Genomic DNA, 274,407 nt, shown 5'->3' with positions numbered 1-274,407 from the left:
GTCTGGAGCTGAGCTCCCGCCCCCTGGTGGGATCTGCTGGCTCGTCCCCACCCTGTGTCTGACAAATGCCCCACCGCTGGGGGAACGCAGGGCTGTGGGCCGGGGCAGGCTCAGCTGCTCCACAACCCGCCCGAGAGCCGCTCTTTCAACACCGGCTCTCGAGGAGACACCTGCAGGGCGACAGTTACCTGGGGGCTTTACCTGAGCTGTGTCTCACGCTTCACAAGACAGGAGCCGGTGTCGCATGTGCACCAGAGGGAGCCGGGCCGGGCCAGGCTGGTGCTGATGGCAGCGGCGCCCCCTGGCTCCAGGGCCCTCGGCCACACCTGTTCCGCTGCCCCCACGCCCGCTCTGGGCCGCGCCGCTGTTAGGCCTGCCCCGCTAGACTCCGATTCGCAGGGAGCCCACGGAGGGGCTGGAGCTGGGGTCTTGCCCACGTGCCCCCTCATCCGGAGGGGCCCAGTGAGCCCCCCGAGGACCATGGGAGAAAGCGTTGATCCTTCACCACTCGAGCCTGGCCCCTCCCACTCGCCACTGCCTTAGCCCCAGAGAATCTTGTCACCCTGGTTTCGGGCTGGTGGGTCCCCCACCTGCCTCTTGCCCCTGGCTGCCCTCTGTGCCCTGCCTGGCACCCACATCCCCCGCCTGGCCTGGAGGAGCACCCTTTTCACCCAGCTGGGGCCTTGGCCTGCCCTCGGGAGCTGGCCAGGCCTCCCTATAGTGGTTTCCGGGGAGACCCCCCCCCCACTGCCGAAACTGGCCCTCGGCTCAGACGCGCTGAGCAGCCTGAGGGGGGCGGTGGGGGCGACACCACAGCCCGTGTCTCCTTACTGCTCCCCACCCTGGCTCCGGAGTGTGGCGAGCCTGGGCTGCCGTCCCCACCGCAGCGCATGGCCTGGATTTCATACCCCGCCCTGCAGAGGGCGCTGCCCCGGCTCTCCAGCGCCGTCCCAATGAGCTTCAGCCGCCGGCATGGGGTTTCGGGCCCTCCACAGCGGGCCTGCGCAGCGCTCACCCCTGCCCCCCTCGGCGCACCCCAACTCCCATGGAGCTCAACTAGCCCATCTGAATCTCCAGGGCGCCCCCCGCACCGCCCCCTGCAGCGCCCCCCCCACAAAGCTGCCCTGGCCCGCCCCCCAGGTGCTCCCCCTGCCCCCTCGTCGCGTCCCCGCGCGCTCTGCGTGCTGACCAGGGGTGCTGAGCTCATCTAGAATCAGCCAGCTGGGCTCAGTTCAGATGGTCCTGGTTTTGCTGGCAACACCCAAACCTCCACAGTTGGGCCCGTTGAACGTGTGCCTCCTGTCCCGTCCGGCGGTGGCCTCGGCTGCGTGATGTCAGGGGACACCCTCCCAGCCTGGGCGCCGTGACCGCGCTCCCCCCTGCCCCCCCGGCACCCCCGCGGGTGAGGGTGAGTGCGGTGTGTCCTCTCCCGTCACAGCCGACTCCGCGCTGGGGAACTCGGCCAGGGCGCTCCTGGGGACACTCGTCGGAGGACACTGGGTGGCCCGAGGTGGGTGGCCCGTGGGTTTTCTTTCCTTTGTGGCCGTGGCCCCTTTCCCCTCGGCCTTCTTGGCCTTCCGAGCCCGGGCCCTGGCTCTGGCAGGGGGGCGGGGCCTCTTCCTTTGCTTCTCACGCCATCTCGGTGCAAAGGGGGTCTGTTGAAAACTCAGTTTCATTTTTTCCAGATGTTCTGGTCACAGATCTTTTATATTCAGTTAATGATTATTAAAGGTACTGAGACGCCTAATCAACCATGATATTGTCTCTTTTTCAAAACCACTCTGTGAGGAGGGTATACAAAATGCTGTTGTTCTTCTGTTTAACATCCATGTCCCCCTTTTTCTTTACTGACAGGATCTTTACAGTCCTGGGGGTGACAATGTGCCCAGTGAGAAAAATGGCATTTCCCTGCCTTCCTTGAAAATAGAAGTGAGTGAGGAGCCATTGGGTGAGGCTTCTAGGAAAGTTCTTATGTACTACAGTCTTCCTTTTTCCTCCTTCCTGTTCCCCAGAGCTGGGATGTGATGGCTGGATTTCTAGCAGCCATTTTGTGCCACGAGGTGTTAGGGATGGCAGAGCAGAAAGGCGGCTGGGTACCTGATGACTGGGGTTCTCCCCTGGATCTGGACCACATAGTTAAAGATTTTTCAAACATGACTAAGAAACAAATTTTTACCTTGCTTAAGCCATTTATTTGAGGCTTTTTAACCTATGTTGCCTGCAAAATGGCTGCAAAAGGTTTAATGCTTATCTCCACTTTATAGAAATTACTACGGGCTAGCCTGCCGCTGGGGTCTCACAGGGATGGCCCCGGTCACCTTCACAGCGGCTCTATGAGTAGAGAACATCCTGTTTTACGGAGGAGGGGGTAGACATCCGGGGAGAAAAGGACGTGGCCACTTTGATAAGTCGGATGGAGCTGAGGCTCTCCTCACGCCAGGCCCCTCCTCCGCAGCCCGGGCAGGCAGGGGGGTGTGAACAGTCGCTGTGGGCACGTGCAGCAGAGCAGCCAGGGCCCGGTATGGGGCAAGGAGCCGTCCTAACCCCCCCCCCCCCCGTAAAGGCACGGTACGGAGGACTTCTTCGTGCCAGTGGTAGCCAGCCCTCTGATCAGGAGTCACGTAAACCCTCGGGGCCGCGGTTTCCTTGCCCGTAAAATGGGGTGGGGTGGGGTGGGGTGGGGTGGGGTGAGGCCAGCCTCTGTCCCCTCTTGGAGCCTGGCACTGTCCCCTCAGGGACCGCTCACACGTTGTGTTTCCAACCCTCTCCTGCCCACAGAGGGGCGGGCCCAGGAGAGCGGCCGGAGGCCCTGTGCAAAGGCGTCTTCAGTCTGAGAACCTCCCGGAGCAGGCAGGAGCCCCTGGGAAGTGAAAGAGGAAGTGCTGCCTGTTTACCTCCGCCTGGTGACGTCAGGCTTCCTTGCTTTGTGCAGGATGGCGGCCCGCCCTTCCCCCGGGACCCCGTGCTGGGCCGCTGCTCCCCGAGGGCACATGCGGTCCTTGGCCAGCTCCCCCGAAGCAGCTTGAGGGCCACTGTCCCACCCCCTGGTGTCCCAGCATCAGTGTGGGCCAAAAATAAAAAAACAAAAACAGAAAAAAAAACCCTTGGGTCCAAAATTTGCAGGAAAAAAAGAAACCCTGGGAGTTCAGGGGGGCCTGTGCTCACCCGCCGAGGACAGGGGAGATGCGGGCAAGGCGCCTGAGGTCTCAGACAAGGCAGCAGACCCTCCCTCCAGAGCCGGCCCTAGGGAGGCCCAGCCCCCTCCCGCATCGGCCCTGGCAGCAGGCTTGCCCTGTGACTCTGTGATGAGGCGTAAAATGCGAGGAGCAGCCAGGGCACGCGGCCACACAAGGAGGGAATTGAGGCTCTTGCCGTTTTTATCACCTTGCTATATAAAAAGTCACCTCAAAGTGTTTCTTTTGCATACAAACGAAGATTAGAATATCTGGCCAACCAGAAACCTGGGCCCTGGTGTCTGTGAGCACCTCAAAGCCCAGGACAGAGATGACGATGCAGCCACCCCCCCCCCACCCCCACCCCCAAGGAGCGGCAGGGACGCGCCCTCGGGGCTGGGTGGGGAGCGCCACACTTGATAAAAGGGGCAGATCGGGGTGCTGGCTGACCCCGCTGCTCACACCCTTCTGCCCTGCTGGGCACCGGACCCCACTCGGTGCCCCGGCAGCTTGGAGGGTTCCCAGAGACCCGGCACCCCACCCCCGCAGGCTCCTGCACGCTCTCCAGGTCACAGGCCAACCAGCTGCCCAGTGACGCCCCTCCTGTCCTCTCGTCCAGACCAGACGCCGGAGGCGCAGGCCTGGGGCCCCTGGGCAGGCCTGGCTCCTCCGCTCCGCAGGCTGAGCCCAGCGCGGAGGCGAGGGGTGACGGAACCACGGGGAGACCCGGGGGAGCTGGGACGAGAGGGCCCAGAGCCCACTTCACGGCTGAAGGCCCTGCATGCGTGCCCGCCAACAGGCTCTGTGGGGACCGGGGCGCCTTCCGCCGAGACCCACCGCACGTGCCGTTCTTGGTGCGCTCTCCAGATGTTCTTCTAGGTCATGATTTGGGGGCATTTAAAACTTTGAGGCCCCCCACACTGCCGTCTGCCCAGACCCGCGTACACACCACTGTGTTCACACGCCTACGTCAGGTAACCCCCCCAGGGTCCCCGGGAGCAGGGGCCTCGGCCTGTGACCAGCTCACAGCACGCCCAAGGCCCTCCGCCGGCATGAAGCCAGGTGGGGTCTGCCCCTGCGAGGGCATCGTGAGCCCGAGAGCTCTGGCTCTGCACCCGGCACCTGGCGAGCCCTCGGGCCTCCCCCGCTTGCCCAGCACCTGCAGGCGGGCCCGGTCATTGCGCTTTGCAGGGGTCGCCTCCTGCACGAGTGGGCGGGAAGGCCGCCGCCAGCAGGAAGCTTGCCGGACTGCGGCTCTTTACAGCAGTGGTCCGGGCTGCAGCGACCCTGTCCCCCAGGTCCACGCCCGGCACTGCGCTGGGAAGGGGAGGGGAGGCACCTGTCCTGTCTCGGCCCAGACTTGGGGCCCCACCACCTGCCGATCCTGCACCCTGACACCTCGCTGACCAGCCCAGATTCGGGTCTGCACCCTCTCCCTGGACCACGACATTGCCGCAGTCTCCACTTTCACCCCCATCCGGTGCCCGTGAGGTGGCCACAGCCCCTGGGGACTCCCGACCCCTGACGGGAACAGGACCAGCCCCCTAGCAGGCGTATGGGCCCCTTGAGAGCGGTGCCTGAGCTGCCGCAGCAGCCGGTGCGGCGAGTGGGTTAAGGTTCTTGAGACGCTAACCACCGCGGGTTTCCCCCAGGCTTCCTGCGAACGGCAGCTCTTCCCGGATCTGGCCACAGCTGGGGCGAGTACTTGAAACTCCCAGGCTGGGAAAGCGACGACCGACCGATACAGAGAGAACGCAGAGCTGAACCCGGGCTGCTTCCCACCTCCGGGCTCCGGCAGGGACACATGGGTGAGAGGCTCCGGCCACCACTCCAAGCCCGCGCCCCGCCCCCCAGCTGGCTCCCCCGTGACTGGGGGTGGCCACGATGGAACCCCTTACTCTCGGGTACACAGCACATGGCCATTCCCTTGTGGACCGACTCCCAGAGGTGACAGGGTGGGGCCGTCTCGGTGGATGTCGGCACAGACGGGTGGTGACTCGGGTGGGGGTGGGGGTCAGAGCCCCAGCTCCACACTGACCCACGGCCTGGACCTGGGACCGGGAGCCCCCAGCGATACAGCCGGTGCTTCGGAACAGCCCGGGCGGCAGAACATGGTGAGGAATCAGATGTGGGGAGTGATGTGGCCAGGCTCCCCTGAGACAGGCTCCCCCAGGCCAGGCTTCCCCAGGACAGGCCCCATGCTGGCATCCACCGGACCCCAGCCCTGGGAGCTCCCCTGGGGGCGCATAGGCCCAGAATCCAGGCTGCCGCCGCTCAGGCAAATGGGCCCAGAGACAGCCACGCATTCCTTCCTCATTCCTCGCTCATCCATCCATTCATTCATCCATCCATCCATTCACTCATCTTCCTTCCTTCCTTCCTTCCTTCCTTCCTTCCTTCCTTCCTTCCTTCCTTCCTTCCCTCCCTCTCCCGGACAAGGCGGCGGGCGCTGTGCCCGGAGCCCAGAGGGAGGGGACTGTGGAGGCGGGTGTGAAAACCCCAGCTCTGCTCTGCACCTGTGAGGGGAACGACCCAGCTGCCCCTTCAGAAAGCCGCCAAGGGGTGAGGGCAGGTGCACACCCCCCTTCCTGGGGCCTCGCACTCCCCTGCAGTCCCCCCTACCCCCCTTTGGCAGGGGAGCCCTGCTCTGCAGCACCTTGCCGCCTCACAGGCACCCGGCCGGCCGCTAGGCCTGGGGCTGCGTGCAAACATGAGGCACTGGACCATGGTGGAAGTGAGGACAGACGGGAGAAGGGGTGCCCCCTGGGAGGTGCCAGGGTGGGGCCTCGGGGCCCAGAGGCAGGGCGGTCTGGCCCCTGTCACCACACACTGCAGGCTCTCCCTGGCAGCTGGGCCTCCGCGCCAGGCCAGGTGTGGGGGGGCACCTGGGTGGGCGGGGCAGAGAGACTTGCCGTTTGGAGACAGGCCTCCCCCGCCCCATGTAGACAGCCACACAGGCCTCGTCACAGGGTGGGGCCCCTCGGTGGCGCAGCCTCAGGCCCCGCTAGTCCCTCTTTGCAAGTGCCTGCGCGTTCCGTCCACTCTCACGCCCCAGGCCCTCACGGTGGTGCCTGGCACACGGTGCATGCCCGGGGAACACCCGCCGGATGGATCAACAGACACAGGACGCGCACCGCCGGGTCGCAGCGCGACGACAGGGGTCCTTTTTCCCTTTTGCTTACTTTTAGCTATGTTTGCTGTGATTACATAACATTTCTCATGTGAGGAATAACTGATTTCAAAATCTCGCCGCCGCCCAGTTGGTGTGGCCACAGGGAAACGCAGGGGCTTTTGGCCAAGGCAGCCCTGCGGCCCCCCTAGGGTCACGGAGACCCACGTGACCCGCCTGCGTGTGGCGGCCCGGACGCGGACGGGGCCTGGAAAGAACCTGGCAGTGGGGCCGCGGTGGGGCTTGCGTCCTTCCTCTCGTTTCCGCTGCGGCTGTCACACAGCCGGGCAGTGAGTTCGGTTCAGGGAGGAGGCCAGGGCGGGGCCCAGGGGCTCCGGGAGGTGCACGGCCGCGGGGTGTCAGGGGCGCAGCGGTCCGGAGCAGCCCCGGGAGCCTCGCTCTTCCCATCGGTGAGACCGAGACGGGGCGATGGCGGCGTGTCACCTCTGGCGGTTCTGAGAAGTGACGGCGGCCACCCCGCTCGGTGGCCTCACTTCCTTCCCATTTTCATGCCCTGCTGCTCGCAGGGGTAACAGCAGGACTTGCTGGCACTTGTTTACAGCCTGCAAGGCCAGTTAGGAGCTGGCAGAGCTGCTGGGGGGAGGGGGAGGGGGGCAGAGTGAGTGAGGGTGCTCCCAGCTCCGCCACTTAGCAGGGGCACAGCGCCCCTCTGCAGAGAGGGCCCCCCTCTCAGAGCTTCTGAGAGGACTCGCTCTGACGGGCGGCGGTGCCCGGGAGACCTTCTGTGCCCCGCCCCCCGCCCCCCGCACTGGACTGCAGCGCCGCCTCCAGCCCCACCTGCCCTGCCCCTGCCCTTGTCCTCCCCTCCCTGGGTGCTTCCTGCCAGGCCCTGAGCTGACCCAGAGTGAAGCGGGCCACTAGTGCCTGCTCCATTGCTTAGCCACCGGGGAGGAGAGGGGAAATGGGAGGCAGACCTCGGGAGAGTTTGGGTTGTCGATCGACTAAACTCCCGCTCTGCGCCTGCTCCGAGCCAGACGGCTCTCGACTATGATCTTGTTCTGACATCGTTGCAGGTCAGCCACCCTCACCCCACAGCAGAGGCCAAGTTCACCACGTGGGCACCAAGAGGCTGGCTCCCGGGGGACTTGGAAAAGTGTTGTCAGATGGGTGGATGATGGATGATGGATGGATGATGGAGGATGGATGGATGGATGATGGAGGATGGATGGATGGATGATGGATGGATAATGGATGATGGGTGGATGATGGATGGAGGGATGATGGATGATGGGTGGATGATGAATGGATGATGGATGGATGGATGATGGATGGTTAGATTATGAATGGATGGATGATGGATGGATGGTGGATGATGGATGGATAATGGATGATGGGTGGATGGATGATGGATGGAGGGATGATGGATGATGGGTGGATGATGGATGGATGGATGGATGATGGATGGATGGATGATGGATGGTTAGATTATGAATGGATGGATGATGGATGGATGGTGGATGATGGATGGATAATGGATGATGGGTGGATGGATGATGGATGGAGGGATGATGGATGATGGGTGGATGATGGATGGATGGATGGATAATGGATGGATGGATGATGGATGGTTAGATTATGAATGGATGGATGATGGATGGATGGTGGATGATGAATGGATGATGGATGGATGATGGATGGAGGGTGGAGGGTGGGCAGATGGGCAGATGAGGATGGATGAATCGGTGGGTGGAGGGGTAGTTAGAGGAGAGTTTGTCAGAGCTAGTCAATGGCAGACCCGGCAAGGGTTGACTTCAACTCCAGACCCTTCCTACTCCTCGTCGGGGGTCTTGGCCTTCCTCACACCCCACGTACCCGCAGACCCTGACCCCATATACCGGCAGCTCCCACAGTCAGACCCTCATGCTGGTCTCTGCGCCCCACCCCCGGCCTCAGGACCTCCTCTGAAAGGGCGTGTTTACTTTCTCCTTCCCCACACGCTGGGCAGGGCCCATCGGAGGGACGCGCACCCAGGACAGCCACCCGGGCCCTCTCTTTGGGAGAGCCCCACCCTCGCTTCTCGGGCCAGTGGGACAGGGAAGGAGCGCGCGAAAGGAGGGGGCCCTGCAGCCGGCGACTCAGGTCCCTGGTGGGCCGAGCGACTGCGGTGGGGGGTGTCTCCTGAGCGCGGAATATTCCGGAGGAACCACGCCCCACCGAGGTTCAGCGGGACCCCAAGTGACGGTGCCTCGGGGTACGGCACAGCGTGCCGGGGCAGAGAGAGACGGGACACGGCGGGTGAGTTGGGCACGGTCCCCCCCTCTCCTGGTGGGGACGGAACACGCCTGCAGGACGAACCACGGAACACACGGCGTCATTCCGGGGGTCCTCCCGCAGGCTAAACGCTCTGCGTTGGAGACTGGCGTCACACAACAGAAAGATGAAGACTGAAACTCACATGTTTGATTGATTTATTAGTATTGATTGTATTCCTCCTTATTCAAAATACCAATGACATCCACTTGTAAAATTTTTTCTCTACTGAAAACCACGTTAAATAGCAAGTGAAAAACACCACGGCCAGGTCAGCCGGTGCGAGAGGGGCGGGACGAGTCCCCAGAGAGCCCCCAGGCCTGGAGTTCAGGCGCCATGTGGGGGCGGGAAGCCCCGGCCCCTCCCTGCCGAGCACGTCACGTCACGTCACGTCACGTCGCTCCCAGCGGACCGCCGGTGGCGCCTGCAGTGGCTCCTTTGCGCGTTCACTCCTTCACTCATTCCCTCGCTCCGCCAGGACTGCCGCGCCCCTCCGCGGCCCTGGGACTGGGGAGCGGGGTGCGGGGGCCCAGATCAAGGCCCGGCAGGACGTGCCAGGAGAGAGGACAGCTTGGCCCGTGTGCGGCACTGCACGGGCCACACGTCACGAGTGTGGGCAGTGCAAGGTGAACAGCAAACAGGAAGTCCCTTCGCCTCCCCGTGCCTCGGTTTCCCTCCCGTGGCACCGAAGTGCATTTGCCCAGGTCTGGAGATCCAGGCGCCCGGCCCCCGCTTCCCCACGCGGGAGCCCTGCAGACCTGCCCGGCGTGCCGGAGGGTGCGGGCGCCCCCTGGAGGGCGGCGGAGGGAAGGGGCCGGGCCTCCGCTCCCCTTGGGCAAAACGCGTCCTGCCCGTTCGTCTCTCCGCATCTCCCCAGGGCGTTAACCACCCCTCCGCGCGGTGGTACCGCCACAGCGGCACAGTGACAGACGCACGCACCCCCGCCCCGCCCTGCTACTTCTGGGGGTGTATTCCAAATCTGCCCGAGCCCGCTGGCCTGACGGCGGAGTTGAGGCAGACGCAAGGTTCCCCATCGAACGAGTGAAGTCAGGTCCGCCCGTGGGAGCAACAGAACGCAGTGGCAGGAAGCAAGCGGGCGCTCGGAGAACTGGAACGGAGCGAGCTTCGCCCAGCCACTGTCCCAGCTGGGTTCCCGTCTCCCTGAGAATTCCCGGCCCCCCAGGGAGGGGCGCAGGGCCGGGAGGGAAGGACCCGCACGGGCAGGACCCTGCGGAGGACTCTGGGGGCGAGCACCTGCCAGACAAGGGAGCTTCGCGTTGGTGCCCCGCCCACGCCCCCGAGTCACTGGCTCCGGCAGCTCCAGGGAGAGGTGACTTGCCAGCCACTCCCGACGCTCTGCCTGTGCCGGCTGGCAAGGCGAACTCTGGAAGGCCAAACCGTTCTCCAGATGAGAACGTCAGGCACCGCCCGGGGGAGGGAAGCCGCAGGAAGCCCGGAGAGGGGTGTGTGCACGCGCACACACCCACAGTCGGAGGGGCCCCAGGCGGGCGCCACACTGTCCGCTGCCCTCGCCAAGGGAAAGCCGTGACGGACCACACCCACACACCTGCGGCCTGGGCCACACGGAGGCTGGGGAGAGGTGTGCTCCTGGCTGGGAAGCCCGGCGAGTCCGGCGCCAGAGGCCCCAGGAAGCCGGGGTGGGGTGGGGTGAGTGAATTGCTGTTTCTTGGGACCCGTCTGCACGTTACAAAATAATTTCCAGCTGTGCGCAACTTGCACCTGCTCAAAAATCAAAAGTATGCGGAGACCTAACCTCGCCATGTTCGGGGATCAGAGCACTCGGTATCGGTGGGAGGGTGACCTCCTCCAGGCTGACCTGCACATTTCTCGGTGGCCCCGACCGAACCCCAGCCAGCTTCTCGCGGAGACGGACAAGCTGACCCTAAAATTCACACGGAAACGGAAGGGACCCAGGACAGCCATGACAATCTTGGGAAAAATAAAAAGAACAAAGTCGAAGAACTCACGTTTCTTCACCTTAAGTCACCATAAAGCTATCGTGAGCCGGACTCTGGCTGGCACTGGCAGAGGGCAGAGGGACAGATCAGCGAAGCAGAACCGAGGGTCCAGAGATAGACCCGGTGTTCACGGTCAGTTCATGTCTGACGAGGGGGTCAGAATGATTCGGGGGGGGCAAGTACTCTTTTCAGCAGACTGGCACAGGGACAACTGGGCCCCCACACAGGAAGGGGCAACATGGGACCCCCACCTCACACCACGTGCAGACACGAGCTCAGAGGGGGTCAGCGACCTACACGCAGGGGCCGGAACTGGAAAACTCCCAGGAGGAAACACAGGAACGAGGCTTCATGACCTCAGACTGGGCGGGGCTTCCTCAGCTGCCACCCCAAAAGCACGCGCCACGAAAGGGCAGAGCGGACAAACGGAACTTCGTCCAAAACAAACGCTTCCGGTCTTCCGAGGACTACAGGGAGAAAGCGGGAAGACGGCCCACGGCATGGGAAAGGGTATTTGCAGCTCATGCACCTGATAAAGGACTCGTATCCGGAACCTTAAACTCAAAAATGAAAAGGCAAATAATTTAGGTGCAAAAGGAGCAAAGGCTCTAAAGAGACATCTCTTCGGAGAAGACAGAGACGTGGCAGAGATCTCGGGGAGAGAGGTCCGACACCGCCAGACGTTGGAGGAATGCGAGCGAACATTAGAACGAGACCCCTGGAGCCCGTCGTCCTGAGAGCCCCGTGGGACCGCGTGTCCCATGCCCACACGGGGCCCAGCAGGTCCCAGTGGGCCCAGCCGAACAGCAGAGCCGCTGTCCGGTTCGTGGGAAGCCCTCCCAGAGCCAGCCGGCGAGGCTCAAAAACCACCGCCCGGCTGTGACACTGGAGCGACGTCGGATGCTGGGAGGCACAGACGGAGGGAGGCTGCTGTGCCCAGCTGCAGCCCCCAGGCCTGCAAACACCGAGGAAACAGAGGCCCACCAGTCGCACACAAACTCGGTAGGTGGTCCACGGGCGGTTGTGCAGCTGCGGGCCCTGCAGCCCACAGCCTCACCTTTACGGCCGTTTCCTGTCCGCGACCTGGAGCTCCTCCCAGCGTGCACCTGGGCAGCTGTCATGCAGGCTGAATGGGATGAGGAGTGCCGGCCGGTCCCCGAGTCGGGGCCCAGACTCGGGGGCTGTCATCGCCCACCCGGCTTCTGCAGTCTCCCGGCGGGCCGCCTCCCACCCGGGCCCTGACCCTGGGGCCCTCAGCCCCTCCGCATTCACCCCACTTAGCCTGCAGCATCTCCACCACCTCCTCCCTCTCCCCCCATCCCTGAGTGTGCACCAGTCACCTTTATTTACTGTTGGGAGTGAAATTTTGTGTGTCCCCCCCATTACGTTCAGGCCCTCACGCCGGCACCCGCGACTGCGGCCTGATCTGGAAACCGTCTCTGCGGGGGAATCCGGTTGAGATGAGGAGGTCACACCGGGTAGTGCAGGTCCCGATGCCATGCCCGCCGGCCGGTGGGCGGAGATTCGGGCGGACGCACACACAGGGGGGCTCTGTGCGGACAGGACGAGGCAGAGACAGGAGTGACGCCTTCGAGCCCCGGAGCACCAGGGACGGCTGGCGGCCACCAGGAGCCGGGAGGCGCAGGGAGGAGGCTGTGCCTGGGCCCGGGGACAGCACAGCCTGCACCCCGATGTCTGGCGTCTGGACGGGGAGACTGCCCATCTCTGCCGTTCTAAGCCGCCTGGCTCGTGCTGCCGTGTCACCCAGCCCGCAGCGTGTGCCCGGTCCCTGCACAGGCTCGCCTCCCTCCAACATGTCCCGTCCCAACTTGTCCCCATCCAGGCAGCTTAGTTTCAGAAGCCCCCCCCATCAGTCCCCACCCGCCATGGCGAGCCTCCCCCGTGCACCTCCCCCTGCCCCCCTGTCGCTGCCACTTCTGCCAGGGTCTGCCCACCCTCCACGCCTTGGAGCACTTTTTGCACACCTGACTCTAACACACACCATGTTCTGCCCTAAAGCGAACTCGCCAGGTGAACCCCTCGAAGGGTCTCAGAAGACACCTCCTTCCTGGGACAGGTGACCCCGAACAGGGTTTGGAAGGAGGAGCAGGAGTTTGCCAACGGGCCTGGCATCGGACAGCTCTGTGCCGTCGCTGAGCACATTTGTTCAGTCGAGAACTCATTCAGTAGTCATTTGCTGGGCGACTTGTCCACAGCCTGGGGCCCCCGGGGCGGGACAGCCCCTCGCTGACCCCTGCTTCCCAGGAGCTCTTGGCCGCCGGGGCCCGGGCTGAGTCCGTGCCTGGCCCAGGTCAGCGAATCGAGGGAGTCTCCCAAGGGTGAGTGGGGCCTCGGGGACAGAACGATGTGGCAGGAGGGACGACAGAGGGACCTGGAGACCCCTGCAGAGAATGTCCCGACTCCCAGCCGGGCCACCTGGAAGCACCAAGCTCCGGCTTTCACCTGTAAAATAGGGCGAGTTCTGCCTTCTGCAGTAACAGGAATCGGCCAGCAGGGGGCAACAGCCCCTGTCCTCTGGGCAGAGACCCAGGACAGGCAGCTGTCCTAAGCGGAAACCACACCTGGTTATGCTTCCTCAGGGGAAGTGGGAGGCTGAAAGGTGGCTTTGGGGCCAGGTGGCCACGGAGCTGCCCTAGGAGGCCTGTTCCACCTTGCCCTTCTGCAGGCAGGTGCCCCAGCCCAGCTCCGATGAGGTAGGAGGCTGGCCCAAAACCCTGTGCAGAGATGGTCAGGGGGCCAAGCCCCAGTGCAGTGTGACACAGGTATCTGCCCTCTGGGGGGGCCGCCACTCTGGGGGTGTCTCCCAGGCCACAGCAACCCCAGCCTGGGCTGTGGGGCTCTGCCGGGAGTCAGACCTGGTGCCGTGCTGAGCTCCCTCGCAGGCCCACCTTCAGGCTGGAACAGCGGGTGCAGCTCACCTGCCGCCGCACAGCTAGTGCGCAGGGGCGGAGGGGGACGAGGTGCCCAGCCGGCCGGAAGTTCACTCCGGGCGGGCACACAGGGTTAGCCGAACACCCCCAGGTACAGCAGCCCCCTCCAGCCCTGCCCCTCCGCCCCAGCGACAGGTGCTTCTGTGCTCTGTGGCCGCACTTGACCATGAGCTCCCAGAGGGCAGGGCCAGCGCAGTCTATCTCGGTGCTTCCCCAGCACAGAGCTCAGACAGGGGGGTTGAAACAACCCACCCTGGACAGGGCTCCTCGGCCCCCCACCCCCTGCGTCTGATTCCCTCCCCTGTGTCCCCCCCCCCGCCCCCTGGGGGTCCTGAGCCACCACCAGCGCAGCAGCCTGCATCCCACCCACCCTCCAGTGGCTGCACCTCACAGGCAGTGCCCACCAGGACCTGGATGCCAGCAGACCCGGTGCTCACGGCTTCCTTGGGGGGCAGATGGCCCACCGGGTGCCTGTACCCCTTTGTCTAAGGGGCCAACCCCCCAGCCTCTCCCAGACTGGTTGGAGGACACTGAGGCCTAGTAACAGGCTGGGGCAGGGTCCAGCAGGGCCCCCCAAGCTTCAGGGGGAGTGCGGAGGGCACTATGCGCTGCATGGGGATCCAGGGGACAAAGGACGATGACACTGCCACCAGGGTGGGGTGGTGCCAGGCCTGGCGCCAGTCAGTGCCAGTGCCACACCGGCCCTCCCCTCCCAGAGTGATGGCAGGAAGTCAGCAGGCTGGTCTGCAGACCCTGAATCAATTTTCTTTTCAAGGTAAAACAAAATCTGCCAGGGGAGGCAGGCAGGCGGAAGCCAGACCAAGAATAAACAGTGGCACTTTGTCATCTAAGCCACAGTCAGGGGGAAGGGCGGGGAGCTGTCCGCTGGAGGCCGGCGCCCAGGGCAGCGGGACGCGGCTGCCAGCTGGGAGGGACTGCTGGGCGGAAAGAGCAGATGCCCCGCCCTGCACCCTGGTGAATGACAGGCCCCCCGTCTGCTGGGGTCAGGGGTGAGGCCCATCAGAGCACCTGGCCGCAGGGTGAGGGACCGCCTACCCAGAGGTCACAGGTGAAGGAGGCACAGGCCAAGGGCAGCCCAGGGTTCCACTCCCAGCTCCTCCCCTTCCCTGCCGTGTGTCACCCGTCCTCTCCATGCTGCAGTGGCCTCCCCTGTGTGATGGGCCACGGCGGCTCCCCACAGGAGTGGGGGTGACAGTGGGGAGTGGGGCAGTGTCTGGGTGCCCCACCTGCCCTAACCACCACCCCACTCCCCACCCCCAGCCCCCAGGACTGCTCAGGGCCCCCTGCCCCCAGGGACGGCCTTCAGTGACTCAGGACCAGGCCACGGCTCTCCTGCCTCCCTTCTCAAGCACATCGGTCTGGCCCCGGCAGGAGCAGATGGCGGGCACACAGGGTTTCCTTGGAAGGGCTGTGGCAGCTGCGAGCAGCGTCTGATGAGGGAGGGGGCACCCTGGAAACAGGCCGCCCCGGCACTCATTGGACCTCAGCTAGTGGACACAGATGTGGTCCCTTCTCGGCACAGGCAGACTGGTGCCCCCACACAGGCCGCCAACCCACAGGACAGCGCTGGGCCTGGGGCTGCATGACAGATAAGGGGCGACGCTGTCGTCACGGAAGGGTACCTGGGACCCTGGACTCAGAGCGGTTCCGCGAGGGGAGGGTGTGGGCGGGGCCTACATGCTGGGGTTCCCCCAGCCGCCCCAAATGAACTTGGCGCAGGAGGGGCCTGGCGACTGGCAGCCGCGCCCCTGAGACCCTCCTGCTGTGCGGGAGCCTGCCCCTCCGCCCAGCCCCACCGCCTGCCCCCGGGCTCTCGCGCTGCCCATCCCTCCACCTCCCAAACCTTCCGGGAGGGGGCGGCAGGGAGCTGGGTCGGGACGAGGAGGAGGAAGGCAGCGGGGTGGGCCAGCGACTGCGGGTTCTCGGAGTTTCAGGGGTCCGCTGGGAGGACCCAGAAACTGGAACGGGAGGAGGGTGGGAGGGGCCCAGACCGGCGGAGAGGGAGGGACGGGCGGGGGGCAGCAGGGGACAGCAGGAGAGGGTCCCCCCAGCTGCAGGACGAGGGACTCCCTTCCCCCCAGTGATCGCAGCCGGGGAGCCTGCTTCCGGGAGGACCCGGGTTGACCAGCGGACAGCCGCTCGCGGTCCCGCAGACAGCTGGGGTGCGGGGCACAGGTTCCAGAAGCCGACACTGAGGCTGGGGGAGGGGGGCTGGCACGGGCCCCAGAGCTGCGCTCTTCCTCTCCCTGCCCCCGCCCCCACCCTCCCCGTAGTAGCCCAGCTCCCGGGCGGCTCCCCCAGCTGCCGCCCGGTTGCCATGGCGTCAGAGGAGGAGGAGGGGCAGACTCCCGAGGGGAGGCCCAGAAATACGCACCCGCTGGCCCCTCCCTCCTCACTCTCTTCCTTCGACTTCGCAGTCCTCTCGAGTGCAGGCCAGCCAGGGCGCTAAGGAGGTCAAGGGGGCAGAGGGCCCCGGAAATGGGTCCCAGGGCCCCGGCCTCGCCGCGAAGATTTACTGGACCTGGGCTCCAGATCCCGCAGGGGGACCCATCGTCCCCCGACTCCAGTTCGCCGGCCGGCAGGTTCTTTCCTCCCTCCGCCTTCGCACCCTTGGAATGCCCTCCCTCACCCTTCAGGTCCCAGCTCCGGCTTTAGGTCTACTGCCCCCGCCCCCCAGTCTCTCGGGGCTCCCCCACATCCTGCACCCACCGCGGCCATGGCCGTTCCCTTGCGAATGCTCTCGCAGGGCTGTGAGGTGTTGCGGACACCGCTCTGCCTTTGTACCCCGGTGCCTGGCCCAGACAAGTGCTTGGTGAATACGGGGGAAGAAGAGGCGTGGGAAGGAGGGAAGCAACACCTCTCCTAGGATCAGAGAGGATCCGGCCGTGAGCCCCTGGGCACGGGGCTGGGCACGGGCCTGGCCGGGCCCCAGCAAGGCTCACGCCCTTCCCGCCGCCCCCGCGCGAGCATGGGCCCCGGCACGTCCTGCCTCATCCGATTTAGAGCCAGCAGAGGGGCAGGTTCCATACCCGCGGGCCCGAGTCTGCTGCCAATTAGGATGCTAGGTAATTACACCACAAGACGTGCACTCTGACTTCTTAATGAGCTCCGCGTGTTTAGGCAGAAAGGTCTGAATTCTCCAAAACTCGGGAAGGTGTGGGCTGGCAAGGGCCCAAGAGCGGGCACTGGGCAGAGGTTTCACACTCTCTTCAGGCTGAAGGCTTTCTACAAACAACGCCTTGTGCAGACAGACGACCAGGAATGTAAGACAGATGAGTCCCAGCTGACGTGGCTCAGTGGATTGAGCGCTGGCCTGTAAACCAAAGGGTTGCTGGTTCGATTCCCAGTCACGGCACATGCCTGGGTGGCAGGCCAGGTCCCCAGTAGGGGGCGCATGAGAGGCAACCACACATGGATCTTTCTCCTTTCCCCTCTCTCTAAGTGGTACATGTTGAAGGCACCCTCTGTAGCTCTGGGTGGTGGGGAGATGGGTGGGGGTGTTGTCCTGATGGGGGGACCAGGGCAGCCGGGAGAGAGGGAGCCCCCCACAGGGGTCTGGTGGCCGATAGTCACTAACTGGTGTAGAAAGGCTTCGCAGCTTCAGAATTGCACGTTTGTGCCGGCCTGGTCAGGCCAACTAACTCCTCCTCCACAGCAAGCGGTCAGTCTACACAAACAAGAATGGAAATACGCCCTTGAAAACTTGTAACGACTTCTACCTATGATGTGCTCGAGGGATGTTTTGGGGACGTATCTCTTGTGTAGAGGCTGTACTTGCATGGACCCCCCCCTTTCTTTTTCTTTTGTTAAATAGAAGTAAAATTAAATTTAAAAGTGTATCTGAAAGATGGTTCTTCTGGTTTTATAGAAGTGTTTCTACCGTCTATCCGTTCCCCATTCTTCTCTGTGGGCATTGGCATATCAAGGTGTCGAAAACAACGTCCACCTAATGTTATGGGTTATACTGGCTGGTGGGGTTTGCTTTGGTTTCTCACCTGCATCTTTGGGATTCAGGATGTTTTGAATTCTTTATAATGGGCAGATGTCAGTTTGTTTTAGGGTGGTTTTTTCCCTTAAAGAGAAATAGGGGAGAAAATATGGCAGTGATCTATTCTTTCAACAACTATTTATTGAACAACTTGATGCCAGGTTGCCCTGTTTACGGTCATTTGATAACTAGGTTTTTGGGTAGTATACCTTGTGAATCTTTTCTCCTGCAGTTTCCCTGCAATTATCATATGCTGCCACTAGGTGGCAGTGGACATATCTGTATTCTGATAGGTGCATGCTCTTTTTGCCCACATCTCAGAGGAGACTTGGGCTTCAAGCTTCTTGTTACAGATTTATGGTTTTTTATTATTATTAAATATTTCATTTATTTATTTTTAGAGAGAGGGAAAGGGAAGGAGAAGGAGGGGGGAGGAAAACGGATGCATGTAAGAGATACATCAATTGGCTGCCTCTTGCATGCCTGCAACTCAGGACCTGGCTCGCAACTCAGGCATGTGCCCTGACTGGGAATCGAACTGGGGACCTTTCAGTCCACAGGCTGGTGCTCAATCCACTGAGCCACACCAGCCAGGGTAGATTTATAAGTTCTGACAACAACTTTTTTGGTTCATTGTTTATACTGTACGTAGGTTTTAGATCCCACAAGATATTATTTTAAACAGTCAATATTTATGGACTGTGATCCACCTTTATAGTCTGGCCCTCAGTATTCTTACTCTCCTCCCTTTGTCTGGGACACTTTTCCTCCCGCCCTGCGAACCTTTAGCGCCCCTGTGGTTGTGGGCGGGCGGGTGAGACTTCCTGACACCTCCTGTGCTCGGGCGTCACCTTCGTGCTCATTTCTGAAGGCCCAGCTGGCCTGGCAGAGAAATCCCTGGAGACTGTCTCTCGCTTCCGTCACTTCTTCAAGACGTCACCTCTGAGTCCCATCCTGGCTCTGTGGAGTCTGATTGTGTCTTTTCCACGGGCCACTTTTCAGACTTTCCCTTTGACTTGATGTGTCCCTGGTTTGGCAAGGACTCCCAGGGGTTCTAGATCTTGGGTCGGTGGCTTGGTGTCCTTTGTCAGTCTGGAAGCACTCAGTCATTATTTCTCCAGGCATCACTTCCGCACTGCCCTCTCCTTTCGTCCTACGGCTCTCACTTCCCATCGGCTAGACTTTCACGCAGCGCCTCCTGGTTCGCTCCTGTTCTTCTCCGTACCTTCCGCCCCCTGTTCTCTCCTCGCGCTTCAGTCCGAGCGTGTCTGCAAAGCCGAAGTCTAGCTCACGAGCCTGCTTTTCTGCTGTGTCTAACCACCACGGAGCCCTCGGTCGAGCTGCTAGTGTAACGGACCGTACTGTTCAGTTCTGGCACCCCCACTCGGTTCTTTTCCGTGCGCTCCAGCTTTCTGCAGTGCTTCACGTCGGTAGCTGCAGGCCACACATCCGTCGCGTGTTCAGACCTGACACCTGCAGCACCCGTGTGTGTTCCTACTGTGTGGGTGGTTTCGCTTTTGTTTTTTTTTGTTTTTGTTTTTAATTTCAAACTCTCTTTATTACAGTACCTTTCAATCCTAAAAAAAAAAAAAAAAAAAAGGTAGCTCCAAAGATAGTCTTACACCATTGTTTAAAAAGGGAACTGTTCCGAGCCCTGGCTGGCGTACCTTAGTGGACTGAGTGGGGGCTGCAAACCAAAGTGTCACAGGTTCGATTCCCAGTCAGGGCACATGCCTGGGTTGCAGGCCACGACCCCCAGCAACCGCACATTGATGTTTCTCTCTCTCTATCTCCCTCCGTTCCCTCTCTAAAAATAAATAAAATCTTTTTTTAAAACTAAAAAAAAAATTAAAAGGGAACTGTTCCTTTCAACTTCACACCCACCCCACTCCCCAATGTCAAAACGTCAGTCAATCCTCTCAGTCATGGCCATTTGCGAGGGGAGATCTTATGCTTCGCTCCCGTAGCTTCTGGCTGTCAGGACGCCCGTGCTCTCCTTCCTGAAAGGCGTTTGCTCCAGCGGCCGGCGGTGTGTCCCTCCCAGTACCCTTCCCCTTCGTCTCTGCTTCTCAGGCCGTTCCTCCGGTTCGCTGTCTCCGTCTTCACTAAAATCCGCTGCTGCTGGACAGGGCGTCTGGGGCAGGAATTTGGATGGTTTCTTCACTTGGCCTGAGGTCAATGGGCGGGGCTGAGGCTTTCTCTGTCGTCTGCCTGCCTGTAGCACACCCAGACTCGGGGGCCTTGCAGGCCCCGTCGGGGGTCTGCAGCCCCTTCTTCAGCTGGTCGCAGCGGGAACTTCCCCTTTCGTGGCTGGAAGAAACACTCTCAGCTTTCCCAGGTTTTTCTGCTTCTCCTCCAGGTCCTCCAGCGGCTCCAGTTCCCTGAGGCTTCCCGCCTTCCCATCTGCCATTTTCCTGCCACTGCCTCCCCGCAGCCACACCCAGGGTGTCACCTGTCCGGTTTTCTTTTATTGACTCCGTGTGATGATAGAACTAATTATTATTATTAATTATTATTATTATTAGATGCCAGACTGGCAAATATTACACAGCCTCTGGAGGGTTCTACCTTTTTCCAGAGAGGGTTTGGCTTTCCTCGGGCTGGAAGTGAGCATTGGGGCCGAGAAGGACACGGGAGAAACCGCGGCTGCATCAGGCTCTGGGACGCGCCCTCACTGGAGCGCCCCCTGCAGGGGGCTCCGCTGAAACCCGTGCGTCGACCGGGGCGCATCTTCCTCTGCCGGCGCTGAACTCCAGTCGTCCTTTCCTTCAGGTGGTCCAGGTTGCCAAAGGCCGGCTCTGCCTCGCGGCAGCCGCTTCTTCCTTGGCTTCGCGGCCTCTCACCTCCGAGCAGTCGGGAGGTGGCAAACATGTGGAGGGGAGAAGACTGTCAGACCCCTCCCCTCCGGCCCTCCTTTCCCAGGCCCTTTGGACTGGGCCGCCCTGGTGGCCCCGCCCCCAGTGGTTCCCGGGTGCTGGGCCTCCAGCCTGTGCGCGCTGCCCCTGGAGTCGGCTTGGGCTCGCCCTGAGGGGGCGGGGAGGAGGCGGTCCTGCCGACTCTCTTTCTGGGACGTGGCCCCCTGATTCCACGCGGCCTTAGCTCCTCCACCGGCTCGCAGACCGATTTCGTTTTGTAATTTTTCCAGCCCGAAGCTGGACTGTTTCACAGTTGTTTCTGCCGGGGGCTGTCTGGATATAAGTGGCTCTGTCGCCGCTGGGAGCAGAAGTGGCAACGCGAGGCATCAGTGCCTGCGTCCCCAACCAGGGCATCGGCTCTTCGGCTAGGGTCTCCTCCCCTCCGCACAGACATTGCCTCGCCAAGACCTCTCCTCTGAGCCCCTGATGGGCTGCCCACCAACCCCCCCTCCCTTCAGCACTCACCTGGCCGCTGCCTCTGCTCTGATTTGACCGTGCCCCTGCTGGAGCGGAGCCCTGCGAGCGCAGGCAGGGGCTGCGAGCAAAGGCGCGCTGCGTGAGGGCTGACCTGGGGCTCAGGGCGAGAAGGCGGAGCGCCGCCCACTGAGAACTGAGCGCCCGCGGTCCATGCAGAACACAGGCCCCCGGAAAGTCCCCGGAAAGTAGCAGACGCAGACGTGGGGCAACGCCGCCCCTGGCACAGAGAACTGGGCCTGCGTCTTGCGCTGCGTATGAAAGACTCCTGGGAGCGACTTCCCTGGCACTCTGGCCAGGGGCCAGCTGTTCCGGGTTCCCCGGGCCCACGGGGCTCCGGGGTCCACCGTGGCGAGGAGAGTGTGCGCGCTGGTGTCTGCGCAGCCGGCGTGCATGTGCGCACGGTCCGCTCGGCCGCGGGCGGCAGAGCGCCTCTGAAGAAAGCCATGGTTAAGCTCCCAGATGAAAACGGGCCTCACGTCCGTGTTATCCTGAGAGTTGCAGCTGCCATTTGTTGGTTTCTTACGTATTTGCCAGTCACTCGGCTCCTGTCACCTCGTCTGCGTCTCCCCCGTGATGGTGAAATGGTTGGCTCTGCTTTACAGGGAAGAACAGGGCACAGCGGGTTCAAAGATTGCACGGGTTTCAAGTGGTCAAACTGGGAGTGGAACCTGGGCAGCGGCACCTGAGCCCCCGGGGAGCCCCTGGGAGGCCCCCAGGATATGCTACCTCCCGGCACCCCTACGGAAAGGCTCAGGGGTCCTCCTAGAGGCCACTCTCTGCAGCCAGTACAGCAGGAGGCTGGGGAGAGCCTTGTCCACGCCACCTCTCGAGGGCAACTCCAGGCCTGGGGGCTCATGGAAACCTGAATTGGCACGAAGAACAGTCCGTGGGACACCTCCTCCAGCAAGCCTTCCTGGACTCCACTCTGGTTCAATCTGGTGCACAGTGGTCTTCTCATATGGGGTCGGGTCTTTTCTCATGGCGAGAAGCCCACGCTGTCTCCTCAGAGAATTAGTGAACCGGTTCGTCACCCGTAACCAAACACGCGCTCCCAGGGCAGGGCCCACCCTGCTCGCGCCCTTGTTTCTCGGCAGAGTACCTGGCAGGGTGTGGAAGGGGCCGCAGAGGGCTGGGCTCCCAGGCCTGCGCACCGGTCTGGTCCTGGTCCTGGCTACCTCGCCCTCACGCTGAGTGAGGCCCCTTTAGGCCGCTGTCCCTTCCTCTGTGAAACGACAGCAGCACCCACGTCCTCAGCGTTGTGAGGTGCAGACGCGGCCGCCAGGGCGGAGGAGCCAGGAGCGCGCTGCCGCACAGGTGAAAACTGCCGACGTCCACGTTGGCGAGGGGCGAGGACGCGGGGCCTCGGTGTCCACCCTGCGCGTCCGCCCTGCGCCACCAGCAGCCACACACACGCACTCGTGCCACACGTGTGCAGGTGCACGCCCTCGGAGCCGTGAGTGCATCTCTGGAGCCAAACAACTTGAACTTGCCTTGGAAGCCGCCCAAACCAACCTTAACCACAAGACAGTTCGCACTTGATGACACGGTGCTGATGTGAGAACGAGCCGGGCTTCTCCGGGCTGTTTTCTCTGGGCCAAAAGTCTTGTCATCGCACGATATATTGGGGCTGGGAGCCCTGCCCCCCGCCCCGGGGGCACGGGAGGGAGGCCTCTCTGTAGCTTTGCAAGCCAGGGAGCTGGGAATCCCAGAGCCTTCCGGCAGGCAGGCTGTCTGACGGGGTGCAGACAGAGTCAAGCTGCCCAGCGTCTGCAGTCCGGGGCAGGCGGGGGTCCACCCCGCCCCTCAGGCGGATGCGGCCACTGTCTGTCTGTCTGTGTGTCCTGTTTCTGCCTCTCTCTGTCCCTCTCCCTCTCTCTGTCTCTCGCTCACTGGGCCTCACCGTCTCTTTCTGTGTTTCTGTCCATCTGTGCCCGTCTGTCCCCAGCCACCCTACCGCTGCGCACATGCACAGAAGGACCACAGGCAGAGTCTCGAAGCTCCCTGCACACCCATGCTCCCGACGGCAGCAGCCACCACAGCCCACAGTCGGAAGCAGCCCCGGGGTCCACGGCCCGGCGACCGGGCAGACACCGGAGGAGCGGCCCTTGGAAGGAAACGACCCCTCCTTAAACACGAGGGCCATGCTGACACGGGCCGCCACCGGGAAGAACCTGGAGGACACAGCGCGAAGGGAGGCGAGCCGGTCCCAAAGGGACGAAGGCCGCGTCCGCCCGCGTGCACCAGGCACCAGGAGCCGTCGAGGCCACAGGGAGAGGAGGACGAGCAGGGCGGGCCCAGGGCTGGGGCCTCGAGGGGGCAGTTGGTGCGTCACGGGGACACCTTCCCGGCGGGAAGGTAAGGAAGTTCTGGACATGGAAGGGGGTGACGCTCGCACACCAGCCGGAACGTCCTCTGTGGCGGTAAGTTCTGTCACTCGTGTTTTACTGCAGTCACAGCAGCTGTTTGAGGGTGTCTCCATGTCCGGGGTGCAGGGTGGTCCTGGACGGTTCTGAGGCTCAGAGCCCGTCACCGCACCCTTGGCTCGAGGGCAGGAAGTGAGTCGCGGCTGCCTCAGGGCCCTGGTGTTTGTTGACTGACTGACTGACTGACTGATGGCTTCCAAAGAGACTGTGCGCTGACTCCGGCCCAGGGCCTTGGGACCGTGCGACCCAGCTGCTGGCAGGGGCCAGGCAGCTCCGGAACCCCCGGCCCCACCAGGGAGGAAGTGCCAGACAATGGCCCGATGCGTGCATCCGGACAAGTTCCTCTGCAGGGAACTGATACCTGGGTGTGGGGGCGGGGTGCGGTGCTGGGAGGGAGCAGTAGGGGAAGAGAGCCCTGGACACCCAGTCCCAGGCCACCAAAGGCCACGCAGGCGGCCCCTCCCCAGGTCTCTCAGGCCCTGGAGCCCGGAGGTCATTGGGAAACATGCCCTTCAGCTTCCCATTCTCTGGCCAGCCAGCATGAGCCCTGGGGCCGGGTGTCCCTCTCTGGAAAGGGGGGGCAACCTGTCATTCGGGCATCACCGAGCATCACCCCCTGGCCCTGGCCCAGGACCCCTGCCTCATTGCTGCCCTGCAGAAAGCAGACAAGCCTGAATCACCGGGAGCCAGGTGTGGGTGGTTGAGATGGCCATTCATGTCGCCCCCTGCCCCCTGCCCTCTGTCCTGGGTCACTAGGAAACTGAGTCAGGGGGCAGACGAGGCCCAAAGGCCGGCGCTGGGGCTGGAAAGTGGAAATGACGCGCTGCTGCAGAAGTCCTGACTCAGAACCAGATGGGCTCTGGCTCGGCCCCCGCCTCCTCAGTAACCACGGGGATGTCACCAGGGGCTGGCGACCGTGTGTGTGTGTGTGTGTGTGTGTGTGTGTGTGTGGCCACAGTCCCTTGATGGTGGAGGCTCAGTTTGGGGGTCCTCCCAAGAGAGGATGCCCGGCAGGAGGCCATCAGCCTCCCGTGGGAGAGGAGGCGGGAGCGGGGAGGGTGAAGGGAGCCAGGGAGAGAGGAAGAAGGAGGGAGCAGCCGGGATTCAGGCCGAGGGAGGGAGGCAGGGGGGCGGGTGGAGGAGAGCCGGATGAGGGTGGGGCGGGTGGGGGCTCCTGCGCAGCTGTGCTGTGGGGGGCGGCGGGTTCGCTGCAGTCCCTCCTCCCCCGCCCTGCCCTCCCAGGAGCTGGTAGTCTTGCTGCTCAGACGGGAAACGAGGGCCCTCCCGCACAGGAAGACGCATGGTTGGGGCCCAGGCAGCTAGCTCTCCCCTCTGGGGTGCCAGACCGCTGTGGGGTGGGGTGGAGCCCCTTCACCCCCACCCCGCAGCTGCAGGCAGCCTTCGGGCCCCTGCTTCTCCACCTCACTCCGTCTCCACCCTCCCCCACGCACGGGGTGGGGTCAGGTCACTGTCCCCAGGTATGTGGGGCAGGATTGTGTCTCCCAGGAGATCCATTCTCTCCTGACCCCTGTTCCCGGGAATGCGACCTTATTTGGACAAAGTCTTTGCAGATGTAAGTCCTTGATCTTGAGGTGAGATCCTCCTGGATTTAGGAGGAGACTTACATGCAGGGATAGGTGTCCTTATAAGAGGAGGAGGGGCCAGGGAGAAGCCATGTGACCAGGGAGCCACCAGAGGCTGGGAGGGGCAGTCCTCCCCAGAGCCTCCCGAGGGCATGAGGCCCGGAGACCCCTGGGTTTGAACTTCTGAACTCCAGGATGGAGGGAGGAGGACTTTCCGTCGTTTTATCCACACACCACCAGCTTGCAGTCATTGGAAAGTAATACATCCTCCCTGGGACAGCAAGGCCCCTCCCGGGTCACCAGCCTGAAGCCAGAGACAGAAGCACTGGCCCCCTGGACCCCGCACGCAGCCAGGGTGGGGGGGGGCCACAGAAGCCGCCCTGACCCGGTTGTTCTCCCTGGCGGGCGGCGGCTGACTCAGGCCAGGCTGCCAGGTCCAGGACTTCCCAGCCGGCCGCCGTGGACCTGCTCATGCTCTCAAGGGGAAGCTGTCGGGCGAAAGTGACCCTGCGGTCGCGGTCGCGGCCGCGGCGGGGAGGAAGTGGGAAAAGTACAAGCAGCGGCCCAGCACCCAGCACCCAGGCACCTCGGCCTCTTTGCACCCAAACCCACACGTTGGCTTCTCCAGCAGAACGATGTGAACTCGCCGTGGTTCCAAGGACGCTTCAGACCCCCGGGGCACAGCTCCCTCCAAAGTCCTGAGCCTGCCTCTGTGTCCCTTTTCTTTTTTTTTTTTTTAAAGGTTTTTAATTTATTTTTAGAGAGGGGAGGGAGATAGAGAGAAACATCAATGTGCGGTTGCTGGGGGTTATGGCCTGCAACCCAGGAATGTACCCTGGCTGGGAATCGAACCTGGGACACTTTGGTTCCCAGCCCGCGCTCAATCCACTGAGCTACGCCAGCCAGGGCCCTTTTCTTAAAGGGTCCCCCAGTCCCCAAACTATGAAAACAATCAGTCCCACAAACCCTGGCCCCTCCCTGCTAATGCCAGGGTGCAGCGCACTGCTCACTCCCCGTGTCCCCCCCCCCCACCAGCCAGGCCTCCCTGCATCCAACCGCCTGCATTGTTGAGTCCCACCACAGGACATTCCCCTCGCTCCTCAGTGCTGATACTGACAGGCAGGGGGAAAGGATGGAAAAATAAGACGAGATTAAACCAGCTGCAGCATGAGGGCATGAGGAAAGGGGGGGGGGGGGCTCTCCCTGGTCGTCACCATGGCCCACCCAGGAGATAACTCCCATCTGGGATTTTGAGGTGGAGTGGGAGTTTGTTTGTTTTTTTTTTTAAGATTTTATTTATTTTTAGAGAGGGAAGGGAGGGGGGAGAGACAGAGAGAGACGTCAATGTGCGGTTGCTGGGGGTCATGGCCTGCAACCCAGGCATGTACCCTGACTGGGAATCGAACCTGCGACACTGGTTTGCAGCCGGAGCTCAATCCACTGAGCTACGCCAGCCAGGGCCGGAGTGGGAGTTCCCCAGAAGACAAAGGAGGGCCCAGCCTAGGCAGAGGGGACAGCCGGCCGGGCCTGTAGGGGCTGCCGGATGAAAGGGGAAGGCGGACGGCAGGGCCCGGGCCAGGCAGGGGCAGGAAGGCGGGTGTGAGGGCCTCAGGGGGTGTGGCCCCCTCCTGGGGCTGCTGCCCTGACACAGTCCCACCGACTCGACGCCGTCAAACAACAGAACTGTGCGGTCTCAGGGTTTCCGAGGCCAGAGACCGAAACCCGGGGTGGGCTGGCTGCTGCCTCCTGAAGCCTTCTGCTGAGAGTCCTCCCTGCCGCCTCAGCGTCTGCTGGCTGTCCGGTGTCCATCTGGTGGCAGTGGGGCCGCCCTCCGTGTTTCTTGGCTGGGCCACTCCAGCCTCTGCCTCTGCTGTCACATGACATGCTTCTGTGTGTCCCTGTCTCTCCTCTTCTCATAGGGACACCTGTCATGTTAGATCAGGGTCTGCCCTAGTCACAGATTCCACCTGCTGGCTATTTTCAAGCAAGGTCTCGTTCGCGGGTGTCGGGGGTGTGGGCCTCTGCAGACCTTTCCGGGGGACGAAGTTCAACCCACAACAGGGAGGGAGAACCAGCAGGATTTGCTGCTGACCAGGCAGGTGCTGTGGGCTGAACGGTGTCCCCCAAGTTCACATGTTGAAGGCCTAGTCCCCCCGCCCCCCCGCACCCAGGGACTGTATTGGAGATGGGGCCTGGAAGGAGGTGAGGAAGCTTGAGTGAGGTCAGCAGGGTCAAGCTGTAATGCGGTAGACTCGTGTCATCGTAAGAAAAGGAAGAGATGCCAGGGTCCTTCTCTCTCCCCGCCGGCCATGGGAGCTCGCAGGGGAGGGTGGCCACGGATGGGCCCGGAAGAGGCTCTCACCAGGAACTCGACCCTGCCAACACCTCAGCTTTGAACTTCTCAGCCTCCAAAACCATGAGAAATACATTTCTGTTGTGTGAGCTGCCCAGCCTGCAGTCCTTGGTCACGGCGGCCTCAGCTAAGACGACGGGGCTGGTCGGCAGCCAGGAGCTGAGGAGTCCCCGGGTGGGAGGAAGCTCGGACCCACACGTGGCGGGCAGGAGGGCCCGGCCTGCAGAAGCTGAGGTTTCCCGAGGCCCCCAGGAGCTCCGGCCAAGAGGGAGTCGGGGGAGGCGGAAAGAAGGCCCAGGCCCCCCAGGCACAGTGGTGAGCCTGCCCCTGGGACGGGGGCCAGACAGGTGAGGCCACCAGAAGGGGCGGGGCAGGCCCTGGAGCGGGTCTCGGACCGGAACACACACAGCAGAGAGCTACGAGGCGGCGAGTCGGGACCCGCCGTTGATGTGAGAAACCTCCGAACCTGTGACCTTTGAGGAATTTGTGTGGACCTAAACCAAGGACACCACCGGGAGGCAAGGTCTCAAATGCCTTCGGGAATGATGGTTTTGCAGTGTCTTTTGTGCCTTTGACTTGAAGGAGGGGCTGTGAGGAAGAAGGCGTGGAGTGGGAGGAAGTCAGGCGGGGTGGGGGGCAGAGGTGGGGTTTGGGGGGGGAGGGTGGGGAGTGAACGCCTTATCTCAAAGGTGTGTTCACCTAGATGCACGAGAACAATGGGAAAAGATAAGCCTTTCCCTCAGGGGGCGGTGCCTGGACCCGCTTCCCCTCCATGGCCTGCCCAGGCCGGGATTTACGAGCCGCTTGCCCTGTAGGAGGACCCCTCTCTCTCCCGCACAGGGCGTCGGGCAGGCCGCCTTGCCCCCGCTGGTGAACGGAAGGTTGAGAATCCACTCTGTGGAGCAGGGCGGACCTGCTTGCTTCCTTCTTCCTCCTACCAGCTGGGGGGGCCCCCCGGACACCCAAGTGCCTTCTCGTCTTTGGGAACATGGGGGGGGGCGCCCACTCCCACGTGTGCTGCCCAGAGCACGTGAGATCACACACGGGGAGGGCCCAGCACAGCGGCCAGCAGGTGTGCAGCATTCCACCCAAAACTGTTAGGACCGCTACAACCCGTGGCAAGCCTGTGGAAACCCCAGCCCCAGAGGGTCCCATGGGCCGGGTGTGAGGGGAGGCCTATGATCCAAACACGCATGGACTTCAGTCTCCCCCGCGAGTGGGCTTTTTGACGGCCCGAGAATGGCCTCGTGAATACAATCTAACGGGACCATTTTGTACGTGGAGAATCCCTCCCCAATTGTGGGTGATCCACGGCCCCCTTACTGAGGTCCACCTCGCCTGTCCGCTCACACTCGGCCCTGTTGCTTCCTCGTCCGGTCACTTTACGTCAGAAACGTGCCCACTGGAAGGGGTTTCGCACGCAGCCACTGTTGACGCCCGCACCACTTCGATGTCAGCCCCGCTGTGCGCAAAACCGGGTGGAGAGGAGCCAGCAGTTGGAGGGTGTGGCCTCTCAGGTGGGCGGAGCTCTGCGTTGGTGAATTGCAGTCTGGCTTCCTCGCTGTTGTTGCGGGGTTGCCGTTGCCATGGCGTTTGTGTGCGTGGGAGACGGTAGCGCGCTCGCCCTGAGTGTAGGAGTAAGACGCCGGAGACTGAGTGTAGAGAAGGCAGGGGGCTGTGGAGTGCAGGGGGGAGCCGATCCGGGGGGGCATCTGCATTATCTGCATTGTGCTAACAGCGGCTGGGGAACCGGGAAGAGGCGTGGGAGCCCATGGGCTGGGCAGGGGCGGTGCTGGGCGTGCCTGGCCTCCGTGGCTCGCGCCAGTGTGGCAGGCGGAAGCCCTCTACTGCCTCCCGCTGCTCCCCCACCCCGTCACCAGCTCCCCGTGCAGCAGTCTGGGTTCCACGGCTGACACGTCAATGACATCGTGTGGCCCCTCCATTCAGTAATGCCCTCAGGGGCTTCCTACTACCTTCAAAATAGATTCCAAACTCCCGCCTGTGGCCATCGCTACACACACACGAGCCACACCCACAAAACTGTGACCCACACCGTCCCGTCCCAGGGGGCGCTGAGGCCAGAGAGTGCCGCCCAGCGTCCACAGGCATTTCCAATCCGCCAAGTCCTTTTCCTGCATCTGTCACACACGGGAAAGGCTCTCACCCGCTTCTGAAAGCCCCCTCCCCCCACGCACTGCCCTCCCCCACGGACAGGGGGCGCCCTGCCTCGCCCGTCCTCTCTCCTCCTGACGAGTACAACCTGCGAGACTCCACCTGGTCAGGGAAGCAGAACAGAGCACACGCCGAGGTGGAACTGTCCCTCGTGGGGCGGACACACTGTGGGGGGGGGGGCACACCGGACACCAGTAATCCTGGCCCTGTTGCCTGTGAGCCTCCGTATCCCTACGCTGCCGCGGCAGCCACCATCGCGGACGCTCTCTAGCCACGTGCCCGCCCCGAAGTCCCTGGGCATGAATGCAGCCCAGGGACTCCTGCCGCTGACCTGACGCCAGGCCTCGCGTCAACATTCGGGGCGTGGTCGACCACCTGCCGGCGACACCCCCTCCCCTCGGAGAGTTTCGCGGGGCTGGCTCACTCCACCGTGCTGGTGTTTGCTCAGAGGTTACCTTTCCAGAGCGGCCTTTCCTGACCCCCGCCTCCCGCCCCCGGCCCCTCGCCATTACAAGGCCCTACTGCGGTATTACATCACTTTGCAGGGTCCGAAGCAGGCCGCGTGAGCTCCGGTGTGCGCACGTCACCTGTGTGTCCCCGTAGCTAGCTCACTGGCTCACGGTGGGCACGGGTGACACCGGGTGGGAACGCTGGAGACCGGCGCGTCCCGGAACCCTGGCGGGGCTTCAGAGAGGCTGCGGGAGGGACAGGTCAGCACGGCCACGTGCCCCTGAGAGGGTCGCCTAGCCGGATTTCCTGGCCTACACACATCCAGAGAAGCTGGCTCCGAAGCCCCCGCGGAGGTCCCGGCACAGGGGTCATCCGTGAAAGCACACTCTCACTGGAGCCGGGAGAGCTGGGGCCCCGGGGCTCTGGCATTGCTCGCTCTGGGGCACCACACCCGGCTCCCAGAAGCTGGCTTAGAGGGCTGGGTGGGGAGGTGGGTGGGGGGGTCAGCAGATGCAGCGGGGGGAGGGGCTTGTCTGAGGGGAGGAGCCCAGAGTGAGGCGGGGCCCCTGCCTGCCCCACCCACAACAGCCTGGTCCCAGGCTGCTGCTCTGCGGACTGCAGGCCTCCAATGGCCAGGCCGGGGGCTTGCGCCAGTGTCCCCAGGACAGGGACCAGGACGAGACACTCAAACATGGATGTGAGAGAGAAACATAGATCGGCTGCCTACCCTGTCCAGGCCCAAACGTGCAACCCGGGAATTGAACCGGGGACCTTTTGCTCTGCAGTACAACGCCCCATTCACTGAGCCACCCCAGTCAGGGCTGCGTCCATATTTCACAGGATCTCTGTGTGCTGCACTGAGCGACCAGTTCTTGACCAATCAACCATCCTTTCATGCCCCTCCCCCGAGCCTCCTCCGGCCCCAGGAGGAAACGCTTCCTAGAAAAAAGGCAGGTTTTCCTGGAAGCATCCACCTCCCTCTGTCCCTCAGGGTCGTCTTCTGCAATACCTTTAGAAAATAAAACGTAATTCTCTTGGGCAACCCCTTTCCCGCACAGCGTCAGGAGATGGTACGAAACCTCCAGGAAATGGCGTGCTGCAGGAAAGCCACGCTGGCCTCTGCTCCTGGCCGCCGACCCGGTTTGGGAGCCAGCCAGAAAGGTGAAGTCCGGGTGTCTGTGGCTCTTGCGCAAGGCCCTTCAGTCTGGCCCTGTCCTCCTCCGGCCTCAGCGGCTTCTCCCTGACTCCCAGCCTCCCATCCTGCCTCCCCCCCAAGCCCCAACGCTCAGGTTCCAGAACAAACGTCGGAATCCTAGCAAGCGCTGTTGTCCCAGCTGAGGGGGCCTTTCCAGGCCCAGCCCAGCCCTGCCCTTCCTGGAAGCGTCCTTCTGCCCGTGGCGATAGGGGGCGCTGGCTCCCAGGGGAGGCTGAGGATTGTGTGGGATGAGCCACCTGGTCTCCGGGCCAAGCTGTTGCCCTGGGGAGGGGCAGAGAGAACCTGGAGAGCCGCCCCCTCATGCTGGGGACCGCACAGATCGGCATGTAAGGGCATGACTCCTCAGTGCGGCCCGACACACAGGGCCAGCTGCGTGATTTGCAGGGCTCACGGCAAAGTGGGAGTGTGACCCTCCAGCCAGGGATGAGAATCCCATCTCCCCTTCCTGGGGGCCACCCCCAGCCACAGTGGAGGCCAGTCCGCAACCGACGCTTGGATCGGGGGACGCATGGTTCTGCCAGCCAAGGGTGGGGCAGCCTCTGCCATGCCCCACCAGCCGTCCCAGTCCCAGGGTGGGAGCAGGAAGAGTGAGGTGGATGGCACCCCGGGCACGGGAGGCAGGGAGGCCCGGAGGTGGCGGGGGTGGGGCCGCCTGTGAGCCGAGGCTCCAAGCTGGCTGCCGGAAGGGGCTCCGTCGTTCCTGGCCTTCACTGACGAAACACAGATTCAGAGATAAAGTTGTGGAGAGTTTGAAGATGGTGACCGCAGGGCATGGGACTGAAGTCATCGGCCTCCTTCTCAGCGTGGGTTGTCTGTGATCTCACCGGCCACGGGCCCAGCAAGCCAGCCCTCCAGTGTCGCTCGCCCTCGCCTTCCCAGAGAGGGCCTGGCTGCCCGCCTCCTTCGGCCGTGACCCTGACCTCCCATCACGGTGGTAGCCACCGGCCGGGCCCCAGCTGGTCACCAGAGGTCTCCTGAGGGCTTGTCCAGCACATTCTGGGCAGCCAGCGTCTTCTTGGACTTGACCGGCTCAAACGACCAGGGAGTCTGCGGCCCTGGTGAAAATATTTCTCCCCTCGCCCCGCCCCCGCCCAGTCTGACCGGATTCCACCCCACCCCACCCCACCCTCCAGCTCCTCCGGACCCGAAGGAACCACTTGTGGCCACAATGACAGGCACTCCGGACCCAGAGCCGCTGCCTCATGACAGCAGGCCCTTCACCCCAGATGGAGAAACTGGGGTTCAGGGGTTCAAGGCGACAAAGCTGGTGACTGGTGGAGCTGGGCCTCCAAGAAGCTGTCAGATCTGCAAAGCGCGCCCCTCCTAGCGGCCTCCAGGCCCTCCCCCCTCTAGTTCTCAAGGCTACAGCCCCACTTCCTCCCCCACCCCGCCCCGCCCCGCTGTCCGCCCCTGTTGTGTGACAGCCGGAGGGACACAGGACTGGCTGCCTGCCACCACGAGGGCCAGGGCTCCACAGGCAGGTGCCGGCATGCAGGAAGGGGTTTATTTTCAGGGACCGGCAACCTGGACGAGGGGGACTCCTGTCTCGAAGCCTGTCTCCTCCTCTCCGGGGAGGCAGGGGATTTCACCGGGAGGGAGAGGGAAACGGGACGGAGAGATCGAGGGGGACTCCACTCCGATAAGGCGAGAGGAGGTCCCTGAGTTAGCCGTCCTGGGCTCACGCCGTCCTGACTTCACGTCCTGCTGGCTCCCACGGTGGAAGGTCAGCAAGCCCCCTGGAGCTGGGATGCTGCAGGGCGGGGTCTGTGTCTTCGGAAGCTGGTTCCTAGGACTCTGACACAAACACGCTGTGTGTCTATAAGCTGGGTGTTCGTCAGTGTCAGCACTCACAGAAACAATGTCAAGACATCGGCGGGGCGGGTTCCAGTTCCCCACCGTCCCCACTGTCCCTGCCGTCCCTGCCGTCCCCCCTTCACACGGTCACAGCACTCACGTCAGTGGTCGAGGAGGAAGCGCCTGGGAGCCCCGGCAACTCCGAGGTTCCCAGGCGCGCTCCGGCGTCTTCCCGCAGGGCAGGCGCTGGCCCCAGGGCCCCCTGCCTGTGGTTTGCTGCTCCATCCCCCCTTCCCTCTCTCGGTGTGCTCCCACGTGTTTACTAAATTTGTTTGCGGGGGCCTGTGTACTGTGATGTCCAGTTAGTGGTCTCCGCCAGCAGGCAGGCAGTCCAGTGGGGAGCCCTCCCCCCACAGCCTTTCTAGGCCTCCCCCATCTGCCGCTCAGTCCCCTTGACTCCCCCCTCCCGTCCCCCCATGGGAGGGTCTGCCAGGCCCTGGGCTCGGGAAGCCCACTTTCCTTATCTATTTCCTCCCAGCCGCGGCTCGGTCTGAAAATAGGAATTGGAGACTAATGCATTGACAGGTCAAAGCGCTCTGTGGAGCGAATGAATGTCACAGCACACGAGGGAGGCTAGGAATCCTGTGGCCGTGGTCAAGAGCGGGGCCCGGGGGCTGGGCCCCCCAGCTCAAACCCTGGCTCGGCCGCTTGTTGGCAGCGGGCACTTTGGCCGGCGACCTGCTAGCCTCCAGCGTCCCAGCCTTCTGAGGCGGGGGGTCGGCAGCCACTCCCTCTTCAGGCTGCAAAAGGGTTCGAATAGGTTAAGATTGGCAACTGCTTAGGACAGGGTTTGGCATTTACATGCACTGCACAGGCATTTGCTAAATAAATCGCACTTCCCTCCGGAGGTGCAGACCCAACGAGAAAGTCCCTGCAGACCCGAACAGCGGCCTCGTCGCGGGCAAGGCTGAGCGTGAGCAGAAGGCATGCCGCACGGCCACCTTCAGGTACCCAGCAGGAACTCAGCTTGCTCCCACCCCGGGCATGCCAGGGCCTGTCCCTCAATCTCCCTGCATCCACCCCTCACCCTCCACCTGGGCTGTGACCAGCAGGCAGGGCGGCCCGGACGGGCAAGGGGGAGGAACGGAGCCTGCTCCGCGGCGACTGCCTGTCGCTTGCTTCCCGCTCAGACAGGAACAGGCACGGAGGCCACAGCTCCTGTCCAGCTCCTGCTTTCAAACGCCCGGAAGGAGGTGGGGGGTGGGGGGTCAGTGGGGGGCATTCCTACCCACCGAGGACCACCAATGGGCAGCCTGGTGGGAGGGGAAGGCTTCCGTTGGGGGTTCGTGGAGCTTCATGTGCCTGTTGGACCCCGGTCTGGAACTCCGGGCAGACACCTGGCCTGAGGCCCAGCTTTGGGGGTCACGGTTGCAGGGCGACAGTGGAGAATGAGTGGGAATTCCCAGGGACACCGGGAACCAGGGCGTGGAGGGAGAGGCTGGGGGCCTAGAGCCACGCCCCCAGGAATGCCCTGCCCACTGCCCCCAGCGGGCACCTCCCCTGCCCACAGGCAGCCCTTGGCCCCTGCTGACCCCTGTTAATACAACAGGCAGCGGAGTCCAGGTGACCTCTGTTCCTCGGTCCTTCCACAGCACCGGGGACTGGCGTCTCACGCACAGTAGGTGCTCGGTGAACGCCCGCAGCTGCACCTATCAACGGGAAGGAGACAGCGGGATGCAGACGGCGCTCCCGGCATGCCAGGCCTCACACGTCCGCGAGGATGACAGAGAAGGTGGCACCCGCAGAGGTGCACCAGGTCACCCGAGAGACAGTTCCTCCTTCCCGACCCTTCGGGGCAAACGGCTGTGTGTATCTGAACTTGAACCCTCGGCTTGGCGTGGTGGCGAACAGAAGGGCCATCTAGGACGGCACAGCACATCTCTCCAGCTCTCCAATTCGAGGTTCTCTTGAGAAACACAAGCAAATGTGTGTGTTTAAATGCCACACCCACACCCACGGGGGCGGGCTCGGGGGTGGCAGGTGCACGCTGCTGCTATTCGAGGTTTCAGTCGCACACGGTCCTTCCCCACAGTCCCTCTGGGGCAGACGCCTCGCCCCACCACGCCCCTGACTCAGGGTCCTTTGTCGCAGACGCCCTGGTCACGGCCGCCTTTTGGGGCCTGCTTGGCGGAGACAGCTCTGGGGCTCTGGCTCATCTACATAAAAGCTCAGCTGGTCCGAACGCCAAGTGCTTTGCCGTTTGTTTGTCCTCGAAATCCGCCTGCTGCCACGGCCCGTCTGCTGGAGGTGCGGGGGTTTTCCTAAAGCGCCGTCTCAAAGCAGGAACATGACTTATTTATTGGGAACTCGCTGCCAGCTTTGTAATTTGTGTGAGAGCCAGGCTTCGTCCCTGCCCTTGCAGAGCTCCTGGTGGGGACCGTGAATAGCCCGTGGCAGACTAAATGTCATCCTTTTGTGAGTTCCCAGGGTTTCGGAACTAGGGGGGCCACTTGGTTGCTCCCTGAAGTCCCCAGGCCTTCGACAGCCCCGGAGCACAAGGCTGCGGGGGGCGGCGAGACCGAGGCGGCTCCGGACCGCGGTGCCTCTCTCCTGTGCGGCAGGTGAGAACCCATGTTGGCTTTCCACCAGGAGCCAGAGAGCGGCTCGCCTGTCGGGGCTGGCCAAGGTCCCAGCATTTTTCCTGTCCCCCAGGCATAGGTGGCATTTCCACCCAGCTGAGTCACCGAGGATTTTTCCAGGTAGAGATGGTAATTAGCAGCCCAGGTGAGCCTGGAGTTCCTCAGTCCCTTCTGGAGGCGGGCCTGGGCTGCCTGTTTAGAAACATGTTTCTCTGCATCTGTGCGTCCCCGTAGGCCATTTGTAGAGGGTACAAGAGACCTGGGCCCCCCAGACACGTTACAAACTATGGGGGGCGCTGACTTGTGTGCCCCCCAACCCACAGAGGTTTCGGGTGCATCCTCTCGGACGAGTGTCTCCGCTGGGGACGTGCTCCGTGAGCAAGACGCCCGCTCTTTCCTGTGCACGTGTTGTTTCCTCCTCGTGGCCGCCCCGTGGGGCTCGTAGGACGAAGGTCTCCGGGGTCACGACAGAGTGACTCAACTTCGAGAGCGCAAATCTCTTGGTTTCTTACTCTGAGGAGTTTGTGGTTTAGGCGAGTCAGGAAACAGACAAGAAAATCAAGGGTCCAAGGTGACACACTCTACACAACCATGGGGAGAAGCAAGTAGTTTGGGAGACCTTCATTCAGTCATTCAACAAACACTGGATTCAGCACAAAGCGACCCCCATTCTCTGTTGGGCTGTACCCAGAGCACCTGTTGCTCACATGCCACTAGTGCTAATTTGCTGACGCCCCAGGTGAGTCCAGGACTTGGCCGGGCCTCAGTTTCCCTTCAGGGTCACTGCAGCAGTCACTTGTCAACAAGGATGACAAGTGAGAATGCCAAGAGGCCTTCCCAGGGGTGAGGACGGTCCTTTCTCCTTATGAGTGCCTCCCACACTGTTCCCCCCGGGAGAGATGAGTACGGAAATAAGCAGCTGTGGAAACTTCCACAGCAACGTGACAGAGGTGTTTTATCTCCTTGGGATCTGATAATCAAAAAGCAGGGCTTATATTTTGTACAACTTTGTGTTTTTTAGAGTTTAAAAAATATTATCTTTTTATTTTTAGAGAGAAGGGAAGAGAAGGAGAAAGAGAGGGAGAGAAACATCAATTGTGTTTGCCTCTCACACGCCCCCCACTGGGGATCCTGCCCACAACTCAGGCCTGTGCCCTGACCGGGAATTGAACCAGTGACCCTTTGGTTCTCGGGCTGGCGCTCAATTCACCGAGCCACACCAGCCAGGGTGTGACTTTGTTTTTTAAAGGTGTTATTCTTTCTACTAATTTATTTTTATGGCTCTCGACCAAAGCATCGGTCTACGCCAGGTCAAAGGAAGAGGAGCGGGCCCCTCCCCGCAGGCGGTTTGGGAAGCCCGGCTCTGGGTCCCCGGGACTCAGGCCAAGCCGAGAGAGCATGATGGAACCGAAAATACGAACGTGGAGCTCGGAAAAGGCAAAGCGGGGAAGAGGAAAGACATGGGAAGTCTTCGAAACGGCAGTTTGCTTATGTTCGGAAACAATGGCAGCAAGCAGCCCTCTGGGCTGAACGTGCCCCCCCACAGCGTTTGCAAGTGAAATTTTGGATGGGCGATAAAGCCGGCACAGACCGTCCAGCTGGCCCGTGAGCCCGGGATGTGCCCTTCCTGAGGGGTCAGGGGCCCTCAGCAGCTGTGGCCTGTCCCCTCCTCACACTGGCCGGAATTTGAAGGAGGGGGTCTGCCTTCCGGTTCCTCTTACTTCCCACCTTTGTCCTGCTCCCTCACTGGGCACTCTTCCCTAGGGGCACCCCCTGTCCCCTTCCCCTCTGCTCTGGCTGCTTGCTCATCCCCTTCTCCCCATGCTACAGATGAGGAAGTTGAGGCTCTGAGGCTGGGTGGCCTGCTTAGGGCCACTGGGCTGTCACGTGGCGGAGCTGGGATTTGAACCCAGGTGCTCCCAGCTCCCTCTTCCCTGACCGGTCTCTGATTCTCGACACTGGAGGGCCAGCATCCCGGGGGCTGTGACAGGTGCATGGCTCCCGCAGCATATCTTACTGGACCTTGAAGTCTCTGGGGGGTCTCACTTTCTCTTGGCAGATCAGTGCCGTAAGGGACAGGAACCCGGGCCTCCTGTCTCCTCGGTGACACCAGCCCTCCTTCCTGGGGCCCACCCCCTGGCCTTAAACGTGTGTTTCTGCTTCCCCCAGTGAGAGGCTCCTGCCCACCAGCCAGGGAGGCGGGGGCCTCTCCGAGGGAGAACGGCTCCCAGGGTGCACAGCTGCTTTGCCAACAAGCAGGAAGCCCTTCCTGAAAGCTTCCCACACAAGGTCAGCACTCGGCCCATCTGGCGCAGCGTAGGAAGGAGAAAGCCAAATGGCGTTCTGTTTTGTTTTTCTGTGTGGGGTTGAGTGCTGCGCCCAGGAGTGGGGGAGCACGGGCGTGCGGCCGGATGGATTGCGGCTTGGAGCCCCAGCCCGGCTCTCCATCCGACCCCTTCTGTCCTTCTGAGCCACGGTTTTCACCTCAACGAGACGGGACCGGGACAGCAGCGTCCAGGCTGCAGGGTTGCTGTGAGGTGTGGAGATGGCATTTGCAGAACCCGACCCAGAGAGCCTGAGGGAAATTGGCCATTGTTAATACTGTGCTCTGGGTAGTTCCCGGTCTCAGGGTTAGCAGCCATCCATATGGTGATGCCGTGGCTGGTCCAAGACTCGCAGGCTGTGCCGCTGCTGGGTGTTTTATGGCATGGTTCTTTTTTTTTTTTAAGATTTATTTATTTATTTTTAGAGAGGGAAGGGAGAGAGAGAGAGAGAGAGAGAGAGGGAGGGAGAGGGAGAGAGAGGGAGGGAAATATGAATGTGCGGTTTCTGGGGGCTGTGGCCTGCAACCCAGGCATGTGCCCTGGCTGGGAATCGAACCTGTGACACTTTGATTCGCAGCCCGCACTCAATCCACTGAGTACGGCATGGTTCTTTTCGGCCTCCAGAGACCTGACTTCATGGAGGTCCCAGTTTTCGAGCCCCAGTGCACAGATGCGGAAGGAGGTGTGGATACGCCGTGCAACCTGCCCAGCGGCAGGCGCTGCCGAACAGCCGAACCTGAGCCTGGGCTGCCGGGCTGTTCATCCGGTGCCTCAGCCTCAGGGAGTCGGCGCCACAAGGACGCTCAAGGGCGCAGGAGGGTCTGTTGGACAACCAGCCACTCACTGTTTCCCCGCTCATCTGCCTTTTCTCTTGTCTGTCCTTCTCGCTTGCATCACTTCTTCCCCCGGCCCTGCCCCTGTTTTCCTCATTAAGCACAATAATCAAAGCTGCCTTTCAAGAATATCAATTTCAAGCATCCCACGGTAGAGTTGAGGTAACTGAATGTATCGGTTCACTGTGTGGCTGTGTAACAAACTACCCCAAAACATAGATGCTTACAGCCACAGGTGTTTCTTTTCTTTGCTCGTTATCCTCTGGTTTGGCAGTTTGGGCTGGGTGCAGCGGGACCGTTCTCCTGGGCTCTCTGGGTCTCATGTGCCTGCAGTTGGCAGAGCGCTTGCCTGGGGCTGGGTGGTCTAGGGCAGCCTCGCTCACACATCTGGCAGTTGGCAGCTTGTTGGCCGGGACGCTTTGGCTCTCTTCCACTCGGCCTCCCTGGGCTAGCTGGGGCTTGTTTAACAGGGTGACGAGAAAAAACGAACGCTCAGCCTCTCGAGGCCTCGGCTCAGAAGCCGGACAATGTCACCGCAACACAGTTTATTGGTCAAAGCAAGTGACGACGTCTGTACAAATTGAAGAGATGAATAGCGAACCAACTCTTGTTGGGAGGAGTGTCGAAGACTCGGTGGCCATGTTTGGTCTACGGCACTAAGCCCACCCACTCCCCCAAAGATACCCTTTACCACAGTCCCTGTGTCCCTCCACTGCCCTCCCCGCCCCACCTGTTCTCGTCCTGTTTCTAATACTTTCTCACTTCACATCGCCCAAAGCCTCATTCAGTCACTCGACAAGCATTTCATTATGTGCCAGGGACCCGGGAGTGGGCAGAACAAAGTTGCTATGCCAGGGAATCTCGTATTCTGGGGCAGGAGCAGACCGCCGAGAAATCAGCAAGTACCTGTTGGGAGGCTGTGAACAGTGGCGCTTTGGAGGGCGGGGGTGGGGGGGAGCACGTGTGAAAGGCTGGTGGTCCCTGTGTGTTCAGAGCGGTCAGTTGACACCCAAGGAAGTGACACCTCATCTTAAATGTAGTTAAAAAAAAAACCCAACCGTAAGATATGTCATTAAAAAACAAGGAAAAGAAAACACTAACTATGGAAAAATTCTTGATAAGCAAAAGCATTTTATTTTACCCGATTCTGCTATAATGAGAACCAAATGACCGCTTCTGAAAGAGAGGTGCTGGTCGCCTCTGGGAGCTTCGGGGAGCTCACCTTGCAAAAGGAGGGTGAGCTTATCTGGCCTCCTGGTTTGTGGTGAGGGTTCAAGTGACACCATAAAAGCGAAAGCTGCTTTGCTCTGGTTTCACTTCCTACCGCAAGGTTGCCAGTGATTTTTTTTTTAAGAGCACAAATCAACCATCATCACTTTCTGCACAAACCCTTCTGAAGGTTCCTGCAGGCCAGCACCAGACCACCAGGCCCCTGCCATCTGCCATCTGCCCTGCCGCCCACCCCCCCGAAGTTCAGGGGTGGTAACCCATCAGCTTCTCTCCAAAACTGGCTCTCACTCACACCCCTCTGCCTGGTGACCTCCAGGTTCCCGGGATCCTCCCATCCTTACTCAGGCATTGGGACCCCCAGAGCACTGGTGCTGTCCGGGGATGATGGCCCCATCTCAGTGACATAATCCGTTCACCTGCAGTAGATCTTAAAGCTCCTTCCAGATCATCTTCTAAGATCGAATCATAGCAGAGCCCGGCATTAGGTATGATGCCACTAAAACGAGTCCCCGAGCCTCCGTTTCCCCACCTGCAAAGCGGCCCAGGACACCTAACTCCTTAGGGTGGGCATGAAACTTGGAGAGGTCCAGGACCAGGCCCGGGCCCACGGCGGCGTCCCGCAGCTGTGGTTCCGACTCTGGGACGGGACTGTAGGGCGGGCGACCAGGGCGTCCCAGGAGCCGCGTCTGTAGTTTGGGGACAGGGAAAGGGTGGGAGGACTTCCCCGAAGTGTCCCACCCGTCGGCCCACTGTGGCCCCCCCCACCCGGCCAACTGAAGGCCGCGCAGCCGGGCGCGCCCTCCCGCCCTCGCCAGGGCTCCCCAGGCGTGTAGCCACGGTCGCACCGCCTCGGGCCGCCCGGAAACCCCGGACCAGCGCCCCCAGCGCGATCTCGGGAGCGGGAGCGGCGCCCGGAGGCGCGCTGGGCATGCGCGGACCGCGGAGCGCAGGCCCGGTCCTCCGGGAGGCGGAAGCTCGGGACAGGGACGCGGCGGGGGCGCGCAACGGCAGGGCGCGCGCGCCTCAGCCGGCCGCCGCGCACGCGCAGCAGTTCTCCGAGGGCGCGAGCCCGCCGCCGCCGCCGCCGCCGCCGCCGCCGGCCGGGACCGCTGTGCGCCCGCGGCGTGAGGCGTGGGAGGGAGCGCGGCCCGTCGGTCCGCGGCGCCGCCCAGTCGTCGTCCGTGTCCGCCAGCCCGCGCCAGGCGCGGTCCGAGTGAGTGCGGGGCCGGGGCCGGGGCGCGGGCGGGCGGCCGAGGTCGGGAGCCGGTGGTTGGCAGGGCCGCGGCCTGAGGGCGGAGGGCCGAGCGGGGCCGGACAGGCCAGTCGCGGACACGGATGCGGCGAGGCCGGTTCCTCCCGCGTCGCCCGCCCGCCGGCCGCGGCTCGCGGAGGCCGGGGGACGTGGGGAGGCCGGGGGACGTGGGGAGGCCGGGGATAGAGGGAGGCTAGGGGTTCGGGGAGGCCGAGGGACGTGGGGAGGCCGGGGGGCATTTGGAAGTCGGGGGTTCGGGGAGGCAGAGGGCTCGGGGGAGGCCGGGGGTACGGGGAGGCCGAGGGACGTGGGGAGGCCGGGGCTCAGGGAGGCCCGGGCTGTGGGGAGGCCGGGGACACTTGGGAGCCAGGGGCGCGGGGAGGCCGGGGGACGTGGGAGAAGGGCCGGCCTCCGCCGGAGCCGGCCAAATGCCTCAAAAACAAAAGGGGAGAGAAGAAGGAGGAGGAAGAGGGCGATCCGCGGGGACGCGGGGACGCGGGGCACCAGGAGCGGAGGCTGCCGGCCCGCGGGCGGGGAGGGGTGGGACCGAGTGCTGGGGGCCGGCGAGCCTCGCCCCCGGGCCCGGGGTGGGCGCCCTCCCGGCTGCGGGCTCCAGTTTTCCGGGGCCCAGCGGTTCCCAGGACGATGGCTCCGAGTCCCCATCCGAGCCATTGTGCCTCCAAGCGGCCTCCGCCTCGGCCCCAGCCCCCCGCGCGCCGCCTTGGGGGGATCCACGGACGACTCGCCCTTCCTCTCTCGGTTCCTGTCCTGGCCCCTCTTTTTCATCAGGAGGAGGGGGCTGTTACTTGGTTTTATTGGATTGCAGGATCTTGCCGCTTAATGCACTAAGCATACATTTTTTTTTTTTTTTTTGAGCCATTTCAACAGTGTCCCATTCTTGCATCGTTAGCCTGCAGCTGGGCTTTGGGCAGCGCGACTAAGATAATCGTAATATTGTAGTGACTGTGGGAACCGGAGGCCGCGTGCGAGTCTGGGGGTCTGTATTTCAGACGGCCGCGGTTGGGAGTTTCACTCAGAGGGTAGATAGTCTCATGGCTGGAAAAAGAGACGGGCCACTGCTGTTTGGGATGATGGAGGGAGCCTCACCCCTGCGGGCTGGGAAAAGGGTTCCCTTTTGCAAAGGGGGACACAGCCGGGCCCTGGTCAGCCTTGCCTTGGAAAACCCGGGAGGAGAGTGTGGATGGGGCGATCGGAGAGACGTAGATCGGCCTTCGACTCGCTCTGGTTGCGGTGCAACCTAGGTTGATCATGTCTTTGTCCCGTTGTGCTCCTGAACTCGGTGTTGAACCCCGCCGTGCTTAAACCTGTAAAGGAAGTTTGTGTTTCGGGATCCGTATGAGCAGCCCGTCGCGGTGGGTTTGTGGCCCTCCTCTCGGGAAGGTGCCGCGGAGCCCATTGTTCCTCTCCCCCGAGCACTTCTGTGTCCCCCACGCTGCGGGCACGGCGAGCTCCAGTGCCGTCAGCTCGCTCAGGAATTTCTGGTCGGAAGGAGCCCGCCCCCACGTAGGCTTCTGCGCGGCGCCGAGTGGGCAGACGGCGCGCCCGAGATGGGGCGTGCCGGAGAGGGGTCCAGGGCGGCGAAGACCCCGACTCCGAAACCGCACAGTCGCATTTGGGCAGGCATGGGGGTCCTAGAGGAGACGGGACTTAACGCCTGTTTTGAGACTTGATTTTGAGAGAATGATGAAAAACTGTCTCGAGGGCAACGAGAGAGTCCATTTGAAGTGCTACAGCACTGTGGACAGCTTTAGCTTTTGAAGGTCAACGTTTTCCGCTGAGCCGTCTCCAGGTAGAAGGAACCTTGTGCTGAGTCCCAGCGGCAGGGCCAAGTGGGTGGTGACAAGGACGGTTTGACTTTGGGGGCGGGGACACAGCCCCCGAGTCGCAGACATGGACGGGTGAGACCTGCGGGGTCCTGTCAGCCGGCGTCCCTCTGTAAATGCAACCGGAGATTTCAATGGCACTGAGAGTTCTGCCGTTGCTATCGTACTTGTGAAATGAGTTTTTTTGCTGAACCATCAGAAGTTTCACTTCTGTAGTACTTTATCCTAAAGCTTGTTGAAGAGCATGTTCTCATTCCTGTTTCCCCTCAAAAAATTCCCTAAGTAATGAGCAAAGCATTGCCATGAAAGTCTTCAAGACTTTTTACTGATGCCTGTATAAATCACTTAAAATGTCAATGAAAAAAGTTTGGACAAAATAAATGACCTTGTATTACCATTTGAATCAACGGTAATAAAGTTCAGGAAGTTCCTGGATGCAAATCAGCACTCAAATGCCAGGCTGCTTGTCGGGGCTCAGGAGGTGCCCTGGCGGGGCGGGGGCGGGGCGGGGGCCGTGCCCGGAGCTCCGGGCGCACCTGTGCCCGCTCTCCTCTCCGCCGCCTGGTGACCGTGACCTCTCGGTCTCCCTGCGAGCAGTGTCCAGCAGCAGGTGATCGGAGCCCTTCCTTGCTCTCCCTCCACCGGCATCTGTGTTTCTGGTAGTAAAGCAGCGGGGAACCCCCGCTCCTGTCTGTGACAATTGCATTGTCTTTTAACTAGGTGCTACGATGAAAATAAATTTAGATAAGCATATATAAATCCATGTTCAGTTTAGCAAATGCTGTCAGTTATAGCCTAATTTGCATAAACACTAATGACATGGTTTAGAGACAGAAATAGGAGATAGATGTTTTTGCCTGAGTAGCACCAATCCCACCATTTTTAAAAAAGATTCTATTTATTTATTTTTAGAGTGGGGCGAGGGAGGGAGAGGGGGTGGGAGAGAACATTGATCAGTTGCTTCTTGAGAGCCCCCAACCGGGGGCCTGGCCCCGCAGCCCCGGCCCGGGCCCTGCCACTTTCTGGTCCTCGGGACGGAGCCCCGAGCATCGGGCCGCGGTCGGCAGGGCCGGTGGCCGCTCTTCGGTAGCCGGAGCCCTGAGACAAAGACACGGGCGGCATCCCGACCAGTTTACCTGTTTTAAGAACGTGAAGTTATTTCCTTACAAACTTTGTATTTAATTAAAACAATCCTTCCTAAGTTTTATTTCTGTACACTGCCATGTACTACAAACTTCAGAACAGGAGAAACGACTGAAGTCATGCGTGGGGGCGTCACCCAGTGACGGGGAGAACGAGACATGACCGAGAGCGGGTGCACGTGGCGGTGGTGGGTGCCGGGACCTGTTACGGGTGGGTTAACTCTGGGAGCGGCCCCTCGGCCGGACTGGGGCTGGTGCTTCGATGCCTCGCCCCCTTCGCTCCCCCCGGGAACCAGAGAGCTGGGCCGTGCTGTTCCTGTCCTCGTCTGTGGGCGGGGCGCGGCAGGCGTGGAGCTGGGGTAGCCCTCGGCCCCGAAGGGGCGGGTCCTGGTTGGCCGGGCCTGAAGGACGGGCCAGGGCCAGCTCCTCACTGGAGAGGGGGCAGTCTGGACCGCCTCACCCCGGTCTCCTGAGCAGGAGCAGGCAGTGTGCGGGAGGGGTGACCGCGTCTGGGGAAGTTGTTGTGTTTCGTGGTTGAATCTGATCCCTTCAGAACTTGAAGTTCTGATCTGGCCAGCGTAGTGTAAGCACACGCTTTAATGAAATACCAGAAGTCTTTAATCATGCTAAGTTAATTTAGCACCAGTTACATAAAAATGATCAGTGCACTGTGCACTAATAAGATGCGTCTCACTTGTCAAAGGACGTGCCTAGTGCCCTCTGCGTTCCCAGCCCTCGCGCCGGCGAGTCTCCGGGGTCGGCGTGGTCTGTGGGCACAGCCCTGTGGGGAGCAGGGGCGACGGCGGGCAGAGCGGAGTGCGCGAGCGTCTCCCAGGCACAGTGGGGCCCGCGGGCCCCAGCAACTCTCACCCGCAGCACACCGCTGCTCTAGAAGTTTCTGAGGTGGCTCACTCATTGGCACCACTCAGAGTTGTCCGTCCTGCCTTCTCCGGCTGGCGCGCTCTCTGTCCCTTGGTGGTCGGGGGCCGACCTCGAGGGTTCCGAGAACCTGAAGGCCGCATCGGTGGGCTCTGTGCCTGGCTCCGCCCGCCCTGCCTGCCCCCGTTCTGTCTGAAAAGTCCTCTGGTCCGGTGGTTTGGGCCTGCGACCTCTCGGTGCCGGCTGCGTCCACGTGTGACCGAAGCACCGTGCCTCTGTCCTTGCTGGGTGGGAGGGAGGCGCGAACGGTTTCACGCGTTACACATCTCGAGTGGGCCGTGTGTCTGGTCCTGAGAGCCGAGGCTCCGCGAGGGCAGAAACTTAGCTGCGCACGCTGTGGCACGCCCGCGCACGACGCTGTGACCGCGCACTGACGGAGGAGCACGACCCCCTTCGATTACCGGAGAGCGGCCCCTGCCCCACGGGCTGGCCCCTGGTCCAGGAGAAAGCACCGCTCTGCCCTTTACAACCTGGGAGTGTTCTTTTTCCCTAGAAACGGGTCTCGTAGGAACGGCCGTGGTGTTCACTGGTGCTCACCGAAGTTCTGGGGACGGGAGGCAGCCTCAGGAGACACTGGGGGCGCGGGGTCTGTCACGGGCACCCTCTCGGGCCTTCACCAGTCGGCTGGGCGCGTCGGGCACCCCACGCAGTGTGACTGCAGCCCTGCACCGCCCCTCAGGGCCCGTCTTCCTGCTGCCACGGTGCCCGCCACGCCGCCTGCCGGCTCCCCCTGACCTGCTCCGCGAGGCTGTCACCACCGTGCTGTTGTTTGCACGGAACGCTCTGAGAAGGACGGGTCACCGGCCTTCACTCCAGGGAAGGGGTCAGCACGTAGGGAAAAGGCAGTTTGCTCACGCTCAGCTCACGCTCAGCAGCTCCCTTGTACGCCTGCTCTGTGGTGTGCGAGGACACACACACACACATGCACATGCGGTTGGTGAGCCCCGGGTTGTCTGCTGCGGTTGTGAAGGGTCGTCACAGGACGGCAGCGTCGCTGCCCCCAGAACAGAACTGTGCAGGCCCCACCTCGGACCCGAGTCCAACCCTCCGACTCCCCGAGACGTCTTCCGGCCTGTTCGGAGCTTGGGGAAGGCCCTGCGGCTGCTTCTGTGGGGTGATGTTGAACGTGTGTGCAGGGGCCGCTTAACTCTTGTGAGTCCTGGTGTCCGAGCGGACGGTTCTGATGAACAGCTTTGCGCCGCAGCCGCGGTGGCTGGCAGTCGGCGTGGCGCCCGGACTCGCGGCGTTTGGCAGCCGCAGAGGAGCGAGTGCGCCAGCGGGTGGGTGCGGGAGGCAGCACTCCCTGGTGGGCCGTGCGTGGGTGCCGAGAGCTGGGCAGGCTGGGGCGGTGACCGGGTCTGGGCTGACCGATGGCGGTGTGGCGGGCACCGATCCCTGCCTCGAGGTAAAGCCCCATCGAACGGGAGCTCGTGCTGTTCTGCCCTTGGTCCGCTCCCCCTTTTCCTGCGAGAGAGGCCAGACACACGTCTCACAGTGCACCACGCCGACTGGGGTGTGTCTCCTGCCTGTTGCGTCGTGCGCAGGGCGAGGCGCACCTGTTGCAAGTCGGGTACCGTGAGCCCAGGGACAGGGTTTTATGCTGCCCTTTCCGTGCCCGCGGGGACCCCCACTTCCCCATACCACGCGGGCGGGGCCGGGGGCAGTCAGTCTCTCCTGCTGCTGAGGTCCCGAAGGGGTCAGTTACGAAGACAAAGTAATTAACTTTGTCGTGGGCTTGGTGGGAGTTGTTACAAAGCTAGAGAGGCACTGGGGATAGGCAGGCGAGGTCAGTGTGATCTCGGAACCGGAGGGCGTTCCCACGCGGTCGGACTGTCAGTCAGCTGGATGGCTTTGTGAGGGCGCACACGGAGCCGTGAGCTGGGGGAGCTGGGGGCTGTGGCCCCCAGGAGGTGTGCTCCCGAGGGCCTGGCCCGGAGCAGCTGCTCGGGGAGGCCAGGCCACGGTCCTCCTGAGGTCCGCAGCCTCCTGGCCGTCCCGCCCCGGACCAGCCCTCTCTGCTGGCGTCTGCAGCCTGCCTCCCCGCCCCCTCTGGTGGGTTCTCTGGTACTGCCCCTTTGTGGCTTTAAACAGCCCTCCCCTGCTTAGCTTGAGGCTGCATGTGGTTTCTCCGCGCGCCGGCCCTCCGGCCACTCACGGTGGCACGGAGTGCCCACGCGCCCCCAGCAGGCGTTCGGGCACCGGCGGCCCCTGCGTGTGCTCCCCGGGCCTGGGTGGCCGTGTACTCGGCCACGGCCCCTCCCCTTGGTCCTGTGCGGCTTCACCGGCCCACCTGTGGGTTCTTATTGTGGTTGACCACCTGCGGAGGTTCTTACGTTTTGTGTTTTTTTTTTTTTAAAGATTTTCTTTATTTACTTTTTAGAGAGGGGGAAGAGAGGGAGAGAAACATCAATGTGTGGTTGCCTCTCATGCGCCCCCTACCGGGGACCTGGCCCACAACCCAGGCCTGTGCCTTAGACTGGGAGTTGAACCGGCGACCCTTTGGTTTGAAGGCCAGTGCTCAGGCCACTGAGCCTCACCAGCCAGGGCAGAACTTCTTAAGTTTAACGTAGTTTGTCAGTCTTTTCCTTTGTAGTTGGTACGTCTCATGTCTCTCCCTGCCCTGAGGTCATGAGTGAATTCCTTTGCTATTTTCTAAACGCTTCATAGTTTTGCCTTTCTCCTTTAACTGTGTGACTCTGTTGACTTGGGTTGGGTGTGTAGTATGAGGGAGGACCCCGTTTCGTTGACACGTGGACAGCCAGTTGTCGCAACAGCATTCCCCGGGAAGAGCATCTTCCCCCCGCGCGCTGCAGCACCGCCTGTGTGGTGAGCGAGAGCCCGCGTGCGTGCGCATCCGGCTGTGGCCCGCGTCCGGTCCCCCGGCGCCAAGCGGCCTGAGTTACGTAGCTTTGCGCTGGGTCTTGGCACGCTGCAGCGCTCCTGCCCGGCACTCCCTCGAGTGTGCCTTGGCTACCCTTGACCTTTACGCGTCAGTACACGTGTGAGGGTCACTTGTCAGCGTCCACGAAAGTTCTTCCGGGTGTGTGTGGATGACACCGAATGCGGAGAGCAGGGTGGGGGAACTGTCTCCGGCTTCGGGGTCTGCGGATAAAGTCTAGGGGTGCTCTCTCGTGTCAGTCTTTGTGGGCACGCTGGGGCCCAGGGTCACGTGGCAGGGGTGAGTGCAGCTTCTGAAGACAGGGCCGGACCGTCCGAGAGGGGCCGTGCCGCTTCCCCTTCCCCCCAGCAGGGCACGGCGCCCCCTGGGGGCGGCACTCGGAAGGGCTGGTCTTCACGGTTTAGCCATGGTCCCCGGTGTCTGTGCCGTTTCACTGTGACTTTAATTTACGCTTCCCAAATACCTGGTGATGTCGAGTGTCCTTCCGTGTGCTTCGTTGTCGTCCCCCCACCTCTGGTGTTCAGGGACTTTGCCCACTGAGCACCCTTTTCAAGCCGGTGGGTCCTCGGGGTGCCCGGCTGCACGTCCGTGTCAGGCACAGGCCGTGCGTGTGCCCCACGCCTCGGCCTGTTTTCGCACTCCCTCGGCGGCACCCAAGGGCAGAGTCACACGTTTTGGGGGTGTCCCCTCTATCGGTGTGCTCTGTGGATTGCGGGTTTTGGCTGTCACATTTAAGAAGTCTTTGCCTGGCTTTCGGTCACAAAGGGTTTCCCTCACTTTGTTCCCCCTCTGGGGGTTTGTAGTTCGGGGTTTTACATTCAGGCCGACGATTCATTTTGAGGTAGTTTTTGTTCATGGCGCGGTGCATGGACCCACGCTACCTGTAACACTGCCGGGGCCTAGAGTGGGGGTGGCTGCCTTCAGAGAGCGTTTGCTTGTGCCCCGACGAGACCGCGACCGCCCTGAGCCCACCCCAGACTGGGGGTGCGTGGCCCCCGGAGCTGCAGTGCTCCCAGGGGGAGAGGGCTGGCTTCCGGCGGCCCTTCTCCGGAGCCGGGTAGACTTGCGGGGCCTCTCGCTGGGGCCGGCGCAGACACTTGGGCGACCTGGCTTTCGGTTTCCGTCTCTCTGCCCTCTATGCTGGGAGGGGGTCCGCGGCCCACAGCTCCAGGGCAAAGGTGGTTTCTGGGCCTGCTTATCTCCTCGGGTTTCTGATTTCACTTTGATTTTCTCTGGGTGTTTCCTTGTTGTCAGTTTCCTGTCGCCTTGAGACTGAAGTGTCCTGCCCCTTGTGCAGCTCTCCTTCAAGAGGGGGGCTCGACCCAAGCACAGCCTGCAGTTGAGGAACCAAGGACGCCTTTTCCGTTTCCACTCCACGCCTAGTGTCTGGCCGTGGACCTGCCGTCTTCGGTTGTAGCCGCACCTGTGACTGTCGAAGTGAGACTCAGTGACAGGTTCTCTGGCCCAGGCACACTGGCCTCTGGTCGGGTGCTCAGTTCCCGCACGAGGCTAGTGACAACCGCGTGGGACCGCTCAGAGATGGAGCACGTGTCGTCACGTGAGGGCCTGCCGGACAGCCCTGGCCACGGGTGTCCGTGGGGATTACCACTTAGTCCCCTATACCCTTCCCCCCAAACAGTTATTGTTTTGTTAATATTGTTCATCGTGTTCAGAGGTGCCGGTTGGTGTTTCAGATACGGGAAGGTACTTGCCTGGGGACGTGCATGCTAACACGGGACAGCTCTGCGGCCCCCGCTGAAATGTGGGGTGATGGTGCCTGCGGCATTTCTTTACGGAGCTGGGAAGGAGTCCGGCGCACTGCTCCGGGGCCCGGCCACGGCCGTGCTGCGCGGAGTCGGCGGTGTGGCGAGGTGTCCGAGGTATCCGGCACTCCTCGTGACCGGTGGTGAGCAGGGCCACGAGGACTCTCTGTAACCTGGGAGCCTGGAGCAGAAAGCAGGCTTCCCCCTCCTCCCGCCTTGTGCCGGAGCCAGTGTCAGCGGAGGCTGTGCTCTTCTGGGGTGGTCTCACGCCCCGGGACAGTGCAGGCCTGTAGTTTGCACTTGGCCGTTAGGGCGGAGGGGAAGCATGTAGCTTTGACAGAGCAGCGTTCATTGGAGAAACACGCTTAATGTGTTCGTCTTGTTTCACGAGTGGTTTTGTGAGATCGTGAGGAACGAAACAAGGCGTGCGTGAGCTGCTCGTAGCGGTCGAGGGTGCGTGGTGAGTGAGGAGGACGGGCCCCGAGCCCCCGCTGGTGTTCTCGTGCGGGGCGGGCCGACCTCCTCCACAGGGGGCCCGACAGTGCCCGCCTCCGGCTCCGTGGGCCATGCGCGGCCTCTGTCCCCAGTGCCCAGTCCCGCCCTGGCCGTGCAGAAGCACCCGGGATGTGCGGGCGGGAACAGTTACCTGGGGGTTCCAGTGCACTTTCACTTCTGGTCTCTAGTGTTGTTACGGTTCTTCGGATTGTTTCTTTAGTCACATACAGTGTGAAGAGCATTGTCCGCTACGGGCGCACGAAACCAAGTGATGGGGCCAGATCGGCCAGGCCGATCTGGCCCCTGGAGCCCAGAGGAGGAGAAGGGTGCGCGCACTGGGCGCCTGCGGCTCAGCCTCCCTCCCCACAGAGCGCACCCCCCCCCCTACGCCGGCCCTTGCGCAGGCCCCCGGAGCTCCCCACTGAGTCCCCACCCCCTCAGCCCCCTTAGCTGCCCCTCCTCCAGGCCCCCCCCACCGTCTGGCACTGTCACCTGGTGCTGTTTGTGTGTTAGTGTTGTTGCTTTCCTCCTCTGGGCAGAAGTGCCGTAGCCCTAGCGCGCAACACGGCGGCCGTTGACCGAATATTGTGCTCACCATTTCTGCCTGTGTGTCAGTCCCGTCTTTGAACTTGATGCGAAGGCAGTCGCTCTCTGTGTGTTTTCACATGACTCCCTTTTTGCACTCTGCTGGTTCTGAGCCCCAGCTGAGGGGCGTATGCTGTTCATTTTCCTGCCATGTGACCGGGCGGGCAGCTGGGTGGTCTCCAGCCTTTCCCTGTTACGGACGCTGCCGTCCACGGCTCTTGCTGCCCCTGTGCACGCGGACGTCCGGCCAGTCCTCCCAGGAGCGCCGGTGGCTGGGCGCTGGGCTGGCCTGTCTTCCGCCCGCTGGTTGCTGCCCCAGCGCCTCCGCAGTGCTCGTCCGGGTCCGCGCCCCTGCTCCCGCGAGAAGGCTGGCTCCCGGCCGCGCGGCCCCGCTTCTGCCTGGTGTGGCCGCTGTCGGTTTTCCAGGCGGCCGAGTGTGAGATGGTGTCCGCCTGCGGCTTTAAATGGAGTTTCCCTCATCACCAACGCCGTCGAGCTTTTAATCTGGTGGCCATATCCCCTCTCTCTGTCAGGAAGGACTTGTGAAGTCATTGGCCCAATTTTCTTCTTCTTTTTATGTTTTTCTTACTGATTTGTAGCCGTGCTTCCTGTGTGTGGATTGCAGCAGTGCTCCGTCCTTCCTTCCAGCTGCGGCTTGTCTCTGGGCTTGCGGTGCACTGGAACTGAGGTTCTGGATTCTGATGTCTTCTCAGTACTTTCTTTTACGACTAGAATAGTTTTGGCTCATTTAAGGAAGCTTTCTTTACCTGAGGGCTGAATTTTGACGTGAGGTATTTTTACTTAGGTCATGAGGCATTTATTGTTCCATTCAATAACTATGTTTAATGTTTAGATATGTTTCCTAATTTCTATTAAGGATTCCTTTCAAATGTTTGATACATTCCAAATGAGAGAATTTTTTTGATGTACCTCATTGTGACATTTCTAAAATTGGATTGTAGCCCCAAAGCTCATTGTGTATGAGACCAGTCCTTTGAACTGTTGTCTAAATAGGCTCACACCACAGTTCGCTGTGGCCGAGGTCTTGGTCTAACTTGGAAACTTCGGAGCTCCCAGCCGCTTAAACCCCACCTCTGTGTAATTTATGCCTCGGTCATGCCGAACGGATTTGAGTAACAGATTAGCCTAAGTTTTTAGTTAATGGAGTTTTTAACGCTTTATTTTTAAAAAGTTTGTTAATTTTCAGAGAGAGGGGAAGGGAGGGAGAAAGAGAGGGAGAGAAACAGTGACTGGGTCGCCTCTCGCAGGCCCCGGACCTGGGACCGCACTCTCAGCCTGGGCCTGTGCCCTCGCCGGGCACCTGCCGGGGCCTCCCGCTGTGCGGGCGACGCCTGACCACCGGGCCGCGCCGGTCGGGGCGGGTTTCTGCTGTTTCGTTTCTGCCTCTGGAAGGGCGTGCGCGGCTTTCTGGCCCTGGACGCGATGCGGTGTCAACGCGCAGGGTCGGCGTCTTGTGGACTGAACAGGGGGAGCGGGGCTGCCAGGCCGGTGAGGGCTCCGCCGCCAGCCCAGACTCACGCTGGGGCCGCAGCTGCCTCCCTGCAGCAGCGTCTGCTGATTGAGCTGTCGCTTCTGCCTCCTCAGGGGCTGGTTAGGAACAAAGGAGAGAAAGACAGTTTTTAGTCTGTGGTTACTCGCGGCCACTTAACCCAGTGTTTATTTTGAGGGTCCTTTTCATTTTTGTTTTGTTTGTTTACACAAAGTAACTAAGTTGAAACTTTAAAAAGTTAAGTAATGAGCCAGAAGTTAAATTCTGCCCCTCCCCCGGAGCTCTGGGTGTCCGTGACCGAGGGGTCTCCGTAGCAGGGCGGGTCTTCCCGACACAACGGCAGAACGAGCGTCTCACCTCGCTAGCAGAGGACCTGGGGCCACTCGCGGCTGTCTGTGGGCACCTGACTTCTGACAGGTGGTCCAGGTGCCTCGGTTCCCCGGGGTCCTGACCACGAGCTCCCCACGCGTGCGCTCAGCCTTTGAGGCTCCGTGTGTGGTTGCCGTGTGAATGGGTACACACGTGAGCCGGTCTGTTCGGCCACCCCCTTTGTTCAGCATTTAAGTGCCTGTCTCGTGATGGCGACTGGCCAAGGGCACCCGGCCTGGCAACAGTGCGGGGTGCGCAGTGTGATGTGCAGCCCCGAGGGCCGGCCCCAGGACCGGTCAGGTGGCTGGCGTCTGTGGCCCTGAGGGCCGGCGCCCTGTGCGGAGTGCGGGGTGCGGCGGCATCGGGTGGGCAGGAGCGAGGTGGACAGGGTCGGTCAGAGCGGGGCACTCTGCACCCGACATTGGCCGGGAGCAGGGTCCTGAGGTGGGCGGGGGTGGGGGGCTGGGCTGGAGTTGCGAGGCTCGGTGGAGGGTGTTAGAGGAGCACCCTGGGGCAGGCAGCGCAAACCTCTGTCTTCGGGGAAGTGGCGCCCAGTGGCACCCTGCTAGTCAGGTGACGGGCACAGTCCAGGTGGTGGGAGGCAACAGCCTGTGTTCTCTCAGTTGTGTGATGACGTCGCACGCGTAAATGGAGAAAGCCTTCATCAGGGTGCAGCTGAGGACTGGGGAGAGGGGTGATGTGAAGCCTGTTCCAAATAACTGTGTTTTTAGATTTTTTCTTTTTTAGAGAGGGGAAGGGAGGGAAAAGAGGGAGAGAAACGTCAACGTGTGGTTGCCTCTCACTCGCCCCCCGCTGGGGTCCTGGCCCCGCAGCCCAGGCCCAGGCGTGTGCCCTGACTGGGCGTTGAACCCGCGACCTTTCGGTTCTCAGGCTGGCGCTCGGTCCGCTGAGCCACACCGGCCAGGGCCTGATGGGACGCCTGTTCTGAGCTCCTGCCCAGGCTCTGAGCTGGCAGAGGCAGGGGCAGCGCCGAGGCTGGGTCCAGGGCGGGCCCAGCGTGGCTCCCGGGTTTCTGCTCCCGTGACGGGTTCGCCGAGTCCTTTTGCTTGTAAGCGGGTGGTGGTGACTGCACGGTTGCTGTGACGAGGAGATGTTCTCTCCTCGGTCCACAGAGCCCCGGAAGGGTGAGAGACTTGTGTGTGCGTGTGAGCTGTGTCCCTGGGCAGAGACGCTGGGGCTGCCACAGGTCATCAGACGGAGCCCGGCCCCCGGAGGGGCCGCTCCGTGCTGCGAGAGGGTGGACTCCTGGGGCTCCGGGAGGTGTGCGGACCCGGAGGTCACAGGGATCTCACTGTGAGCGCAGTGATACGGCCCGAACTGCCGGGCGCGGCCCAGACAGTTGGCAGGTGGCGGCTGGGAGGCAGAGTTGACAGTGAGTCCGACAGGACAGCCAGGACAGCCAGGCCAGGGTCTCCACCGGAGAGAGGGTTTAAGTTGTAGCACAGAGACAGTGTTTAGAGGGGGGAGGAGGGCCGGGGCCGGGGCTGCCGGGACTGCTTGGTCTGAGAGAGGAAGGGGCAGTCCCCTCAGGCAGCAGGGAGCCGGGGAGGGCATCCCGGAGACCGAGGGAAGGGGTGGGGGGCCTGCTCTTGGCCACGGCTGCTGCCGAAAGGTCAAGTGCAACCAGAGTCCTGACCTTCGGGTCCAGTGGTCTGGAGACGGTTGGCAGTCCCCGGGGGAGAGATCTCCGGGGCGGCGGGGGCCGAACCCAGCGGGCTGACGGGTCGGGGAAGAGAAGAAGTTGCGAGACCCGGGGTACTGGGTGTGTGCCACCTCGCAGGGCCGTTTGGGGGCTGTTCTGACGTTGGGCGCTCTCGGGGCTGGCTTCTCTCGGCCCCTCTCCTGCCCGTCCAGACGGTGTGTTGGGAGACTCTGCCGTACTTGAGGTGCCGATGTGGTGGTTTGCGTCCCAGCCTTCTCCCCAGGCCCTGGCTGCTGCTCGCCCCCACAGAGCCGCCGTGGGCAGAGCTCCGGGGGTCCTCTCGGCAGGCGCTCTGGCGCCGTCTCCGGAGAGACGGGGATGCCTCCTCTTGCCCCTGGCCGGGGGCCCCTCCCGGCACAGGTGGCGGGCGCCTCGCCGCCCTGGCGTCCCTGGGTCGGTTGTCTCTCCCAGACCCTCTGGGCGACGCTCCTTTTCATCCTCGAATTTGCTTCCTAGGTCCTCCTTTCGGCGTCGTCCCAGGGACACAGAACGGCTGCGTGCTAGGCCACGGGCGCCGCTGGCTGTTCTGAAGGTGATCGAAGCCTTGCCTAGTCGGGACCGCTGGCTGCATCTGCTAAGTGTTTCTGGAAGAGTGTTGCTTTGACGTCTGGAAGACTCTCGCACAGCGGACTCTTCTGGGGTCTTAGTTTCCGTGCAGAACCGAACGGGCCCTGGCACGCAGACCTGACCCTCGCCCTGGGTGGTGCCCACCGGGTTACCCGCGTTCTCTTTAAGTCCGTTTACCCGTCTGTTAAGTGGAGGCTACTCTAACCCTCCTGTAAACGAGACGTAGTTCTTGGTGCACGGCTAGTCCTGTAGCTGATTAAGGTCTTTCCAGGGAAGAGGCACTTGGTGTCCAGCAAGTGCGGTCCCTGACGACGTCGTTGTTTGAGCTGTGGGGTGGCGAGGGCTCACTGCGGTCGCTCCCTGGTGAAGTGTGGTCGGGCTGTCTGAGAACTGGAAACAGCTCAGGAGATCGATCTCTTGGTATTGTTAATATTGGTTTTCAGAATTAGTAATTTCACCTCTTTTCTCTTTGCATGTTCACGCAGTCAGCTGTCCGGTGCCGGCGGGCGGGTGGCAGACCCGTGCGGGGTGGGGCGCGAGGTGCGGTCCCTGTCTGGCAGCCGCTGGAGGGGCGTCACGGCTCTGAGAGTGCTGACGTGCCAACGGGCCCGTGTTTGCGCCCGGTCGCTCCCTCGTGTGCCGTGACCTTGGGGCGTTCCCGGGTTTCTTTAAAGTTCCACTTCCTTGTGTGTGACACGGGCACAGTAGTGGTAACCAGTTACAGTGCTCGTAAGGCGCTAGGAGAATGCCCCGCCCCACGGGACGCCGTCCCAGCGTGAGGCGCCAGTGGTCCCGGGGCTGAGGTTGGGGTTCGGGCCCAGAGGTGGGTGCTGGGAAGCAGGCCGGGCTGGCCTGTGTGTCGCGACGGGAGCCCTGCAGGCAGGCGAGGAGACACGGGAAACAGCTCGCCGCGGTGGCGCGCAGGCGCGGGGTGGGTGGCGGTGAGAGTTCTGGGCTGCCTGTTAGGGCGGGACGGCTGGGGCAGCTCGGGTATCTCTTTAGATCCGCCACCCTGGCCGCGCCCGTCCCTGCCGAGAGCCGAGAGTCCACCCGGCAGACAGCGTCAGGGAGCCGCCGCCGCTGCACTTCGTCCTACGCGGGGCCAGGCGTCGTTTCTCTGTCCATTTGGAACAAGGCATTTCAGTCGTTTTAATTATACATTTTGGGAGATATCCAGTTTTCTGCCTTATTTGAACTAGTTCAGATGTTTGTACTTGAATTTGATTGATTTCACAGTTAAAATATGTGGATCTGTATCCTTAAAAACGACAGAATAGATCACGGGTGAATGGGGCCGAAGGCAGCATCCGTCAGCGGCCGGCACCGCGGCCAGCACACGGCGGGCCTGGTGCTACTCGGTGGAGTGCCGCTCGCCCGGACTCTCCTCGAGGCACGAGGGGAGGCACCCGGACCCAGTGTGTCCGCTCGCTCGCTCGCCCGCTCACGGCCCTCATTCAGCACCAAGTCCACGTTCACTGCCCGGGCGGTGGGTCTGATGGCGTGCGTGCGGCGGTCCGTGGGGGCCGGATCCGGAGGACCTGGGACCTTCGGCCGTCCGCTGAGCAGGAAGAGGAAAGCTGGTGTGAGAGACCGGAGAGGTTTTAGTGACCCACGTTTTCAGGTTTGTGCTCCCAACAGAAGAGGCAAAAGAACCCCAAACAAAACACCTGGGAGGGCCTCTGAGCAGCGGGTGCTGCCTACCGACCGCGCCCAGGGGAGCTCGTAGTGCCGTTCTGTCTGTTTCACTGAAGCTGCAGTTGGTTTTGCCTCGACTGTTCACCGGCAGGTCCTGAGGCGGCAGAGCCGGAGGCGGCAGTCGTCGTCCCGGAGCCTACTTGCGGGCGCAGGGGGAGGCGGGTCGGCGGCTCTCGCACCCACCGGGGTACGGGTCACGCAGGAGGCGCTGCCGCCGGACCCTTCCGGAGCCTTTTAGGGCGGGGCTGTGTCTGTGCTGTCCCCTGCCGGGCGCTCCCGCCCCAGGACCGTGCCGGGCGCGTGTCAGCCCTCCGTCACTAGGTGGGTTGCGGGCAGAGTGCTGCGGGAACGCGGGGCAGAGGCCTCTAACCTGGGGGCGGGGGGCACGGCTCTCAGGCCCAGCCAGGGCCGGGGGATCCGGGGGTGGGACGGTGAGTGGGGGTGGGGGCGCAGCGGCAGAGGTGGTTCCGTAAACCGGCAGCGGTTTAACTGTGCTGGAGCGTGGTGCTCACAGTGGCGGGACAGTGGTGGGAGAAGTCGGGCTGGCGAGGGGGGCCGCACTCGGCCAGTGGGGTCCCGGTACCGGGAGCTGGGCTTCTCACTGCCCAGGCTGGTGCTCGTCACGCAGCAGGACGCGAGGGACAGCGGAGCAGCGTCCTCTGGCCTCGGGCTCCCTGTCCCTGGAGGCCGCCGCACCCTTACGGCTCTGCAGGCCATCGGTGAGCTTTTATCTCCTGCGGGGGTGAGGATCTGGAGTAAATACTTGCTTTCTCGGGAGTAGGAAACTAGTTTAAAACTCTTTGGGAGCAGCAGGGTCTGGGAGTGTTTGCGTGCTGGTCCCCTACAGGAATGCCGGGCACGTGCGGGGGCTGCCCGGAGCGTGTGTCAGTGGCAGGGAAGCCTTGGCTCCCGCGCCCACGCCCGCGCCACAGCAGGCGGCGCGCCGCGTTCTGAAGAGCAGGCGGGGAGCGCAGCCCGCGGCCCTCCCCGGCAGGTGTTCTCGGGGGACGGCCACAGTGCGGCCGGGTGGCCGGGCGCATCCCGGGTCGATGTGCACAGGGCAGTGGGCCGGGTGGTCCCGTGTGTTAGTTCTCCTCGCACCCGTAGCGTGTTTCCCCGTGCTGTTCCCTTGCCAGTGGGCGAGCGCCCGTGAACGCAGTCACGCAGACGCAGCTGTCCGTCGGGTGTTGCTGCCGGGAGACGGGCTCCTGCGGGTCTGTCCTCTCTGTTTCCGAGCCGGTCTGTCCACACGCCTCTTCCTCCGTCGTTCCCAGACACCCCTTCGCTCTCACTCTGGTGTGTCTCCGGAGACGGGCGTGCTGGCTCTGTCGTCTCGTCCTCGTCGTTCTTGGCGGGCTTGTTCCCGCAGAACAGGTCCTCCGGGGGCTCGCCCCGGTGCAGAGAGGGCACAGGCCTCTGCGCTCGGTGGAGGCAGCCTCCCCGCCCCCCTCCCGTCTGGGGGGGCCCCCCTCCCGCCGCGCCCCGCCCCTCCCCTGGAGCCCCGCCGCCATCCCGGTACTGCCCGTCTCTCCTCCGTGGGGCTCAGGTGTGCTGTGCCCGTGTCTTCCCTGAGTTTTGCTGGTGCCCACGTCGTGGCGGAGACCGTGTCCGGTGGCTCTCTGAGACCGGCCGCTTAGCCGGCCCTGGGCCTGAGACCCGCAGGACTGGAGGCGCGATGGACAGTCCGGCCGGGCACAGAGCCCCAGACCAACGTTCGCTGTCCTTCCCGCCGTCGGAGGTTCGCGCCGCCGCCTCTTGTTTCCACGGCTCTGCTTCTTCGGATCCAGGGGTTCTGGTTTTTCGTCCTTTGTCTCCGACGTTGTCTCCTCCCCGTCTTTAGAGCCCTGCGGAAGTTTTCGAGTGCGCCCGAGCCTTGGAGTGCCCTGCCGGTGGGCGCGCCGTGGCCCGTCTGTGCTCACCAGCGAGCCGGTTCCCAGTCCCTGGGCTCCGCCGGCCTGGGCGCGCTTTCGGAGTTCCCGAGCTGAAAGGTTCCGCCCTTCCGTGTCCTCCTCTGTCCTCTGGGAAGTCCTGCTGACCAGACGCGGCCCTCCTGCACACTTTCTGTAATTTGCTCTTACCTTTCCTCCAGTACAGCCCTCTTTTCTCCCTCCTTTTTTTTTAAATGTAGTTTTCAGGAGATGGCTTCAACTGGACTTGAACTTCTTTAGTTTTTAATATCTGTTTTCAGGGTCTTTAATTTCCGAGGGCTCTTTTGTTGTTCTTCTGAAAGAGCCTCCTGTTTTGTTGATTGGTGCAGTGTCTTCGCACCTCCAGGTTGTTGACAGTTTGTGTAATTTCTGTTTCAACTTCCTTTCTCCCCTCCTTCCTTCCCTCCTCCTTCCCTCCTTCCTGCTCCACTCTGACTCTGGTGGGGCCTTTCGACTTTATATCAGGATATTCCGGGCGGGCCATTTGTTGGGGAATCCCCGTGTTGGTATCTTTAGGCTTTTCTTCTCGGGTGATCAGATTCCCTGAGACGATTCTTCCAGTTTCTTTTCCGCAGACCGCTGGCCGCAGCATTCTGGGGGCTGAGTGTGGGGTGGGGGGATGGGGCCGAGTTGGCGGAGGGGAGCCGGAGGGCTCTCGGTGCAGTGTGTGCGCGGAGGTTGAGTCCACCTCTGTTCCGTACGGCCGGGCAGGGGGCCTTCAGTCCGGGGACACTGCTCCTTCCAGGGAACGACCCTCCGTCCTCTGTCCACGTGAGGGGGGGTTCCGTGGGGGGACGGCGCTGAGTTCTGGCTGCGCCTCACTCAGCTGCCACCCCCAGCGCCGTCGGCATCGGTGCCGCCCGGGAGCCCCCTAGGGCCCTGCGGCGTCCCTGCAGCCGCGCCTCCTGCAGCCGCGCCTGCTTGTGTCCGGGCTGGCGTGGGCCCTGGCTTTCTTGGCCCGGGAGCCACTGACGACGCTTCCAGTCTTTTCACAGTTCCTGCTTCCTCCAGGTTGGCCTGCTTTCTTCCCCCTTGTTCTGGTCTCGATCTCCATGCTAGAACTGAGCTTTTCTCGCACCTTCCAGAGTTTTACTCCTTTTTCCCTTTTAGTTCACCCTGGGCTGCTTGAACTCTTTTGGAGCTGCCTCGGAGGTGGAACGTTAGTGGGGGGTGAGACGCATGTGTGCGTTCTGTCGCCGGGCTCACTCGTGGCTGCTGGTGCGCTCCTCAGTTCTCGGCTGTGTCAGGGCGTTCTCCTGGCTCGGACGTGGGTTTGAAGGCAGGACCTTGGCGTCGCCTCCCTCCCCCCGCCCCCCCCCCCCCCCCCCAGGGAGCACACTGGGGAGCGAGGCGGGCGGCCAGGGGCGAGCCCCCGGTCCGTGGAAGCGCTGCGAGGGACGGCGGCCTCTCACACGTGCGTTGTCTTCCTCGCCAGGCTGCCCCCAGCCGCGCTGGGGGGAGGCAGGGAGACTAGCGCCCCCCCCACGCACCCTCCCTGGGCTGCTGCGCCGAGGGGCCGTGGCCGTCTGAACTGAGAGTGGGATGCTCTCTGTTCTGTGTGCTTTTCTTTCACCTGCTCTGGGGTCACTGTGACACACAGTAGAACAAACAAAGGACCGATTTTGCAGAGCAGGTGAGAGAAGAAATACCAGGTGTTTAGCGCCTTTTATGTGTAGACACTTCTCCCGTATTTTTTCCGAGGTAGGCCGAGTCATAATAAGGGTGACAGCACTACCGCCAACCGTAACAACGCAGGCTTTGAGCAGTGCCTGGGGCACCCACCGAGCCGCCACAGTCACCCCGGGACTCGTCTCCCCGTTTCACGTTTGCGTAGCCAGAGGCCGGGCAGGTTCGAGGCTGCTGTCGTGCCGAGTGGCGAAGCTCCGGCGCGGGCTCTGCGTGGCCTCAGCGTGTGCACCCTGTGCCGACGGCATGTTCTCGTGGCCTTGGGACGTGCGTGTCCTGTGCCGACGGCGTGTTCTCGTGGCCTTGGGGTGCAGGTGTTGGCTTCGCTTACGAACTCTCTGCTGATGCCCAGACCCAACTTCCTCCTTGGACGGAGGGTGTTGTTCCGGGGGCCCCCCAGGAGGCGGGGGGGATGCTCTGAGACAGGTGTCATGTGCTCAGCGCTCACAGCCACGAGCAGAGATTGTTCCGTGGTGTCTTTCCTATTTTAAGGAGAAGAAACCTGAGCTCCAGAGAGAGGGAGTTATTTGTAATTTGCTAACTGGTAACTTTGAAGCTTGTTTTGTGCCCGCAGCTGGGGAGCTGGGGAGTGGAGGTGCCGCCCTGGGTGTCTGACTCCCAGGCCGCCTTCTGGTGGGTGGGTCAGTGGTGAGCTGAGGACAGGTGGTCGATGGAGATTCATAAACCTCCCTGGGGTGTTGGCTTTGGTAAACATTTTGTTTTACTGGTATGTTGTTACGGCAAAAGCCTCTTGAACGTGGACTTCATGGACTCAGACTTCACGATAATTTATAATTATGTTGAACTTGACTTTGGCAGTGTCTTTGTCTTGGATGTCCAAGGGCCAGGGCCTCGGACTGTTACATTGTTATTTCATTTCCTTCTGAGGGCCGGTTTACGTTCCTCCTTTGTTCTCCTCTCTCCCCCAAACCCTCTTCTGTTTCTGCAGAGGTCAGGTACTGGGGAGAGGAAATTATGTCATGCCGTCTCCATTTCCGAGCAAGGCCTGGAAGTGTGGCTGCCGTTTTTCCGACTCCCCCCGCTCTCCGCCGGCTGCAGGCGGGCCCGCGCCGTGTGCGTGCTGTGCTCGGTGGGGCTGTGTCACAGGTCGGGGCGGTGCCCGCCCCGCCGCCTGCTGCCCGTGTTTCGCTCCCCTCCCCGTCCGCAGTGTGTGTTTCTCTCCACGACGGAGCGTTTTGTGCGCCTCGGGTAAGTCTGCGTCGGCGCGTCTGCGAGGGCACGGGTTTTGTTTCCTTCTGCGTCTTTCCTGCTGAAGCCACAGGTAGTTCCCGTTAAATGCTAAACAAAGGACCGTTTGATGCTCGCCAAACATACGTTTTCTTTTCTCACTTTTCTTAGTTCTGTGTTTCTCAGTGCATCCGAAGGAGAGGCAGACTCCCCGGTGTGACTTAAAGTAATAGCTCTAGCTGTGGCAGACGGTGTGTCTTGGCGGTGCACAGGAGTTTGATGGAAAGGCAGTACTAACGGGCACACTGAGTTTCTCTCCATGTCACTGTGCAGTGGAGGGAGGCCTGCCTGTCACCAGGTGAGCAGCTCTGGTGGCTCGGACTGGGGCAGTGACACTAGAGGGGGGACATCGCTGGGTCCTGGGTGTATTTTGGAGGTAGAGCCAATGGGACTTGCTGACAGACGGGATGAGAGGTGTGGGGAGCCCAGGAGGAGAATGGTGTCTCGAAGGCCAGAAGGCCAGGCGGGGCGGTGAGAGGCCTGGAGGCTGCGGGTGGGCGGGGCTTAGGGGCAGCCCAGAGGCACTCGCAGGCGTTATTAGGTTGGAGAAGCCTAGCAGGGCCCCGAGGCTGTGGGGAAGAGGCGTCTGGAGCCTGGAAGAGGAGTCGGAGCTGGAGGTGGAGAGGAAGACGGAGGGTCGGAGGGTTGCTGCGGGGTGGGCCTGTCCTCGTGAGTCTCCAAGTGCGGAGCCCTCCGTTGCCCTGTCACTTAGTGGGCGGGAGCAGAGCAGGCAGCGTGTGCACAGGAGGGTGGGCGGAAAGCCAGAGGTGCTGGCCTGGGGGAAGGAGGGAGCGAATGTTTCCTGGAGGAGGGGTGAGGAGCGGGGCGAGGTCAGCTCTGCCCCCAGGGCTGGAAGTGTGGGGTGCACACCAACCCTTTGGTTTAGTGACTCGGGGACACCTCAGTGGCGTCCCGAGCAGTGCTGGGAGTGTGGCGAGAAGGGCCCCTCCCACCCTGGGTTGCACGGCAGGGGGTGAAGCTGCAAGGAGGCAGTGAGACAGAGACTACTCTAGGAGACGCGGGTCCCCGCGTGCGAGCGTCACCATCACCCTTTCCCGTCACCTGGGTTCTCGGGTACTCCGGGGCGCCGACAGCCCAGCGGGTGGACAAGGGGAGAGACGGTGTTATCTTAGGGCTCGCCTGCTCCATTCGAGTCCCGACACTGACGGACGCAGGAGTTCGCGGGCCCAGCGCAGAAGAGGCGCCGCGGCTGTCCAGGTGACGGGGGTGACGCTGCGACAGGTTGCTCGCAGGGGTTCCGGTCTGTGACAGAGAGGCACTAAGTGTCTGTTGTTCCCAGAAGGGAATTGTAGAATGGAGTGGTTGTGGTTAGCATGCCTCGGATAGAGATGTTTCTGGTTTCACAACCCCCCTAGGCGATGTGCCCGGTGTGGGGAGCTGGTGGGGGCTGACGGGCCAGTGGGAGAGAGTGCGGTGTGGGAGTGGACATGTGGGGGCAGGGCCCGGACGCCGGGAAGCATTTGCCAGGGGCTCCAGGATACTCACTTACTGAGATAAGTAATCATTCACTGCATTAGTTTTGAAAATAAAAAAGTACCAAAAGTCCACAGTAAACGTGACACCAGTAGTGAAGGCAGGTGGGGCCAGCGGTGCCACTGCTGGGTCGGGCTCTGCCGCCGCCACCCGTGGGGCTCCTCGTTTCCTGGGGTGGAACCACCACGTTTTTACCATTGAGGTGTCCGCGCCCGAAGTTACAGATTGCCCTCTGGGCACTCTCAGCCGCGCCCTGACGACCTTGCTGTCCATTTTCATCCCCGTTCATTCCCAGCATGCTCTAGATTTCCCTGGACGTGTGACCTGACCCGTGTGTTACTTAGAGAGGGTGGTTTGCTTGGGAAATATCGGGGCCTTTGCTAGACATCTTGTCTTTTAAACGGCTACTCTCTGTGCCCACTCGTTGTTTCGAACAGAAAGTACGCACGGCACAGCGAGCGAAGCCCGCTCCGACCCGCTCGGTTCCCACCGCGTGGCCGCTCCGGCGGCCCGGAAACCCCCTGGGGGCTCGCTTTCTGCGGGCGAACACGGCCCGTCTGCTCTGTGTGGTCTCCGGGCCTTCCTTGTCACCGAAGACCCGCGTCTTGAAGAAGATGCTCGCATTGTAGGACGGGGTTGCTCTCCTTTTTAAATGTCCTGTGTCACCGTCTCACTAACGAGTGTTTCCCAGTGCCACCGAAAACTTCCCATCAAACACATTTTCAGTGCGTGGGTCAGTGGTGTGGCCGCTCCTTCGGACGCTGCAGACCGTGCTCGCTAACGCCCTCCTGTCGAGCTTGCAGGCGGTGCCCCGTTTTCTGGTGCTGCGGGTCAGCCCGCGGTCGGCTGGGCCTCACCCTGCCTTCCCCCCACGGGTGTGCTGGAGGGCCACTGCCTGCGTGTCTTCTCCCGGGCTCTGCGGCCCTCAGGGCTGGGACTCCGCCTGTGGGGGGTGGGGCTCGGGGATTTCAGCGCTCACCCATTGCTGGTGCACGAGGCGGAGGCGCGGAGTAAGGTGCTGCCAGCCGCACCGGCGCCTGTGCTGTGAGCCGGGTGCTTGCAGGGGCCCTCTGTCTATGAGGCTTAGTTCTCGTGACCGCGGCGAAGGCAGATGCTGCTATTTTAAAGATTTTATTTGTCTTTTACAGAGGAGAAGGGAGGGAGAGAAACATCAATGTGTGGTTGCCTCTCGCATGCCCCCTACTGGGGACCCAGCCTGTGACCCAGGCCTGTGCCCTGACTGGGAATCCAGCCGATGACTTTTTGGTTCATAGGCCGGCACTCAGTCCACTGAATTCACCAGCCAGGGCGCAAATGCTGCTTTTAACTGTATTTAACTGATGAGAAAACCAGGTTAAGGTGTGAGGTTAAAAAAATGTGCCCATGCCCTGGCCGGTGTGGCTCGGTGAACCGAGCACAGGCCTGTGAACCAAAAGGCTGCTGGTTTGATTCCCAGCCGGGCACACGGCTGGGTGGTGGGCCGGGGCTGCGGTCGGGGCGTGCGCCAGGCGGCCGCTCCCTGGATCTCACTCACACTGATGTCTCCCGCCCTCTTTTCCTCTCTCCCTTCTCCTCTCTCTGAGAGTGGAGTAGTAAAGTCTTTCTTTAAGAGGAGTGCCCACGGTGGCCCAGGCGGGAGTCAGGGACCGTGGGAACGAAGCTGACGGGTGGCCCTGGGCTCTCGGGGTGATGGTGACGGTGGCGGTGGCGGAGGAGGAGGCTGAGGGCCCGGCGCTTCGGCACCACAGGCGGCTTTGACGCGATCAGAGTCTGACTGTGCCCCAGGTCCCTCCGCCGCCCGAGCCTCGTGCCCTCCTGCCCGAGAACGGCGGTGTTGGTGTTGCCGTTGCCCCGGAGTGTGGCGTGGGGCGGGTTGTGTGCGAAAAGCCGTCGAGAGGCCCCTGTGCGGTGCGGCTGGTACGGGTCCAGGGCTGGTCGGCGGCGGTCTCCTCCCTCTGCTGGCACTCCGGCACGTTCCGCCCGTCTCGGGGCTTTTTCCCTGAACCTCACTCACAGGCGTGATCGTGATCACACCGTGATTGCAGGTTTGTTGTGTAGAATGTGAGACTCAGTCTTTTAAAACTGGCTTTAACATTTTTAAGTTTTTATTCCTGATAAAAAGCGCATACCACCAAACTTACAACCTTAACTGTTCTACGTTAGAGGTGGCGAAGGACAGTCCGGGTGGTAACTGCGCTCCCACCCAGAGTGTCGTCTCTGGCACATCTGAAGCTCCGAGCCCGTTACACAGCCGCCTCCCCGCCGCCAGGGGCGCCCGCTCGCCCGGTCCTCTCCGCTGTCGGGAGCCACGTTGCTGAGACCACAGGCGAGACCACAGGTGTGCCCACGGCTCCTCCAGACTCTGCCCTCCGCTCCACGGGCCTCTCCCCAGACGTGGCCTTGCTGGGCCACGTGGTGGTTCTCTTGTGGTTTTGAGCACCTGCAGGCTGTTTTCCACCGTTGTGCATTCCCGCCAGCCGTGCACCAGGTCACAGTTTGAGCGCATCCTTGCCAACATTGTTACGTTCTGTTCTGTTTTGAAAGAGCGATCACCCAAACAGGTGCGAGGTTGGGTGGTTTCAACGTGGTGAGACATTTGGGGTGGAGTGGTGCCTGTCAGTACCAGTGGGACAAGACCACAGCGCCGGGTGGGGGGACTTGACAAAGAAAGCCAGCCGCCACGTGGCTGTGTTTGCAGCTCGAAGCTGTCCGCGTCCCCCACTCAGAGTGGGACCAGCGCAGGAGCGGGTCCACGCCGGGGGCCACTGCCGTTTCTCAAGAGCGAGATACGGCGCTGGACTGTAGAAGCAGTCTGCTTTCTTAAGGTGCGACGCGGGGCGGTTCGCAGCGTCCAGCGCTGAAGTTTCACCCTCCGTAGCCGAGACCCGAGAGGTGCAGGTGTGGGAGGCCCGCAGTCCACCAGCAGGGGTCCTCCCCACACCAGCAGGCCTTCCTGCTGCGGCTGGCCGGCGGCAGGCCCCGCTCTCTCCCACGGGGCCCTCCGCTGCGGCCTTCCGGGGCTGTGGCCGTGTGTCCACCGCGGCGGCCAGCACGGCCAGCCTGCGCTCAGGGGGTTAAGAGGAGATGAACGTGGATGCAAGCCGGGCGCGTGGACACAGGTTCAGTAAGACGGAGCCCCAGAGTCGACGACGTGGGCGTGTCGGCAGGAAGAGAGCTAGCTGCTTGGCTGTCTTCCGATGGTCGTGGCACTCTGCTTAGTGCCAACAGGAGCCCCTGTGTTTTACGACACACAGGGTGGCCCGGCTGAGCCCTCTGTGGCGTCCCTGGGCCTGTCCAGCGCTACCAGGCCTCTGCTCGTGTTTGAAGAGGGAACGTGGCATCTCCTCACACGCTTCGTGGGCTTTTTTTTTTCTTTCTTCATTGTAAGCTGGATGAAGAGTAACCTCCCGACAGTTTGCAAACTTGGACTTCAGCTCCCACCCCTGTAGGCGAAGCCGTGGGAAACGGCCCTTCGTGCCCGTGGGAGGGCCCCGGGCAGCGGTTTTCGCCCGCCCTCCCCTGACACACAGAAGCTGAATGCCCGACTCCGTGGAACACCAAACACACACTGTCTGGTGACCCGCCCGAAAAATAGGTGTGACTCTGGTTCACACCGTGTGGCCTCCATTCAGTCTGGCTCGTGTCCCTGGTGGGGGGGGCGGGGTGTGGACCCCTGGCTGCTGGGTGCCGAGGGGCTCAGCGACCTCCTCCGGGTTGGATGGCCCTGCCTGCACGTGTCGTGGAGACGTGCCAGCCCTGCGACTGCCCGGAGGGGCGGAAGTTGGCGCCGTCCGTGTTCAGTGTGTCGAGTGCGGAGCGGGCCAGCGGAGGCAGCCGTTCCTCCCATCCTGTGAGAGCCCCGCGTCCCGAGACCCTCCCGTCGGCTGGGGTGGCCTGCGCAGTCGTCGTCCTCGGTGGTTCAGATGCAGCCCCGAGCGCCCCTCAGGCTCCGAGTCCGACGTCGGACTCGCGTGGGCGTTTGGCCGGCGGCGGTAGGCCTTGCCGTCCTGGCTGTCCTCGGCAGCGGCGGAGCGGGCAGTGTCCGTGTATCCAGATGGGTCTGCACGCTCGTTTCCTCTGCGCCTCTTCTGGCTTGCTTGGCTGTGTGTTCCTGGAGCCCCCGTTCTTCCCGGCGTGGCCCAGGTCGGAGGTCACTCCGGCGAGGGAGGTGTGCTCAGTGGGGCGCGTGCAAGGTCGCTGGAGCCGGCCGCTGTTGGCAGCCTGCAGGCGCAGCCCGGAGACAAGCCCTCGTCAAGAGCGGCCTGTTGGGGACGGAGCAGACGGGCCCCTGGTTCCCAGCGGCTCGTGAGCCCGTCGGGGCTGGGCCACGCCGCAGTGAGGGAGGGCACTCGGGGGCTGTTAGTGCGTGGCGCCGGCTGCCGGCACGGTGGCGGTATGTGTGGTGGCTGACGCTCAGGTGGCACGGGCTCCAGGGGCTCCAGGAGCCTCCTCGCTAAGGATCAGGGTCCTGCTGCCGCAGTGGCTGTGCGGCGACCTTGACCGTCTCTCGGTTGGAAAGGAAGCGTGAGTAGTTTTGCCTTTCAGAAGTGTTGCTGGTACAGAGTGTTTCTGCTCCTGCTCCTTCAGTGTGAGTTTCTTGTACTTTGACCCTAAGAAGGCAGGCCATGCACTTGGACCCCCAGCGCCCCTCAGGGCGAATTGTAGAACAGTTGGCGACCTCAGCCTCTCGTTGTGCGTCGTGCACGTTCTCTGGGTGCCGTGACTGTGCGCCACACACGCACCGTGGAAGTGTGGGTCTGGGAACCCTCAGTCAGAGGTACTCGGGTTCCTGTGGGCGAGTCTTTTACGGACTTGTTTTTACTGTTGGTGAGCGTTTTTGTTTTTCTTCCTCAAAATGATTCTTATTTCATCAGGGTCATCGTTTTAACTGTAAGGGCAGATGTGGCTGGAAAAAGGGCTGAAGGCGCGCCTTTGAGACAGAGGGGTCCCTCCCAGGTGGCGCGGGCAGAGGGGCGCTCCGGGTCGGTGGGCTGCAGCCCTGGTGCCGGACCCCGTGCTGGAGTCCCTGCGGCTCTGTAAACAGGTCGCTGGGCGCCCAGAACGGAGGCTGAGATTAGCATACTAACAAGGGGCTGGCCGCCTGCCCTCCTTCTCTCCTCCCCCTCCCCCTCCCCCCTCCCCGCAGTGAATCGAGGAACACAGAGCCGCGGGGTCACATTACCAGCCGGCTCCGGCTCCATTCTGTTCGGCGGCGTAATCTGGCCAGGACGGTCTGTGTTTCAGATTGCGGAAGCGGAGGAGAGTCGGTGACTGAGAGGCGCTCTTCAGGCTGCGCGGACTCACAGAGGAGCACCTCCCAGGGCGCGCCTCCGGCTCCCACGGAAGGAGTGCAGGGGCGGCTCGGGCTTGCGCGCGGATGGGAGGAGGCCGCCCCGGTGGGAGCGAGGCCTGAGGCGCGGTGCGCAGACTCCCGGCTGGGTCCCGGCAGCACCGCGTGTGGATGTTGCTGGACCGGGCGGGCCGCGGGGCCCGGAGACCGGCAGCCGTCTGCATGGAGAGGAGCGGCTGCAGCCCCTTCCCGGTGTGCTGGGCCGAAGGTACCGATGCCCGGGGGGTCGGTGGGGCTGGTGTCCACTTGCAGCCACACTCTGCCCTGGGGAGGCGGAGAAGAGCTTTTCAGGGTGCGTTTCAGGTAGGGTCACAGTTACACTTGAGGGAGAGGGACCGCTGGCGTGGTGCGGGTTTGCAGCCGCTGCGCAGAGCCCGTCGGACGGCTTTCCAAGTGGCAGAATGGTCTTTCTGGACGCGCATCTCAAGTGCACGGGGCATCTTTTTCATGTGCCTGGGCCTGTGTCTCCTGAGGTTTTATATTTTGTGTTTAAGCAAGATGGCCATGTCTGATCTGTGATGTGGAAGTTTTCAAAGAATAAAGAACTAATTTTAACTTAAGTAGCATTGTAGGAAAAAAGAGTAATGGGTTTCCTTATTTCAAAAGCTGGTGTCCTCTATTCCCTGCGTAGACTGGCCGTTTATGTAACGTGCGGCTGCTCGCTGCTGTGAGCGGGGCTCGTCACCGAGGGTCGGCAGTGCCCTGAGAACACAACTTGGCACTGCAGCGTCGTCAGGGTCTGTGTTTGTACGAAAACACACATAGGAAATGTAGTGCTTTCATTACAGTATTTAAGATAGATTTGGGGAGCACGATTAGAAGTTAAAAATGCCATAAAATTCGTGCAGGTATACGAGCAAAACCTTTAGCTGCTTTGCCTAAAGGGGCAGTGAATGTGTAACCTGCAAGGTGAGTCCTCAGTGAAGAACCTAGTGAAAGTATTGTTGTTTTTAAAATACGCTATTTAAGCTTCATGCCCCTCCACTCAAGACATTTTTTAAAAATTTTATTATTATTCAGGTACAGCTTTCTGCCTCCCCCCACCCCTCCCCCGACCCCAGCCATCCCCACCTCCCGCCCCTGGTTCCACCCGCTTGGTGTTGTCCTCGTGCCCTTTATAGTTGTTCCTGAAAACCCTCCCCCCTCCCCCCGTTGTCCCCTCCCATCTCCCCTCTAGTTACTGTCCGCCTGTTCTTAATTTCAGTGTTTCTGTCATATTTTGCTTGCTTGTCTTTAAAGGAGGGTGCTGTGCGGGCGGAGCGCCAGGCGGCAGAGGCGCTGACCCCCAGCGGCAGCGTTAGCTCCCTTGTTGTCGTTTACTGTGTTGTCCTTTAATTTATTCTTTTCTGGGCTTTTAAGCATTTCTGTAACATGTGATGCAGAACCGAGTCAGTGTGATGCTGCCTGGACAGAGCACCTGTCCCTGTGTGGGATAAGTAGGTGCTCAGAGTGGATACTTTGCCGAGTTAGTCCAGACTCTTGAATTTTGCAGAGCCTGGGTCTGGGAGCCTCAGGCCGCCTGGTGTGTGTGACCGAGAGTGGCCGAGTGTGGCCCGCAGTGAGTGCTCAGCACGGAGGTCTGCACCTGTGGGGCCTCTCCGTCTCGCCCTGGGCTCGCGGGGACGCAGGTGGGTCAAGCCTCCTCCATGGCGTGCTGGTGCCTGTCAGCACTGGCCCTGCCTGGGGGGCCCCGGCTCTCGGCTCACTCCCCGAGCCCGGCAGCAGTGGCACGTGGGGTGGTCGGCTGCGGGGCTCCGTGCAGACGTGAAAGTGCCTGCAGAAGGAGGAACCTCGGGAGAGAGAGTGTAGTGTGGTGCGCGTCTCAAAGCAGCTGATCGGAGCAACTCACGTTTTCATTATGCTCGTTAATGGAATGAAACATTGTTATTTTTTTACACTGTACTTGTTAAAGAGTGGATGAGTAGAGGCATTTTTACCAGAATACTTTTCTAAAAGGTTTTGTTTATGTAGCCCCACCCGGTGTGGGTCCGTGGGCTGGGCGTCGTCCCGAGAACTGAAAGGTGGCGCGCTGGGGCCTGGGTCTGGGCCCCTGCCTGGGTTGCTGTCCAGGGCCCTGGTTGGGGGTGTGCGGGAGGCAACCAGTTGATCTTTCTGCCCCTCTCTTTCTCCCTCCCTCGCCCTCGCTCTCAAAAAATAAATACATAAATAAGATCTTTAAAGAAAAACGAAAGGTTTGGCCTTTACCTAGCCCCTGGGAAGTCACCTCTCAGCCCTGGTGTCTCTGGCTGCTCAGGCTGCCTCCTTAGCTGGGGCCACGGGCCCCCCGGACAGCCTCCACCACACTGTGGCTCTGGGAGGAGCCTCGGGCACACCAAACCAGCTGGATCGCTGAAGGGACAGAGAATGAGGTCAGCCATGCCGGTGGCGCCTGTGTGACCGACCCCCAGGAAGTGCCCTGGGCTCTCAGGCTCAGGGGCGCCTCCTGGCTGGCAGACCCTGCGTGTGTCCCCCACACCGTGGCTGAGGGCAAGGAGCACACCGCCGCGGGAGAGGACACCTGGGGGCTCGCACCAGGCACCCCCCCCCGACGCTGCCCCGCACCGCCTGTTCCTTGGCTAATTTTCATTCGTGCCCGTCCCTGTCATAGACCATGACCTCAAGAGCAAAGGGCTTCCTGAGTCCTGTGAGTCCTCCCGGCGGGGGGGTGCCTCCCGAGCTGCTGGTCTTTGTGGAAAAAAGAAAGATTTTATTTATCTCTAGGGAGAGGAGAAGGGAGAGAGGAGGAGGGGGGCGTAACACTGGTGTGCACGGAAGATGTCCCCTTGCACACACCTCACCTGTGGGCCGGGCCTGCAGCCCAGTGGCCCTGACTGGGGGTCAAACCCACGACCTTTCAGTTTGCAGGATGATGCCCAGTCCACGGAGCCACACCAGTCAGGGCTGCGTGTCTTTTTGACAGAGGCTGGGGCTGAGTGGGCAGAGCTTGCACATGCAGCGGACGGGACGGCGAAGGCCAGCCGCAGGCCGGGGTTGGCCCCGTGGCAGGGCTGGGGCCGCCGGCCCAGGGGAGTGGTCGTGGGCTTGGGTGGCGCAGGAGGGGGCTCTGACGTGGCTGGGAGCCTGTCCTGCGTCCCTGCCGGGGGCCGAGCACGCGGCTTCCCCGGTGAGCTTGCGCAGGCCTCGGGTGCCCTTCCTTTCGGCCTTCTCTCTGCTCCCCCGCACCCGCGCGGGGAGGCTGGGGCCCTTAGCCTCTGTCCCGGTTAATTTTTGCGGCATGACAAAGGCGAGGGTGTTGGGGTGTAGGGATCAGCTGAATTATTTTCCAGCAGAGAGGTTCCTGCTCTGAGATAAAGACAAAATGAAAAAGCTCAGATCCGAAGGAAATACTAATCTCTGTTTGCAGTTGGACATTCTAAACCTCACCTTTGATTTTATCGGCCACATTAACCTCAAAACCCAGCGGTGTCCCAGTTCAGGAGGACGCACGGAGTGCTTATTGGAACAGCTAAAAATACTGGTGCAGACCTACATTCGTGTGCTCGCAGCCGGGGCCCGGGGGGTCCCCGGTAATGGGGCTTGCTGCGTGTGCATGTGGTGTTGTGAGGCATCCGCCTTGGATCCCACCCACGGAAGGTCGGATTTTCACATGTTAGAGGGGCTTGGTTACAACACGTTCAACCACGTGACAGCGCCCTGGGCTTACAGACCGTTTTGTTCCAGGGGTGAAGCAGAGGCAGTGGCCGCTGTTGTGCTGGGTCGCCGGGGCCGAGTGCAGAAAGCCCTGTGCGACGGTTTCTCTGGCCGTGTCATATCGCATCGCATCAGCATCTGCATTATCTGTTTCGGCTTTTTGACACACGAGGGAGATCACAGAGGTGTTGGGAAAAATGCAGACAGATGCTCACAGCACAGAGGGGGGCGGTTTCCCGTCCGGGGAAGTGGAGGCGAGGAAGCAGTCGAGCAGGCGGGCCGGGGCAGGTGGGAGGAGGGGGTTTGGGGAAGGAGCTCCACAGATGCTGTCATCCCGGGGGGCTCTGCAGCAGGAGTGTGGGGGCAGCGGCGTCTCCGCCCGTGGTCTGTGCTCTCCCGGGGGGTTGCAGGGGAGCCTCCTGTGGCGGCCCCTTGCAGGGCAGTGCCCCCGCTCTCTGACACTCAGCCTTTCCAAGTCTGTGGGTGACTTTGAGGCCCTGAACATTTTCTTTAGATTTTTAACTTGACACTTTTTACTCCTGCTTTGGTTTAACATTATCTGTGTAAATATGCATCTCTTTGTATTTACATTGGCCAGAAAAGGGTGCATGGAAAGGTGTGTCGTCGCCTCACTAGGTAGGAACCCCAAGCACAAGGCCGGGACCTTGCTGGCCGGAGCGGGCTGGCTGGAGGGTGTGTCTCGGGTCTGTTTCGTTCGTGTCTTTCCCGGGCGGAAGCAGGGTGCTGCTGGAGCGTCACGTGCCGATGCTTCCACTGCAGAGTCTCGCCGTCCTGTAACGTGGGGGGCCCGCTGAGAAGAGCCCCGGACAACCGAACGTTCTCGTGGTAACGCCCGCGTGCGCTGGTTGGGGGTGATGGTATGCAGGGGGCACACTTCTGGTTTTGGAAAACCCATGGTTTTTAAACAGGGCAAGGTTCAGGAGGAAGTTCAAGGTAAAGGAGCACTTGTGCCGGACTTGGCTTTCGCGTTCAGTGACACATGTCAGACACACAAGCTGTGCGAGTCAGAGTCAGAGTCAGAGCCTACTCGGGCTCCTACAGAGTCAGGACTACTCTGTCCCCTGGGTGGGACGCACTTCTGACGCATCCGTGGGACGGGTGGCCGGCAGGTCTGCGTTCGGGGAGCACTCCTACCCCGCGCTCCCTTTTGCTCGGCCGGGAGAGGTCAGGTCGCCCTTCTCCAGCCTCCGCCGCCCTCTGTTGAATGCTCCCTTTGTCTCCCGAGCCTTGCCGAGCACTGCACTCGCTGTCTCAGCGCACGGGGTAGGTAGCTCCTGCTGTTCCCATGCATAGGTGGGGAGCCTGCGGTGACCTCAGGGTCCCGTCTGTGAGCAGGAGCCAGACACGGCTCCCAGGGTGGGTGGCAACGCGGCCCCCCTTCACACTGAGAGGTCTTGCTCAGGCGTGGCTGCTGTCGGGCCTCTCCGAGACGCCTCTGCCGTGGGGCGTCCGGCCTGGCTCCCCTGCAGTCCCAGGGCTCGGGCTGCACTCATTCTTGCCAGCGCTGGTTCTGTGACTTCCGTGAAGTTTTAGTGTTCTGTGACCCTAGGGTGTCTTGCCCATAGAAAGTAGCTAAATGGCTCAAGACAGATATAATTTAGTCTTGATACTGTGAGGGATGCATCTGACCAGTGAAAGCCTTCCGAGGCCTAACAGTCGAAATGCTGTTGTAATAACTTATAGTCCCCATTGTGCATTTTCTGCATGTGTTGATTTAAAAACTTCCCTGTGGGGAGTTTCTGGGAAAACACAGTGCTCACACAGTGGAAGGGCAAATCCTGGTCCTCATCCCCGGGGGCTGAGTAGAGGGAGCGTCCGCTGCTCTCCCTGGCTGTCGGGGGGCTGCGAGCAGCCTGGGGCCTGGGCCCAGCCCTGGCAGGAGGCTGGTCCGGGAAGAGCAGCGGCTCTCCTGCCCAGGGGCTCCGGCCTCGAGGCAACCTCTGCGGTCAGCACACCGGTTGTTGGGTCACCCTCGCCTGTGGGGCTGCTGGACAGACCACCTTTGCTTTGGAAACATGACCCGGAGCGGAGAGACAAACGGAGAAGCCGGCGCGCAGGCAGCTGTGGCGGCACAGCAAGCAGGAGCCGCCGAGAGAACAAGGGAGAGCATTCACCCTCAGTGTGAGGTCTCCAGGGAGCGAGTCGGTGGCGGGCCGACCGACAGAGTTCTTCAAAAGTGGACCAAGGCTTGGTCCCGGCCGTGTGGCTCTGTTGTTCAGATCGTCGTCTGGAAACACCAAGGTTGCCAGTTCGACTCCTGGTCAGGGCACAAACAAGAAACAACCCCTGAGCACATCAATAAGCAGAAGAACAAAATTAGATCTCTCTCCCTCTTCCTTTCTCTCTCTAAAATCAATTTTTAAGAAAGTACATTCAAGACAGGGAAGTTGAAAGAAAGTAGCAGAACAGGAATAAAGTCAGTTTTAACGAGGCCACAGAGAGAGCGGGGGAGGCACTGGGCCACGGCGCTGGGGCACTTCCTGGAAGCAGAGGGTGGGGGTCTCCCGGTGGAGAGCTCTCTGCCGCCAGGCCGGGCCCTCTTCTGCCCCTCCTGCCAGCGCCGGAGCGGCCTGCCCTTGGCTCTTAGGCGGTGCAGTGCAGCCGGGACGCAGGACTTCTTCCCAGTTCTCACCACTGCTGCCGCTCCCTGGTGCTACCAGGAAATGCCCCGAAATAATCACGTGCGAGCGAGTGTGTGGGTCTCCTAAGCAGGCTGCAGGCTCTCCGGGGTAGGACTTCGCACGCATGTACAGTTTTCCACCCCTGCCCGCACGTCTGTTGCAGCGCCCAGCCTTGGGTGGGCTCCGTGAGCATCTTCAGGATGAATGAGCGTGGGGGTGCGGGGGCACAGCCCTGGCCTGCGGAGGACAGGCATGGACACGTTTCCGGAAGGGGACCCCACCTCTGCTTCGGAGTCAAAGACTTGGTTTACCGACGAGATCCAAGTTTTCCTTGTTCAGAGGTCTCACAGAGCCGAGATCCAAATGTCAGTCGTGTGCCCCCCCGCCTGAGAACGGGTGGGGGCGGGGGCGGACAGAGGTTTGCTTGTGTTTCCACGGTGAACTTCCGGACGCCAAGGCTCCCAGCGTCCCCGCCCCCCTTAACTCCGGGCGCGAAGTGCCTGCCTCATTCTGGCGGGAGCTGCGGCTTCCAGGCCTCGGTGTTGCCCAAATGGAATCGGTCCTCCTGCTCCCTGCCCTCCCAGCCCTGCACACAGCGTGTGCCCTCTGTGTGCCCTGGCTCGGCCAGTGGGACCCTCTCCACCCAGCTGCCCAAGCCGGAGGAATGGCTGCCGACTCGCTCCTCCCTGCTCCCCGAAGTTTTCTAGTTATTTCTGGAGGCGGGGGCGGTGCAGACTCTGTTACTCCTCGTTTTCTGTTTTCCTGGCGGCCGACGTATCGGGGTCCGTGTTTACTCCTTCGGGTTTGCGTCGGGCTCGGGTGAAATGAGACAGCGAGGATGGGCAGCCTGCCTGGTCCCTGACCGCCGTCGGCACCCAGTCAGAGGTTTCTGTCCCTGCTCTGCGTGTGCGCTCATGGTGCTCGACTCGGCTCTCTCTTTTTAGATGGAGGTTAGACGTTCGCTGTCTCTAACGACACGGGACTGTAGTCACGCACCCCATGGGCGTCGGCGGAGGCCCCTGGCCTGGTTTCCCGTCAGCCTGTTGGCCGCGTGGGCCCTGTGCTGGACGTCAGGGCCCGCAGGGAGAACCTCCGTCGCCCTCAGGTGGCCCGGTCTCGGCTCCCAGTGCCAGGCTTCCCTTCCGTGTCCTGTCCCTTCCACACCCCCACACCCGCCGGAATCTGCGTTCACAGCCCCCGCCCCGCCCCACAGGCCCGCCACTGCAGCCACGGGCCCAGGGACACCAGGGTCTCCTAGTGGGTGTGTGCCAGGTGCTTCTGGTGGCCGGGGTGGGCTCCACGCCTCTTTCTCCCAGAGGCAGGTTCTTGGCTTTGTTCCAGCCACCACTCTTGGTTGCCACCACTCTTGGTTGCCCGCCACCTGCTGGCGTGGCACCAGAACTTCCTCTGCTGGTCCTCCCGGTCTCTCCGGACGGGGCACAGGGAGCGCCGCCGGGCTAACGCCGTGAGTGGCCCGCTGCCAGAAGGAGCCTTCCTGGGCGTTTCTTCTTCTGGAAGGCTTTGTGATGGGGCATTGGGTGTGCACTGAGAAGCGTGTAAGTGCTGAAGAAATCATTTAATGTAGGTTTTCTGTATTGATTTTGAACATCTGCTTTTAAATTCTGTTGTGCTTCACATCTTTTAGTGGTCAACTCAATTATCAAATACTATTCAGGAAAACTACTGTAACTGTGCTCCTTTCCTCTGGGAGGTGTGCAGGCAGTCACGCGTGTTTGGGAAAGCATGTCATGGTCTCTGTGTTTAGCAGGGCCTAGGAGTCGGGCGCAGACTTCCTGCCTGGCTCCCGGGAGCAGTTCTTAGCGTTGAGTTTTCCAGGAAAATGCCAGGGGAGGTTGAGTCACGTGAGACAGATTCACCTGGCCGGCCTCCCACCCAGCTGTCCGAGCCCCGGTCAGTCCAGCCACGTCTGTGGACTCTCGCCCGCCATGTCAGCTGCTGTGTTCGTGTGACGCCAGGATGGTGAGGGCGCAGGCTTCCTGGCACCTTCTCCCTGCTTTCTTGGTAGTCGGCCCCTGTCGGTCCCAGGGACGCTGCAGCCTTTGGCCTCCCCGTGGGAGCTCGTGGGCCGGTGGCGCTCGTCTGCTGCCTGCTCTTGGCCAGCGCCATCCTGGAGGCCCTTCCCCTCCAGTGAGGCCACCGCTGGGCCCCTGCTCGTCTGCCAGTCCCAGCACCCCTCTTCCTCAGCTCCAGCTTTTCGCTGCTTTATTTGTGATTGGGCCGTGGGTCAGTGATGTGGCTGTGTTGTATTTCAAGTACAGTGTTGTGTTTTTCAAGTCTAAAACATGAAAAGGATCTAGCAGTGTTGGAAATACCCAGAGTAGAAAGTTACTGTAATATTTTACTAACAAATGGAAGGAGCAGTTCTCCCTCGGATCCCAAGAGAGGATTTCCTTAACATTTGTTTTAGGTCCCCTCCTTCACGTTGTCCAGTGCACTGCTGGAGCTGGCCAGGCGCAGCAGCTCGTGGGAGCGGTTTTCTTTGATAACCTCTCCTTTTTTCCTTTTTATTAGTAATTTTAGTACACCTCTGTGTGTCTGTGTTTAAGTATACATGAGTAGGTTATGATACACTAAACATCTTTAACTCTTGATTTAAAATATACTTCTTATTGGCCCCTTATGAATTTGGTTTTATAAAGAATAAATATGTTTAAGTAGGCAAGAATATAAGTAAGACTATAATGTTGTACGTTTGTGTTCTTTATATTTTGCCATTCCTGATTTCATTAGGATTTTTTTAAGTCTCCAAAAATTGTTCACCAGTCGCTTTTAAGGCCTCTATTAATTAGATTTTAGAAATTAAAGTTGACATTAAAGACATGTTGGTTATAATCAGAAATGTTAAAATTTTTACAGTGATCCTTCAAATAAATGTAGGCTTACATATTTGTCACGTGACCTGAAATTTAAAATGCGGTATTTTATTAAGACATTAATTGAATGGGGATGGGGTGCGTGGCTCCAATATGCAGAACTTGCAGTTTCCGAGGTTCAGTTAAACAGTCCGAGTCCCTCAGCGCGATGGTCGCACCTCAGTCACCACACGTGGTGCCTGAGTGCACGCACAGAGCGTGGGGCTGCGTCAGCCATGGGGCTGCGTCAGCCACGGGTGTGAGCTGTGACCGGTGACGGGTATGGCACTTCTCGTAGAGTCCGCTCCTCGGTTCACATGGAACGGCAGTGTGTGCGGCTGCGCTGTCGCCTTGTTGGCCAGTGACAGGCAGGCCCACTGGCACGTCACAGAAATGGGCGCCCAGAGGAGGGTCTGGCCGACGCCAAGGAGACGGGGACTGGGAACAGAAGCGCTAACCGTGGGAGTGAGATTGGCTGCCGTTCGGAGGTCTGAACAGGGTGACTGCGTGACGAGACTGGGGCGGGACCTGGGTTTGCCTGGAGATGCGGCATAAAGCAGCAAACGCGGTTTCGCTCCTTCCGCCGGCAGGCCAGCTTGGAAAGCCTGCAGAGGGACTCCGGTCCGACTGTCGCTGCTGCTGCCGAGACTGTGCCAATGAAGAGATCCGGCATCAGGTGAGAAGGAGCAAGACACAGCAGGTGCACAGTAAGGCAGAAACGTGAAGGGAGCCGTGAGCATGACTGTGGGACCCTGAGTGCGAACAGAGGGGCAGAGAACAATAGGACGGCTCGTGCTGCCGACCCAGACATTCTACACGTGTGGCCGACGGAGCTCAGTGAAGGTGGATTTGTTGATGTAAATGAAGAAAACAGTTGTGACAAAAAGATGATGTCTCTGAGGAAGTGGCCTAGCCAACAGGTTCACACTGGAGGACCTCTCGGAGGTATTTCACAACCTTAAAAGCACAAAGGGTAGAGTGTGGGAAGCCGACCCCCTGGGAGGGGGCCTGACAGTTCGCCGAGGCCTTGGGGTGGTGCTCACCTGTACCTCTGGTTGCCAGGGAGGCGGGGGAGACAGTAAGCGCTGTCCAAGTTCCTCCAGGCAGGTCACTTCAAGGTCCCGCGCGGCCGGGCAGCGGGAGAGCCGCCTGGACATGCTTCATGGCTGGTAACAGCATCCCAGCGCTCGGTGGCTGGAACGGACAAGACTGGGTGTGTTGTTAGGGTGTGTGGTTGGGACAGCTCCTCCCTCTCCAGGTGGTGGGAGCTGGGTGGCGCAGGTGGCAGCTAGAGGGTCCACGGTCAGGCTGGCTGTCCCGTGGCGCAGAAGTGGCCGCTGGCTGTCGGTGGAGGTTCCCGGAGAGCAGCGCTCCGACGGCTCGGGCTTTAGTTCAGCGTGGCGGCAGGGTTCCACGGGCGAGCCACCCAGAGCACCGCGGGGCCCGGGCGCCTCTCCCTCCCTTTCTTCTCGGATCCCCTCCAACCTCTGGCTCAGAACGCGGGAAGCCCCACCGGGTCGGACGCGCCGGCCTCGGGAAAGGGGGTGTGTCCAGTCCCGGCGAAGCGCGGGCCGCGGGCGGGCTGCTGTGGGACGTGTGGGCTGTCGCACGTGACGTGACGTCACGACGTCGACGTCGCAGCAGCACGCCGCAGGGCGATGGCGCCTTAGCTGCCGCGTCCAGTGAGGTCGCTAGGGGGAGTTTAGGGTGCTCGAGCGGGAGCTTCGGGGAGAAAAGCAGCCCGGGTCTCGCGGAGAGAGCACCTCGGGGAGAGAGCTTGTGCGGCGGTCGCTTCGTGTGAGGGTCGCTTGAACCAGGGTTAGCACCAAGTCACCGTGCGAATGTCGGAGGAGCCGTGTCAGGTCACGGTCTCGGCGTCCTCGCCCGCGCCCGTGGAGCGCCTCCGGTTTTGTTAAAGGGCCCGCGCGTGGCCGTCCGTGTGCGCCGTTTTAGGGGATCCCCGGCTCTCCGGCGGCCCGCCAGGTGCCTCACCTGGCACCGAGAGGCTTTGAACCGCGTCCTCTGCGCGCCCCAGGGAGCCCCGAGGCTCTGGACGGCGCGGCGCGGCGCTCTGTGTCCGGGACCCTGGCGGCGTGGTGGCCAGGGTGCGGGAGCCGGGCCGCCCGGCGTGCCTAGCTGACCGGGGAGCTGGCACTAGGGAGCTGGCGCCGTGGCCACCCAGGGCAGGCCGCCCCCGTAGCGGTGTGACAGGAATTCCCTGTTGGTTGGCTGGCGACAGAAGTCTCGTGCCGGACTCCTGTGTGCCTTTTATGTTGAGGTTTTGCTGTCCTCGCACCTCCTTTGCGTCGTACTTGACGGAAGACTGTGTTGGTGCGGGACAGGCTGGGAAGGAAACAAACGGGCCTTCGGCGCGGACGTTTGAGGACCGGGGTCTGAGCCGGGAGGGACCAGCTGTCCGCGTCCTTCAGGTCCTTCAGGCCCTTCAGGCCCTTCAGCTTCCTTTTCCCGGCTCGGCGCCGAGGAGGGCACCTGTCCGGTTCGTGTGGAGAAGCTGCGAAGGGCGCGGCGGGCCACGGGCTGTGCGTAGAAGGGCGACGGGGGCAGAGCCCTGGGAGAGCCGCCCCCCCCCCGGGGGCGGGGGCGGGGCTTTTCCGCTTGGGCGGAGCCACCCCGTTGGCTCCGCCCAGGCCACGCCCTAAAGGCGCCCGGAAGCGTCTGAGGCGGAGCAGCCGGCCCGCGGGGCGCGTGGGGCCCACCCTCCCGCGGGCTGGCCGAGGCCTTGCGAGTGGCGGAGGTGGCGGGTGCTAACACAGTCGCACGCAGAGCCACCGAGAAGGGTCAAGGGAGGCCCGCCGGTGGACGCGCGGCCAGCCCGGGGTGTGGAGGGCAGATAGGGCTTTGACCGGCAGATGGGAGCGCCGAACCTGTCGGGGAAGCGGCCCCCTCCGCGGCGCCGGCGGCGGCTGGTCGTCAGCAGCCGCTGTGCGGGCCGCGCGCGCTGAGGGACCTCTGCAGGCCGCGGCCTGCTTCTGAGGGCGCAGGGGGGTTCGCCATGGGTCTGGGGCCTCTGAGGCTCGTCCCGACGGTGCCGCGTTTTGGTCTCCCGTCTCCGGGGCCATGCGCCGAGTCTGGAGTGATGAACTTCACGGCCAGCGAGTGTGTCGGCTCCGGCCGTTCTGGAGACGCAGGCTCCGCCCAGCAGGCGCCGAGACCGCACTCGGTTTCACCGCCCGTGGGTGGGGGGCGGGGGGCGGTTTGGGGAGCGGAGGCGCCGGCGGAAGCCGTCCCAGGTGTGCTTGGTTCTGCCGGGCGGCCCGGGAGCCGCGCGCAGCTCGTGGAGCAGCTCTCAGAGTCCACCTGTGGCCCGTGCTGGGGGGCCTGGGAGGAGTGGCAGCCTGGGCGCTCGCGTCCCAACCCTGTGTGACTTCCCTCTCTGCTTGTGGCCTCTGCCCAGACTTCCCGAACGTGCCATTCGTTACGGGCGGCGGCGGCGGCGGCGGTGGTTAACCAAGACTTTTTCCCAGGCTTAGGATGGGGGGGGGGTGTGGGGGTGCGCTTTCCACCGTATTTAACTTCAGTGTCGATATAACGAAATTTATTCCTGTTTCTACTTGGCTAAGAATTTTTTCTTTATCACGAGTGGTTGATAAACTTTATCAGATTCTTTTTCTACATATATTGGGATAACTGTGGTTCTTGTCCTTTCTAAAAATGTGGTGAATTACATTGATTGCTTTTTCAATTTTTTAAAAAAGTCCTCACTTAAGGATATGTTTACTGATCTTAGAGCAAAAAGGAGAGAGAGAAACATGAATTGGTTGCCACCTATGTGTGGGGCAGGGGGTGGGAAGGGAAGAGAGTGGGAGGGAGAGATGGAGAAACACCAGTGGAGAGAGAAGCATTGACAGGTTGCCTCTGTGCGTGCGCTGACCTGGGGTCGAGCTCACAACCTTTTGGTGTGCTGGATGATGCTCCAGCCAACTGAGCCACCTGGCTGGGCTACATGGGTTGCTTTAAAAAAAAAAAAATTGAGCCCTGGCTGGCGTAGCTCAGTGGATTGAGCGCGGGCTTCGAACCAAAGTGTCGCAGGTTCAATTCCCAGCCAGGGCACATGTCTGGGTTGCAGGCCACGGCCCCCAGCAACCGCACATTGATGTCTCTCTCTCTCTCTCTTTCTCCCTCCTTTCCCTCTCTAAAAGTAAATAAATAAAATCTTAAAAAAATTGAAACTAGTTTTTAAAAGCAGTTCCAGGTTCACAGAAAGGTTTGTGGAGAAGGTATAGACGGAGGTTTCCCATGCACCCAGTGCCCCCACCCTCATGCACATCCACCCTCTGTCCCCTGCCAGAGCGGGACCTTGGTGAGAAAGGATGGACCTACACGGACACGGCATAGCCACCCAGAGTCCAGTTACATTAGGTTCACCCACTCAGCGAGTTTGCACAACTGTGCAATGCAGTGGCATGCAGCCATCATCACAGTGCCGTACAGAGCATTTTCACCGCCCCCAAAATCCCCGAGCTCCACCGGTTCACCCCTCTCCACCCCTGCCACCACCCTCTGCGTCCACTGAAATTTTCACGGTCTCTCTGGTTCTGCCTTTTCTGGAATGTCATGCAGTAGCTCTCACACGGTGTGTGGTATTTTCAGGTTGGTTTCTTTTACGTAGTAACATGCAGTTCAGGTTCCTCCGTGTCTGTCCATGGCTGGGGAGCTCATTCCTTCTTAGTGCTGAGTGACAGCCCTCGGTCCGGCGGGACCACCGTCTGTTTGCCCGTCACCTGCGGGAGGGCGCCTCGGCCACTCCCGCGTGTTGGCGAGTCTGACCACAGACGCTGTGCATGTTGATTGCTTTTCGAATGTTTAACCACTTCTGCATTTCTTGAATAAGCTTCTTGATCATAATATATTTTTCTTTTTAAATGCTGCTAATCAGATTGCTCGTGTTTCGCATAGGCTTTCGCACTTGCACATGTAAGAAGGACCAGCTGGCACGCTTCTCCCCCATCCTCGCTGGGTTCGTGCCGTTTTGCTGGCCTCATAAAACAACTTGGGAAGCGTTCCCTATTCTCTGGGGGAATCTCTGTGAGGTTAATATTATTTCTTCCTTAAAGTGTTATTGAAAGTATTCAAATACTTCTTTGTGGGAAGAATTTTAATTCTAAATTGTTTTTAGTAGAATAGGTCTGTTTAGAGTTTATATTTCTTGTTTCCGTTTTGGCAAGGTGCACTTTGCCAGGAATTGTGTGTGCATCTAAATTTTCAAATTTATTGGCGTAAAGTTCATAATCTCTTACTACTATTTTAATGCCCCATTATTACCTCGTACTAATTGTTGATATTTCCTTACCTGTTCTCTTTCACCCTTGATGTTGCTGGCTCTGCCCCTTTTCACCCGGTCAGCCCTGCCAGAGGTCTGCCATGTAATGTCAGTTGCATTACTCTTTTCAAAGAAATAACTTCATTTTGTTCAGCTTCTAAATCGTACTGTTAGGTATTAATTACTTAAGATAATTGCTTTCCAATCTCCATTCCTGAAATATGCATTTAATAGTATATGTTTTAATCTAAGAACAATTCTATCCACATCATTTCTTTAAAAGATTTTATATTTTTATTTTGAGAGAGAGGAGAAGGGAGGGAGAAAGAGGGAGAGAAACCTTAATGTGTGGTTGCCCCTTATACGCCCCCCACTGGGGACCTGGCCCACAGCCCAGGCCTGTTCCCTGACGGGGATTCGAACCGGAGACCTTTTGGTCCGCAGGTGCCCAGTCCACTGATCATACCAGCCAGGGCAGCATCCAGTTTTGATATTTTTTTTCATTGTATCACTCAGTTCAGAATACTTTGAGCTCCTTTTTGGGTAGTGGGTTACTTGAGATACATTGCTTAATTCCCAGACAATTAGGGGCTTTCCGGTTATCTTTTTGTTGTTTTCCAGCTCAAGTCCAGACACGGAACATACTCTGAGGAATTTTAGTCTTTCATTTGTGTTGAATCTTTCTCTTTCACCCAGCATGTGGTCAGTTTTGGTAAATGTTTCACGTGCTTATTGAGTGAAGATTTCCCTTGCAAAGGTGACTTGCTACCGGGTGTGGCGCCTTCTGGGTGGTCCAGATCGTGGCTGTTGCTCCCCGGTGCGGACCCTCCTGGAGTTGCCAGAGGCCGCGCGTGCGCATCTGCTGGGCGCTGGGCGCCTCCCCCCCTCCCTGCCCGCTTCTGCGCCGGGCGGGGCCGGGGGCGGGGCCTGAGGCCCCGCCCAGCCTTCTCACCAGGGTCCTGCGCTTGTGCTGCCGGAACTCAGCTGGTTTCTCTCTCATGAGAGGCTTTTTTCTTTTTTTTTCTGGATCTTCAGGACCTTGAAGACATAGAATTGGCGAATGCCCTTTGGGACCAGGCAGCCCCGCTGCCACCTGTTGTCACAGTGGCCGAGACTCCAGAGGGACTGTACCCCTGGCTTGGCGGGGTCTCCCCGGGGGAGTCTGTGCCTTGCCCCGGCGTTTCGCTCACCCTCACGTGGAAGTCCTGTCGCGCGATAAAGAAATTCCGGTGTTTCTGTGCGTGGGTTTGGTTTTGCTCTGTCGCGACGTCTCTGACCCCCTGCGGGGGCCTGACTGGGGGGTGGGTGGAGGACTGTGTTTCGTCTTCGGTTTTTGGTCCCCGAAGCCCGGTGGGTGTGATGGCTGCCCACGGGGCTGTCACTGTGGGGAGGCGGAGCTTGGGTCTCACGGACACGTTCTGGAAAGCAGGGGACAAAATTAACGTTTGGTTTTCCTGTGAGACGTTCCCGCAGATTTAAAGGCTGTGTTTAAAAAGGGGTTAGCCACATTGTTTATAGGTAATACAGTGGATTTTTTAAAGATTTATTTATTTATTTTTTAGAGAGTGAGGAAAGGAGTGAGAAAGAGAGGGAGAGTAACGTCAGTGTGTAGTTGCTTCTCTGGTGCACCCCCTACTGGGGACCTGGCCTGCGACCCAGGCAGGTGCCCTGGCTGGGAATCGAACCGGCGACCCTTTGGTTCGCAGGCTTGTGCTCAGTCCACTGAGCCACACCAGCCAGGGTGGTAGAGTGGATTTTTGACAGCTGAAATAGGGCTCCTGGCCTTTTAGTAGTTTGTGTAATAAATATTGTGCTACTGTGATTCCGGTTCCTCCCCATGTGCAGGAGTGGGGGTACAGTGATTATTATCTCGTTGGGTCAGGTCCCCATTCTCCTCCAGCAGGGAGAGAGAACACGAAACAGTGCTGTTAACAGGTAAAGGTAATAATTAACGTGTCACATTTCAGTCAGTAGATTTCAAATATTGTACAGTGAAAATTATTTTCTTTCTTACAGAATATGACAGGTACCTAGCATCTAGCAGGATAATGGCAGCGGCTTACCTGGACCCAAACTTGAATCACACACCAAATTCCAGCACCAAAACGCACCTGGGGACCGGTGCGGAGCGTTCCCCGGGAGCCATGGAGCGAGTGCTGAAAGTCTTTCACTATTTTGAGAGCAACAGTGAGCCGACTACGTGGGCCAGCATCATCAGGCACGGAGACGCCACCGACGTCAGGGTGAGTGCAGCGTCCCGGGGGCACAGCCGGTGGGGGGGGGGGCTGTAGGCGGTGCTTACAAGGGCAGAGAAGTGCCAGTTCCCGCTGCCATGCCGCAGGGACGCTGACTTTCCCTTCACAGCGCTCCTTTCACACACGCGGGGCCGGCCAGGGTCCAGCTGCCGTGAAGCTTCCTTGGAGAGTAGGGACCGAATCAGACGTGGTTCGTGTAGCACCAGTGACTTATTTTCTCCTGCTTTTTAGTTTTCTTAAATTTATTTTTTACTTTGTTTTTTTGCTTTTTTTTATGTAACTATGTATTTATTTTTATTGCAGTTTTTCTAGTCCCCTGGTTTTCTTTTCAGTTCTTCAAAGGATACAAAGAAACAAAGCAATTGAGACAGCCTCTAATACTTGTGAAATAAGAAAGTTGTTTTCTGGAAAGTGTGATTTTGAAGGTATTTTCATAACTCCAAATAGGGTAGTTTCTTCAAAGTTGTTGAATGTCCCGCCCACTTCAGACCCTTGGCGACATTCTGGGGGTCGAGGAGGTCCCCGCTGGCACGGTGGACGCCTGCGGGGAGCGGCCGCCGTGGCCTTGGCCGCCCGGCAGTGCAGAAGGTGCTTTCTGAGGGGTCCTGGCGACCCGGGAGCCCAAGGAGCCCCGGCTGTGGGAGTTGGCCGGGAAAGGAGGGTTTCCTGTGGGGGTGAGTCAGAGTTGGACAGAGAATTCTGGGAACTGCACACCCCAGACAGGCTCCCGAGACTGAGGAGTGGGAGGTAACCCCGGGGCTTTGGAAGACAGAGTTCGGTGTGTAAAATTCTGGGAAGCACTTAATGTGATCATTGTTAAAGGAACCCTTCCTCCTTCCTGCCCCCCACTTAGTCCATGCTCGTCTCTAAGGGGACAAGTGTCTGCCTCCATACGAACCACTGTCACCCTCCTTTTGCCCACCCCACCTGTCAGACACTGTCAGCTGTTGGTGCTGCCTGAGCCACTAGAGGAAGGTGGGCATTACTATCTGAACTTGTGGGAGCAAAGGACACAGTACACTCAGTCTCCGTAGTTTGCTGGGGGGGAGCATGCTTGGTTGGATTGGTATTAAATCATCGCTGCCAAGCTGGGCGTGGGTAAGAACCGCAGTGGAAAGTGACTTTGCAACCTGTTTACAATCACCTTTCTGATTGGAGTGGGAAAATGCGCAAACACTGGGGCTTCTGTGCGTTTGTGGGAGTGGTGGGTGTTGTGAGCAGAGCTGTCCTGTGTCCAGAACGGCCTCCCGGCAGTGTCCGTGTCCGGCCCCTGACGGTGCCCGTGTCTGCGTCTGTTCCTGGTCCCTCTCCGTTGCTGGCTGTTAGGGACGCCTCTGCTGCTGCTGCGTGTGTTACCGTGTGCGCTGTTCTCTCTGGGAGAGGGCTGATTATTCTGGATCCAAAGGATTTTGGTGCCACAAATGGTGCAGAAGTCCTAGGAAGTTCAACTTCTAAATTTAATTCAGCTCCTGCCCTGCCCTGGCAGCTTGGTTGGTTGGAGCCTTGTCCTGTGCACCAGAAGGTTGCGGGGTTCGATTCCCAGTTAGAGCACATGCCTAGATTGTGGGTTTGAGTTTTGGTCGGGGTGCATGTGGGAGGCAACTGATGGATGTTTCTTTCTCATCAGTGTCTGTCTGTCTGTCTCTCCCCTTCCCCCTGTCTCTCTCTCTCTAAAATCAATGAACATATTCTCCCGTGAGGATTCAGAAACAAGGTGTGTCTCTGTGTTACCTACCGCTTTCAGTTTTTAGTGGAGAGTCAAAGTCGCAACCTCATTTAGTACAAGATGCTACAGTGTGGCGACGTTTTGTCACACAGACCCATTCTTGAAGCCCTTCTGGGCGTCTTCAGACAGTATGTCCAGCGAGATGGCTCAGGTTCTGTGCGTTCCGTACAGCTCTGACTCCTGGAACCTGCTTTTCCCCAGTAAGCGCCGCAGTTGCAGCCGAGCCTCCCTGGTCTCCGGGGGCTCCAGTGTGGGCCCTATGGGCTCAGGGCACTCAGAGGGGTAGGGTGGCCTCACGGGGGTCACTGGGGAGGGCAGCCAGGGAAGGTGGGATTGCTGCTGGGGTGCTGATGGCACATACAAGTTCGAGGAGTGGTCTGTGCCCTGCACCTGCTCTGTGTCCCCTGTGGAAGGGTAGACAGGTGCACGGCGATAGACGACTGGCACACAGGCTTGAATGGCGGCTTTGACCAGGAGGAAGGCAGGCCCTAGCGGCGGGCGCCGTGGAGCAGAGGGCCGTGCTCGAGCAGGGCGCTGCACTGGGGCACACTTGGCAGTGCGTGGGCAGAGCCGAGGCGGCGGACAGAGGCGCCTTTGTGGGAGTTCGAGAGAGGCGCCAGCTCCCGTCTTGTGCAGCTCAGGGATCTGTGTGTCGGTGGGGAGACGCTGCAGGAGTCGCCTTTGAGAGGGTTACAGAAAAGATGTCCCTTCCTCTGGGCAGGTCCCCCACCCCGGAGCTCGGGCTGGATTTCAGCCCTCCCCAGCCCCGCTCCCTTGGCTGGGCGCCCTCCGGTAGGGCACAGCCTGCACCATCATTCATGGTGGCCCTGTCACAAGTTCCTAGCCTTGAATACAAAGCTAGAAGGACATTTTATGCTTAGCCCAGTGCTTCCCATCCTTCCTGTCCCTGTGAGAATTCTTCCTCGTAAAGCTCTCTCTGCCTCTTCCAGCCTGGTCCTTTGTTCGTGCCTCTGTCCTCTGTCCTTCCTCCCACCTTCTCCTGTGTTTGACACGAAGCTCGTCCTGGGACTGAGCCGTCTGCGCAGGCGGTGGGCCCTGTGCGGGCACCAGGAACACCACGCGGGAGTGGCCCTGGGTGCAGACACCTGGCGTCCCCACTGGTTTCTGTGTGTGGCATGGGTGTCTGTCTTTCCTGAGGGGCAGGCCGGGGGCACCCCCAGTTGTATCGTCGACACACGACTTTGTGATGAAGAAACACCAGTGTGCTAAGGTGTGTCTTACATGTTAAGTTACGCGTTAGAGTCAGTTAACTGTGAATTTTTATAAACCAGTGATGATCTTCTTTAATAGACATTTTCATGTTAGTGTCAGTATCATCTAAAAACCCCTATTAATGGCCTAAAAGACAGAAGATTTCGGGGACTGTGGTTAACACAGCCTCACGCAAGGGCAGCAGGAGGCTCCGTCACACGCCTGAGCAAGCCGTCCTGCGGGCCTCTTCACACACACCGGCTCGTGTGCGCCCTGCCCCTGCCTCGAGGGTGGGGCCAGGCCCCCTGCCCCCTTCCCGGAGCCCCAGTAGAGGCTTTGCTTCCTGTGGGAAGCCCCCAGCGGCTCCCTTCAAAGGTCACCTCCCCTCTGTGGAGCTGTGGGCCGCAGAGCCATTTGTTAAGTGTGGGGGCTGGTTTAGACTGCTTCCCGTCAGCCTTTGGAGTGCAGACAGAGTGGTTGGGCCCAGCTTCAGGTGACCTTTCCTACAGCGTCGATTTTGTCAGGCATCTGGTCTTAATTGTATGTTCCTAAATGCATGTTTTTAAACAGTGGTCTTGCTTACAGCCTGGTCTCCAAGAGTAGGCTGTCCTTGGTTCAGAAAGTGTGACTGCTCCTTGGGTCTGGCCCTCACTCAGCACAGTGGTCCCCAAGGGTGGCCAGTGGGCTCTGGCAGGCGTGGGGGTGGTGCTCAGGGCGGGCCGCAGACCTGCTTTGCGTTTCCATGCCTTGCTTATCCGCACAGGAGAGGAGAGGGCCTCTGTTTGTTTGGACTTTTCCTTGCTCACAACAGCACTGTCTGAGAAAAAAGATTCCCAGGTAGAATTAAGCAGTTTATTAACTCGGAACTCCTTACCCGAGGCTTCTGGGAAAAGAAGCGCCCATCGCGTCCAGTTCGAGTGTGCAGTGTTTTGTCTCTAACGGTCGTTTCTGTGGGGGGGTGTTTCTAGGGCATCATTCAGAAGATAGTGGACAGTCACAAGGTAAAGCACGTGGCCTGCTATGGATTCCGGCTCAGCCACCTGCGGTCAGAGGAGGTCCACTGGCTGCACTTGGACATGGGCGTCTCCAGCGTGCGGGAGAAGTATGAGCTCGCGCACCCACCGGAGGAGTGGAAGTAAGATCTCACACCTGCTTCCTGTCATTCGCACGTGCTCTGTTGTCTGTGCTGCGTCACACACCAGAGGGTGAGCGCCTGTGCTGACCTGTCACGCTGCCGTCCTTGTGACTGCTGCGTGACGTTGGCTGGTGACTGTCCACCTGGGATCTGTCCTCCACTTCTGTGGAACCTGTCTTTGGGGCACTGCTGACTTCTGGCTGCTGGCCTGCTCCTCGCCTCCCACTGGGATGGCCGATTGCTGGCCACTCCTCCCTGGCCTCTGCTGCTTTGTTGCCACTCCGCTCTCCCAGCTCCGGCCTGCCTGTCCGCCCGTCGCACCGCATCCCTCTTTGCAGCGGGCCCGATGCCCCTGAGGCGGCCAGGCCGCTGGCCTCGTTCCTGGGCGGCATCGCCGGTGTTGTGGTGCCGGGCTGGGTGTCCGATGCTCACGGAGGACATCGCAGCAGCAGGAAGGGTCTCCCGGGGACTCGGGCTGTCGTGATGCAACCAGGGACTCCGGGGGCATTGAAGGACTCCCTGCCTTGTCCTCGCCCCGGTTCTCTCCCAGGGGTTCTCCTCGCTGGGAAGTGACCCCACCTGCTGGTGGGGAATCGCAGGTCTAAAGTCGTCCCGGCGGGGAAGCCCGACTGGTGACCTCGGGTTCTCGTGCTGGTGGGCACGCCCCAGGGGCGGAAGGGTGAGGCTGGAGAGGGCGCCAGGTGTCGTCAGCCGGTTCCCCCGGAGCGGCCTCCCCCGAGCGGCCGGGCCCAGCAGGCACTCCCAGAGAAAAAGTCACGTTTTAGGTTCATAAAGCTCCAGTTAGAGTTTACTGAAGAAACAGACTTGTGTTTTCAGATACACCTGATAGCAGGAACTGCATGAACAAAATGTTCTGTGACGACATACTTCGGCTGGTTTACATCAATGGCTAGTGAGGATTTCACCTCCAACTATTTAGTCAGTTAATCAAATAGGTGTTAAAAAACTAAGCCTCTCTAAAAGTCAGTTACCAAGACCTGCGGGTGTTTTTATGTGGCACACTTCCAGTGCCCTCTTCGTTCACGTAGACGCGTCCCGGGCACACTTACGTAGTGGCGTTCTCAGTGCTCCATACAGTGTTTAGTGAGTGAGTTTTTTTGTTCTTTGTAGCCAGTTTCTCTGACCTCAGTGCAGGCCAGGTTCAGCAGGCACCGCTGGACTCCACGGAGCCTGAGTCCTCAGAAGGAAGAACCGCCCGCTGGGTGAGGTAGGACTCACGTCGGCCGGCTCTGCGCGGCGAAGGGCAAGGAGGCTGCTGCTGGCAGCGACCCTGAGGAAGGTGGGGAGACGTCCCCACCGAGTGGCTGTGAAGAGCCAGGGGCTGTGCAGCTCCAAGCTGTTTACATCTGTGTGCTTGTGGTTCGTAAGATGTGCGTGTCACTTAGCTCTCCCCAAACCTTCCGAGGAGAAGACTGTTTTCCACGTGGGAACAGGGGTGCGCGTTGATGTACGCGCACTCGCAGGCGGTTTGCGGCACAGCTCTGACCGGCACCTCGGCCGGAACGCTGTTCCTGGTTTCTGGTCCTCCTGGTACGCAGCAGGTACCCCGTAAAAAATTTCCAGTGAAAATGGAATCAGCAGTAATGAAATAGGAAGACAAGCCAAGAGACAGAATTCCGGCAGGGTGTGGTGGCTTGTATTCAGCAGGGAACCACGCAGGACCCCGTGGGGACACTTGCTTGCGAGGTGGCAGACGTGGGCCAGCGCAGACGTCAGCGTCCGTTCTCGCAAGGATGGCCCTGTGGAGGAGGGGCTCTCCGCCGGTCCTGCTACTCACGCGAAAGCTGTGGTTCAGAGAGGCTCGGCGCCCCCCGGTCCTGCAGCTGCCGTGGTGGCCAAGAGGAAGCTGAGTCCCGTCACTCGGCTGTCTCTTCTGCCCTCCTGGGAGGGCTGTGTCCCTAGCAGAGCAGAGCGGGGGGCCGTCGTTTTCTCTGCCCGGCCGACAGTCAGTCTCAGTCACAGCGGGCGTGTGAGGACTGCCAGCTCTGGCTTGACTTCTGGGAAGCAAGGGCGTAGCGTTCAAACGGCAGTGCTGGGCTCGCAGAGTGGCTGATGGCAGGCCCACAGCTCTGCCGTACTGCCTGCGGTAGGGTCTCCCTGGGTTATGTAAGCCCAAGCGGGGGGCTCCCTCACTCAGCCTCCCTTCCTTCAGACGCCTCAGTGAGCTGGCCTGCAGCACCTGGACCTGGCGGGAACCGGCTTTGGCAGGACTGCCTGCCCGAGCCGCCAGGACCAGGCGGTGGGGCAGGCAGGGCTGGTGTGATGGGCAGCTCTCCTGTTAGAAGAGGAACGGCAAGGTTAGAGCCCACCTTAAAAACACGCAGCCGTCCCTGCAGCCTGGGTCGAGTGTGGGCGAAGAGGGAGGGTAGTGGGAAGTGCAGTTGAGTGACACATGCTGGCTCTGGAGTGGGGAGATTTTCTCAACGCCCCCGAAGTGTTCTCTGTGAAAGGAGAGAGCAGCAAATGTGACTCTTCAGAGGCTGAGATGTTCTGTTTATCAAAAGATATGTTTTTAAAAGTGCAAAAACAAGTAAGGTCTTAATATTCAAATGGAAGTGCCCGGACTCGTGGAGGGGGTGGTGCCAGTCTCCAGTCCTGTGAGGTTTGAGCGCAGACCTTTTTATGCCGTCTGCATGGGGTTGCAGCCGGGAGAAGGCGTCTGTGACGCGTGTGGCCAACGAGAGGTGGGGTCAGAGCGGAAGTACCTACGGTCCATGTGGAGTTTGCAGACAGCTCCAGGCACGAGCAAGAGACATGAAGGCATCTCATGAAAGAACAGAGCGGGGGGCCAGTACCCACAGCACGAGCCTGTCGCCTCCTGACTGCATTACTGATTGAGTTAGGGGCACGCGGGCTAGCGTTAGGGAGACGCCAGTTGGGGCCACAGCGGGGTTCTGGCTCACGTGGGGTTGGCAGGAAGTGAGTTGTCTGGCAGGGTCCATAGCTGGAGAGGCTGTGGACCCAACATCTTGTCCGCACTGCTGGGGAGAAGGTAAAAACCAGTAAAAGCCGTTGGGGAAAACGGGGTGGCAGCCCTTTGAAAACCAAGGGGTTAAAGGCCCCACGGCCCTGCAGCCTCACCCCGAGCCCTGCCCTGGAGAGACTTGGTCTCTGCGTGGCGCCAAGGTGCAGAACGTTCACGGACGGAGCGGGGAGCGCCAGGGACGTGCAGCAGGGTGGGTGCGTCTGGGCCGCACAACACCGAGCGACCAGCACAAATCCCAGGACCAGGTGCCTCCAAATGGGACACTTTAAAGTGGGTTGTGTTTTGTTAGGTGAGTTTTACCTCCATCTTAAAAAAACCCGTAAGCTCCAGAGGATGACATACAGTGTGGTGTGCTTTTATAAAGTAAAAAGCAAAATAAACCTGGAACGGTGGGGAGGCGTCAGTGGGGCAGGATGGCGGGGCACGTAAAACGGAAGTGGCAGAGGGAAATGGGCAGCCCAGAGCCCTGCGGGGCAGCCTGCCCCGCCCTGGAGGCCCCTGCTGCCTTCCCAGTCCGTCCGGAGGGAGCCCGCCCGTCCCGGAGCCCCTGGGAGACAGGTAGGTAGGTAGGTGGTATGCGGTAGGACCCAGTCAGCCAGAGAAAGGTTCAGCTGCAGTACCATACCGAGTTGATAGTGCAGCAAAAGGCACTTTGCAGTGTTGCGAGATTTCTGTCAAGTAGATTTAAACTTAAATGGTTTGTACTTTGATAATTCTAGTTAAGTGGATTTCGATAACCATTTCAGTTATTTGGAATCACCTGCCTGGAGTGGTGGCCAGTGTGGCTTCTGAGGGAGTTGGTCGGTTACACAAAGACGGAGGCGCGTTGGGGAAGTGCTGGTCCTTGCAGGCGGTCCAACGGGGCTCGGGGGGCCGGTCTCGAAGAAGCCTCTCTGGGCGTTTGGGAGGATCCGGGCTCCGCAGAGCAGTCGGGAAAGGCAGCCCTCCTCACTGCCACCGAGACGTGGGCCTCGTCCTCCCGCTGGGCGTGCCTCTGCTCGCTGCTGGTCCACAGCTTCTCGCTCTGCAAGGGAGGACTTTTCCCTCAGGTCTTCACAGGAGGAGAATCCTTCATGTAGAGGAAGGGTGTCCTCTCTCAAAGATGACAAAAGAAAACAAAAATGATAGTTTAGGAAGTTCTAGGTTGGATTTTGATACAGCTTTTTACGGTATCCTGAAATGACATTCCGTATGTGTGTGCCTTAATTTGGAAGGCTAGCACGCTGGTGTAACACTGAATTCAACAAGAGATTTCAGAAAGACTCACAGCCGTAGGACAGCAAATAGTGGGACACCCTGACATGTTTGGGGGTGGCATCTCTAACAAACAGGACAGGCTTCTAAACCTGCCGGCCCTGGAGCACGTGCTGCATGCTCCTACGCTGGACACGGACAGTGTGGAGATGGGTCAGTTTCTGGTCGTCTGTGGCTAGACGACCAGTAGTTACTAACTGAGCTTATTGACCCAGTTTCATTAGTCATCAGGGAAGTGCCAGTTAAAGTCACTGTGTGCTATGGCAGTAAATCAGTATCGGCGTGACTACGACGGGAAGGAACACTGTACAAGCAGAGGCGAGGGTGCAGAGGCACGAGAACCCCATCCGTGCTGCTGCTGGGAGCGTGAGCTGGCGTGACCCACCGGTTGGTAGCACTGGCTACGCTGAAGCGTGTGCTCGTTGTCACCCAGCGCGTCAGCGTCCTGGGGGTGCCCGTCAGAGGTGTGGGTGTGCCCACCAGGGACATGCGTCGGAGTCTGCGTCATAGGTAGACAGAGCATCCTGGGGAACTTTGTTGTTTTAGCCATTCTTGAAGCTGGGCTTCCTGAGCAAACAACTCACTTTTCTGTGCGTAGAGGACGAAGAAAAGAGTGTTCATAGCCCCATTCCTCCTACTAGTCAGAAAGCGGAGACAAATTGAATGCCAGGCCGCCCGCAGCACGCGGCTGCCCTCCTCCCCAGCTCTGAGCAGGCCACAGCTGCTCTCGGGGCGGAGCTCGCAGCGCGCTGGTGGGTGGCGGGCCCGCGCTGCGGCTCTGCGCGGCAGTGCCAGCCGTCGGGGGGTGCGTGCGGGCACTGCCCGGCGGGGTGACCGAAGGGCGGGGGGCGTCTGGGGTGTGCGTCACGCTGTCTCCTTGCAGTCGCACTTAGAAGTGAAGCATTGACAGATTGACTATTTTCACCTTGTTTTTAGACACTGTTTCAGAGAATTGTCAGTGCCGCACTCACCATCACACTGTAACTGTAGACGGTGAGCTGAGGAGTTGGCTGATTTCTCATTGTTCTGTTTTGTGAATTATTTTTTAGGTACGAATTGAGAATTCGTTATTTGCCGAAAGGATTTCTCAACCAGTTTACTGAAGACAAGCCAACCTTGAACTTCTTCTATCAGCAGGTATGGGAGGGTGATTTCATATACTCCTTCGTCTCTTTGAATCCCGCTTGTTACTCGGCTGCACTTGAGAATTCGGCTGAGCCTGACATTTGGGAGAATACGACTCTGTCGCTGTGGGCCCCGGTGAGACTGGCGAGAGGTTAAGAACTTCTGGCGTCTGGGGGAGGTTCCTGTGCCCGGGCAGCTCTCACGAGACACCGCGTGTGACAGGGAGTCCTCTGTGACACGTTGGCTGAGCGTGCTGTCACTCAGTGCGGTTACCCTGGCTGCGCTCCAGCAGACGGGTCCCCTGTAGAATTCACGGTCAGAGCCAGCTGCACCCGTACAATTTCAATGGCAATTTGCATAAAAAAGCCAAAATGGACCTTTTTACAGTAAGAATAGCTTGCTTTTTGCCCCCTAAGGTACTAGTTAGGCAGTAAATATTTGCGACCAACACAGTTTTCCGACCCGATACACGTTACTCATTAGCATTTGTGAGCGGTGCCCCTCAGGACCGTCTGGTGAGGCCAGAGACGTCCGCACGCACGCCAGGCGCACTTGGTGGTCCCCGAGTGAGTGAAAGTGTCGATTAAACGTCTGGTGTGGGTGTGAGTGCAGATGAGTGGGTCGGCACCGTCGGGCCTCCGTCTGGCAGAAAGGTTATATTATTAGTCCGCTGCTGGGCCAGGGATGTGACAGGGCCTCGGGGGGCCTGCCGCCCAGTGCAGGGTGGGCCTCGAGGGACCCCCGAGAGCTGTCATCGGAGGAGTCCCCCACTTTGCAGATGAGAAGGAGAGTACTGCAGACGCGGTGCATGTGGGTCTGGGCCAGCGTGGTTTGGGGTGAGGCGGGTGAGAGAGGGACCTCAGTGTGTAAAGGGGCGTCAGGTTTCTCCTGCAGCTTCCTGGGAGCCGGTGAGGAGAAGTTCTTTGGGGAATGCCTGGGTCAGAATTTCTTTTTAAAGACGACCACCCCATGTGATGACTGTACCAGGGGCAGATTGGGCCCTGAAAGGGCTTCCAGCAAGTGAGGAGGCACGCCGGCCACTTGGGCACGAAATGAGGAAGACGGGAGGTCAGACTGCGAGGCAGCAGACACAGTGAGCGGGTCTGGTTGGACCGAGGAGGGCCCAGATGGAGCAGGAAGAGGACGCACAGGGCTGGTGGTGTCACCGGCCGCCTGGCGTCAGGGCAGGGAGAGGCGGCCTTGCTCCCTGGGTGAGGTACCGGGTGCTCCCACTGGGACCGGCTCATGGGTCCCTGAGGAGGGGTCCCACGGCGGGGAGGGCTGGGGGAGGCATGCTGCCCAGGCGGAGCCTGTGTCCGTGTCCCCCGGAATTTGGACGGTGTTTTCTCTGCCTGATTTTTATCGGTGCTCTTGAGAAGTCGGCTCTCATTCTTTCTGCCTTTGTGGGTGATGCCTTCTCTCTCTTTCCACACACGTGTCCCTGCTTTGTCCGTCTGTGCAGCGTGTGCCCCGGGCGCACGTCCTGCTCCTCAGCTCTGGAGACGTCTCAGACGCCGTTGATTCAGATGCTGCCTTTTCTTCGTTGTCTGTTACTCCCTCCGGTGTCAGGGCGGGTCCCCACTCGAGCTTCTGAGTCCGTGGGAACTCCTCGAGCCTGGTCCCCACTCCTGTCTGTCTGGGATCTGTGCCTCGGGCGACGGCCCGGCCGCCAGGCCCCTCGGCCGTGACCACGGTGGTGTGTAGCACATTTGTTGAGTTTCTACATTTTTTTATTTTCTAAAGTTTTATTCCCCCCACCCCACATACTTTTAAAAATCCTCTAGGCCATCTTTTATGGCCCTTATTAGTTACCGATTTTCTGCCTTTTATTTCTTTGTTGTTTTGTTAAGAGTGAACGTCTCTGTTCTGAATCTGCGTTGCAGCACCTGAAGTCCGTGGGCTCCGACTCATGCTCTAGTCGCGTGTTTCCGTGTGTCTCTTACGGTCTGGGATTTCACCGGTGTCACCTGGGGGAATCTTGAGGGTCTGGACTGGGGCTAGTGAGTGTCCCTGAGTGTCTGTCACTCTTTCTGTTTCAGAAGAGTCGGCGTATCTGTTGCTTTGACTCTTGGATCAGGGAGAAAGAAGAGAGTTATGTTTAGACTCTCTACCACCATTCCCAGAGAGAGGGAGAACTCACACAAGCCTGTCTTCACGTTGTCGTTTACTGCGAAGTCTCATCCCCGTGCTTCGGGGGGTGGGGGGGGCGGCAGTGGCGGCTCGAGGAAAAGCAGGAGTCTGTGGATGTGCTGGGTGCTGGGTGGCCGGCTGGCGGGCTGTTGTTCTGGGTGCACAGTCTCATGTAAAGCCGTCCCGAGTGGGAGGTAGTGCAAATGATTCATGCGGTGTTTTTGACCCATTTTAGAATATTCTGAAAGATAATAATCAGCACGCTCTGAAAATAAACAAGACTCTTGTCAAAACCCTGTTCACTGCAGAGCAGGAGCCTGTAGAAGTAAGCTTTGACGCTAGGACTAATGGCTCAGTAAAGAAGACTCTGCTGTGCTCTGATACTGAACTGCTCCTTCGCCACAGAGCGTTTTGCTGCTCCTTATCTCTCGGAACTTGCGTTTGTGAAAAGTGTGAGTATTTGATTGACAACCTTTTGCAAATAGTGGTGGCCTTTGTTTGAAGGGCTGTGTCAATGTTTGGTCAGGAAGTTGTCATAGTAACTGATCTTGTGCACGAACCACTTGGCACTTGAGATTGTGAACTCTTAGGATGCTTGGGTCTTACATGAAGTTGTCGTTTTGTCCTACGAATAGTTTCAGATTTAAATGAGTGTGTTCACTCAGTGGCTCCCGACACTGAATGTCACACCATCAGCGCACTCCGTGGCACAGGCTGTAAAGGTGCCTGTGGAAGCCTGCGAGGTGCCGGCAGGCTGACTTCTTGTCGGCTTGTCTCACGTGTGACTCTCGGGTCTAGTTGGCGCATTTGTTGGCCGGCAGTGTATTCAGATGAGAGCAAAACAGAACAAAATCTCATGTGGTCGCCAAAGTCTTTGAGGTGACATATGCAGTAAGTTGTGGAGCGCTTGAGGATTCGTCCTTTTTCCTGGATGTGAGCGGTTTCCCGTGTTTAATTTTGTTGCAGACTGAGGTAAAACTCATCAACACAATGCCTGCCCTCAGCAGCAAGTGCAAGTGCAGCCTGTGTTTTTAAGTAGGAAAGTAACATCGACACCAGAACAGGTTACCGTATTTTGCTGTGTATAATGTAAATATTTTTGCCCAAGTTTTTGAGGGAACAATAAGGATGTGCATTATACATGGGTAGTACTAATTCTGTGTCTATAAATGTTTTTAATTCTTTATGCTTACACAGTAAGAGTGTAACTCTAGAAAGCAATAACGATGTCCATATGCAAAATAATGCCCTTAGAATATAAATTGGCTTTATTTCTAAATGAAAACAAAATAAAAATTGAATTAAATTAAAACAAAAGCTTTTATTTCCTGAAAGCTTGGGCCAAAACACGTGTGCACATTATACACAGTAGTGTGTTATACGTGGCAAACACCGTAACCTGCAGCAGCAGAACAGCGTTCTGAGGTCTTCTCTGGAAAGACTGCTGCCAGTTTGCCAGACCTGCAGCTCATCCACAGTGGTGACCGCAGTGTCGGTGGGGGGGGGGGGGGGCACACGGCACAGTGACAGTGATGACAGGACCCAGGGGACGCCTGTGCAGCCGTCTCAGACCTGGGGCCCTAGGGTGGTGAGCCGGGCCCCCCTCCGTGTCCGTCTTCCTTCTGCAGGAGCGCGTGTCCACGCCGAGGCCCGAGGTGTGCAGGGCTGGGCACCTGCCCCGTGGCCCTGGGTGCGCGCACCCTCCGACCTCGCCACGTGCAGTGGGAGTGGCGGGGTTGCAGGCGACGCGTGCGAGCGCGCAACGCAGCCCAGCGCCTGGCCCCGGGGGACCCCCGCAGTCGCGGGCCGCTCCTCGGCGGTCGGCCCCCTTCCCCTGCAGGCTCGTGCTCACGCCCTGGGGGCGGCGGTGGTGCCGGTGGTGCCCGGCTGCCAGCTGTGCTGGGAAGAGTGCGCGTCCCAAGGCAGGTCTGCCCGAACGGTGCCGAGGGGGCGTGCCCGAAGCAACTCTATGCACACGTAGGCACGCTTCAGTGCTCAGTGCGTCGCACCTCCGTCACAAACGAAAGCAGCACCGTCTGCCGGGAGTCAGTCGGAGGGAAAGGCAGTCGCGACACGTTACATGGAAGCAGCAGACACCGGGTCCACGGGACACGGAGTCCTGGGCCACGCCAGGGGCGCCTGTGCCCAGAGCGCTCGGCCTCGGGGCCTCGACCCCCGGAGGTGCTGGACCACAGGGTGCGGGGGGCTGGGAGGGGCTGGGAGGGCCCGTGCGAGGCCCTGTTCCATCTTGGTCAGCCGCCTCAGGCCGCAGGGGGGCCTCAGGCTGTGGCCGTGCTGCACGGGGTCCAGGAGTGGTAGGTGCTGCTGTGGGGCAGCGGCGCTTAGGCCCTGACCGGAACGGTTTGAAGTTTTTCCAGAGTGAGGGGTCCCCAGTTCGATTCCCAGTCGGGGCGCATGCATGCCTGGGTTGTGGGTTCGGTCCCCGCTCAAGCACGTGTGAGACGCAGTGGATCGATGTCTCTCTCTCTCACGTTGGTGTCTCTCTCCCTCTCTTTTTCGCTATAAATAAAATCTTTATTAAAAAGAGGAAAACAGCTCTCAGAACTTTTTCTTTTACAGATTTTATTTATTTATTTTTAGAGAGAAGAGAAGGGAGAAGGAGAGGGAGAGAAACATCAGTGTGCGGTTGCCTCTCATGCGCCCCCAACCAGGGACCCGGCCCGCAACCCAGGCACGTGCCCCGACTGGCAGTGGAACCAGTGACCCTTGGGTTTGCAGGCCGGTGCTCAGCCCACTGAGGCACACCAGCCGGGGCTCAGAGCCTTTAAGTCACATTTGTAAAAATGGGATTTCCCATTACAATTGTTAAATTATAATTTCCCCTTTTTCAGTTTTGCAACTAATAGGAATTTGGTGTTAATGAATGAGATAAAGCAAGTGATTACATTTTCCCACCCGTGAATAGTGTTTAGAAGTTACATAATCAGTCTCTAAGATAGTTTCGTGGTGGTGCATTTTCCTCCACGCGGAGCTGCCGCTGTGCTGAGGACCCTCCGGTTGCTGAGGGGCTCGGTCGGAACGGGGGTGTCTCACTGACGCACGCACGTTCACACGGGCCTTGGTGTGTCTCTTGTGGCTTTCCTTTAGCTCAACAGTAAACCTGCCAACGACATGAGAACTTGGTTCTTAAATTTGGATTTGCTTCTTGCTATGTAGGAGCAAGAGACAGATAAATGTAAACAGAATGATTTTAGAATTAAAGCTTTGTACTTAATGCAGTGGATTGAGTAATTCAGTTCCATCGAACCAGCCCTAAATGCCTGCTCTATGTAAGGAGTAGAAACCACTGATGCTTGTGTGTCTCATGTGGGAAGTCACGTTCGCACCCAGTGGCACCAGAGCCCCAGTTCGACCACTGTTTGCTCATTCATTCGTCTGCTCGCTCGTTCAGCCAGGAAGTGCCGACCGACCACCAGGGTCCAGGGGCTGATGCACGAGAGGAGGGGTGCTCGGGTCGGCGACAGCAGGTGGCTGTGCCCTGCCAGACGAGTGCGCCGGCGCCCACCCGCTGGAGGAGGACAGAGGGGCGAGCAGACGAGCGTGTCAGGGTGCACGCTCACTGGTGGTCTGCAGGAGCGGTCGTTCCCGTCCGGAGACTGTTTCCTCCGTGAGAGACAGCTGCGGCGGGTTGGCTGGGGCACGTCCAAGTCGGGGCGCGCGCACACTGCCCGGGCAAGCGTGGCTGAGTCCCTGGCAGTCCCGGCTGTCCGTCTGCGTTTACCTTGGGGTCTTAAAGCGGCTCTCGTCCTGCGGCTCCTCCAGCGGCCCGCAGTCACCTCGGAGAGCGGGGGAGGTTTGTCCCCCTGTGTTGTTTGCCAGGCAGTGAGAGCACTGGGGCAGGGTGGGTTGCGGGGCGGGTAGGTTGTGGGGGTCTCTGCAGGGCAGATCTTGAGAAGGGGGGCAGACCGGCTCATGGGGGAGTCAACGCCTCTCCAACTGGCCGGCGGAGAGGTGATGGTTTGGGGTTTTCTATGGCTGGGTCAACACACTCTTTTCTGTAAAGGGCCCGAGAGTAAGTGTCGTCGGGCTGAGGACCAGGAGGCAGAGCAGGGCATTCTGAAACACTGCGCAGCCAGAGCCCGAGCGCCGGGCCGAGGGGCCACCGTTGTGCCCGGCGCAGCTCGTAACCCGGCGGCCGAGCGCGGCGCTTTGTGGGGCAGGTGTGCTCACGGGGAGGCTGGAGCCCCGCCGGAAGTGGCAAACACGTCCCTCAACTGAGGCTCCCGTGGGCCTCCCCGGCATCGGCGGTGGCAGTGGCTGCCCCCTTACCGCTCACCTGTGCACAGGTCAGCTCCCTCATCCGGGAAGGTGGTCTTGCGCCGGGAGGTCCTCTAGGGCCGCCCGGTCCATCGGCCGTGTCAGCTGAGCGTAGCCATGCTGGACAGCACGTGTGCGGTTCTGTTGGATTCTCCTCTCTACGTTCGACTTGAAGCACGCTTCCCTGCACGCTGTGCAGATCAGCCACAGTGGGTGGATAGGTGGGAGCACCTCGATTGTGGAGTTAGGTGGGATTGGGAATATGTAAATTTTCCAGCTCTGGCACTACGGTCCAGAAATGCTGCTGGGACTGAGGGTCGAGGTAAGAAGAGGGTCCTGGGGATCTGGGTGGGAGTGGAGGTTCTCAGTTCCCTCCCAACTGCATGGGAGGGGAGCACTAGAGGGCAGACAACCGGCGTGGCTGCGGTTCGGGCGCTGCCCATTGTCCCTTACAGCGGCGGTCCCCAACCTTTCCACACCAGGGACCGGTTTCCTGGAAGACAGGTGGGGGTGGGGGGGCACACAGGAGGCAGGAAGGAGCTCAGGTGAGCTTTGTCCGCTCGCCCGCCCGCCCCTCGCCCTGGGGTTGGGCCCTGCCTCACGGAGCTCAGGGGCTGTGCAGGCTCCTGAGAGGGGCCGTGTGTTTCCTTCACTGGTCCCTGGCGTGACTCATCTCCACATCCCGCATCGAGCGTCGTTATCGACACGGGATGCGGGAAATACGTAAAGCAAACATTTAGTGAGCGAATACACCTGAAGTGTGTTCTTTTAAAACAGCATCGTTTCCCCCTTTTTATCGCAGGTGAAGAGCGATTATATGTCCGAAATAGCTGACCAAGTAGACCAGGACATTGCTTTGAAGTTGGGTTGTCTGGAAATACGGTAAGGTGGCAACCGTTCATTGACGTCTTTATTCATGAACGGTTTTCATTGTGCTTGGAAACTAGCTGGGTGTTTTCATTTCCTCATGAAGATTATCAGTAAAATAGTGAGTGAAATGTGATTGCGCATACTGAGTGAGGTTGGCCATTCTGTGACGTGTCTGGTACAGTCACGCTTGCAGCACGGCCTCTGCAGGGGGTACGACGCACGCCGGCCACAGCCGCCCACCAGCATCCCCGTGGCTGTTCAGCTGGCAGGTGCCGTTCCTGGACGAAAGGCGAAGTGCAGGAGCGGCGAACGGAGCTGGTCTCGCACTGCCGCCGTCCACGTCTCATCTCTCCAGAGCCCAGGGCTGCCCCTCCCAAAGGCAGGAGGGCCGGTCCGCAGACACAGGCCTGGGTTAGCCAGCTGCCCCCTTAGGGTGTGCGGACGTGCTGCGGCTCAGACGCACTCTGTGCTCAGACTGACTCGATTGGTGCCTGGGGCTGAGCCCCGGCAGCTCAGCGCCCCTCCCCCCCGAGTGTTTTACCACTGCACGGCACAGACATTCTTTACACACGTGTGAAGCCCGTATCTTTCCTGATTTTAGGCGGTCGTACTGGGAGATGCGGGGCAACGCTCTAGAAAAGAAGTCGAACTATGAAGTACTGGAGTAAGTATTACACATCGGAAGGTGAGCCTTCTAAAAGCAAATATTCACAACCAAGTCATTCTGCAGAATGTACTTTTTCCCTGGTTCATCTTCACTTAACAGTGTCGTAAAATGACACATCAGGAGCAAATGCAGAGGTGCGGGGGGCACTGCGGGGGGCGGTGCTGGACGTCCGAGGCTGCGGCCCCTGGGGCTCGGGAGGAGGTGGGCCCTGGAGGGGGTGTTGGGCAGGCCCCGAGCTGGCCCGGAGGAAAGCACAGCTTCTGCAAAGGCACAGAAGTGTGCACAGTGGGGTGACGGCCAGAACGCCGCCCCCCGTGTTTCCGGTGGGGCGCCTTGCTCAGGAGGGTATGGTTTGGTTACCGTCACGTTTTCCTCAAAGTCATCGGGCCAGCTTTAGACAGTGGGAAAAACACTTTCCAGAAGTTTACGTATGTGAGCGGGTGCATTTTTCAAAGCCAGCTAGGGAGGTCACCAATCCTTCCACGTGTTTTTAGCCTTGGTAGCACCACAGGGCCTTCCCTGCAGGCAAGGGGAGGCGCGCGGCAGAGGCTTCCTCCAGCCCCTGCCCTGCGTCTTCACGTCCTGAGGGCTCCCACTGCTGGGGCACAGACTGGGGTGCAGACACAGAGACTCCCCCGACACCATCTGTGAGTTCGAGGCAATGGGTAGAAAAGGAGGCACCGGCCACAGGTCAGCTTGGGTGTTTTCTTACGAAGCTTAAAAAGTGCGCCGCTGCCGGTGTCACATGAAGCCAAGTGAGCCGCCAGTGCGGTGCAGAAGTGCTGGTTCCGGATGGGACACTGTCCGCCGGCTCCCGGTGCCTCCTCCCGGTGCCTCTGTGCACACAGAGGAAGGGGCCGGCGGGTTTGGGCACGTGACAGGGCCCCGCTGAGGTTGCTCAGGGTGTTTGCCTGGAGGCCCCCCGTGTTTCTGTGGGATGCCGGCTCGCCGAGAGTGGCACACGAAGGAGCCCTTGCCGCGTCCGTTTTGGTTGGTGGTTTGCTGTTTCCATACGGGACTCCGAGCAGGCACCTGTCTCTCCCTCTCTCCCTGATCCTTTGCACGCCTGCCCGAGTGTCCCCTGAGGCTCCTGGCTGTCCAGGCTCGGTTCGTCGCCAGCTCAGGACTGCCATCTAGGGGCCGGGAACCTGGGCCCGTGGCACCCGCAGGGAGGCAGAGGACAAGCGCTGCTGAGCCTGTCCCGGCCGATTGCTTGGCCAGAGCGCCTTGAGGCTCTTGGTAGGAACGACCACTTTTGTAGCCTCATTTAGAGAAAGTCACCGGGGTTTCCAGCATTCTTGACCTTGGGCGACTCCCTGAATGTCTTCTCTCGTCTCCTGTGTGAAGCTGAGATGGTGGGTCTTGACGAGGAAATGTGTCCCCTACTCAGAAAGTTGATTTGGGAAAAGCATCAACCTTTCAATTCAATCCAGGGTTTGTGTTTTAAACTCCCCTAGCACGCCCCACACGTCTCCCTGATTGGGCCCGTCGGCCGAGGCGGCACCGCCCACTGCACACCCACGTTGTGAGGCCTGCCTTCAGGGGGCGTTGGGGGGGCACGTCTCTGTGGTGCAGTCTGCAGGGAGGCAGCGTCCCACGGGGGTCCCGAGGTGCACTGGCAGGGCAGAGGGCCCTCCGAGGCCCGGCGGCAGTGCTGCTCTCTGCACGTGCCCAGAACACCGTCGGCTGCCCCTGCCCCCACCCCCGACTGCTGGTGCTGTGCGTGGGACTTCGTTGTGCTTCCTCCCTGAACCACACGTGAAGGATGAATGGTTCAGGTGCCCTCTGTGTCCTCGCAGCCGTGTCCTCGTGTAATTGACGTGGCGTGGTTATCCTTACACTTCTTTTTACATTCCAGGAAAGATGTCGGCTTGAAGCGGTTCTTCCCTAGGAGCTTACTGGACTCCGTCAAGGTAACGAGAGCTCGCTTCGCCACCGTCAGAGGGCCGTGCCGTGCAGAAACCTCCCCTGTGGTGTGGGGCTCTCTCCCCTCTGTGTAAGAACGAAGCTGCAAAGAGGCGACAGCACTCTAGTTATCTTAAGGACAAGCAGAGCGTTAGAGGTACAGCTTCCCGGTCGTTACTGTTAACTGTGAGGAGACGGAGCAAGTGCAGTGAGAGCCCGGACCGCGGCAGGTTAATAGTGGCCAGTGCCCCTGGTGGACAGAGTGAAGTGCAGGTAAGGTGTGTGGTGAGGGGACAGGGGACAGTGGTACTGAGCCCGGGCTGGGGTGTGAAGGCGCCCACCCGCGCGGGGCTCTCCGTGCTGCCTCTGCGGCTCTTCTGTCAGTCTGGACCTGGGCAGCAGACCCCAGAGAGCTCCACTGCAGTTTGTTTGAGCGTCAGTCACAACGGAAATCTAGTTTCAGAACTAGAAACGTTAAGCGCTCAGGAGTCACTAGTTTTAGGAAGTACCCCTGCAGCTCCCAAGAAATGGAGGAAGTGCCTCCCAGGGGACCACGAGGCACGCGCAGCTTCCTCCTCAGAGGAGGTGGTCGTCGTCCCGTGTCTGTGATCAGCCGGTGACAAGCAGCCAGGCACCGGAGCGCCTGGCTCAGTGGCCACTCAGCCCGCCATTCTTGGCAGCTGCTGTCCGCCCGCATGTGAGTGGGGGCCGAGGGGGGGAAACTGGGTGTCTGCATGGGTGGCACTCATCTGACACAGGCCTGAGAGCGGGATGAAGAAGCCCCCGTCTCGTGGAAGCATCAGAGTGGCAGCTGAGGCGGGGGCGGCCGTGGTGTCCGTCAGTGGTGCGTGTGTAAGGATGTGCACACGCACCACGCCGTATCATCTGGCCATAAGAAAGAAGCAGACCTTGCTATGTGTGACAGCGTGGACGGACCTAGAGGGCACTGTGCTACGTGAAATAAGCCGGAGACAAAGTAGTGTATGATTTCACTTGTGCGTGGAACTCGGAAACAAAACAGACCCAAACTTGTAGAGTGGCGGTTGCCAGAGTTGGGGGTTTGGGGGCAGGCAGAATGGGCAAGGGGAGTCAAAAGATACAAACTTCCAGGCACCAAATAAGTATCGCAGGGGTGTTGATGCTGCATTGCATATTCAAAAGTTGCAAAGAGGGTGGGTCTTAAAAGTTCGCGTCACAAGAAAAAATTACAGCTCTGTGAGGTGAGGGGTGTGGACTGGACGGCGAGGTGACCGTTCTGCAATGTGTAGGAGCACTGGGTCACTACGCCGTGTACCCAAATCTACATGATGTTATGTCAGCTGTGTCTCATTGTTTCAAAACACGCTTTGCATGTACTGTGAACATGTCCACATTTAGCATTTGGTGAGTGGGTAGGTATGATAATTCCTCAGCTTATTATTCTTTTATTGGAAGTTTTCTTTAGCATTACATCATAGCGTTTTCATTTGAGAAGCCCTAGAGGTCCACTTTGCTAGCAGCATCTGATAAATATTCGGTCGACTATTGTGAAATGCTTTTTGTGTTCAAAGTGGCTGAACAGCCATAGTTTCGAATGACCTGACCTACTTCGGGGTGGTTTTCTGTGTGTGAGCTGGTGTAAGAGTGAGTGGCGCGTGTGGGCAGAGCCTTGGTTTCCCCACCGCCTCGGGCAGTGGAGCCTGTGCTCAGTGCGTGCCCTGGGCGTGCATGGCACCCACCCTGGGGTGCCCTCCCACAGCCCTGGTGCACGCAGGTGGTCGCTTGTGTTTCTCCACGGAACTCCGAGGTGCGGGCTTGAATGTCCGTCAGTGAGCCCCACACAGCGGTGCCGGGGCTGCGCAGAGCGGCGGGTGGGTGGCCCGGCCGGGTGTTACCGGAGACGGTTCTGCAGAACCCCCGTGCTGCCGAATCCTCGAGTGGTTCTGCGGTCGTAGCCGCTGGAGTGAGATGCCCTCGCCTTTGCGTTGCTGGGTCAAGAGTGGCGGCTTTCTAAGGTTTCCAACCCACGTCCAAGTTGCCCTTCAGAAGGCCTGCACGGATCGCCCTCGCAGCAGTGGGCATGGGGGTGCCCCGACCTGCCCGCTGTGGGCCAGGCCCCTGTCACGCACGGGCACGGGCCTGCTCGTAATGCCTCGCTCCTTCCGTGTTCTAAGGGGCCAGCTGCTGCCTCACAGTCGTCTACTTAAGATGCAAAGCTCACGACCTCTGAGCCGCACGCTGACCACGATTAAGATGGTGTATTTCATGTTCTGTGCATCTATGAGTTATTTGAAGGAGGAAGGCACACGGGCCCGGTGAGCGTGACATCGTGTAATGGTGTGAACCTGCGTGGCGCTCGGTGGGCAGGGGAGAGCCCTGCCGAAGAGAGCCGGCGAGGCTGTGGCCTTTGCCCCTTCTCGACTCTGAGCAGACTTCTGCGATTTTTTCACGCAGGCCAAGACACTACGGAAACTGATCCAACAGACGTTTAGACAGTTCGCCAACCTTAACAGAGAAGAAAGCATTCTGAAGTTCTTTGAGATCCTCTCCCCAGTGTACAGATTTGATAAGGAGTGCTTCAAGTGCGCTCTTGGTGTGAGTGTGAGGCCGGGGGTGGGTGGGCGGCGCTGGGTTTCTTCCACGCTGGGTATATCTAAATTTCTGGTTGGGATCGAATTTGCCACATTTTTAACAACATGCGCATGTGGGGAAAATGCAGAAAATGTGTCAGCGTGAGAATGAATTCATCTTCTTAAGTGGCGTGTCTGTGTCCATAAAGAGAAGGCCGAGCGGTGTTGGCGAACTGTGCGGGGAGAGCTGGGTTATCCTGCTCAGATAACCGCCCCAGAGAGACCGCTGGTGTCAGAGCCCCGGGCTGGGCGCGGCGTCTCTGTCTCGGTTTAGCACGTGCAGGGTCAATGGAGGGCTAAATGTTCTGTTTTACTTGGCTAGAGAGATTAATGGTTAGCTCACCCAGTCCCCCACTGGTCCTTTAATGTGTCCTGGGCTCTTTATCTAAAACAGTTCTTTTTCCTTTTGGTACCTCTGTCTCCACCTGTTGCACCTTCAAAAGTCAAGCTGGGTGATTTCGGTGGAGCTGGCGATCGGCCCCGAGGAAGGCATCAGCTACCTCACGGACAAGGGCTGCAGCGTAAGTCTGCTCTGGGGAGTCCCGGGCTGCTGAGCGTGGCCCACCGCCACCCCGCCTTCCCGGTGGGCTGGCTGGGGACAGAGGGTCAGGCCAAGGGAATGGGGATTCGCAGGATCCATGGCACTTGAACACTTGTAGTCTGAGCAGGGGACAAGCCAGGAGACGGGAAAGAGCTGGGGTGGTGGCCGGAAACCCCAGGGCCGCTGTCCTTGAGGCCAAGAGAGGGAGCCTGGGGCCTGCTGTGGCGGGGCTTGGGGCAGGGGGCGTGGAGGGCTGCCCCGGGCGTCGCTGCAGCTTTCCTGCCTGAAAGCAAGCGGGAAGGTGTTTAGTTGGTGAGGGGAGCTGCGGGTGCGTCCACCAAGCTCAGTCCCAGCAGCGGGGCCTGTGCCCAGTGGGCTGCTCGGCTGGGGGCCTGGCGCCATTGCAGAGTCTGAGAGCAAGAGGCCCTGCCCAGACTTGTTCTGCACAAACGTGCAGAGCTCACTGCTTGCGAAGCGAGGGCTGCCATGCAGTGCTGGGGGCTGGCAGGCCGGGGGGCAGTTCCGTCTTCCCGAGAAGAGTTTGTTCTGCCTGGGGGGCTGAATGCAGTCGCTCCTGGCCTGTCTGCACGGAGGGTCCGGGGGCACTGCAGCCTCCGGAGCTCCACTCTGCTCTGGAACTTCCGGGGGCCTCGGGCGCTTGTTCAGGCCCACGGTGTGCTGGGAGGGCCCGTCCCTGTGGGAAGGAGAGCGGCATCCTCATCCCCGCCAGGAATTTCACAAAGAACCCCCGCGCCCTGCTGGCGAGGAGCTGAGCAAGTCAGGGCTGCCTTCTTCTTCCCTCTCGTCTGTCTCGTGTTTCCTCTCTGGTACCTACCGGGACTCCCAGCCAGCTCCCAGGATGGAGCTCCCCCCGGCCGTCAGGAGCACATAGAGCAGGCACCCCCCCAGCCCTGAAGTGAGCGGTCGTGCCCCTCAGAAGGAGAACCCCCATGGGTGCTGCTCGAACAGTCTGAGTGCCCCAGACACCCGGTCTCAGGGAGGGCGTCTTCAGGAGAACAGGGTGGGAGTGGGACTGTGGGCGTCTCGCAGAGGAAGTGAAGTCAGTTTTTTATCTGTGGTCCAGTTTGTGCCTTTTCTTTCCAAAGCCCACGCATCTGGCCGACTTCAACCAAGTGCAGACCATCCAGTACTCGAACAGTGAAGACAAGGACAGGAAAGGCGTGCTGCAGCTGAGGGTAGCGGGCGCGCCTGAGGTAGGAGCGCCCGCCTCCAGCGGTGGGGCTGGCGCAGAGGGCACTCAGGGCCAGGCCGCGTTCTGGGTGAGGGTGGTTTGCCCGGGTCGCCAGCAGCCCAGCCTTCCCTTTTGCAGGAAGTGTTACATTACAAATACTGACAATCACATGCCCTCGAGAATAGAACGGGCAACATTTAAAAACTGACCAAAAGCATTATTGTGAAGGTGACTGAAGGTCATTGTGAATTACCAAGGAAAACACTGCTTAAAAGTGTCCGAGGGTAAAAATACATACATGCTACACGCCGTGTTGTTTCCTAGACCAAGTCAGGCCCCAGACCCGGTCCTCTGTACTCGTGTGCTGCCTGAGAGGCAGGTGTGGCACAGGAAGCGAGCCCCTGGCCAGCACGGCCCAAGCCGACCCTTGCTCGGGGCGGACGGGGAGCACGCGCGGGCAAAGGGACCTGGCCCTCGAGGCCAGCACCACGGTGCTGATGCGCAGGCGTGGTTTCAGCACTCCTCCCCAGGTGGCAGGGAGGGGCGGCCCCCTGCAGGGCTCCACCCCTGTCCTCAGCCCTGTCTGCCCTGGGGTCTGCCCTGGGGCCGGGCACTTCTGAGGCTCTGGGAAGCACACCTGGTTCCTTCTTGGTGTTGAGTGGCACCATAAACCGTTGAAACCTACAGATTGTCCTGGATGAGCCCAGATGATAGTTTGGTACAAGGGGCCTCAGAAGTTCCCGTTTCATGTTGGAAAGAATCATTTCAGAGTGTGCGATCCATGCTAAAAATAATGAAACTTTCCTAATTTTCTTTCATGTTCGAAAAGTTATGATGGCGGTGGATAAAAGTTTACTCCACATTCGTCTTGTTTCTAAAATAGCCCACACTGCAAGGGGCTGGTTATCCAAATCCTTCGTTTAGTGAGCCCGCACCAGAGGGGCCGGGCACTCCAAAGGAGAACAGCGTTTCCCCCTCCCTTTGTTCTAGAAAGTGAGTGTCAGTTTCAGTGGTGTCCCGGTTGTGTCTGGGTTGCCTTCTGTCACGTACTCCAGGAATAGCATCCTTAAATACCAAACTTCCTTTTCTGCCCAAACCTTATGACAAATCTCGTTTCACTGCCTCCCTCCTCCGTTTCCATGGGTGTCTGGAGGTCTGATGTCATGCGCAGCTGTCCCTTTGATTGTTGGGAGAACAATGACGGCTCTTTCTCGGCCCGCTCCCCTTCCAGCCTCTGACAGTGACAGCCCCGTCCCTGACCATCGCCGAGAACATGGCCGACCTGATCGACGGCTACTGCCGGCTGGTGAACGGAGCCTCGCAGTCCTTCATCATCCGGCCCCAGAAAGGTGAGCTTGCGTGCGCGCGCCTCCCCACCGCGCGCTGACGCCCTGCCCCCGCAGCCTGCGGTCCTTGTCTCTGGTGACCGCAGAGCGGAGGCCGGATGCGTGACTCGGCCCCAGAGGCCGTGTCCTGTGTCCTAGGGCGGGGCTCCGGCTCGCGGCCCCAGAGCTGCGTGTCAGTGGGGCTCTCGGGGAACTGGCGTGTCTGCGGCTATGCCGTTGGAGCATGTCTGAGGTGGCCCTTAGTGTTTTCCAGTGAACTTTCGGGGTTATGTTCTTGTGTGTTTTTCTTTTTTAAGTGTCTCTTCTAGCTCACAAAAATAAAGCCTTTTCCCATTTTTTTCTTTTTACTTTTTTTTTTAATCCTCACCCAAGGATGAGTTTATTGATTTTAGAGAGAGAGGAAGGAGGGAGAGAGAGATGGGGGGGGAGATAGACGTGAGAGAGAAACACCCATCGGCTGCTTCCTGTGTGTGCCCTGATCAGGGCTCGCACCTGCCCCGGCCAGGAGTCACACCTGCACCCTTCTGGTGTGCGGGGTGATGCTCTAACCTGCTGAACCGCCCGACTAGGGCCCTGTTTTTTCTCAAAAGGAGTGTGGAGTCACGAGGTAAAATCCGTGGTTGGAGCGAGCACCTCTGCCCTTGGAGGAAGGCCGTGCCGCATCGGAAGTAGCGTGTAGGCTTGCAGGGCCGAGGGAAGGGGCGCTGCAGAGGGCGTGGACTTCTGAAGTAATCAGGCGAAAGCATTCCCAGCAGCGTGACTGCGTAGTGAGTGGCAGCAGGAAGCCTGGGCTTGGAGATGTGTTGGCTGTGGGTTCCACTCTGTGCTGTCCGCTTCCCCACTCTGTGCCCTGGTTTCCTTGTCAGTGGAACCTAGAGGCCCTGCCCATCTTCCGTGGGGCTTGGGGGCGCGGACGGACGTCCTCACGCAGGCGAGGGCCTGAGATGGAGCCTGGCGCACGCGAGGTTCCCAGATCTAGTGCACTTGCTTCCACTGCCGCCCCCAGTGCCGCGCCATCTGATGCCCCCCGAGAGCCTGACTCGGGGGCTCCTCATCTGTGGCAGGAGAAGGGTGCCGACTCTCGAGCCTAGTGGGAGGGGCCACAAGGGCGCCCCCCCAGAGCAGCGAGGGGACCCAGCATTCCTCCTGCATTGACCTGTGTGGCGATGGTGATTCCAGAGGAGGGAGTCCGGAGGGCTGAGTGGCGTGCATCCACGTGAGCTGAGTGGGTTTCAAGGTGAACAGGAGGTAGGAAAGCACGAGGAGGGTGGACGGCCAAGTGCCGAGCTCCTGCTGTCCCCAGCAGGACGCCCGGCCTGCCCCGCGGCTGGGGCACTGTGTTGTCAGAACAGGTCGGGGAGGAGTGAGCGAGTGCACGCGTGTGCAATCGCAGGCGCACACGTGAAGTTGAGGAGTCACTGGAACCTTATTTTTTGAACATATTTTGTTTATTTTTAGAGAGAGGGGAAGGGAGGAAGAGAGAGGGAGAGAAACATCAATCAGTTGCTTCTCGCAGGCGCCCCAACTAGGGATCGAACCTGCAACCCAGGCGTGTGCCCTGACCAGGAATCAAACCAGTGACCTTTCACTTTTTGGGACACGCCCAGCCCACTGAGCCACGCTGGTCAGGGCTGGAACCTTTGTTTACAAGTGAGTGTCCGGATGTGCTCTTGGAAACAGTAGGTAGAGCCATAGCTGCAGGCCAGTACGTGACTGTGTGGGTCCTAAGGCAGCCCCCCCGCCCCCACATCAGAGGCCTGGGGCCCAGTCGTGCACTCTTCCCAGAAATTCGGCGTGTCTTTCCTGGCAGTAGCCTTCCCTGCAGGAAACACAGCGAGGGAGCTGCTCGTAGACTGTCCAGGCTTCTGGTTCTGAGTCGCAGCGTTTGCAGGCGTGAGCTCTTGGTTTTTCACTTTGCACTTCCAGTGGGTGGGTGCCTTGCAAATACTTAAATGTTTGGGGAGAGTTCCTTCATATAAAGGTAGCATTTTGTGAAAAATGTTTAATGTGACATATTGCCTATCTTTTTAGTAAATATTTTTTTTAGTAAATAATTAAGATTGTATTTATTTACTTTTAGGGAGAGGGGAAGGGAAAGAGAAAGAGAGGGAGAGAAACATCAAAGTGTGGTTGCCTCTCACACGCCCCCTACTGGGGACCTGGCCCACAACCCAGGCATGTGCCCTGACTGGGAATCGAACCAGTGACCCTTTGGTTTGCAGCCCGTGCTCAATCCACTAAGCCACACCAGCCAGGGCTTTAGTAAATGATTTTTTAAATTTTATCCTCATTCACCAAATGTTCTTTACTGAGTTGTTGGCATGCAGTTAGAAATGTAACAGTTCGGATGGTGAGCATGTATAGTGTTGGGGAACAGTGGAGAATGGGCCTGTGGTCTGGAGGGTGGGGAACTGATGGCCCCAAGTTCAAGGGCAAATGCCAAGAGAGGAGCTGTGAGCAGATGGCATGAATGACAGTCACCCCAGGGTGCTTCCCAGGAGCTGCCTGGGGAGGGATCAGAGAAAGGGGTAGTAGATGGGCATCTGCCCGCCTGCACCCCTCACCCCACACACACCCTAAAAACGGACAGAGCGTTGTTCTGGGCTGAGAGGAACAGCAGTGCTTCGGGGGTAAACCGAGGTGCTCATGTTATCCAGCGCACCGCTGGAAGACAGCGCAGTCGTGAGCAGAGGAATGGCCTGATGAGTTGGTTCTGGGGGGAGTGTTCTGGTAGCGACGCGGCGCAGCAATGGCGTAGGGGATGAGGTCGGTTAGGGTCTGCACCCACTGCCCGGGACAAAGGAGATGGAGCCAGGGCCCCGGGCTTCCTGCTGCACAGAGTGGGGGGGTTTTCCCCGCCAGAGACAAGGCCCTGAGCTCCGCTGTCGGTGGTGGGAGGCGACCTCGGGGAGAGGCACTCGGCAGGGCCCCTCCCGGTCTCCGCTCTGCAGGCCCGCTGGTCCCTGGGCGCCGGGGGGCTTCGCCCTTCGGCCAAGAAGGCCGAAGGTCTCCGACCGAAAGGCAGCCTCCTCCTCGCCAGCCTCCTGGGGAGTCACCTTTCACAGTTGTGCCGCCTCCGCACTTGGCGTTGATTGGGCAGCACCTTTCACACCGTGCTCACCTGCAGCCGGGGTCTGTCTGTCGCGGATCCTGGAAGTAAGCCAGCACCTAGGATGGACGGCACGCTGACTTCCTTGGCAGGGCTGGTGCTGAGCTGCTGGGTGGGACCCCCCCTTCCCCCGAGTCCTGCACGGAGTCTTCCACCGGGAACAGAGGAACCTCACCACTGTCTTTCCTTTTTTTCCCCAGAAGGCGAACGGGCTTTGCCATCCATACCGAAGTAAGTGCTGCTTCGTGCCTGTTGTTACTCGCTCGTGCCGGAAGCTGCGGAAGCCACGGCTGCGTGTGTGGCCCTTTGCCTGAGCGGTCAGGCGCCAAACCATGGCACAGGGTTGGGTCCAACCCAAAACTCAAACCAGATTTTCCCTTCCTCTTACGTTCAGTGGGAGACTGGGAGCAGGCGCAGGGAGGGTGCTGGGAGGCGGTCACACCCTCACTTCTCAGTCGTCGCTGCCTGTGTGCGAGCCTGGACGTGAGTGCCCTTCTGGCCGCCTTACAAGTGGGAAAGTTAGAAACTGTGAAAGTGATTTATGTTAGCCGTTTTACTTGTTTGTGTCATTAATTTCATAGCCTACGGGTCGTTCTATAAAATTGTAAGTGGTAGTAATGGCTAAAGCACCTACGTAACAGCGTCTCTCCCAGCCAGCGTGCTGGGAGCTGGGGAGCAGATGGCAGATCCAGTGTGTGGGTCAGCAGGCGGTTCCCCGCGGGCTGAGGGCTCCGGGGGAGGCTGGAGCGGAGTCGCGGGCAGCTGTGGCGGCGCCCCTCACCTGGGAGGTGCTGGGATAAAGAGGGGAGACCCCATATCGGCATGCCAGTCCCTCACCAGTTCCTCCCCCGGCTCCCCGAGTCCATCAGATCCGTCCACTGCTCCCCCTTCCCGTGGTCGCTCCTGGTTTCAGCTGCTCTCATCTTCTGTCTGGGCTACGCCAGTGGGCTCGTGTGTCGGGCTCCCTGAGACCTCCCCAGGTTTCACGACTCTCTGAGAAAGGACTCGTGACGTGGTCGTGCTCACAACTGTGCTGTGCAGCCAGCGCAGGGGGGACGGCATGGGGGTGGGGGGGCATCCAGAGGAGGGTAGGGAGGCCCTAGGAAGAATTTTACTTAGTACTTTGATAGTAAGTGCTTATGTGTCTGGGAAAAGTTTTCTTTTATAAAAAGATCAACGTAACTTTGGTATCTAAAGACTATAGGGTTCCTTTATTCTGTGCTCTCCAAAATTTTTAAATCGAACTATCCTTTCATAAATGTTGCTGAAACCTTTGGCCAAAATTTTATCTTATGTGGATAAAAGTAAAACACTAATGTTGCTGAGCTATTTCATACAATGAGCGGCCCGATGCACCCGGCCGGGCAGCCTCTGTCCCAGGGGCCCTGAGTCTGAGCGGCCGTCCTGCGGCAGCGCCCCAGCTTGTGTCTCAGGCACGTTCCCCCTGCGGGGTGACTCCGGGGCAGCCCCTCTCCGCACACTGTTGCTCCGAGAGTCTGGTGTGACCCGTGCCCGGCCCGTGAGCGGCACCGCAGTGTGGGAGGTTGCTGCCACGAGTTGCTTTCCCAGGGCAGTTCGGTGTGCCTTCAGGTGTCTGTCCTGATTTCCGCTCTTCACAGCGTGAGAGCATGGCGATGCTGACGGTTTAGGTAGTAGAACCCAGTATTTAAAAAGCTCTGCCCCATAAAACTTGAGCCTCCACCGGAAACGGCGGTGGTTCTGCCCTGAGTGCGGCGTTCACACGGTGCCCTCTCTGTTGCAGGCTGGCCAACAGCGAGAAGCAGGGCGTGCGGACACACGCGGTCTCCGTGTCAGGTAAGGGCTCGGGGAGGCCACCCGGCAGTGCGGCGGGAGGGTCCGAGGGGCAGCTGTCTGCCGTCTCCTTCCGGCGGCTCTTTCCTGACATCTGGGAGGAGGGGGGTGTCCTGAGTGTGCAGCCGCAAGTGGTCACCGTGGTCACGGGGTCAGTGCGGCTCAGAGACTGTGGCTGAGACGCACGTGCGGTTCCAGGTCGCTCCCACGGTTACGTGGGGTTCCAGGCTGTCTTTTGGTCTCACTGTCATGTTAGTGATCCTTCATGCGAGAATGTTCACTTCTGGAGTTCCCATTATAATGTATCTTTGCAATTCAGCGAATTTAATGAATATACTTTGTACATCGTTTTGTGAAGTTCAGGATATGTGGGACATTTTAAATGGTTTTTGTCTTTCACAATTAACATAAAATGGTGTTTGAGTATTGCTTTTTTAAAAATATAGTTAAGATTCTGGCATAAGCATTATCTTAACTACTTGTTGGCGTGATGAGTGTGGTGTACTTTCCTTGGTATGTTTTCAAAATATGTGTCTCTTTCCATGAAAAATGTGGAAGACAGAGAAAGGAGGATGAAAAGGAAGCATCTTCTATGGACCCAAGTTTGATGTCTTAAAATACACGTAACACACATACACAGAGATACACACATGTATCCATGTGCACACACGTGTGACCTGTTCCTAGGTATGTGTTACATTTCTGAAGTAAGAGGTAGCCTCCTCACAGCTCTGGCATCTGGTGGTCTGACTTGGAAGGAGCCGAGCTCCCGCTGGTTTGGTTCTGGAGCTGGTTTTTCCTGAAGTTCAGGTCTGTGCCTTGCCTGCGTGCTGACTGGGCTCTCCTCGTTTCCCAGTGTGCAGGCGGAGTGGCTTGCTCTCTCTTTATCGTGCACAGGCCCCCGCACCCCTCTCAGAAGTGCCTGTGCTCCTGCCCACGCACCTGGCAAGGACACTCTGGGCAGCAGCTGTGTGTGTGGCACGCGTGTCGGGTCCCGTGGCTCCAGGAGTCTCTGAGCACCGCCCACCGGGGCAGAGCTGGTGCTGGCGGACGGTGCCGCGGGCAGGCAGGCTGCAGGGCCGCCAGCGCGCCCCTGCTGTTTTTGCACGGGTCTCCGTGCCTGCCGTGGAGACTGAGAGGGCAGCCTGCGGGCAGAGGGCACGGCAGAGAGGCTGGGGCTCGCAGAGCTGGCAGTGGCACCAAGAGCTGCTGGTCTCCCAGAGCAGTCCCTGCGGGCCGGTCACTGCGGGATGTTCTCTGGGCAGTTGCAGGCCAGGGGCGGGGAGGCGCTCGGTGGAGCCCGCTGTTGGCGAGCCCTGGCGGGGATGTCGGGCACTGCCCTTGCATTCGGGAGGTGAGGCGCAGGCCTGCTCGAGTCTCACTGCAGGGAAAGGTGCCCTTTGCTCTTCCTCCGGGAGCCGGGCACAGCTGATGCTGGACACGGGGGTCACCTTGGAGCCCGAGGCAGGCTTCTCGGCAGAGAAGTGAGGAGCAAGGTGGACAGCTCCGTGAAGACAGGTGACAGAGCAGTGTGCTCCCTTGGGCACGTTACTGTAAGGCCTAGACTAGGGTGTTTCAGCCTGACTGTTGAGTGTTGCTTCGGGAAACTGGTGCTTGCTGTAGAGCTCGGGGAGAGCCTGGCACTGAGAGGCCAGCGTGTGTGACGCGGGCGTGTTGGCGTGGCCACAGCAGGGCTGTGGCTTGGGTCGGACACTGCTGGAATCAGCTTTAATAACCCTTTAAGACTTCACTACTAGGCTGTGAGGAGCTTACGTGTCATCCTGTAAGTGTAAAAACAAGTACCGCTAACATCACAAGGCCCCATTATTTATTTTCTTCACAGAGAAAAATTTTAAAGGAAGGCTTGAAACTTTTAAAACACAGATTCTGGACTTCGAACTCAGGCCCCTCCCCTGGTTCGCAGCGCGCTGTGGCTGCACGACAGCTGTGGGGTTTATGGAGGTCAGCCTGCAGGAGCCAAGATAAAACCACAGCTGATATTTTTAAATGCAGAAAACCGTGTGAATATGTGGCTATTGTTATGCTTTTGAATGTTTAATTTTTTAAGCGCTTTTTCACGGGAAATCTCAAACATACTCAGAGGCAGAGAGAACAGAATTGTAGGATGATCCCCCCGGTGCTCCTTGCCCAGATTCAGCTGCCAAAAGCTGTGGCCAGTGTATCTCTTCTCCGCCTGCACCCGCTTGCGGAGTCCCCAGCGGTGCTTAACGCGCCCGAGGCGTGCCTCACCCGCAGAGACTTCTGGGCCACAGACTCCTGCAGAAGTGCTGTGCTGCCGGGAGACTGGCGGTAGCGGTTCAACGCCAGCCGTGCAGTCCGCCCAGACCCCTGCGGCCACCATGTGCTCGCGAGGGCTCTGGCCCACCGGCAGTCGGACCAGCGGCACTGCTGGAGCCCGGCTGGTGGCGCTCCTGTCCTCCTGGCTCTGCCCTCTAGGGCTCCTTTTTTCCCCCCTGATTGCACCTTTTCTGTTGAAGAAATTGCGTCCCACTGATTTGCCCCAACTCTGGGCCTGGCGGTGGCGTCCCTGTGATGCCGTGCGGGATGTGTGCCTCTCGGGCCCCTTGCTCCTGTGTTTCCTCTAAGCGGGGGTCAGGCTCACAAGAAAGAAGAGCAGGCGTGCGGGCCCAGTGGCTGTTTTTACAAGACCGCACCCGAGGTGCTGACGGGCCTGGCCCCTGCTTGTCTCTCTCTGTGACCCTCCCGCCAAGCAGCAGGTCCGGTCTGTGGCGCGTTCCTGTGAGCAGTTGCCCAGCGGTGTGAGCCGCTGCTGGGGTCTGGCTTCCATCTCCCTGGGGCCGCAGCCTGGGCCGGGCGAGGGCCCTTGTGGGTTGTTGGGCTGCGGCCCTGCTGAAGAAGACGTCCCTCCCCCGTTGCCCACCGCGCCGAGGGGCGGGCCCTGCGGGGAAGACGGCCGGCCTCGTTCTCCCCGGCCCTCACCGGTCTCTGACACCGGGGTCGCCTTCCTCCTCCCCAGGTGATGTCATTCTGTGGGGCTTTCTCTTTGAGCCTCCTCAGGAATTCGTGGGTTTTTAGCACTGTTTGTTGAGGGCGGGGGTTCCCAAGACCACCCCAGGCTGGACGATTTGCCAGAAGGACTGCTGACGGAGCACTCGGAGCTCAGACCACGTTGACCGTTGGCGGCACTGAGCCCTAAGGTTTGAGGGAGGGACAGGGCTGAGGCGCCTGGTCCCAGGGACCGTGCTTCCTGGTGTGAGTGACTGAGATGAGAGGACGAGGGCCCACCCACTCGGGCCCACCCTCTTGCGCCCACCCCTCGCGCCCTGCTGCCGCCACAGATGGCTTCCCCACTCGTTTCTGCTGGCGTGCTGACGGTGTCCTCGGGCTGTTCCCTCGGGACACGGACCTGTGCTGTCCCTGGGCCCACACCCCACATCCCTGTCGTTCTCGATGGGCCCCCGTGGGTCTGCGGTTAAATCTGCACACCCCCGGGTCCCCTGTGTCACGCATCTCACTTCGCTGTGCCGCGTCCACTGGTGCTGCCACATTTAGTTGTTTCCTGTCTGCGGCTCTCGCTGTGCTCCGAGCCCCCAGAGGGCTGGGGCGTGTCTCGGCCCGGCGGGCTCGCCGTGGAGACGGCGGACGGGCAGGTGAGCTCCAAGTGTGCGAATGAGGGAGCGAGGACGAGGCGACACCCGCGGGCACCGGGCTTGGAGGCCTGGGTGTGCAGACGTCCGCGTCGGCAGCCCGCTGTGTGCAGTGACCGGCGCACGGTGTGCACGCGTGGTCCGCGGTCTGCATCTTCGCCGGCGGCTCGGGGAAGTGGCCCCCGACGCTCCTCACAAGGCAGCCGGCGCTGTGCCGGTGTGGGTCCTCTGGGTTGCTGCCTCGAGGCCGAACGTTAGATGGTCACGAGAATCTGGAATTATTTGTCGGTGGTTATTGTGTTTTGTCTTGTTCCATTTTGTTTGTTTTGTTGTTTGTAAAGCTCTCTGTGCCTGCACTTGGCTGACTGCAGAGCGGTGAGACTCTGCTTAGGTCTTGCTCAAGTTTCTATAGCTAATGCTACTCTTTGCTAAAAGAAGGAACTGCACTTTAAAATATTAATGGTTTTTAAAACCCAAGTCCATCATAGTAAGAACTTATTTGTTAAGAGTCAGAGTATTGCAATTTTGTGTTTTAATAGCTATGCCTTAAAATGCAATGTATGTTTCTTTTGTATTGAAATAATGTTTCTGTTTTTCTCTTTCCTCCCGCCTCTTTATAAAGGAGTTGGTCACTGCCAGCATAAGGTTAAGAAAGCTAGACGCTTTCTCCCTTTGGTCTTCTGTTCCCAAGAACCTGCTACGGGTACTGCACTCACACTGGCGCAGGGTCTGACTAACGCAGCGCCCAGGCCCCGGGTCGGACCCGATGCTTGCCCTGGGCAGGGCACCCCCGTGCGGGCGGGCGGCGCCCTGGGGGCGAGGGTCTGCGCGAAGGTCTCTGGGCTGCTCTGGTGACAGAAGGCTCTTCGTTTGCCTGCTGGCTGACGTGTGCTTGCATGGCAGGGCGAGGAGGGGCTTCCCGGTTCCACCCGCGGGGTCAGCGGTGTGGCGCAGGCCTGCGCCCGCACTGCGGGCTTCCCGATGGAGCATGCGGCCAGAGGAGGAAAGGGAATAGCCCAGGAGCCGCCGTCTGCTTGCCGAGTCCGGGGCAGCCGCACAGGGGGCTGCAGAGCAGGGTGGCCAGACCCCCTTGGAGCGTTTTCTGGGAAAGCGGGTTTGTAGTAACGGCCCTGGAGCTTCTCCAAGCCCTGCATAAATGTACACGGAAACTTGTCTTGCGAGCGCAGCCTCAGGTGCCGGCCTCCTCGCCGAAGAGCCCGCCGGGCTGGTCCCCACTCAGCATTCGGCGCCCACACGGGGCCTGCATGTTCTCCTCCGTGTCTGGGAGGGTCCAGGTGCCCTCGAGGGGTAGAAGCCGTTTAGCACTGAATTGTGAGAGGCAGCGCAGTTCACTGTGCTGAGTGTGGCGGAGACCGACAGGCTCGCTGGCGCTGCTGTGTGACTCCGTGTGGTGTGCTGGCCGCTTGAAACAGTGCCGTGTGTGCCGTCAGCCGAGGGGCACACTTCCTGCCCCTCTCTCTCTCGTCGCCGGGAGCAGACCTGGGGGGTGATTTTTTTGTTTTCCTTACGCTTTGATTTACTTGTCATTTTAATAGTGTTTTCCCTCTCTCCCCGCCTTCCCTCCCCCCTCCCCCTCCTCCCCCTTTCTTTGCATGCCTCCCGGATCTGCAGATGAAATTAGTGGGGACGGTAATACTCATTTTCACATTCCTGTTCTAATGTGCGATGGTTACTGATTGATGTCAATGCCGGTCAGCCCGGGGTGAAAGGCAGAACGTGGTCCTGATGCCACCGAACCGTGTGGGAAACCATGGCGTGGACACGTGGTCTCATGGAAGCTGGGGCTTTGACATGGAAAGGGTGCCTCGGTTTCTTCCTCACGTCCCCATGGTGCGTGGGAGGTGTTCCATGGCTGTGGTGAACCTCCTGGGTTCCGTTACTCACACCAGAGCCGTAGGAGGGCGGCGGCGTGGCCCCGGGGAGTGGGAGCAGTGACCTACAGCGGCCGGGTCCCTGGCCCCCAGCCCGTGTCTGGGAGAGGTCTGGTTTGCGGGGGAGGCCCCGGGGGCCGAGGCTCTGGAGAGCCACTCAGACCGAAGGAACCAAGGGTGTCCAGCCGTGGGAGGGGAGTGGCGGTCTTCATCTGTGGAGGACAGCGCTTAGCCGCCTGGAAGTTTAGAAGCCGCAGTGAGCGCCTCGTATCCCTCGTCGGCTTTGGGCATGGCCTGCGTGCAGCGTGGCCCTTTTCTGCCGAAGGAGTCAGAGTTCACGGCTGAGGCCAAGGGAGGGCGCGCTTTCCCTCCTGCTGCAGCAGGAGACTGCTCGTGGGGCGATGGGGCCGGGACTGGGGTGTGACAAGCCCGGCGTCTGCTGTGAAAGCCCTTCGCTCTGCGACTTCGGAAGAGTGCATCGTCTTCACAGGACATACGGCTCAAGAGCTGGGCTCACTTCTGAGGCGCTGACTCCTTGCGAGTAGCAAACCAGCCGCTCCCGTTCGTGGCCAGTTCCTCGTGCACAGCGGTTCACAGTGTGGCCGCATAGCGTCCTCACAGGTGTGCAGGTGAGGACACGCTGGTCCTCTGCCGTCGGGGGGCGGGCGGCCAGCTGGGCCTCAGGCTGCCCGCCTCTCCCTCGGCCTGTCTTGTCATCAGCAGACACAGGGTGGCCTGGAGCAAGTGCTTGTCCCCTGTGGCCTCCCCTGTGGCAGGCCTCCCTGGTTGCTGGGGGCTCCTGTGAAAGTGCCACGCACCGAGTGGAGGGACGCAGCCCCCCCCCCCCGCACTCACCTCGCACCGGATCCCCACCCCTGCCCGTGCCGCACTGCACGGACAGCTGTGCCGGGCCCCCAGCCTTCGCCCCTTAGTCTCAGTCAGGGACTTGCGGGCCAGCCACGGCCCACGGCTCTTTTTACATTGCCCCTTGAGTGAGGAGTGGTTCTTAGGTTTTCTTAGCAATTAGAGGGGCAAACAGAAGTAGGATAGTGTTTGTGTCATCAAAACTATGTGAGCATCAAATGTCAGCGTCCCCAAGTCCAGTTTTATTGCAGCACAGCCACCCCTCTGTCCACTCCCTGGCCGTCGCTCTTCCCCACCGTGTGTGCGCCGCAGAGGTGAGCATGCGGGCGGGGACTGAGGGAGCAGTGCGGGCTCAGGCACTCTCTGCCAGCCTTTGCGAGCAGCTCGCCAGCCCGGGCCTGGGTCTCAGAGCTAGCAGGCAGGAGCGAGCCGGGCACTTCTGGGCCCCGAGGCCGCCTGGACGCCGTGGAGCCGGTCAGTGCCCCTGGACGGCCGGAGTGATCCAGTCACTGCAGATGTCGCCAGGTGGCACTGAGGACGCAGCCACCCTTCCTGAGGGCGGCAGGGAGGCACGGTGCGGGAACAGGTCATCAGAATTGCGGGTGTCCAAGCCCACACCAGTGCCACCGGGGTAAAGACCACCGTCCTGCCAGGCAGGCAGAGGGGGCGTGGTGACAGAATCGCCTTGTCTGCAGCCCCTCCATGGGAGGTGCAGCAGGGGCTGCACCGGAGAGGGGCCCGAGGGCTCCTGGCAGCTCCTGCTTTGGCCGCAGCGAGGGCACTCGCTGTCCGTAGCCCCGCCTCCCGCCCCCTCCCCCCCGCCCCCCAACTCCAGACGGGGCCCTTCCGCAGCTCCAGGGCACTGGGCTCTTTCCGCGCAGTCGCTGCGGTTAGTGCCGGCCTCCCGAGTCTCGCCCACCTTGCTTCAGAAGGAGCACTGAGCGCTTTCTCTGAGGGTTTCTCAGCTCCCGGTTGCTGTCCTCTCCATACATCTTCGTGTCACTTTTCTTTTGCCACGTACCGTGACACCAGGCCTTCCACATTCTGAGGCTGTCCCAGGCTGTGGAAGTCTCCATGTCAGGTCTTCCACTTTGGAAGTCCCCCGGCTAAGTCACGGGCACCCGGGCGCCAACGCGCCGCCTGCGCGCCACCTGGAGTGGAGCCGTGCCCATGAGCTCGGGGGCCCTGGGATGTCCCTGAGGACCATCCTGGCCTAGGAGTCACAGCGCCCCTCACAGGGAAATGTCGTGGCAGCTGTGCGACGGAGTGCCACTCTGTCACCAGCCTGCTGCTGACCGTCCTGGGGACCCTGAGACACTCACATGTCCTCAGGTGCCTCGGTCGCCTGCCTGTGACGGGGTGGTGAGAACAGCCTTTCTGAGGATCAGAGGACCATGTTTGTCACTGTGTGCCGCTGTGGCGGCGTCTGCGAGCTCTCGGGCACCTTGTGGCCGTCACCAGTGGGTCATGCACACCTGCCTCCTCGTTTGGGCCATCCGTCTGGCCACGGCTTTGGAGGCCGGGCGGCCTCTGGCAGAGCTGCCGTGTGTCAGGGCCCCAAGCCTGTGAACTCAGCTCTCCTGCCAGAGCCGCGCTGGCCCGACCCCTGAAAGCCAGGAGGGACACCAGCAGCGGGAGCAGGTCAGTGTCATGAAGGCCACGCGAAGATGCCTGTGGAGAAGGTGACGGTCAGGTCCAAGTCACCGTGTTCCTGCAGCAGCTTGGACGCCCACGGGGGACCCTGGCACGGTGCGCACAGTGCAGACGTCACAGGGCGGTTCCCGGAGAGCCTGGCCTGCACCCAGGTCGCGGAGCTCACATGCAGACAGCCCGGAGGCCCGGCCGGCTCTCCCCGGGTGCTGTGGATGGGTCTGGTGGGGTACCGCTCAGCGGTGCCCAGGCCTGCGTGCGGCCTGATGGCGAGTAGCTGTTGAGAGTCCCGCTCCTTCCATGCTGGCGTCTCCACCGAAGGTTTTATAGAAAGGGGCAGCCCCGAAGCCCTCCAGGCCGAGCCAGGTGGCTGCGCCCCGGCCGAGGTGCCCTCCAGGAGATGAGGCAGCCGAGCCCGGCACGTTCAGCAGGGCTGCTCTCACCGCAGCCTCTGTGGCCGTCCTGGAGCAGCCCTCGGGGTGGCTTCTCCTGGGGGGTACCCCTGAGGGTGAGCTGAGGCAGAGACGGGTGCAGGCCGGGCTGGTGACCCCAGATGCAGGGTGCGTGCCTTGTCCCCGGTGGCGCTGTGCTGCCCTGCACCCTCCGCGGCCTCACACAGGCTGCCTGGCTCTTCTGTCCCTGGCTCACGGGCACACGTCGCAGTGCGTCGGTTCTGGGTGTTGCGCCGGTGTTTCCCGAGCATCTTCTCTGTGCCAGGCACCGTTTGGGGCTGGGAACTTAGGGTCGGCAAGACACGAGGCTCCACTCCCTGGGGACTCCATTCTGGAGCGGGGCAGCCGTTGACAAGGGGCAAAGGACAGTGAGGTCGTCGGTAGTCACGGGCACTGAGGAAATGGAACAGGCAGCGTGGGGAAGGGTGGTGGGGGTGGGTGGAGGAGGGGTCCAGCCCAGGGCAGGATCTGCTCCAAGCTGGCGTGAGTGGTGGTATGCAGAGTTCTCAGGTGGGGGAGTGCACTGCTCCTGTCGGACTTGGGGACGTCAGCGCCCCCGTGGCCGTGGGGGGGGCGTGCCTGAGCGTGGGACTGAGCCGTAACCTCGTCACGCAGCGCGGGGCCAAGCGCAGAGGCTGTCGAAGAGTCTCGGGCAGTGGTGGCTAGGTGTGGGCAGCAGAAGTGGGCATCTGAGTGGCTCTCAGGCCAGCGAGTTGCCCCTCGGGTCAGCCGGGGCCTTTTCCTTGGGGAAGGCCCGTACTCTGGGGCAGACCAGGCGGGAAGGGCAGCTGGGCTGCGGCAGCCTTCTGCCAGGAAGCGGCCTGGAGCTGGGCCTGCCGAGTGCCAAGATCAGAGGAGGGAATGCGGGCGAGCGTCTGGTCTCTGGGGGCCTCGTGCCCCTCTCCCGTCTCAGCCCTGTGAGTGGGTTTCCCGCGCTGGGTCCCGAGCAGCTGGCCCCCTTCCGTCCCACGTCCATCTCACGGTGTCTTGCGTTCGGCCTGCTCGTGCACAGGCAGGCCTGCAGGCCCGGCCCACGGCAGTTTGCAGGCCTGCGTGCTCACGAGCGCAGGCGAGACGGGGGAGCAGAGGGGTGGGAGGGTGTGAGGTTCGGGTAGATTAACTTTTCTTCAGTCCTGCTTGTAGTGTCAGGGTCGGGGTTGGACGTGTAAGAATAACGTGGGTTATTCTACCCGTGTACGGGACTTGTGGACAGCTTGTATCTGGTAACTGTCTTAAAGAGAATTGGTCTGTCAGCTTTGCATTCTGCCGGTTGCGTTTTCCTTGTTTTGCTTTACTAACTTGTAACGATGGGTGCAAAGCAAGACACGACACACTCTCCCGGAATTCTGGGGTTTGTGCGAAGTCGTCACTGCAGCCACGTGTGGGGTGGCTGACACCCTGCAGGGGGGGGCGTCCGGCCTCACGGTGGTGCTGGGCCACACTGAAGACGATGGCTTGCCTTGGGCCACCCATTAAATGCACCGAGACGTGTAATCACCCAAAAATCTCCCACTTCAAGTCAATTCACAGTTTCGCGTTGGGCCCAGGCTGGACATCCCTGCCCTGGAGAGTGTAAACAGTCTAGAGTCTCGATTTTCTTTGGTTTCTGTAACTTGAACATCTGAATGAAGGAATAATGGCATCACAAAAGAAAGAACTTCGAGCTGCTTGTGTCTGCGGGGTTTCCGGCAGCTGCCAGGTCGAATCTGCAAACTGGAGCTCCTTCAGACGGTCCTTCCGGAAGGACCGCCCCTCCTTTCGCTGGCCTGTGGGCAGCTGACATCCTTGCGCGTGAAGCAGCCAGAGGCTCTTCTCACTCCAGAGCGCCAGCGTGGCTGCTGCGAGCGAGCGCTGCTTTTCTTTGCATGGTCCCCCCGGAACTGCTGGGAAGGAGTCGGTGGGCCCGGGGCCCCCGGCCCACGTCTCAGAGAAGAGCTGGCCTCTGGGCAAGCGCTGTCTGCTGTCATTGCGTCCTTCCCGGCGGGGCGGGTGCCCTGCGGACGCCGGTGTGTGCTCTTCGGGCGGCTGAGAGGGCAGTCACTGGAGGTGGAGCCCAGGTGGCTTCACCCTGAGCAGGTGCCTGGTCGAGTGAGCCCGGTCGATCCCCGGAAGTCGGCTGCCGCTTCTGTCTCCCCAAGGAGGACGTTCGGACGGCCCCCTGGAGTCCCTGAGTAGCACCAGGTGCTGTGCGCGCCTGCAGACGCGGGAGACAGCGGTGTGGTTTTCACTGTGTTCACCACGGCCTCGGGGGCCACGGGCAGGACAGAGGGCGGGTGGGGGTCATGCGCACTGTCACGTCACGCCTTTCTGTCTTTCACAAGGGCTCCCTGTCCCAGCTCTGTCTGCGCCTGAGGAACAAGGCTGTGTCTTTCACACGGGGGGCCATGCTGTCACTTGTAGTTCCGTGAGTGACTCGTGCGAGCAGAAACCGAGGGATGTGGCAGCGTGGTCGGGGATTCAGGCAGGCCGCTTTGCCTTTCTGAGTTACACTGCGGGCTGGGAGGTCGAATGTGCCACCTCTTCCGACACCCTGCTCCCTCTCCCGCAGAGACGGACGACTACGCGGAGATCGTGGACGAGGACGAGGCGTACACCATGCCCTCCAGTGAGTACTCCCGCTGCCCCGGCCCGCGCCCGGCCGCGGGGCCCCTGCGCAGCTCGCATCTCGAGCTCCGGACGCGTGTCCTTGTGGGCCTGCCTTCAGTGCCTCACGGAGTGCTTAACCCTCACCCGTAGTAGAATCCTGCAGAACTCTGCATTGTGTGTGCCCCAAACTCACATGGCTGCCAGCAGTGTAGTTGCGGGCCCGTTCCCCTCTTGCGTGCTGGCCCTGTGATGGTGTAACCTTGATTGATCAGAGTGTTTCCTCTTTGTGGAAAACGAGAGTTATGTAAAGTTAAACACATGCACATCTTTATTTATTCTTTGCATGTGTATGCTGGTAAATTGCATTTCCTTTTTGAAATGTTCTTCTCTATTGCCTTTGACTCACCAGTTACAAAGAGCTTCCCTAATCCGGCAGAGCAGCCGGCGGGTGGGAGGCCTGGGGCGCTGACCTTCCTGCCGACCTTCCTGTGCCTGGAGGTGTCAGCGCCCTGCATCTCTCTGCTTTGCTGCTTGTTGCCAGAGGAGGCGTGGGAGGAGTGTGCGGGCCCAGATCTTGAATTGGAGACGCCCTTGAAATGTCATTCACTTTTGAAAAACTGTTAAGCTACCCCTTAAAGAGGCCCTATTATGACCCCACCCCGCAGCCTCAGCGGCCCTAGTAACCTGGCAGTTGAAGTCCTGACTTCCGCAGAGGGGCGCATGTGTGCGGTGCAAGTGTCTGGGGCGCACTCCTCGGCTGTGTGAAGATTTTGAAAGGGGCTCGCACTTAGACGTGCTGTGTACCTTGAGCTGTTACCAGAGTGAAGAGAGACCGCCCCGCCTGCGGAGGCGGGGCACTGTGCGGCCCCACCCCTTTCCAGAGCTCCCGCGTTGTCAGAGGGGACTCCAGACGGAGGCCTGAGCCCCAGCCTCGGTGTGCACGTCTGACCTGCAGTGCAGTTTGGGAAAAGGCTGGGTTCTGGCTCGCCTGTTAGTCCTTTGTGCATACTGCAGAAAACCCTGCCTGTCGCTGGTGTGTTTACCGTTCAGAGCCGAGGAGTGAAGGCCCAGCACGTTTACCCGGGCCCCGGCGAGGAGTCGCCAGGGAGGCCTGTGGGGCGACGTGAGGGCATCGTTCCCGCCGCGGGGCCAGCTACCTGGAAGCAGTGTAGCTCGTGCTCCCGTCTCGTCCCCCTTTTACTGCTCGTGTTCACGGTTAGAACGTCTGACGGCGCGAATGTTATCGAAATGTGCTCTTCGAGTTTGCTGTTGCTAACCTAACTGCTATTAGTCATTCTAAGCAAGGTCTTCAATTTTTTTCTCTTTTAATTGCAACACAGAAAGCTATGGAATAGACGAAGGTAACAGGATTCCTTTGAAATAACTGCATTTGCCTGCAATTGCAACCTATGGAATGATACGGGGTGTTTCTGTTTTCAGTTAACTTTTATTTTTAAACTATTTTTCATCGATTTACTCATGCTGTTAAATCAATGGAACTACTAGCTAAAGTGATTTTAAAGAGGGAAACAGCTGTCTAAAATTTGGGTTGAATCGTCTGCATGATTTATAATTTGATAAACCGGGGGGGGGGGAGCATTTGCAATTACTTGGCTGCTACTGTAGTCCACCGGTGATGACCCGGTTGGGCCTGCGCAGTGAGGGCTGTGGGGGCCCGAACCCAGGAGCGCAGCGACTGGGATCGACCCCCTGGGTTCCTAGGGGGCGTTTGCTCTCCATGCGCCTCACCAGCCTATGAATGATTGGTCTGTGGACGCCTACAATCTAGTACACAAATTCCAGGCACATGCTGCAAAATACACAGTGCTCGTAATTCATGTGACGTGTACAGCCTGGTTCCAGATTGTCTGACTTTGAAATTAATTTCTGGAAGCTACCTCTTTAAACTCTTTTAGCTCAGTGAATGATGTCTACAGGGGGTTATAATAGAGTGGAACACTCCTAAACTTTTAAAACATGCGGTTACTCATGACCCAATTTTTTGTTTCCTCTGCATTTGTAAACTTTAGTTATTTCTAAAATAACTGCTTTAAATAACTTTTTAGCCTTTATACATTAATATATCAACTAATATCACTTATTAATTAAGCATAAAGTTTAGCACTTAGAGAAATTATTTGGACAACTACCGCATGTAGATAGATGTAAACCAAATCAGACTGTGAAGCGGGTAAGAAGGACGGACCCGTAACCGACTCGGGTCGGGCGGCCCCCGCGGGGGAAGCGCCCTGTGGAGCGCTGTCCGCGAGGATTCCACGGTGCTTAAGTCGCCCGTAGGCGGGTGTGCCGCTGATGGAGTGTCCACTCGTGGGGGTTCGTTGCCGTGGTGAGACGCCCCGCGTGCCCTGCTGGCACCCGGAGTGCCGCCCGGGGTCTCCTGACGTGCGGACCCTGTCTTGCAGCCAGGGACTACGAGATCCAGAGGGAGCGCATCGAGCTCGGGCGCTGTATCGGGGAAGGCCAGTTTGGAGACGTGCACCAAGGCGTGTACGTGGGCCCGGTGAGTCCCAGGTCGGCGCCGGCTGGCTGTCGACGGCCAGGTTGCCTCTTGCTTCTCTCTGCCGAGTCCTTCGTCCTTCCAGGGGTTTGCAGGTGGCTCTTTTAAGCTCATCTCGTGTGCTAACTTACCTAACACATTCCACAGTGAAGAAATGGCAGAGTAGCTCCTGGAGGGCAGGGTCTGCCTTGTACTCGCTTTGACCTGCCGGCCCCTGTCCTCGGGAGCAGACCCCGCTGGGGATTGTCCCGTCGGGCAGCGCTGCCCGCCGGACGGCCAGAGGGGCAGCAGGCAGCCAGCGCTCGCACCGGCCTGCGTCTCCGAGGAAAGGGCGCCAGTTCCCCCCAGTCGCCCTCCAGAGAGACGAGTGCACTTCTCCGGGACTCGCCGACTGTTGGCTGTGCTGAGACGCGCCTGGCGCAGCACCACGCGACCGCCGCGTGTGCGGCTCATGTGCGGCTGCCGCGTGCTCGCGGGCTTGTGTGGCGGTCCCCGCGGCCCGTCCCAGCGCAGCGCGCACCCCATGGGGACCCTGGCCCTTGGCAACCACTCCTGGGCTCCCTGCTCCTGTGGACGGGCCCGCTCTGGGCAGCCCCTACAGTGGGATCACAGCAGGCGTGGCCTGTGGCGGCAGTCTCTTTCGGGGAGCGTGAGGCTCCGCCCATGTGGGGCCAGGCAGGGAGCTTCACTGCTCTTCGCCAGCCAGTGACGGTCGTACGTGGGCATACCGGTCAGCGGTCCCGCGGTCACCGCCACTTGGGCGCTGTCCCCGACCGTGCTGCCGTGGACGTCCATGCGCAGGTTCGGCTTCCCCGCCCGCAGCTCTCTGGGGCTCGGGCCCAGGGCTGGGGTGGCCAGGCCTGCGTCGTTGGAGCCCTCGCAACGCCTGCCGGCCGCTGCTAGTGCAGAGCCCGAGCGAGGTCTTCACCTGGGCAGGCAGACGCCAGAGATGTATTGTCTTTCTCCTTTAACCGCTTTTATTCATCTTGGGGGGCGGGGAGGGGAAGGGAGGGGAAGAGAAACAGCCTGTGACCCGGGCAAGCTCACACACGGCATTAGTTCTCACGGTGGGCCATCAGGGGCTTGTCGTGATCACGTCAAGTGTAAAATGCCTCTGCTACGTCCTGGTCAAGACAGGGCATAGGCAGGCTGGGCGTGCGAGTGCAGACTGAGAGGAGAAGTGGGGGCCAGAGGGGGAGTCTGGAAGTCAGAATGGAGATGGGACTCGAGGCTGTTGGCACTGCAGGAGGTGACGTGAGCGGAGGTGACCCCGGGATGGAGCCCTGGGGCGTGTGACACAGAGGGACAGATGGAGAGCTTGTCCTTCCGTGTCCCCTCTGCCACCTAAGGTGGGAGTTCAGGTGCACAGCTGTCCATGGTCCATAGTGGGACTTGCCCGGGAAAGCTTGGCATGTTCAGGCGTCCCTCGAGAGACTCACCTGGGCCCCCTTTCAGAGCCCCGCGCCCGCTGGGGGCTGAGGTTGCGGTGGAACCCAGCTGCAGCCCCTCCCAGCCGCCTGGCCCCATGGCACCCTGCCTACAGGCGCTCTGGCGGTGTGTGCCTGTCACAGGGGCCTGCCGCTCACCAGCAGGTGACTCTGGGCAAGTCACTTCATTGTCCAGCCTCTGCTGACTTACCTGCAAAGTAGAGCAACAAGTCTGGATCAAATTTTGCGTTAAGCTTGAACATTCCTCCCCTGAAACTACTCTGGTGATTCAGAAGGCTTTCAGGGGCAGAAGACAATTCAGTGAGTGCAGCGCAAATACAAGTGCGGCACGAATGCCTCAAAGACGGTCGAGAACCTGTGGAACGTGGTCCACGCTCTGGAAGGTCTGTGGCAAGCAGGGCGCCTGAGCGTGTTGAACGTGTGCGGGCTGCAGTCGACAAAGATCGGAGACTGACAGTGTGAGGACTGGAAGCCAGTCTGGGGACTCCAGACACGACTGTGCCCGAGACTTTGACAAGGACCTTGTCATGAAACACGGGGCGGCACAATTCGTCCCGCGGCTTCTGCACCCAGAGCAGAGGGAACATCGAGCTGCAGTCGCTAGTGACCCGATTCACACCTCTACCTGTGAGCCGGATGTGGCGCCCTGCGACTTCCGGCTTTCCCCAAAACTGAAATCACCTTTGAAAGGGGAGAGGTTTGAGACTGTTGATGAGATTCAGAAAAATACAACGGGGCAGCTGATGGCGATTAGGAGAACTGTGCAAGGTCCCAAGATGCCTACTTTGGAGGGGACCAAGGCGTCATTGTCTGTGCTCAGTGTTTCTTGTATCTTGCACCTTCTTTGATAGATGTCTCTTTTTTTCACAGTGTGTGGCTGGATACCTTCTGGACAGACCTCGTGTTTTAAGTGCCCCCCCTACCCTGAAGTTTTACAGCCCCGGCGCTGTCTGGCGCTGTCTGGCTCTGTCCGGCGCTGTCTGGCCCGGCATCCACGGAGCTGCGGAGCAGACAGCCCGGCCTGAGTGTGCCCGGGGCTTGCCGGGAGCCTCGGGACACGTGTGTGACTCTGTGCTCTCCCAACAGGAGAACCCGGCTTTGGCGGTTGCCATTAAAACATGTAAAAACTGCACTTCGGACAGCGTGAGAGAGAAGTTCCTTCAAGAAGCCTGTAAGTTTCTAGAAGTTTCTGTGGAAGTCTGTTTGACTTTGTAAAGTCCAAACTGTCTCTGAAGATGAAAAATACTGTTTTGATTTTTACAAGACGGCTCCATTTATGTGTTTATTGTCTTGCTTTTCACATTGACATCGGTACTGAAGGGGCCCTCTCTGCAGATTTTCCTGGGTGAGACGTGATGTCTGGGATGTGAAGATAGGCTGACCTCCTGTCCCTTTGTCCTTTGGTGCCTTGTGCCGTTAACACGTTGGCCCTGGAGTTGGGCGGCCACAGAAATGGCCCTCCCTCACATGCTGGGAGCCCTGGGGTGGGGAGGTAAGCGGGACAGACCGTCCCCAGTCCTGCCGTGGCGTCCCCGCCCCCCGTGACGCAGCTGTCTGGGAGAGCCACTCTGTAGAACACAGACTCTGGGGGAGGCAGCGTCCCGGCTTGTCCGTTGGTGCCCGTCCAGCTCCTTCCCACCCACCCCCACGCTGGGGTCCTTCCTCCTTCCTCCTGGCTTGTCCCTTTGCACCTGGACACATCGTCTCAGGGCCGTGTTCTCTCCTTCCTAAGTGTCCGTGACGAAACAGGCCTTGCCTCACCGTGGGTGCTTCCCTGCCTGCCCCCCGGCCTCAACTGCACACTGCGTGGGGGACAGGTGCCCTGTCTGTTTTGCTCACAGAGGGCCCTCGGTAGACGTCGGTGTGCAGAGGGGCTTCCGCGCCCCTCGTTCCACGCACACCGCCCGCCCGCCCGCCCGCCTTCTGTTCTCCATTTCTGGGAGTGCTGACCCCGGACAGCCCAGTGCATTACTGAGTACCTTCGTCAGCTATGTCTGAGTGTCCTTCGTCCTGCTCCTGCATCTCTGACTCAAGCACAGCGCAAATGCAGTCAGGTGTCTGGGCCCAGAAAACGTGGGGTGCGCCTGCCATTGTTGCAGAAGGCCCCGCCGAGAGAGTAAGCGCGGACGCTCTTCTCCCCTAGTGACGATGCGGCAGTTCGACCACCCTCACATTGTGAAGCTGATCGGCGTCATCACGGAGAACCCCGTCTGGATCATCATGGAGCTGTGCACGCTCGGAGAGGTACCGCAGCCCGGGCCCGCCCTGTGCCGGCTCAGCTCGGTGCTCCCTCAGTCCACGCTGGTCGTGCGATGCCCTTGGTTTAAGAAGGGGGAGCGTGTGGCGTGTCCCTGTGGCCTGGGTTCAGAGAGCACGGGAGCAGTGTCTTCGCTGTCAAATCCCCCGGGCGCCCCCTAGTGCCGTTGCGGTGGTAGCGTCTTCCCTGACGCACAGTTTTGCCAGGACTGGGGGCAGCAGGTGCCCAGTGGGTGTCCCTGCCTCTGGTGCTGTTGGCCGGGGAAGCAGCCCGGTGACTTGAGGAGGAAAGACACGGTGATACATTAGTGCTGAATTTTGGTCATTGTAGACGGTTCCTTACTCTTTTTGAGAATTTGCTTTGCAGAGTCTTTTGGACCAAATGACAGTAGTCGGTTTCTTTTTAAAGTGTGAGCCACAGGGTGCGAGCAGCTCTCCCTACTTGACTTTCTCCAGGCAAGGGAACTCTGTAACCACGGTGTCGCCGTCAGCTGGAAACTGGCGCAAAATGCCCGTTCCTGTGCCCCCCCCCCCCCCCCCCGGGCCCGCTGACTCGGACCCTCAGGCGGCGCCCTGCCCCTCACCCGCAGACCAGGCGGGTTTCTCAGGTGCCCGCACTGAACTGTCCGGTGCTGGACCTTGGGACGCACCTGCAAACGCGTTACACACGCCCCTCAGCTTTAAAGGAGGCCGAGCTCGGTTTTGCTTCTGACGAGCGTTGCTGGACGCAGCCGGCGACCAGGCTCCAAAGCGTAGTCTGGTCTCCCCTCCTCTCCGTGGCAGCACCCCCCCCCCCCGCCGCCCCCCCCCCCCCCCCCCCCCCCCCGGGAGAGGCCGGCCGCTCTCCTGCCGGTGGGGCCTTCACGGCCTCTGCACCGTCTCGCCTCCTCTGCTCGGCCTTTCCAGACAAAGGGGGCGCGCTCCTGTTTTGGCACAGCATTTTTCTGCTTTTGCTTCTGAAGACTTTGCTGATTCTTTGGGATTAAAAACTATTGCTAAAGGTTTCTTCTTTACATATTGCACTTGTAGAGCTGGAGTGCCCCATTCCTCTGCCTGTCTCTGCTGTGTTCATGCTTATCTGAGTTAATCATGGTAGGGGCAGGGGGTCCTGGGAACCCCAGAGGGAGAAATGCCCAACATGTGACCTGCTTACCTTTCTGCACCCAGAACTCCAACGGGGGCTCCTCCTTGCCTCCCCTCCCTCCTTATCACCTTATCCTCAGACCTGCCCGGGATACGGTGAGGTTTGGAGTGGGTTGAGCATGTCATGTTTGTGTATTGGGCTTCTTTGAGTGGTAACTAGATTTTTTTGTTTTCCAACTATTATTATTTAGCAATATTTTATACTTGCTTTTATCCATTCCCTGCAAGCATCTTTCTGATTTTTTCAGAAAGTTGTCTAGTCATGAAGATTCCAGCTTGACAACAGCATCTCACAGAAAGAGTGGTTAGCCATGGTTTCTGAGCTGGTGTGTTTCATTTGTTCCCTCTCATTTGGGGAGACGTGAAGCCACCCTCATAAAAATGCACCTGGGGGTGGGCATTTGTTATTGGCTGCAGCTCTTTGCTGTGGATTTCTGTTCTGTCACTAATCTTGTGTCCTGGTCACTGTTCCAAAGCTGAGGTCTTTTCTGCAAGTCCGGAAGTACAGCTTGGATCTAGCGTCTTTGATCCTGTACGCCTACCAGCTTAGCACAGCTCTCGCGTACCTGGAGAGCAAGAGATTTGTGCACAGGTGAGGTCCGGGCGGGACCTGGGAAAGGAAGGGGGTGGGAGAGACGGGCGGGAGAGACGGGAGGAGAGGCCCTTTGTGCCTTGTGACTTGGTCGTGTGGGCGCCATGTCTGTCGTAGCTGAGGGAGGTGCCGCGGCTCGTCCCCCCACGGGTAAAGGGCTCTTCCCCAACTCGGAGGTTGAGACACTCCCTGCCACGTTCAGATCAGCCATCCGTCCTGTAAATACTGCGCCGGGCCTGCGTGGGGTGCTCGAGCCGTGAGCGCAGGGTCCTGGGCCCTGCTGGAACTCCAGTGTCCCGAGTGACGGCTCTGGTGTCCTCTGGAACTTCTGACCGTAACCTGGGTCCAGGCCGAGTGCGAGTGAAAGCTCCGCCCAGTGTTGAAGCTTCGTCACCTGCGTTAAAACAAACGCATCCTCAGCAGCGTCTACAGGTGTCGAGATAATGCCTTACCATGTCCCTTAGGGTGGTAGGGGCAGACCGTGGCTGTGTGTCATGGTCACTCAGCAGTGCAGCTGGAAGTAGGATTGTTCGAAAGGTAATGAGCAGTTTTCATTGTTGAAGGTATATGGGGTCTGGCACAAATAAAGCCCCCTTTTTATTACAGAATCATTAGCATGGCATTCTGTAACACAACAGTATCACACTCGAGCACACCGTATGACATTTTAGGTGAAATGTTCAAGTTAAAACTGTAAGTCGTTACACCCATATTATTACCTTTCCAAGCACCCTCAAGCAGGCTGTACCCTGCCAGACCTGGACCTTGTTGTCGTTCAGAATATACCGGTCAACGTGTTAATAAGTCAGGATCTGCCAGAAGGAATCTATTTGAAGTACGATAACAAAGTGTCCCTTTTCTCAGTGTATGATTAATCTCCTGTCTGCACGTACAATACCTAAGGTCTCTTTCAAAGTGCTGGTGTGTCTTTATACAATATAGGTGGCCTTGTGGTTTGTCTTCCTCGTGTTGAAACTTGTCCTGAACTTTTCCTCATCAGAGACATCGCTGCTCGGAATGTCCTGGTGTCCTCCAATGACTGCGTGAAGTTGGGCGACTTTGGGTTGTCCCGATACATGGAAGACAGCACTTACTACAAAGGTGAGGTCGGAGCAATAAATAAGAACTAGGCTCAGGAGCTTTAATGATTTTTACTTCTTCAGAAGCTGTGTTTTTAAGAAACATGCTCGGCTAATTGTTGATAGGTGTGGCGTCAGCTCACAGGGAAGGACTGCCTGTCGTCATGGTGTGGTGCGGAGCGCCGGCTGTCTGCCGGTGCCCTCGGGCCTCAGCCAGACCCTCACCCCACAAACCTGGGGCGAGTCAGAGGCAGTTGCAGAATGTGCAACTTCTGGGGAAAAACACAGGAGCTGAGGGCTAGGCCAAGAGTCCTGAGGCTTGAAACCAAAACATACGAAGAAGGGAAAAATGGACAGGTTGGACCCCTTATCAGAGTTAAAGGTCTTTCTGCTGCAAAGGACCTGTTAATAAACTGAGAAGACAAGCTACAAAGTGGAAGGAAATATTTGCCAACCACATATGTATGCAGCAAGAACTCTATGTATCTAGAATATAGAAAGAGCTCTCAAAACTCAAGGGTAAAAAAAAAGAAACGAAGAAGCAAACGGGCAAAAGCTGTGAGGAGAGACTTGAGTGCAGGGGACGTGCAGGTGACGAGTGAGTGCACTGTTTGGCAGGGAAGGAAATGCACAGTGAGACCATGGAGAGGAGTCAGTGCGCACCTGTCGGAACGGCGGGCTCACAAGGCACAGCCGCAGCGAATGCTGGCTGAGATGCACAGGCCAGATTACTCAAGAGTTGCCCGTGAGAGAGGGAAATGGTACAGCCACTCCGGGAAAGGGTTTGCGGGTTCCTAGAAACCATGCCTGCCCACTGCATGGAGCCCATCAGTCACCCCTGGGCAGCTCTCTGGGAGACACGCACTTGTGGTCACACAAGACCTGCACTGGAATGCTCGCTGCAGCTTGTTTCCGGTAGTGGACGGTAGACTCCGACGGGGTTTTCGTTGGCCTTGGCCGGCGGGTGTCGGTGCAGCCCAATAGCGGTGGGGTGGGCGTCTCCGCTCAGGCCGGGGTCTGACTGCCCCCGGCTAGTCGGCTCACTCTAGGACAGGGCTGTCCAACTCATGTTCACCGGGGGCCACCTCAGCCTTGCGGTGGCCTTCAAAGGGCCAAGTGTAATTTCAGGACTGTGTAAATGTAACTCCTCCTTAACCAGGGGCAAGGAGCGCGGTGCTGCCACCAGGCGGAAACCAGGTGCCGGGCCAGGTGGAAACCAGGTGCAGGGCCAGGTGGAATCCAGGTGCAGGGCCGGGTTCGGCCTTGGGTTTGCCGCCCGTGCTCCAGGACTTCGCTCCCTCGTTTGGGGACTGCAGTCCAGCTCCTGTGACTTGTCTTTAATTTAGCAACCTAGAATCAGGTTGAACTGGTTCTTCAAATTATTGTTGAACAACATTTTAAAAAGATTTTATTTATTCATTTTAAGAGAGAAAGGAAGGGAGAGAAACACCAATGTGTTGTTGCCTCCTGCATGCCCCCAGCTCTGGGGAGACCTGGCGCACAACCCAGGCCTGTGCCCTGGCTGGGACTGAAACTGGCTACCCTTTGGTTCTCAGGCCCGGCGCTCAGCCCACTGAGCCACACCAGCCAGGGCTGAACAAAATTCCTTCTTAATAAATGTTCACGTTCCTGGCATTTCAGCCAAGGTTTGAATCATAAATCCACGTCACGCTATTGGCATGTGCTCTGATGATTACGACCACTTTGCAAAGGCTGGTTTCCTTCCCCAGTCGTCTGGCTTTCTCATTTCATACTGCAGCTCCTGGCTCTTCTCTCTCCGTGTGCTTCCTGTGTGCTGTGGCCTGAGACATTTTAACAGCGGTTTTTTGCCGTGTGAAAAGAAAGTTCTTTGGTTGTGTATTCATCTCGGTTATATAGTCATTTCACTGTGAAACAAGCAGGCCAGCTTCCTACTGCTTTAAAATACATTTCCCTGCAGTGCAACCCCTAACCAGCCCAAGCCCGGAGTCCGGGTGAAGCGCTGAGCTGCGAGCAGTCGGGGGCCGAGGCCGCGCGCCCCTTAGTGTCCGAGGGTGGCTGCGTGCAAGCACGGGCAGGGCGGCAGAGTCCGCCGAGGGTTAGGGCTTCATCGGCTCCGAGCTCGGGTGTGGGCGGTTCGCTTTGAAGGCGTCAGCCGGCCTGGAGCTCAGCTGTCTGAGGGTGCTCAAAGTGCCGTGGGCAGATCCGAGTGGGCCCAGTGTAGCGGGCACCTGAGACCGACTGTCGGGTGGGCCGTCCAGGGGGCAGCGCGGGTGGGGGCTGTGCACCGAAGAGCCTGGCCCTCCCGGGCTGAAGGCAGACCCTGCCGGGCTTTGTCGTCTGCAGGGTTCAAGGTCACGCGTGGTGTGGGGTGGGCGCCACAGGTGCTGTTTCCCTGGGCGCTGGGGCTTGGCGTCGGAGGTGACCTCACGAGTGGGGATCGGCCGGTGGTCCTGAGCGGGGTGCCCTGGCGCGTGGGCTCCCTTGGGGGCGGCGGGGGGCTGTGTGGCCAGCAGCGCCTCCAGTCAACAGGCTCCCTCTGGCTCCCCAGAGAGCACACGGGGGTTTGCGTCCCTGCCCAGTGTGGCCTCTCGCCCTTCTGGGGACCTTTGAGCATCGGTGAAAGGAGAAGTAGCTCTCCCAAGGAAATGGAAGTCTGAGGGTCACATATTTAAGCTTTTTATTTTGATACTAAAAATCTCAGCTAGCTGTAACTGTTGGATTCTTCAGTAGATAACGAGGAACATTCACTTTGTAACATTAATCTTCTAGCTTCCAAAGGAAAACTGCCTATTAAATGGATGGCTCCAGAGTCAATCAATTTTCGACGTTTTACCTCAGCTAGTGACGTGTGGATGTTTGGTGAGTATTTTGAAAAGTTTCGCGCTTTCCCAGTGGCCTTTCCTGCAGTCTGCAGGGTGAGCTGAGCCCGCCTCCCGAGAGCACCGGGTTGGCCTCCCCGTCACCAGACCTCCGTCTGGGTCTCTGGCACTGGTCTCGGAGCGGCACGAACACGCGCACGGGCTTCCCGGTGTGGTTTCTGCGGCGTCCCGCCGCCGCTGCGCCCCCTCCTGCCGCCCTTCTCTCGCTTCCCTTCGCCAGGGCTGGAGCGTGCTTCCCTGTGCCCTTCTCTCCCCATCGCCACCCCGCTCCTTCTTGTCCCGGGCGGCCTTCGAACAGGTGGCCGCCGTCTGGCTCCGCGGGGGCCCTCTTGTCCGGGGGTCTGAGGCTGGGCTTCGCTCTGCGTTCTGGAATCTGACCTCCTTCCTGGCTTGTCTCAAGGCTCCAAAGCTTGGCCGTTCATCCTCTGTGACTGTTCTTCTTTGATGGCACCACCCTCCTCCCCCCGCTGTGGTCTTTGCGACCCCTCCCAACTAGTGTGTGTTGGGGGGGCTCCGCGCCCCCACCGCCTGCTGCAGCCCAGGGCCAGGCGTTCAAGTCCCCACCCTTCTCCACGTGGGTGACGGGGAGCGCCTCTTCCTCCGAGCCCCCCCCCCCCGCCCCAGTGGGAGTTCTGTCTGACCCAGGTCGCCCTGAAACACCCCTCCCCTTGGAGGCCTTGCGCAGCAGGGGCGGAGCCCGCGCCCGCGGGGAGAACCCCGTCTCTGCGTTTGCTGCACCTGCCCACGCAGGAAACCACGCAGCACCACGCAGGTCTCGTGAGCGGCGCTGCGCATGTCTCTCCTCTGCGGCCCCTGAGCCGCCTCCGAGGAGCAGTGCGCGCTGCACCTGTCCCTGGGACGGAGCGGGGCTTCCCCTGCGCCCGCGTGCCCACTTCTTTCTCTCTGGTTACCTGCCACGTGGCCGGCGAGGGCCCCGACGGGGGCGAGGGCAGGAGGGGGCCCCGCAGCGGGCCGGGCCGCAGCGGACCCGGTCGGGACGCTGTGGAGCCGGCCCGGGGCGGCTCCCCTCGCAAGGCCTCGCCTGTCGGCTGGCAGCCCCGGGCGCACACATCGCTCAGCCTCTGGAGGACGCGCCCGCGTCAGAGAGTGCGGGGCCTGTGCCCGCAGCTCGGGGCCCTGGGGACCTGGCGGGCGGGCGGCAGGGCGCACCCGGGTGGGCCGGGGCCGTGTTTGCTGAGGGCCTTGTTTCGTTGCCGGTGCTGTCCCTTTCTCGTGCGGATGAGCTGGAAGGACTTTTCAGTAAGAGGGACTCCCAGCAGATGTGGGCGGAGCGGCGCCCCCTCCGTCAGTCGCAGGAAGTGGTGGTGGGCGTCACAGTCGCTGGCGTCCGAGGCGGGACAGGACGCGGTAAAGGGATGTGGGGTGTGCAGACCACGGAGGCCGTGCACGCGCAAAGCAGGGTGCCCGCAGTGTGTCTCGGCCTCACTGGGCGGTTTCTGGCCTCGGGGCTCCTGGCGACGCTGCTGCTTCTGGTGCAGGGAGCAGAACCGGGGCGTCGTTTCCGCCGTGCGCTTTTCCCGGGGAGACTGCTGGGCTGTGGTGGCCTCCGGACCTCGTTGGCACCGCTGTGAGGACAGGCTGGCGGACACAGCGTGTTAGGAAGGGAAGATGCAGAAGGAAAGGCCCAGCCGTCGCGTGAGGGCGGCAGACTTGCCCGCACACTTTCGAGGGAGCAGAGGCGGGATTCGAGGGGGAACCGGGGGAAGCGTTTCGGAGGAACCCATAGGGTGACCTCTGAGCAGGAGAGTCTGTGAAGGAGGAATGGAGGGGCATGGGATCGGAGGGGCCCGCACGAGCAAAGGTCCGTGTTGTCTTTGTGGTGTGGTCGGGGTCTCGGGGGGCCAGGGCAGCAGTGCGGCCAGGAGAGAACCCCCCCCGCCCCCTTGCTGGGGCTCCCTGGCCACCCCATAGGAGTCCGCAGGCTCAGAGCTGGGCCCTGCTGGATGGCTGGTGCTGAGGGGGTTGTCCAAGCACTTTGGGGCAGGCGGCACTGACAGTGTGTGTGGCCTGCAAGGGCAGCGTGGAGGAGACTTCCTGAGGTTGCTCGTGGAGTTTGTGGGCGAGAAGTCCCTGACACAGTGACTGGTGAGTGTGGGTGAACCAGGGGACAGTGCCTCGGCCAGGACGGGCAGGCCAGCGTGAGAGGGACAGCTTTCCAGGGACCCCGCATGTCCTGAGGGCGTAGGGCTTCCGCTCAGGGCTTTTGTCCAAGGCCCCAGGCCAGCTGCTGTGCCCGGACTGACGTGGGGGGTTTGGGCTGGCGTGGGGGCAGGGCTGAGACTCACCCCACTGCTTCCGGACTGTTCTCATTGCCAGGAAGTGTCCCTGCAGCTGGCGGGACACTTTCTAATGCAGGACTTTTAGAGAGAAAAACCTCTTAGAAAAGAGCGGTTTTTCCTTTGTGTCACTGCTTCGTCGCTCACACGACAGTGCGTCAGCACTGCGGTCCTCGCCAGAGCTCCCCGAGCCGCGCGGCTCGGCCGACCGCCCAGACCCCGCTGGCAGACCCCGCGCCGACGCAGAAGCGCTGCCCGCTGAGTTCACTGTTTGTTTTCGTCCCGTTCCGCAGGTGTATGTATGTGGGAGATACTGATGCATGGTGTGAAGCCTTTTCAAGGAGTGAAGAACAATGATGTGATCGGGCGGATTGAGAATGGGGAAAGATTGCCAATGCCTCCAAATTGCCCTCCCACCCTCTACAGCCTTATGACGAAATGCTGGGCCTATGACCCCAGCAGGCGGCCCCGGTTCACTGAGCTCAAAGCTCAGCTCAGGTAGGAGTGGGGGGAGAGAGGGCCGGGCTGGGGCAGGCTTCTGCTGCTTCTCCCTGCAGTCACAGCCTCCAAGGTCCTTTTGTCAGTGCGCCTGGGGCTGACCTGTTTCTTGGCAAACGTAGTTTTTAACTTGATCTGCACTTATTTATCGCCTTGCAGGAGTCTTAAGTAGATTATATCTTCAAATCTTAGCAAATTTCAAATTACGGTGCAGTCTCTCTCCCCTAACTTCTAACTGACTTAGCACGGGGTACAGGACCCGCCATGTGCAGCCCCCGCGCACCCGTCCCCTCTTGTCTCACGCAGCCCCTCCGTCCCTGGCGCTTGGCCCCGCCCCGCCCGGCTGCCTGTGACCCTCCGGGTGCAGCACCCCCTCCCCTCGTGCCGTCTCCTCTCCCAGACAGGCTTTCCCCCACCTGCGGCTCCTGATGAACCCTGTTCCGCCTTTAGAATCCAGGTCGATGTCACCTCCTGCAGGAAGCATCCCTACTGTACCTGTCTCCACGGAGACAGCCACGCCCTCTGTCGCTCTGGCACAACACCCACACTGCTGCGCGGCGGCCACTGAGGGGCCCCTGCGCCGGGCCGGGCAGCTCCGTGCCGGGCAGCTCCGTGCCCTGGGGGACGCGCACGGGGCTTCCCAGTGCTCTGCGCCCTCCCTCGTGCTCACAAGAGCCGGCCCTGCCCCGGACAGTTGCTGCTTGCTTGTCTGTGGCCCCAGCCAGACCTGAGCTCGTGACGGCCCCTCCCTGGTCCCTCGCCTTGGTAGCCCTGGCGCGAAGGGCCAGGCACCAGCAAGTGCTCCGTAAACAGCCGTCGCACTGCGCTGAGTGAGAGTCGGGATTAAAGCAGGGTGTTTTAACATGGCGCCGTGCAGAGGGGAGGCCAGCCAGCGGCGGGGTTGCGGGGCGCCTCGTCGCCCGCTCTCGCGCGGGAGGCTTCCCCGGCATTACGGGAGGTCGGTCTTCATCCCAGTGTGGTCTCTCCCACGCAGTCGGCCACCTTGCCGGGCCCCAGAGACCCGAGCTCGCGCAGCCCCGCCCATGCCCGGGGCGCGAGCCTGCTCTCCGCTCCCCAAGTCTCACCTCCTCCCGGGCAGCTCAGCCCAGCCCGCTGGACAGGGCCCCTCAGAGGGGACTGTGTGAAGGAGCGGTCACGCCGATGATGGAAATGGGAGACTCACCCCGTCTGTCCACTTGGGAGGCTCGTCCGTTGGCTGGGCACCTCCGTTTCTGAGCTCGGTTCTGTGGCCTCGACAGAGAACGAAGCGCAGGCCTGCCCCCGGCGTGAGGCAGGCCGCCCGGCCCTGCGGCCCTCGAGGCCCGGGGCCCGCGCTGCCGGCTCTCCTGCGCAGGCGGCCCCTGCAGGGTGCGGAGCGCGCCTCCGCCCTGGCTGTCGCGCCGGGGCCTTCGGTGTCTCCAGGCAGCCGCTCCAAGCTCCAGGTTCACTCCCTCCTGCCCTGCCCCTCGGCCCCACGCTCTCACGGTCAGCACTGGGTCTGAGCACGCTTCGGTTCCTCCTGACCCTCCCCACCGTCCCCGCGCCTCGCTCCTGGCAGTGACCTCATCTCCTCTCGGTGCCCCCTCCCTCTCCGCCCCCCCCCCCCCCTTGGTTCCCGGAAGTGCCCCTGGGCTTTGCCTCCCCCTCCCGCTGCCTTTGGCTGCCGTGCTGTGCTGCCTTTGTCACCGCTGCTCCGGCCGCCGTTGAAACTGCCGCTGGCCATCGCGTCTGTCCTGGAGCGAAGCTGTCCCCTTCTCTTCGTGGGCCCCCTCTGCAGGGGACGGGCTGCCTTGCGTCACGTCCACCCTGGGGTCACGGGTGCTTCCTCGCCCGCCCTGCCAGCTGCCCGCCGGAGCCCCCTGGCCGCAGAGCGTCTAGCCCTGTCCCGGCTGCCAGCCGAGCGTGGTCGCCCGTCTTCTGAGACCCCTTCGTGGGGCACGACCCCTGCTCAAAGCAGCCTCCGGGGGTGCCTTCGGGGCTTCTTCCGGCCTGGGGAGACCCTGCCCGTCCCCCTGGACCCCCGCCCCCATGCTGGCACCCGGGGCTCCCCACGCACTTGCCTCCGCCCTCGGGGTCTGCAGAGCACTCGTCCTTCTTGTCCCGTCCCCCCACGCGGCCACACTGGCTGCGCCCGTGCTCAGCCCCACGGAGGCTGGGCGCCGAGACGGCTGAGCCGGTGCTGGCCACGGGGCAGGACGGCGAGAACACCTTTCCTGCCCTCGAGGAGCTCACAGTCTAGTACGTCTCCGCCCCTACTAGACTGAAGCTCCTTGAGGACAGGGATCGTCCTACTCTCCTCGGGGCCGCCCGCCCGGCCGGAGCCCGGGCAGGGAGGGCTGGGGGCCCCTGGTGCACCGCGCGGCGCGTGCGGGCTGACGCCGGCGCTCACTCAAGGACCGGTCCGTGCCAGGGCACGAGCCCCAGAAACTCACTCTCCAAGGCGGGCACTCAGGACTGAACGTGGTTCTTCTCACATATACATGCACACGTACATGTAGGTGTGATGTGCCCGCACTGTAGTTTACAGACATCTTCCTGTGCAAAGTCGGCACGGGCCGGGGAGCAGTAGTGCGTTCTGTGTCGTCTGAGTCGGAAAGGAAGTGTGACTGCGTTTGAACATGCGTGGTGCTGCTGACCAAATAGGCCAATAAAGTTTATAACATAGTAGCTTGCTTGGTCACTCATATGTAACAGTGTATCACAGGATTGGATAGGTTCTTTCACTGAGTTTTCCATATGTTTTATTATATCCAAGATATTAATAAAGTAGCCAGTTTTGGAGAGTCCGTACTCAGGGCAGTTAGAAGCATTCCCCAAACACCATCCTCCCTGCCACCTTAAATGAGAACACTGCACGTAGGCGTGGGCTTCTGTGGGACCGACCCCACCTGCCTTTGGGTCATACGTGTGCTTTTGACTCTCAGTTGAGGACGTGGCTCACGGTGAATCTCGTCGGGCAGGCTCCCCGGGTCCTCGGTCACACTCTCGAGGGCGGGGCCCTGTGACTCAGCGTCTGTCCTCCTTCCGCCTGCCTGCCTTCTCGCTCGTGGGCGTGAGCGCGTGGGGGCCCAGGATGAGACGGGCCCGCGGGCGGCCTGGGTTCGAGGGTGCAGCCTTCCTCGGCAGGAGGCCGCGCGGTGATGGGCGGTGGGCCGCTCTCTGTGCGCACGTGCTGGCGTTTCCAGGCTGCCGTGTGACCGGCTGCCGCCGAGGGCCCCGGCCGGCTTTGGAACGGAAAGGCTGTGTGGTCACCGTCAGACTCAGGGAGGTTTTGGTAGCTGCCCGCTGAGGGAGCCGCAGCGCACAGCTGTAGCCCGCGCCCAGGGGGCGCTCACGCTCGGCAGCGCCGTGGCCGGGGTGCGGGTGGCCAAGGGGCCTGCGCCTCTGGAAACGCGGTGGGCTGTGCGTCCGTTCAGGGGGACACGCTGAGCTCCTGTGTCGCCCCTTAAATCCCTTTCAGACAAACGAGGACCGTCAGCAAATGCTCAGTGTGAAGGTTTTATGCCGGGATTTTGGTATTTTTTAACTGTTTATTGGTGGAGATGTGAACATACAAGCATGTGAAGGGTTAAACAACCCATTGGATCGTCACTGCCTGGGCACGCCCACAGCACCAGTGTCCAGAACGAGCAAACAATGCTGCCAGGGCCCAGGTGCCCCCCATCGCCCCCAGGGTCCAGGCTCAGCCCGAGCATGGCGGCTCCACCGTCTCCGCCATCTCTGCCGCCTCTGCCACCTCCGCACTCCCCGTCAGTGGGGTCCTTCAGCGCCACCATCCTGCCGGGGTGACGCCGCTCAGCAGGTCGTCGGGGACAGCTCTGCCCACTGGTGGCTGGCTCTGTTCTCCTTGCTGTGTTCTCCTTGCTGTGCACCTTGCTGTGCAGTGTCCATCTCAGTGGAGCGCAGTTGGCGTCTTCCACGGCTGGCGGGGCCTGGGGTCCTCTGCAGTCTGAGGCCCTCGGGACTCGCGTGTGGCCCCTCGGCTCCTCCCGTGCCCGGGTCTGCTGCGGTGAGTCCGCCTGGTGTCTTCGGTCAGAAAGGAACCGCAGCTGGCCTCGCTGGATCTGGAATCCCAAGGCGACGGCTGGGGGCTTCCTTTCCGCACTTAAATGCTGCCCTCGCACTCTCTTCTGACCTCTGTCACTTCCTACGAGAAGTCACTGGCCTTCCACATCGTCGTTCCTCTGTGTGCAGTCTGCGTTTCCGTCTGGCTGCCACAATGTCCCCGTTCTCTTCGGATTTCTGCAATTCAAGATGTGCTTAGGTGTGGTTTTATTTGTATTGATCATACGTGAGGTTCACGAAACCTCTTTTTTATTTTTTTATTCTTTTAAAGAAATATTTATTTTTAGGGAGGGGGAAGGGAGGAAGAAAGAGAGGGAGAGAAACATCAGTGTGTGGTTGCCTCACGCATGCCCCCTACTGGGGGCCTGACCTGCAACCCAGACATGTGCCCTGACTGGGAATCGAACCTGTGACCCTTTGGTTCATATGTCAGCATTCAGTCCACTGAGCCACACCAGCCAGGGCAGGTTTACTGAACCTCTTGAATCTGTAGATATGTTTTTGACCACTATATATATGTTTAGGTATTTTTTCTTGCTCGATTTTCTTTTTTCTAAAATTTCAGGTCCTTGTATGTTAAACCTTTTGATCAAGCCCTTAAGGATCATCTTCAAGTCTCCTGGGTTTTCCGTCATCTCCACCTTGCCAGCCATTCAGCCCCGCAGAGCAGGGATGTCCAACCCATTTTCACCCGGGGCCGCAGCAGCCTCGAGGTTGCCTTCAGAGGGCCGAGTGCCATTTTAGGGCTGTGTAAACGTAACTGCTACTTAACAGTTACCTGAGAGCTCAGCGCTGCCACCGGGTAGAAACAAGGTGCCGGGCAGATGACACAGGTGGAGGGCTGGATTGAGCCTGCGGGCCTGTGTTTGCCACCTGTGCTGTAGGGACTCAGTTTCAGATGCTGTGGTTTTTACTTGGTTCCTTTTTAGAGTTTCTATTTTGCTGCTGATATTTTCTATCTTTTCATTAATTACAAATAATTTTTTTCTTTATGTTCTTAAATATAACAACTCTTTAAAATCCTTGCCTGCTGATGCCAACTTCTGAGTCACCTTTGGAGTCAGCCTCCTTTAGACTTTTTTCCCTCTTGAGAGTCGGTCCCATTGCTGTGCCTTTTTTTTTTTTTTTTTTTTTTTTTTTTATTGAGTAATTTTAAATTGTCCTGGACATTGTGAGCCTGGATTCAGTTATATTCCACTAAAGAGTGGTTGGCTGGCTGGGTGGCTGGCTGGTTGATATTAGCAGGTAGTTAGTTCACTTGGCTGGTCTCATTTGGAAGACTCTCTGTGTGGTGGGCAACGTCACGATTCAGATCAGCTCTGTTAGCCTGAGCTGGGCTTCTGGGAGCCTGCCTTCCATGTGCCTGCCTCTGGGCCAGCCGGTGATTTGGGCAGAATTTGTGCTTGGGTTGGAGGAGCCCGGCCCTCGGCTCTCTTGTTCCCGGGTGTCCCCCCTCACTTCCCACTACTTGTAGTGACTCAAACACAGGTGCTGGTTCTTCAGACCAGCGAGGCTGGGGCCTGGTGGCCGTCAGCATGTCCCCCCCACCCCATGCCATTGCCTTCGTGTAGTCTCGGCACCCCCAGACTCGGGCTGCTGTGGGTGGCTCTCCGGCCCTCACAGAGCCGTTTCGCAGGCCCACGTTGCTGCCTGCAGGAGGTGGTCACATTGGAGCTACTTGAAGTCCTCAGAAATACAAAGAGATCACCATCTGAAAGTGAGATTTTAATAGAAATCGCCTTGTGCATTATTTTCTGCAGTCTCAGACAAGTAGAAAGCAAAGGGGAAAGCGGTTTCAGCATGTCTGTGACACTAAGTGCTCAGCCCTCGGTGCCAGGTGGTCCCAGGAGGTGGCAGGGGTGCACCCTGTCACACGGCTGTGGCCCCGAGCACCAGGCAGCCAGTTCCAAACACCCCGTCCCCGCCTCGCTCAAGTCCCCCCCTTGTTCTCCACAGAGACCCAGGCTCTGCGCTGCGCTGCTGCCGAAAGGTCACTGGCATTCCTTTGTGGTGAGGCAGCGCGGGGCGGCTGGGAGAGATCGAGTTTCAAAACCGAGATTCCCAGGCACTGGCCAGAACAAGCCCTCCCCCTCCTGGCGTCTCTCCCCTCCAGTCCCTGCCGCCTTTCTCTGGGCATTTTCCAGGTGAGCCGAGTGGCTGCGGACCAGACCGAGTTTTAGGGCCAAAGCAAATGTGATGTCACCGTAAAATTATGGCGAAGGCATCAAAGTCCAATCTTTTCAAGAAACTTCTTCAAGCAAGTTACATTTAAAAGAAGTGTGTTTTAGTTCCAAAGAAAAGAGTAGTAGTGTAGTTACTCCCAGGAGAAGCACCGCAGAAATGAAGCAGGAGGAAACCTCGTTCTTTCTGGCGGTCTGAAAGGCAGTCGAGAGCACAGAACTCCCTCTCGTTTGCGTGGGTGTCCGTCCCCCACACGCGCTCTGTCCCTCCGTCCGAACCGGGGTCGGGCGGCGGCATCCTCGGTGACCAGTGGGGGCCCAAGGGGAGCCCGGCCGGACGCTGCGGCCACGCCCTCACCGAGCCCTGCCCCTGGGACCACGCCACCGCCGCCGCCTCAGCCTCCTGGCTCTTCTCCCCTCTGGCCTCCGCCTGTGCCGGAGGGTCGTGCTCCTGTCTGAGCTTGGTCTTGGGGACGAGGGGCCTGAGACCACTGTTCGCTCTCCATGAAGACCCCTCACCAGTGGGACTGCGCTGCGTTGCTCCAGGACGGAAAGGCAGCACGGCCGCCCGGGACCCGATCGCCAAGGCCGAGAGCCAGGCTCTCCCAGGGCTGCTGCACGCAGACCGAGAGAGGACGTCCGAGCGGCCTGAGTTGGGGCTCCGTGTGTCCTCGTACTCTGGGGTGACTTCCCGGGGGACCCCTCCTGTCGCAGCTGGGGAGGTTGGACGTAAAGCCAACAGCACATGCAGCACTCCCTTCTCGCCACGGTTCCCCTCCCGGGCAGGCCCCGCGCACCCGCGAGGACGTGGCTGCCATGTCCCGGTGTCTGCCAGCACGGACTCTCAGTGCGTGCCGTTCCCCCCGCCTGCGAGTCTGGGACTGGGAAACGCCGTCCCGGGAGGAGCGGGCGGGCTCCTTGCCAGGTCACACCAGGCAGCCCAGCGCTCTGAGCGGAAGGCACTGCTGCTAAAAATACCGTGGTTTGGGAAAATATGTTTAAATTTGACCCCCTTGACACTCTGCACATTCTAGTTTACTGCCCCGAGTTCTTCAGCAGCTGGAGAGAGAGCAGTTCAGAAATGTCTCCGTGTGCACCCTCACGCCATCGATGGAGTAGGCCTCCCGTGGCGAGGACAGACAGGCTCTGGGTCCGTTGTGTTCCCGGTCGCTCCAAGCAACGGAGTGTGGTTTCTTGGGAGCACCTCACCCTGTCACTTTTGGTGTGAGGATGGTGTGCTGAGATGGAAGGGGCTCGCTCCCTGGTCATCACTGCGTTCTTTGGGGTCACGACTGGCCTGTTCAGCAGAGGACACGTCGAGGTGACTGTTATGCAGATGCCACATGGCTGACGAGAACAGTGGGGCTGAGGGGGGGCCGAGGGTCCGTGCAGGTCGGGGTGGGCGAGGAGGGCCGCCGCGCAGGAGTGGACGGCAGTGCAGGACCGGGGCCCCGGGGAGAGCCTGGCAGCGGCCCGGCCCCTCACGTGCCCTCTGTGGAGGGTTTTGCGGGGCACGGTGACCTCGAGGCCAGGGTAGCCCCCTTCGCAGGACAACCCGGGAGCGCCCCATCGGCCCCAGGGGGCCTGTGCACAGAGGAGGCCCTGCCGCCCAAGAGCGTGCTGCATGGGGCTCGCCCACTGTTCGCAGGGGGACGAGAGGGCTTTTTCACTTGATTTTCCCCCCTTGATTTTTGTGGGCTTTTCAGTTGTTTTAAACGGCAGTGTTAGGGAATTCCGATTCCGGGCCCGTTACTTATTTGGGAGCCAGGTGTTGAGAGAGGGCCCCGGAAAGTCCTGACTGGGGCCGGCTCCTGCGGGAGGGGACAGGCCGGTTCTGGGGGCAGGGGACCTCCTTGCTGACGGTGGCGTGCTCCCCAGCTCGCCAACAGGAGTGTTGCGGACTCGGGGGGCGGGGGCTGTGCCATGCCGTCCCGCCTGTGAGGGTGGCTGCAAGTCGCTGCCTCAGCCTAGCCTAGCGTCCAGCCAGCAGGCGCTCCGAGGCACCCCACGACAGCCGCAGCTGGCCCCGCCCAGGGGCCCCCAGCGCTGGCAGCGCGTGCGCCTTGCCCTCGGGGGTGGGGGGCCCACCGCATTCTTGGATGTCCTTGAGAGTCCCGTGTGGCTTCTCACCATGCTTGCCTCGCTGGAGCAGCGGGAGAACTGGACCCTGCTCTGCGGAGGGGTGGAGTCTTTCACCGAGACCGGGAGCGTTCCCTTTCCTTTAGAAAAGAAAGAGGCCCGCGACTGCCAGTCAGGTTTGCGGCTCCAGGCGGCTGGGAAGTGAGTGCGCCGGTCCTCTCCCGGCCCGGCGGCTGCGGGCTGCAGGAGTTGGGCTGTGGGGGCGCTCGGCTCACGCTGGCCCCCGGTCAGGCAGGCACGTCTGCTGGAAACAGCCGAGCACATTCCCAGATTAGAGCGGGTGCGCTGCCGCTGACCTCACTCCCATGAGTAATTCTGGGTGGTTGTTCACTGCGTCCCGCCAGGAGGCTCGGCCCGGGGCGGGCTTCCTCCTCAGAGCTCAGACTGCAGGCGTGCGGGAAGGAGCCGGCCGCCCTCCCCAGTGGGACGCGTGTCCGGGCCCTGCCGCCGCTGAGCCTGGGGGTCCGAGGGCCGGGGGCAGTCAGCAGAGGCTGGCTGGGTGGCCTTCAGGGTAGTTTCTGGGTGGCCGACGGCCAGGCCCAGGACGCCGCCCAGCTGGCTCAGAGGAGTGTGGGGTGCAGCAGCAGCCCCCGAGTAGTTGACGGTGGTAAGTAGGGCGCTGCTGCCCACGAGCTGCTGCTGAAAGCAGCTGGGGGCTCCAGAAACAGAGCGGATACTGCCGCACATCTCCTTACGTCCTGAGCGGAGGGAGTGCCGGGGAGGGTGGAAGCAGGAAGACATGATTTAGGGAGGTGGTTAGCCAGAGGCTGGTGGCTGCCCCACACGGCTGCCAGGAGTCTGTCCTGGGAAGCGTCTGTGCTGGGCGGGGCGCCCCGGGGCGGCTCCGCTCCACGCGCGTGTGGGCGCACACCTGCCCGGGCACGCCTGGGATCTCCCAGGACTTCCGCTGGTCTTACAGCGGGCCTGTGACCTGCGGCTGAGCTGCAGCCACGCCTGCTGCCTGCACCCACTCCTCTCCTGTCCTGCTGTGAAGAGTCCCTCTGTCGCCCTCTGGGGTTGGGGGGTCCGGCGTGCGCCACTGCTCCCGCGGCGGCCCCTGAAACCATGTGTTGTCTCTCTAGCACGGTCCTGGAGGAGGAGAAGCTGCAGCACGAGGAGCGCCTGCGGATGGAGTCCAGACGGCAGGTCGCGGCGTCCTGGGACTCCGGCGGGTCTGACGAAGCGCCACCCAAGGTAGCAGAGGCCCCACCCCGGCCGGCCCCCCCACCCCCACCCCGGGTCTTCTGGTGCAGGCAGCTGCGGTCTGACGGGGTGGTTTGGGACGTGATCGGCTGACTCCAACCCTGGGTTCCTGTTTGCTCCCCTGCTGGGACGCTCTGTGTACCGTGTTTGTGATGTGCATTTCAGCAGCAGGCTGCTGCAAACCCAGAGTGAATGGTTCCTGTGATGTGATGGTGAAATGCCCTTCCCAGTCTCCTGTCTCCTCCCCTCCCCTCCCCCACAGCGACAGGCTGTGTCCGGGAGGCTGAGCCTCTGGCCTGCCCCAGGGGCAGCTTTTTCTCTGTTGGTTATCAGGGATGTCTCTAAGGCTAAGTCAAGGCTAAAGCACGGGAGGCACTGAAACTAGTCGTGAGTGCTTTCCATTTGGCTTTGTGTGAAAACGAGTCCATTCCACCTGACCCTGTTGTGGGTTTGCTTTGGTTTTGTTAGAGCCTCTTCCTTGCCTGCGGTTGCTGGCTGGGGTGTTGGTGTGGGACCTGGACAGCATCTCAGGCCTGGCCTGCCCGCTCCCTTCACACCTGCCACCATTCCCCTGCCCTCGCCCGCTGCCCACTGCCCGCCGCGCTGTGCCGGGGTTTGCACAGAGCTGGCCCCCGGCCCTCTCCCCACAAAGAACTCTGTATGCACCGTTCGCTTCTGACAGGCTGGTGTTTTCTGCCTGGGCTTAGTTGCCGCGAGTGATGCAGTTCAGATCGTTGTCTGGGGAATGAATAGACAGTAGGCTTTTTTGCAGTTAATCATTTCTTGCTATTTTTGATGTATGGTTGCCTAAAATACATTAAGACTGTTTGACAGTTCTTTATTTCCCTTTCCTTTTGAAAATGTTCCAAAATCTGTCAGTGTGAAGTGCCCTGTGGATGTTACACCCGGGTTTTCCTTTGTGGTGCCTGAGAGCTTCTCCTTTCTCGGTCAGTGTCCTAAACTGTGTGACAGTGAGATTGTCCCACTGGTGACGGGAGGACAGGGGGCTGGCACCGGTTTTCAGACTTTCAAGGGGGGGAGGGGTTCCATAGTCCAGCCTCCTCAGCAAAGGGGAGAAACCCAGGCCAGGAAAGGCCCCAGGCCGCGTCACCTGTTTGGTGGATGTCACTTGGAGTGATGGAGCCAGTGTCACAAAAAGCGCCTCTAACCACACGTGGGCCAGTTTCGGCAGCTGCCTGGGGGCGGGGCAGGGCCTCCCAGTTCCTCTCAGGCTCTGCCCGTCCCATGTGGCTCTCCTCCTCTGTGAAATGGGGTACCCCTGGCCCTTTGTTCAGTCACAGCAGGTGGGTGCCTCTTCCTGCAGACCCCCAAACTCACGGCACTGCGGACCGTTCCCACCTCCACGCTCCTTTATGTGTCAAGCTGTGGGGCTTTTGATGACTTCCGGCTAGCCGAATTCTGAAAGCTACAGCATTAGGGTCGTGGGGGCAGGTGGTTGGACTGTTCTTATTTCATTTCAGAGTGGGGAGAGGAGGTCTGCTTACGTTTGTAAATATCCCACTTTGTTTTGAGATGTTTCCAAAGCACGTGTTTTAGCTTCTTCTCTATAATCAGAGATTGTGCTGCCATTTAAATTGGTGTCAGCCAGCCGAGCCCCCTGCCCTTCCGGCCATTCAGGTTCAAAGGGAACGATGCCCCTTCGTTTGTGAGGGCCGTGGTGGGGTCGCCTGCGCAGACGGTTGAAAAGTCCAGCGACTGTGAGCCCCGAAGGAGGAGAATGTTCTTTGTCCCCTGACCCTTGGAGACAGAGCTCGGCAGAGCGGGACGGGGTTTAGCAGCTGGAGAGTCGTCCCCGCGGGGTCTGTGCGCAGACGCGGGGGATGACAGGCGGGCCTGCTTCCAGCTCCTCGCCCTGGGGCCCTCGCCCTGGGGCCCGGGCCTGTGGTCGCTGCTCCCGACTCTGGTCAGGCTCTGTCCGGCCTTCCCGGCCACGGCGCCAAGGCCGAGGCGGAAGTGCGCCTGTGCGGCGTCCCTCTGGCCAGCGTCTCCTCGGCGGCGGGGCGGGCCTTCTGGCCGGCCGCCTCTGCCGTCCAGGACCTCGCAGTCCCGCTGCGACGCCTCCAGTCCACGCAGGGTCTCCGCCTCGGGTGGTGTGCTTTGTGCACCAGGGAGGGCCAGTGTCTCTGGAGAGCGGGGCCGGCAGCTGTGCCGTGGCGGTTCCCAGCTGCCTCCTGGGCGGACGTTTTCTCGAACGAGAGAGAGGCAAGGAAGGCCGTCTCGTCAAGGAGAGAGGACAGTGGGTGGTGTTTGTTGCCAGTGACCAAACAGCATTTTCAACTAAAACCTTGAATTTTGAAAAGCTTGTTTCCATCACCGTGATAGTTTTCCGATGCTTGGACTTTTCTGTTGAGCTCAGGGCGATGGTCCCAAGTGTGGTTGTTTTTCACACCACACACTGAAATGTGTCGACACTGAAAGATCCATCATTTCCAAATGAAGAATGCAAGATGTCAGCCCGTCACACGGGGACGTGGGGGACAGGTCCGTTAACTGTCCAGGAGAGCGTGGGGTGTCGTCCATAGCACGGGTAACCGTGCGGCTTCTGAGTCCACGTGGTGAGTCACCTTCAGAAACCGCCACTTCTGAGCCTGGCTGTGTTGTCAGAAAAGCAGCGTCCACAGCTGTGCCCAGAGACCGTTCAAGTGCCCTCCCCTTTCCGCCGCGCAGCTGTGAGGGGCCGCGTCGGGGTGCCCCGCCGAGACAGCCCAGCTCCTCAGAGCGCGCGCCCGGGGGCAACGGCCGGCCCTCGCCAGCTTCTCTTCTCTTTTCTTTTTTTCTTGTCGAAAACAATAGTGTTTTTTAAAACAAGTGACTGGTTTGTCATTTTTCAGTGTCTGTTTTCGTTTCCGATGTGAGTGTTGGTAGATGTGCTCCAGATGAAAGCTCTTGGGATCCTCGGTGATGTCTGAGAGTGTCGCGCGATCCTGAGAATAAACACGTGAGGGTAGCTGCCTCGGGCCCAGCACTCCATTTATGTACAGAAAAGTGACAATGTCCATTTCCTGACCCGGGCTACAGAGGCGATTCGGCGACGCGGGGACTCCCCAGCGCGGCTCCGCCAGGGGCCTGCTGGCGCTCCAGCGAAGGTCACGGTTCCTGGAACAACGCCGCGCACACCTGCGTGACGTGCCCGGGTGCGGGCGTCCTGAGGGGCGTGCGCGCAGCCCCACAGCCACAACGGGCGTCGTCTCGTTGGTCTCGGCGGTGTGGTTTTCCAGAACGATGAAGAGCGTTGGTAAAGTTCCGGCAGAGCACCGTAGAGTCGTCCATCGTCTGCACAGTGGCGGCTGCGCTGGAACGCTCGGAGCTGCCACACTGTGGGACGTGCTGCTGTGTTCACACCTCGGACGGGGCGGGCCCTGGGTTCCGGCTCCAGGCCTTGGTGGCTCTGGTCCCCACGTGCGGCCTAGAGGCACGTGGCAGCGCCAGGTCCTATACTGTCCCTGCCCGCCCGCCACCCTGCGTGCTGCCTTCCTGGCTGGAAGCCCCCTCTCGGATGCCCACGGGCCCCCAGGAGCACCGCCATTCACAGAGGACCGCTGGCCTGGGATGCCCCCGTTTTCCCTCCCCCCTGCTCCGGCAGGAGGGCACCAGCAGGCCCCGTCCGCTGCCCGGTGTGCTGGGCATGCTCACGCCCGTCTCCGTCTGGGAGGGGAGGTGCAGTGGTCCTGCAACGGGACCACAGCCCTCGGGAGCAGGGGACGACGCTTCAGTGCCCCCGTGGACGCCGCCCTCAGGAAGCCTCGACCTGTGTTACCCCTTTCACACTCACAGCAGCCCTGTGCCCACTCTGCCCCTGAGAGTGTGGTGGCAGGGAGCCGTGGGCTGGCCTCTGCACCGCCTCGCCGAGCTCTTGCTTGCCGAGAGCAAAGCGGAACTGTTTTAGCAGCGCGTTTGTGCCCTCCACAGCCGCGACTTGTGTTTTGGAATGAACCGGCCCTCCTGTTAAGAATGGGCGTCCCCAGGGCGTTGTGTGCTGACCTGGCCGCTCTCTGGTCCGTTCTGTTGCGGGCTCCTCGCACGGGGAGCGTAGGGGAGCATCCCGGCCCACGGATTCTGGAGCCATTTCCGGCACGCAGACTTGGAACCCAACTCGAGCGACGCCCGGGCTCGTCCGGGACTGACGTGGTCACTGGGGCCTCAGTGCAGCTCCCGTCACTCCGGCTGCAGTTTGGAGAATCAAGGGTTTCCACTTTGTTCCGTCTCTCAGACGCAGGGCGCTTCGTGGGCTCGCCTGCCATTTCAGACCAAGTGTTCCTTTGCCGTGGGCTTCAGATTCAGGTGTCTCACGGACAGACGGTTCCGGTGATTTCCAGTTCCCGTAGCGCCACTCCCGTGTTGCAGATGAGGCAGCGGAGGCCAGTCGGGGCGCACGCTTGTCCTCGCTCACCCAGCCTGGGTGTGGCTGCTCGAGCGTCCAGGTTTGAGCCCCTCGACACTGAGTGGTGTGGAGTGTCTCTTCGTGTCTGAGCTCCCTGGCCAGTGGCATAGCTTCTTTGGGGCTGCTCAAGGCCTTTGCCCACTGTTGCTTGAGAATAGTTATTGTATTCTTGAGTTTAAAAAGTTCTTAAATATCCTGTTAGAAATGATTTGCAAATATTTTCTCCTATTCCATGGGTTGTCTTTTCATTTGCCTGGTGGTGTCATTTGCAACACTAAAGCTTTTAATTTTGATCAAGTGCAGTTTATCTTTTTTTTTTTAAGATTTTATTTATTTTTAGAGCTAGGGGGAGGAAAGGACAAAAAGAAGGAGAGAACCATGAGTGTGTGGTTGCCTCTTGTGCGCTCTCCACTGGGGCCCTGGCCCGCAGCGCAGGCGTGTGCCCTGACTGGGAGTGGAACCGGCACCCAGTGCGCTGAGCCACGCCAGCCAGAGCAGAGTGCAGTTCATCTTCCTCTTTTCCCTTCTGTTGCCTGAGCTCTTGGTGTTGTAGTGGAAAACCCACTGCCTAACCCAAAGGTCTGCCCTCTGACCTTCTCTAAGAGCTCTACAGCTCCAGCTCTCAGCTTAGCTCTGTGGTGCGCTCCGGGCTGACTCCTGTGTGTGCTGGGAGGAAGGCGTCCAACTGACCTTCTCTAAGAGCTCTACAGCTCCAGCTCTCAGCTTAGCTCTGTGGTGCGCTCCGGGCTGACTCCTGTGTGTGCTGGGAGGAAGGCGTCCAACTTCATTTTTCCACCTGTGGGTATTTGATCGTCCCAGCATCCCTGGCTGAAAAGATGATTTCTAACCCCACTGAAATGTCTTGGTGCCCTTCAGCATCCTTTCCAGCTAAGCTCTTTTAGAGAGAGAGCTTTTCCTGTTACTTTCCATAAGGCATAGATTGACCACGGTAATCAGAATGCTCCTGCAGGTGACACCCTGTCCATCTGTCCGCAGCCCAGCAGGCCTGGCTACCCGAGCCCAAGGTCCAGTGAAGGCTTCTACCCGAGCCCGCAGCACGCGGTGCAGACCAACCATTACCAGGTACGCCGGTCCTTCTGCACGGCTGGGGGTGGCGGGGCACGTTGTGTGTGTGCCGGCGTGCTTGTGAGCAGGGCTGGGCAAGCTGGGGGGTAGCCGGCCTCGTCAGGTCCAGGGGAGCACATGGAGGGAAGCAGCCGGGAGAGTGGCCCTCGGCCCCCGGCGCTCAGGCCTGCCCTCGTCCTCCTGCTCTGGTCCGGTGCAGGACCCGGTGGGCACCTGCGGGGCAGCGGGGACGCGCAGCTGGGCAGCGCTCCTGGAAGTCGCGGAGAAGGTGCAGAAGTGCCGCGGAGCCAGACGAGCGGCTGCAGGGACAGGCGCAGGTGCCAGCCTGACCGGCGGCCCTGCAGCGTGGAAACGACAGTCCCTGAGAGGGCAGGGCCGGAGCCCGGCCAGTGACTGCCCGCCCTTGTTCCTGAGGGCGGGCGTCGGAGCCCAGCGGGTGCTGAGCAGGAGCCGTGCGCCAGCCTCGCTGAGAGCGAGCATGGCAGCACAGAAAGCCCCGGGCCTCCGGGGCTGGTTGCTCCGTGGTGTCTGCAGGGCCTAGAACCGGGAGGAGGCTGGAGCTCAGTGAGTGGACACCGCGCTCCCTCCGACGGTCCTGGGACCGGGCCAGCTGCAGGACGCTCCCGGGGGGACGCCATGTTCCTTCTCAGCCCGAGCTGCACTTGGGGCCCTGCCCTGGGCTGGGGCTCAGCAGGAAGCTGCCTTAGGTCACTCAAAATCTCTTTGTGGTGGAAATTCCTGAAAGTTCCTTGGCAGTAATATGTCTTTTCTGACCAAATATAGTAGTGGTGTAGTATTTTGTGATTAGCAGAATCCTTTGTCATTAAACATTTCCGTCCCAGTCAACTGTGAGAACTCCCGCATATCTCCCTTGGCAGTGCGCTGGTTCCGTGTGGTCAGGGCAGCGCACTGGCACAGTCCGTGCCCGGCGACCTCGCAGCCACACGGCCTCTGCTGAAGGGCTTGCGGCTGCCCGGCTGCTCTGCGTCTCGTTAGAGGCGGGCAGCCAGCTGGGCCCTCCCTGTCCGCCCAGTGGGTCCTGGGGACGGGCGCCTCAGGGGTCTGGCTCTGTCTTCCCCTCCCCGGGGGAGGGGCCTCAGGGAAAAAGGCCTCTCGGGCGCCTGTGCCTGGCGCTTCCCTCCACTCCAGCCGCCTGGCTCCTGTCGGCTTTGCTGTCACTGTCAGCACTTGGGATAGACCCCCCCCCCCCCAGCCCTCGCTCCTTGGGGGACAGACGTTTGGGGGCTGTCTGGTGGGCTGCACAGGACGGGGTTCCAGAGCAGCTCAGGGTGCCGCCGTGTGTGTGGCCTTCTGCTGCTTTCACCCCCGGCGTGAGATGCGTGTGAGGTTCCGAAGTGGGTGACCTCTCTCCAGGGCATGTTACGTGTTCGCTGTCTAACGCAGCTCCCTCAGAGAGGGCCCCTCTCTGCAGGGTCCCCCAGGGCCACCCGCATGTCTAGGCTCGTGACCGGCCTCCTCTGTCTTCACGCCGACGCTCAGGGCGGGGCCTCCCTGCTGGGCCTGCAGTGGTCAGGTCTGCCCCTCGCCCCTCACTCCCCTCTTGCACTTCACGAGCGACCTTGTGACCACGCCAGGGGCACTCAGGCCGTCTGGGGTCGTCTCCCGTCTCAGGGTCCCTCATCTAGGCTCTGTCTGCGAGGTCCCTTTGCCGTGTCAGGTGCGGTCATCACAGGTGCTGGGGCATGTGACCCTCATTGGGGCCTCCACGGGAAAGCAGGGCCGTGCAGAGCCCGTCACGGCAGATCGTGACCCAGTGCTCACCCGTCCACAGGTCTCCGGCTACCCTGGCTCGCACGGCGTCCCACCCATGGCTGGTGGCATGTACCCGGGGCAGGCGCCTCTGCTGGACCAGACAGACTCGTGGAACCACAGGCCGCCGGAGATGCCGGTGTGGCAGCCAGGCGTGGAGGTGAGCTGGGCGCCCCTGGGCTCCGGTGTGCTGGCCGACGGGGCGTTGCCCAAGGTGCCGGTCGTTCTGGTCTCACATCAGGGCACTCCGCTCTTTCGGACGCTTCCTGGTGCGGGGGAGCTCTTTTGCTGAGTTGGTCAAAAAGTTTGCTTGTTTTCTTTTTTGTTTTTTTTTTTGTTTTTTTTTTGTAAGATGGCTCTAGTAGCAGTTACAGCATCTTTAACTGTATCTGAAACAATCTTATTAGATTGTATTGTGACAGCCGTCATCTCAGAGAGCACTTAAAAAACGTAAAGATGAGTGAATTTCTTGTGTAGCCATTTTAATATTGAAGATGGAAGGGAATACACAACATTTTTAGCTCATCATGCTTTATTACTTCAAGGAAGGTAAAAACGCAAGTGAAACGCAAAAGAGGTGTGTGCAGCGTAGGGAGAAGGCGCTGTGACTGACCGCACGTGTCAGAAGTGGCTGCGCAGTCTCGTGCTGGAGATTTCTCGCTGGACGGTGCCCCACTGGCGGGTGGTCCAGTTGACGTTGACAGGGACCGAATCGAGACAGTAACTGAGAACGATCCACGTTAAACCACGTGGGAGGCAGCCAACATACTCACAGTATCATTCTTGGTGAAAAGGAAAAAGGTGTCTTATTTTTACGGAAAAAACCATGGAGACTTTTTGGCCAACGCAGCCCTGAAGGAAGCGGAGACGCGGCCATCGCCGGCCCCTCCACTGGGAATGGGCCCTGGCCTCACGGGAACTGGGGGACCCCCGAGGTGGCGACAGAGACAGGATGTGGAGCCTCCTGTCAGCACCACCGCGTCCCTCTCTCTCGGGGGTCCCCCTGTGATCTCTGTCACCCCCGCCTTGTGCCCACTGTCCACTAGGACCAGCGACCCCTGTGCACGTGGGCCAGGTCTGCCCGTGGGGCAAGCGGAGGGACCGCACGCTCTCTAAAGGTGCCTGGCGCGTGCTGCCTCGCAGCCTCCAGCGGAGGTGCTCCCAGGGGCAGTAGGGTGGCCCCGTCTCTGTGCCCGACAGCTCCGTCTCTGGCGGAGGCAGAGGAGAGGGAGAGCACTGCAGCAGGCCCGAGAGCAGCCGTGCCGTTTCTCCCGCAGGAGTCGGCCGCGCGGGAGCTGCGTGGGATTGGGCAGGCGTTGCCGGCACACCTGATGGAGGAGCGGCTGATCCGGCAGCAGCAGGAGATGGAGGAGGACCAGCGCTGGCTGGAGAAGGAGGAGAGGTTCCTGGTAATGGCGCTGGGACATGTGCTTCCACCCTCGGGCCCTGCTGCATGCAGTCTGTCGCCAGGGTCGCCCCTTCCGAAGCAGCGGAGCCAGTCACGCGTCTGGTTCTGACACCGCACACTTGTGGGGCGTGTGCTGCTCTTGAACTCCCTTTTCAGGATGCGTCTGACCTGTCACTGGTGGCTCTGGGCTCAGAGGTGTGAGCGTTTCTGTGGTTTCCATGTCACCACTGTTGCCCCCATGTCAGGGCGTAGCCCATGGCCGCGTCCCAGGGCTGGCCTTCCGGTGGGCCTCTCGCCCTGCACTGAGGGGCAAGCCCTGCCTGCGTGTGTGTGGGGGGGGGGCTGGGATGTGTCTTTCTCGGCAGCTTGTGCTGGCGCCCCTCAGAAGTCCTCTGGGGACAGAGAGGAAGTGGTGAGACAGAGCAGTCTTTGTTGTCCCTTGACCCAAGCCCTTTGGAGTCGTGGCTCCACTGCCACGCGCTTCCACGCCCTGTGTCTGGTTCTGCTTCCGGGCCGGGCCGTGCCGCCTGCGTTTCTCCTTGCGCAGCGTGAGAGGAGAGGCCGGGGTGCACCTGCAGGTCGCTGTGTCCCAGCACATCAAACAGCGCCATGCGCAGAGCAGGCAGAGCGGCGTGGTCGCGCCCACTCGTGGGAGCTTGTCCACAGCAGCTTCTTTGTGGCCCCAGGGGCTGGACACAGCCCCCTTGCCCCTGGCAGCAGAGTGACACCGTTCCTACAGCGGGCGCTGCCCAGCCCCCACGTGAGCAGAGGGTGATGACCCAGCACAGGGACAAAGGCCACACTCGAGGACGCCTGTCATAGTCCATTTACATGGACTTCACACGGTCGTCACAGGGCCCGGGCTCAGGGCAGCGGCCCCGTGGGCACGGTGTTTTGATCTGGGTCGTGTGCTACGCGGGCTCACACGTGTCTGAAAACAGGTTGAGCTTCCCACTGGCCTGCGCACACTCTGCTGTGCACGTCACACCTAAATAAAAAAGAGTAGAGGCGGCGGGGGAGCGGCAGAGAGCCCCGGGTACGCCCGTGACGCGCCCGTGGGAGTCTGCGGCTCCAGACGGCCGTGCTCCGGTGCGGCTGCCCTGTGTCCACGGCCAGAGCACCCTGCACGGGCGGTCAGGGCCGTGGAACCTCTCCCGGCGGCGCCGCCTCTTTCCGATGGGCTGTCTGACTCTCGTCCCCCCTTCAGGCAGCTGTCACACTGGAGGGCAGGGCTCAGACACTCCCACCCCGGGACGGGGGACATCCTGTGACAGGCCTTTCTCAGTTACCCCCCCTTCGGGGGTTAGGGTCGCCGTGCTGGGGAAATGAAAGTAAATCGCTCCATGTGGTGGGGGGGAGGGGGGGCAGGCGGGGGCGGGAGAGGTAGTTCCCTGGAGTCATTCCGAAGCTAGCAGTGAGCCTGAGCTGCTTTCACTGGAGTAGAAGGTAAACGAGACGCCCCCGCCAGGGAGCGGTGCTCGCCCAGTGTCGGAGAGCTGGGCGCGAGCACCATGCTGCCTCAGGTGGCCGGTTCTGCCTTTCCGCGTGCAGGGGCCCTGCTGGCAGGCCCAGGCTGCCCGCACTTGGACGGACATGCTCCTTCCTGGCTGCGCTGTGCCGGCCCCGGGGAGGCCCTGTCCCAGGCACGGAGGTGGGTGTGGGGCGAGGACAGTCAGTGCTCAGGAAGTCCTTAGGCTGTTTTTCCCCACCTGTCTGTCTGCCCCTGCTGCTGCAGTCACGGACATCCAGTGGGAAGCAGGCCGCCTTGGCCTCTGTCCTCAGGGGCTGAGCGCCCCATGAGAAGCAGCAGAAGTATTCTGCGTGGGGCGGTGGCAAGGGTGGGGGGCACTCAGCACAGCCTGCGGCGGTCTGGGCACTGAACTGGCTGGGCCCCCACGAGAGCCCGGGGGGCTGGGAGAGGAGATACGTGCCCTCCTGACCGGTCCTGGTGTGGTCTTGGGCCCTGGGGGCTTTTCCCCAGAGCTTCCCAGACGTTGGAGCCTCTGGGTTGGTCCGGCACCCTGGACACCCGTCCTGGGGAGCTGGCCGGGGGCGTAGTGAGATGGGCACACAGAGGCGCCACCCACGGCCCAGACGCTCGACAGTGGACGTGTTTACCTTCTGTGACCCTGAACGTGGCAGTGACTTAGCAACGCTTGCTCACTCACTCACTCTGCGCGAGCTAGCTGGGGCAGCGGGCCCTGTCCCTGCTCTGCTCAGAGCCGGCGAGGCCGGGGCCCAGCTCCGGTCAGGACACCCTCGTGCCGCGGCCAGCTGAGCGGCCTCTTGGCTCTGTGCCCCCCAGCTCTACTGCGTGACGTCCCAGGGAGGCTGGACGCTCCGCGATGCAGTTTCCCTCCTGCGCACTCGCGTGTCCAAGGAGGAGCGAGGCGTGGCTCAGAGGCTCGTTCTCCGTCCCCCGACCAGTGTGTGGCCGTGGCTGGGACCAGGGCCGGGGCGCCCGCCTGCCCCGGGGGGTGCGCAGACGCATCAGGCGGCAGGATGCTCCTGCCCAGGCGGGGAGCTGTCAGGGAGTGATCTTAGGGCTTCTGGGGGCCGGGGGCCCTGAGGAGGGGTGGCCACTGTGCGTGGGCAGTGTGGTCCCCCAGCGGCAGCCCGGGGGCCCCAGACGGCACGGACCTGCCTTCTTTGTTCCGGAACTAGTGGAATTCACCCACCCTCACCTCTGTTCCATCCAGACTTCTCTGTCAGGCTTTTGTGTTCTGGATGCTTGGTGGGGGGGTCTGGTGACTGGACTGTGGCTGCTTTGGACGGGGGGCCGGGCACGGGCAGCCTTCCGCTGTGGGGGGGCAGGGGTGCGGCTGCCCTGTTCCATCCCGCGTGGAGGTTCCCTCCGTGAGGAGGAGCCTCGCCAGCGGACGCCCGGAGAGGTGAGGTGGGGGCCCCCGATTCTGCCCACTGAGCGCGTGGGCGTTGCTGTGGTTGTCCCCTCTGGGCTCTGAGAGTTTTTCTGAAACTGGGACCTTTCGGCTGTGCTCAGTCGGAGGGCAGCTGTGCCACCAGGTGCGGAGGGGAGGGGCTTCGGAGCCGAGACTGACACCGTCTGGTCCTGTCGCCCCTCCAGAAACCCGACGTGCGGCTCTCCCGAGGCAGCGTGGACCGGGAGGACGGCGGTCTCCAGGGCCCGGTGAGCAGCAGCGCCGCACTCTCGTTCTCGCTGGGCGGGGCTGTGGTGTTTCCTGTGCGCGGCGCTGGCGGGCACGCCCTCCCCCAGGGGACAGTGCCGTTTCAGCCCCCCGCCGAGCTCTGGCCGGACACACAGGGCTCCCCGCCCTGGAGGAGTGTGCACACAGACCGAGCCTCCGTGCACTTGAGTGAATGTGCGCGTCCCCGTACTTACGGTGTGAATAAGTGTGCACCTTCCTTACTCGTCAAGGTCTCCCGCGGGGGTTCTGTCGCCTGCTCGCTGCACGGTCATACACGTTTCCTCGGGGGACTTGCTTCTTTCCGCGTGTCGTCAGGGGAAATGCCTGGCATCCTCTTTAAAGAGCCGGTTCGGGTTGATCCCAACACTCGTAAAACCCGTGAGAACCCCAGCACTGCAGAGCCCCGGGGAGAAGGGCCCCCTCCTGCCGGGGCGCAGGCCGCTGGCTTACGTGCAGACGCACAGGCATGCGTACGTGAGCCTGCTGTCACTCAGCCCCTCGAGGCGTGGGAGAGGGGCGCCAGCAGCTCTTCCTGTCCGAGTGGGGACGCATGGGGCCCCTGTGGTCCCTGGGACACGTGCTCAGGGCCGGCGTGCCAGTGCGCATGCAGGCGGCAGCACCAGGCTTCCGCCATCAGCACCACCACACACACCTCCCTCCTCCTGTGTGAGGAGCAGGCTGCCCCAGATGGTGGGTTTTGGGGGGGTGAGCCTCAGCCTTCCCAGCGGGAAGCCCTCGTCCCGGGACCGCTGCTGAGAGCGAGGCCGACAGGGGTGTGTGCTAGAAAAGGAGCACACTTGTGTTCAGGGGCCCGGGGGGCACCTGGCAGCGTGTGGAAGGGGTGAGTAACCGAGAGGATCGCACCAGCCGAAAGGGTGACTCAGAGCCACTGGGTGAAACTGAAACTGACGACACAGGAAGGGTCCGCTCTGTGACCTCTGGCATCTGCTGTGCGCCAGGCCCGGGGGGCAGTAAGGTGCTCGGTGCTCCTGGAGGAGGGGCCCCACTGCAGGGCGTGGTGCCGAGGGCGCCCCCTGCAGGCACCCCCTGAGCCCTGCGGGGCTGTCAGCAGCTGGGTCGAGGCAGCTCTGTGGCTGCCCACGCCCACAAGTGAGTCACCTGAGGCCCCAGCCTGCGCACCTGGAGCGCTGGCCTGCCTCGGTGCCTGGTGCCGGGCTGCATCTTCCTCCCTTGAGACGTGCGGGTTAGGTGGTGGTGGCTCCTTGCCAGGGGCGGAGCCACGCCCTGTGTCTGGTGTTTTCTCTTCTGACCTTTGCCCAAGATAGATAGCTCCCTGGTCCCGCCCGTTTCTGGAGCTCTCTGATGTCCTGCTTTTGAAAGTGAAAATGCGCCTCGGTTTCTGGTCTGAGCTGGTTAAGGGGCACCGACACCTGACTGGTGGATGCCAGCCCCAGCCGTCTGCACAGAGTGGGAACTATTCAGGTTTTCAGGGTGACGCACAGGCTGACAGCACGTTTACGCCGTCACCGCCACCACCTGGTGTTAATTAGGTGGGTGCCGTCAGCCTCAGTCTGCACACGGGGAAGCCGAAGCCCAGGCAGCCGGGCCCCGCACAGACACTGGGGAGTGATCCGGGGCGCTCCGGCCGTGGAGCCTTCTTGTGGCCCGAGCTGTCGGCCAGCCCGCCCGCCTGCGTGCTCCCAGCCGTGGGGCTCGTGCACTGCAGCGCCTGGCAGTCGGCTCGGCACAGCCACGTCCGCTGCCGCGGTCCGGGCCGGGCTCCCCGCCGACCCGCCCCCACTCCCTGCCCTGTGGCCCGGGGTTCGCCACCCTCGGTGTGGCCCTCCCGGGCCTTCTCTCCCAGGTCCCTTTTCAGCTGCCTCCCCTCGGGCCTGCTCAGAGGTCACCTTGCCGAAAGGCCTGACCTTTGTACTTGAAACTGCACTTTCGGGTCGCCCCCTCCGTCTTCACTGGGCGCAGCCTGCTCACAGCCACGCGACGCACCGTTGTTCCCTGCTCGCGGCGCCCCTCTGTTGCCGTGTGCCAGCGGCGCGGGCCCACTGTGTGCCGGGGCAGGGCCGGGACTAGTGACGGGGCTGGGGGCCACAGGCGAGCTGAGTGCTGCGCCCCGCACACCTGCCTGCGTGGGGGGCTCCGCGCCTCTGAGGTCAGGGGTGCCGACTGGCGGTGGCGGCCACGCCGGGCGGGGACAGTTTGAGCTGTGGGCCACCCTGAAGAAAGGGCCTTGAGAATGGGCGTTTCCTTGAAATATGTGTGTGCACATGTACACGTAAACCAGCTTAGTATTTAAAAATGAGAAAGAAAGTCTCCTTTTTCTCCAAGTGGAATGAGCTCCAAATACACCTGTCACCGAACTGGTCCAGGGAAGGGTGTGCACGTGTGATCGCGGGCAGCAGGCCTGTGCTGGTCCAGCCTGGGTGGACCCGGGTGGACGGTGCAGGCTACCGTCCGCTTCTCGGACGTGCACAGGGTGGGAGGGGGGCAGGCGGGGCCCTGCGGGCAAGCCGGGTGCTGACTGAGCTTCTGTTCCGCAGGCTGGAAACCAGCACATCTATCAGCCTGTGGGAAAACCAGGTAAACAAAGACAGAAACTGCATCAAGAAGTTTGTGTCACTTGGAGGGAGCAGGTTTTATTTTACTTTTCAAAGATTGTATTTACTTATTTTTAGAGAGGAAGGGAGGGAGAAAGAGGGAGAGAGAGAAACATCCACGTGTGGTTGCCTCTCAAGTGCTCCCTCCTGGCAACCTGGCCTGCAGGCACATGCCCTGACTGGGACTCAAACTGGTGACCCTTTGGTTGGCAGGCCGGTGCTCAATCCACTGAGCCACACTGGCCAGGGCAGGAGCAGGTTTTAAATGTGTAAGTTTCCTAGCTTTGGAGCACCACCTGGGTTTTTAACACGGCTCCTCCACAAGCCCAGCAAGCGCGGTGTTTCCCGAGTCCAGCTGCTGCCGTGGAGGCCGGCAGGCGGGCTCGCTGTGCAAGACACTGGGGGCCTCGGCAGTGGCTGCCCTCCCCGCCACGAGCGGCTGCTGGGCTGGCGGGGCCTGCGCTTGTGTTTGTGGGGGTGGGTTGGCTCACTTGCTCTGTGGGAAGGTGCGTCACTTAATGAGACTCGTTCCCTTTTCCAGATCCTGCAGCTCCTCCAAAAAAGCCACCGCGCCCCGGAGCCCCCGGCCACCTGGGCAGCCTCGCCAGCCTCAGCAGCCCCGGGGACAGCTACAACGAGGGCGTCAAGGTGGGCCGGGGGCCTGTCCGAGATGCACGGGTGGGGCTGCGGGCGGGGCCCCAGGGACATGGCTGTGGGCTGCAGGCCTTGCTCGGCCTGGCTCCCCACCCCCCGAGAGCTGGGGGCAAACTTTCCCGAAGTCTTTCCCGTTTGCCCCCACGTGACGGATTCTCGGGCAGCTCCTCACGGCCTAGGTGTGTGGTCACCTTACCAGGCAGAACACTCCTCTGGAGTGAGGTGCTGGGCGGCTGCTGACTGCGGGAGGTGACAAGGCAGGACGCTGGGGAAGTGGGGCCTTCTGCAGGCTCGGCCCCCGGTCTGTCGGGGTGGCCGTGGGGAAACTTCCCTCGCTCTCCACGCAGGGCCTCCACGCAGGGCCGGCACTGCTGCCTCGAAAGCAGCCTGCTGCGCAGCGCCCCCTGCAGACAGACGAGGGCCGTGAGGCGTGGCTGCAGAAGGCCGGGGGGCTTATCTGGGCTCCGAGCCCCTGCTTGCCGCCTGGGGTCCTGGCCCTCAGTCTCCGGGAGCCCCCCCAGAGTGCTGGGCTCGCCAGGACGTGGAGAGGGAGCCGGCGGCGCCTGTTCGAAGGCCAAGGGCTCCATGTCCACTCCGCCGCTCGGGCCGATGCGAGCTTCGCGCCCCGTCACCTCTGAGGCTGGGGCGGGCTGTCGGCTCGGTGGCAGCGTTTTTCTCAGCGGCCGGCCCCTGAGCTCGTCTGACGCCCGCCGTGTCCTCACAGACTCGGGCTCCCCGGGGGCCCGCACTGGGCTCCCAGCCCTCCCTCGAACTCATGGTGCTGGCGGCATCGCTCTTTCCCCCACTTGTCCCACGAGGTGGCCGGGTTTGCAGAGGTTGAAGGGCATGTCCACGGTCCTGCCTGCCGGGAGCTGTGGCCCTGCGGAATGTGCGCGCATGGGCCCAGGTCCCTCCCCCGCTCACGGGGTACCAGCAGGCCCCCTGCCATCCCAGGAGGGACACTGCCGAGGAGAGAAAACGCCATCTCTCTGGCCGAAGTGTGGCCGCCCCCCAGCCCGGGCTGCCACCCCAGGGCCCTGCGGGCCCCATGCCAGGTGGTCTCAGGGGGAGCTACGCAGGACACGGCCCTCCCTGATGGGGGTTCTTGACATAAAGGAAGCAGGGCGGAGTCAGGTTGGAGGTCTCCTGCAGCTCCGTGAGCCTCGGGAGCACACTTCCAGAACGGCTCGCACTGCAGTGGGAAGCCAAGGTCAGGAGTAGGTCCGATACCAGCCTAGAGCTGTGGCCAGGGCTCACGCTCCCAGGGGGACTGGTGGGGGTACACGGGACGGCAAGGCCCCTGAGCACAGGGCGTGGAGCAGTAGGTGTCTCCGTTCCTCACCCATCTGTCTGGTTCGGATCGGCCTAGAAGACCCCTGCCCCATCCCCTGGGTGTGAAGGAACCCGTCCAGATAGCCTTTGGCCAGAAAGCAGCCTCACTTTCTCCTTGGTGACTTTCCACCCTGGCTGCAAGTCGTCTGAGGCTGGGAGTGCTGCCCATCTCACCAGGCAGGACTGGCTGCATCTCTGTGGGCTTGTCCTCTGTGCCGGCGGGGTCTCCACGGGGTCAAGAAATAGGTAGATCCCAGAAAACAGGAAGTGGACCACGGACGTCTGTCCAAACCACATCTTGCACGGGGAGTGTCCCTGCAGAGAGGCCCTGGCGGCCCCATGCCCGTGCCGGGGCAGGAGGGGCCGAGGGGAGGGGCAGGAGCACAGCTGCGGGAGCGCTGCCCACGCCCCACGGGGTCTGGAGCCACGGGGCTGCTTCTGTGGGAGCCCCCACACAGCCGCACACGGCGTGTCCCGCCCACCCGGGCCCTCGGTGCCGACGGCACAGCCCCGAGTGCGCCTCCCGGCCTCGCGTCCCTGCACCCCTGCACAGTGCAGGGTGGGGTGGGCCGCAGCCTCGGGGGTCCTGCTGACCCCACCCCCGAGTGCTCCTGCTCTCAGACGGTTCTAAGGACAGGGCGGGACACCCGTCTCCTCCAGTTCCCCCTCCTTTTACGCCCCAGTGCACGGTCTTGCTTCAGCTGTCGAGGAAAAAGCAGTAAATCTAACTCGTAAGTTTAAAGTGAAGGAACTGAACCTAAAGAATTGCTTCTGAAGAAGAGCTTCTGTTCCTGTTTTTAAAATGAGCTCCTAGCGTCTTTAAGCCCAGCCCGGTCTCGGAACGGACCGCCGCGGTGCCGCCTGTCTCCGAGGGCGCAGGGCCGGGCTTGGGCCGGGGCTGCACGCCTCCTCGGGAGGCAGAGGCCTGTCTCCTCCCTTCCTGGGGAAGACCCCTGCTTCCCTGATTCTCGCACGCTGCCAGGTCGTTGTCCTTGGGCTTTGCATGCTGTCTCCGCATTGACTCCGGGAGCGCGGGCGTGGTGCTCCTGGCGCGCCGGCAGCCCGCCCCGCTCTGACGCCGCGTGCCGGGAGCCAGGCACAGTCGTGCCTGTGTGTTCTGCTTGTTTTTTTTTTACGGAGGTTTTGTCTGCTGCCTTTATTAACATGGTTTTTCTTCTCTTTCTCTCTCTGATAATTTCTTTAACCTTTCCTCACCTTCCGTTCGACAATAGCCATGGAGGGTAAGCACTTCGTGTCTGTGTGTCTGTCCAGCTCTGTCTCACACCCAGCGCTCTGCATGTGGCTAGCCTGGAAAGTCGCGGGGGCCTGGGAGGGCGCAGGTACTCAGTTCTTCACCAGAAACCGTGTCGGTAGCTGTTGGAGAGGGAGACGGGACCACCTCTGCAGGATGGAGCTGTTGTCCTCCTCTGTCTCCTGCCCAGGCGGGGACTCCCGGGTTCCAGGTTCCTTGGGCAGAGACGGCCTGTGGGCTCAGGAGCGGGCGCCCAGCGCTCCAGCCTGAGCCCAGGCTGCCCCAGGCTGCCCCAGGCTGCAGACTCCCGCAGGCACACGGCTGTGCACCGAGTTAGCTTTCTGGGAAGACTCGGGCTGAGGCCTGGGGGCCAGCGTAATGCTTGAACACGGCTGAGACTCCCCGGGGGCCCTTGTGCAGCTCGGCACACAGTTCACCTTGGGTCACGTCTGGCCATGTCTCTGTGCCTGGCGCTGGGTGGCCCTGTCACCTCTGTCCCTCCCTATGTGGGAGCTGAGGCCACCCACCCTCCCCCGGGAAGCGCGGCGCCAGGCTGGGAGGGCACCGCCTGCCGTCCCCGAGCAGCAGCCCACGCACCGGCGGGGTCCGCTCGAGGAGCGGCTTTCCAGCAGGTGGGGGGTGGGGCTGCCAGGCTCAGCGGCGGCCGACACTGCAGGGTCCAACCCAGTGGGCACGGCGAGTCCTCATGCAGAGCGCTCGGCCTGCGGCCGGCGTCCCGGGGACGCTCCGCGGGTGTGACACAGTCCCGGTCTCGGTGGGCGAAGGGCCCCGGGTGCATCGAATCAGCTCTCCGAGAGGGTCCGGGCTGCTTAGTGTGTGTGTGATTCCATCTCGTGCCCTTTAACTGAGCTCAAAGTTGGAAAAATGGTGGCCTCAAGTGCGTGCCACTCGGATGAGTCACATCGTGTCATCCTCAAAGTGAACTCCACCCCTCACCAAAGAGAAAATCAGCTCTGTGATCTGCTTTGATCTCTTTTAAAGACCCTCCCTAACTGCGTCGTGGTGATAGGCCGCCACCTGCTGGACAGTAGAAAGATAACAGCTTCTGTGTTGGCAGCTTCAGCCCCAGGAAATCAGCCCCCCGCCCACGGCCAACCTGGACCGCTCCAATGACAGGGTGTACGAGAACGTGACAGGCCTGGTGAAGGCCGTGATCGAGATGTCCAGCAAGATCCAGCCCGCCCCGCCCGAGGAGTACGTCCCCATGGTGAAGGTACGGCGGCCGCGGCCCCTGGGCGGGACCGTGCGGGGTCACAGCCCCCGTCACACACAGGGCTGCTCCTGCCCGAGGTCTGGGGCACGTCTCGGAGTGGCGGTCGGGTCGGGACGGCTGCACAGGGGGGTGGCATCAGCGTGCACTCGGTGCGTGCAGACTGGCCTCGCGACACCTCTCTGCCAGGCTGCCGGGCCGCAGGGGCTGCCCCGGGAAGAACCGATTCAGGGAGCACCGTGAGGACGGGGTGCCGGGCCCAGGGCATGTCGTCCGCCCTCTGCCGCGCTGGCAGGCCCAGCCAGGAGGGCAGGCAGCGTGGTATGGGCGGAGTGTCGCGCGGCGAGGAGAGCGGGGGCTCCTGCAGCCTCTGCTCCCGTGCACGCTCCCCACCTGTTCCCCCGGGCGGGCGGGCCTTGCCCCAGGGAGCAGGATTTTCAAGGGGAAGGGGCCCTGTGACTCGGGAAAGGTTGGGATGGGCACTGAGCAGGAGAAACAGAAATGCTCTGTGGAGCGGCAGAGAGAAACGAAAAGTCACACGTGGGAGGGAAAGCTCGGTGCCTCGCGTGACTCCGTGCCAGCTGACGCGTGCGGTCCTGTCCCCCTAGGACGTCGGCCTGGCCCTGCGCACACTGCTGGCCACCGTGGACGAGACCATTCCCAGCTTGCCGGCCAGCACTCACCGAGAGGTAGGGCTCGGCCCCCTGCCCCGACTCGGGGTGCACGAGGCCCGAGGTGGCTCCTCCCTGTGTGGTGAGCTGCCGGGGGGCGCGCAGCAGGCTGGTGGGAAGGTGGCTGGAGGCGGCCCCCCTGACCCCTCTCGCCCTGCAGATCGAGATGGCGCAGAAGCTGCTGAACTCGGACCTGGGCGAGCTCATCGGCAAGATGAAGCTGGCCCAGCAGTACGTGCTGACCAGCCTGCAGCAGGAATACAAGAAGCAGATGCTCACCGCCGCCCACGCCTTGGCCGTGGACGCCAAGAACCTGCTGGACGTCATTGACCAGGCGCGGCTGAAGATGCTGAGTCAGACGAGACCCCACTGAGCCTGCCTGAGCCCAGCGCGCTGCCCCGTCTTCCCTCCGTGCCCACCAGCAGCCGGCGACGCCTGCCCGTCGCCGCACGACCGCGCCAACTCCCCGACTGACAGCCGGTTGAAACCCTCTCGTACAAGTCTGACCACGTTTTGATTGGGGTTCATTTTTTCTTCTGGTTTTGAATCGGTGTTCAGAAAAGTCCAGGACCCCAAATGGGGGGGTTTTCTGATAACGAAAACTGTATGTGCGAAGCTCGTAGGGTCACGAAAGGGTCTGTGCGCCCGGTGTCGGTGGACATTGCTGGGGCTTGCGGGCGGCAGGCAGGACGACTGGAGGAGCCGGGGGCTCCTGCCCCCACCACGGAACCGCGTGCCGACCGGAGTCTGTGCCGCGCGGGGACCCATTCGGCTCGAGGCTTGCCGACCGCGCCTGACAAAGGAGGAACACGGACGCTCTGCTCGGAGCCCCGAGTCACTTCAGAAGGAGGAGGGCAGCCCCTTGCCCTCCCTGCCTCCCCTTCCCGCGGGTTTGCGGGGCTCTGCTGGGGACTCCGCCCCTCCGCCCGGGCAGCGTGCCGGCTCCGTAGCGCGGTGCTCTCCAGGGCAGGGCTGCCCTCTGCCAGCGCGCTCCAGACTGCACTGAGAAGGGGCTCTGGACCCACCCCGTCTCCGTTTTTATATAATTTATACAGAAAGATTAAAGCCATGCTGACTATTTTATAGCCACTGGAGTTCACTAACCTTCATCGCGTCTGTCTTCCCAGGAGAGGGTCCGCACACCGGAGGGCGGGCTTTCTCTGCCGCCAGCCAGCCGCCCGCCCGTCCCGGTGGGCACTTTGGAGAACAGCACCCTCCCTTTGGTCTGTTGGGGGATATAAGTTATTCTCAGGAAGAATATAATGAACTGTACAGTTACTTTGACCTATTAAACAGGTGTTACCAGTAAAGGTCTCAGTGTAATGTCCTTCCTCGTGGTCCTTTTCCTTCAAACCACGTAAACTTTCTCAGGTGACTTGGCAGATAGAACAGCACCCGGGAAGGCTCTCGGTGACGATCCGCTTCTGTTTCCTTGCCTCCCAGACAGGCCGGGGTGGTCGCCACAGAAAGATGGCCCCACCTTCTCGCTAAGGGCAGACGCCAAGGTAGGCGCCTTGTCACCCTGCGGGTTCCCTCGGCAGCCCTGGAGTCACCGTGCCGTCCCGGCCTCGGGGGTCCGAGGGGGTCCCCAGAGCCGCCGGAACCGGGGGCCCGGCGGGGGTTCCTGTGCACGCCCCTTCCCGCTGGGCTTCCACAGCACTGACGTCCTCCGACAGAGGTCAGGGGTCAGTCGCCCTGCATGAGTTTCTCTTCTCTGGCTTCTCTCAGGGCCCGAGTCGGTCCCCTCCTCCTCGGGGCGGGGCGTGCGCGGGGTGTCTAGCAGTGTCCCTTGCCGCCGCCCGCTAGAAGCTGGATGTCCTCTCCCCTCCCCGCTGTCGACACCGAGCCTGTCCCCGACGTGGCCCGAGCGCGACCTGCGGCCGCAGGGACAGCCGCCCGACGCGAGCGCCCTGCCCCCGGTCTCCCCCTCGGCACGGAGCGCTGTGGCCGAGGCGTGCGTGCCCTGCGAGTCCGGGAGGAAGGGGCCCCTCCGTCGTGCGGACGTTGGTCGTGAGGACCTGGAGGCGGGACCGGCGGTGCTGCGTGGGCATGGGAGCCGGAGGACGGGACACTGGCCGCCAAGGGCCCTGCCCACGGGGTGCAGGCCGGGGGCCTGGGGTCTCGGTGCTGCTGGGGGACCGCACCCCACCCTGCCACCGAGAGCTGCCGAGTGAGGCCGACCCTACCTGCCAGCACCCTGGGCCCTGGAGTGCCGCTGGGCGGGGGGGGGGCGCCTCTCGGAGTCTGGCCCGGTGCTCGGCGCAGCGACGATTCGGGGGAGCCCAGCGGCGGTGTCTGCTGGGGGGGCCCGAGTTTCAGGAGAACGCCGGCTGAAAGCGGCTGGGCCTTCCGCGTCTCTCGGTCTCTCGCACGGTGAACGGGCACCAGGGAGACACCAGTCCCAGACACGCGCAGTGCTCGTCTCACCGAACACACGGTGCCGCCCGCCCTGGCAGCAGGAGGGAGGTGGGACGGGCGAGCCGCCACCAGAGTGGCGAGCGCCTTCCTCTTGGTCCCCGAGAACAGCTGGGCGTCCTGCGGATCAAAGCGAGTGGAATTGTTTGATTTCACACCGATCGATTGTTTGATCCTCATTTAATTAACCTCAAAGCCAAAAGCGTGCATCCGTCCTGACAGCACCGGAAACCGTGCCGCCGCCGTGCTCCTTGCCCCGGGCGTGCCTGGCAGCGCCAGCGCGGGCCGCCGGGCCTGGGTCCTGCGGCAGGGCACCTCCGTCTGGCTTCTTGCTCCCGCAGCACGCCACGTCACAGATACACCCGTTCCGCCGGGTCTTGATCAACTCGCTCTGGACTGCGCTCCGCAGTCTCGCACGTGAAACACGGGCGTGCCTGGATCTCGTGCTCGGTGGGCTCTGGTGTCGCCCTGGAAGGGCGTGCTGGCGTTTGAGCACCAAGTGGAGCCACCTTCCGACACGGAGCGTGTCCGCCCGGCCCAGGGCTTCCACCTGGGGGTCCGCCGAGCGAGCGAGCCCGTGAGCGAGCGCCTTAGCTCTCCGTAACTGCGTGCACTGAGCGTGCCGGGCTAAGGGCTTGACGAGGGCTGACGCAGAGAGGTGACAGAAGCTTCCAGAGCGTTTCATTGGCGAAGCTGTAGATGAGCGGACGTGTCTGAGCTCCCCAACCCGCTCTGGCTCTGAACCTGGCGGCTCTGAAGCAGGGGCATCCGACATCAGGCCCAGGAAAGGGCCTTCTCGCCCGAGCCCCGCCGCCTGGGTGGCCCCCACCTCGCGCCGACCCCCGTACTTTCCTCTTAGCCTTTCCAACTCATTTGCAATGTTAACCTAGAAGTAGAAAGGTGTCACAAAGTAAGTAAAAAGGCAACTAGCATTTATGTGAGTTTCGTTTTTTTAAAAAGAGGAGCTATTAGGAAGCACTGATGCAGGTAGAGCCCAAACTGTTCTGAGGAGACAGGGGCGAGGGGTGCGGATGGGACGGGGAGGGACGGTGACGCCCACAGGAGGACGGCGCAGACGGGGCGGCACAGGGAGGGGGAGTCCGCGGGGCGTGTTTAACTCTCAGGCCGGCGGCCCCGGCACCCGCACTCTCGTCCTCGCAGATGGCTCCTCGGGGCAGGGTGCTGCCCCCGGTCATTCCGACGCCCCAAGGTTGGGGTGCAAGCGGTCAGGGCGGCCCCCCTGGGGCAGCGGCTCCGGCTCCGTGTTCGAGGGGCTCCGTGTGTGACAGCAGTTACGTGTGCACTGTAGGGCCCCCTGTGTCAGCTCCCACCGTCTGAGAAGCCCCTGGTGGCCAGGCCCAGGCAGCTCCTGCTGCGCGGTGGCGCTCCTTGTCTCACCGCGCACCTGCGGGCCAGCGGCCAGGCAGCCCCAGCGCCACCCCACCACCCCGCAGCAGCAGGAGGGGGCTCCTCCCAGCGACCTGGGGGGCTGTGGGGAGGTGGCCAAGCTGGAGCCGCACCACGTCCCGGGGGCCGGAGCCAGTCCCACACTGGAGCCCGCTTGGCTCTGCCTTTTCAGGCCACGCCTGGCAACCCTCTTCTCAGAAAGAGGGTTGGAGGCCACATCTGCCCCCCCCCCCCCACTCCCATCGGGGCCGGTGGCGACCGCACAGCCCTGGTGTGTGTCCATCCCGCCGTCCACATCCACCCCCGAGACCTCTGGGGGGGTGCACTGGAGCTTGTGGCGCAACGTAAGCCAGTCTTCCGGCGTCTGGCACTCGCCGCCCCTGGCCCCTCGGGCCCTTCCACAGGTGTGCGGCTGTCTGCGTGGGGTCCGCGTTTCCCTAACGGTCAGGGGGGTCTCCAGGGGCCCCTTAGTCCTGGGTCTCCCCTTCGGTGACGGGTGCGTCCAGGTCTTTTGCCCAGGTTCTAGGAGGAGTGTGCCTTCTCACTGTTGGATTCCGAGGGTCTTTTCAGTGCCCCGGACGCGGGTCCTCTGCCCAACGCATGGCGTGCAAATGCGCCCTCCCGCCCTGGGCTGCCCTTTGGCCCTCTCTCAGGCCTTGGCCAGAGCTCCAGCGCTCCTGCTGGTTCGGCCCGGCGCGCCCCCTTCTCTCTCCGGACTGGCCTCCGCTGGCAAGCCCGAGGGCTGCCTGCCCGGCCCGGGGTCCCGACGACGTCCTCCTGCTACTGCTGTGTGCAGTTCGCCGCTCGGTCTGCGGCCCCTGCGCAGCGGAGTGTCCAGCGTCTCTGTGGAGGGACACCTGGGCCGTCCCCTCCTCACTCGGGGGCCACCGTGTCCCCGGATGCATCTCCAACGAGCCCCGTGCACTCCGGGGTCCCGGGGGCGCCGCCGCCCGCAGCACCAAGGTGCCCGTGGCCCCCAGGCCGAGCAGGGAGGGGGCACTGGTCACCGGGACCCTCGCCGGAGCCGCTGCCGGGCGCACCCAGGCAGAGTGGCCTCGCCTCACACCCGGTCCGCGGGTCGGAATGGCGCAGGCGTGCGTTGGAAGTCTTCCCCGGTCCTCCACGCCCTCCCGTCTTTAGCTGAGACAGGCAGCCGCTGTCTTTGTCCAGAGGGTCTTTGAACGTTAGCGTTGGACGGGGCCACGGAAGAGGTCCACCACTCGGAGTCTCCCAAAGCGTGCTCCTGGGACCCGAGGGGGCCCCGTGGTCAGAGGGTTCTGTTGTCAGGTGGGCTTGGGACCGCTCCCGGAGGCTCCCCTCCCTCCCTCCCTCCTCTTTGTAGAAGCCCCGTGCTTAACACTTGTTCCAGGCCCTGAGAAGGCGCGGAGTCAGTCGGTCCCTTTGGTGGCCTGTAACTCCGTGCTTCCCAGTGCATTTGACTTCGGAACCCCTCTTGACCGCGTGCAGGCACGGCGTTAGAACAAGTTATTCCAGTGCCTGCACGCTGGCCCAGAAAGAGCGAGGGGCCTAGGGGTGGAGAGTGTGTGGGCGTGGTGACCACAGGAGGGCGCTGTGGCTCCCTGCCGCTGCGAACCACGGGTCGTTGCTGCTCTGCACCGCCCAGCCCGGAGGACCCTGCAGTTTCGGCACAGAGACCCCCAGGTACGGGGCAGTGAATGGTGCCTGCGGGGAGCGGCCCGGCCCCAGAGGACCCCCGAGTACGCCCTGCGTGGTCAGCACGGAGCACTGGGTGCAGGCCTGGAGGAGCTGGCGGCCGCTGGATCGCGGGGACCACTGGTGGCGGAAGAGGAGCACGCAGGGCGTCTGGGCTTGTCTTGGGGGGGCGGGCGGGGAGCAAGTGTTGGCCCCGCTGGGGGCGAGGGAGGAAGAGCAGCTCCGGAGGAGGAAGTTGGTTTGCATTCCGGCACCTGAGGAAGGGGGCGGGTCCTCAACACCGGCTTGGAGGGCGCGGCCTGCGGAGGTGGGCGCAGGGGCCACGCCCAGGCAGAGGGAGGATCCCACCCAGAGCCTGGACCAGCGCCCCTCCGCCAGCAGGGGTCGCGCTTGCCCGTCGGCCTCGGCGGGGAGGCGACACAAAGAAATGCCAGGGCGACACTATGTTGCCTGGCCTGCGAAGGAACCCTGGCCACAAACTTAACCGGCGTGCGCGCTCCGAAGTAGGGCGCTCCGCGGAAAGACCGGGTCGGGGCGTGGGAGGCGGGAGGTGCCAGCAGCCGCAGGTTTCGAAGTTGAGTCATTGGGGGATTTCGGGCGTCAGCTCCGTGCCTGGCGGAGAGCCGCGAGTCTCGCCCTCTTCATGTCACAGCACATAAACGGACCCCTCAGAGTCTGCAGACCACCCAAAACAGCTTTTCCCGATGTGAAAAAAAGGGCGTGGTTTGGACTCATTCACGTCCCACGGCTATTGTGTTGGGTGTTGTCGTTTTTTCACTTGGCAGTCTGAGGGAAAAGAGGTCACCCAACAGTGAGGTGCTGCCCGTTTTCGGAATTCTTGTGGTGCCGCGGTTGGGAGTCGCCGGTGGGGACCGCGGTGACAACAGGCACGGCCGGGACAGGAAAGTGTCTCGGTGGTGAACTACGGCGGCGGAGGCACAGAGGAGGACGCGAAGAACGAGCGCAGCTCACGAGACGTGACATCTGAGGAGGGACCACCCCGCCCGCCCCAGCCCCAGGGCCCCCTGGTCTCAGCAGAACCCGCCCCCTCCCCCAGCGGTACCCACGGCTCTGCCGCTCGTGGTGACCACCTTACATGTTGTCTTTGTTTAGCTTCTGGCTGTTAATGCTGCAGCCCTGAGCCCGGCTCTGGAGCATCAATAAGGCGAGCTATGCAGTTGGCTGGTGGACTCTTCCACCCCATGTCACTGCCCTGTGGGCCGCGAGGAGCTGACCAGCTGACCGGGGGCTCGGCGTCCGGCTGGCCCCTCTTCGGGAACAGGGGCCGCTCTCCGGAGCTATTGCTGCAGGGCAGCCCCGGTGCCCAGTCCTGTCCCGGCGAATGTTCCCTGGAGCTGCCCTCTGTCCTGCCAGGGCCCCACCGCCCAACACTGCTTTCCAAAGTGGATGCGCCCGGCCCGCCCTCACGGTGACGCTGAGAAGCAGCCCGAAGGTGGTGGAGCCGAAGACCCTGGCCGGGCACAACGAGCCGGGCTGCCCCCGCAGGGCACTGGGAGCTCGGTGGGGCGCCTGGACCCCACACAGAGCGAGGTGGGGCCAGGGGAGGGCTTCGAGCACAGCGGGCCCAAATCAGATCTCTGCTCAGAGGAGACGGCTGCCAGGCGGAGAGCCAGGGACCCGGAGAGCAGCTTCAGGGGCTCCTCGGGCCACCTGGGCCACCTGGGCCACCTGGGCGAGGACGGGGGTGGGGGTCTGAGGGGGGGGGGTGGGCCCACGGGGCCCCGGGGACCGGGGTCCACGGCGGTGATTTGGTGGAGTTGGGTGTCCCCTTCAGTTTCTCCCGGAGGAACCGCTGCTCTCCCTGCACTTGTTCTGGAAGCCCTTGAGGCTTGCAAGGCCCCTGCTGAGTGGGGAGCCCCCTGCAGGCAGGGCTGGAGTCCGCCCTGGCGGCGGGCTTGGCCCCCGGGAGCACGCAGCTCCGTGCAGCCCACGCGCAGATATCACGTATTTGTGGGGCCGAGGCGCCAGCGGGCGAGGGGATGTTGCAGGTGGTGGGCACCTTGGCACGGTTTCCCCTTCGCCTTCTAGTCACCCACCATTAAGGGGAAAGCAGGCCCTCGCTGGCGGGCGGGCTGCCCCGGAACCAGCTCCAGAAAACCGCTGGACCAAGGAGGGGAGCGTGAGGGACGGAGGGTTTGCTTAGGCGGAGGCCCTTCCGGCCCTGGCGGGGCAGGCACAGAAAGCCGTGGAGGCGCCTGGGAGGCCCGAGTGCTGGCCTGGGGATTATCGGGCGTTGTGGTCGCGTGCGAGGGCCCGACGCACTCAAGTTCGCATTCTGGATCGGAAGCAAGCTTCCCGACCTTCAGGTTTCGTTAATAAAAAAAAAAAAAAAAAAAGCCAGGCTGAGATGCTGGGGCGCCAACGTGGAGTCCAGCCCCAGGCCAGCTTCGTGACTGAGCGCACCGGCCGGGGGCGGGGGTGACGCTGGGGAGGGTCATGTGCCCCCCTCACCCTGGAGCAGCCAGACCCCGCTTCCCACGCGCGCGGGAGGCGGCGGGGAGACGAGGGCCGGGCTGTCTCGTTTTCCCCCCGGGTCTCGGGCAGTGACGCTGTGCTGGTCCCGCTCCGCCCCGAGGAGGCCACGTCGCCCATCTTAGTGGCTGCGAGGAGCGCCCCCGCCCGCGTCCCCCCAGCCCGGCCCCGCCCTGGATCCCTGCCCGCCCCGCGGGGCCCCCATCTCGGCCCCCAGACGAGCGCGCGCCCGGCCTCCCTCCGGCCTCGCAGCCCCTCCCCTCTCCCCCGCGCCCCGCCCTCCAAGCCCCGCCCCCGCTCTCTCGCCCCGCCCCGCCCGCTCGCCCCGCCCCTCCCCCCGCCCGCCGCCGCCGCTGCCGCCGCCGCCTCCGCCTCCGCCCGCCGCCCGGGCCGCGTCGGGTAAACCTGTTTGGCGAGGCGGCCGCGCCGGGGCGGATCGTGCGGCCGGCGGCTCCCTCGCGGCTCGCGGCGTCGGGGCCCGTGGCGCGCGCGCGGCCGCCCCTCGGCCCCGGAGCCCCTCGGCGGCGCCACCATGTACTCGGGAGCCGGCCCCGGTGAGTCCTCGCGCGGGGCGCCGGCCAGACGCTCGCGCTCCTCCCTGCGGCGCCGGGGCGGGGGGCGGTTGGCGGGCGCGGGCCGGGCCGGGCCGGAGGGGCCCGGGGAGCGGGTCCCGGGGCGGCGGCCGCAGCCTGGCCTCTTCGGGCCGAGTCGTCGGGGCGCCCCGCGCGGCCTGGGCCTCCCGCGCCGCTGGGGCCCGCGCGGGTAGGCCCGAGGCCGCGTCTGGGCCGCTGCGCCGCCGCCGGGCGGGCAGGCCGGGCTCGGGGCCGCGGGGCGCGGGCGCGGAGGCGCAGGCCCGGGTCCGGGAGCAGGCGGCGGGAGCGGCGGGAGCGGCGGGAGCGGCGGCGGCCTGGAGCGCGCTCAGTTTCGTTTTGCTGGTTGCCAGCACTTCTGCGGCCCCCGTCTCCGAAGGCGAGGCTGCGGATGCCCGGTGCTGGCCGGCGCCTGCGGGGATTAGGGCTGCAGACCGGAGGGCTGGGCGGCGGCACCCCGAACCCTCAGTCGGCCTGCGGCCCATTCTCATTCCAGACACGCCGCCCCCGTATTCAAGTGCTAATTGCCTTCTACAATGGGCTGGGAGAGGCGAGGAGGTCCGCCGGCCGTGCCTTAGCGCCCCTTCTTGCTAGTCAGCCTCTCTGTCTTTGGAAAAGTTCTAAAAAACTTGAAGTGCTAAAAGCAGTACCCCCCCCCCCTTTAAATGCACACTTAGAAGGGCGGCCGACGTGGTGGGCCGAGAAAAGGGTCTAGTGTTGTGGAGCGTTTTCGCCGTCCCCCGGCAGGCACGTGGCTCCTAAATTTCCCGCTGGCCCTGCCGCTTGCACAGGGCACTGCCTGTCCCCTTTGTCCGCCTGCCGGGCGCCGCCCGGCTCCGCGCTAGGTGGTCCTGGCCCTGTGCTGGGTGCATTCCTTCCCTGGGCCCTCCGCCGCCGCCTGCCCCCCGGGTCCGGGCCCCACCTGTCCCAGACCTCCAAATCCGGAGTCCGGAAGCCCCTCCTGACCCACTCCGGTTCCTGACCGTGTCTCCTGCTGCTGCGTCTGCTCACAAACAGCTCTGTCTGCTCCTGGGACTTCTGAGTGTCTTTTTTTTTTTGGTGTCACTTAGAGAGCTGCTTCAGGGGTGAGCCTGACCAACTTTTACGGGAAGTCAGCAAGCTGGTTACAGAACGGCTTTATTAAACCTTACACCCGGGAGATGACTCCTGCCTTGCGGGGAAGGGTCCTGGTCTCTGGCGTCCCAGCCTTGGGGGCAGATTTGGCTGCTGAGGCTCTGGTGGCGGCCCCTCCCCCTTGCACGAGGCTCTCCCTGCTCGTCCCGGTGGAGCGCCCAGCAAGTGCTGGCCACCGCACATCCATTTTTTTCCAGAGACTCAGTTTGAAAGTCGAAGGCCTGGAAAAAGTGAGGAACCTTGAGGAAGGTCAAGCTTCCGTGTTGTGTGTTGCATCCTGGAGTCCCCTGGACAGCCCGCTAAGTCGGCGGGGGTCGTCTTAAACATAGGCAATGGCGGCCCGGAGAGGTTAGGACCTTGGCAAGGTCGCGGGGCCAGCGGGCATGGGGACAACGGTCTGCTCCCCAGCTGACTCTATACTCCCCTTAGGGAAGGAGCGGTCCGTCTTTCTGACCTTGACCCATAGTGAGAAATACCTGTTACTTGCAGACTGGGCCGTAGTGTGGGCACGCACAGGCATCCTTGAAACCGGAGCTTCGGAGGCAGCGCTTATTACCTTACCGGTGCCCTGCCCCCTGCGCCCTGCCCCTGCCGTATCCTCTCTGTCTCCTCTTTAAAATCGCGTGGGCTCACCCCCTCCTGAGCTGTGGGCTCACTCTGGTCACTGACGGCTTTGGGGAGACCGTTGTTGCTCTGGGGGTGTCCCCAGGTCGTGGCACAGCGGGCACAGGCCCCCGTGGTTCGCAGATGAGCCTGCCCTGGCGTCGGACAGCTGTGGCTGAGGAAATCGGCCCGTCTGGTGGGCGGTCCTCAGCTGGTGGCAGGACGGGCGCCAACCCGACGTCCAGGCTGCGTGAGTGCTCCGGGGTCGCCCCACGGTGACGCTGGGCAGGCTGCCTGTGCACGCCGAGGCTCCTGATTTTGTTTAAGAGGAATTTTTGGAAGTGTCTCTTCGGTGAAACTTTTAAATGAGTTTCCCAACTCAGGAGAATGAGAAGGCGTTCGATCTGGCCTGTACAGCAATTGCAGGTAGTTTCGCTCCCCCTTGTTGTAACACGCCAATTAAGCAACTTACTAAGTAAACCGAGTTGTGAAAAGCAGAGTTCGCGGGAGGTCTGTTGTGTGATGTCTGTTACAAGTGCTGTCGCCCGCGTGAGTTAGTGTCTGGACTCCGGAGTCAGGTGTGTTACTGTTTTCGAGTTTTTTGAACTGTTCACAAGAGGCAGTGGTTTAGGATGGGCGGGTTCTCCAGTGCCTCTGAACCGTCGTCGCAGGACAGGACGTAGTAGTTTACTTTTTAAAACCACTTAACTGTCCCAGCAGCCGCCGTTGTTGATTTTTCCCGGCTTAGCTGTGGGGCGCCCCCCCCCCCCCGCCCCCGTTGCTGCAGAGCAGCCCCGGGACCCCCAAGGTTTGTCTGAGAGTCCTCTGAAGGGGCCGTGGGCTCTGACACCCCCGTACCCCACTGTCCCCCACCCTGCCTTATCTCGGTGGGCGTGTGGCCTGGCCCCCCCCTCGGTGTGTGTGGGCCGCCGTGGCAGCCTGCTGCCCCCGGCTGGGAGGTGGGGCGGTGGAACCAAGCCCCCTTGGATCTGTCCCAGACCCTGAAGAAGGACTTAAATAAGGGGTTAAGGAAAAGATGTAAAAGCTTCGGCTCCTGAAACCTATGTGGTTTTAAGGAGCAGAATATTTTTGTTGTTTCTAGCTTCAGTGTCAAGGGTTTTCACAACGCCCAGGGGTTTATTCTTTTTATTTTTCTTTTATTGACTTCAGAGGGGGAGGGGAGGGGGGAAGGGAGGGAGAGAAGCCTCCCTGTGGGAAGATCAGGGCTCCGCTGCGTCCCGCACGGGTGTGCCCCGCCTGGGACAGGACCTTGGGCCTTTGGGTCTGGGGGCCACGCCCGGCCAGCCGCGCCACGCCCGGTTTGTTCTTCGTAACGGGCTGTGCGGCCCTCCTGTGACTGCCAGTCTGACAAAACACATCTTCGTTTCTTGACTTGCTCTGGTGAAACCTTCACAAACGTAACACTTGGTTTTTGAAAATAGTTCCCGCGGTGCGCTGACTTAAAACCCGACAGGCAGGGGACCGGTCCAGCCCCCTGGCATCACCATCCCTCCCCTCAGCAGGCTGGGCGGCCGCCGGGTTCCTCACACCCGCCCCCCCCCCGGCCCCCCCTCCTCGCGCAGTGCTGGAAAGACGGTCCCAGGCCCGTCACCCCCGCCCCCGGCACTTCAGCGCCCCGTCCGGAGCTGGGACACGCTAAACCCGGGGCCACCGTCACGTCCTCTCACATCGGAAGCACGTTTAGAGTTGGTCGTTTCAGATCGTGAATTTTAGTAAAAGTTCGCATAAATTTGGTTTTATGTCTTTTTTTTTTTTAACATCATGAGCTGGGAATAACTTCTAAAACTTTTTCTTTATTGATGTAAGAGAAATGCTGGTTTTTTGTTCCACTTATTTATGCATTCACTGGTTGAGTCCTGCATGTTCCCTGACCGGGAATTGAACCTGCAGCCTTGGCGTGTCGGGTCACTGCTCCAACCCAGTGGTCCTCAACCTTTTTGGCACCAGGGACTGGTTTTTGGGAGACAGTTTTTCCACTGACCGGGGATGGGGCATGGTTTCGGGATGATTCACTCGCATTACACTCCAACGCGCCTCCTGCTGCGTGGCCCAGTTCCGAGGGGCCCGGACCAGACCTCACCCCCACTGGGGGTCCCGAGTCCCCCCGACAGCTCGCTGTCCCCGGTCCCCCAGCCTCCCGAGCAGCAGGTGGGGCGCTGGCTGTGGGCCGCCCATGCCCTGCAGCCAGTTCAGACAGCACCGCACGACAGGATTCTTCTCCGCCGTCCTCCCTGGATGCGTGAAACCCTGAGCCTGGTGCCGGCTCTCTGCGCAACTCTCCCCTGTCGTCGGGGGGGCTGTGCCCCGTCACCGCCCTTGGCCTTCCCACCCGGAGACTGGCAGGCGCACCAGGCGCTCGCAGTCACCTCCCTGGGCCGCCTGGCCTGCCCGGGGCTGAGGAACAGGTCGGGGCCGGCTCCCTGCCCACGAGCGTCCCTGAGCCTCGGGCTGATGTGTGGTCCGCTGTCTTGCTGCCCCTCGGCGGCTCCGCACACGCTGCACCCTCACGATCGGAAGGGCCTGCCTCGGCCTGCCCGAGGCCCGCGTGCTGGGCGGGCGGCGGTCACGCAACCAGTCGTGCTCTGGGGGGTGGTCCCGCTGCACCGCAGGAGGGGCCGTGGGGAAGTTGCAGGCGCGCTGCAGGGGCCACACAGCGTGCGAGGTGACTGGGCTTGGGGGGCGCGCGGGCCTTGGCGCCCCGGGCACGGCACCCCGGCTGGGGGTCAGGGGTGGCTCCCGTCCGCACCAACCGTCCGCACCGTCTGGTGGTTTGTTAGCAGCGGTGCCGCCCATGTCTGGGCCCCCACGCTGCCCCCACCAGTTCCGTGGCTTTGGAGAGTTTCGTAGCTTTCCTAAGCCTCAGCTTTTGTGCCTGGGAAGGGGGGGTGGGCCCCCGGTGGTCGTGAGGATGAAGGGCCTGAGCCGAGCCGTGCAGGCTGGGGCCTCAGGCGAGGGTCTGGGGGTCCGCGCGGGGTCTGTCCTGTCCGCCCCCAGGCGTCTGTCTCTAAACCTGGACGGAGAGCACGGCCCAGCCCGCCCCCCCCCTCCCCCAGAGGAAATGGTCCCAGGACGAGAGGGGGTGTGGGCTGCTCCTGGTCTGGGTGACCCCAGTCGTTGAATGTTTGACCCGGCGCCCTGATGGGGTGCGGGGTGGTCACCCTGCGTCCAGCTGGCTTCCTGGCAGCTGGTGACACGTTAACAGACAAGGACGACGAATGCACAGCTGCTTTGGGGGCGGAGTCACGTGTAGCACGTGGGCGTGAGCTTGAGGTTCGGGGAGGCTGAGGGGGCCCCGCCGGAGAAGGGGTGGGAGGGCAGGGCAGGTGGAGACGGGGCTCCGGGGGGGGGGGGCGGTGCCCACCTTCAGCAGCTGGCCACAGAGTCGCCTGAAGGCTTCTCCCGTCTCGGCCCCAACACCCAGGAAACTGCGCCTCGAGGAGGTCCTGGGGGCCCGTCCTGCTGTGGGGGGTGCGTGGGGGCGCGGAGGGGGGCGGCGAGCGGGGGCGGCCCCGGACAGCACCCTCCTGAGCTCCGGGGCAGAGTGAGGCCTTCGCCCGGGAACCGCTGGGCGCACCCCCGGGAGAGCGGGGTCGCCAGCCGGCGCCGTGGGCACGCGCCTAGAAGGGGAGACTGTGGTGTCCCGGAGGAAGAGGACTCTGTGCCAGGGGACGGCGGAAGTTAAGAGCACCTGCCGTCCCTTTCCTGAGAGAGCTGGGGGCCGCGAGAAGGACCACACTCCAGTCCGGCTCGCGTGTGGTGCCAGGTGCCTTGGGTGCGGCCCACCCGAACCTCCCTGGACTCAGGGCAGAGGAGGCCTCTGGCGGTCACTGCCCAGCCTGCGGGAGTCGCAGCGAGCCCCGTTCTGTGCCCGTCTTGCAGCAAACAGGACCCCAGTGAGGCCCAGCCTTACCCCGGAGAGTCCGGTCTGTGTGGTTCGGCAGGTGATCTCTGGGTGTGGTTCTAGGAGGCACCCAGAGGTGCACAGAGGCGGAAACGCTGGGGTTCAGAGGTCAGGCTCCCTGGGAATCTATCTTGACACCATCAGGCTGGTCGGTTGGGGGAGCAGCGGGAACCCCACATGGCCAGGGCCCGGTGCCGGCTCGGCCCACGGCCCTCTCTCTGGGGGCGTGGGGGCGCACTCCGTGCTGTGGGGCCCCCCCGGCTCGGCCAGCATGGCTGTCACTGGGCTTGCCCGAGACACCACGGTGGTGGGCGGGGGGGGGGGGGGCATTTGGCGCGGCGGCTGCCTTGAGTCTCGGGCACAGACCAAGGGGGGGCTCCCGTGCCGGTGGGGCGGGGGGCTTGCGTTCAGTCCTCAGTGCCGTTGTGTCCCAGCGGCGGCAAGGGAGCGGGGGCTCGAGAGAGAGGGCTCCCCGGGCTCTGCGGCCAGCAGGTAGTGGCCATGCTGGCCTTTCTCCGGGACGAGAGTTGATGCCACCAGAGGAGCAAGGGAGGGGGCGGGCCCGGGCGTCGTGGGGGCGGGGGGCCATGTGCCACGGCACGCCCTCCCTCCCTGTGACGAGCCCGGCACACGCTGGGGGTCGGGCCGACCTCACCTGGACCCTGGCAGCACGGGGGTGGGGCGGGGGGTGCGGCCTAGCCGCTCTGCCCCCCAGGGGCCCCTGCTGGCGGAGCTGCTCAGAGGGGCCCACTTGGGCAGGTGGCAGGTGCAGCCTGCTCCCTCCACCTAGGCTGCACACCGTCAGGTGTGCATCCCCGATGCAGAACGCTCTCCAGGTGCTCTGTCCAGGGCGGGGGGAGGGGGGACCGGCCCTGACGCCCGGCACACCTGTTCCTGGCAGAGCCGTGGGGACGGGGCTGGGGCCGGTGGGGACCCGCTGTGCCTGGGGCGTGCCAGGCTCTGCCTCCAGAGGAGGGGCCCCACCCCGCCCGGCGGAAGTGAGTCACCGTCCTGCCTGCAGTTTCCACGTGGTGACGGAGCTGCAGTGGCCCCGTCCCTGGCCGGGGTGGTGGGCATCGCTGGGGTGCCCTGCCCCCTCTGCGTGCTGCCTCGGGCGGAGCGCGCCCCGATAGCTGACCGGAGACGCGGCTCGCTCAGGAACACGGTGTCGGACTGGGGAGGCGTCCCCACGCCCCTGAGACGGGTGGTCCCAGCTGAGCCTTGAGCTCCAGCATCTGGTGCCCTGGGGGGTGAAGTGCCAGCGCCAGGGAGGGGAGGGGAGGTGGGCGGGGAGAACAGGATGTTCTGAGGGGGTGGGGGAGGCAGTGACAGAGTGTCTGGCCCCAGGGCCTGGAGGCCAAGGTGAGCGGGGGTGGGGCCTGAGGAACGGCCAGCGCCGGTGCTTCCAGGTGCCGAGGGCACAGCCGGAACTCCAGGAACTCTGGGAGGGGAGGCAGGTGCAGTGTTGGGGGTGGGAGGTCGGATGGCCTGGGGGGGACTTTGGGCCCAGGAGGCTCTGAGGAGAGGAGAGGCGGATCCCCGGGGTTGCTGTTCCCAATGGGCTGAGCAGGGTGGGTGGAGGCCTGGAGTCCGCCCGGAGGGAGGGCCGGCATGCCACCCCCCAGGCCCCCCAGCCCCTCGCAGCCCCAGGCCTCCCAGCCCCTGTGCGGTCAGAGCCCGGGGCCCAGCCCTGGGCCTCCCGTGGGGGCTTGAGTGGAAACATTCCGTGAGACAACTACAAAGCAGGGCCGTCTGCCTGCCTCCTCCCTCCGCTCTCCTGGCCCACGGAGCCCGAGTTGCCGGTTCGAGGCCCCCACACCCCCCCGGTGCCCTGGCGCACGCAGGCGCTATTGGGTCTGCCCGCTCCTCACGGCGGTGGGCTGTGACACTCGACTGAGCCGGGGTCCGAGTCAGGCCCTGTTGGGCATGACTGGCAGATGTCTCTTCAGTATCTTTTTAAAAAGACTTTATTTGTTTATTTCTGGAGGAGGGAAGGAAGAGAGGGAGAGGAACACCCATGTGCAAGAGAAGCACCAGTGTGCGGTTGCCCCCACCCGGGCCCGACCCGGGCCCTGGCCTGGCCGGGAATCGAACCTGCCACCCCTCGCTTTGCGGGATGACGCCCGACTCACGGAGCCATGCTGGTCAGGGCCCGGTCTCTCCTTGAAACCACAGTGTTGTCGGGAGAACTTGCGCGGCGCTCGGTTGCCATTGGAAGCGGGAACTCAGTGTGTTCCGTCACGTTCACGGACTTGGGCCCGCATCACCGCCGCTGCCCCGCCCCGGGGACACCCCGTGCCCTTCAGCTGCCCCACCCCCAGCCTGGACAGCCACGGCACCCTCTGGGTCCACAGCCCGCCTTCCGCTCCCCAGTTCTCCCGATTCTCTGGTTGTGGCGCCGGCCACCGCCCAGCCTGGTCTCGGATGCGTCTTCTGGGGTCCCCAGCGTGTCCTTTGTCCTGGGTGGGCTTCCTGCAGGGGGCGTCGGGGGGGGGCCAAAGGCTTGGCTGAGGCAGCTTCTGCTGTGCTGGGCTTTTGGGGCGGGGGCGGTATGAACACCGGCCGCTGTTGCTCGCTTGCCCACGGGGGCTCCCCCGCGCCGGGGCTCCGTGGCTGCCTGTGCCCTCACACTGTGCCCGGATGAGTGTCCGTGGAGGGTGTGGGGGCAGGACACCCGCGGGGTGGGGGGAGAGAGGCTGGTCCCGGGTGGCTGCATCTGAGAACAGGGGCGGGGGGAGGGGTGCTGGCTTCGCTGACAACCAGGATGAGGAAGGAGGAGGGGGCAGGGCGGGGGAGCTGCTCGCTCCTGCGTACAGTGCACGGGAGGTGGCTGAGAAACGCAGGAGCGTCCCAGGAGTTGGTGTGCGTGTTTGAGGCTCCCCGTGTTGTCTCAAGGTGTGTGCCTGTCTCCTTCGATGCCACAGCCCCCCAAGCCACCCCCCATCATCTCAGCCACCTGTGCATGCATGCGTGTGCCCTGCGCTCTGCCCCCTGCCCTGTGCCTCCTGTGTATGCACCGAATGGGTGTTACATTGTTTCCTGTTTCAAAGCCCTGTCTCCTGACTCGATACTTGTGTAGAGTTTCCGAAATTTCCACACCCACCCCCTCTGGGGCCTTTTCTCATGGGGACCCTCGCGCCCCATCCCTCCCGTGTCCCTGGTGACGCGGCAGGCTCAGCGGACGGGGTCCCGGCTCTGCCTGCAGCAGAAGGTCCTGCACGCCGCACAGCCCCAAGGGGGTGGCCCTGGGGCCACTGGCTCAACGGTTCCCTCAGTGGGCGGGGCCCGCCCAGGGGAAGTGGGTGCCGGCAGAGATGGGGACGGTCGGGGAGGGCTCCCTCCTGCCCCCAGGTCTCTCCGCTGCCCTGCCCTCCCGGGAGCTGGCAGATGCGCTGCTGGGGACGGCGTCGGGTGTGACTTGCTCTGGAGGCGGGTGCCTCGGGGCTCCCTCCGGGCACACAGCTCCCGGGGCGCCGTCACTCAGCGTCCATCCATCCGTGAGACACGGGCACCTGCCGTTCCTCCTGGTGGGACAGGCTGCGCCGACCCACGTGGTGCCCGCCAGGGAGGGGGTGTGGAATGGGGCGTGGGCGGTCCCCCCCTCGCAGCCCTGCCCCCTCTCGGTGCCGGGATCCCTCAGGGCAGCCCCGGGGACAGATGCGTGTGGGGCGGGGTTCTCTGAAAACAGGTGGGGTCAGTAGGGCAGGGGCGGGGAGGGGCCGGGGAGCTGCGGCAGCTCCGAGTGGCCTTCGGGGTTTTTGGTGGACGCAGGTCGGCTTTCTGAGGGACCAGCATTTCGTTCCACCTGGGGGCCCTCTCACCTGAGCTGCCCCGTGACCACGGAGAGGCCCCGCCTCACCCCCCACCTCCGTCCTCTGCCTCGCCTTCTCGTGGTCAGGGCGGGCGGGGTGGGGGTGGGGTGCCGCCCCCGCGTGGCGCACGTCAGGGGTGACGTGCGAGTGGTGCCCCGTGAGACCTCGACGCGGCTGTCCCAGCAAACCCTCGTCCGAGGGGTGGTTTTTGTTTTACTTCTGCACTTCGTTGACATAAGGTGTTTTTAAGCCCGTGTTGTAGAATGGCGGTTGTCGAAGGTTCTCCCAAAGCCGTGTTTCAGGTTGGCGCTTCTCCCGTGACGCCGTGAGACACCCGTGTTCACGTCCTCCGTGCGGGGCCACCGGCCTCCCGGGGCTGCGTGCTCGTCCCTGCGACTCTGGGGCCGACCCCAAGGCCGACCCCGAGGTGCCCTGGCCGCTGGTCGCAGCACGCACGGTCCACACCCACGTGCCGGCGCCGAGAACGGAAGGAGAGTGACCGGTGCTGTTTTCAAAGAGAGGAGTTTCCTCCAGAACGCCGCGGCCTGTTGTGTGGCCGGCAGGGAGTTCACGGGGTGTGGGAGGGGCTCCTGGGGGAGTCTGCTCTGTGGCCTGGGCGACAGGGTGTGGGCGTCGTGTGGGGCTCGGCCAGGGGTGCCGGGCGAGGCCGTGGGCCGCACAGTGCAGGGCCTGCGGACGCGGTCTCCCCGACACCCCGCCGAGTGCAGGGTGTCCGCCCCGTGCCGGAGGCCTGGGGGCAGGCGGGTCCGACCGGGGGGTCGCAGACGAGCGGTCACAGGCCGGGGTGAGCGGGCGGAGTGTGGTCTTCTCTAGGAGACCCTCTGTGCTCGGGGCCCTGAGGGACCGGCCATCCCGTGCCAGGGCCCGGCTGTCTGCGTGGACGGTGTCAGAGCTGTTCTGGAAACAGAGGCCCAGAGGGGACAGGGCGGGCGAGGCAGGGCCGCAGTGCAGCCGCGAGCGTGAGGTCAGACCAGAGCTCCGTGTGGACGGGACGTGGTGTGGGGGGGGCGGGGGGGGGGGGCTGCGGGACCCCGAGGGCGCACGTGCGAGGGCGTGGCCGTCTTCAGCTGGGAGCGTGTTGAACCTCTTCCCCGTCTTCACCCCCCCCCCCGCAGTGCAGTGCGCGGAGGAAACTGCCTCTGACCCGGCCCCGAGCCCTCGTCTCCGTCCCTGGAGTGGCAGCTGTTGGTCGCGTTTGGAGCGGGTCCCGGTGCAGCCTCCGCGCTCTGGCTCTGGGCTCGGCGGGCCCCTGTGCCGATGGCCGTGACCCCAGTGGGGCCGCCTGTGGGGCCGGGGCTGGGAGCAGGTGTCCCCGAGGCGGCAGCTGCTCGGGGCCGGGAGAGGGCCCTGGTACCGTCCACCTGAGGGCATTTTCCATGTTTTATCGAAAGCGGTTTGTTTTCCATGCCTGCACCTGGCCAGTCAGCTGCGGCCTCATCATGTGCTGCTTACAGGGCAGTGGCAGGACTGGTGGCTTGGGCGGGCGCGTGGGCAGCAGGGGGGTGTGAGTGGCAGTGCCTCGCAGGGCGTGGCGTGGGGCTGCCTGCCGTGGGACGGCACCCAGAGTCGTGTGGATGAGGTCGGGGTGTGGGAGTCACTTCGGCTGCAGAGTGAAGGCTGTTGGGGGGCGGCGGACGCGACTCAGGCGGGTGGCGTGGCGAGGGCACCTGGGGGCGAGGGGGCTGAGGCGCAGAGAGGCTGCGTCGCACGGTGCGGGGAGCGCCGGACCCCATGTCCGGACCTGGGCAGCCTGCAGGCCCTGGAGCCCCGGCCCCCAGCGGTCACCCCCTGGCGTCAGACCCGGGAGGTGGCCGGTGTCGCTCTGCCGGCGTCACGCAAACCTGTGGGACTGTCGAGGGGAATTCTTGAGAGTAGCACCAACTTAATTAAGGAAGGAAAAGAAAAAATCGACCTGAAACTAAGTGGGTTTGGAGTTTTCCAGTCTTTTAATTAAAGAACAATCAGTGAAATTTGTTTAAAGGATGCTCTTTTGAATTAATGAATGCTGACTTGAGTTTTACTTTTGCTTTTTTTTTTTTTTCCTGGTAACTGGATGTGAGTCACTTCTGGCTGGGACCCCACCTGATGCGCTTGGAGGGCCCACCCTGCAGAACCCTGAGCACGGGGGGAGGGGGGGTCCATCAGCCGTCCTTGCTGTGCATGCCGGGCGTCACCTCAGGCTGCTGCCACTTGCCAGTGTGAGGCCATGTCACGCGCCGTTGTGGGGGACGGTGACCAGGGCTGGGTGTCCGCCGAGAGCACTCCCTGCAGCGCAGCCCTGGGGGGCCCCGTGCGCTCCCCCTTCTCTCGGCAGAGCAGAAAGGGCTGCCCTGAGAGGCGGCCCAGTGAGCCCCCGTGGGGCTGGGCCTCGCCTGCCGGGCCCCGTGCCCTCCCCTTGCTCTGCGCCCTGACCTTCGCCCTCAGCCCGGCCGGTGCAGCGTGCCACCGCCACGTTGAAACCGGGTCCCTCGTGTGCCGGCGCGGCTCTGGCCTCGTGCGTGTGCCGTGAGCACACGAGGGAGCGGCCTAAGTTCAGTGGCCGGTGTTGCTTTTTTGTAAGGTTAAACTGAAAAATGGGGGAGCAGATTGTGGCAATCCTGAAAGTCTTCAGGTGATTCCCTTGCTGTTCCCTGCGGGACCACGACTGACCAGCCCCAGGGCCGGTGAGGCCAGTGGTGGCCTGCGACCCTGTTCTCAGAAACCCCGAGCGGGGTGGCCCACATGGAGGAGAGGGTTCTAGTTGGTGCCCAGCTGCCGGCAGCCACTTCCGAGAGTTCGACGGTTGTTGGTGGCGTGTTGTGCGACACCTCCATTGTCTGGTCACAGCTCCAGTCCAGGGACCAGGACGGGATCCTGGCCGCTGTGGCAGGACCAGTACGCACCCACCCAGGCGCCCCCAAGCTCCCACCGCCCCGCCCAGCCCTGCTGTGCTGCACCCTGTCCCCTGGGGAAGGGGGCGGGGCCTGAGCAGCTCTGCTCCAGTGGCGCGCTCTGTGCACGGGTGTGACCTTCCTTCAGCCCGTGACACGCTCCTGGGGTTGGTGGAACCGCAGGGTCTGAGGACTCCCACATGGGGTGGGGGAGGTAGGGGCGGGGGCGGTGGGGAAGAGGATCGGGCTGGCGTGGCTGCTGGGCCCAGGAGCCAGAATCCCGGGTGCTGCAGCCGGACAGCAGAGACGGTATGACCCAGGAGGGGGTGTGACTGCGTTCCGGGGCGCGCTCTCTCTCTCGTGTAACACTGGCGTTCCAGAACAGCACCTTCATTTTTTCACGGTGCAGCTCACACGCCCCCAAGCGTCCCCTGTGCTCTTTCGTGCTACGGTTCACGCCCAAGGGGTCCGCCAGTGCTGGCGCCGCCCCTCCCGAAGGATCGCCCGGGGGCTGGGCGCCGAGAATACGCATCGGTCCGAGGGGCTGTAGAGGCCGCGTGCCAGCCCGCCCCCGCGCCGCTGTGTTGCGGTGTGTGTCTGCTTTCACGGCAGAAGAGCGTTCCGTCGTCGGGACGGGCTACATCCTGCTTATTCACTCCTATCGCCCGGACTTTGCGTTGTTCCCAACTGCTCTGCGTTCGACTCCGAAGCTCGTGATCCGCCGGGCTCCCCAGCCCTGGCGCGGCTCTGTTTGGATCCCATGCGCGTTCAGTTCTGCCAGCGGCTCCCAGGGCGCCGAGAGCGCCGCCTGCTGGCTCCGCGGGGAGGGCGCCGCAGGTGGGAGCCCCAGGCGCCTGCGCACTCCGTCCGGCGCCGGGCAGCGCTGGGAAGTGCCCCCTGTACTCCTGGCTGGGTGGGCCGCGCCGGGGTCGCTGTGCAGCGACCCGGAGTTGCCGGGCAGAGGGCAGCCGGCCGCCGGCCAGCCCCTCGGCCGCAGCTATGCGATCGTGAGCTCGTCGCAGGCGCGAGCTCCCCGTGGAGTGAGCGTTTGGGGTGCGCATGCGTCTCAAGAGTGCGGCGCTCAGCGGGAGGGGCCAGGCCACGTGACGTGGGCGCAGCAGGTGCAGCAGGTGCAGCGGGGGGCGGGGCCGAGGGGAGAGGTGGTGGCAGCTGCCTGATGGTGACGAAAATATTCCAGATTGGGTGGTGGCGATGGTCGCACAACGCTGAGTGTAGTAAAAGCCACTAAATTGAACACTTCGAAATGGTTGCGGTGGTGAACTTATGTTCCATGAACTTTAGGGTGGTCTTACCTGGTTCTGTGTCGTTCCGCGCGCTCATGAACCGGTTCCCGAACTCCGCGTTGAGCTTGAAGGCGCCGCAGTTTCCCTGGGAGGTGGGTCCTGACCGGCTGAAAATGCCCTCCTGGCGCCCGCCTTCTCACCCAGCGGGACGGACGCAGGGGATCCGGTCCCAGCGTCCCCCACGCCGCGGCGGGCTCTGGCCTCACCCACGTCGGGGGACCGAAAGTCCAGCCGGTGGCCGGAGCGGTACCACTGCTCCGCCACACCGGGGCTGCCATGGGCCGCCCTGCAGCGGCGCCGGCCGCGACCAGATCCAGGCGCGTATCTTGGGGACGTAGTCACACAGCTGCGAGCTCGGTGGGGAGCCTCTGCCTTCTGGAAGAATCGATTAGGAGGCCCGCCCGCCCGCCGGGGGAGCTTATCTGCTGGGCCCCCGATGAGTAGTTCTGACTCGACAAAACTCGTCCCTCTGCGGGACGCCAGCACCCGGAAGTGCGGCTGCAGAGACCAGGCCGTCCCGACTGGGGAGTTCCCGGTTTCGGTCATTCGTAAACGCAGGGCGAGCCCGCTCGCGGTGCACGCGGGTTGCATGGACTTGGCCCTGGCTGGGTCAGACTGGAGCAGACTGGGAACGTGACCTCTGAAAACAAAGCTGAGGCCTGTGCTACGAGTGCGTCTTCTCAGACACTGTCCTTGGCACAAGGGGCATCGGGGATTTGTTTGTGCTTTTTGCCCATGGTGCCACGATACCTCCTAGTGTGCGCGCCCTGTTTTAGTAGTAGTGAAGTCGCATTTCTTTTTTAAAAACATTTATTTATGGATTTGAGAGAGAGAGAGACATTGATTAGTTGTTCCACTAATTGATGCATTCATTGATTGCTTCTTGCATGTGCCCTGACCGGGAATTGAACCCGCAACCTTGGTGCATCGGGATGACTGGGGGAGGACTCAGAGGCGGGCAGGCCCCCGAGAGCGCTGGAAACCATGCGGCCGGGTGCTCTCACCAGGGAGAGCTGTGGATGGTGGGTGGGTGGGTGGATGAGTGGATGGATAGAGGATGGGTTGGGTGGATGGATGGAGGGAGGGAAGATGGATGGGTGCGTAGATGGGTGGGTGGAGAATGGATGGTGGGTGGGTGTGCGGATGGGTGGAGAGAGGGCACGAGGTGGGAGGAGCCGGCCCGGGGACAGGGACCAGCAGTGCGGTGGGCAGAGGCGGGCCCGGGCCCCAGGGGCTGTGCTGGGCAGGGCGGGGCTGCGGTGAGGCGGGGCGGGGTCTGCCTGGCAGGGACAGAGCCCCGCTGCAGGGTGACTGGGTGGAGGGAGGATTGGGGGGTGAGGAGCAGACGGGTCGTTGGAGGAAAGTGGGACTGGCTTTTTTTTTCTTTCTTTTTTAAAGATTTGCTTTTTTATTTATTTTTAAAGATTTTATTTTTTCAGGGAGGGAGAGAGGGAGGGAGAAAGAGGAAGAGAAACATCAGGGTTGGTTGCCTCTCGCACGCCCCCTGCTGGGGACCTGGCCCGCAACCCAGACGGGTGCCCTCACCGAGGATCAAACCGGCGACCTCTTGGTGCGCAGCCGGCTGCGCAGCCTGCTGCGCCCCACCAGCCGGGGCCGGAGGGTGTCCTCGCTGCGCGTGTGTGCTCGGAGGGAGTGCCCCCAGGTGCGCGTTCACACGCCGGACTGCTTCCTCCTGGCGCCTCGACGGCGTGTTCTCTGGGGGCGCGCTGGCTGCGCCGTCGGCGTGTCTCACGGCTGGTGGGGACTTTGCCCTCTGCCGCCTCAGGTCTCGTCTCTGTCTCTGTCGTGTTGCGTGTGTTAAAACTGGTGTGATCGTGGCGTGTGTGTGTGCTGCTAGGAGTAATCTGGTAGAGAGGGCACAGCTGTGGTGGCAGTGGCTGGGGCACCGTCTCCGGCCTTGGGCACCGCTCTGAGTGTGATGGGGGCTGGGCCTGGCGGTGGGGACCGGGAGGCTGGTGGCCGCCTGGGTGAGGAGGGGCCGGGCGGCGGGAGGCTGTGCCTGTTGGGGGTGAGGCTCAGGCTCCGACAGCGCTGCACCAGCCCTCGGCCGGCGGAGGGGCCCCTGCCTGGGAGCCCGGCAGCTCTGGACAGCTGTTGCTCCCGGGGCCGTCCACTCTGTGGCCAGAGACTCCGCCTCCAGCAGTCGTCTCCTTGACCAGGGCGGGTTGACCAGGGCGGCCCCGGGGGCCCCTCGGCTCCACCAGTGCTTCAACACAGCGCACACGCCCGGGCCTGCCCGTCTCGTTGGCCGGGCTGGGCGTCGGTGGGTCCCTGCTGGGTGGGGGCCGCGTGGGAGGCCCCGTGGAAGATGGGCGTCAGCGCCCCTCCCAGCTGAGGGGCGTGGTGGCCGTCCCTGAGCTCCTGGGGGGTGTGGGCGGGCACAGGGTGGGTCCACGTCTGCCTGGCGTCACGTGGGGAGTGGCTCTGGCTGGAACTGTCAGGAGACGTCTCCACCTGCACGTCAGCCACCTGCGTGGGGCCCCCCCCAGGGGCGTGTCATTGGAGGTGAAGACATGGAGCTGGGGAAGCTGCCAGGCCCTCCGGCCCCGCCCCCAGGCCCCAGCTCGGCACGGGGGGGGGGGGGGGTGCTCCCTCCCCAGCGCTGGTCTGAGAGGTTCCGCCCAGTGTGGGGGGATGGGGGCGTGGGCCCGACCCCGGCTCTCCAGGTGGAGGGGTCCGGGCTGTCTTAAAACTGCGCCGTAATGCCCTTCGAAACCCTCATTAGCACCGGCCCCAGTTTAGGGAGCCGGGCCCCCATAACGGGCTGTGCTGTTCCGGACGCCCTCGAACGCCAAGTTCTCTTTGGTGATGGACGCCGTGCGGGAAAGGTGGGTCCCGTGTGCGTGTCAGCTGCCTGTCGCCGCCCAGAGCAGCGGGGAAACCCGTGATGGTGACTCGGCAGTGCACCACGGTGGGGGGAGGGGGGTCTCGGGGCAGACACCTTCCCCCACTCCTGCCCCCCCTACCCCCAGGCAGGACCCATCCTGACCTTCCCGCCCTCTCCTGTCCCCGAAGGCGAAGGCCTCCCTGCGAGGTTGACTCCCTGCGGGGACTGAACCGTGTGCGGGACGCACCACCTTTTCAGAGCCGCTCCGCCCCACTGGGCGCCCGCGTGCTCCGCGGAGTTCGCTGGGCGGTGGCCGCGCGGCCCGCTCATTTCTGCCCACCGGCTGCAGCTGAAGCCCGGGTTCCAGGCACCGCCGCTCCTCGCTGAGCGTGGGGTGCCGCCCTCGGGAGGCTTTGGTTGGGTAGCTGGTCAGGCCTTGGGCATCCCTCTGTCCCGAGCGGCTGGGGGCTTCCGCCTCCTTCCTCTGTGCTTTGTTTTCCCGAGGCGCCGGAGGGTCTTGATTTCCAGGCCAGCGCCGAGGTGGAAGCAGGGCGCCGTGTGTGTGTGTGTGTGTGTGTGTGTGTGCGCGCGCGCGCTGACCGCCGGCCGGGGCCCCACGGGTGGGTCGCCGCGCCTCACCGCACCGCACGGAGGAGCCAGGACCAAAAGGGCGTTTTCTTTCGTGCTGGGCATCACCTTTTTCTTCTCGATTCCTTTTCTCTTGAAACTCGTCAGGCCGCACGGGATGGTGTGGTGGACCTGGCTTCGGCCAACTTCAAGTTCGCTGGAGACGCCGAGTGCTGACTCACGCCCGGTCCTCGTGCAGCTCGCGCTGGACGCCGGGGGTGGGGGGGGGCTGGCGGCCCGGCCTCGCAGGGGGTGCAGACGCGCGTCCAGCAGTGGTCCTTGTCCCCGGAGGGCGTGTGCACCGTCGGTGTTGCGTTTCCTTTCCCTGTGACAGAAAGAGGCCTGGCCAGCGGGCGCAGCGGCAACCCCCCCCCCCCCCCCCGCAAGGGTGTGCCAGGAAGGGCACCCAAATGAGGTGGTTCCCTGCCACCTCAGGGCGACTCCGCTACGGAGCCTGCGTGGGGGTCGGGGGATCCCCTCTGAGTCAGACGCGGCCGAGGGGCGGTCCCGGCGCCTGGGCATCCTGGGCTTGGAGCAGAAACACCCCGGGGTGGGGGGCTTCTCTTATAGGAACCCAGGAGGCGTCCCCTTTACTGGGGGCGCAAACCCGAGTTGGGGCCTGAATCTTTCAGTTTGGGGGCATGTTTGCTGGCAGTGGTGCCGGGCAGGGCGGGGCACGAGGGGATGACCTCTGGGGCAAGGTCACCCCTGACACCCCACCCTGGCCAGTGGGCGCCCTCGGACAGGGCCTCGTGGTGGCGCCGTGAGCCGTGCCTGCGCGGCCACTCGGGTGCTGGCTGGGGCTGGCTCCCTGCCCCCCCCCCCCCCCCCCCCGCCCCCGTGGCCGCAGGTCCTCGTTTGTGAGCTGAAGACACCTCGTGCCTGACAGCGTGGGTGTCACAGTAGCCGGGAAGGCACTGGTGCCCTTCCTGTGCCTGGTGGACGCCGGCGTCTTGCGTGGACCGGTGCAGGCTGCCGGCAGGAGATGGCGCGTCCTCACTCGGCGCCCTGCGTCTGTGCCTGGGTCCCAGCACGGGGCTCTGCTCCATGGAGGCGGTTCTGCTAAGGGGAGTGACCTGAGACCCTCTCTTGTCCCCCTGTTCACTGGCTCGTTCGTTCAGGTGCGCTGTGTGGCAGACCAGCGCAGAGTACACACCGACCCGGAGAGGAGCCAAGCCGCGGAGGTGGGGGCAGTGGGGGAGAGTGCCTGGGCGAGCCAGTCCCCGCAGAGCTGGCCGACGGCGGGCGTCACACAGCTGAGCTTCAGACCCGGCCAACAGCAGGGGCGCGGGCAGGGGCCCCGTGTCTGTGGTAGTGCTTCCAGCCAGCGCTCTGGAGGGAAGGCGGGCTGTGCATGGGAGGGGACATTTTAATTTACGAAGGGAATTTCACGAAAGCCATTTCCACAGTAAAAAAGAGTCTGTCTCTCCAGATCGCAGGGGCGGCTCTGGGGCCCTTTCTAGGAGACTGTGTGTCTCTAGAGTGACAGTTGGGGTCTCCGGTGGCCCACACAACCCCACTTGGGAACCTGCTGCAGAGAAGACGGCTCTGAGGCTGCAGCGAGGTGGGGAGGGGTCCTGGGGGCCGCCGGCAGGCAGGGGCCGGGTGTGCCGCGTGACGGACTGGTGTTGCGCCTGCCCTGAGTGCGCGCTGCTGAGCGCCGCGGGGTATTTTTAGGCTCTTACTCACTCAGCCACAAGTGTGGGGCGGGGCCTCTGAGTCACGGCTGGCAGGGCCGGGAGCATGCTGTCGCTGGGGTGACGCTGGGGTGCCGGCTCCCTGGCCGGGGGTGGGTTTGCCCGGCTGAGACAGATTGGAATTTCCCAGGGAGCCTTTACCGAGAGGGGAAGACGCGAGACTTACGGGAACCGCGGCCCGTGTGGAGGTGACACGTTTCCAGAGAACAGCTGTGGCCCGCAGCCGGCTGCTTCCTCGCGGGGCCCCGCCCCGCCGTGCGGAGACCCCCCCCCCCCCCAGGCTCTCCTCTCCTCCTCTCCCCACAGTGGAGGCCCCGACCGCACAGGCCCGAGGGAGGGGAAACAACTGTCCCTCCTGAGGGTGGGGGCATGGCCTTGGCTTCTTGTCACATCGGAACCCTAGGGCGTCACTGACTCTCCTGGGGCCACCGCGTGCTGATCCCAGGATCCCCCGAAGAGGGGTTGCGTGCCCGCTGGCGTCTGCCCCGGCCGGGGGCCTCCGGGGGGCACAGACAGCGTCCCTCTGCACCCCTGTGAGCCTGGGGTCTCGGCGAGGCCAGCCGCCACGAGCGCTGGCTTCAGCCGGAGGGGGCTCGGCACACAGCGTCTGCTTCTGCGCCCGAGCAGCGTGGGCGGCAGGACCTGGGCGCCCTGGCAGGTCACTCGGCCCCAGAGCCTCTGTTTCCTCCTCACAGGGACGGCCAGAGGCGTAAAGGGGCCGTCGTCCAGCCCTGGGAGATGTGTGTGGTCCTCACCCAGGAGCACGGTCACTGATACTAGGGATGGGAGAAAGACATTAACTGGCCGCATGGCACGCCAGCCCTGACTGGGGCTCGAACCCACAGCCCCTTGGTGTGCGGGCGGCACTGCAACCTGCCAAGCCCCCCGGGCCGGGGCCCGAGCCGGTCTGTCCGTCCTTTGCCTTCGCCTTCGCAGTTTCTGGCCGGTGCCCGGAGTGACACACACGCCCCCCAAGGGGAGGCGGGCGGCGTGCTGCTTTGCGTCCTGACGCCCGGGCCGAGGTCGGGAAGAGCCGAGGCCTGGGTGCTGGCGGCTCCGGCCCCCAGGGAGGCACGCGTGTCCCCTCCAGAGGCACAGCCGGTCTGCGGCACGGGCCGGCCACAGCGGGACAGCTGGCAGCAGGGAGCCCCGGGCTCGGGTGCCCTCGCCAGCAGCCGGAGCGCTGACCCTGGGAGCCGGGCTGTTTGTGGGTTTAATGACCGTGCAGTTTGGGCTTTTCTTGGGGAACACTGGAGTCATCCGGGAGTGAGCAGTCACACCAGTCTTCTTGTTCCTGAAGGTCACGCCGTCATTCTGCGAGGCCCGGGGGTGGGGGCAGAGACAGGAAGTCCCAGTGCCTGCCTCTCGCCTGGACTGAGCCCCCGACCGGCCCGTGGGCGCTGTGCCCCGGTGCCCGCCCACAGCCTGGCTCACAGCTGGTGAGTCAGAGCGGGCTGCAGGGGAAGGGTGCGTCACTGCCCCCCGCCCCCGGTTTCCAGGGTGGCTTCCAGCTCCCAGTTCTGCGGTTCACTGCTGAGTACGTGCCGTCTGCTCGGGGCTGCCGCTCTCGGCCGGATGGCACAGGCCAGCACCAAACCTCGGTGTCCATTCTTGCTGCTCGCGGGCGGGCCGGCGGTGGAGGGGCAGCCAGGGGCCCGTGGGGGTGGGTGGGGCTGAGGCTGTGGGAGCCACCGCCCCCTGCTAGGCCCCATGTCTGTGCCCGACCTGGCGGGAACCCAGTCCGCCCCACGGGCCTCAGCATTGGGAGAGCAGCGGGCGGGAAGAGCCGCTCCGACAGCGGGCCTGCCTGCGCGGCCTCGTGGGAGAGCTCGCTGCCCGCCCGCGCGGGAGGTCTGGTCTCTGGATCCCGGCTCTGCGCCCTGCGTGGGGGGCCGACTGTGTGATGAGCCTGGTGGGCCGGTTGTCATGGCAGCCGGGACTTCGTGAGCTCACGGAGCTTCAGGGACTGCGTTCCCAGGGCAGCCATGGAGACGGCCGTCCCCGGGCCTGCTGGCGCCCTGTCTGCAGGCACGTCAACGCCCCCACCTCCCCGCTGCCGCAGAAACCAGGGAGGTTTGCTGACGTTGCCCCCAGCCGGGACCCCATTTCCTCTGCTCAGAGGTGAGGCCGCCCTGGCCCCTGGGAGCTGATCCTGCCAAGGATGTGGGGTCCCCCACCCCTTTGTCAGTCTGGTGACGCCTGTGGGTGGGCCCTCTGCGCAGTGTGTTTCAGGCACAAAACAGAACGTGCAGGATGATGACAAAGCAGCCTGGCCACATGGAAATACCGCCGTCAAAAATCTCACCATTGAAATGCCACCACCAGACGAGCCCTGGCTGGTGTGGCTCCGTGGATGGAGCACCGACCAGCCTGGGAACCAAAAGGGAACCAAAAGGTTGTTGGTTCGATTCCCAGTCAGGGCACGTGCCTGGATTTCGGGTCAGGTCCCCAGTAGGGGGCACGTGAGAGGCAAACAACTGATGTTCCTCTGACATCAGTGTTTCTCGCCCTCTCTCCCTTCCACTCTCCCTAAAAGTAAAAAATAAAATCTGAAAAGCACCAAATGGACAAGTGACCAAGTGACGGACGAGCCCCTGATGGCTGAAGACCCAGGGCCAGCAGAGTTCCGGCTGCTGTGATCAGGCACGGCAGTGAGTCCGGGACACGCTCGGTGTCGAGCGGCCGTCCTGTGACACGAGCATCCCGTGTTGTCCGAGAGTCACAGGTGCTGCTCCTGTTGCCATGGTTTCTCACATGGGTTCTTCGTGGAAGGGTTGCATTTCACTTGGAGGTTAGTCCAAGGTCACCGGCCACTGTGCGCTCTGCGTGGGTCCCGGGCTGAGACTGGGGCGCATGGGACACCAGTGTCCCCAGTGTGGGCTCCTCCTGGGCAGGGCACCTGATGCCGCAGCTGCTGGCCCAGGGCTCCCGGCCGGGCAGGTGGTCCTGGGGCGCCTGGTGACAGGACTCGTGTCCCGGGATTCACCCTGGCTGCCTGGGTGACAGCCATGGCGGAGGCGGCCACACCGCTCACTCCGGGGGCCCAGCATGGTGTGCGTGGTCCTCCTCTTGAGGCAGAGATGGGCCTGGGAGCCCCCTGTTCTCAGGGGGCGCCCAGCTGGGGAGACTCCCTGCCTCCCCCGGACACCGCCTTCCCCGTCACCGCCTTCCCCGTCGGTGCAGCAGTTCGCTCGGACCCACCCTCGCCTTGCCCTTGCCCTCCTGACGTCAGCTGGGTGTGGACCAAAGTCCCTGGGGGTGTTAGGGTGTCCATGGGTGGCGTGTGTCACCGTGAGGGGTGTCCTGAGGGACTGACTGCTGCTGCCCCTGCCCCAGCCAGGGCCCCCTCGCTTTGCTCCTGTCCCCTCCACTTCCTGTCCCTTGTGCCAGCTTGTCCCTGGTCCCCATCCCACATTCAGGGGAGGCACCACTCTCTTGAGGGAATGCCCTCTTCTCAAGGGGGAGGGGGCGGCCGCGTGGGGCACTCACCCCCCTCTGTGACCCTCCCGGCGTCTGTTAACAACGCCGAAGCCTGCCGGCTGCCCGACCCGCTTACGCACACAGGACGTAGTTCCTCACTCGCTGGTTTCCCTTTCACCGATGGAGGGGCGGCTCGGAAAGGGATCTTGAGACGCAGGTGCCGGTGTCTGTGGCGGTGCACCCAGCGCTGCCCTCTGTCCCCGGCCCTGGGGCCCAGGGACCCTGCCCTCAGAAGCTGCTGTAGCCTGGACATCCGGACTGACGGACCGGTCGCCAAAGAGCTCAGAGGCGGAGGGGGCCGCAGGCCTGGGCAGGTCACACGCCCCGACCCCACCCCCACCCCCAGGGGTCCAGGTGGGCCAGCTCAGTGAGATGGCCAGCCTTTAAAGCTCGTTCCTTCTCCCCTAGAAAGAAAACAAAGTGAAAGCCAAGTCCCTCGAGGACTCCGGGTTTCCCCGGGGCGGGAGTGGGATGCAGGGAGAACAGCCCGTGTTGGCGTTAGTGGAGCAACCGCTGTCCCCGGTGAAGGGCAATAGCAGCTCAAGTACGTGGACTTTTTTTTTAATGAGGAGGCTTTTTTTTAAAGAAACTTTTGAGTGAAAATTAGAAGTATTCTGTTACTGAGAAAATATTTTTCCCCTAAAGCCACTGTTTTAATTGTCCTGACGGAATGAGGGAGAATGGGAGTTGGGATGAAGTTTCTTTATACCGTGTGAACTGTGGGGGAGGGAACGTTTGCTAATTAAACCCGCGGTTGGTGGGGGGCCGCGGTGATGCTCCCGCCCCCTGGTCACCTGTGGCCTTGCCGCCCTCCCCGTCCGTCCTGGCGCGCCCACCCGGACGTGTGCCGGCCCGAGTTACTAGGGCGCGCTGTCAGTGAAGAGCTGGCTTCCTGTGCGGACGCCGCCTTTGTGGGAGTGCGGTGTTGGTCTCGAGATGGGGGTGCTGAGCTGCGGTTTCTGGGGACCCCAGAGACTGTGGAAGGTCGAGGGCCTGTGTGGACCCCGCACACCTGTGCAAAGCCCTGGAGGTCACCCGTGGGAGGTGGTGCTCCAGGTGGGGGGGTGGCGGGCAGCGTGGGTGAGCACTGGGGTCGGGAAGCCATGGCTTTCTTAACTCCTGATGATCGAGCCCCTTCCTTCGTGACTCGGTGGCCATTGTAGAGGACACGCTCTGAGGGACTTGGGCGACGACCTTCCCTCACCTGTCTGAACATCGTGTTCCTTAAGTGGGGGGCTCAGGCAGGCACGCTCTGACCTTTGGGGGACGCTCATGGTCCCACGGGGGAGACCGATCCCCACGCTGTGATGACGGCACAGAGTGGCTGGCTTGTTCTGGGCAGTGAGCGCTGTGAGCTGGCGGTACATGGGGTCAGCAACTACCGATGAGTCCTCTGGGACCCACAGGGGTGGGGCCCACAGGCGCGGGGAGGGGGCCTTGGGGCCTGTCGCATGCCACTGAGTGAGGGGGGGGCGTATGGACTTGGGAGGCTGGGGGCCCCCTGAGCCTGATAGCTGGGAGTCTCTGTGATGAGGTGGACACACCGAAGCAGCGGGTGGAAGGGCTGGGGGCGCTAACTGCGCAGGGTCCCCGGGAGGCGAGAAGGATGGTCACGCGAGTGCCCCCCCCACCCCCCCACCACAGTGCTCTGCTTCCGGAGAGCCTCACCTTGCCCCCTGGGCCCATTTCCCCGAGTGACACGACCTCTTTGCTGTTCCAGTGCTCACGCCTCCTGCGCCGCCGCCGCCCCCCATCCAAGGATATGCCTTCAAGCCTCCGCCCAGACCCGACTTCGGGACCTCCGGGAGAACCATCAAGCTGCAGGCGAACTTCTTCGAAATGGACATTCCAAAAATCGACATCTATCACTACGAATTGGACATCAAGCCGGAGAAGTGCCCAAGGAGAGTTAACAGGTACGTATCCTCCTCCACTGGCCTCGACTCCCCCTGATTCGTGCGGGCGGCCTTTGCCTGCAAACCCAAGGTTCTCATCAGCCCTCCGGTCTCGGCGGGCCCCTCTCACCTTCTTCCCAGCAAGTTTCCATTGAGTCTGTCTTTTGAGAAATGTTTTCTCAGCGAGCTTTGGCCAGCGCACATGTACGCCCCCACCCCTGTGTCAGTGCAGCGACCTGTCACAAGGTCCCCTTCCTGCTGGTGGGAACGGAGAGACCCACCCGCAGCGCGCCCTGTGTGGCTGATACTGCCTTGTTTCTGTGGCGGAGGGGCCTTCTGTGGGCGTCTGTGTAGCCCCCCCTACTTCGGTGCTCGGGCCGCTGGGCTCCCTTTCCTGCGCAAGACCGCCGTGAGCCTTCTGGAGCCTTTTCTGTGTGCAGGACGGTTTCACTCCTCGCAGACACATGGCGAGGAGAGAGTGCTGGGCCGCGGTGCGGGAGCTGTACCAGGGACTTGCAGGTGCTCTCCCCAGGCACCCAGCCGCCTCCCGGTCCGCTCCGCTCTCTCGTTGGCGCTCGGGGTGGCCAGTCTTTCTGGTTCTTGCTATTTTGGTGCAGACAGAGTCACTTCTCAGTGTGGTTTTAATTTTCACTTCCTCATAACTGATGAGTCGAACACTTTTCGTGCACCTAGGTCGGTGAATGATACAACATTTACGTGTTACAGAGTGTCACACCGCCTGTTATCTCTGTCACCGCGTCTGTCGCAGTCTTTCCCGATCACAGGGGCTCTTCGTCCTTTTGTCACTGATCCGTGGGGGTTTTACAGCAGCGTGCTCTGGGGGCACGTCTGTACAGAAACTGCATTCTCAGTCTGCGTTTGGCAATTTCACTTCCTGAACTGGGTCTTTAACGGGCAGAACTGTACGATTTTGTCAAGTCCAGCTCTCTCATTTTGAAAATGGTCACCACGTGGTGGGTTCTCTCTAAGAAATATTCACCTACCTGACGGTAACAAAGATGCGCTTCTTGTCTTACAAGAATTGCAGTTCGTTCTTGTGTGTGCAGGCCGGCGGTCCGCCGTGGGCAGGTGCTGTGTGGCGGCTGCCACGGCTCGGCTCACACATGCCCCTCTGCAGGGGTCACCCTCGCACCTTGAGGGGAAAGCCAGTCGGTTTTCATTAACTGTCAGAGAGCCCCTTGGAACTTTTTTCATTGCGACTGTTTTGAATCTGTAGATAAATCTGGGGAAAAGGGATGCCGTTGAGTCTACCGATATCTGCCAAGACATACGCGTGCACATTGTACGTTCTCTGCACTTCGTTCCATAGAGAGAGCCGTGCCCTGTCTGCATTTAGTTCCTCTCCGCAGGGACTGGTAATGTTCATAGTGCTCAGTGTCGAGGTGTTTCATTTTATCCATTCTTCAGCACATTATGTTGTTCCTGTAGATCGTGTTTCAAAGTTTCATTTTCCAGAAGGGGTGGGGAGGGACTGCGAACAAGTATGGGGCTGCTTTCAGGGTGACGGGGGTTCGCACAGGTTTCTCTGTGGTGATGATGCCCGCAAAACCGCATGACTCCACGCACCGTCGGCTTGCGCACCTTAAGGATGGGTTTTGTGGTGTGTGGTTGGTAGAGCTCAACAAAGATGCTAAGTTTTTCTTGTTCTTTTTGGATGAAGAGGGCGTTACTTTTTTTCGTTCCAGCTTTGAATGGGTTTTGTTTCTCTGACTCGCTCTGTTAGGGCGGCTCAGACATCCAGTGCACCCCATGCTGGGGGGGCGCACTGTAAGCAGCCGCCTTCCTCATTCCGCGTGTCGTGTCTTGGGGGGACGTATCCCTCTCACCTCTGAAATGTGATGCTCCTTTAGGATTTTAGGAGACCCCGCATCGGGCTGGGAGCGCTCTTCCTAGCTGGCCGAGGGCCCACCTCGCTCTGGGGCGCCAAGTTCTGTCCCTACGATGCTGCTGCTTCTGCGGGGCCCATCCCGCTGCTCTGCTGACCACCCCGCAGCAGTGCGGTCAGTGGCTTCTGCGGGTGGGGGTGTCGAATCGGCTTGACTTTCTGACAGTCGCGGTGGTTTATTTTACTCCTGTCTCCAGCAGCGGTGTGCTCCTTCTACCGGTTGTTGGGGCTATGCTTGTCTTGGGCATCTGCACCCCTGGCTCCGCGTTCTCTGTGAGGTTCTGGGGCGTCCCTGCCCCCCGCCCCCCGCAAGAGTGGCGCGTGAGGTCGGCATCGTGCCTGAAGGTTGGACCAGTTCGCCCCCGAGACCACCTGGGCCCGGCGTCTTCTTAGCGGGAGGGGCGTCACACGGTTTAATGCTCGACCGCACACACACCGTTCGGGTTTTTCCGTCCCTTTCTGTGTCAGCTTTGGGCTCTTTTACGGAATCTGCCCGTGTCACCCGAGTTGTTGAACTTACCGGGCGTAAAACCGGTCACAGCGTCCTTTCGGGGCCAGTGGGGCCCGCGGCGAAAGCTCCGGACTCGTCCCCGAGGCTTTGAGTTTGTGCTTGCCCCCTCCCCCCATTCTTCCCCGTCCGGTCCGCGGGGCGCTCCGTCAGCGCCATCTCCTCCCGGGAGCTCGTCCCTCCGCTGGGCTCGCGCTCCGGTCTGTCGGCCCGCCCCCGTGCGCTGCCTCCTGGGGCGGCCGCCGCCGCGGCAGCGTCCCCCTCACGCTCCTCACGCGCGCTCACGCCGCGGTGTCCTCCCCTTCATGCTCCCTGCGCGCTCACGCCGCGGTGTCCTCCCCTTCATGCTCCCTGCGCGCTCACGCCGCCCGCCGCCGCGTCCCCCCTCACGCCCGCCGCGCGCCCACGCCGCCCGCCGCCGCGTCCCCCCTCACGCTGCCGCGCGCTCACGCCGCCCACCGCCGCGTCCCCCCTCACGCCCGCCGCGCGCCCACGCCGCCCGCCGCCGCGTCCCCCCTCACGCCCGCCGCGCGCCCACGCCGCCCGCCGCCGCGTCCCCCCTCACGCTGCCGCGCGCTCACGCCGCCCACCGCCGCGTCCCCCCTCACGCCCGCCGCGCGCCCACGCCGCCCGCCGCCGCGTCCCCCCTCACGCCCGCCGCGCGCCCACGCCGCCCGCCGCCGCGTCCCCCCTCACGCCCGCCGCGTCCCCCCTCACGCCCGCCGCGCGCTCACCCCGCCCGCCGCCGCGTCCCCCCTCACGCCCGCCGCGCGCTCACGCCGCCCGCCGCCGCGTCCCCCCTCACACTCCTCGCGCGCCCACGCCGCCCGCCGCCGCGTCCCCCCGTCACACTCCTCGCGCGCCCACGCCGCCCGCCGCCGCGTCCCCCCGTCACACTCCTCGCGCGCCCACGCCGCCCGCCTCGAACCTTCTCGTTCAGTCCGTTTACTCGAGGCCGCGCACACTCCCAAACCTGGCTTAAGCAGTAGCCCACACGTTTTGATGCGTTTTAGTTTTTCTTTCATTTAAAACACTTTCTCATTTTCTCGGTGAATTGTTCTTTGATCCGTGGTGTTCAGAAGCATATTGCTCGGCTCTCCACTCTTTAAAGGTTACTTTTAAACACCCCGCTCTCTCGGTTGCTGGGTTAATGTCTTCATGCGGACAAAACCCGTTGTCGGATTTCAGCCTCTTGAAACACACTGGGGCTGACCCGATGGCTGAGCGCGTGGCTTGTCTTGTTAAACACGGTAACTTCGTGTGCACGCGCGGGTTTATGGCGCCGTGACCCACGCGCCCCGCGGTCCCTTTTGCTGGGGTGCTCCTGTGCCTGAGCGCGCGGGGCCGGCCCGCGGCCTGATGCTGCCCCGCAGGCGCCGCGTGGCCTCCCGCCCACGCGGCCGCCCGTCTCAGCCTCTCTGCGTCCCTGCCGCCGGCGCCGCCCCAGGGCTGAAGGTGCGCGCCCGCCGCCCTCGCGCACGCGCACGCCGCCAGGACGCGCCTTCCAGCCCCGTTTAAAAGCCTGTCAGTGCGCCTGCTTCCGTGTTGGCCTCGAAAGACACCCTCGCCGGACGCCGAGCTCTAAATCGGCGGTTTTCCCTCAGCCCCTTGAAGAGGCTGCCGCGTTGACTGTTGGCTCCGAGTCCTCGCTGCGTGCGAGGAAGCGGCGGCCCGTTTTCTCACCCTGCGTCCTCGTGTGCGTGGTTCGTCCCTTTTCCCCCCCGAACACGGCTCGGCTCACGCCCGGGTTGCGCTGCGGCGGGCCCCGGAGTTGCTCGCGTGCGTGTGCGTGGGGAGGGGGGCATCCGCCGAGAGGTCGGCGAGGGCCCGGCTGCCGCTCCCTCGGACACTTGTGCCGCCGCTTTCCTCTCCGCTCGCTCCGGGGCTGCAGTCGGCGTCTGCGAGACCCTTCGGCACTGTCTCCGCGTCGCTGAGCCTGGGGTTTGAAAACAAAAACGAACCAAAAAACCCTCTTTTTCCCAGCTTGGATGATCTTTCTTGATCTGCCTTGAAGGTCGCTTTACCTGTTGTGTGAGTGTTTGTTTGTCTTTTTAAATGGTATGCAGCCTTCCGTGGTGAGCAGCCAGTAAGAACTGTAAACGTAGATCCTCTTGTTCCTGCTCCGGACTCTGCCTTTGGCTCTTTTCCGAGTTTACGCTCTCGGCCGAGGTCCCCATGCTTTTCTTGGCGACCTTGAATGGTCCGACAGCGACGACTGGGTTAGCACCCGTGTCTGCCGAGGACAGCGCGCGGGTCACTTCAGGGCCGGTCGCTGTTGACAGGTGTCACCCGTGGGTGCTGGCTCCCGTCCTCCGCGCATTAGTCACTGAGCCTCACTAACGGGCTCGTGGGGACCGGTCCGTGGAGGGGTGTGGCTTTCGCTGTCCTCTCCGGGCCCGCCCCACAAGCCCCCGCCTCCTCGGAGCCCCGGGCGGGCCCTCCCCCGCCCCCTGTCGGTGGCCGGGATGCGGCTCCCGAGCGGGGAGCGTCCGGCTCCCGCCCCCTGGGCCCCGCCCCCCGCCCGCGTCCTCCCGTCCTCCTGTGCGTCCGGGCAGCGAAGGAGGGCGAGTCCAGCCCGGCCACAGCGTCCTGGTCGGAAGCAGAGTCTCTGATGCGGCCTGAGAGCCCCGGATCGCCCAGCCGGTGCTGACGGCCGGTCAGGTGCCCTCCGCGGTGATGTTTGCGCCCGGCCTCGGGCGTCCTGAGAGGAAGAGCGTTCGGGGCTTCGGTGCCCTTGTCCGCGGAGCTCAGCAGTCAGACGTTGGTCCGGACTTTCAGAAGGGGTGGGGGGGTGTTAAAATAGAAAGAGCACACACCCTTTCGTGCGCCAGTTCTGCCCTGGGCACTTACCTGTAAAGGACTTGTGTCGGGCTGGCTGTGCTCAGCAGCCGCACGGGATCGGTTCCGTGTGTGCGCACTGAGAAGTGAGTTTCCTGAAGAGAAACTCGGGCACAGCTGGTCTCGGCAGCTTTGTTTACCGAAGGCCTCGAGAGACGTGTCCGTGGGCCGTGCGTGCGCGGCGGGTCCCCGTGCAGGGGCCCGCTCGTCTGCTCCGGAGTCTCCGGGGCGGGGCCTGTGGGCCCCCAGGGCCGGGGCATCCTCGGAGAGTGGGTGCGAAGGCGCTTCAAGCTCGGACACTTCCCGGGGTTTTGGTCGCACGGTGGCAGTGGGGCTCTCACTGTGCCGTCGGCCACAGCGTGCCGGATGCTTTCTTTGAGGGAAACGGTGTGACTCGGGCGGCGTTCTCTGGCCACGGGGAGAGGTGGGCAGAGGGCGCCGGGCTGCAGCAGCTGTGGCTGCACCGGCGGGCTTCCCCGTGGCCCAGGCTTTGGAATCAGCTCAGGTCGGACAGAAAGCGGCAGAGGTGGGGATGGGCAGCGTGTCCGTGGCCGCAGCCAGCCCACATCCCCTCATGTCCTTCCGCACCCCCCCACCCGCCCCGGTCCGGAGCCCGCCTCAGCTGCTGCTCGTCAGGGCTCGCTCTTTCCCGTCTGTTCCGACTGCGTTTGGCGCGGGCCCGGTCTCAAACTCCCAGTCGGTGCCAGGAGCAGAGGGACATGGAGTCGGGATTTGAGGCAGCAGAACTGTCCAACCCCGGGACCAGCCAGCCGACGTGCAGGCCCCTCCAGGCGTGGACGGGGCAGGCCCAGTTCTGTCCCTGGTGGGGAGGGGGGGTCGGGCTGGCAGCCTTCAGGCAAGAGGGGTCGCCCGTGTGCCGCCCAGCGGGGGTGGGGCAGTGACCGTGCTGTGGGCGCCAGGGAGGTGTCCGCAGTGTGACAGCAGTGCGGCGCGGCAGCATGAATGCTGGCTCTGGAGACGCGGGCCGCTGGCCCCGAGTGGTCTGCTGCTGCTTCGTTACGGCACGTGGCACGATGACCTCTCTCTCCTGCACCTTGCGACCGCTCTGTGCACGGTGACACACAGAGGGGAGCAGCCAGCTCTGGAGCCCCGGGTGTGACGCAGCGGGTCTCTCTCCAGGGGCCACGTGTTCCTGTCGCTGTGCAGGTGACTTCCGAGGACAGGACAGAGAGGAGGAGGTGGCCCAGGCAGACTGGCGGCACTGTCCACATTTGAAATTTGCAGTGAGAACGTATTTAACGCAGAGCCTGCGTGATCAGGAATTAACAGAAGGACGCCTTTTTAAGAGGACAACTTCCCACCACTATGGCAGAAAGGCAGACATGCTAATAGAGACCATGTTAGCCTCTGGATCAGCAAGCCTGTTCGGTGACCCCAAGGCCGTGGGGTGTCTCACCTCGTTGCTGCCTGGAGCCAGTGCATGGCTGTGCGTCTCCTCCGTGCCCGGGTCCCTGCCCCCGTAAGATGAGGGTGTGGGCGGTGGCGCTGCTGTGAGGACGGGTCGGGGGGGCTGAGCTGCCCGGCAGAGGGAAGCGCCGACCTGCCTCCCGCTGCCGTCCTCACTCCGGGCTTCCCTGCACTGGCCTCTCTGCCGGGTGCAGGGTGCAGGGAGGTGGGGGGTTGTCGGGGGGCCCAGCCGGCCAGCAAGGGCATCGCTTTCCAGCGGCCGGAGTTGACTGATGTTGAGGAAGAACGAAACACAAGAACAGCGTGTTCCCAGAATAGCCAGCCAAGGAGAATTACTGGGGCTGGGCGGAAGTGGGCAGGGAGTTGCTGTGTGCTGGGTTCAGAGCTCTCGCTGGGAGGTGAGGGAAACTTCTAGAACTCTGGAGGTGGGTGGCGGTGGTGGCCGTGCAGCAGTGTGAAGGCACTTAATGCCGCTGAAAGGCACAGGTGAAGGTGACTGCAGTGGCACGTGTTCTGCGATCCGCTCAGCGCCAGAACTACAACAGAGAGGAGGAGAAAAGCAGGGGAGTGGGGAGGGAAGGCAGGAAGCTCAGTCTCGGAGTTGGTCAGTGTGTGGGGCAGAGGTGCTCTCCCTGGGCGGGGTGGCCGGGCTGCCCCGGGGGCCTTCGGGGGCTGCCCAGCTGTGACGGCTGCGCAGCCTCCTCCTCTGAACAGTCCCTCCGAGCCCGGCGGCCTCTGCCCTGCACAGCTTGGCGTGTGAGTGGGCAGGGAGCGTCGGCAGAGACCAGCGTTCAGATGCGCAGGCTCCGTGGTGCGCCGTGAACGCCAGTGCCTAGTTGCCTCGGCTCTGCTTATCCTCCTGCTGCTTCTGCCGGAGTGACACGTCCGTATGCCCGAGGTCTTTCTCTGGGCCCTGTTCCCGAAGTAGGTCCCTGTGCCGGTGGGCTGTGCCGTCTGGTCCTTCGCCCCTTGGCTCCCCCGCTTCCCCGCCTCTGCCCCCGGGCCCCACCCCGGGAGCACAGAAGGACCGCCTGAGCGAATGAGTGAGTGAAGACGCAGCGCAGGGAGGAAATGGGTGCGTCTGCTCGAGAACTGTTCCCGGAGACCCCACCGTCTGCTGGCCCCGGAGTTCCACAGCCAGAACGGCGGGGGCTGTCTCCTGGACGCTTCCGGGGCTCTCCGTGGGTTTGTCCGGGTTGTCAGCAAGTACAGGCCTGGTGTCCACGGGTGGTGGCTGTCTGTCCTTGAGTGCAATCCTCTCCCTTCCTCCCACCCTGCCGCGGCCACGGGTGGGCCACCGCATCCCGGTGGGCTTCCGCCGTGGGCCATGGGCAGCGCTGGCAGTGGCTGGTGGGGAGGACGTTCTCTAATGTCTGGGCGACTCGGCGAGTGGCATGAACCGCGGAGGGCTCCCATCTGGTTCTTCACCGAAGAGTGCAGACAGCTGTGCCACTAGAATGCCCCCGGGGTGCGCACGCTGGCACCTGGCGGGTGCAGCCCCCTGCACGCCATGCCCTGGCCTCGCTGACGCTGTGCTCGCACTCTTTCTCGTTCCAGGGAGATTGTGGAGCACATGGTCCAGCACTTTAAAACACAGATCTTCGGGGACCGGAAGCCAGTGTTCGACGGAAGGAAGAACCTCTACACGGCCATGCCCCTTCCCATCGGGAGGGAGAAGGTGGGTCCTCGGAGGCGGGCTCGGCCTTGATGTGCCGCACCCTGTGGGCGGGGGGCGCTGCCACCCGGGCACGTAGCCATCCGTGGCATCCAGAAACAGCCACTGAGAATGACTCGACACCACAAGGCTTTTACGTGGGAGCCGGAGGCCCACGCAGGGCCCCGGGATGCTGAGCGGCCTGCGTGAGCGTGGGGGCACGTGTGATGGTGGCGGCGGCACCAGGCCAGCAGCTGGCCCTGAAGTAACTGTCGGACAGGGTGCCCACCCTGGGGTGCTGGCCGCGCTGCGGGCGCCTTCCCTGTTGTCTTCCTCCCGCCATGGCTCTGGGGGAGAGCAGCCCAGTTGCTGCCTAGGAGTGGCTGCTTGTTGGCACAGCGCCCCGCAGGCGGGGAGGGGTCGGGGGGCTTCTCGTGAGCAGGAGAGCAGAGGCGTGGCTCGGAAACCGTCTCACACACACTTTAAAGAAAAGGAACCTGAGTGACCCAGTGAGAAGGGAAAAGCTGGCTCTTCCTGACAATTAGCTGCCTTTTCTTTTTCTTTTTTTCTTTTTTTTTTTTTAATGAAGTCTCAATCCTCAGGAGAGGACTTTTTTTGTTCAAGATTTTATTAATTAGTTTATTTTGTTTTTTAGAGAGCAGGCAAAGGGAGGGAGAAAGAGAGGGAGAGAGACATCAATGTGTGGTTGCCTATCATGCGCCCCCTGCTGGGGACCTGGCCTGCAACCCAGGCACATGCCCCGACTGGGAATCGAACCTGTGATCCTTTGGTTTGCAGGCACGCACTCAGTCCACCGAACCGCAGAAGCCAGGGCCACAATTAGCTACTTAAACACTCAGGCCCCTGGGAGGAACGTGGCTTCGAGCCTCCGAGGGCCCCGGGCTGCTCTCCTGCTGTCCAGCAACCTGCACGTTTGCTCACTCAGGTGTTGCCCTGTTTGGCTTTTGCATTTTAATGATCAGCGTTAAAAGACTGAGCTCCTTCCGCCCACCTGGGTGGCAGGCAGCCTGGGTGGCTCTGCCCAGGGTTTCGGGCCCTGATAAGAGGAGGGGCCGACAGGAGAGGACGATACAGCCGAGGGGGCGGGCGGGGAGGAGGGCCCTGTGCTGCAGGTCCCCGGTGGCTCTCGGAGATAGCGCCGCGCCTTCCTGGCCCGGGGTGATCGGCGTCCCAGCTGGAGGGGTGCCAGGACCCCGCACCCGCTGGGGCAGGAGAAGCACCCCTGGCGGAGCAGCGTGCTGTGTGCTTGAACTTGATTGGTGGCACAGTCTTGGGTTCGGTTTGCACGTTTGTTCTGTGTGAAGTTGTAGGGGAAGGAAAGCACAAGGGGTGTATTCACCGTGTCGTCTGTGCGCGTCCATGATCACCCAGGGTGGGGGCCAGGCATGGTCTCTGGGGAAGAGTGAGTCCAGGCGCTGTGGGGGCTCAGGCGCGTCCCTGCAGACGTCGGCCCCTCGGTCCCGAGGGAGAGGAGGTCTGACGCGAGTCCTCGCGTCGCCATTCCTCCTGGTGGCACCCTGGGCGAGCCGCCACCACTGTCACACAGGGAGACTGTGGAAGCTGCCGCCCAGGTCCCCGCGCGGGGCGGAAGCGAGTGTCCCCCAAGAAGAGCTTCCTCCGGAGCACGTCCCGAGTCGCTGGGTCTCTAGGGACCTGCGTGCCTGTCCAGCCCCCAGATCGTGCTGGTGGGCCAAGGCCCCGCAGCCCTGGGCCGATCCTAGCGGCTGCTGCCGCGGGTCTGTGGGGCCCGTGTCTGTCACCCTCGCCCCCGTCACCGCCCCGATGCCCGCAGGCACCGCGCCCGCACATCGCCCAACACCCACCTCGTGGGTGCCCAGCGCCTCCCAAGTTCAATCCCACCACTCGTGCCCTGTTTCGGGGCCCGTTTAGGGAAGCTGCCCAAAGCCGCCACGTCTGCCGTCCACGGGCTCCTGTAGCTGCGGTCGCCCGGGCTCTGCCGGGTCGCAGCGTGCAGGAGCACCTCCCTGCTGCTGCGCCCACCTCTCACAGCCAGGGCTGCCTTCCTGCCCTTGTGCGCCTTTCCCTCGGTAAAGCACTTCGTCGTGCGGCCTCTCCGCGGAAAAGGAGAAATGCCGGCCCTGGGGCTTCAGACTGTCTGGAGATGGACGTGTCCTGGGTCACAGGCCAGCACCGCTGGCCAGCAGCCCGAAGGGACGGCGGACTGCCCTCAGCCCACGTCCCAGCTGCAGCGCTGCAGCCGGTGCCTCCGTGCCCCACACGGTGGGCGTTCTCCGGGAGTGCCCCTCGTCCCTAAGCCGGCAGGTCCGGGCGCTCGTCTCTCGAGACACCGTGGCTGACAGAAGCATGCTGCTTCTCCCCCCTCTTGTGGGGCCAGGAGGGGGCTGGCTCGGAACCTGCTTGGAAACAGAGGGGCGCCGCCCTGACCGGCGCGGCCTGTTTGGCTGGGAGAAGCCCCGGTGTTCGCCGTCACGGTGCCAGTGGGCGCGAGGGTCGTGCGTGCGCTTCGGGGGTGCGCTCGGGTGAAGGACTGACCGAGTCTCCCTAGTCCAGGAGTGTTCTGGAAGCTGGCCCACCACCTGCAACACGCCCCCCCCCCCCCGCCGGAAGGCCTCCGCAGGGGGCAGCATGTGTAGCCCTGTGCTCCGGCCCCCGCAGGTGGAGCTGGAGGTCACGCTGCCGGGAGAAGGGAAGGACCGCATCTTCAAGGTGTCCATCAAGTGGGTGTCCTGCGTGAGCCTGCAGGCGTTACACGATGCACTTTCGGGGCGGCTGCCCAGCGTCCCCTTCGAGACGATCCAGGCCCTCGACGTCGTCATGAGGCACCTGCCGTCCATGAGGTGAGGGCCGTCCTCGGGTGGGGGCCGGAGTGCCAGGAGAGCCCGCGCTCTGCATGAGGAAGAGCGGGTTGCCAGGTCGGGTGGCGATGGTCACCTGGGTGACCAGGATGCAAGCAGTAGCAGAGCTAACATGGGAAACAGTTTAATGGTAAAAAAAGTTCCTTGGAATCTGTAGCCCAGCCCAGAAAGGTCGCCGCCCGGCGCTGGGAGCGTGGCCTGTCTCGCTGTCTTCACACTCGGGGCGAGTCCCAGCGGGGCAGTGTCCCAGATCCGCAGGGGATGGAGTTTCCCAACTGGGGGTGCCTTTCAGGACAGCAGGGAACCCCGCACACTCCCGGCTTCTGCCTCCTCCTGTGGGGTTCCCTGCTCACACAAGTGGCCACACCGACCTGCTGGGGCAGAGCGTGGGCGCCGCTGTAAGGGGTGGCGACCCTCCGATGGCGAGTGTGCACTCACTCCGAGGACGCCTGTTCCTTGCACACGCACGGCACACGTCAGAGCCTCGGGGACCACGTGGGGGCTCGAGGGAAAGCACCCCCCGCACTGGCCCACAGCTCTGTGCTGGCCGCGCCAGGACCGACACGGGGCAGTGGCCTGGGCCTCAGCGGCGTCTCTCGTCGCAGGTACACGCCCGTGGGCCGCTCCTTCTTCACCGCGTCCGAGGGCTGCTCCAACCCCCTGGGCGGGGGCCGGGAAGTGTGGTTTGGCTTCCACCAGTCCGTCCGCCCTTCCCTCTGGAAAATGATGCTGAACATCGACGGTAAGTGGAGCTCGGTCTCCCCGGGGGGTGGGGGGCTTGCTGGGGGACAGAGACCTCCGGGGGGGACCGGGGAGCCAGCCTAGGCACAGCCTGTGCTGGAGCCAGAGCTGCCGCGCACACCTGGCCCTTGTCCTCTGGCGGAGCGGCAGCTACCTGCGGGCCCGCCCGGGGGCTGGGGCTGGGGCTGGGGGCCGGGCCTGCGTCTCTGACGGGGTCCTGGGCGCTGAGGCTGGGGTCCCCTGGAGCGGCGTCGGTTTTGTGTGGGGTGGTGAGTGGACATCCGGCTGTCCCTGTCTGGTCGGCCCCCTCTCTCCTGTGTGGTGTCAGTCTGGCCCCCAGGGGGTGCTGGGGAACCCCTGAGAGCCCGCACCAAGGGAGTCCGGGGATCCAGCCTTTATGGTTGTCATGATGTGGGGTTTGTTTAAAACCTCAGAGGGCGTTTCGGCTCCAGCAGCCCCTTGGGGCCGCCTGGGGCCAGGCCCGAGCCCCCCACCCACCCCAGTGGGTGACGAGGGCAGAGCGCAGGCGCCCCCAGATGGCCAGCTGTGGGAGCGGCAGTTGGGCTGCCCCAGTCACGTTTCTCTGCCTCTCTTCCCGCCTCCAGTCTCGGCAACCGCGTTTTATAAGGCACAGCCCGTAATCGAGTTTGTTTGTGAAGTTTTGGATTTTAAAAGTATTGAAGAACAACAAAAACCTCTGACAGATTCCCAAAGGGTCAAGTTTACCAAAGAAATCAAAGGTAGGTGCCAGCCCAGCGCCTGCATGGCCCTGCCCTCCCGGCCCGGCCGGCGCTCTGACTCCTGCAGTGGGTCTGAGGGGCAGAGCCGCGTCGGGTGGGCCAGCGCAGCGATGGCGCCAGCCTGCCTCACGGTGCGGGCACAGAAGTGTCCTTGTCCTGAGCGAATGGCTGCAGGGCGGGGGCTGGCCCACCCATGTCCCCGTCCTTGACGTCAGGGCCGGAGAGCAGAGACAGCATGGGTGCCAGTGGTGTCTCCTGACCTTCAGGAGACAGGGCAGCCCTGTGCCTGCCTTTCCCCCTGGAGGCCGCGGCGCGGCCACACCCAGGCTGCTTGGGGGCCGCTCCAGCAAGCAAGCGCAGGCCGGGCTCAGCGGCCTGGCCCCGGCCTCTGCACCTGTCTCTGTCCGGGGCCCTGGGCAGCACTGGCTGCTAAAAATAGCGCCGAAGCAGGTGCCGAAAGCCCTAGTGGCCAGCACGGCCTCCAGGCCGAGCCCAACACGGCCCCTTCTCTCCGAGAGCAGTGTCCTGACTGCGGCCTTGGCATTTGCCGGGGCAGAGGGCATCCCCGAGGGTGAGCCTGTTCCAGCCCCGTGGCACCGTTCCCTGGTGCTCTGGAGTGCCCAGCATGGGCCTGGGGGCGGTTCCCACGGAAATGGGCAGGCCCGGGAGGAGGTGCCCGGGCCGGATGGGTCCTGACCCCGAGGCGGCTGCTTGTGCCACCAGGTCTGAAGGTGGAGATCACGCACTGTGGGCAGATGAAGAGGAAGTACCGCGTCTGCAACGTGACCCGGCGGCCCGCCAGCCACCAAACGTAACCACCTCCCCCACACACTCGGGACCCCCAACCCCAGCTCTCGGCCCCCGACCCTCGCTGTCAGCCTGAGGCCCCTGGCCCGGGAGCAGTGACTCTTCTGGAAAAGTGATTCCAGAACCACCCCTTCAGCTCAGGGGGCCCCAGGCCACCTAACAGAACACTACGGGGCCCTCCAGGGTGGGGTGGGGCGGGGCGAGGGCTCCCCAGTGGCCGACCATTGCAGCTGAGGAGGAAGTGTCTTCCTTGCTCGGAGTCCCCAGTGCACACTGCTGGGGGGAGGGGTCCCCGGATACCGCCCCCACCTGTCCTAGGCCGTGCCCCTGCCCTGACCTCACTTGCCAGTTTGGTCTCCAAAGCTGGGTAGTAACCAGCCTGGCCACAAGGGCGGGGTGCCGCCCTGGGCAGTGTGCACCCACCTGGGGAGAAGTGAGCCCCCGTGAGGTCTCCGGGGCCCAGGGAGCCCTCCCCCGTTCGTTCTGCGGTCATCCGTGGAACAGGCCTGGTCTGCCCTGGGCACAGGGCCCCCGGCCTCCCATCCCTGCGCGCTGGCCCCTCCCGCCTCCGCCCGCCCACAGGGGTGGCTGTGGGTGCCCCAGCAGAGCTGCCCATCCCTCTCCTTGGCCCGTCCTGGGAGGTTTGGGGCCCTGCGGGGCCGGCACTTGGAGCGCGTGGCCCTCGGAGGGGTCGGCCAGGAAACCCACAGCCTCCCTTTCTGGGCTGGCCCCGTTTGCCCTGAGCTCCCGTGGCCGAGGCGGCTGTCGGGCATCGCCTGGGCTCCCGCAGCACGCCGCAGGCACGCGGTGGCCTTCTGTCTCCCAGCTGTAGAGGGGAACGGAAGGCGGGGGCTCGGGAATGTTCCAGATGGCCCGGAGGGTGTGTCGTGTTTGTCCCCCGGGAGGGGCTGTGGCCCCGAGCCTCCCGGCCTGAGAGTGGGCCCACGTGCGCGGCCCTGGGTGTGCGGCGCGGGCGCCTGCCGACGGCCCGGGGCCTCTCTGTCCGCAGGTTCCCGCTGCAGCAGGAGAGCGGGCAGACGGTGGAGTGCACGGTGGCCCAGTACTTCAAGGACAGGCACAAGCTGGTGCTGCGCTACCCCCACCTCCCGTGTTTACAAGTCGGACAGGAGCAGAAACACACCTACCTTCCCCTGGAGGCAAGTCCCCGCCCGCAGAGGCGCTCGCGGCTGCTCGGGGACCCCAGACCGCCAGGCGGCCACTGCGGGGGCTCGGCGGGTCAGGGTCGTCACGCCTCAGTCTCCCTGCGGCCCCAGTGGCCCAGGGCCTCTGGCGTGTGGATGCAGGGTGTGCGCCGCGTGCCCGGCAGGTCCCTGGCGCAGGGTAGGGAGTGCCGGGAGAATAAACTCTTTCTGCCCTCGCTAGAAGGGCCCTCGGTAGCTGCCCTCAGTCCCGACCGAGGGCCGGGTGGGGCTCCCCCTGCTGTGGTCCGCGGGTGGGCTTCCTTTCCGGGGGTAGGCAGCTCTGTGTCCCCACGCTCTGAGGACGCGGGGCCCACGGGGTGGTCTCGGAAGCTGCACTCCACCCGTGCGGCTCCCATTCGGGGTCTCGAGTACGTGGGGGTCCTGCTGCTGGCCACCTGGCCACTGAGCGGCGTGTGCGGGTGTGCCATTCGCTCGCGTCCTGGGAACCGCCGGGGTCTGCCTGGACCCCGGGCAGAGCCGGCGCCCCGCCCCAGCCCTGGCGCTGACGCCGCACTGGTGGCCTTCCCTGTAGGTCTGTAACATCGTGGCCGGACAGAGATGCATAAAGAAGCTGACCGACAATCAGACCTCAACCATGATCCGAGCGACTGCCAGGTCGGCGCCCGATCGGCAGGAAGAGATCAGCAAACTGGTGAGTGTCTCGCGGCCGAGGCCAGTCTGGGGGCGGGGCTCCCTCAAGGAGCCCGTCGGAGCAGGGCGCCCACGGCCAGGAGCCCCGGGCGCTGGGACGGGGGGGCAGAGCTCGTTTCCAGGAACGCTGGCCTCTGCGAGGACGCCCGGACGCCTCTCACCCGGCCCTTCCTGCCTCCCCTTTTCCAGATGAGGAGCGCGAGTTTCAACACGGACCCCTACGTCCGGGAGTTCGGAATCATGGTCAAAGACGAGATGACGGACGTGACGGGGCGGGTCCTGCAGCCTCCCTCCATCCTCTACGGGGGCCGGGTGCGTGCTGGCCGGGCGAGGGTGCTGAGGGCGTTTGGGGGTGGCTGCACGCTGACCGCGGAGCAGTGCGTGCGGCCCCGTCGGGTTGGAACCACCCCGGGGCTGCAGACTGGGGCCCAGGCCTGTTCTGCTTCTGCTCGAGCCCGAGCCGGAGCCCTGGGGGGCTTCACGGAGGCCTCAGTGTCCTCAGGCCTTTCGTGAGGTTTCCAGAATTAACCTTTCCCTTCCCAAAGGCAACCCTTACTAACCAGTGAGAAGGTTAAGAATGCTGTTCTCTGTGTGACGGGCACCCTGCCAGGGAGGCGTCACTTTCCGGAGGCTCTCCTGGGGTGCGGCTTTGCCCCCGAGGTGTTTGGGGGCGAGCGGGCAGCCGTTCGGCGGCCTGGGTGGTTGTTTTGCCTGCTGGCCCTTGAGCCTCCTTTGGTGTGTGATCCGAGGTGTCCTGGCCCCTGCGAGCCGCTGCGAGAGGGCCCTCCTCCCACCTCCTGGCTGCTCCCCCCATCCCCCCCAGGATGCCGGGCGCAGCATCTCAGGCGGGCGGCCTCGGCGTCCAAGGCCACCGGCTGGCACACCCGTGAACAAACGTGGAGGAACCCCAGTTGTGCCCCTTTTCACCCCGGGGGTGTCTGCTCGGGAGCACCAGTCCTCGGGACCCCCAGCAGGGTTCCGTCCTGTCTGTGGGCTTGTTTCCCTTCGTATTTTAAGATGTAAGGCTTTTAAAAATGTCCTGAAGTTCAGAAGGTACAGAGGAATTCCAGGAATAAGTCTTACTTTTTCTCAGCTCACAGTTGCTCCCCCGGAAGCAATTGGTGTTGTTTTTCTCCTCTGCAAAATCGCCTGGGGATGAGTCACGTTGTGGTCTCTCCCTCCGCAGATAGCGTATTGAGTATGCTCTGCGCCCCGCTCTGTCACGCAGTGCCTCCTCCCGGGGCCCCCAGTGGTCCTGGAGAGACGGTCCCATGGGTGTGGTCTGGAGCGCGCCCCTCCTCCCTGTTGCGTTCCTGGGTCTGGGTGTCTCCAGCCTTGGCGTTGGGCGGGGGTCCATATGTCCGCCCTCCACCCGCCTGTCCATCCGCCTGTGCTCCATCTACCTCTTCTCTCCTTCCATCCACCTGCCCACCCTCCTGCCGCCAGCGGGCCCCCTGCAGAGCCAGGCAGTCAGGAGTGGGGGCCACCCCGGGGCTCGGTTCCCAGGCTCAGGAGCCACTGTCTGGTCGGGGGGCCAACAGCAGTGTGGGCAGTGGCGGAGGCCCGGGCCCCACGTCGTCTCACTCGGCTCGCCGTGCCCTTTGCAGAACAAGGCGATCGCCACCCCGGTCCAGGGCGTCTGGGACATGCGGAACAAGCAGTTCCACACGGGCATCGAGATCAAGGTGTGGGCCATCGCCTGCTTCGCGCCCCAGCGCCAGTGCACGGAGGTGCACCTGAAGTAAGGCCTCCGCGGGCGGGCCGGCTTGCGTGGGTGGGAGGGGCGGCCTGGGCTCGGCTCGGGTGGCGGCGCTGGCCCCCTTCCCGGCCCGGAGTGGTGGCCAGCAGCGTGGGCCCCTCCACGGCGCTTCTCCTTGGAGCTCTTGTTGGAGAGGAAAGAAACAAGACGGCAGATGAGAACGGGTGTAAAAATTAGAGACAAAGGGAAAGTTGGGCTCAGGGAACAAAGCTTATTTTTAAGAATACTGGAGCTCTAGCTGGTGTGGCTCAGTGGATTGAGTGCCATCCTGTGGACCAAAGGGTCGCCGGTTCAATTCCCAGTCAGGGCACAGGCCTGAGTTTTGGGCCAGGTCCCCAGTAGGGGGGCGTGTGAGAGGCAACCACACATCGATGCTTCTTTCTCTTTCTTTCTCCTTTCTTCCCCTCTCTCTAAAAATAAATAAATAAGATCCTTAAAAAAAAAAAGAGCCGTGGGGGCGACGCATTCCTGTGAGTCGGTGAGCAGGAGAGGCTGGAGCCAGAGTGAGGAAGAGATGTTCAGAGATGGGGGTGGGCAGCGTCTCCTTACTTCCGGGACCAGGGAAGCAGCGAGAAGCCACCGTCCAGAGAGCACAGCCTTGGCCAGGTGTCCTGGAGCAGCGTGTCCCCGCCAAGCCCAGGAGCCCACGGGAGGGGCCGACCCGCCAGGCAGCCCTCGGGCCCAGGCCGGGGGGGGGGGGGGGGGGGGGGACCTTCAAAGGCAGCGCCGCACACACCACAGGGCTGACACATGTGCGTCTGCGCCAGGCAAACCGGCAGGGAGAGGAGAGCTTTGGCTCCCGCCTTCCTCGGGCGGAGCCAGGAGGGAAAGGAGAAGCCAGGGAAGCGTAGCCTCAAGCAATTCAGCAGGGGGTTCCTGAAAACCCGCGGCTCTGGGACGTTCTCGAGAGCCGACGTGGAGGGCCAGCAGCTGTCCCCTGGAGGTGCTCCTGGGTCCCTGCAGCCCCGGGGCCAGCGGGCAGCACAGGGGGGCTCGGGAAGCCATGCCCAGCTCCACATCTGGACCCTGGACCCCCGACCCCTGAGTCTGTCTCCAGCTCTGCATTCGCTGTTTCCTGGAGCCGGGTGGTGCCTCGGCGAGCAAGGAGCCGTGAGTGCGGTGCACGCCCACACGTCGCTGTGGGGCACTGGCACGTGGCAGGCTGCACGCCACCTGGCTGGGCTGGCCCGGCGTGTCCTCACCATCACTGTGGAAGGCGGCGTTATTTTTACTCTGGAGCTTAAAATAGAGGCCTCCGAGCTGTCCCCCCACTTGCCCTGGCTTCGCGGGCCTGCTGGCAGCCACTGCTGGTGCCGCTCCAGCTCCGCTGTCCCGTGGTCTCCACGGTTACGTCACCCACATGTCCCAGTTGTACACACGAGAGTAAGGGCGTCCCTCCGGCTGCTCGGCGTTGGTAGCGTGAGTGTGTGCGTGTGTCTGGACGGAGGAGTCTGGGCAGGCCCGTGAGGAGGTGGCGTGTCGTCACCGAGTCCCGGGAGGGTCACCGCCGGGACGTCAACGCGGGCACTGTCTGAAGTCTTCCGTTGTCTGGTGGCGGAATGGCCACGAGGGCCTGTCCAGTGGCCCGCACGCAGGGTCTGCCCACACACCGGTTTTTCACGAGTTGGCGTGTCGGCGAGGCTTGGCCCGCCAAGCCTCCGACCGCCGTCGGAACGGAGTGGGTCTGGGCCCGTGAGCGTGGCGCCCTGTCCTCGGGGCCCGGCCGGCCTGGACCCTCGGGTCGGGGCGTGCTCAGGGTGCGGCAACCCCCTCCCTCAGGTCCTTCACGGAGCAGCTCAGGAAGATCTCGAGGGACGCCGGGATGCCGATCCAGGGCCAGCCGTGCTTCTGCAAGTACGCGCAGGGCGCGGACAGCGTGGAGCCCATGTTCCGGCACCTGAAGAACACCTACACCGGCCTGCAGCTGGTGGTGGTCATCCTGCCCGGCAAGACCCCGGTCTACGGTAGGCCTCCGCGGCCGCCCGAGCCCCCGCGTCCATGCCCCGTGGAGGGGGTGCTCTGTCCGGACGCAGCTGTGTGCGGAGAGAGGCCGGGGGCTTCCAGTGTCGGCCGAGCAGGCGCTCGGGCCGCCCCGCCGGTCTTGTCCGGGGCCACGGCTCCTGGACGCCCGCACGTCCAGGGTGGACGGGGTGTGGGCGGGCACCGTCACGCACTGCATACAAGGGGGCCCCCGGGGCCAGCGCCGGCTGCGTGACCTGGCCCTCCGTTTGTAATCATGCTGCCCCACTCAGGCTTCTCTGGGGGTTCCTCGGAGTCCTTTGTGTCCCGGGAAGGCAGTGGTGCACTCGTCCAGCCCGAATTTACTGCCGGGGGGACAGCCCAGGCCCTCCGTCTCGGCTGCCCCCGGGAGAGGCAGAGAGACAGGTGATGACGGGGAGGACGGTGGTCACTGAGGCCTGTTGGAGATGTGGGCTCCCAGCTGGTGGGCGCCGTGGGGCGGAGCTGAGAGAGTGGCGAGCGGATGCTCCCCCAGCCAGCCCCACCTCGGCATCGTAGGGTGTGGACTCGGAGACACCCTGCTTCCCCTCCCGGCCACGTTCCAAATACAGCAGGAAAGAGGGCCCTGTCCGTGTCCCGCCCTGCGGCTCCTGGGAGCCCTGGTCTCCGGGACAGCCTGGGAGCAGCAGCCCAGCTGTTCCGAGAAAGGATCCAGAGACGGAGGCCATGGGCTGGGCCTGCTCTTTGGTGTCAGGCTGGCGCGGGCCGAGGGTGAACGGGCTTCCAGGGCGTTTATGTTTAACTCCAAGCGCTTGCTCGTCGCCCTGGGTGCTGTGGTGGACGGCTGCGCTCCTCCCCAGGAGTGCCAGACCCTGGGCCCCGCAGTGGGCCCCTGGCAGGGCCATCGGTCCTGCACGGGGCGGGGGGTCAGCCACGCTGGCCTGGCCACCCTGACTGGGGAGCGGGGCTTCCACGGACAGGGCAGATGGGCTGTGCGGGGGCTAGAGCTTGAACCCGTAGGTTATAACTGCCATCACCCCCTCCCCAGCTGCCAGGCCCACACTCTCCCAGGGTTGGCCATGGGAGTGGGGGCAGAAACTCGGCGGTGGGGGTACTCCACGCAGGCCCCCGAGGTGGCCGGGCAGCCGGACGGGGTGCTAGTGTCGCCTGTGCCCCCTGTACCCGCAGCCGAGGTGAAGCGCGTGGGGGACACGGTGCTGGGCATGGCCACGCAGTGCGTGCAGATGAAGAACGTGCAGCGGACCACGCCGCAGACGCTGTCCAACCTCTGCCTGAAGATCAACGTCAAGCTGGGCGGCGTGAACAACATCCTGCTGCCCCAGGGCAGGTGAGGCCGGCCCCGCCCCGGGCGCACCGTCCCTGTCCCGGTCCCTCTCCCTGTCCCCGTCCCCGCAGGGAGGCCCTGGGGCGTGTCGGGAGGCGGTGCGGCCGTGCAGAAAGGACTCGGAGTCCAGCAGCCTGGATGGACCCCGGGCGGCGGCTCCGGCACCAGGGCTTGTCGGGCTTACTCGGTCCCCGGGCCTGAAGCAGGCCCCGAGGAGCACGGGCGGTGAGCTGGACGCACCCTTCGCCCCGCCAACAGTTCCGGGTCTGCTGAGTGCCGGCCTCGGGCCGGGAGTTGGGGCCGGGAGTTGGGGCCGTGACGGTGAGAGCAGGGACCCTGGCGAGCGGCCGGCAGACATGTCGAGTGCGGCTGCGCCGGGGGTCGGGGTAGGGCCAGGGTTCCCTTGCTGTGGGGCTGGAAGGCGACTCGGGGGGGCAAGCTCATGGGTGCGCTGAGATCATCGTGCTCCAGACACGGGGCCGCGCCAGGCTCTGCGAGGGGAGCCTGCCGGGGGGCTGCAGGCTGAGGGCCACAGGGCGCCCTCGGCCGGGATGCGGCCACTGGATGCAGTCACCAGTGCGGGTGTGGTCCTCCGACCTTGCTCCCGCAGGCCGCTGGCTCCAGGCCCAGCGGGGACCAGGAGTTGCCCCAGGATCATTCCTGAACTGCCCCAGGAGAGAGAGCAGCTGGGTGTGGGCTGTGAGGAAAAGGGAGGCTCAGGGTGGGTCCTGGCCCCCCCCCCCCCCAGGCCTGTGGAGAGAGGGAGCAGTGCTCACGCCGGAGCAAGCCCTGGGGGCTCCATCGGCCTCCGAGGGGGCCAGTGGGCACGAGGGGAGCCGGTCTGGTGTCGGGGATGCAGGTTTAGGCGTCCTGGCATAGAGGGCGGGGGTCCCAGGAGGGTGTAGACAGGAAGGATGGGGGGCTGGGGGCAAAGGTCACAGAGGTGAGGAGCTGGCAGTGGAGCTGAAAGGGAGGGAGGCGCCTGGACCCCAACACAGGTTTGTCCTGGGGCTGGACCAGGCTGGGCAAGGACACGCAGGTCCACTGTGACCTTGCAGAGAGGAGTCTGGTTGCCATGGCAGTGTGCGCCTTAGGCAGGGGCCCCAGAGCAGGGGGACGCTGTGAGTGGCTCCGCCCACTCCGGGAGCTCTGCTGCAGGTGCTGAGTGGGCGGCCCAGGGCGGGCCTGGTTTGCCTGGCGAGGCTGCGAGTCAGGGCTGCTGTGGGTGCTGCGGGGGGTGATGCAGCGTCGGGGGAGGGAGCAGCAGGTGGGAGGCAGGGCCCTGGGCGCCAGCACGCTCCTCACTGTCGCGAGGACCCCGTCATTGGTGGAGAGCGAGGGTGGTGCGGGCCCTCACAGCTTAGAGAGAGGCTGTGGCGGGTCCTTGGAGGGCCCCTGCAGCCCCCGGCGCCTGAGGCCGGGCGGGCAGTGCGGCTGCAGGCCCTGTCCCCGCCCTGTCCCCTCTGTGTGGGCGGGGAGGCCGGCGGCAGCGCAGGGGTGCCCAGCCGCTGCGAGTCCTGTGCTTCGGCAGGGGGCGGCCTTCAGATGTCCCCCAGGGACGCCCAGAGCCACCGGGTGGCTGGAGCCATGCTGGGGGCGGAAGCGGGAGCCTGCCCACGTTTGTGGGCAGACATGGGGTGCACCCCTGAAACACGCCCCTTTCCCCCCACGCCACCCGCCCAGCCTCAGCTGGGGCAGGGGTTCCCGACGAGCCGGGGGCTCCTTGTGAGTGCTGCCGGCCGGAGTCCCGGGGAGATGAGGCTCCCGTTGGCGCGTCCCCTCCCCTCCTGGGCTGGGAGCGCCCCGTGCTTCTGGTCGGGGCCGGGAGGGCGGCAACCCTGTCACTGACTGCAGCTCCCGTTCGGGGTGGGGGCGGGCAGGCCCTGGAACGCAGCTGACCTGCGAGAGCCTCCCCCTGCACCGGGGGCACCGGGGGCGCCTGCGGCTGGCTGGAGAGCCCCGGCCTGGCCGCTGCGGGCGGGCCTCCACGGGGCCATGGCTGCTGGGGGCCGTCGGCTGCTGGGGGCCTGCCGTGCTTCCCTGCTGGGGCGTTTGCCGTTTTGGGGGTCAGGACTTGAGGTGTCACTGTGCCTCTAGGTAGAGAGCAGGGGGGCTGCCGCCCTGGAGGGCGGAGACCATGAGTTCAAGGGGGAGGAGCAGACGGTGGGCAGTTTCTTTAACGTAGTCGTTCCGGGAACGCACGAGCGCGTGCCGAGGGCACCCTGGGCGCCTCGGCCCGGCCCACAGCCCCCACCCCCTCCCCACTGGGTGCTCCCGAAGCAGCTGGTTGCCTGAGGGCCCTCTGCATGCGTCCTGACCGAGGAGGCCAGCCTGTAAGGGCCTGACAGTGGCCGCTGACCCGTGCTTCCCCCGCAGGCCGCCGGTGTTCCAGCAGCCCGTCATCTTCCTGGGGGCCGATGTCACCCACCCCCCCGCTGGGGACGGGAAGAAGCCTTCCATTGCCGCTGTGAGTGTCCACGCCTTCCTCTGGGCCCTGCAGGGGGGTGTCCCTCCCCGAGCCGCCCGTGGGGGGGGCCCCGGGCCCACTGCAGCCATATGGTGGTAGAGCCCACTCCTGAAGAGCAGAGCGGTTTTCGAAATAGCAGCTGGTGGGAGCAGAGTTCCCTGGAAAATAGGTGTTTCGGGGACACGGCAGGCGGGTACGCACATCTGAGAGGAGTAAGGGACACGTGAGCTGGCGCTGTCCCCAGAATCCTGACCCAAACCACACCCGTCCCCACGCCAGGCTCCTGGGAGGGCTGGCGGCCTCCCCGCCCCTCTGCAGGCGCCTGCGTCCATCGCGAGAGGCTGAGGGTGAGAGGAGTGGACGGGCGGGGGCTCGAGTCCCTCTTTCCTGTCCCAGCCCCTTTTCAGGCGCCCTAAGGTGACTCGCTGTCTTTGGGACAGGTGTGTGCACGGGCTAGAACTGAAGCCCTTTCCCTCCTCCTGCCTTTGTGACTTTCAGGGCGGGGGGCAGCCTCGATTACAGGTGACAGTCACCGGGCCGTCTACCCCTGCCCTCGGGGCTGCAGGCAGCACGGTGTGGCTGTGGCCCCTGGTTCCTGAGGGCTGGGGGGGCGTGTGCAGGCGCAGTGGGTGCTGCTGTGGGAGGCTGAGGGCACGGCTGCCCCCTCAGAGTCCTCGCTGAGGGAGACCCCGCGCTGTGCGGCCGAGGACAAGAGGCTGGAGAGGGACCCCCAGATCTGAGGTTACGGGTCCCCAACATCCCGGGGGACTTCCTGTGTGACGTTTGGGGAACTGCCCATTTATTCGTCATTTGTCTGAAACCAGCTGTTAGGGTTGTTTTTTAATTTTTTTAGCCCAGGGTAGCTCATGCGTCCCACCCCTACCCCCTTCCAGGCGCGTCAGATAGCGTCGGCGTGAGCACCGCCTCCGTGCCAGGCCCTGGGCTGCGTGTGTCACCACGCCAGCCCTGACCTCGCAAGGACTCCGTTGGTTCCCTCCTCCCCGCCCCTCCCCCAAGGCAGTCTGGGCAGCTGAGCGCCTTGTGCCAGAGAGGCAGCAAAGAGCACCCCCACCAGAGCTCAGGCCTCTCGGGGCTCCTCACCGGCTCGCCTCCTGCCCAACAGGTCGTGGGCAGCATGGACGCCCACCCCAACCGCTACTGCGCCACGGTGCGGGTGCAGCAGCACCGCCAGGAGATCATCCAGGACCTGGCCGCCATGGTGCGCGAGCTGCTCATCCAGTTCTACAAGTCCACGCGCTTCAAGCCCACCCGCATCATCTTCTACCGCGACGGCGTGTCCGAAGGGCAGTTCCAGCAGGTGGGCACCTCCGGCTTCTTCCTCTGCCCTCGGAGGGCCTGTGGTCTATCCGCCTCGGGGTCTCAGCGGAGTAGGGGAGGCGGGTCGGCGGCGGGGCAGGGGGCGCAGGCAGGGGTGCGGCGGGGCTGGGCCCGAGCCCTGCAGAGCTGTGAGGGAGAGGCTGGGGACAGAAACTGGCCGCTGGAGCGACATGTTCCCGGGTGCGTCCACGTGGTGCCTCGTGGCTGCTGCGTGGGGGCCGTGGGGGACCCTCTGTGCCTCGCCAGGGGTTCTTGCGCGTCACCGCCTGGTTTCAGCGCTTGAGCACGGAGCCTGGGCGCCGCTCACGCCCTCCTGCGGGTGCAGCGACGGGCTTGGGAGGACCGGGCCCCGAGCGTCTGTGTCCAGTGCCTGTGTCTTTATGGGCCCACACGGTCGAGGCGGCAGTGGCCCTGAGCGTGCCCCCCCCGCCCCCGCAGGTGCTGCACCACGAGCTGCTGGCCATCCGCGAGGCGTGCATCAAGCTGGAGAAGGACTACCAGCCGGGGATCACGTTCATCGTGGTGCAGAAGAGGCACCACACGCGGCTCTTCTGCACGGACAAGAACGAGCGGGTGCGTCTGCCGCCGGGCGCCGGGGGGCCTGTCCTCCAAGGGGCCGTGTGGGGACCCGGCCTGTCGGGCCTTGGGGAGGGACCTGGAAACCCCGCAGGCCTGGGGGGCGAGACCAGGCGGGAGGTGTCATCGGTCCGAGAAAGAAACGGCCGGGGAGCGGAGGGGCGGAGAAAGAACCAGGCGGCGGGCGACCACGCGCGTGAAGAGAGCGTGGAGTGAGCTGGGGGCCTCGGGAGGCCCGGCTCAGGCGGGGTCCGGGGCGCAGCCGGAAGGGGGGCTGTCCAGGAGACACGAGGCCAGCGTTGTGACCGCAGGGGACCTCCCTCCCCGGGGGAGGAAGGCGGGATCCTCGGGTGGGGGAGCACTCCTCGCTCCCAACAGGGTGACCACGGTCCAGTCCACGCTGCCCCCAGCACCGCGGAGCCTCGAGCGGTCTGCCCCCCCGGAGGCGACCCTCCCTGAGGGAGGGACGTGGACAACAGGAAGCGGCCCCGCAGGGCCAGGTGCGAGTGGGGGCCTCGCAGTGCCGAGGGCGGCATGTCACGACAGGCTTCTGGCACCACTCTGGGGACACAGCGCAGGGCGGGCTGGCCGTCTGGACGGAAGACGCAGAGTGGACGGTGGGTCCCGGTGAAGAAGAGGCTCAGCCACCGTCCCGGGCATGGTCTGCCGGGGAGACGCCTCGGCCGTGAGCGTGGGCGTCCCCCGCACCGGGACTGGAGGCGCATACAGGGCGAGCACGTGAGCAGGAGCAGCATTCTGGGGGGCTCCGGGAGGCCCCCGCCCCAGGGGCGTGTCCTGGTTCTCCCGGGGGAAGCGGGCTCCGTGGGCAGTGGAAGAGCAGCCCGGACCGGCCAGACCGAGGAGGAGGGGTCCTGCCCGGAACAGCTGAGGTCACGTGGGGGCTTCGGGACGTCAGCTTCATGCCAGGTGGCAAAAGAGGGTGCGGTCTCCAAACCTCGGTGTTTTACAAAGCGCAGGTTCCGATAAATAATACAGTTCCGTTCTAAATTAACAGTAGAAGAGGAGCTTAACGAAAGCTTTAAATTCATGTCTAAGTAGTGCGTGCGTTAAACACATAAAGGGTAAAAATTACAGAGTAGAATGGAACAAAAACGAGAGTTTCGGATCCCACTTTCGGCGGTGCGGCTACAGCAGTGCCTGCGGACCAGCGCGGGGGTGAGCCTGCAGGTGCGGGCGGGATGGGAGTCAGAGACGGCCGCCCGGGCCCAGGAGAGCCGCGCAGCTGCTGTGTACCGGGGCCTCCCTCCGCCCCTCCTCCGCCCGCAAGCCCCCCCCCCCCCGGGACAGCGGATGATAACGTGGGAACGTGACGCAAGCACCTCTGAAGATAAGCCCAGCGAGGCGCAGCTGGAACACCAGCTGTAACAATGTTAGGGTCAAAAAGGAAACTCTAGCTGCAGCCGTTTCACTTGTTTAAGGCATGGTGGGATGTTGCCGACTTGACGCTGATGCCTGGGAGAACTTAAAAGGAGTGGATACAGTTGTTCGCAGGGCTGTGACTACCGCCCAGGACGTACAGGAGGGTTAGGACCCGTCAGGCCCGAGTCCCACAGGCAGGCTTTCCCGAACTGGAGGTCAGAACTTCGCCCAGAGTGTGGGGGGAGGGGGGGACGACTTGGCTTACGTTAGACGTGAGCCCAGAGAGTTCCAGAGGCGGGTTTTACCGGCCACGTGGTGAGGACGCGGGTGCTGTGCCAAGGTCCAGCCACTCTGACCCCCTTAAGGATGCTGGGGGCGGGGGGCACACCCAGGTGAGCCCTCGGGGCACAGGGCATGGTGCTTGGCCACAGGGAGACGCATCACTGTGAGGAGGACCCTCCTGCTTTTGACGGAAGTGCGGACCGGTGACCGGTCTGGGGGGTCTGGAGGTCTGTGCTGGGGGGGCCCTCGCGTCCTGGTGTCTGACAGCAAGGCCCTTGTCTGGCTGTCCGCCTGCAGGAGCGGCCGTGGGGCGTGCCCCGTGCCGGCGTCCCGCCCGACGGCTCCGTCTCAGACCGGCGATGGGCCGAGCAAGGCCGGCAGGCCGAGTGCTTCTGGTGCCGGGCGGGCCAAAGTCTGCGTGGTTTCTCCCGTACAGTGGCTCCCGGTAGCACTTGGTTGTCTTGAACGTCATTCGGGACAGTTTCGTTAGGTTGCGTTGTGACAGCCGTCCCATCAGATAGCATTAAAAGACAAAAATTGGTGAGTTTTTGTGTGGCCGCTTTAATATCGAAGAAGAAAGGAAATACACCACATTTTGGGCATGTTATGCTTTATTATTTCAAGAAAAGTGAAAATGCAGCTGAAAAGCGAAAAAGGATTTGTTCCGTGTGTGGAGAAGGCGCTGGGACTGACCGCACGTGTCAGAAGTGGCTGCGGAGTCTCGTGCTGGAGGCTCCTCGCTGGAGGATGCTCCTCGGGGGGGGGGGGGGCCGGTTGAAGTTGTCGGCGATGCAGCCGAGACCCTGACTGGGGACAGTTCGCGTCATACCACGCGGGAGATGGCGGACATACTCAGACGCCCAGGTCCACGAAGCTGTCGGTGAAAGTGAGAGCCGTGTCTTCGGGGTCATGGGAAGACCACGAGGACCGGCCAGCCCAGCCCCGGGTGCGGTGTTCACGCTGCGGAGCCGCACGGTGGGGGCCGACGGGGGCGCGAGCGCAGCGAAGACACAGGCCTGTGTGGGGGTGACGTCTGAACGGTGGCTCGAACCCAGCAGCGGGGAAGGGAAGCGTGGCCGATGCTTTCCGATGCTTTTCTCTGAACGAGCTGAAGGGGTGGGCGGGGTGGGCGGGGTGGAAGTGCGTCTGGAGGCGCAGAGGGCTCCGCGGGGCCTCTGTCGTGCACGTTTGCGGGGGTGTGCAGCCCGGCCGGGGTGGCGGGGTGGGGGCGGGGCCTGCCGCCGTGGTCCCAGCAGCTGCGTCTCTCCGGCCACAGTGCACGCTCCGAGTCGGGTTGTTTCGGCGGCTGGTGGTGGTCAGGCTTCGTCTGACCAGGTGGTCTCAGTGCTGTAGCGTTGAGTGAGAGCATCGGCGGGTCGAAGGCTTCGGCCCCGGCAGCCTGGGGGTGCAGGCCCCGCGTCGGGGGGGCGGGGGGCCGCTCACTCACTCTGCCCTCTGATGGCTCGTGTGTCGCTGAAGGTCGGGAAGAGCGGGAACATTCCGGCGGGCACCACTGTGGACACGAAGATCACCCATCCGACCGAGTTCGACTTCTACCTGTGCAGTCACGCCGGCATCCAGGTAAGGCCGGGGGGTCCGCTGTGGGCGTCTCGGCGTCCCCGTGATGGCGTCTACAGCAGGCCCACGGGGAGCGTGAGCCGCAGGCCCGGTGCTCCCGGGGGCTCGGGGCTCCGTGGGCGGGGCTGCAGCCCGTGGTCAGGTGGCTAACAGTGGATGGAGGCGCGGAAGGGCCCACTGCTGGGGACAAAGGCCCCACGGGGTTGCTGGGGGGCTGCACTTCAGACAAGATGAGGTCTGGGCAGCGGGAGCAGCGTCCAGGCACGAGTGGGGCAAGGGTGCCCCTATGTGGCTGGTGCTTAGGGAGCTGGACGGAAGTTGGCCTCACAGTGCGCGAGCAACAGAGGTCTCAGGAAATATGGGGAGGGCAGTGAGCGGCAGAGGGGCCGACTCCGCATGGACTTGGCCCCCCACCCCTGGCAGGGGCCCGCCCTGCATCCGCCTCGCACCGTGCCAGACGCCTGGGAAGGGCGCTCGGGCTCGTCAGCTCCTCGGGGCTCTCCCGGTCTCTCCCAGCGAAGAGACCCCCGCGGGCCGAGGGCTGCTCCGAGGGAGCACTGCCACCGTGGTGGGCTGCACCCCTGGGACCGGGGGGCAGGGGGCTTGGAGCTGGGTGCGAGTCCTGCCCCAGAGCTTCCTCATGCAGGGGTTTGGGTCTCGGGGGGCACGTGAGGACTCCCGGGTCCCTCCCCGGATGGTGTGAGCCCAGAAAATGAGCGTGCACTGTGAACTTGGCCCTTCCACCCTGGAGTGACACCCCAGGGTCTTCCCTGTCATCTCTCAGTGCCGCCACCCGCCCCAGGCTCCCATCCTCTGTGCCCAGGCCCCTCTCTGGATGGGGCCGCCCGGCGGAGGCTCGGGTTCTGCCCTCGCCGTGGCTGGTTCTTCCCTGGCCAGCCCCTGGGGTACAGCCCCCGCCGGTGGGGCCCCTCGGGCTTGCCGAACGGCTGAGCCTCTGGCCCTGTGTCCTCTGCCCGGGCCCTTCCACCCTTCCGGAGGGGCCCTTTCTCTGCTGAGATAGTTGAGTGCCGCCGGGGCGCACACAGGCCTCAGGAGGGCCTGCCCTGCCGTCAGCACTGGGGCCCCAGCAGCCCCTTGCACAGCGTCCCCCACTGCTCACGGCCTGTGACAGCCACCCGTGAGGTGGCAGAGTAGGACGCCCCCCGGGGCCGCCGTGAAGCGAGGACAGAAGCCTCTGTCCCGGCACCCGGCACAGGCGTGGAGCGGGCAGCGGCGGCTGGGCCGGCGGTGTCTGGCGGGACTGGCAGGGAGGCGGGCTTGGGCCTCGTGGTGCGGTGGCTGCACCACTGGTGGTCCGTGCCGGGGAGGCCGGCGAGGCCCCAGACTACGTAAAACGGCACGCGTGTGCCAGCCCCCTGACCCCTTAAGAAGTGTGGTTCACGCGGGACTTTCATCAGGAGGGCTTTTCTCTCCTGCGAGTACAGCCCCGTGGGGGACCCGACACGCACCGGCCACGCGCAGAGGAAGATCCTCTGGCGGCTCTTCCCGTGGCTCTTCTCCGCGCCGACGGGGGTGTGGTCTGTGGTGTTTACGTGTGGGGCGGTGCGATGCGTGGTCCAGTGCCTTCTGACAACGGTGTGTGATGACGTGAATGTCTGTCTGTCTGTCTGTCTGTCGCTGGCCGCCCCCGCATCCCCGGGGTGCGGCCGAGGCACGGCCCGAGCGTCGGCGTGCCCGCCTGCAGGTGAGTTCCACACGCCTCTCTGACCCTCTCATCTGCTTTTAGGGAACAAGCAGGCCTTCCCACTATCACGTGCTTTGGGATGACAATCGTTTCTCTTCCGATGAGCTGCAGATTCTCACCTACCAGCTGTGTCACACCTACGTGCGTTGCACGCGCTCCGTGTCCATCCCCGCGCCAGCATACTACGCACACCTGGTGGCCTTCCGGGCCAGGTACCACCTGGTGGATAAAGAGCATGACAGGTGAGTGGCAGGCCTCTCTGGCTGGAGGTTGCGGCAGGGGCGTCTCTGAGACTGGCACGGGCAGCCGCTTCTCCAGAGCGGGGAGCCGCGGGGTTGCGGTGGCCGGAGCCAGTGGGGCTCCGCCGCCGCCCGTGAGCAGGTGCCTGGTGCGCGGCCCTGACCCGTCACCGGGGGGCTGCCTCGTGCCGCATGCGAGGCTGCACTCTCTGTGTCCCTGTCCCCGCAGCGCTGAAGGAAGCCATACCTCCGGGCAGAGTAACGGGCGGGACCACCAGGCGCTGGCCAAGGCGGTCCAGGTCCATCAGGACACACTGCGCACCATGTACTTTGCTTGACGTGCCGTGTTTACGACCGTGGGCCCAGTCGGACTCACACGAGACCAGCTACACTCAGACCAACCGACGCCCAGCCCTTCTGGGACAGCCAGCATCCGACGCGAGACGGCATTGACTTTCACAGACCCTCCACCTCCCAGAATGCCTTCTGCCCCCGACCCCACACTTGGATTTGAACTGCAGACCTGTGTGAGGCCCGTGTCGTAGGAAGTGTGGTTTGCCAAAATCTGTGAGCTGCTCATTCACGCAGAACTCCACGTCCCCTACAGATCTCCCAAAAGCAGTCTATGAACTCAGGGCTTTAAAACATTTTAATTTATTTGGTCATTCGATTTACTTGTTTTTAACACGATTCTCTATGAAATTGATGGTCTCAAACTAGCTGTGAATGTTCTCTGAGAGGGAAAGCAGCGCAAACTCGATTGTGGTTTTAAAGCCTTGACCGGTGCGGCGTCGTCACGAGAGTCTCTTTCTCGGGGACGCCGGTGCGCTCCCGACGCGGCTCGCGCCAGCTCCTCCGCGCCCAGGGGCAGGGGCTGCGCCGGGCGCGGCGGCACCTCGGCCCGCCCGCCCGCCCGCCTCTCACTGGGCTCGAGGGAAGGCACGGGGCGCGGCGGTCACGTGCGTTTACAACATTTCTAGGTCCAGCGAGATTGGCAGACAAGTGCCATTTTAATAAAAATTTATTTAAAAAAAAAAAAAGAAAAAAGACAATATGCCGACAGTCTAATCATAAGATTTGTCCTTGAGGACTGTGACGTTTATTTTCCAAAGTTTCTAAGGAATACGGGTCTGTGGTGATGAATACAGTACAATCCTTCTTCACTGTTGTGTCTGTGATGTCAGAGAAGAAATATATATATCTGGTTTGCAGTATTAATGTGATAGCTAGACGCCGTTTCTCATTGTGTGGACTGTGGGGTGCTTCTCGTGATCTGTGTAGCAGCGCATCCGGAGCGTGTCGGAGCCTGGAGACTGGACGGCCCCTCGTGGGTCTCCGTGCCGAAGCGCGGGGGTGTAGACTGTCGCCAGCGGCCGCCCGCCGCCCCGCCCGCCTCCCGGCCCGTGCCCACTCGGCCGATTAAGCACAAATGGAATGTATGCATTCTCCCCCCGGGAAGGGAGTCCGCGAGTCCGAGCGCCCGAGCGCACCTCTCCGTGTCTGCTTCTCAGTGGCGGGGCCCTCGGGGCAGAGCGCCGAGACAGAGAGAGCCCCGTCCTCCGGAGGACAGCGGGTGGAAGCCAGCGCCAGGGCCTGACCCCTCTGGGATCTGCCTTCCGGCCCGGACGCAGGGCGCCCGCGAGAACCCGTTGCACTAAGAGTGGGGCCGTGGGCCCCGTGAAGAGGGCCGCGGCAGGCAGTGCTGCCCACGCAAAGCGGGCGGTCTGTCCCTACAGCCGCCCGGTGAAGAGTCCAGGCCGCGTGTATTGTGGAGACTCGGGGGAGGGGCGCCCCTTCCCCGCGCTGCTTTCACTCTCCTGGTGTCCCATCCCCGCCGCCAGCCCTGCCCACCGCCCGGCACTCCCCTCTGGCGCCGCGGTGGGCGAGGGCCCCACGGACACGCGGCCTGGCTCGGCGGTGGTGACGGAGGGGTGACTGTTGTTTGTGACGCTCTCTGCCCGGCCTGGTGCGTGTGTGCGTCTCAGTAATGGCATTAGTCTCTTCTTGCTGTATCTTTTTTTTTTTTTTTTTTTTTTTTTTTTAATGGCGGAAGCCTTTGCTCTGAGAAATGTCGCAGCTCCGTGGTTTCATTGGCAAGTGGCACTTTCTCCTGCGTTCAGAAGGACACCGATCCACTCTCGGCTTAAATCACTAGCACCCTTCGAGGCGAGGAGGGGCTCTTCACTAACACACAGAAATTAGGTCGGTTTTCGCCCCTTGGACAAGGACCCTCTGAAGCTGTCTCAAAAGTGTGTTTGTAGCACGTTTGACAGGATCACGGCGGGGGCGGAGTGGGGCCAGCGGAGCCCCCCCTGCTCCAGGGCTTCCTGCAGGGGGCCCTGCCCGGCGAGGGGCGGGCCGGCCGGGGGGAGCTCCTCCCTCCTCGGTGGTGCGGGGGGACATTTCCTGAGCTAAAGCCTAGAAAAGTCCGCAGGCCAGCGGAAAATGAGGCCTACATTTTTTAAAAATTATTTTGGAGGCTGTTTTCCTTCCCATGGGCCAAAGTACCTCGGGAAGGGTACTCTCTACGGCCCTGCGCTTGTTTTGTCAAACTTTCGCGGTAGAGGCATTATTGACACAGACCAAGCGTCTCCGCAGGGTTGGCCACACGCCTCTGTGTGCGTCGGGCGACTCCGAATCCAGACGGCTGTAGGTGCGCTCTCAGGTAAATCTCTGTTTCCCCGGACTCCCACCGGCCTCCCGCAACGAGGGGGACTCCGAGTCCCGAGATGGCGTCAGCCCCCTCCCCCACCCAGGGCTGCCTCAGGCCCAGGCCGAGAGGGGCCCCGGCATCTGGCTGGCTGTGCACCCCCACCCCCACCCCCACCCCCAGGTAGTAAGGTGTGCCTTGCTTGAAGCAAACTGAATGTGAAAATGAAATAATGATGTAGAAATCGGGGTTCATGTAACAGAAAAAACTGGGATTTATCTCATCTCTTAAAAAAGAGCTCTCCCCATTAGATTCTTGTATTGGTACTCTTTGTGGTGGATTTTGAATTACTCGCTTTGAGAAAAATCAGTGTGTCTGCATCGCTTCACCACTCTCAGTTGCATCAGACGAGCTCCCGCCCCCCAAATCCCGGGGGTGCCGTCCAGGTGGCCATTTTGCGGAGGAGCCCCTGGGTGGCCCTGGGGCTTCGCCCGCCGTCCATGCACCCCCCACCCTCTCCGGCCCCGTCCTGGTTCGGACGGGCCCGGCGGAGCGGGTGCACCTGCACTTTCAGAGGGGCCGTTCCGCTCCGGTGTGGGCCCGGGTCTCGGTTACGAGAAGGAAGTCCTCACACAAACACTTGTCTCGTTGCAGTCGTGGCGTCTGGGCGTCGCTCTCAACCCCCGAGAGTGAGTGTGCGCGGTGAGTGTGCGGAGTGCGTGTGCGTGCTCCAGGACCGCGGTGGCGACCAGCGGTCCTGGGAGGAGCCGGAGGCTGAGTGACCTGCAGACCCCTCGGGGCTGGCCGGACCCCCGCTTGTCCCCCATGTTGGCCCCAGCCCCCGAGCGCTGGCTGGGAGAGAGGGCTGGGGTCCGGCTGGGGGCGGGGGTGTCGATGTTGCGTTGGACGGTGTGGGTGCTGCTGCTGCCGCGTGTCTCTGCCTTCCTGCCCTGGCTCGGCGCGGGCGTGCCCGCGGGGCCTGGTGGACACTCTGGACACTGTTCCCCAGCTTTTGTAAACCGCTGAACGTTTGCCTTCAGGCTTGCCGGATGACTTATTTTTGAAAGCCACAAAATGTAGTTTTTCTGGGTGAATTGTTTTTCTTACTATATGCAGCAATGTAATTTTACATTGATCTGTGAGGTGATTTAAATTTTATTTTTCCAAGGCAGTTTTTCCAGTCAGATTCTATATTTGATACACTAGGTGAAGGGTGGACCAGCCAGGCGTCAAGCAGCTGGGACACCAGGCTGTCCCAGGACCCCTGCGGGGCTGGGGCGGCGTCTCCGCCCCGTGGCGTGGAAGCGCTGGGCTCGTTTCCGGGCCCTCGGGGTCCGGGCATTTCTTTGGTGGGACCCCGAGCTGTTGGGCAGTGCAGAGGATTTCCGTGGGCATTTTCCTCCCCCGGCGCGGCCCCGTTGGCGGGGACCGTGGAAGCCGACCTGATTCAGACGGTGGACAATCCCGGTGGCCCAGACAAGCCATAGCCATTCCCCTGTGACCTCTCTCCGACGCGCCCTCACGCTCCCGAGAAAAGGAATGTACGACAGAGAAGCTTCCTCGGTGTTGCTCCTGCGCCCCACTTTCAGAATGCAGCTGTTTCATTTAGGTTTAAACCCTCCCCCAGGGTGACCCCCTCCGCCCGCCGTGGCCAGCGGCTGCAGCTGCTGCGGCGACGGTCAGTGCGGCCACCGTGCCCGTGGCTTTGTCCCCGGCTGTCCGCGTCACACACGCTGCTGGCTCTCTTTCGTATGGAAATTTCCAACTCCGGATAATTGCACTGATTCTGACGGCCCCCTTTTCGAATCACGTCCGGCCCTGCACCTGCTGTGTTCGTTTGGGTGACTGTAAACAGGGTGAGGGGCAGCGGCCGCAGGGGCGCTTGTGCTTCAGCCTCGGCCTCGTCTCTCTGCGCTCCCTGGTGGCTGGGTGGCCGTGTGCGGAACGGGCGTGTGCTGCAGGTCCGCGGTTCAGAGGGTTAACTGTGAGCCCTGCGGCCCTTCCTGGTGCGTGTGATGCCTCCCTCCTTCCTTGCCACGACGCCCGAGAGCATTTTCTCCTGGCTCCGCCCAGCACCTGCCCCTGCGCAGAGTGAACGCCTGTGTGGCCCGTGTTCAGAGCTGTCCTTTGGCGGCCACGCGGTCACTGTTGTGTCAGACTGTCGCTGGCGTGGAGAGACCCACAGTCCAGGGCAGCTCCGTTACGCCTGCGATGTTCGCTGGCTCAACGGTGTCTGCCTCGGCCCAGTGGGTGGTCCTGCCTGTGGTCGCCGTGTGGGGCCCTCGGTGCTTCTCTGGACGTGCTTTGCTGTGTTACTGTCTCCAGTGAATGTATTGGCTCGGCCAAATCACTACAGAAGGTGGTTTCTAAATACCTTTTAGTTTAAAAAAGTAGATGCAGACAAAGGCTACCTCTGAATTCTCAGTAGATTCGTGTTTGTTCTTCAGCGTAGCTGTCCACACTGAAAATAGCCAACATGCTGCCCGAGTAAACTGAGTTGTGAGCGTCTCTCTGTTCCGTGCTGGTGTGAACACGTGTGTGCCATACTGCGACCCACGGGCGGTCCCCTCCTCGGGGCTGCCCGGCTCCAGGTTTGGGGTCTCGGTGGCCAGCAGGAACTCGGCGGGCTGGCCGGAGCGCAGCCTCCGGCACAGGGGCCGTGGGTGAGCGGGCGCCAGCCTGCTCTCTGGGCCCCCTGGGCCCTGTCCGTGGCGGGCGCACTTGGTCTCCGGCTCCCCCCTCGAGCGGGTTGGAAGTGGCCCCTCTGCCCCCTCTTGCCCCCCTCCCGTTGTGCGCCCTCAGTGAACTCACCCGGGCGCTTGAACACCGCCTCTCCTGCAGAGCACCCACCTGAAGCAGCCGCAGGGGTCGAAGGGCAGTGCAGGGACACCTGACCTTTGACCTCAGGCCTTGCGTTCCCATTGCTCCTGCGAAACACTGACCTGGGGCCCGCCAGCGGGAGGTGCCCTCCCAGTGCCAGGCCCTGCGAGCCCCTTCCCAGTCCATCCCTCCGCTGCCAGGGGCGCACCCCACCCACAGGCCGCCGCCGCTGCTGCGGCCCCCGCTGCTGCCCCCCATCTTTTCTCCGGGTCCGCGTGTTCCCGAGTCCTCAGAAGAGCAGACGCCCCCTTGGTTTGTTCGTACGCTGCGGCGGGGCAGGCGGGGGGTCTTGCAGTGACGGGCATCCGGGCGAGGGGCCCTGTTGCCCTGCTGGGCGCGCGCTGCCCTGGGACCGGCGGGGGTCGGGGCGTCAGGACTCGGGGTCGCTGCCCCTGCTGTTCTGAGCTGCCACGCTTCTGCTGCCCCACGGCACGCTTCACTCCCGAAAGAGCCGAGTGTCCTTGCTGGTCTTTCTCGGAGTGCTGTGACGCTGCCCTCGCGTTGCCCACCCCAGGAAGCACGGCTGTGCGGGGGCGTGCCCCTGTCCGCGGGGGTCCTCGGGCTCGGCCTTGTTCTCAGCCAGGATCCCGCCCAGGGTGCTTGGGGGACGCTGCACAGCGGCCCCTGCTCAGCTCAGTCTCGGGGCTGAGGAGCTCAGATCTGCCCTTTGGCCTTCTGTGCGCGAGTCTCCAGGGTCCGGAGTGGGCCTCCCCCGCCACGCTCGTGTTGGTGAGAGGCGGCGAAGGACCCAGGGAACTGAAGGTGGCCGGTGCTTCTCTGAGCCTGTGTCTCGTGCTGGTCTCTGTGAACACTCTGAGCCGTGGGAGATGCTCGACCGCTCCCAGGTGGGGTGACCGAAGGGTTGAGCCCTCATCTCTCCCCACCCCCTTTCTGGCCGCCAAGGGGCTGAACCAGCTCGTTTCCAGCTCCCTTGGATTTCGGCAGCGTGGCATCGAGGCTGAGACACCAGACACTGCCTCCCGCAAGTAACCCTGGGAGCTGGGTGTCGAGGCCACCCTCATGCTGCCCCTTCTGAGTCTTCCAGGCCCTGGCCCCCCGAGTTAGCTGATCCCAAAAACAGCCCCCACCACTGGGCCAGGGGGTGCAGTGCTCGGCGTGTGGGACCAGCCCGAGGGGCCAGGTGGAGCGTGCTCCGGACGACCGGCCTCAGCCCCCATGCCTTTCCAGCCCGGGCCTGGGCGCCCTCTCCGCTGGCGAGTGAGCCCTCACGTCCCACAAGGCAGTCACCCGCCGCTGACGCGCCTTCTGCTCCTCAGCCTCGGGCGCGGTGGGCTGGGACCGCGTGCTCTGTCCCGAGTCGGAAGCTCGCGGTGCTGGCCGCGCGGCCCTCCCACGCCCAGGGAGACCAACCCCGTGGGCAGGCACTGGCCGTGACCATGAGCAGAACCTGGTGGCTTTGTCCAGAGTCACGCAGTATGAGTGTCTCGTGTCGTGGAATTGGAGTCTTTCAAAGGGGTGGGCATCGTGTCTTTGTGGTGCATGAGGCCCTCAGCAGTCGGGGGCTGCCCGCTCCCGCTGTCCGTCCGTGCGTGGGAACGCTCTCGGTGGTGCTGCTCTCGTGTGACTCGTGGCAACGGCACTCTTGGGCCTGGTGGCACCTCGGGCCGAGCAGAGGACCCCGGTTGCGGCGTCTCTAAGATGCAGTTTGTACCTCTCGGTTTTCGGGCCAGGTAGTGAGCGCTGTTCTCGGCTGATGGTCTCATTGCAAAGCACGCTTCCGTGTCACGGGATGATTTCATCGGCTTGAAGTTGGAGAGATGACCCCATGTTATTTATTTATTTACACATGTGTAGAGAAGCCCCCTCGACGGCTCCTCTGGGCCCTCCCCTCACCCGGAGCCCCGCCCTCCCTGGGAGGCGCCACCGCCAGGGACGCGGCCCCTTCGCTGTCTGGGTCGCAGCCAAAGCCAGCCACGCGCCCCACCGACACCCTGGAAGTACGTAGTCTAGCACTAAACGGAGGTTCGCGTCCTGAGTTTGACAGTGGGTCTCAATGTGGTTGGTGACGACGTGGACTCGTGTTTATAACTGTAGAGGCAAGTGAGTTTTTACTTTTTAAAGTTTTAAGAGAATAATTGTAAGTTTCTGTGTAACGAAGTGGCTAATTACTCATTAAATACAAGAAAAGAATGTAGCGTCTAAATCCAGAATTTTCTTACCTCTGGTACACTTCATACTGCTTACCTAACATGTATTGAGGGGTTTGCCCCCTGAGTTTTATCAACTTTTCTATTTTTATTTTATTTTTATAAAATAATTGAAAAAGAACCAAAAATGAATTAAAAAGTTACCTAGGTAGATCTTGCCCCTTCTTAATTTTCCCCCACAACGAAACATTTTAGAAGTTGTTTTGAATCAAAATGTGTGACGACCATTCCCAGTTTACCCTTTTCTAAGAAGCTGAGCGGCCACGAGGGCCGTCCCGGCGGTTCTCCGCCCCCGTCTGCGGCTCCTCCGCGCGTCTCCCCGGGCGGTGGCGGCCGCGTCTCGCTTGCAATAGAAACCGTGCAGTGCTGTTTTGTAAGCCGACAGTTCCTGTATAAACTAGTATTTGTATCCGTTGGCCTCTCTGTGTAACTCATTTGCCACATGAATTGTAAACTTAACTATAAAATTACAGTACCTGCTGAATTCGATTCCGAGGCTTCATGTCCTTGTCTTAGTTTCCTGCTGTTGCGTGTGTGGAGGCTGTCCGGCGCTCGCATGACGCTCGGTGGTGACGCCACTTTCAATTAAGCCTTAATCAGATGTTCAATTTGTGAGTCTCAGAGTATGCAAAAACATTAGGCAGAGTGGGTGTGAGCTGTCCAGATCGGGACGCCGTACCCTGAGTCAACAAGTCCTTTCTCTGGAGCTGCAAAGGGAAGCTTTTGGCGATACATATCTCTCTCTCTCTTTCTCTCTCTCCCCCCGCCCTCTCCCTCCCGCTCCCCCCCCCCCCTCCCTGCACTGGCTGCTGCCGCTTGGTGATGGAGAGGACCGCTGTGCATTTCCGTGGCAGGCAGTCTGTCAGTAGGACCTGTTCGGAAAGTCTTGAGACTTTTTCAGGGTTATTTTGAAGTGTTTGAGACTGCCTCCCTCCAGTCCGAGGTTTACTGTGGCTGATGGGGAGGACGACCCGGGCACGCACCTTCTTCCCAGACCTGCTCGCGCTCTGTGCTTTCTTCGGGCAGCGCCGCCCGCCGTCGCGTCTGCGCGTGGCTGAGCGAGTTTTAGTGTCTGTGAGAGCATCTTCAGTGTGGACACACGGTCGATTGGAGGGGACCCAGCTTTCTTTACAATGTGGATCTACCTCAGTTCAACAGTTGGGTGCTATTTACGAAGTCTGTCAAACTAAATTGGGAAAAGTAACCAAACAGTGAGCTATAACTCCACATGAAGCTTGAATTCATCATTTCCGTTTATTTAATAATATTTTTATTTATTTTGTGCCTTTTGTGTTGAATCCTAATGCATTGGGGAAAAAAATCAGTATCAAACATTTTAGATTGCAGGCGGGGAGAGAAGCCCAATTGGCCGTGGCATTCGCTAGAGCTCCCCCAGCCGGCCTCAGCCGCACGTGGGAATCCCAGCTGCCTTCTTGCGAAACTTGTGACACGGGACACATCTGTTCAAGAGAAAGTTCAACATTTTACAAACAGATTCCAAACTCTTCTATGCATATATTTATAGCTATCACTTCATTTCCGGTGCCAAGGAAGGGGTGGCCGACACCAACTCCATGTCCTCTTGCCACTGCTTTTGTTGCCATTCGGCCCCTCTTCCTCTGGCACGAAAGATGATTTCATAAGCAGCAAGCCGACAGTTGGCTTCACCCCTCCCGACCTGACGGGGGCGCTCGTGAGCACGGGCAGGGGGCGGGGCCCGCACTCCTCAGCAGCCGTCCGGGTCCCGCGGTTGGGAGAGCTTCTGGCAGGTGAGAAGAGGGAGGAAGCTGGCCGCGATGGTTTTCCAGGCCTTTGCATTTGGCAGTTTACAATTCTAGACATTTCGTACTCTGGTGGTCTTTTTTAACTCAGTTCTTTGGAGGTAACGCAATATTTTGGAGTCTTAAGAATTTGATTTTATACCAATAAGAAAACTCCAGGACCTTTCCTGTAGTATCTAGTTTTACTATTTTAATGAGATTTCTGAATATTACAAGAGAACCAACATTCCTTAGTGGCAAAACTTTGAAAGTTGCTTGGGGAGGCTTTTTGCTGCAGGATCTCAAAAACGACGGGATGGTTCCAGTGTAAGTTTTCCATTTGGCGCTCCCACCGGTCAGTCCTTAAGCTGTGTCTCTGTTGTGAAGAGCGCGCCATCCTGCGGCGTGCTGCGTGCGAAGACGGGCCGCGCCGCACTTGCTCGGGAATAAGAAGCGCCCTGCGGTGGCTCCCCGGGAAGCACCCGGTTCCTCACCTGACAAGAGTCCTTTGGGGCAGGTCACTAAATTGCTGTAGGTACCTCAAGAAAAAGAACCTGAATATGCTGCATTTTGTTTCGTTCGCTTCTGTATGTAGCATTTTGTTTTGCTCTTATTATTTTGTCTAGAGATACGCTTTTCGGACCCCAATAGACTGTTGGAAGAAACTTTTAAATTACCCTCCTCGGGGTACGGTCCCCGTTCTTCCCATTTCCACCCCGCTATCTGGTTCAAAGGGCGCCCGCCAGGAGAACACTTGGCCCAGACACACCCAGGACGAGGCACCGCGTGTGCCAGCCCGACAGATGTTCCCGGTCCTTTCCGTTCACGCTGCCTTCCCGGCTCCCTCTCCCCCTGCCACCAGGAGGTCGGGCGGCTCATTGCTAAGGTCCCACTCCAACATCGTGGCGTCGTCGTTTTCAACACACCGCACACAGTTGTCGCCGAGTCAGTCGCCTGACCCCAAAGGAAGGCTGGCACCAGGCGGCGGAGCGGGCTGCCCTGTGCGGAGAGCAGCCGTCCCGTCTGGGACGGGTGGGAGGGGTCTCACCCACAGACGGTGAACCGGCGCAGCAAGCCGAAGGCTGACACTGAGCATCTATCGTGTTCGAGCTTAGCTGGGTCCTTTCGAGTTTGTTTTACAGCTTACTAGGTTAAGTAGTTTGCACTATTTTTGCAATAAATTCATGGAAACCCTAACAGTTATTTGTTTTGTTTCTTACTGTGTGTATATAAACTAATACTAAAAGTTTGGCATAGTGTTTTTTCACCTCCTTTACATAACCCTTAACATGCACAGAATGCTGTAAATCTGGTAAAATATGATGTGAATGATATTTTATAAAGTTATTTTGTATGGTGTCAATTTTGTTTTGCCTCATAGTATGTCAGCAAAAAATGAAATAAAATTCCTCGTATTTACAGCTGCCTCTCCCCAGGGTCTTCAGTTACTCGCACGCGTGTTTGGGCACCTCCTCCTGCACAGGTCAAGGCTCCGGGCTTCCCAGGCGGGAGCGCCCGGCCCACGACAGGCGCCTGGGCCCCGCTCGGCAGGCACCGGGCCCGCCCCCAGCAGTGTGTGCTCGCCTGGCAGAGCCAGCATCGGCCCGAGCACCTGGGGTTTGGGGACGGGAACCACAGAGGGCCGGACGCAGGGGAACAGACATCTCCAGGTGCGCTGGGTGCTCCTGCTTTGACCGGACGAGGCAGGAAACCATCCGGCCGAGCCCCGGGGCGGCACAAAGCCCGAGCTGCACGTGGTGTGGGAGTCAGAGCTGACCGTGTCCAGGGTTCTCGGCCCGGTGTTGGGAAGGGAAAGGCGAGTTGGATTAAGAAAAGCGAGAAATAGCTGGACATACCCACAATGGACATTGTTGCTAAAGCCGGCCGAGGTTTTGTTTTCTGTAGGTGCGTGTGCACAGGGCTGTACTTGTAGCCGTCAAACCAGAAACCACCCACACTGGGAATGACCCATCCCCCTGGGGGCCGGATGAACACTGGTACGTCCACACGACGGACCCCCCCCAGCAGTGGAAAGGGACGGGCGGTGACACCGCGGCAGCCTGGCGCCCAGATGCACCGCGCAGAGTGGGAAAGCTGCCTCAGGCCACCTGCTCCGATGCCACTTACAGGACACTGGGAAGACGGGTCCGCGAAGCACGGTCTGCGGGCCTCCTGCGTCTGTATGGCCCGTGAGGTGGGAATGGTTATTACATGCTTAAGTGGCTGAAGATTTAAAAAGTGTTTTAGACCCGTGGAAACACAGAATTCAAACCCTGGGGCCCGGGAGTGGCTTTCTTCCCGCACAGCCACACTCACGCCTGTCGGCGTGTCTCCGGCCGCTCCCACACAGCGGCGGGGCCAATGGCCCTGGACTGCATGGCCCGCAGACCTGAGGGCATTGCCACAGGCCCCGTGTCGGGGGCCCAGGAGAAACGGCTCGGTGGCTGCCAAGGTGCAGGGCGGGAGCGAGCCTGACCGTTGGGAAGTCTGGGGGGAGGTGATAAGGCTGTTCTGTCTTAACTGTGGCGATTACATGACTCTGCGCTTCTCCAAGCTCAGGGGTGTACACCAGAAAGTGGATTTTAAATTTTTATTTTAAAAGTTACAAAACGAGCAACAGAAAACGTCAGTGGGTGCCTGAGAACAGGGGCAAGGACGGAGTCCCAGTGGGTCAGTGGAGTGTTTGGGGTGGCGGAGCTGACTGTTTGTTTCCATGACCAACAGACTGAAAATCCACCCAATGTGAAAAAATACGCCCTGGCTGCTGCGGCTCAGTGGACCGAGTACAGCCTGCGAACCAAAGGGTTGTTGGTTCGGTTCCCAGAGAGGACACAGGCCGGGGTTGCAGGCCAGGTCCCCAGCGGGGGTGGTGTGAGAGGCACCGCACACTGATGTTTCTCTTCCTCCCTTCCCCTCTCTAAAAATAACTAAGAAAATCTTAAAAAGAAAAAATACCGGACTTACGGTGTTCTCTTCTGGAGAGCACAAACCATTACTACAGGGGTAAAGAAAGGAACAGCAAACGAGACAGATGTGCAAACTGCAAAATGTTCTTAAAAAGTTTTTTAAGAAAAATATGCTTGGTAGAGGTAATATTTCTTTTTGGATTCATGATTTGACTTGAAATTTTTCTCTGGGTATGAAAGTGCTAGAAATGCTTATTTTTAAATTTCAAAAAGGTCTGAGGTACTAAGCAAGGCAACAGAACAGATGGATTACAACAAAATTAAACCTACGGAGCACTTTACTGTAAATATACAGACAACTTTTAATGAAAAATGTCTTTACAGTTAAAAATGCAGTATTTGGGCAAATATTCTAACAAATTTTCTTGAAATACAAAATTGCAAGTGTAAGATACTATGTACAAAGTAACAAAATACAACACACATTACATTTTTAGCTGAAACTGGATCTAGTGGTTTGCACGTGACTGACACTTAGAAGCTCTTCAGAATCTGCCTGTGAGTGGGAAGTTCAGCGGAGCTGTCTCTGCCGCCACAGTGTGCGGCTGCGCGTGGGCTGACTGTGCGGGCAGCTCCTCCTCCGAGCCCTCCAGCCACTGTGTGGCCTGACCACTCTCCTCCGGCCGCCGCCGGTGCGGGTGCCGCAGACGCTCTGTCCCAGCCGGGAAGGAGCACCGTGCACTCAGAGTCTGAAAGGTGAGGCTAAAATCGCGCAGCGCTGTGCATGCTTTAAAGCAGCGGCGCCGGCCCGGGCGGGGCCCCGGGCAGGGCACAGACAAGCAGCAGCCGAGGAACGCACGGAGGAGCGCGGCGACAAACCCGTGTCTCGCTCTCCTCCTCTCCCCTCCCTCCTTCCCTCTCTCTAAAAAACCAGTGAGAAAACCACCACCACGGTGCTGCTCCGGGAGGGTCCTCAGCAGGCTGACTGTCTGGAGCTTCAGGGTTAGGACTCCGCTTCATCGTCGTCGCTGTCATCACTGTTGACATTCTCCTCCTCCTCGTCTTCGTCCCTCTTCTCCTTAAGCATTTTCAGGTACTTACTAGCTAGTATCTTCTTCGGTAATATATCTTAAAAACACAAAGCTAGCATTAGCGACTGCCTGTGGCGGGCCATGAACACAGCAGCATTTCAGAACTGTCCTGGCTCCTGCTCCAACCTCTGGAGCAGGCTCCGAAACGACACAAAGTCAGACTCCGGGTCCTCTGGGCGACCTCCTGCCGAATGCGGGAGACCTGTTTCCGCGTCACTGCGAACCTCTGCTGCTTCTACGTGCTGGTCGGCCTGTGAGCAGCCCACCCACCTACCTGAGACGGGCCGCCGGCCCCAGGGGCGGACTGAGCTCTGTTCAGCCCCAGCCACACGGCTCGTTCCACAACAGGTACTTTCTGTTTCTGGGGCCGGGCACACCAGGCCGGAGTTCCCCTCAGTGGCAGGAGGGGTCCGAGGGGTGGGTCTGCCGGACCCACCAGCCAGGTAAACGCCCCGGGCCGGACGTCGGCCACAGCATTGTTCAGGGTGAGCCACGTTACGAACACACACAACAGGCAAAACCGTGCCAGGCCCTGCTTAACCCCGGCACCTAGAGACAGCTGCCGCATGTTCATTCCAGTGAGAGCAGGGGAGAAAAGCTTGACGTTCGTAAGCAATTTTAAGCCAGAATGTTCCAAAAACTAAGTACCTGCGAGAAACTGGAAAGTTTCCGACTCCTCTGCCGTGTTGGATAAGTCGTTGTACGTGAGCGCCTTCTTCTCCTTCCCGCCGCCGTGTCTGTAGGAGCAGGTGGCCAGGTGCTGCACAAAGAGTTCCTGGCACACACGAAAAGGTCAAGTGAAAGGCGTGCTTTGAACACTTATCATAGAACTTAAATTAACGTAAGTGTGGATGGCTGGAGATTATCTTGGCTTCTCGAATCACAGGAAGTCCCTGGGGAAGGAGAACCGTGAGGCCAGAAAGAAGCCAAGAACTCCAAAACTGGCAGGAAGCAGGCATTTCCCTAAAGCTTATTTTTGATTTTTCACTTAAAATATCGAAAACGAATGAATCAAAAATGTTTAATGACCAGTCTGTAACAGTTAAAAAAGGGGGGGAGCAAAAAACCACTCAAAAATTGTTTGGCTCGGGAAGACCTGGTCTTGGGTGCGGAAGCCCGGCCAGCACCGCGTCCCCTATTGCGCCCAAACACCTTCCCTAAGGTAACAACCTGGGCTGGGCCCCTCTCCCGAACTCTATCTCGCGTGGTCAGCGAGGGAGTGCAGGGGTGTCCGAGGCATAAACCTTATTTAGCTCCCGAATGCTTGCGGCCGAAACTGTGCCGACACACGCACGGACCCCAACGTCACGTGCTGAACGGCAGTTCTTTTCCCGGACTCGGAGAAAGCCCGGCCCTGGCACAAAGCAGGCAAGAAATCGGAGACTGCCCACTCCCCGGCGCTCTAGTCCGACTCGTTGTGGGAGCATCGGGTGCTGGACGAGGAGGAGCTGGAAAGCACATGCAGGGAAAGGTTCCAGCAGCCGAGGCGGCAGCTTCACCACCACGGCCGGTGTGAGAACAGGGAGGGCCCGTGGCACCACCGTGGGGCCCAAATCGGAAGAGCCACCAGTATCTCGCAGGCCGCACGGCTAGGGCGCCTGGAATTACTCCCAGCCCGGGAGGTCCCGCTGGGATATCGGGGAGAGGTGGGGCGGACCATCGGCATCACGGGCCGGACCTCCCGAGGAAACCCCCACTGGACCTCTTGGGGAGTCGGGGCCCGAACCACGAAACAGGCCGAACGCGAGAAAAGGGGGGCAGGCTTGTCGGGGGGGCCGGGGGTCCAAGGATTGGTGACGCGGCAGGAGGCACAGCAGCCGCGCGGCAGTCTGCGCCGTTGCCCAGGTAACCCCCGCGCGAGGGAGGACGGGATGGCGCGCGGAGGACGCGGGAGCAGCGCGGGTGGGCGGGGCGAGGGGCGCGCGAGGGAGGACGGGAGCGGCGCGGGCAGGGTGGGGCCGAGTAAAGGATGAAGCTGGGGCGCGCGTGGCGTGGGAGGGAAGTGAGGCGACTTGCGCTAGGGCGCGCAGGCGCGAGCCCGTGAAAGGGAGCCGGCGGCGCGCGGGCCCAAAGGGACTGCGCAGCGCGACTAGTCCCGGCGGTCCCCACCCTCGCGCTCCCCCGCTCCGCACTTCTCCCCGCACGGCCCCCGCGTCACTGGCCCCGCCTCACCGTAGCCTTGGCCGTGAGCATGAGCGCCTCCTGGTTGATGCTGGACACCTCGGGGGAGCTCTTCATGATGACCCGGATGCGGGACAGGGGCAGCGACACGATGCGCTGCTCCCCGCACTTGTCTCTGCCCACGGCCACGTCCGCCATCTTTGCGCCCCTCCCCCGCGGCGGCAGCCGGGACCTGCTGCAGGGTGGCCGGTCGGCACGGGAGCGGCGTTCCGCTGCCTCGTGGGAGTTGTAGTGCCGGGGAGGCGCGGCGGCGGCGGAGGCGGGAATCCGTCCTTCCGGGGCGGACTACAAGCCCCAAGATGCCGCGCGCCCCCGCGGCTGCGCGGAAGGAGCCGGGGAAGCGAGGGCTGGCGGCGTCCGAACGGAGGGGTGGGGCTCGCTGTCACCTGCGGGGGTGGTGGCGGCAGCAACCCGAGGGCGGGTGGGTCCTGTTCCGAGGAGGTGCACGGTGGTTAAGAGTTCTTCCAGGAGGCGGGCCTTGTCATTCAGTGGGCGAGAATGGGGTGTCGTCTCCGTGCTGGCACTGGAGGCCCGGTAGTGCGCACAGGGGAACGCTTTCCTGCGGCCGCGTTCCGGAGGGAAGACAGGGAGGAAACGGGCAAGCAAGTGGGTGCTGATAAAGACCACGAAGGAGCCCTGGCCCGCGTGGCTCCGCGGATTGAACGCCGGCCTGCGACCCCGAGAGTCACAGACGCTTTTCACGGTCAGGTCACAGGTCTGGGTCGCGGGCCAGGCCCCCGGTTAGGGGCCTGCAACAGGCAGCTGACCCGTGTATCATTCTCACATCGATGTTTCTCCCCCTTTTTTTCTCCCTCTCTTTATTTCAGATAAATAGATTTTACTTAAAGATAAGTAAAACCTGTTTAAAAATACCATGAAGGAAAAGAAAGCGATGGAAGAACAGGGGAGCGGGGAGGAAGACTGGCGGTGGTGTCTGAGAAAGCGCCTGCTGGGAGGAGGAGCGGCATGTGCAAAGGCCCTGGGGCAGGAGCGTTCCAGGGAGACTCCGGGTGGCTGGGGTGTGGAGCCAGGAGCCCCGCCCAGGTGTGTGAGGGCTCAAGGAAGAGGTTGAGGGGTGACAGGGTTTGTCCTAAATTTTCAGAGAAACCCTCTGGCTGCTGATGGCTAAGAGTCGAGGAGGGAGTGGTAAAGGCAGAGAGGTCTACCTCGGGAGTGCGGAGACCAGGAGGGTGATTATGAGTGTGCCTGAGGTGAAATGCTAAGGGTCTTTAGGGTTTATGCAGGGGAGGGCCTTGTGGGCTATGGGATTCTTGCTGAAGCAGTTGGGTGGCTCTGGGGAGAGGAAGATGGAAGCAAGTGAATGAATGGTGGTGTCGCTTACTGAGACGGGGAACCCGCCTGGAGGTCGTCGGGCAGACCTTTGGTTTGGAGCAAGTTCATTTCCACCTGCCTCTCAAACACAAGCAGAGGTGGTGAGTGCACAGGTGGCTCTTCCAGCCCGGGGTTGCACTGGAGCAGTGAATGGAGAAGCCGGCATTGTCTAGATGGCAGTTAAAACCATGGACCCGGCCCTGGCTGGCGTGGCTCTGGGGACTGAGCCCCAGACTGTGAAGCGAAGGGCCGCTGGTTCGATTCCCGGTCAGGGCACATGTCAGGGTTGTGGTCCGGGTCGCCCGTAGGGGATGTGTGAGAGGCAACCACACATTGATGTTTCTCTCCCTCCCCTTCCCCCCTCTAAAAATAAATAAAAATCTTTTAAAAACACACACACACAACAAAACATGGACCTGGACGAGTGCATCTGGGAGGAGGGTGTAGAGAGAGTAGAAAGACCTGAGGGCCACATGCTGGGGCCCTCCAGTATCTCAAGATGGAGAATGGACATCCAGCGACGGAGACTGGACAGGAGTGGCCACTGAGAGGAGAGTGGGTGTCCCTCAAGCCCACGGAAGACGGTTTTCCCGGAAGGAGGAGCTGACAGACGAGACGGGACGGAATGCGCAGGGGTCAGCAAGAAGACTGCCTGTCGTTCTCGCTCGCTGTGCGGCCCCAGTGAGGCCAGCTCCGGTGCACTGACGGGCAGTCTCACGCGTCCTGGGCTGCGAGACATGAGAGTGGCTGGCACCGGGAGGCCCGAGCTCCGCCCTGTCAGTGACGCTGCGCCCCGCACGGGAAACAAGCTGTGCTGCTGACGCACTGAGAAGCCGTGGGGATGTTTGGTCTCTCCGGCTGGCCGTGGGTTTTTGTGCGGTCTGCCCTTCTCTTTCGGTGGGTCTGGGGGCAGGAGGGAGGCGTCTGGAGAGAGAGAGCCCGGGGAGCCCAAGGGGAGGAGGAGCTGGGGTTGCGGGCTCAGCAGAGGTGTTTGTCAAGGCAGTCGATTTGGGAAGTTCGGAGAGGGGCAAAGAAGGAGATCTTCGGAAAAGAGGGACGGCCACACCATTAAAAAAAAAAGAAAAAAAAAACCAGCCCTGGCCGGTGTGGCTCAGTGGGTTGGGCGCCGGCCTACGAACCAAAGGGCCGCCTGCTTGACTCCCAGTCAGGGCGCATGCCCAGGTTGCTGTTCCGGCCCCCTATTGGGGGCGCACGAGAGGCAACCACACACTGATGTTTCTCTCCCTCTATCTCCCTTCCTCTCTCTAAAAATAAATGAATAAATAACCTTAAAAAAAACAACAACAGTTTCAAACCTAAGACAGCAGGAGCACCGACCCTCCCTGGCAGCTTCAGTGCGCCGGAAAAGCACCACGCACGCCCCTGCCGTTCTGCCAGCTTGCTCCCTGCTCACCCACTTCCGCCCCAGGGCCCCCAGCAGGTGTGCCCGGGGTTCCTGGTGCCTCCCGTGTCTGTGTCTCGGGTGAACCACACTTCCCAGGACTCCTGCCAGCTGACTTCGGTTTGGCCCTGACCACGGGGAAGCAGCGGGACATTGCGTTGGGAAGGCAGGAAGAGTCTGGTCTGTCTGCCTCGGCGGCAGGCGGGGGGGGGGGGGGGGGGGGCAGTGTGGGGGCGGAGACGGTGGTGGTCTGAGCGGCTGCACCTCCCCGGGTTCCTGCTCAGCAGCAGCTGCCCCTCCGGCGGCAGCCAGTGGGGGCTCCTGGGCTCCGAGCCAGGGGCCAGAGCGGCTTCCTGAGCCCAGGGTAGCGTCGCCCTCCCGTCCCCGTCAGAGGGCCTTTTCCCTCCAGCTCCTGCGGCGCTCCCGGCACCTTGAAGTCAGTTCTTGGCACTAAACACCTTTCTGTTTGAAATACCTAGAGCAGTTTCTGCTTTCTGGGGGTTGAGCCGTGAGATACATGCGGACATGGTCCTGGGAAACAGGCCCGGACAAAGGGGACTGTGGAGCTGGTTACCTGGCCGGGTCGTGTGGCACGCGCAGAGCCGGCCTCACTGGCGGCGCACCCTGGCACAGCGGCTGCCTAGACCCTCCCCTGGCCTGGCCTGGAACGAGGGCTCGCCGGAGGGGGAGGGCAGGCTGCTGAGGGACCATCAGGGCGAGGATGAAGCCGGTGGGACGGGCTGGCTCTGGTGGCCTTGGAGAGGTTTCGGAGAAAAGGGAAAGCTCGGGGCTTTAGCTCTCAGATCAGACCAGGTCCTCCCTGGCCCTAAGCGAGTCTTTATCTTTGTAGCCTCGGGGCAGCAGGGCTGAGGGTGGACCTGCCTTGATCCTTCCTCCCTGACGCCTGATTGCAAGATAAGCGGAAGTCCTGCCTGCAGGCCTTTTCTGTGAAGTCAGGCTAGTGCCAGGGGGAAGCAGGAATGGAATGAGGTAGGTGGGGAGGACATGTGGAGAGCCTAGCCTGCCCCGCCCACCTGAGCCTCTTTGTCCCAGAAATAGCCCCCCTGCCTGCCCACGGCCCTCACTCCTCACCTGCCTGAAGTCCTGTTAAGCACTCACTTGAGGGGCTTACCTGGCAAGGAAGGGGATGCTGAGCCTTCTCTAGACGGACCCTGTGAACTCTGTGGGTCCTAGCTAGAGTCAGATCCCAGCATGCCCCGGGACCAGCTGCAAAGCCTGGTGTGGGAGACACTTGCTCACTGAAAGAACCGTGGGTCCGCATCTCCGGGCTGCAGGGTCCTGTCCTGCTGCCTGGCTGCTCAGAACCCTGGAATGTCCCTGCCTCTTCTCAGCGAGCAGGGATGGGGGAGCCGGTTGGTGTCAGAGCGCGCCCCCGGGCCAGGCGGACTTCACCAACACGGCTGACCTCGCCGAGAGGTGTGTTAGCTCCGGCAGCTGGGGCTCGTGGCCGAGCGAGGTGTGGAGTGTCCCGCACCGGAGGCCCTCCGACCCTTAGAGACCCCGTGGGCTGCCCCTGAGTGTGCTGCTCTGTCCCGCCCAGTCACCAGACGGCCCCGCAGGCGAGGGCAGGTTCTCTGGGGGGACCGAGCTCCGGGAGGGGTGCCGGCAGGGCACAGCGCAGACACCAAGGGGTTTGGAGTGAAGACGCGTCGTCTTCGGCAGTAATGAGTGCCCGTTGGACCGGCAGCTCCGAGTTTGCCGCTGGACGCTGGTGGAGGCCCCAGCGGAGTGCACGACTGTGTGGGGGTGGGCAGTGAGATTTAGGCAGGGTGCTCGGGGTTAGGTAATAACTAGCAACTGGCAAAGCTCCCCACGTTGAAAACGGCGGACACTCCCCTTCTAGATCTAACTCGCAGGGCGGGACAGCGAGGCGTCTCGGGCCCCACGGGGCCTCGGGGCACGGGCGGCTCCCTCGGGGGCAGTCACGTGCTCTCCCGCTTGCCAGGGCCCCTGGGAGCTCCGTCGCGCACCTGTCTGCTCCGTCCGTTTCCCCCGCCGCTGGGCCCCTGAGAGCCTTTGACTTAGGACAGTGTGTTCCGCGTGCTCTCTAGTGTCTCCCACCGGGCCAGCACGTAGCACGGTATGCGGCACTTACAGTGTGAACAAGAAAGAAACCAGAAGCCAGCTCTGGCTGGCGTGGCTCCCTCGACTGAGTGCCGGCCCGCACACCGAGAGGTCACGGGTGTGATTCCCAGTCAGGGCACGTGCTGGGGTCTCAGGCTGGTCTCCAGTTGGGGGCGCTCGAGAGGCAACCACACACTGATGTTTCTCTCCTTCTCTCTCCCCCTCCCTTGCCCTCTCTCTAAAAGTAAATGAATCAGATCTTTAAAAAAATAGAAGAAGCCCGTCGTGAGGAGCCAGGCCACCCTATTGCCTGAGAGGAGTGGTAGCCTGGCCATGACAATGGCCTACACGTGGCTCGCACCGGCTTCCTCCTGGCTTCCCCAGGCTGCTCCCCGGCGTCCCCACCTGCACCAGGCGAGCACCTGACCCCCGGCCAGCCGCCGAGGAACCTGGCTGAGCGCAGCCCAGGGCAGCCGCAGCGGGAGGAGTGCTGTAAGCTGAAAGGAATTTGGGATGCGATGAGGAAGGCAGACTTGCAAGAGCTGAAGCTACGTCTCTTTGGCTTTGCGTGGCTAGAAGCGCTTGATAAACATTTGGTGACCATTTAGCTCGGTAGAGCACGATCGTGCAAATTGTGAAAACACAGCTATGCGAGGCTGTCGTTGCCGAGGGTGGCCTGAGTTCAGGGAGAATGAGGGCTAACCCGAGCCCACCGTCGTGACGGCTGCTGGCCGCAGGCGGCCGGTGGTGCTGCTGGGGGGTCACCGGCTGGCGTCTGGGGGGGAGAAGTGGCGGGGCGGCCGGGCTGTACAGAGTCTGTGGTCCGGGATAGGGCGGTGGGAAATCCTTGCAGAGATATCAGCCGGAAAGTGAGAAGAGCTGATAGATGATTTAATTTTTTTTAATATATTGATTTTAGAGAGAGGAAGGCAGAGCGCTAGAGAGAAACATCCGTTTGTTGTTAATTCTTGCACGTGCCCTGACCGGGGCTGGAAGCCACTGCCTTGGTGCATTGGGACAATGTTCTGAGCAGCTTAGCTCCCTGGCCACAGCCTGACAGATGATTCCTGAACACGTTCTTATCGCGGCAGATACACACGCTGTAACGTTGGCCTTTTACACCAGGTTGAAGTGTGCAGTTTCGTGACAGGAAGTACGCTCGCACTGCCGTGCCCCCGGTCGCCACCGTTCGCCTCCAGAACGTCTCCGTGTGCCCGGACTGGGACTCTGTCCCCTGCTCACCACCGGCTCCTCTCTCTGCCCCGCACACACCGGCTCCCCACAGCCGCTGGCCTGCCTTCCGCATCTGCATGTTCGGCTGCTTAAGGCCCCTGTGGGAGCAGCGCAGTCATCCCAGGACCCGTCCCGGTGCGCCCGGCTCACTGCAGGTCGCATGGTGCCCTCGGGCTCACCCGTGCTCTGGCATCTCTCAGAACTTACCTCCTAGGGCTGGAGAACCCCTCAGCGCACGGGGGGGCTGCAAGGCATCCCTCCACCCTCCCACCTGTAGACCGTCGTGGACAACGCCGGTATGAATGTGGGCGTGCAAATACACCTGTTTGAGTCCCCACTCTCACATCTTTTGAGCACACACCCAGAAGTGATGTTGTTGGGTCACATGACACTTGTGTGTAATTTGGGGGGGAAGCTGCCAGACTTTCCTACGGCGGCTGCAGCACGTGCACGACCCCGCCCGCGGTGTGAGCGGTTCTGACTCCTCCCGGTCCCAGGCCACACTCGTTTTCCGGGCTTTGATAACATCCGTCCTCGTGGGTGTGAAGGGGCATTTCCTTGTGTCTTGGATTCGATTTCCGCAACGATCGGCGAGGCTGAACGTAGTTCCTCGGGCTCGTTGGCCGTCTGTAGGTCTTCCTTGGAGAAATGCCGCCTGAGTCCTCTGCCCGGGTTTGAGTCGCTCGTCTGCTCTTGTGTGGCTGACCCGTGGGAGCCCTGGTTCCAGACGCCGACTCACCCCCCCCCCCCCCGACGTAGGGTGTGCAGGTCCCCGCTCCCGCTCCGTCCCGCCTCTCGCTCCGCTGCCCTGCCCCTCGACGCACACGCGCTTCCAAGTTTGCTGTCGCCCAGCGTGTCTGTTTTCTCTTCTTTGTCGTTGTTCGGTTACCGTTGTCCTGTTACCCCCCTGGTCTCCTCCACCCGCCCCCCCCCGCCCCCCCGCAACCTCCTGCATTCAATTCCGTCTCCCCCCCCCCCCCCCGTCTTTGTTCATGGGTCCTTCATACACGTCCCCTGACGACCCTTCCCCCGCGTGTCTGGGGTGTTTTTTGTCACCTCTGCTCTAGGTGTCATGTCCGAGAAACCACTGCCACACACGCTGCCGGGAGGGAGCTTCCCCCGTTTCCTCCTCAGAGGCTCACAGCTGCAGCCTGGGTCGCGGAGCTCACTGCTGCAGACGGCAGGGGTGCATCCCGCTTTACGGTTTTGCAGGGGGAGACTCAGTTTCCCAACGCCATTTGGCTTCCTTTTGTTTTTTAAACGTTTTGCTGTGTTTTTTCATTATCATTTACCTGCCCCATACCCTCCTCCACCTCCACCCACTCCCCTCCCCCAACACCATACAACAAAGGAATTTTTTTTTAAAAACCTGGAGAAGTGGACGGGAAGCAGCATGATTTGGACGTGATAACAGAATAGCGGAAGCGGACTGTGCTCCGCCCCCCTCTCACTGGGGTGCACTGGGCCCGGGGGGGGGGGGGGGGGCACCCGGCACCCGGCCAGGGCTGGGGAGGTGCCCCCGGCCAGAGGCTCCGCCAGGGGTGCCAGCTTTCGCATGTGCGGCCGCTGTCACTGACCGCTGACCGAGTCCCAGGGGGCAGACGCTCTGGAAGGCAGGCTGGCAGCTCTCAAACAGTGCGGGCTGTGCTTCCGAGCGGCCGGGCAGCCGCACTCCCGGTGCGGGGCCCAACGAAACAGAGGCCGGTGTGCGCCCAGAGCCCGTCTGGCAAACCTGTGCACCAGCTTAGCCCCTCAGGGCCGAAGACAGAAACTGCCCGAATGCCCAGGGACGGGGACCTGTTTGGCAAATGGTGGCGCATCCACACAATGAAACAAGGGGCTGCTGACGCCCACAGCGCCTGGGAGGGTGGGGGGGATGTCAGAGCCCCGGGCCGGGGAGGAGCCAGGCAGACGCAGCAGAGCGCCCAGCGGCATTTCCGTGGGATTCTGGGGCAGTGGATGGTGACGGTGTGTGTGTGTGTTTGCCGAAACCAGTTCAACTGTGCAGTCACGACGATGCCTTCTGTCGTGTGAAATGACATGACGAAGGCGGTTACAACGGAAGAAGAAGGGGTCCCGGGTCTCCCCGCACGGAGCCCGCGGGGGTGGGAGACGCCCTTCAGGCCCGGACCGCAGTGCAGGCGGCCACAGCGGCCTGGAGGGGAGGTTCAGCTGGTGGGGCCTCCTGGAGGCCCCCGGCAGAGGAAGAGACCAAGATGGCCTGGGTTGGGGGGGGGGGCGAGTTTCCCAGGGACCTAGCTTGACACCATCATCGTCACCACCACCGTTTTTTCTTTTTTACAAAGCAACACATTTTGAGTATTAAAAAAGAGAGAGAAAGCAGATAGATCTGTAAAAGGCAGGCGAGGAAGAACCTTGTGCACGTCCACAGTCCTGCCCCCCCTCCCCCTCCACCAGAACTCTCCTGCTGAGCTCGGCCTTGAGGACCAGCCTGGGGAGAGGGGAGGGCGCGCGGGGGGGGGAAGGGACCGCCCCGAGCTCCAGGCGGGGATCACACTGGGCCCCCTGCCACCCAGCACTGTCTGAGTCCGTGGCAGCCCAGGAGAGGTGGGCGGCAGCAGTCGCAGCTGCGGTGGGGCCTCGGAGGGGAGAGGGCCAGGGCCCAGACGCCTGGTGGGAAGGGCCTCAGGATGGGGCTTTGATGCAGGGCTGGCACCGCCGCTCCCACACACCCGTGCCCTCGGGCTCAGAGTCTGCCTCTTCAGTCACAAACCGCAGAAGCCTTTGTTCCACCCGTCCTTGGTGATGAGGCGCAGAAGTGAGTGGGGACTCGGTCCGGGGCAGTCATGTGCGGCCCACATGTCCGGGCTCCTCCCCTGGCAGAGCCTGCTGAACATGCCACACACAGCCCCCCGGCCGCTCCCCGTTACGGTGGCTGTTCCGGCGAAGACCTCGTTGTGTCCCTGGTCAGACCCCCCACTTCCCTGGGTCTGGGTTAGTGGCAGGCCAGACGCTCAGAGCAGCCTGGTGTGCGGGCTGGCCCAGGGGGCTGCACGGGGCAGGGACCCGGGGTCCATCCCGCTGAGAGCCCCAAGGGCTGCTGCCGCTCTCACACCCAGGCCCCCCTGCAGGAGAGGTGGTAGGAACCCCCAGTCCCCACTCACATCAGCCTCCTCTGAGGGCCCAGCCCAGGGGACTGGCCTCAGCCCAGGTGGGAGGTGTTTGCAGAGCCCTCACCCTCGGACCCAGGGACCGGCTCTCAGGCCCCCGGGGACTCTGGCTCCTCCAGACCTGTCCGGCCCTGCCTTCGCAGATCCCACGGGTGACCTCCTGGGGTGCTTTGGTCTCTGTTGCTCATTTGGGGGTCGCTGGTCTGTGTGGCATCAGGCCGGCTGCGCTGGCTTCCCGGGCCCCTGGCCCAGCCACAGAGGGGGAACGGTGGCCCCGGTGGGGACCCAGCCGGCCCCCGTGAAGCGGCGCCGCCCAGCCCCTGGCCTCACGGTGAGTGACCGTCTGTCCATCTGTCCGTCAATGCCGCTCGCATTGTCCCTGGGGTTAGGCAGCTCAGGGTCTGCAGGAGCCCTGGTTCACACCTCCTGTGTCAGTGATTATGACCGATCCCCCTTTCCCTTTCATTCCGTCCTCACCTGAGGGCGTGGTTTTACTGATCTGAGAGAGAGGCAGAGGCAGAGGGAGAGGAACATCGACTGGTTGCCTCCTGTACACGCCCCGGCTGGGGATCAAACCCACAACCCTCGGGTGTGTGGGACGAGGCTCCAACCACTGACCCACCCGGCCAGGCCCCCTTCACTTTCAGAGGTCCCCTGGCTTGGATGACGAGTGACATTGTTACCCTATCAGGAACCGGACACCGCCATCCGATCCTTCCTCACCCAGGAGGGGAAGAGCGGCCGAGTGTGCTTGCTGTGTTGATTCACAGCCTGGGGCCCACAGCTGGGCGTGGGCCGGTGCCGCGGACACAGCCGAGTGAGACCCCGGCTGGAGCCCTCCCAGTGCCCACGCACGTCTCAGGTTAGAGGGGTTTGCCTGGAATGCACGCCAATCAAGTGTACATTTCTCCCCCCTCCCCCCGGCTTCATTCCCCTCTGCCCTTCCCCTCCCACCAGCATCCCCTCCCTTGGTTCATGTCCACGGGTCGTACATGTAAGTTCTTTGGCTTCTCCATTTCCTACACTGTTCTTAACCTCCCCCTGTCTGTTTTGTACCTACGATCTATGCTTCTTATTCCCTGCACCTTTTCCCCCTCTCTCCCCTCTCCTCCTCCCTGCTGCTAACACTCCATGTGATCTCCATTTCTGTGATTCTGTTCCTGTTCTAGTTGTTTACTTAGTTTATTTTTGTTTGTTTAAGGTTCAGTTGTTGATACTTGCGAGTGTGTTGTCATTTTACTGTTCGTATATTTGATCTTCTTCTTTTTCTTAGATAAAGTCCTTTAACATTTCATATATTAAGGGCTTGTTCCTTAACATGACCTTAACTTTAACTTGACCTTATCTGGGAAGTACCTTATCAGCCCTCCCATTCTAAATGATAGCCTTGCTGGACAGAGTCATCTTAGGTGTAAGTCCCTTCTTTTCATGACTTTGAATACTTTTTTCCAGCCCCTTCTTGCCTGTAAGGTTTCTTCTGAGAAATCAGCTGACAGTCTGATGGGAACTTCCCTGTAGGTAACTGTCTCCTTTTCTCTTGATGCTTTTAAGATTCTCCTCTTATTTTTAATCATGGGTAGTGTAATTATGATGTGCCTTGGTGTGTTTCTCCTTGGGCCCAATATCTTTGGGACCCTCTGAGCTTCCTGGACTTCCTGGCAGTCTAGTTCCTTTGCCAGATTGGGGAAGTTCTCCATTATTTTTTCAAATAAGTTTTCAAGTTCTTGCTCTTCCTCTTCTCCTTCTGGCACCCCTATGATTCGGATGTTGGAACATTTAAAGTTGTCCCGAAGGTTCCTAAGCATCTCCTTATTTTTTTGAATTCTTGTTTCTTCATTCTGTTCTGGTTGAATGTTTATTTCTTCCTACTGCTAGAAAGCATTGATTTGAGTCCCAGTTTCCTTCCCATCACTGTTGGATCCCTGTACATTTTCCTTTATTTCACTTTTCATAGCCTTCACTTCTTCCTCTATTTTGTGACCATACTCAACCAATTCTGTGAGCATCCTGATTACCGGTATTTTGAACTCTGCATCTGAGAGGTTGGCTATCTCATTGTCACTTAGTTGTATTTTTTCTAGAGCTTTGATCTGTTGTTTCATTTGGGCCATATTTCTTTGTCTTGGCGCACCTGTTGCATAGTAAGGGGCGGAGCCTTAGGTGTTCACCAGGGTGGGGAAGCCCAGGATGCTGCACTGTGGTGCTGTGTGTGGGGAAGCGTCCGAGAGGGAACAGTGCAGCTTGGTCAGCTCTGTGCCAGCTTTCAGGCACTTCCTCCACTACCCACAAGCAACTTGGGCTCCCGGGTGGGGGGGGTTGTGTACATTCTAGGATCCTGTGGGTCTTTCCAACGAACTCACCTGTGAGGCTGGAGTTTCTCCTGCCACTGCAACCCCCACAGGTTTTTTTAAGTCAGAGGCTTTGAGGTTTTATTTCCTGGTGCTGGAACCCTGGGTTGCGTGGTCTGCCTTGCTCCCCAGTTGTTCCTCCTGGTTTATCCACATGCAAATGTGGGACTGCCCAGTCCACCAGCTGCCGCCTTGCTGCGAATCCTCTCTGCCCAGCTGCCCATCTCTGCCCTTCCTATTGGTCTGGGTGAATGTTTCTTCTTTAACTCCTTGGTTGTCAGACTTCCGTACAGTTCGATTTTCTGGCAGTTCTGGTTGTTTTTTGTTTTTAAATTTGTTGTTGTCCTTCTTTTGGTTGTGGGAGGAGGCACGGGGTGCCTACCTACACCTCCATCTTGGCTGGAAGCCAAGTTTACATTTCTTATTAGGACAACAGTTTAGCCTTTAGGGGAATCTTTGCTTTTTTAAAAAGAGATATTTTGAGCAAGATTTTTTTTTTTTTGGAAAGAAGGCTCTTGGGAATTCTTTAATTTTTAAGCAGTAAGCAAACATTCACATAACTACGGCTGACAAAGTGGGTCCTTTCAGGAAAAGCCCCCCAGGGTCAGAGGAGGCACTGTCACCCCTTGGAGTCAGTGCCGTCCAGGGCCCGTGTCCTCCGGTTCTGTGTCCACCCGCGTGGTCTGGAACAAGCTTAGAATGCCGTGGAGATGCCTCAGGCCTCCTTCCTGGCCCGGAATCCCGTGGGCTGGGTGTGGGCGCCCTCGTGGGAGCTCCTGCTGGTCGGTCGGAAGCCGCCGCTGCGGTTCCCAGTGAATCGTGAAGGTGACGAGCCGGAGCGCTGTTCCTGAGCGAGTGTGGCGTGTGGGTGCGGCAGGCGCGGCGCCCCTGCCTCCCTGCAGGCCCGCGGGGGCCCTGCCTGCGGCCCAGCAGCCCCGCCTGAGCCACTGTCCCGAGGGAAATCCTCCGAGACTCGGGAGAGCCGGTGTGCGCGACAGTGTTCGAAGTGTATAGTTCTTGGGGCCGGCACTGGCACTGGCACTGGCACCGGCACCGGCGCGGCGAGGCCCTCCTGGCCGCGTGTCAGAACCGCTCGCCGACCCCCTCCCCCTGCTCACGCCCTGCCCTTTCCTCCGGGACAGTCCTTCACTGCTTCGGGGTGGCCTCCCCTGTGAAACGGGGACAATGCGCGCTTATTGGAGACGCAGCCGTGGACACCCCCTGCGCTCGCACCCCCCGCGCATGCGTGCGCAGCCGACGCTCCACCTGGCGCCGTGCTGCTTCCCGGACAGCGGTCCTCTGGCCGGCCCCCCGCCGCCGCCTGCAGACGGTGACCCAGGTGACGCCGCCGAGGCTCGGGCGGTCACGCGGTGGCCCGCAGGCGCAGAACGGAGACGTGGCAGAGGCAAGCTCCTGGGGTTGTCAAGGAGACCGGGGTCGCGCCTGCCCTCGGGAACGCGCTCCCAGGCCCGTGGAAGAGGGAGCTCCCCGAACCCAGCCAGGCTGCGCCCACCGGGCTGGGTGGCCGGGACAAGTGAGGGGTCCCGGAGAGGGGGCAGATGGAGCAGGGCAGTGGCCTGGAGTCGGCCACGGGAGAGCAGTGATGGGTGTTAGTTCACTCCCGCTGCGGGCTCTCGGGTGCATCGGCCGGGGTCGGACCGCACTGTGGGCGGAGTGCGGGCTCGCAGCGGCCCTTCTGGTCCTTGAGATCCGACAGTGGCTCAGAGCTCTCCAGCTGTGACCCTGGTGCCACCCTCCTCCGGGCCCGTCTCCTGGGGCGCGGGTGGAGGCGATGTGCCCACACAGGATGGCCTGAGGGTCTGGAGTGAAGGCGGACAGCCCACGGTGGGCTCTCTGAGTGACAGCCGTAGTCTCGTGGCTGGGTCTGTCCGTCTGCGCAGGGCTGGGGTCTGCTGCCTCCCCAGGGGGCTAAGTAGAGGCCCCCAAAGAGGTTCATGCCCCAGTCCCAGCCTGTGCAGGTCCTCCCTCTATGGCAAAGAGGACTCTGCCGATGTCATAAATGGGGGAGTATCCGTGTGGGCTCAGGGTACGTGCAGGGCCCATTCATTACAAGAGGAAGAGGAAGCCCTGACCAGCGTGGCTCAGTGGGTTGGGCGTCATCCCACAAACCCAAGAGCCTCCGGTTCGATTTCAGGTCAGAGCACGTGCTGGGACTGTGGGCCAGGTGTCCAGACGGGGCCCGTGAGAGGCAACCAACCAATGTTTCCTTCTTTCTCCCCTCCCTTCCTCTCTCTCTAAAAATAAATAAAGTATTTTTTTTTCTAAATGAGAGGAAGAGAGGGACAGAAGAGTTGGATTCGACAACAGAAGGGGCAGGAGAGGCTTGCAGAGAGACGACCGAGCCGGGCACCGTGGCTGTGGGGAGGGACAGGGTGGCCTGCGGGAGCTGGACCTGGTGGAGGATGTGGGGCCTCGGCCCTTGGGCTGCAGGGCCCTCCTGCTCTCCGCCGGCGGCCCCCAGCGGGCCAGGAAAATGGTGCTTCCCTGGACCCACGGGGCTTCCGTGCTGCGGAAGTTTCAGACGAGAGATTTCTGTGGTTTGGAGCCTCTACATTTGGGTTAATCCGTTAGGGCAGCGACAGGAAACGAATAGGCCCCTCCCACTCTCTTTCTGTACTTGACGGAGGCTGGTGCCTCTCAGCCTGAGTCCCCCCCAGGTGCCAGGCCCAGCCCCGGTGCCCCAAATCCACGGGCCACGCCGCTTTCCTGGGCCACCGGCAGGAGCACAGGCCGCCAGCGGAGCCTGGAAAAGGCCAAGCTTACTTGGCCTCGCGCCTGAAGACAGCTCTGGGAGTAAGTGTGCTCGCTTGAAAAAAGACACAAAAACCCCGGGCTGACCCACTTTTCCTGACCGCACGGCCTCGGACACGTCGCCGTGCAGGAGATTTATCTCCGGTACACGCCGTTCCTGGGGCTGGCGCTCCCCCCGCCCCCGCCCCAAGGAGGACTTAGCGCTCTCCCAGGCCGGGGTCCAAAGCCGATCTTGGAGCCCAAGATCTGTGTGGTCTTTCTTTTTCCCTTCCTTCCTTCCAACATTTTATGTGTTCATTTTAGAGAGAGGGGAGGGAGGGAGAGAGAGGGGGAGAGAAACACCAATGTGAGGGAGAAACAGGGATCGGTTGCCTCCCACAAGCGCCCTGACCGGGGACCAAACCCACAATCCGGGCATGTGCCCTGGCCGGGTGTTGAACCAGTGACCTTTTGCTCTGCAGGCTGATGCCCGACTAACTGAGCCACACTGGTCAGGGTGGGTTCTTTCCCTCCTCCCCTCCCTCCCTCCCTGGCAGTGGAGGGGCTGGGAGTCCGCCCCGAGTCCCCAGGCAGGAGAAACGCCACTCAGCTCCGCCCGCACTCCAGCACCCCCAGGCAGACAGACCCTGGCAGGCCGAGGAGCGGCGGTATGGCCTGGCGGTGCGACAGCCCCTGCCACCGGCATGGGGAATGTGGCCGGGACAGAACGCCTCCCCTGGGAGGAGGCAGGAGCCACCGGGAAGGTCAGGTGTGGTCCTGGGTGGTCTGCTGGTGCCCCTTGCAGGGGCACCAGCACTGGCACCCAGGCCCGGACGCACACCAGGTGGGGCGGGGGGAGAAGGTGGACGTGGGGGTCAGCCAGCCTCTCCCCTCACTAACTGGGGGGCCTCACAGTGAGCCTTGGTCGCCCCATCTGTAAAACGGGCGCTGCGTTAGTTTGCTGTCCCTGCGGTGATGAATCCCCACAGACTCAATCCCTTCCGCGACACCAGTTCCTCCTCCCGTTCGGGACACCCAGGCTGCGCTTCCTCCGGGGGCTGCAAGGCACAGCCCGTCCCCTGCCTTTCCCAGCTCCCGGCCCATGGCTCCGTCCCCCTCCTGCAGAGCCGGTCGTGGAGCAACTCCAGCTCCGTCCCTGACCCCTTTCGGTCACCTGTCTCCTCCTCGGACTCCGACCCTCCTGCCTGCCTCTTCAAGGGCCTCAGAGTTGGCTGTGGGCCCGCCCTGGATAACCCAGGGGCGTCTCCCATTAGGGGGTCCTTCATTCAATCACGCGGGCAGAGTCTCTGTGCTGTGTGAAGTCACCTATTTGCAGGTTTGGGGATTAGGGTGCTGGCACCCTTGAGGCTGTTCGCTGCCTCCTACAGGGGTAGTGGATAGTCATGTATATTTTAAAGGTTTTTGGGAGATTTCAAAATATACGTGGTCTATTAGTTTGCTGGGCACCTGTTCTTGGTCCCCTTTCACAAGTGGGAGGGTCCCGCCATGAGGCTGGACACTGTCCCCTCGTTTTATGTCTCATCATGCCCAAAATGGGGTGCTCCTCCTACGGCTCCCCTCCTGGGTTGAACTCCCCCCCTTCTCTGCCAACTGCAGGAGGACCCCCACCCCCCACCCAGCTTCAGGCCCATTCCTTCTGTTTCTGGTCCAGGGGACCGTTTATCTCGGTTGTGTGCGCGCCATTGCATATGTTTAAATGTCCCTCTTTTACGTTTCTCCCTCGTTGCTGTGATTCCGAACAGAAGGGACAGGTTGAAGCTTGGATGTGCTGCCCGCCGCGCCCCCGGCTGGACTGAGACCCCATTCCCCGGAGGCCCGTACCACACCTCGGACCCGAAGACTTTTGGAGTCTGCGGTGGGCTTTAGGCTGGCATCTAACTGTTTGCACCTGAAGCACTAGCTGGAAAGGATGCAACTGCCGACACTCGTAGTTACCGACATTTTTAAGACAAAACGTTATTTTCAAATGTGTCCGAGTGGAATCTGAGTACCACGTTATCCCAGCCCACTGAGGACCTACCTGTGCGAACTCCTCTTCAACCTCAAGCTGCACCCATCCCCCTTCTCACACTGCCTGGCGAACTCCAGCTTCCCTCAGTGAAAACAGCTCGAGTAAGTGACACGCAAAAACTGGAGTCCCTAAGTCCACGGGCTTAAACACGCGAATGTTTCTTTTTCGCTGACTTGTCAACTAAGGTACGAGCGGTACATGACTGGCCAAAACATCATACATGTATTACATTTTGATAACCTAAAGGTGAACTTTATTGGAAATAAATCTTTGAATAAAATAAATATTTTAAGGTTATTTTTAACGGACCCGAAAACATTTACTTCTTGCTTGCGTGAGGGCACTGGGGCCCCTCCCGGCTGCAGGGCCGGATTCTGTGTGCGCATGCGCCCGAGCGCTCACCCCCCCCCCCCCACGGAGCAGACACGCGCACCTCTGCACCGTGGCAGCGGTGAGACGGCCACGTGGGTCAGCGCCCGTGTTAGTGATTTATCAACCAATGGCTCAGCAGGTCTTCCTTCAACTTTGTAGAGAGAAAATAAGTGAAGCCAGTTACTTTGGTGAATGATTTATTACCCAGCCATTGGGCTCCTTCATGTTCTAAGATTTTATGTATTTTTTAGAGAGAGAGGGGGCAAGGGAGGGAGAAGGAGAGAGAGGGAGAGAAACATCGATGGTTTGCCACCCTCACGTCTCCCAGCCAGGGACCCCAGCCCGCAACCCCGGCCTGTGCCCCCACCGGGATTCAAACCCGTGACTTTTGGTTCACAGGCTGGTGCTCAGTCCACCGAGCCCCATCAGCCGGGGCAGCAGCTCACTCGCGCGCTCAGCTTCCGGCAGCACCACCCCCAGCTGGCACGGGACTGCGCTGCGTTCTGGTCGGTCTGGTCCAGGGCGCCCCTTGGACCCAGCGGGCTCGGGAGAAGCGGGGAACCTGCGATACCGCGTGTTCCAATGACCTGTGGCCAAGTTCCAGTATTACCGTATCCACTAATCCTTTGGGAAATGTTAATGAAAATAGTTGTTTTCTGAGCCCGAGCGATGGTCAGGAAAATTTTGGTGAAGCGTCCTATATTTAGATGTAACATCGACCTGTCAAAAGAAAAGTGAAACTTTTTTTTTCTGAAAAGGGAAACTTTTGGTCTCTTCCTCACCGAAATCACGCAGAGTTGAACCGGCCGAGTTAGAGCCGAAAGTGAAAACTCTTGCACACCCTTTCTCGCCGCTGAGAACAGGAAACACAGAGACAGGGCTTCGTGGGAGCCCGGCTTTCCCCAGCGCGCTTTCCGCGCGTCTGAAAAACTCTGATCGGAATTCTGGCCGGACAGGAGAAACGGCCCCGCCCTTGGACACGAGGCGGAGGGATCTCTGTGTGCGTTCGGTCAGGGTCCTGCTGAGTGTCGTGCAGGGTTCCTCTGGTGATGCCACTTGGGGCTCCCCTGCAGTTGCTTGGGGGCGGGGGGGGGGAGGGGGGCAGGTGTTACATTCCAGAGACTGACCCTGGCGCCCAGTTCGTGAACCGTCACGAGGCAACTGAGTGTGGTCTTCAGAGGCGCACGTGCGTAGCAGACACACACAACTCAGTTTCATTTTGTGTTCGTTTTGCAGGTTTCTTTCTGTATGATCTCTTCTAGGAAATTTATATTTGCTTCTTTCTCTTACATCCTTTTTTTGAAACCGCATAATTAGCCTGCCGTTTCCTTCATTAAGGAGTGAAGTTTGCTACAGGTTCATTTTTTGGAAACGCTCACCCAGGGACATACTCGCTGATTCTGAGAGTGAAACAAGGGGAGACAGAGAAAGGTTGATCTGCTGCCCCTCTACGCGCCCACGGGCCGAGTGACCACAGAGCTGGCATCCCCTGTCCCCTCTGCGAGGGACCAGCCCGAGCTGCCTGCTGCCCGGTGTCCCGAGCTGCTCCGCTGTCACCCCTGCGTTCCAGCGCCTCCCGCGGGCAGGGGCTCTGGGGCCTGTCATTCCCCGGGTCTGGGTTTCCCTTGCTTCTGGGGAATGTCACGGCCGTCACGTAGCTAAGGCCTGGAGCTCTGTCGTGGATTTGTTGTGCGGGTGGAGGCGGTCACCCCCACTCTGGATGTTACCGGCAGTGTCTCCTGGGCTCCCAGACTGTCCCTTAGGTGGGAACGGGGACGCTGTCCCCATGGCAGAGAGTCTCCGAGGTCGGTCAAGGTTCCGAGAGCACAGGTGCACACTGGGGTTTTCTGTGGGGAAACGAAGTCCCTTAATACACGAGACAGTGCACACAGTCCCTAGAGTCCTGTCTGCCATGGGGTACGTGGTGGCTTTTCTTTGTATGGCGCAATGAAGTCAGCGATGCTTGCCGGAACTATGCATGGCCTTCCACGCAGTGGGCTGCTCGATCCCCGAGGCCCTGGGGTCTTTCTGCTGGTCTTGCCAGCCCAGGCTTTCCTGTCCAAGGCTGGTCCCCTGGGCTGTGGCCCGTGTCCCGTGGTCATGTCTGTCCTTACGCAACCACCTTCCGTGGTTCTGGTCCCTGTGCTAGAGACACACTCCCAGGACCCGGAGCGGGTCAGAGAAGAGGACAGTGCAGCCCGGCCCACAGTGCAGGGTGGGAAGTCTGACCACGGAGGCACTGGGGGAACCTGAGGATGGGAGGGGTGCCGCCCTCTGCTTGGGGAGGCAGGGGTGGCTTTGCAGGGGTGCAGGGCTTGAGCTACAATTGGAAGAATGAGTAGAAATTTGCCCAGTGGGCCGGCAGGGGAGAGAACTGTCCCTGTAGGAACTCAGAGGCCCAGGGAGACCGACCTTCTGAAACCTAGCGGTTCAGCCAGGAGGCCCCTCGGCATGAGGGCGGGTGAGCTGCAGGGGAGGCTGCCCCAGAGGCAGGGAGACAGGCCACAGGGCACACAACTCACCCTTTTGAAAGATGCAATTAATTGGCTTAGTATGTTCAGAGTGGCGTGCAACCAAAGGGAGCATATCTGAAGCCCATGTCCCATTGGAGGTGGCCTTTCTGGGGCTCAAATGTCTTTTGGGGGTTGCGGGTGTTCATACAGACCAACTAGGGGAAGCGGGAGCGGCATTTAGATCCAGGCCGGAAAGAAAGAGGCAGCAGCCCCAGCGCTGGGCCCAGCGGAGCTGCGGCAAGTTTCCAGTGGATCGTGAGGGAGGGGGAAGGGCCCCCGAGAGTCCCCGCCCCAGGCCATCTTCCAAAACCTGCAGCTGTGTCTTAACAGTCAAAGCGAAGGGGCCCTAGAGCACCCAGAGCGTGGCCCTGGACCCCTCCAAGGCTCCCAGAGGTCCTCCCCTCATCACAGACCCCCAAGGAGGCCAGGTGCCCCGGAGCAGAGCTGGCATGGGGAGCGCACCAAACCGAGCACTTTCAAAACTCTGTTTTCTTGTTGAAAGTGGTACTTTTTTAAATGGGAGAGGAAGGTCCTCCCGTTTAATGGCAGGGATGGAAAACAAAGACGTCAAAGGTCATCGGAGGCACTTTAACGGGGCAACTTGTAAGGAATGGTTTTTCCTAGCTGCCGATCGGCCTGCACTCACAGGCGGCAGCCCTGCCCCCTCGCCTCGGCCAGGAGGCCCTGCCTTCTAGACCTGCGTGCTCCCAGAGACCTGCCTTTCCAGGCCCGTGTTCTCGGGCAGTGTGCTGGAGTCAGGCGGGAAGTCAAGGCGCGGTTTTCACTGCTTGGGCTTGCTTTAGCGTTCTCTTTCTAATGACTTTTAAACTGCTGCAAACTGAAGTTTCAAGCACAGTACATATTAGTTCTTTTCCTGAACCATTGTGGAGTAAGTGGCTGACCCGTTGTCCCGACACCCCAAGAGCTCCGGGTGTGTTTTCCGGACTCCCCTGACAAAATGACAAAACCCAAAGCTTTGGCACAATTTGAAGCATTGAGATCCTAATTCAGGCCAGACGCCCTTGTTTGTTTTTCTCGAGTAGCTACTTAGCTTGTCCTGCCATCTGGTGGTCACATCTGGAACTGCAGCTCCTCACACATCCTCAGCATTATTTTTTTGAATTCTCTTATTTAAACTTTATTTTAAAATGTAAAATCCGATTTTCTTAAGTTGGATATATTATAACTTATCTTTACATGATTTCTGGTTCTACAAGTGACTACCATGCATTAGGGAGAACTCTTAAGTATTAGCTGCTCACATTTATAATTTTTCAATCTTTTCGATATAGTATCTTGGGGGGTGTGTGTTTTCCCTTGTTAATTAAAAAAATATTATCAATATGTGACAGGCACTGAAGTCGATACTAAAGGAACAATTATCTGGATAGAAAATTAACCTGGTGCCTCTGATTATACTCCATGAAGCAGGAACCCTCTTTATTAATTTATAAAGACAGGAAATGACACAGTAAATAATATTTACTGATCATCTATTACCTGTTGGGTAAACACATTATTTCCAAGAAAAAGTCATAGTGCATGTGCATTGTTTGAAATGTAAATAGTAAGTGGCAGTCTAGGCTGGTTGGTAATAACTTGAGATATCTGTGGATGTTCAAATCATTGCTGAAGGTCTGATGGCTGTTTACATAATCTCGAAGTAGCTTCAAAAAACCCACCAGTTACTCATCAATGACAATGGGAAAACGAGTAACTTTATGGTGGAGAAACTTGGCTGACACTACATTGGCTATATGATCAAAGTTAACATCACAAACAAATGGGTCAACCCAAATCTTGTGCCTCCTGAGACAATGCATTAAGGACTCACATCACTTCTGTGATGTTTTGCAAAAATCACATAACCTGAATCTAATCGTGAGAAAGTGCTAAACAAACTCGAATTGAGTCAAGTTCTACAAAATAGCTGGCCTGCATTCTTCCAGCATATTAAAGTCATGAAAGACCAAAGAAAGACGGAGAAACCGTCCCAGATGAAAGAATACTCCAGAAAGATGTGACACCAGATGGCGGCGAGCGATGCTGGGTGGGGAGAAAACAGCTGCTGTGAAGTACGGAACCAGGGCATCTATTTATCAATTAGAACGGGTGATGCAAAGATGCAAGTAATTGGTGAATGTGGATAAAGGATGTATGGGAATTCTTTTTACCAGTGTCAGTTTTCTGTTTGAAATTATATATTATAAAAGATAAATAAAAAACGTGTTCCCCAAAAGCTAACAAGCTGAGGACAAAGACCTTGTTTTTTAAAAAAGTGATCTACTTCTTCATTATGAAATCAATGTATGTATGCCTTTTAAGTAAAAATGAAGATATATAAAAACAAAGTAAAAAGAAGGGACCATCAACCACCCACACTTCTGTGCAGACCAACAGCCACCCGGGAAGATGGGAAGGAGTGCCCTGTACCAGTTCGGCAAAACGTCAAGGAGCAGGATGCTCCCGTTGCACATTCTGAAGGAACAATGTGGAAAAGACAAGGACGCGCGCAGGAGCGTGGCTTAGAGGAAATGAGAAAAGAACCGAGCGTCTTCTTGAGATCCGGAAGCTGGAGCTTGAAAACCGAGCAGAGAAGTAGTTAGGGCAGCACCCCCACTGGAGGCGGCCAGGGGGCTGGAGGAGCAGTGTGCGCACGTCCCTCCCCTACCCTGGAGCGTGCCCTCGCACCGAGCCCGCCGCGGGCGCGCGCCGCACGCCACCCAGACGCCACGGCTGCTGCTGACGCACTTGGCACGCAGGCGAGGCGGTCGGTTTCCAGGGCAACAAATGCGCGGCCTCTGTTCTTCCGCTCGTTATTTGCGTCACTTCCGGCCGCTCACGCTTTGCCTCCCCTGTCTGCGCAGCGTTCCTGAATGGGCGGTCTCCCCTCGTTTTGTCGGGCGTCGTAGTGGGGATGACGTCAGCCAAAATGAGTCCTACGTTCTGCGGGAGGAGTTAGTTGGGCGGTGGGACGTGGCTTCGTCTCCCAACCAATCGCTTTCAAATCCGCGGTTGCCAGTTCTAGAGCATGCGCACTCTCACCGAGGCGCCTCGGTGATCCAGGGTTCCGGGATTTCTGCGCAGCTGGAGGGAATCCAGGGGGGCGTGACTGGGCGGGGTCCCGGGGGCGAGTGGAGCCGGTGATTGGCCGGTTGGAAGCCCAGGTGGTGGCGCCGCGGCAGACCCCCGAGTCAGGCTGCAGAGTTTCATTCATTTGTTCCCTCCCTGAGCGGGCGGCTATGCTCATCCCTCGCCCGAGCACGCGCTGTGTCGGAGCTTGTGCTGGCGCTGGGACGCGGAGACGAGTTGGACTCGAGGAGTCCACGTTCCGGCTGACACTCTGTGGTTCCATCTTTGCAACCTTATCGCCTCTTTAACACTCAGGTCTGGTGGACTAGGGTTCTGGCCCCGGGAGGTGCTACCGGCCCATCTTAGTCCGGGGACCTTCGCGAAGGCTCCCATCTCCGAAAGCAGCACTGAACACTGGGAGGCGCGAGGTGGCAGCCTGGCTGGCCGCTCCGTGACTGAGCCCCTTCCGTCACTTTACATTCATGTCCGAAAGGAGTGATTTTCGGAGCGGTTATGAGGTTTAAAGCGAGCTTTGGTGCTTATCTTGCGGTTGAACGCCACCCTTGTCCCTCGTTAGCTTGTGTGACTTCGGACCGTGGAGGGGAGGCCTGTGGTTATGCAGCTCTGGCTGCGACTCGAGTCTGAATAATTGTTCTAAGGCGAAGGATTGAGTAAAACAAAACTCAACTTTTGGCTCCGGATCTAAAGCATCCTATCCAGTGAAGTATTGGTCATAACACTGACTTGTAAACATCCATGGTCTGGTTCCTGCGTCTTATTTCTCAATTATTCCACACTCAGGAAGGGGGGAAAAGGAGTGTAAGTCCCCTGCTCTTAGAACAACCTACCTTACAGGGTCATTGTGGGGTTATATGGGAAATTTGCACCCAGCACATTGCACATTACCTGCCAGTGAGTGGCAGTTACCACGACTGTGTTACTTTGAGGGAACAGCTGTGAAAGACTTGAGCATGCGGCTGGTTCTTAGTGGTGCTAAATCAGTGCTGTTAAAGACATGAATCTCTTTCGTCTTGGGAACAAGAAAGCCCAGGTGAGCCATGGCACTATGGACACATTTCCGAGTGGGCTGCGTGGCAGAAGACAGCCGCTCTCGGACGTGGAAAGGGTCAGAAATGCAGGGAGGTGATGGTTTTTGCCCAATGTGGGGTGATCATGTCACCCAACCAGACTTCGCTAGCTGGGACGACAGTCCTAAACTGGGATTGTCCCAGGCGAATCAAGACATGTGGTCACCCTATCCCAAAAGCTGTAGTAGCAGCAGCGTGTGACAGAACTGAGGTGGAGCTTAGATCCGTCTCACCCTGCCCCAAAGGGCTCTCCCATCCATGGTTTCACTGAGCACCCGTAACAGCCCTGGGAAGGGCTCACGCCCCCTGCTCGGAGGAAGACAGAAGTGGGTAGTGACGGGGCGGGCGCTCCCACCTGCACTTTGACTCATGTTTCGGCGACCGTTTTCAATTCCACGAAGCCTCTTTGGGCACTGGTCCTCGCCTTCGAGACTGCATGATCGGCAGTTTCAGGGGGGCAGACTCTCCTCGTTCTACTGTAGAGCTTTCTAACAGGGCTGCGTGCCGTCAAACTTCTTAGGACATTTGCAGAGAGGTGCTTGGTGTGAGTGCGAGGTGGGGCCTGACGGGTTCAGAGGCTCCTTCCCGACTTCAGGTGTGTATGCACTCCTTGAGAGCAGGTTTGGAGTGTTCTTTGAAGTTTCAGCATCCAGAGGAGACACTCGGGAAACGTTAAAGCTGCTGTGGGCACCCCCCCCCCCGGGGGTGAGGCCATCCTGGGGCTGGTCTGGGCATCCTTGTTTGATGGCTGTGAGGGGGTGGCAAGCCCTCACATTCCCTGAGCTTCAGTTTTCTCACTGGTGAAAGTGCAGATTAGTCCCTTCCCTCCCTCCCCGCAGATTTGCTGAGACAACAAGATACATTAATATAAGAGAGTGCACTGAACAGAGACACACTGTACAAAAATAGCCATGTTTTCTTTGCCAGCTTTCAGTCTTGTTTCCAAATTGCTTGTCTTATTCATTTATAGACGGAATCGGAACAAAAAAGGACCGTGGAAAGGGCACAGGTCACGGAGTCAGACGGCCCCGGACCAGAGTCCCTAAATAGCAGCAGCCACTTGAGTGGCCCCAGCCAAGTGGTGTCCTTTCCGGATCCCGGCGCTAACAACAGCTGCCTCGCCCGGGCTGAGCTGAGCCCCGAGCTCTGTTCCCGGCACGCAGGCCTCCATGAAGCCTGGCCTCCATCCACGCCTGTGTTCTGTGCTTGATGACTGTCACGTGCCCGCTCACCACCACGGAGCAGCCCTGGGGGCACCCTCTCTCAGCTCCTGGGCACCGCCCTGGAAAACCCTGGCTGGCTGGCTGGTTGGCACGCTGGCAAACCACTCCCCTTGTTTTGCCCTGAGGTTGTGTTCTGTTTATAACGAATTCCTTCTCCTTGGGAAACAATTCAATAAACACTCAGTTGGTTTTCCACTGGCTCTGGGCAGGGACGAGGAAGAGCATATTATTATTTTATTAAAAATATGAATAATAAAATAAGTCATACGATAGCACTGGGCACATAGCAGAGGGTCAATAAGCGCTTGCTGGCTTATAGCAAAGTGATGGCTCAGATGGTTTTTCCATGGCTGCTGCATTTGCTGAGAGAACCACTTCTGTCCTCCTTTATATTTTTTAATTGAAAAAGAAATACATATGGAGCATATGGTAAAAAAATTCAAACACACACACACACCCCAAAGGGAAGGAGAGTCTTCCTGGTCCTCTGTTCTCTCAGCCCGCCCTGGAGATGCCACTGTTGACAATTCCTGTGTGTATTTCCAAATACGTGATGCGTGTTCCAAAGAACGTATGTAAACTTTTTATTTCCTTAACATAGAGGGGTTTAAATCCTTAAATGGCTTCTTCCTCTACATTGCAAGATTGGCTCCCCAGCCCTGAAATGCAGGTCAGCTGTCCCATGCTCCCAGCCCTTGATGTGGCTGAACAGCTGGGGTCCCCAAAGTTGGGGTGGTTTACCCACGAGGGGTGGGGAGCAGCACCAGCACTCAGGCCATCTGCTCCTCGCCAGCCCCTGCCACTGTGCCAAGGCCCTGCGTGTGTCAGTGCCCCAACCCGTAAAAGGGGTCCTTAGACTCCCCTTCGACCGTTGGCGACAACCGGTCTGGGCTGGTCCCTGCAGTGCCAACAGCGGGGCTCCGCGCAGTGGCGGCGCGGGGATGCAGCAGGGATTCTCCAGGGGCCAGGGCAGCCGGGCTTTCCGCGGAGGAGAAAGGGGAGCTGCGCGCCTTGAGGGACGAGGAGGGGCGGGGACGCAGGGCAGGTCCTTCCTTCGGTGCCCGCCCCAGGAGCCAGGAGCCTGTGGTTCTCTCTGCTTCTCTGCGCCTCCGCCTCCGCTCCCGACCCTCCGGGTCCCTCTGTCAGATAGGACCAGGTTTTCAAGGTCTGGGCGGTTCTTATTAAACGCAGTTTTTGATAAATACTAGAAGGTAGCCCAGCATTTTGCAGAGGGCTTAACCTGAACCACAATGGGATCAGTTTAGCCAACTACAAAAAAAAAAAAAAAGAATTAACCAAATCTGGAGTCAATTGCAAAAAATACGACAATTAATTAATTGCATAGTGGGTAGAGGCAATGGCTAAGCCTTCCTACAGGGGGCAGAGCTTTGAAGAAAATTCCCCAGGCTCCTTCATCGTCACAGGTAAAAATAAAAACGTTTTCCCTCAACAAGACCTGGGTTCCTCC

At 61.6% G+C, this 274,407-nt stretch overlaps 3 protein-coding genes across 13 annotated transcripts; 2 read left to right on the top strand and 1 right to left on the bottom strand.

Moving 5' to 3' along the window:
• Positions 1-41,025: 41,025 nt before the first annotated feature.
• On the top strand, positions 41,026-171,278 carry PTK2 (protein tyrosine kinase 2). 9 transcript variants are annotated; one of them, XM_028533637.2, is made up of 35 exons: positions 68,483-68,658; positions 84,914-85,140; positions 89,059-89,225; positions 94,536-94,623; positions 101,822-101,901; positions 102,491-102,553; positions 104,415-104,469; positions 106,895-107,035; positions 107,514-107,591; positions 108,718-108,825; positions 110,035-110,152; positions 113,459-113,489; positions 115,021-115,073; positions 119,322-119,402; positions 120,332-120,349; positions 126,106-126,162; positions 127,484-127,504; positions 128,567-128,664; positions 131,196-131,280; positions 132,253-132,353; positions 133,985-134,100; positions 135,101-135,201; positions 137,931-138,020; positions 140,631-140,835; positions 150,302-150,413; positions 155,821-155,907; positions 157,703-157,840; positions 158,958-159,089; positions 162,174-162,236; positions 164,772-164,811; positions 165,370-165,476; positions 168,047-168,055; positions 169,145-169,300; positions 169,906-169,986; positions 170,129-171,278. In XM_028533637.2, the coding sequence occupies exons 1-35, from the start codon at positions 68,562-68,564 to the stop codon at positions 170,339-170,341; spliced, it is 3,417 nt and encodes a 1,138-aa protein (XP_028389438.1). In that variant the 5' UTR covers positions 68,483-68,561; the 3' UTR covers positions 170,342-171,278. The 9 variants fall into 9 exon arrangements, with proteins under 9 accessions (XP_035887352.1, XP_028389438.1, XP_035887345.1 ...); XM_036031459.1 differs by lacking the exons at positions 68,483-68,658; positions 119,322-119,402 and adding an exon at positions 41,026-41,174; XM_036031452.1 differs by lacking the exon at positions 119,322-119,402 and having other exon boundaries at positions 68,485-68,658.
• Positions 171,279-178,314: 7,036 nt separating this feature from the next.
• AGO2 (argonaute RISC catalytic component 2) lies at positions 178,315-233,753 on the top strand. Of its 2 annotated transcripts, none has more exons than XM_036031451.1 (19): positions 178,315-178,511; positions 202,586-202,781; positions 210,998-211,118; positions 213,753-213,934; positions 214,558-214,694; positions 215,299-215,433; positions 216,157-216,244; positions 217,250-217,397; positions 217,975-218,094; positions 218,283-218,405; positions 219,701-219,834; positions 221,632-221,816; positions 223,000-223,159; positions 225,533-225,623; positions 226,747-226,941; positions 227,400-227,534; positions 230,679-230,780; positions 232,594-232,724; positions 232,951-233,753. In XM_036031451.1, the coding sequence occupies exons 1-19, from the start codon at positions 178,490-178,492 to the stop codon at positions 233,057-233,059; spliced, it is 2,514 nt and encodes an 837-aa protein (XP_035887344.1). In that variant the 5' UTR covers positions 178,315-178,489; the 3' UTR covers positions 233,060-233,753. The 2 variants fall into 2 exon arrangements, with proteins under 2 accessions (XP_035887344.1, XP_028389684.1); XM_028533883.2 differs by having other exon boundaries at positions 232,525-232,724.
• An 11,593-nt stretch (positions 233,754-245,346) lies between these two features.
• On the bottom strand, positions 245,347-248,630 carry CHRAC1 (chromatin accessibility complex subunit 1). 2 transcript variants are annotated; one of them, XM_036031449.1, is made up of 3 exons: positions 248,349-248,630; positions 246,825-246,951; positions 245,347-246,531 (listed from the first exon to the last, which is right to left on the bottom strand). In XM_036031449.1, the coding sequence occupies exons 1-3, from the start codon at positions 248,493-248,495 to the stop codon at positions 246,275-246,277; spliced, it is 531 nt and encodes a 176-aa protein (XP_035887342.1). In that variant the 5' UTR covers positions 248,496-248,630; the 3' UTR covers positions 245,347-246,274. The 2 variants fall into 2 exon arrangements, with proteins under 2 accessions (XP_035887342.1, XP_028389793.1); XM_028533992.2 differs by having other exon boundaries at positions 245,347-246,213.
• Between the last annotated feature and the right edge of the window lie 25,777 nt (positions 248,631-274,407).

Source organism: Phyllostomus discolor, chromosome 7, assembly GCF_004126475.2.
Source record: "Phyllostomus discolor isolate MPI-MPIP mPhyDis1 chromosome 7, mPhyDis1.pri.v3, whole genome shotgun sequence".
In the NCBI taxonomy this organism is placed as follows: Eukaryota; Metazoa; Chordata; class Mammalia; order Chiroptera; family Phyllostomidae; genus Phyllostomus; species Phyllostomus discolor.
Note: the sequence above shows the minus strand (reverse complement) of the source record. Positions and strands in the feature narration are given on the sequence as shown.

What these genes read in the sequence shown, in the direction of transcription:
- CHRAC1 (XM_036031449.1), bottom strand. Translation starts at nt 248,495, where the DNA reads ATGGCGGACGTGGCCGTGGGCAGAGACAAGTGCGGGGAGCAGCGCATC. An exon ending in TGCTCACGGCCAAGGCTACG is followed by an intron (nt 246,952 to 248,348) that starts GTGAGGCGGGGC and finishes CGTGTGTGCCAG; the next exon opens with GAACTCTTTGTGCAGCACCT. An exon ending in AACTTTCCAGTTTCTCGCAG is followed by an intron (nt 246,532 to 246,824) that starts GTACTTAGTTTT and finishes CCCCAGAAACAG; the next exon opens with AAAGTACCTGTTGTGGAACG.
- PTK2 (XM_028533637.2), top strand. Translation starts at nt 68,562, where the DNA reads ATGTTGCTGGACCGGGCGGGCCGCGGGGCCCGGAGACCGGCAGCCGTC. An exon ending in CACCCACCGGAGGAGTGGAA is followed by an intron (nt 89,226 to 94,535) that starts GTAAGATCTCAC and finishes ATTATTTTTTAG; the next exon opens with GTACGAATTGAGAATTCGTT. An exon ending in GCTTTGCCATCCATACCGAA is followed by an intron (nt 113,490 to 115,020) that starts GTAAGTGCTGCT and finishes TCTCTGTTGCAG; the next exon opens with GCTGGCCAACAGCGAGAAGC.
- AGO2 (XM_028533883.2), top strand. Translation starts at nt 178,490, where the DNA reads ATGTACTCGGGAGCCGGCCCCG. An exon ending in GTACTCGGGAGCCGGCCCCG is followed by an intron (nt 178,512 to 202,585) that starts GTGAGTCCTCGC and finishes TTGCTGTTCCAG; the next exon opens with TGCTCACGCCTCCTGCGCCG. An exon ending in AATGATGCTGAACATCGACG is followed by an intron (nt 214,695 to 215,298) that starts GTAAGTGGAGCT and finishes TCCCGCCTCCAG; the next exon opens with TCTCGGCAACCGCGTTTTAT.